The following is a 247,418-nucleotide window of genomic DNA, read 5'->3' on the forward strand; positions in this document are numbered from 1 at the left end:
TGGCTCGGCTGGAGGGGCGGCTCCGCATCCCCGGGGCTCACGGCTCCGCATCCCGGCCGCGTTCGCGCTGTGCCGAGCATCCCATCTCCTGGCCGCAGCTGGAACAGCAGCAGCTAGAGCTCGGCAGGGCAGCAGAGCCTGCGGATGCCAAAGGAAAGCACCGCCACTCTTTTGTTTTATTTGCACAGAATGGTAATCCTTTGGAAAATGACGATTTTTTTTTTTTTGGTTGGTTGGTTGGTTGGTTGGTTGGTTGGTTAGTTTTTTGGCTGGGGATTTTTTTTTTTTTTTGGAAGGGGTTTTTTGTGTGTTTTAGTTTTTTGTTTGTTTGTGGTTGGTTTTTTGGGGGTTTTTTTTGTTTGTTTTTTGGGGTTTTTTTGGTAGGGAAGGAAGAGTGGTTTGATTTCCTCCTCTGAGCCACAGATCCCGGAGAAGAGCTCGGGAGGTGTCAGGAGGCGTCCCTCGGGCCGTGGGAGCTGCAGAGCTCGGGCAGGGCACGCACAGGGCTCCCTGCCCTGGGGAATTGCTCACAGCCGCAGAACTGCCGCTGAGGCCCGGGGTCTGCTCGTCCCGGCACGGCGGGGATGGGACCCAGACCCAGAACCAAGCATTTCCCACAAGGGTCTCCAGGAGCTCCTGAGCAGGACCTGGGCCCTCGGCCTGCTGGGGCTGGGGTGGTGCCAAGTGCCCCCGTGCCAAGTCCCTGCCAGGGTGCCAGGTGCCCCCGTGCCAAGTCCCTGCCAGGGTGCCAAGTGCCCCCGTGCTCTCCTTCCCTGCCAGCTCTGCGCCCTCGCTGCGCTGATGCCGCAGCTGTGGCCCGGTGGGGACACTGTCCGCTGGCCATGTGGGTACCCGATGCGACACCACCCACCCGGCTGCCCCTGCTCCCACCCGCCCTCAGAAGGTGCCTGGTGGCTGCAGTGCCACCCCCGTGAGTGGGGGCACGTCCTGCTCAAGGAAAATGTTATGTTCGGGTGAAATGCTGAAAGAACATCTTAACCTTTGGTGAGTTTCCAAGTAGGAAATACGAGCTGCATCTCATCTTGCCCTGAGAGGAAAGGTTCACAGAGCTCCTGCCCTCGTGGCTGTTGCATTTGCTATCCTTGAGTGTCACAGGGCACACTGGCTGTGTCCATGGATGCCCCCATGAAAACAGTCTGAGACAAATGCTGGAGAGCTTGGGGAAGGCCAGAAGAGCACGCACACAAAAGGAAATGGTGCTGTTGAGCTAAGCACACCTTGCCCTGCTGGCAAAGCCGCTGTGCCTGTGGCTGTGCCTGTGTCAGGCAGTGCCAAGCCCCCCAGCCTGGCAGCCCAGGAGCACCTGCCCTCACTGTGGGCACAGCAGGGCTTGGGCAGCTGCTCCACAGCCTCCAGAACAGATGTGGCTTCGGGGGGCAGATGGAGCTTCACCCACACACCAGCTGCTTCTGCTAGGACACGGGTGTGAAGGATGGGGCTGGTGCCCATGGCACGAGGTGCTGGGACAGAGCTGCTCTCATGGCCGAGCACATCTATCCAGCAGAGAAATGGAGAACACAAGGTATTCTTGGCTTTCAATATTTTAAGGTCTGGTTCCATACCCCTAAAATAGCAGTTTTCCTTGAAATGAAACACCACAGCAGCTTGGGAATGCCCAAAATAATCCATTTCCTACTGCACATCTTAGAACTGAGTAAGCAGATGAGCCCCAGAGGGATAAAGCCTGCCGTGAATGGGATGGTGGGCTTGGGATATTTGGGGTCACCTGAACACTGGGGCACATGTGCCCCCCTCTAATGAGGGAGGCCCTTGTGGCAAACAGCCTCCCCTGAGTGGCTGTTAAGTGCCTCCAGGGCTCTGCTTCCCAGATGACACCACACAAAGCAGTTTTGTGAGCAGAAGTGGAGCTCTGGGTCACCCTCAGCAGGGACTGGGGTGGGATGAACTCACAGCATGTGGGAAGAGAAATGCTCAAGGGAGCAGGCCAAGGATAAGCCCGGGGCTGTGGCAGTGGCCCTGGTGGTGATGGCTCTGGTGGCAATGGCTCCAGGGAGGATGGCTCTGGTGGCAATGGCTCTGCTGGTGATGGCTCTCGTGCTCACCACCTTGTGGGAAGGGGGAGAGCACGGCACAGATGAGTTCAAGGCCAGGACTTGCCCAGAGCTGCTTTGCTCCACACTGCAGACTGGTCAGCAGCATTCAGGGGGTGCTGAGACTGAAGTGGTGCATCTGCCAAGGCAGCACTTGGTCCCTGCAGTCCCTCTTCTGTGCCTCTGCAGGCTGCAGCTCATCTGGAGCACCCACCCTGGGCTGGGGTAAAACTGGATTGTACGTGTGTGTCTGCGTAGCCACAGCTTTGCTCTGCCCTATGGAGTAGGAGCAGAAATAACTCCCTCAGGAGCCCCCTTTTCTATTTTTCAGGCACGAGTCTCCAGCCACAGAGCAGAACGGGCAGTTAAAAATGAGCTTTGCAGACAAATGAGGTACTGAAACCCACTAATTATGTGTCTCCACCCAGCCCCTCCTCGAGGTCCCGCAGCCAGGCTGCACTGGGTGCCTCAGGACAGCCTGTGTGGCACCGAGCCCTCCCAGGCACACACCCACAGACAGGGTTACAGCTGCCCTGTCCTTCTGGGAAACCCAAAGAAACAAAATCACACTTGGAAGCATTTGCAAGCGGAAATGGGGACGTTTGAATCCACAGCAGCCTGGAGAGAGACTGGCAATGGCACAGGCACTGCCCACACACAGCACTGCACATATTCCCTTGCTTTCTGATCCCAGGGCCTTTGCTGGTAAAAACGAGTGTTGTTCTATGTTCCTCTGACACACAGCACTGAAGAGCTTTAGTGAAATTCCATATGGCATTTCAAATCAGAACAAGGAGTGCTGCCTTCTTACACACAAGGTTTGGCAGTCAGCAGAGGACTCGTGGAGCTCTGATAGCAGCTCTGGGTTCACAGAGAGCTTGCTGACCACAGCAGAAGCACAGGCAGAGGCACCAGCAGCTCCCAGGGGCTGGAGAGACCCACCCATGCAGCTGGCTGTGCCTCACCAGCCCATGCAAGCAGGATTCCTGTGATGCCATTAACGTGGCAAAGGAGGGACCTGGGCAATCCTGGCAGCAGGCTGCACCGTGCCCATCAGGGCACAGCCTCCCAGGAAAGTCTCCTTGCACAAAAACGTACTTTATTAGAATGACTGCCCACAGAGACCAATGCAGCCAGGGAAAATGCAGAGGCTGGCTGGCTCTGGTGCACGTGCTGCCTGCCCACAGGTGGGAACAGCCAACCTGTCCCTCAGTGCCTCTGCCCAACAAACCCTTGGCCAGGCCAAGGAATGAAGCCCCTGCAGACAATATGAGGAGCTTGTTCCAAGGGCTGCACACACTGTAAGAGAAGCAACAGGAATAAGGGCTCACTTGCATGCCACGGTGCTATTTGCCCAGGGTTCAGGAGCCAGAGTGACTCTGATGATGACAACTTCCTTCCCTGGAGCAGTGCAGAGCTCTGCTCCCATTCCGTGCTCACGTCTTCCCTGGTGGTGCTCTTAGCAGCCACAGCACCGTGCCTGGAGCTAACAGGGCACTGAGGAGCTCTCCCTGATCCTCTTAATTGTGAATATGGGAAGAGGCTTCTCCTGTGGTGAGACCCATCCTCACAGACATATCCCATCACCTGGGACAAAACTCTGGTTAAACCTCAGGCCAGGCACTCAAACACCTGGGTTTTGCCAAAACCCTTCTCTGTCATTTGCCATGACACTCTTCTGTAATTCCTTCGTTTCTCACATGAGTGGGAAGCAGACAATTTTACCGAAGGGTCTGTGGAGTTCCAGTCAGGAGCTTGGTGGGGCCAGGCCATATTGGCTACACCCTTGTGCAGCAGCCCCTGCCCTCTGGCAGCCCCTGCCCAGCTGGGAGAGCCCCGGCCCACAGTGCCTGGGCACACAGCTCTGGATAGCCCCGCAGTGCCCGGGCACACAGCTCTGGACAGCCCTGGGCACACAGCTCTGGATAGCCCCGGGCACACAGCTCTGGACAGCCCTGGGCACACAGCTCTGGATAGCCCCGGGCACACAGCTCTGGACAGCCCTGGGCACACAGCTCTGGATAGCCCCGGGCACACAGCTCTGGACAGCCCTGGGCACACAGCTCTGGATAGCCCCGGGCACACAGCTCTGGACAGCCCTGGGCACACAGCTCTGGATAGCCCTGGGCACACAGCTCTGGATAGCCCTGGGCACACAGCTCCGGACAGCCCTGGGCACACAGCTCTGGACAGCCCCGGGCACACAGCTCTGGATAGCCCCGGGCACACAGCTCTGGACAGCCCTGGGCACACAGCTCTGGATAGCCCTGGGCACACAGCTCTGGACAGCCCCACAGTGCCTGGGCACACAGCTCTGGACAGCCCTGGGCACACAGCTCTGGATAGCCCTGGGCTCACAGCTCCGGACAGCCCTGGGCTCACAGCTCCGGACAGCCCTGGGCACACAGCTCTGGACTGCCCAACAGTGCTTGGGCACACAGCTCTGGATAGCCCTGGGCACACAGCTCCAGACTGTCCCGGGCACACAGCTCCGGACAGCCCCGGGCACACAGCTCCAGACTGCCCAACAGTGCCTGGGCACACAGCTCTGGACAATCCCGGGCTCACAGCTCCGGACAGCCCTGACCCTGCCCAGCACAGCGGCCCCTTCCTTGTGTGGCTGGCATGGCAACTGCTTGCACATCAGAAAACAATTTTGGGATAGAGCTCTGTGCTTTTAAGCTATGTTTGATATAATCGGTGTGCACTTCCCTCTATTTTAGAACATAATTTGTCACGCTGTTGGGTTGACTTTTCCTTTAATGCCTTCCACACCCAATCCAGTGGAGGGATGGATCTGATTTGAGAAACTGAACTGTCTGAGAAAAACCACCTCCAGCTCCTGTTAGATGTGATCTCTCCATCCGTTATCATGTTATTTCTCACTTACATTATCACATGCAGACGTTTATCAGTAGCACATGGTAAAGCAGATGTGAATCTAAATCTCTCTGTGAAATGTGATCCCACCCAGCCCCAGTTCCTGGGGGCAGAATGATGGCAGAATTGGGGAATGCTCACAAGCCTGTGGAGCACACACACCTCAGGGCCACTGCACTGCCCTGCAACTCCGGTGCACCTGAAAGAGCAGCTGAAAGAGCTGGGAATACAGCTGGGAAAATGGGCTCACCAAGCCAGGGAATAACCAGCTGGGTCAGGAGCGATGGAGCTGCTTCCCCAGCTGGGATGCGGCGTATGTACACTATTTATGTGCACAGTCATACACACAGCACTCAGAGCCCACCACGATTTATCAGCATAGACTAATTAACCCCATTCCTTCAGCCCTGGAGCACGCAGAGTGGTTGGGGCAGCTGTAAAAGGGGCTCCTGTGAAATGAGACCCCGTAAAGAACATTCCCTGAGCCAGCACGGGGCCGCTTCCTGATGGGGCAGAGACAGAGAGCCCATGTGGTCACTCAGGCTGCTGGCCACGCGTGGTCACTCAGGCTGCTGGCCACACTTGGTCACTCAGGCTGCTGGACACACGTGGTCACTCAGGCTGCTGGCCACACGTGGTCACTCAGGCTGCTGGCCACGTGTGGTCACTCAGGCTGCTGGACACGTGTGGTCACTCAGGCTGCTGGACACGTGGTCACTCAGGCTGCTGGACACACGTGGTCACTCAGGCTGCTGGCCACGTGTGGTCACTCAGGCTGCTGGACACACGTGGTCACTCAGGCTGCTGGCCATGTGTGGTCACTCAGGCTGCTGGACACGCGTGGTCACTCAGGCTGCTGGACACACGTGGTCACTCAGGCTGCTGGCCACACGTGGTCACTCAGGCTGCTGGACACGCGTGGTCACTCAGGCTGCTGGACATGTGGTCACTCAGGCTGCTGGACACACGTGGTCACTCAGGCTGCTGGACACGCGTGGTCACTCAGGCTGCTGGACACGCGTGGTCACTCAGGCTGCTGGACACACGTGGTCACTCAGGCTGCTGGACACACGTGGTCACTCAGGCTGCTGGACACACATGGTCACTCAGGCTGCTGGCCACGCGTGGTCACTCAGGCTGCTGGACACACATGGTCACTCAGGCTGCTGGACACGCGTGGTCACTCAGGCTGCTGGACACACATGGTCACTCAGGCTGCTGGCCACTCCGGAGGGTGCAGGAGATGGGGTGGAGGAGCAGCCACAGGAGCATGCTCTGGGAAGGGGCAATGGGAGGAGCAGTAGTTCCCTTCTTAAGCACAGAAATAGCACCTTGGATAAGGCCTCTGTTTTGAGATGCAGCTCCAAATGGTGAACATTTAGAATTTTCTTTCCAAGTTTTCTCCTTAATAATGGTTTTCTAAAATCCATGGGAACATGGGGCTGGTATTCCAGCAGAAACAGGCTCAAATGAATAAGCATTTTAATAAGAATTTTATCCTGTGTCATAAAAAGAATTACATGAAAACCCCACTGCTTTATGTGCAAGAACTGTATTTACTACAGGCAATTGAAGAAGAAATAAAATTCAACTTCCACCTCATTTCGATTTGCAAGTTATGAGAAATGTTTCTAGAAGGAGCTAATAAATGTGATGAATGCACCCAGCAGTAATTGATCATTTATATAAAAAATTCTGGCAAACATTTAATTCCACTATTCATTAAAATGTTGCCCTTGCATGACATAATCCATAAAAATGATCTATCTAATAACCAAGATGTCAGGGAGCTGAGATTGAGGGTGAAGGTAACCTGGGATTCCAGGAGGCAAATTCCAGATGCTGATTCTCGGGTGGGTGAATGTGAGTGGTGCTGTGTCTGCCCAGCCCAGTGTAACAGAGAGGAGCAGCCTCTCTCCCGGGCTCGAGTTCGTGATTTCTGAGCTCTTCTGTTCAATATAAGGTTTGTGGTGTTGGGAAGTGCAAACACAAGTGCTGTACACGTTTTCCCTGGTCAGCTGCTGGGCTGCATTGTGAGCAGTGGCACATGCTGCTGCAGCCCTCGGCGTGTCCCCAAGCCCCCACTTCAACCCGGTGTCACCTGAGGTCCCCGAAATCGCTTGGGTGCTGTCTTGTCACATCCCCCAAAGGCACATTTGGCTTCCCAAGGTGTGCTTCAGGAGCCTGCCCGAGCTGTGGCTGAGGAGATCCTCCACCAAACCACTTCTGGGGCTTCGGGGCAGTCACAGGGGCACTAATGTGACAAATGGAGGTGTCCTGCAGGTGGGGAAGGAGGGAGGATAAGGTGTGGATGTGTGGATGCTGTGGGTGGGATGGGCAGTAGGGACGGGCTGGGCAGGAGGAGCAGGGTGGCTCTGGGGCATTGCTGGGCTCAGTGCAGAGTGCTGGGGCAGCACCAGCTGATACTGGGGCAGAGCTTCTCATCTTGGGCCCTTCCCAGGGGCTCCAGGTGCCCCCAGTGCACCCAGGCCTGGGGGAGCCCCAGGTGTGTCAGACGCGCCCGCTGCCCTTCCCTAAACCAAAATCCTCTGAAAGGTGAGCCAGCACTGCCTGGCAATTCTAATTGGAATGGCAGGAAAAAAATAAAACCAATTAAGGACTAATTGCAGAGTTGCCCTAATTTAGGGAGTGATGATCTGTTTCTGAGCAGATAAACAAAGGCAAAGGGTTTGTCTTCGCTGGGAGCTGCAGTGCCTTGGGGAGGAACAGATCCCGTGGCCGAATCGGAGAGGAAATTCACCATTTCAATGTGAGGTTTTTGGCCTCCTGTTTGTCCTTTTTTCCCAGTTTCTCTTCCTAGTAATCATAAAAGCCATGTGGATGTGGCCTCTGGAGACATGGGTTGCTGGGTCCTTGGCAGTGCTGGGAGCATGGTTGGTCTGGATGGTCTGAGAGGCTTTTTTGACATAAGCAATTCCATTATTTCCTACAGCCAAATGGCATGCCAGGGCCAAAAGGTGGGCTTCCCCCTCATGAGACCTGCCCAGGAATGTGTCTGCTCCCTGGGCACAGGGCCTGTCTCGCCGGGCTCCAGCCCTGGCACTGCTGCTCTCTGCTCCAAGGCCCTGTCCCTGCAGGGCTGCCTGGCAGAGCAGGAAGGGTCAGGCAGCCCAGGGACCCGGCCTGGGTGCCAGCATGGTGCTGGTGCTTTAAACTCCTGTTTAATTGCCACTTAGAAACCACACTGAGAGGGGAGGGGAGCAGGAGCCCAGACACAGGGAGAGAGAGGGTGGTGATGGTAGCAGAATCCCAGGCTGCACAGGAGAGGTCATACTGGCATGCAGAAATGTCCTCCAGAGAATGGATTTCAGCAGGCACCACCCACCCAAAGTCAGAGATGCATCTGGGGCAATGAGCTGAGGAGGCTTGGGACAGATGGGTGGCAGGAGGGAGAGGAGCTCAGAGGCTCTCAGAGGAGCTCAGAGGCTCTCAGAGAAGCTCAGAGGTGCTCAGAGGTGCTCAGAGGTGCTCAGAGGTTCTCAGAGGTGCTCAAAGGTTCTCAGAGGTTCTCAGAGGTGCTCAGAGGTTCTCAGAGGTGCTCAGAGGTGCTCAGAGGTTCTCAGAGGTGCTCAGAGGTTCTCAAAGGTTCTCAGAGGTGCTCAGAGGTTCTCAGAGGTGCTCAGAGGTGCTCAGAGGTGCTCAGAGGTTCTCAGAGGTGCTCAGAGGTTCTCAGAAGTGCTCAGAGGTTCTCAGAGGTTCTCAGAGGTTCTCAGAGGTGCTCAGAGGTTCTCAGAGGTGCTCAGAGGTTCTCAGAGGTTCTCAGAGGTTCTCAGAGGTGCTCAGAGGTTCTCAGAAGTGCTCAGAGGTGCTCAGAGGTGCTCAGAGGTGCTCAAAGGTTCTCAGAGGTTCTCAGAGGTGCTCAAAGGTGCTCAGAGGTGCTCAGAGGTTCTCAGAGGTTCTCAGAGGTGCTCAGAGGTTCTCAGAGGCTCTCAGAGGTGCTCAGAGGTGCTCAGAGGTGCTCAGAGGTGCTCAGAGGTTCTCAGAGGTGCTCAGAGGTTCTCAGAGGTGCTCAGAGGTTCTCAAAGGTTCTCAGAGGTGCTCAGAGGTTCTCAGAGGTTCTCAGAGGTTCTCAGAGGTGCTCAGAGGTGCTCAGAGGTGCTCAGAGGTTCTCAGAGGTGCTCAAAGGTTCTCAGAGGTGCTCAGAGGTTCTCAGAAGTGCTCAGAGGTTCTCAGAGGTTCTCAGAGGTTCTCAGAGGTGCTCAGAGGTGCTCAGAGGTGGTCAAAGGTTCTCAGAGGTGCTCAGAGGTGCTCAGAGGTTCTCAGAGGTTCTCAGAAGAGCTCAAAGGCTCTCAGCAACAGTAGGCAGAGGAGAGGACACTGCAGGTGTGATGGGACAGAGTCAGCAGGAGCTGCTGCAGGGGGTCAGTGGGCAGTGGGAATCAGAGAACATTCTGAGCAGGAAGGGGCCCCAGGGATCACTGAGTCCTGGCCCTGCACAGGACACTCTGTGCCTGAGAGCCTTGTCCCAGAACTCCGTGAGCTCTGGCCACATGGGCCTCTGACCACGTCAGTCCTCATTTCTTATTAACAAGAGGGTAGGTTTATTTTAACAAAATTGCTTTTTTCTTAGTTAATTCTGTCATTTCAGAGCTTTATGAAAAGCAAACATGACTGCCCTTTTGAAGCCACCATTTATATCATTATGCAGCCGTACTGCAGAGCTCTCTTACAGAGATTTTATGGTTTTCAGGACAAATCCTTCCATACATAGAGACATGCATTCCCGAGAAATGTATTTGTTTGAAGTTAGTGTTTTCTGGAAAACATCAAGTCAGTTTGAGGATTAAGTGGATCATTATCATTTTGAAGTACTGTGTGGGATCAAGGGGTGTAAAAGACATTCTCTGACGAGAGCTTATTGCTGGGGCATTTCAGGCCGAGGTTGCAATGAAAGTTGACCTAATTAGACAATTTATAGATATTCAGTTACCTAATTTAAATTGGCTGCAGTGTAAATGCCAAAAAAATATTCCCTTTTTACCTCCCCTCTGCTAAGTCTTCTCTTTAGAAGTTTATAATGTTTTAAAACACCACTGGAGCAGCATTCCAGGGGTTTTTTTTTTGAGGCTCCTTCATTTTAAAGCCATCACAGTGCACTTCAAACAAGGTGGAATTGCAGTCTCTCAGAGGCATTTCCAGGTAGCAGAGCAGGTCAGGAGATCAGCTGCCACAGCTCACCCTGTGCAGAGTGAAGCACAGCCAGGGGTCCCAGGGGATTCATTGTCTTCAACCCATTTCATTCAAGGATTCTGTGGAATTCCAGAATGGTTTGGGTTGGAAAGGACCTCAAAGACCACCTCGTTCCAAACCCCTGTTCCCTCACCTGCTCCTCATCAGACTCGTGCTCCAGACCCTTGTGAGCTCTGTTGCCCTCCTTTGGACACAGGTTTGGGATCTGTCAGCCCTGGGCTCCTCCTCCAGCTCTGCAGCTGGTCCATTCAGTCCTTCAGTTCCCCTTTCCAGTGCCTCTTTGTTCATTTGGGTTTAGGGAAGTAGGCTTGTACGTCAGGCTGAAATGGGCATTAGATGTGGAGTAGTGCAATTTGGAGGCCTGACAGATACACTGGATCCTGTGAGCTCGCTGTGGTTTTACCAGCACTGGCACTGTGACTGCTGTAACCTCCTCAGGTAACGTGTGTGCAAAGGGAGCCACGTGAGGAGGTGAAGCAGGTTGTGCCACTGGGGAGCAGCCTGCTGCAGATGTAAGTGATGTGCCTCCTTAGTCTGTTCAGTGACCCTGCTTAAAATCAGCCTTTTCTCAGCAGAAGGAGCTGGTGGGGCCATGCAGTCTCTGGCTGCAGGTGCTGTGGGAGCAGCTTCAGCCGCAAACACTGCCAGAGACCTTTCTGATAAGCAGCTATTCTGTAACATGATCTCTAACATGTAAATGCTGCAAAAGCAGCAGCTGACAGCGTGGATTAACTCAGCACTGAGGAATGAGCATTATTTCCTCTGCACTGCACTCTGGGGAGAGCCAAGGCCAAGCCCTCCTGTGGGTGTAAGCCTGGGTGCTTGGATCCATGACCAGTTTGACTGGCCGAGGGGGAAGCCAAAAGAAACCCTGGCTGATGTTTTACTCCAGCTCTCCAGGAGTTAGGTGGCTGACGGGATCACAGTGAAAGAGCAAAGGGCAGCTGGGCTGAAATGGGATGGAAGAGCTGCAGCCTTGGAGCAGCAGGAGCCCCTGGCAGAGGCTCCTCTGTAGGAGAACAGGAAGAACAGGAGGAACAGCAGGAGCAGGAGACGCCTGCAGTGCCTGGCTGGAGGCTCCAGGGGCTCCCAGCCCCTGCTCCGTGTGCCCAAGGCCTCAAGGCTGGGGCTCAGCAGCACCTTGTGAAGATGGGACTGGTGCTCTGCCTGCTCCCACACCCAGACATCTCAGTGCAGCGTTGGGACAGGGATGCACTGGAGGCAGGAGGATGCTGGCAGCAAGCAGCCAGGCCAGGAGCATTGATTTCCTGGAGCTGCCCAGCTTCCCATGGAATCTGCCTTTCTTGGAGGCATTCTGTAAACAGACAGCTGTAATTTTTCTGATTCTAGTAAGACACTTTAATATTAGATTTTGTATTTTACAGCTGTATGGGTAGTGCAATTTACAGTGGAAATATCCCTTTTGTTCTGAAAAGTGTCTTCCTAGCTTTCATTTGAGGGCTTGGTACACGGCAGCCACTGTGGAAGACCTAGATTTAGAAAAGACCTGGAAATTTTGCTGTGTCCCTCAGCCCCGAAGGAGGCGCCTGTCTGAGGGAGCTGAGGCCAGTGGGACTGGTACCTGCCCGGCCAGAACCCCAGGACACAGAGAGAGGAAACCAAAAGCAGGCTTAATGCTGAAATATCCCACTGGTGTTTCTAATCTGCAGGGTATTACACTGATCCCCTGAGCAGCGTGTGTGGGGCTGTAATCCCTTTATGTAACCCTCGAGGAGGCAGCTCTTACCCCTGCATGGGGCTCTGCCCCCAGCCAGAGGAAAGGGCCTTATCAGACCCTGCCTGGGTGATGTGGTGGGAAAGAGGCAGAGGTGGCTGTGGAAGGAAACAATTCCCTGTGAGTTTATTGAGGTCCTGAAAGGGTCAGTGGGAGAGAGGGGGTGCTGTGTTCGAGAGCATGCACCTGCATTTCAAACAGCTTTCAGGGGTTCTGCATCCAAAGCCTACAGCTGATGTCAGCTGCAGTTCCCAGTGGGAAGAGACAGTAGGTGTTAAAGGAAAAAAAGGCAAAACAAACAAATGAAACTAATAAAACCAAAACAAACTAAAAACCACCAACCCCCCAAAACAAAACAAAACAAAAAAAAACCCACAAAAACTGTAGAAGAGTGGGAGTGAGGTGCCACTGCCTGCTGACCGTAACACACTCAATATGGGTACCCAAGCAAAAAAAAATACTGAGAAACTGCTCAAAATGGGCAAAAAGAGGCAGAGTACAAGAAGATGAGAGAAGTTAGAGGCAGCAATGGGTTGTGGGGTGGCTGTGACCAGCTGTGGAAGAGGTGAAAGCTGGTCAGACACCAGCGCGATCCTGAGCCATCACTGCAAGGGCAAATGCCAGGGAAACGCTGACTGGGAGGGAGCTGGACTGCTCCTCTTCTGTGCTCCAGGACATCATAGGGTCACAAAGTCATGGTGTTCTAGCCTGGCCTTCAAAATGCTGTATTTTATCCCAAGTACCAGGCCTGAGGGCACAGCTTTCTGTGCCCCAGCCAGGGGCTCTGTGCTGTGCACTGATGTTGTCACACGGTGCTGGCACTGATACTGTCACATGTCCTTTTGTCTGCTGGCCTGGGCCATCTCTACTCTACCCCTGTGACCGTGCTGAGCATTTCTGGTAGAATCACTCACATATCCTGCTTGAACATTCATTTTTGGGCCATTGTTAACAAGTTTGCTCCTCGTGTAATATGCCCCAAGTCTTTCTCTTCCCCAAAGCCTGGAGGACACTGACAATAATGTTGGTGTGATCCCATCCAAGGCTCGGGCAGCCCGTGGTGCTTTGATTTCGGGAGGTCGCTCCTGGAACACTCTCCAGGGACATCAGTGCGGGTTCTGCAGGGATCCAGTCCCGCAGCAGCGGCAGAGCAGAGGGAAAGGCTGTGGGGCCAGGATGAGCCTTGCACAGGGCCGGAATGAGCCTCGCACGGGATCGGGATGAACCTCGCACAGGATCGGGATGAGCCTCGCACAGGATCGGGATGAACCTTGCACAGGATCGGGATGAACCTTGCACAGGGCCGGGATGAGCCTTGCACAGGGCCGGGATGAGCCTTGCACAGGATCGGGATGAGCCTCGCACAGGATCGGGATGAACCTTGCACGGGATCGGGATGAGCCTTGCACGGGATCGGGATGAGCCTTGCACGGGATCGGGATGAGCCTTGCACAGGATCGGGATGAACCTTGCACGGGATCGGGATGAGCCTTGCACAGGGCCGGGATGAGCCTTGCACAGGATCGGGATGAACCTTGCACAGGATCGGGATGAGCCTTGCACAGGATCGGGATGAACCTTGCACAGGATCGGGATGAGCCTTGCACAGGATCGGGATGAACCTTGCACAGGATCGGGATGAACCTTGCACAGGATCGGGATGAACCTTGCACGGGATCGGGATGAGCCTTGCACAGGATCGGGATGAACCTTGCACAGGATCGGGATGAACCTTGCACAGGATCGGGATGAACCTTGCACAGGATCGGGATGAGCCTTGCACAGGGCCGGGATGAGCCTCGCACAGGATCGGGATGAACCTTGCACAGGATCGGGATGAGCCTTGCACCAGGATCCGCTCTGTTTCCGCAGGCAGAGGGAGCCTGAGCCCCGACGGTCGCAGCCTGCTCTGCGCTCGCTCGCTCGCTTCGTTATTCCGCCCCGATTTCCGAAGACCTCTGTAGGAGGAACAGGAGGTTTAGGAACACAAACACAGCCGGGGAAAGCCGTGCTGTGCCCGCTGCCGGCGGAGCCCGTGCTGCTCCCGGCTCTGTACCCTGTGCCAGCCAGGGCTGCCCACCTCCCCTGCCCACCTCTCTGCCCACCTCCCCTGCCCACCTCCCCTGCCCACCTCTCTGCCCACCTCTCTGCCCACCTCTCTGCCCACCTCTCTGCCCATCTCCCCTGCCCACCTCCCCTGCCCACCTCTCTGCCCACCTCCCCTGCCCACCTCCCCTGCCCACCTCTCTGCCCACCTCCCCTGCCCACCTCTCTGCCCACCTCCCCTGCCCACCTCTCTGCCCACCTCTCTGCCCACCTCTCTGCCCACCTCTCTGCCCACCTCCCCTGCCCACCTCTCTGCCCACCTCCCCTGCCCACCTCTCTGCCCACCTCTCTGCCCACCTCTCTGCCCACCTCCCCTGCCCACCTCTCTGCCCACCTCCCCTGCCCACCGGGGCTGCCCAACTCCCCTGCCCACCGGGGCTGCCCAACTCCCCTGCCCATCTCCCCTGCCCACCGCGGCTGCCCAACTCCCCTGCCCACCTCCCCTGCCCATCTCCCCTGCCCACCTCCCCTGCCCACCTCCCCTCTGACCACTGCCCTGTCCCTACTTTCCCCTGTCCCCAAAACCCCAGCGGTCGCTGTATCTTTTAGCCTCTTTTTGTGCTGCTTCCTCCCGATGGGAAGGGGACTTGGTAAATCCCCCTGAACCGATGGAAGGTCTGGCTCCACAGCAAATCTCCCTGAACCGATGGCAGGTCTGACTCCACCCTTCAGCAGAGAAGGAGCTGGGAGTCCTGTCATGTTAGTGGCCAGGGCTGCGGAGAGGATGCTGAGCGATGTCTTTGCAAACAGAGCACAACCCTTTGCCCTCCCCAGCTCACACTCCCATGGCCAGAGGGAAAACTGCATGCAGGTTTTGTCTCCAAGGCCACCCTCAGATGAAGAGGAGACATTGCTGAGCTGCCAGGAGCAGGGTGGGCAGTAAGTGTTGCAGCCTGCCAGGGTGACCTGCACTGGGATGCTGTTCCCAGCCCTGCTCCAGGCACACACAGCCACGACAGCTGAGACAAACCATGAGGGGTTCATGTGCTACAAACAAGGAATGGGCAAGAAATTGCCAGTCTCAGCAGGCCAGCTGTCACAGCAAAACCTTCTATGACTAGGCTTTTCTTTTTTTTTTTTTTTGAAAGTAACAGCAAATTTTATCTCCAAGGATTTACTTTCCATGCATTAGGGATGTGCAAATCATAAAGGGGAGAAGAGAGGGGGATCACTCAGTCCCACGCTGAGCTCAGTCCTGACCTCTCACACTGCCTGTGAGCCAGGAGCAAGTGCAGAGGGCGAAGAACAACTCCCAGATTTCTTCCCAAATCTGTGGCTGGGCCCAGGCCTTGTGCTCATATCCTGCAATGTCCCAGCCACTCCAAGAAAGGTGTGACTGTTTTCCTTTCAAACACTTGATTTTTTTTTTGTAACTGTAAAATGTAGCAAAAAGCATAAATAACACCATAAACTCTAAGGGTGGGCCATTAGTCATCTGAAAAGTGTTCTCTTCCTTGAAACACAGTGGAGATTGTCTTAGCAGAACATTTTTAAGCAATACAAATAGTAATGCCAATTCTTAGGATACTAACATCAATAAAATATCATTTTTCTCTACATCAATATTGATAAACATGTCTTGAAAAGCTATAGCACTAAAGGTTAAAAAGTAAAATTAACTTGTGCCTATGAAATTCACTTGTTTTAATTTATGTTTATTCTTTAAAAACAGCCCTAAAAAGCTTCTTGCCATAATTTATTCTTGAAATGAGTATTCCTCTGAAGTTTCCATAGTTACAGATGTTTCTGGGTTTGTAATGTTTGCACAATTGACATTTACTGCACAGTGAAAACCCCTGATTGATTTTTCTACCTGGAGAGGAGAACACAAGTGCCCGAGATACACGAGGTGTCCAGCTGCCACGTTCTGGGGGACCCGGTGCTGGAACAGCAAAGGGCACCACACATAAACAACGCACCAGTCACAAGGTCAGAGTGTCAGCAGAGAGCAGCAGTGGAGGGGGCAGCCCCACCCCTCCTGGGAGCCCGGGTGTGCCGGAGTGTCCCATGGCTGCGGCACTCAGCACTGGCACTGCCAGGGGCATGGCCCTGCTCTGGCACCCAGCACTGGCACTCTACACCCAGCACTGGCACTGCACACCCAGCACTGGCACTCTACACCCTGCACTGGCACCCCGCACTGGCACTCTACACCCTGCACTGGCACTGCACACCCAGCACTGGCACTCTACACCCTGCACCGGCACCCCGCACTGGCACTGCACACCCAGCACTGGCACTGCACACCCTGCACTCTACACCCTGCACTCTACACCCTGCTCTGGCACCCAGCACTGGCACTCTACACCCTGCACTGGCACTGCACACCCAGCACTGGCACTCTACACCCTGCACTGGCACCCCGCACTGGCACCCAGCACTGGCACCCCGCACTGGCACTCTACACCCTGCACTCTACACCCTGCACTGGCACCCCGCACTGGCACTGCACACCCTGCACTCTACACCCTGCACTGGCACCCCGCACTGGCACTGCACACCCTGCACTGGCACTCTGCACCCTGCACTCTACACCCTGCACTGGCACTGCACACCCAGCACTGGCACTCTACACCCTGCACTGGCACCCCGCACTGGCAACCCGCACTGGCACTCAGCACTGGCACTCTACACCCTGCACTGGCACCCAGCACTGGCACTATACACCCTGCACTCTACACCCAGCACTGGCACTCTACACCCTGCACTGGCACCCCGCACTGGCACTGCACACCCTGCACTGGCACTCTGCACCCTGCACTCTACACCCTGCACTGGCACTGCACACCCAGCACTGGCACTCTACACCCTGCACTGGCACCCAGCACTGGCACTCTACACCCTGCACTCTACACCCTGCACTGGCACCCAGCACTGGCACTCTACACCCTGCACTCTACACCCTGCACTGGCACTCTACACCCTGCACTGGCACCCAGCACTGGCACTCTACACCCTGCACTGGCACTCTACACCCTGCACTGGCACTGCACACCCAGCACTGGCACTCTACACCCTGCACTCTACACCCTGCACTCTACACCCTGCACTGGCACCCCGCACTGGCACTCTGCACCCTGCACCGGCACCCAGCACTGGCACTGCACACCCTGCACTCTACACCCTGCACTGGCACCCCGCACTGGCACCCCACACTGGCACCCAGCACTGGCACTCTACACCCTGCACTGGCACCCAGCACTGGCACTCAGCTCTGGCACTCTACACCCTGCACTGGCACCCCACACTGGCACTCTACACCCTGCACTGGCACCCTGCACTGGCACTCTACACCCTGCACTCTACACCCTGCACCAGCACTGCACACCCAGCACTGGCACCCTGCATTGGCACCACACACCCAGCACTGGCACCACACACCCAGCACTGGCACCCTGCACCCTCTACCAGCTGCCGTGCTCCAGACACCAGGGTGCCAAGTTTGACTCACATCAAGCATTCCCAAACTAAGAATCCTCCACCTGAAATAAAGGAAATCGTGCAGGGAGAGAGGAAAGCACAGAGGAGGCACAAAGAAACCCTGGCAGGTGATGCCTTCAGTGATGGCACAATGCATTTAACTCAGCCACAGCTTGAGGGTCCTGGCTCCCCTCCTGCTCGTGCTGCAGACTGGCTGGGAGGGTGGAGAATCCTTTCCAGAGTTTATTCAGCATGGCTGGGTGTTTGTGAGGCTGGTGGGTGAATGGAAGCTCTAAACTAGGGATCCAAAAGCAGCTGGTGCAGCCCTCCCTACAGCCAGCACTGTCCCCCAGCTGGCTCTGCCCCATCCCGGGCTCTGTGCTCTGTGCTCTCTGTGCCCCACAGCCAAACAGCCATTGCTGCTCACCCTCAGGTGTGCCTTGGAGGGAGTTCAACTGACCAACAACACTAGCAAAGGAAAAAGTATTTTCACTATTAATTTTTTAATGCCTTTTTTAAGTGCTGGCCCTAAGTTAGCTATATTGACAGCAATCTCTAAGTCCTAAAAGTGAAGATATGGATATATAGTGCATTAATTTTCTCAGTTGCCTTGTTCTATCTTCAAAATAACAGGAAATGATGACGCATGTTGGGGAGAAACAGCATCAATTTATACTGAGAAAAGTAAACCCATTCTCAGCTGCTGTAACTCATGGGACTGTTACTTCCGTAAAACATGTGAAATCTTTTTTCAAACGTAATTCCATCTTCTTAAAACGCCTCCACTAGGATGTCCTTTTTCCTTCTTCCCTGGGTGTTTGATTATTTTCAATTACTTCTAATCAGGCAACAATGAGATCAGGAGAGAAGTATCTGAAAGGGAAAACAAGGTGGATTAAAGCATTAGGACTGTAGCAAACCAGAAAATATTAGGAATTCCACTTTATAGTCCCAGAGGCTAATGCTGCTGAGAACTGCAAGAACAGTTTAATGGCTGATGTGAACACCATCAGGTTAAACTTCTTGTCTCCCTAAACCCATTTTCCTCATCTCCTGTTGTTACCCAAATACGGCTTGTTTTTTGCTGTTTTGAGGAGATTCAGACCACGAGATAAAAGCATATTATGTAAGGAGACATATGGTGTGGTTTGGGGATAACTGCTGGTGAGAGGCTGCTCAGGGCTGTCCTGGGCTCCAGTGACCAGAGGCTGTCAGGGTTTCCTGTCTGCCAGGGGTGCAGCCCTAAAGATATCTCAGCCAGCCTTTTCACAGACCTTATTCCTTGTAAAGCTTTCATGATAACAGAAATTCCTTAAGAAAACTGAAATTACTTCTAAAAACTATTAAATATGGCTGAAAAAGTGCCCAAACCTGAGCTGGATTCGAGGGTACTTTAATAATTAAAAAACATTTTTCACAGAATGGTGACAGGATCTTTTTTCCTGCATGGAGAGTTTCCTGGCAGCCCACAGGGCTCATAAACTCACTGGGGTTGGATATTAACCATGACCACACAGCCTAACAGAAGGAATGGGGAACAGGAGCCACAGTAAAGGTGTTCCCATAGACAGCCCTGGTGAAAAATGAAAAAAAACCAACACAAAACACAAAAGGTGATGGGAACTGACTTTGTGTGTCAGGCAGTGTGAGAGTTCTGGACAGTGTCAGCAGAGTGAGCAGCACTCGAGTTTGATGTGGGAAAAGAGGGAGAGACACAAAGGGAGGGGCAGGAAACTGCTGTGGTGTGGGTGTCCTGGGAGGCTGCAGCAGGGCTTCGGCCAGGGCCTGGTGCTGGCATCACGCCATGGTTTAGACCCCTCCTCAATCTCCTCATTGTGCATCTCAGAATTCAAGCTCCAGAGTAATCAGCAGCAATATTTCCAATAACAGTGAAGGTTAATTAGGATTTTCGTTTTCCAATAATTTCTATTTTTCAGCTTCTACACTTTAATTATAGCTGGCAATTCCACAGACCGGGGGTCATTGTGTGGGCTGGGAACAAGCCCAGGTGAGCTGAGAGAAGCCACCTGGATGGAAATGGCAGCAGTGGCTGCTGGCCCCGTGGCACTCCCTGCTCCAGCTGCTGTCCTCATCCCTCCTCACACAGGGCACGTGGCAAGGGCTGTGCTCCAGGCAGGGCTCAGGGCCCCACCGCCCAGCTAACAACTCTGGAGCATCTCCAGGCCCACTTTCCCCACTGTTTCAAGCCTCAGATTTCAACCAGTGTTTATTTAAATTGGTTGGTCATGGCAGAGTTAAATTGTTTGAAGGCTGAGCCAGAAACTCTTGGCAGCTGGACAGGAAAATCTCAAACAAACAAACAAAATCTTAAACTGTAGGCATTGCTTAATTCTTCAGTCTTAAGTACAAAACACCTTAGAGAAAGCATCAGTTCTGTAAGAGTAACGAGGCCAGTGCTGTTTCTTTCCAAGGTACAGCCTTTGGGGTTTGGGTGTTTGTTGCTGTGGGCACAGCACCGGGCTGGACCCACTGGCCCCGAGTGCCATAGAGCCTCGGGCACCTTCCCCTGGCACAGGCCACCAGCTGGGCAGCCAAGCAGAAGCACAGAACATCTTTTCCTCTGCATTAATAAGAAGAAAAGAAAATAAAAAGCATGACCAGCACTTTGCTGTCCGTTCTCCAGGGGCACAGCCTCATTTTGGCGATGGATGTTAGTGCATGCACACACAAAATCCAAATGGGAAACAAGCAAGTGAAATTGGCTAGAAGAAAATATTCAGTATTTCCTTTTGGAATGTTTTCTACTCAAATACCCAGCTTGTGGATTTCATGATGGTTTGCTTGCTGGTGCAGACTGAGATTGGTACCCTCTGATCTTACACTGAGGTACTGAGGAAATGCTACCATAGCCAGTGAGGCAGGGGAGCTTTTCCAGGAATCCCTGCCCATCTCTGCCAGTGCTGGGATAACTCTGCGTGGCACTGGGCACTCTGGGGGGCTCCAGCTGCTGCTGCAGGGTTGGGCACTGCCTTGGTCTCCCAGACTGTGCTTCTGTCCCAGGCCAGGACCAGCTCTGAGGGTTTTACCTGGCATGTGCTAGTTGAATATGCACCTGGGGATACCCAACAATACGGACACAGCAGAGTCCCTAGAAAGCTGGTTCTGCCATCAGCTGAACTTACCACTGAGTTCCTCGTGCCGAAACCCAACCTTTCCTGTGCCAGGTGAAGCACACAGGGTTTGTTCCCTTTGCTGCAGGGGGCAGCCTGTCCCCTGTCCCTTTCTGACATCTGTGGGAGTGCTCCAGGCTGGCTTTGTCTCCTGGGGTTGGCTCTTCAGCCTCAGCAACCAATTTCACCCTCTTGGTTTGAGGTTATCACCCACCCCTGGGCTGGGCCTTGGAGCCCGGCTGCCCTGACCTTACCTGCCAGGCCAGTGGCCACCCTGGGCAAGGCCGGCCCTGCTGGACGCTGGGCAGATCCCCTCCTGCCCCAGGGCTGGGGGAGCATGATCTGCTACAGGGGACTGGGGGTTTGCTCTGGGGTGCTACGGCAGAGGGGACGTGGGCTGGGAGGGAGGGTCTGGGAAGCACTGCGCAGTCACAGCCTGGTGACACTCCAGCAACACCCTGGTGACACTCCAGTGAAACCTGGGTGACACCCCAGGGACACCCCAGTGACACCCTGGTGACACCCTGGTGACACTCCAGTGAAACGTGGGTGACACTCCAGGGACACCCCAGTGACACCCCGGTGACACCCTGGTGACACTCCAGTGAAACCTGGGTGACACCCCAGGGACACCCCAGTGACACCCCGGTGACACCCTGGTGACACTCCAGTGAAACCTGGGTGACACCCCAGGGACACCCCAGTGACACACCGGTGACACCCTGGTGACACTCCAGTGAAACCTGGGTGACACCCCAGGGACACCCCAGTGACACCCCAGTGACACCCCGGTGACACCCTGGTGACACTCCAGCCCTGGACTGCCCGGCCAAGGCCCAAGGCTGGGCAATGCCATCTGCAGGGTGGCAGCAGCCATGGCCACCACACGCTCCCCACGCAGCCCATGGCAGTGCTGCTCCGCAGACGCCTCAGGGGAAATCTGCTGGTGTTGAACAAACCCGGCAGAACTTGGTGATGCAGACAAACTTCTGTCGGGATCCAGACTGAGAATCCCAGTCTGGTTTTACCTCTGCCCCGAGACACTTGAACAAGGTTTTCAGAAGGAGAAGAGCAATAAATCAAGTCCGTAGTGCTGCAGGCCCTTCCCCAGGGAGCGGGTTAAAATTAGCACGGAATGCGGCCCGCGGGAGCCGGCCCTCAGCCGCCGAGGCCGCGGCGCCGCGCCCGGCCCGGCCCGGCCCGGCTCTTCCAAAAAAGGCCAGAACCGCTCTGGGCCCTGGGTCCCCGTGCCCTCCTGGGCCAGGGTCTGCCCTTCCACTGAGAAATGAGCTCCTGCCAGCGTGGGGAGAGCCTGACTCCAACCTAAATACTGGGAAAGGAGAGGGATGAGGCATCCCCGGGTCCTTGTGAGCTTCAGGGCTTTTTCTACACATCACGGAATATTAATGGATCATTCAGCCCAAACAGTTGAAGGGAGACTGCTGAGATTCCCAGGAGCTCCCTCTATCCCAGAGAGGAGGGTGATGGAAGGAGCACCTTGGCCGTGACAGCAGCCACAGCACGCAGCAAGGTCAAGGAAGTGTCCTCTGGGTGTTCCGGCGCAAGGCCCTACAGTCCCAAGCATGCAGTAAAAATCAGGGCAAAACACGTTATTGCAATCCTGATGGACCCAACAGTAGGTTTTGGGAAGGTGGGGACAGGCCAGGTGGCATGGTGCTCAGACAGCCCCAAACACCAGCTCCCAGCACAGGGAGGGCAGGAGGGGCCCCAAAGGCCTCCCAGAATTTACTGCTTCTGCCTGTAGGGAATGGAGCATTAGAAAGGATGTCTGGCCGCTGCCTAACTTGCTCTGCAGGCAGCAACAATGCCCTGGCTGGCACATCCTCCTCAGCACACAACAAAGCCACCCCGTGTGCCCGTACCTTATGACACAGAAGATCATCTCTGCTGAGCAGATGCCCATTTCAAAATGGGCATGCCAGACTTTCCTGCTTGTTTCCAAGGAACAAATAATCTGTACTTTTAAAAAGAAGCATTCATTTTTCTTAAGAAAAGACACTGATGGTGGCACATTCACCAGGAGCAGCCTCCAAAGGCAGGTTGGATGGGGCTTGAAGCAGCCTGGTCTTGTGGAAACTGTCTGTGCCCATGACAGCAGGTTGGAATGAGATGAGGTTCAAAGTCCCTTCCAACCCAAACCCATCTGTGATTCTCTGATTAATTCCATGCCAGCCGTCAGTGGCCAGGTGGCAGTGCCAGCTGCTCCCTGTCTGCTCACCACGTCACACAGCTCATGGGACAGGGAAGGAAATCTGGGGCTGACTGAGATCAGGGTCCGCTGCAGCCCTCCGCTGTCCTCTCTGCTGCTAATGCTGTCGGGTTGGTGTGAGCTGTGCAGGAGGTGGCACTGTCCTGCCCTGTCACAGCAGTGCAGGAGGTGACACTGTCCTTTCCCTGTCACACCATGCAGGAGGTGGCACTGCCCTCCCCTGTGTGAGCTGTGCAGGAGGTGGCACTGTCCTTTCCCTGTCACACCATGCAGGAGGTGGCACTGCCCTGCCCTGTCACAGCAGTGCAGGAGGTGGCACTGCCCTCCCCTGTGTGAGCTGTGCAGGAGGTGGCACTGTCCTTTCCCTGTCACAGCAGTACAGGAGGTGGCACTGTCCTTTCCCTGTCACAGCAGTGCAGGAGGTGACACTGCCCTCCCCTGTCACACCATGCAGGAGGTGGCACTGTCCTTTCCCTGTCACAGCAGTGCAGGAGGTGACACTGCCCTGCCCTGTCACAGCAGTGCAGGAGGTGACACTGTCCTTCCCTGTCACAGCAGTGCAGGAGGTGGCACTGCCCTGCCCTGTCACACCATGCAGGAGGTGGCACTGTCCTTTCCCTGTCACAGCAGTGCAGGAGGTGGCACTGTCCTTTCCCTGTCACAGCAGTGCAGGAGGTGACACTGCCCTGCCCTGTCACAGCAGTGCAGGAGGTGGCACTGCCCTCCCCTGTCACAGCAGTACAGGAGGTGGCACTGTCCTTCCCTGTCACAGCAGTACAGGAGGTGGCACTGTCCTTTCCCTGTCACAGCAGTGCAGGAGGTGGCACTGTCCTTCCCTGTCACACCATACAGGAGGTGGCACTGCCCTGCCCTGTCACACCATGCAGGAGGTGGCACTGTCCTTTCCCTGTCACAGCAGTGCAGGAGGTGGCACTGTCCTTTCCCTGTCACAGCAGTGCAGGAGGTGGCACTGTCCTTCCCTGTCACAGCAGTGCAGGAGGTGGCACTGCCCTTCCCTGTCACAGCAGTGCAGGAGGTGGCACTGTCCTTTCCCTGTCACACCATGCAGGAGGTGGCACTGCCCTGTCCTGTCACAGCAGTGCAGGAGGTGACACTGCCCTCCCCTGTCACACCATGCAGGAGGTGGCACTGCCCTGTCCTGTCACAGCAGTGCAGGAGGTGACACTGCCCTCCCCTGTCACACCATGCAGGAGGTGGCACTGTCCTTTCCCTGTCACAGCAGTACAGGAGGTGGCACTGTCCTTTACCTGTCACAGCAGTGCAGGAGGTGGCACTGCCCTGCCCTGTCACACCATGCAGGAGGTGGCACTGTCCTTTCCCTGTCACAGCAGTGCAGGAGGTGGCACTGTCCTTTCCCTGTCACAGCAATGCAGGAGGTGGCACTGCCCTCCCCTGTGTGAACTGTGCAGGAGGTGGCACTGTCCTGCCCTGTCACAGCAGTGCAGGAGGTGGCACTGCCCTCCCCTGTCACAGCAGTGCAGGAGGTGGCACTGCCCTCCCCTGTCACTGCAGCACAGCAGGGTGACGTGGCTGTCAGGACACCTCAGGAGCCCACAGGATCCTCTGCAGCCCTTGGGGTTTGCCACAGCCCACATTTGGGCAGGCACTGCCCAGCTGTGAGCAGAACCCAAGGGCTCCCTTCACTATTGCTGGTCTATTTTAAGAACAGCAGATTATTGTTAATGCATTTCTTGTGTTTGGTTTCTATCAGAGTCAGTTTGTTTAACTAGTAGGCAGATTTATTTACTGAAAGGAGGAGGGAAGCAGCAGTTAAAAGGATACAGCAAATCCAGCAAATATTAATCTTGTCCCCAGAAAAACCACTGGCAGCACCTTGGAATTTTTTCAATTTTTCCACAAGGTCTTTAGATTGTAGTCAAAATAATGCCTTAATCTGCACATTCCCAACTCCAAGGTCTGGAGCAGGAAGGGCTTGTGCTGAAGAACAGTCTTTGCTGTAAAATGCAATGGAATTCATTGAGCAACTGTGGAACAGATGCCAAAAACGTAATTCCCATTTATCTCAACAGGAGATTCCTTACTGCTGCTCAGGGCCTACAGTATAGGCACTTTTCCAATTTAAAAGAAAAAATCTCCTGTTTGGAAAAAGTCTCCTGGAATTACTGTCCTCCTGCAAGAGACGACAATAATTCCAAATTAATTTTGTCTCCTCTTTTACCAAACAGAGTTCCATTCTGTTTCTTGGACACCATTAATGTAAATGTTACTCTGAAGCTAAAATTGACACTGACAAACGTTTTGACAGTCCCACAAAAGTCAGACTGTTAATGCAATAATACACAATTACTGTAGTTTATTTGGGATTAATGATTTATATAAATCATACATTCTCAGAATTTGGGTTTGAAGGGCCTTTGACGCATTCCACCCCCTGCCATGGGCAGGGACACCTTCCACAGCCCAGGTTGCTCAGAAGTAGCTGTACGGAGAACCACAGGATGTTTTTCTGCCTTCTGTGGAGCTGTGCGAAGGCACAAGGTTTGAGCACGACTAAAACATCCCTTCCCTCTGGGCTCACACACGGGGTGGGACGCTTTATTAACCATTTCCCTTCTGAGTGCCCCAGGACACAGCTTTGCGTCTGGGTCAGCATCCAAGCAAAGGGAAATTCATTTGTTCAGAACATAAAACAACCATTTCTTTGCTCACAGAATCTGTCAGAGAGCTGCCTTTTTCCTTCATTTGCTTTACAAAATGTTAATTTTGCTTAACCACCAACACACAGCATTTTATGAAAGAGAACCATTTTATTCCCATTACGATGTTTATGTTAAAAGGAAGAATGAGCAGCTTTGTGACAAGAAAACATCTGAGTTTTCCAAAGAAGTGTAGCAAGCTGGCTGTCACGTATTGTTTTGCCATTCTCATATTTGCATGTCAGCGTGATCTTTGTTAAAAGTTTGCAAATGAAACACTTGAGATCCATTTTTAGGCCCCAGCTGAGGGCAAGAAGCCCTGGCCAGGGACACCACAGAGGCAGGGGGGCACGGTGCCACCCCTGCTCTGGTGCCACGGGCAATTCCAGGGCTTGCCCTGCAGCTGCCAGTGTGCTGCTGGGCTCTGAAGGAGCACGGATTTGCCCTCAGCCCTGTTTTAGATGTAGAGCTCAGCAGCTGTCTGGTGTCACCTGTCACAACCTGTCCCCAGAACCCCTGCTCTGTCTCACCTGAGTTTTTCTGGCTGCTGTGCTGTGCGAGCTGTTCTGCTCCCTCCACAGAGGGACAATGCTTTCACAAGGTGAAGAGCTCTTCACACTGCTGGCCCCAGGTGTGGGACCATGGCTCAGGATGCAGAGAGCAGCCCCCCTCCTGTGCTGGCCCAAGGCTTCACCATTGGGAAAGCAGATGGGAAACATTCCTGCCATCTGCCACCACCGTGGAGCTCAGGGGCTGACCCTGCCCTGCCAGTGGCACCCACCCAACAGGGCTCCAGCAGGCACACCAGTGGGGATACTCCCCCTCCTCAGGCCTCAGTGGATTTTGAATATCCACCTCCCCCAGGAAGTCCAAGAACCAGCTTTGAGCTGAGTTGAGTTGAGTTTCAGGCTTTTACTTTTTCAGGGCAATAGTTCATATTTCTCTGATGCTGCTCTGTGCTCATCTTTTGTATATTCATTTTACCCTCTTCCTGTTTTATATGTTCCCTAAAGCCACCAAATCAGAGACATGATGGATTTGGCTTGCTGAACCCTAGTCTTTCTGTCAATAAAACTCTTGCTATCTTCAGAACCCAACTGTTTCTCACCAAAAAGCTGAAAAGATGCTTACACTCAGCCCTTACAGGTCACCCTGTGCTCCCCATCCTCCCAGGATCTCTGCTCCCAAAGGACAAGATTGATGCTTCCTCCTGTCACTTACATCAGGCCTCTCTTCCTATAGCTTCAGGCACACCAGGAAATGTAAAACCCTGTCTGATGAGCCAGGATTAGGCCTTGCTCTTTCTTGAACCAGCTGATCATTAAAGGAGACTTCGTAATCGAGACACGTTAGTGATTTAGAGAGGTGAATAATTTCCTCTTGTAAGTACAGAGCAGCACCTGGGATGACATCCATCTGAAAGACGCACTGGTCTTCAGAAACCCAGTAAACACTCCTGGTAATCCTGATTATGTGCTAATATGAGCTGCATTTTTTCTGCTCTCTTTCACCCTCATTATCTCCTTGCACCCTTTCACTATGTTCCTCTCTCAGGAAGGCTGTGTTGGGAGACAGATTAAACCTTTACACAGGTACTTGAGAAGAAACATCTTTGAGAATTTGCTACCTTCCAGCAGTTTTAGCACATCTCTTGGAAAGTGCTGTCTTTGTGTGAAATTCAGCAGGCACCATCCCAGCTGATCCAGCAAACTCCATCTATGGAGAAGTCACCTTCTTTCTGTAAGCATATTCAGTCCTCTTGATATTGGTTTTTGTTTGTTTCTTTTGTTATTTCCTGTTTGCACAGGCTGGTTACTCTGAAAATGAGTCCCTGAACTGTGTGGTTACTCTGAAATGAGTCCCTTCCATGGTGGGAAGGCTGGTTGTCTCAGATGGAGCCACAGCACCCAGACACCAACCATGGCTCCACCAGTCACCAGCACTTCTCTGGGGAAAGGCATCTGTCACTCCACTCTGTTTAGTGTCTCTTCCAGCAGAACTAATGCAGGCATGTCTGCAAAGTTTTTTTAGGCCTCTTTCCCAGCAGCTCTTTGAAGGAAAATACTCCAGCAGCTGAGCAGTGGCTGGATGCAGAGGCATGTAAACTAGCCCTGAGAGTGCCAAAACAAACGAGCTCGTACAGTGGGAAAGCTCAGGCTGCATCCCAGGGGTGAGTCCTTCCCTCACAAATCCCTGCCAACAGGCACATGTTCCTGCAGCACAGTTTGGTTTGCATTCACTTCACTGGAAGCCCTGAAAAGCCAGATTCCCTGACACTCAGGTGCAGGTCACTCCCCTCTTGCTTGTCCCCACCTCCTGAGAGAACACAAAGCTGAACTGAAAGGAATGTGGTAAGGGTAGATATATGTTCATGCATTTAAAAAACACACAGGAAAATGAAACAACATGAGTCAATGGTAAATAGTTGCAGAAAAGAGCACAAAAATTATCTCCATGACAGCGCCAACATCAAAGGCTGTGTGTGACGGAGATGCACAGAGGGCACACTCAGACACAGGTGAAAGCATGCCTGGGAAGGGCACACCAGGGAAAGCAGCAGAGCTTGCTCACAACAGGTGTGGAGGGGTCTCCTCAGGCACTGAAAAGCCTCATTGCTTGGAGAACAGTCACAAGAGGAGAACGAGCAAGGCTGAACTGCTGCCTCCCTCTGGGAAAGGGTCTGACCACTTGGCTGAGGAGCAAGGCACTCGCTGTAAGGTTTTCTTCCCTGCCCCAGCCATGGATGAGCTTTTGGCTCTGGTGGTACATTTTGTGACCTGTCTCCTGTGGAAAACCCAAAGAAACAAAGGCAGGAGCGCAGTCTGTGTCTCATCAAGCCCATGCTCTGAGGACACCTCGCTGGGGCTTCCTTTGTCTGAAGCCAGGATTTCAAACCCCATACCTCGTGTACTACACAAGGTAGTGTTGGTGCTCACAGCAACACAGGTTTGGACAGAAGAGAATTGTTCAAAGAATATCTGGTTTATATAATTCAGAGTTTAAAAAAAGAATTAAAAGTGCAGAAGTCTGGTTATATTTTTTAACATCAGCAGAGAGGTAATGGTGTATTGGAGGACCCAGGGGAAGGTGGGAGGGCACAACCTAGGAATACGTGGATCTTTTTGCCAGAACCGTGGGTTGTATGTTTCTATTTAAATATGTTGTTAACGTCTTTATATAATTAATTTCTAAGTTGGTCACCATGGCAGCAATGGCAGACTCACATGAATGAAAATAGACTTCAGCGCAGATGAGACCGCAGAATAGCTGGATGTTGTTTTTGCCATCTCTATTGGTCTTGGATCCACTAGTTCCCAAGGGAGTGAGTTTCCCCAGCAAGGGCTGATTCCTTTGCCAAGCTGCTGGGAGCTGGGCACCCTCTGCCTGCCTGGGATCACCTCCCAGGCATGGCACAGAGCTCTTTTTCATCACATTGAGCTTAGGACCCAGACTCAGCTTTATTGCCATCTTCCCAGGTTTCTTTCTGCTGCTAATCAGCAAAGACAAATTTGCTCCCATAGCACCACAAAATACCTGCCTTGTTTGGTTGGCACCTGTGTGAGGAGCAAGTGAGCCCTCATCCTGCATCCTCCTAAATCCAGTAAATAGAATCCTGCCAGGCTCTGGAAGCAGAGGGCTGATGGTCCCCAGGGACATCACCCAGCACTCAAAACATCATTCCCAAACCTTCCTGCTAGAGGAGAACAAGGCAGGAAGAAGCTGATGGCAGCACGGGGCTGTGGTGTCAGCTTTGGCACTGGCCTCTGACCCCCTCACCATCCCTCCTCATCAGCTGTGTAAGTCCTGTTTTCAAGAATGGAATATTCACAGCTGGAGAGGGGAGAGCACAGACACCCTTTGGAACAGCTGAGTAACTGGACATTAATTAAAACAAATCTAGGGATATTAAATTGTCTGTGACTGGTTAATTACCCTGCAGAAAGCTTGCCAGTGAGAGAACTTTAATGTTGCCATGGACTTGTGGCACTGTCAGGACATCAAGGACAGACATGGATACCAGGATGTTTCTCACACAGAAGGAAAACCCCGAGCTGCTCCTGGAGTCCTGTAGGACAGTGTCTGCCTGTGATGCTGGGCCACCTCACAGGGCCAGGGAGGGGACAGCAGCAGCCTCTCTGCTGACAGTATCCGAGTGCCTGGGGGGAACGCGGCTTCCTCTCACTCTCTGCCTTGGCTTTCTCCTTGAAGGAAATCTGGTGGAAGATTTACATATGTCCATGTTAACGTAAACAGAGAGTGGAAAAGGAAGTTTACACCAAATGCAAAGAGAAGTTTCCCAAACAGGCTTTTTGCTAAGCCTCATCTAAAGGAACCAGCCATGCTTGGCTATTGGAAGGTCCAGGAGGGAGCTCTTAGCTGGGGGCACAGGATGCTGAGGATTTCAGTGCTGCATTCAGAAAAAGCAGATTGAGATCAGACTCATCGGGGATTAGGTAAATAAACAGCTTTCATTTTCTGCAGAGAGAGAGGCTGGACATTTCAGTCATTAGGCAGAAGATAAAAAAACAGCTAAAAAGGAAGGTGGTGTCAGCGCTTCATCCATTCCTAAGCCACAGGTATCAAGTAGCAGCAGCAGCAGCAGTAGCAGCATTTCTGGACTGTCAAGGATGGGTTTTGGGAGAGAGATTGTCTCAGGACAGCTTCCTGCCAGTGTCAGGGCCTTGCTCCTCGGCTGGGTGGGCACCTAGGGGTGGAGGAGCAGCTGGCCAATGGAGCACACTGCTGGTCTCAGCTCACGCTGCTGCTCACCGCAGGACCCGGGTGCTGCTGGGGAGGGCACTCAGCCAGGGGACACCAGGCTGTGTCCCCATCCCACCAGCCCACAGAGCCCCTCCAGTGCAGGCTCTGCTCCAGCTCTGGCCTTGTGGCTGGTGCTTTCCTCCCTGCTCGGTGCCGTGGCAGTGGCGCACACACCAAGCCCCCAGACAGCCAGTTATGCAGCCAGGCAGGGGGGAAAACCAATATTTGTTTATTTCACATTTTATAACTTGTTCCTAGGAAATTGAAACAGCTTTTATCAGAGGTATATTTGCTTCCATGACCATGAAGGTTTCTGCCAGAGGCAAGTGCTGTCTCTCTAGGAAGGGAAGTTCAGCCAAAGGCTCTTCCTGCCTTGGTTTGTTTTCCAGACCCACTACACTAGTTTTTAGTCTTTTGACCAATTTCCGTGTAATTTGATAGGGACTGAAGCATATTAACCAGCCAGCCACAGGTTTCACTGAGGAGAGGAGGCAGGAGGTCTTGCAGAGATGAGCGCAGCCAGGAGGGACCCCAGGCACCCCCAGGTGGACACCGCTCTGAATGGACAGATGGACACTGCTCCAGACAGATGGACAGACAGTGCTCTCCAGCCCAGGCTCAGTCCCTGGGCAAAGTGGCTGCTGGGTTTAGAGCTGCTCTCATTTGGCTGAAGGGCTTGGGATTAACGAGGTGATAACTTGGGCTCCCCAGTACAGGGCTGGGCTGCAGCCCAACCCACTGAAAGTGAAGCACCAAACTATTTATGTTCCAGTTCCTACAGCTATTTTTAATAGAGCTTCAGAGACTTGCTGTATTATCCTGCCTTTTTAGCGTCTGCTTCTTTTCTTAATCTCATTTCCCCTGCCCTTTCTTTATCTTTGGATCAATTTATACCATCCTTTTTATCATGCTCTAATCAGAACACACTTTATGATTTCAGATAAATGTAGTCATGGTAATTTTCCACTCCATTTAGGTCAAGTGAGGATGAAACAATTTTTTAAAATCTTATCTAGTAACCACCAGAAATGGCTCCTTGTTAAACTGTCTGTCCCCTTGCTTTTCTAACTTCATTAGATTTTAATGTCAACTGTCAGTCTCTTTTTTTGGGTTCCTCAGGAGATTGGTCCTGCACTGAAAGCCAACTTGTCAACCCTGGAAGAAAGGCAGGGTGGCCCCTTTCCCAGCAGGGGTGCCTGGTGAAGCTCTTCCATCCCTTGGTGACGGGACTGCTGGCATGTCCCGTGACCTTGGCCGGGGCTCCACTTGCTCTCTGCAGTCAGCTGAAATCTGCCTCGCTCTCCTGAAGTATTTGGAGCAGGACTTCGTTGGCTTTGGGTGACACATGCTGTCTGAGCTTTAATAACATCACTGAGAATAATAATATCAGCTTTGCGCAAGCTCACAGAATGTTAACAATAATTTCATTTCATATTGCATGATTTCAGAAATATTTATGTGCCAAAGTGTCACACAGCTCCTCTGTTCTGTCTGCTGAGGATGGCATTGGCTCCAGCTTTGAAGTGCAAATACCAGCCCCAGAGCTCCCACTTCCTTGCAAAGGTTAAGAACACATTTCTCTGCTGCTCCTGGCTGGCTGGAGAAGGGCAGGAGCTGGGGACTGGGATGGGGGCTCTGGCACAGCTCAGGCTCAGTTTGGCTACAGGGGCCTTTGAGCTCTGCTGATTATATTGTCCCCTCACATTCTGTTCATATTCTGTTTAGAATTGAGAGGCTGTTTAATTAAATATTGCAGCTATTGGCAAAGATAAATTTGAGACTTCTGAGGATGTGTGAAGTGAGGACAGAAGTATTTGGGATAAACATTATTTTAAAACCTCAGTGTAATTAGGCTAATTAAACAATTTGACTTTAAAATCACAATTGGATTGTTGGCCAGGGTGCTCTGAGGATGCACAGTGGAGCACAGGATCCTCTGCCGAGGAGGGCTGGGACAGAGTTTGGGGCACCAAGGGAGCTTTGGACAAGGGACAGCTCCTGTTCCGGGGCACGGGGCAAACCTGGCCTGGCCCGCCCGGCGGGCACAGGGGCAGGGGAAGGAGGCTCCGCTGTGCGGGCGGCGCCGAGCGTCCAGGGCGAGCCGGGAGGGTGCGCCGTCCCGGGCGGGATGCAGTGTCCCGGGCGGGATGCGCTGTCCTGGGCAGGATGCGCTATCCCGGGAGTGATGCAGTGCCTGGGGGGGGTGCAGTGTCCCGGGTGGGATGCAGTTCCCCGGGAGGGATGCAGTGCCCCGGGCGGGATGCGCTGTCCCGGGCAGGATGCGCTGTCCCGGGTGGGATGCAGTGTCCCGGGTGGGATGCACTGTCCTGGGTGGGATGCGCTGTCCCGGGTGGGATGCGCTGTCCCGGGTGGGATGCGCTGTCCTGGGTGGGATGCGCTGTCCCGGGTGGGATGGGCTGTCCCGGGTGGGATGCAGTGTCCTGGGTGGGATGCGCTGTCCCGGGCGGGATGCAGTGTCCTGGGTGGGATGCGCTGTCCCGGGTGGGATGGGCTGTCCCGGGCGGGATGCAGTGTCCTGGGTGGGATGCGCTGTCCCGGGTGGGATGCGCTGCCGGGAGCCAGGGGCTGCTCTGCCCATGCCAGCCTCTCGCCTGGCCTGGGCAGAGCAGCATTCCTTCGCCAGCATTCCTTCGCCAGCACTCCTTCGCCAGCTACCCCTCCTGCTCTCGCGGCACGCTCAGCTCCTTCCCATCCTGGCTTACGTGCCCTGCCCGCAGCCCCGTGTCACCCTGGCAGCCCTGACTGTCACTGGGGACGGCGGGCACGGCGGGCACGGCGGGCACGGCGGTCCGGACAGCTCCGGGGGGACAGCGGGACACAGCCCGGGGACAGTGGGACACAGTCTGGGGACAGCGGTGTGCAGTGCGGGCCGCACGGGCCGAGCAGGGACAGGAGGGGCAGAGCAGGGACAGAAGGAGCAGAGCAGGGGCAGCAGGGGCAGAGCAGGGACAGCAGGGGCAGAGCAGGGACAGGAGGGGCAGAGCAGGGACAGAAGGGGCAGAGCAGGGGCAGGAGGGGCAGAGCAGGGACAGCAGGGGCAGAGCAGGGGCAGGAGGAGCAGAGCAGGGACAGGAGAAGCAGAGCAGGGACAGGAGGAGCAGAGCAGGGACAGGAGGAGCAGAGCAGGGGCAGGAAGAGCAAAGCAGGGACAGGAGGAGCAGAGCAGAGCCGCAGCGAACCCGCCAGCCCGCGGTGCCAGAGCCCGGCACTGCCGCTCTCTCCCTGCCCCCGGAGGGACGGCAGCTGTCCCAGAGCTGCCCCGAATGTATCAGACACCAAAATGCTGAGATGGTGTCCAAAGGGCTCATCATATGCAGTGCCATCATCTCTGCTGCTCACATACATGAGCTCCTCTAGAATAAAATAAAATCCGTGCTCCCCAGTAGTTTGCAGAATTTAAATCCTGTGGGTTACACCACAGATATTGCTGCCTCATAATATAAAGTAGCAGCACTAGGCCCAAGAGTGCTAAAATCAAAGGGAAGCAAAAGGAAAATTACTTGGTAATGCTTTTATTGGGCTCTAACAGCTGTCAAACCACAGCATAAAAAGGTCTAAACTGTGTAATTTCTACTTTCAAAATGAAACTGGACTGGAAGAGGACAGTCTGCCTCAGCATTAATCTCTTGTCTCTCACTGAGCTACCTGAGGCATCCGGACTCAGTGCCACAAACCTCTCTTTCAAGGAGCCACCAGCCCGTACATGACAAGGTCATGTGCCCCAGGAGGGTCCATGAGGTACACTGAGGTCATTCAATCTGAAAAAACTCTCTAAGATCATTGAGTCCAACTGTTCCAACCAGCACTGCCAGTGCCACCACCAAACCATGTCCCTAGGTGCCACATCCACAGGGCTTTTAAATCCCCCCAGGAATGGTGACTCCACTGCTTCCCTGGGCAGCCTGTGCTTGGCCTTTCCAGACAGGAATTTTCCCTAATATCCAACTTAAAGCTGCCTGGTGCAACTTCAGGGCTCCCTCTTGTTCTGCTGCTTGTTCCTTGGGTGAAGAGACCAAGCTACACCCAGGTCTTTGCCAACCTGGGGACGGGGGGTAGGTTTGTAATTTACAAAACATCTGTGACTTACCCAGGGAAGGCAGCTGACATAGAAGGGGACTTCATGCATCCAGCCCTTACCAAATTTCACATGTCCTGCTTTTACAGAACGAAAAGATAACGTCACACGTCCTTATGGCTCTCAGCTCCTCTTGCCTCGAGGGTGCCACTGACACTTTAGGGTGGAAAAGCCCTGTGCTGAGCCCTCCTGCCCAGCTGTGGTTACAGCAGCAGCAGCTCCATGGAAACAGATCATGAAAACTGGTGTAATAAGTTCAGAGCAATTGGCTGTTTGTTTTGGTCTGTGCTGTGACAGGGGAGAGGTCAACTCTTCGTTTTGGGGTTTTAAGATTTCTTCTAGGTACAAGTTAGGAAGTAAACAGCCTAAAAGACTTGAAGTGAATGTTATCAGGAGTCTGGTGCTCTAATTATAATTGCATAACTCATATTTCAATTTTATGGGAATATTAAAAGGATTCCTGGGAGAATTTTGAACAGTCTAAAAGTGCAACAGCACAAAACCCAATAAACCTTGCCTTCTTTTGGAGGACATTTCCTTAAAGAGCCCAGCTCAGCTGCCAGAGCTGCAGTCTCTGCACAACTGAAATTTCCTCAAACTCACTAAAAGACAAACTGCTTTCACTCTAGAATTTTCTCCCCTCCACCCTATAGAGTAATGATAGCTTTTGCTGTTGTCAGGGCTGGAATCCAGAGGACTGTGTGAGTGGATGCAATGTATAAATATTTTCAGTGCATGCCTGATTTGTATAGAATGCAAGATGTATTTATAGCCCTCATGAACACAAGATGGATGTGAGCTGAGAGGGAGCCCTGTCTGTGTGGGCAGGAACACTTGCTGACCTACACAGCTAGTTCAGGGGGGGTTGAAGGGCAGCAACATCATTAAACTTCTCCCCTCTTGCAGTCCCAGAGCTGCTGGCAGGTCCAGCTACCACGGGCAAAGCCAGGCAGAGCCAGGACCATGAGAAATCATCCTGTGACACCGCCTCTCATTTGGGGTGAACGTGGCCCCACTGGCTCACACCCAGCACACACCCCAAGCACTCTGCTGCCTCCTGCCCCAAGCACGTGGCTGCTGAGGGCAGGAGGAGAGGGCTCTGAGCTCCTCTGAGGGCACACAGCGGGCTCGGGGCACAGCCCAGAGTGTGTCCTTGTCCGGGGCAGAGGAGCAGGGAAGCTCCTCCTGCACCTCCCTGCCCCATGGCAGCTGCCACAGGAGCTGGGGAGCAGAGCCCGGGCACAGGTGGTCACAGGGGCATGGCCATGGTGGTGTGGGGGCAAGGGGAATGTCCAGCAGCTCTGCCCACACCTGAACCAGGCAAGGGGGGCAGCTCTGGAGGAGGTGAGGGAGGGAAGGGAGTTCTAGACGAGGGTGAGGGTGGCCATGGTGGCCTGCAGGGTGGGAATGGGTCCCTGGAGCTCCATAGCTGCTGCAGCCCCTACAGCACCAAACTCCCAGCACAAACAGGGGTGGGAACAGCCTGGAACGCCTGGCAGCACACCAGGTCTGAGTGCCTGGGCTGGGGTCAGCAGTGCCAGGGGCCAGGGCAGCCTGGGGAGCGCTGGGCTGAGGGGTGCCCATGGCCGGGGGGTGCCCATGGCCGGGGGGTGCTGGGAGCTCTGCTGCTGCCCACGGGGACCAGAGGGTACAATGAGATTCAGAAGCCTTAAGCAGAGTTTCCCAGCCCTTGTCTGCTCTGATACCCAAACACAGCCTGTAGGAAATACTGCCTGTGCTCCCCGGAGGGCAGAGAGGAATGGAGGGAAGGACGGAGGGGGGATGAGTCCCAGCCCCTACACCCATGGCGTGGCAGCAAAGGAGCTGCAGCCCCTTGATCCTATCAGGACCCCAGGTCTCCTCAGCCCTAAGATTCCACAGGTGCCCCACCCACACCCCTGACTTCTTCAGGCTTAGCAAAGCGAGAAAGACAAAATGTTGAAACTCTCATTCCCTCTAGGAAATAAAAAAATATCCTTAATATGTGGGCTGTCATCATCTTTTAGGTCTTCAGACACTACCATTTCATGACTTGGGTATTTGTGCTTTAGCAGCTTCACACCCTGAAGCACTTTCTGGAAGGAATTCATTTGGGAATCCTCCTTCTCATGAGTAGGGTCTGCTGGCATGAGTGTGGGAGGAGACCAAGAAACCTGAGCAAATGCCCTGGCTTTCTTCACAGCTTCCCTACTTTCAGTTTTCAGGGTTAAATGAATTTTCTGAATCTACAGTTATTGGTCTAATGAAACTGCAACATACTTGCTGTGTTATTCATCTCGTTCTCCACGTACCCTCAATCCTGACTCACAGTGACAGTTCCTGCATGGGAATATGAACTCAATCAAAAGTCATGCTCTGAGATTGTAAACCTTTCCAGGAAAGTATTAAGCCTTGCCTACAAGCAAAATTACATGTAATATTATCAGGTGTTCCTTTCATGATAAATTTTAGACAAAATAAAGCTCAATGAATCAATTTCTGTAATACAGTGCAATGCTCAGTTTTATATAGTGAGAGCCAGGGGATTGACTGGGACCTGGGAACCAATCTGCAATGTGCACTTGTGTGTAAATGCATGCACTGAACATAGGCACAGATTTGGGCACATGAAAAAGTTCCAGTGACCTTTCCTGTTCGGCCAGACACATCCTCCCTGTGTGTGCAGGTCAAAGCACAGCTCAGGGCTGGGGATCCTGCAGGCAGGGGATGAATTTTGGGTGAAGTGGCACCAAGAGAGCTCTCCCTACCAAAATGCTGCTCTCTGGAAAACACACTGGCCTCATAACAAAGGCCTGCTGGCTACAGAGCAAACGCTCCCACAACTTTCTGCAGCTGTGCCAAGACATCTATGCAAACCCTTTTGTGCAACTTTCCTCTGTTTCTTTCCAGAAATTTTCTAGGCTTGTTCAGCCTATGCTAAGCTCAAAAATGAGGATAAAAACTAACCCTAGAAGATGTTGTTACCCTCGTGAGGAACACAACTGCACTCACACTGGGCCAGAGGAGCTGCCCAGCCCGTGGCAGAGGGAGCACAGCCCTGTGCTGATGCTCATGGGGTGAGGGTGGTTCCTTCTCCCTGCAGGAACGGCCGGGGTGGCCTGTGTGACTCAGGACGTGCAGCAGTCTCAGGCTGAGCCTGTTCCTGCCCTGGCTGCAGCCGCTGCAGTCTGTGCCACGGGGGTCCCTGGGGGTCATACCCCACCCTGTGCCAGGGCCGTGTCCTTCCCCTGGTGTCACAGCTTCGAGAACCGACTGCCACCTCCCCCAGGTGACACACTGGGACAAAATGGGGCTTCTCCAGGGCCTGGGTGCCTTCCCCCTACTCCTGCAGGACAGAGGGGCAAATCCTGAGAGCTGAAGAGCCCTTCTGCCCGAGAGAATGTGATTTAGATTAACTATTTTTAGCAGGTTCTAGTGGGAGTTGAAGAAGGAGAGTGTCTTCCAGGAGATGCAGAATACCACGCTATATCGGGCGCCAAAATCGGAGCAGATGCTTCCAATTACACTTAATTCACCTCAATTATAGAAAAAGTAAAAAAAAAAAAAAAAAAAAAATTACAGTTACACTAAGAATATCCTTCCTCTGAAGTTACAAGCGTTTGGCACTGCAGACTGTCCGCATTGGAGAGCAGGGACACTGTGACACAGCCAGCCTGGAAGCAGCTTGGGACCCTCTGCAGACCCCTGCTGCTCCTGCTGCTGCTGCTGCTGCTGCTGCAGACCCCTGCTGCTGCTACTCCTGCCCCTGCTGCTGCTGCTGCTGCCGCCGCCCCAGGGACACGGCACTGGCTGCAGCGGGGTTCACTTCACATTCCTCTTTGGGACAGTTTATCCCAAACAGTGGCTGTTTCCTGGCATCAACCAGCTTTGTGGTGTATTAGATGTATTAGTGCATATGGAAAAGGTATTTTGTTAGAGCTCACACAGTAACATGGTCTGGTCTCATCCAGAGCAGATTATGTGACTGGTGACCACACCGTGTCAGCCTGTTCAGGTGACAGAGGCTGGGACTAATGGATCTGGAATCATAGCCCAGCTGGACTCTCCACTGCCACAGCAAACAGGAACAGTCTGCAATGTGCTCGAGACTGTGAGATGCTCCAGAGTGCCCATGTTTCACACATTCATATCCTGCTTGGAGGAGAAGAGCTCTCCCAGCTTCCTGGTGGTGCACCCGAGGTGGGCCGAGGAGCTCATGCTGGCACACTGTGCCTGGTCTTGGATGGCACCTCCTCAGGGCCAAGCCATGAGTCACTTTTTCCTCTGGCTTTTCTCTCTGACCAGCTGTTTGCTCCAGTCATGCTGCCCTATTTATCAGCTGGAGGCAGACACCAAAGCCTGGGGTTTGCACCCGCTCCTCGCTCCTCAGGGAGGGCAGGCAGCTCCAGCCCAGGCGCCAGGGTGCCCCCAGTCAGCTCTGGGCTCTGCTGCAGCCAGGGGCTGCCAGCCACAAAGGGTCCCTGGCCCAACCCCGTGTCCCAGCAGACCCCTGTCCCCCGGGCTCTTCCAGCTCTCCCCTGGGCCCAGACGGCCCTGGGCCCCCATCCCTGTGCTGCAGCTGGACAGATTCTTGACATTTTGTCAGACTTAAGGGGGAGAAAAAGTCATTCAGTCCGTGCTGATTTCCTAATTCAGTGTAACCTTTTCATATCCAGGCTAAGGACAGCTTGACATTTCCTCTGCATCCCAGGGAGAGGCTACAAAGCCTCTCAGCTCTGCTCCTGATGCTGCTGCCCATCTCTGCAACACATTGTGCATTGTCAAACATTTGGGAAATATTAAACTAATTTTTACAGCCTTTGTTCACCCACCTGAGTCACTGTCATGGGAAACCTGCAGGGCATTCCACTCTGCTCTGCCCACTCCTCCCCAAAATCCTCCAATTTACAGCTTCCCTGGCAGGGTGGGCAGCCCTGGCACAGGTGCCCAGAGCAGCTGGGGCTGCCCCTGCATCCCTGGCAGTGCCCAAGGCCAGGCTGGACACTGGGGCTGGGAGCACCTGAGACAGTGGGAGGTGTCCCTGCCATGGCAGGGCTGGCACTGGGGGGATTTGGGATCCCTTCCAACCTAAACAGTTCTGGGTTTCTGTGATTTTCTCTAAAACACCAACATAACCATTTCAAGAGAGTGTGTTACCCTTAGAGGAAGCACCAAAATGAGCTCAGGTCCACTTAGATATCATTGTGCAAGCTCTTCAGAAGGGGAAGGGAAAGCTGTCTTTCAATCATGGAAAAACACCAACCTTGGCTCCCTTTTCCCAGCTTCTCCTGCTGCCTGAGCACCCTCCAGCAGCTTTAACACATGGCCAGTGACTGCTTTGTCCTCACTCTGCTCAAAGGCAACTGTTATTTAACATGGCAGAGAAGCCTTTGAAAATAATATCTTGGATGAATTAACATTTCATTTCTATGCTTGATTTGTTGTCCCTAGATAATGTAACAGGAACAAGCTTCTGCCAGGCTCCCCCATGTACCCTTTATGGGATTGTGGGAACTTTTAAAGCCTCCCTTCATCTGAATGTTCTGCAGGTGGTGTTGCTCCAAAAAGCAAAGGTATGTGTCGTCTTGAACTAAATCACCATGTGGGAGATTAAAGAACTACTTTCTTTCCATGTTTCTCACATCCCTTTTTGTTCCAGAATCAGCCTGTGTCCTGTTCCCAATTGAATAAGTAGATCTTTTTGCAAACCTTATAATTTGCAGAAACTTTGCAGGCTGATTGTCCCTCAAACTGGCTGGAGTTGTTTCTTTTTTAATAACCATTTTTCAAGCTGCCAGCAGCTCTTAAAAGTAGTTTTGGATTAAAAAGGAAGGAAGACATCCCAGGACTTCATGTTTCTAATTATGCTCCCAGAGAGCCTTGAAATGACTTTCATGAATCTATACCCAAAGCAGCCAAGTCTCTTGCTGCTCACCATGTTTCTGTCCTGATACAAATCTATTCCCTTTAATGGGACTATTACTGTTTTTAAAGGGCTTACATAAGTGTAAGCCAGTGGGTGGTCTCCAGCTCACACCTCTTCCCTGGTTTCAAACAGCTCCTGAAGAACAAAACCAAGTTAGTTAAAATAAGGCCAAAAACGTTTCTCCACAAGTAGAAAGAAGGGCAGCACATTGTCCACCCTTGGTCCCCAAGATGAGATGAGCTCCAAAAGTGTTGAGAGCCCTGAGCTTTCCAAAGCCAAACACTCCTGGTGGGCCCAAGATTCCCATTCTCTGCAGGTCCTGAGTCCATCCACTGCCTGGAAAGGGAAGTGAAATCACAGTGGCCATGCCAGGCTGGAGCCCAGTGCTCCTGGGCAAACCCACAGGAGCCAGCTGGGTCAGTTTGGAGAAAAAGTTGTTCCTAAATAATTGTCTCTTTACAATTAAGGGAATTGTGTCCTTACAACAACTTTTCTATTAAAGGCTGGATTTTAAAAAAGGCATTTTGCACTTAACCACATCCAGGTCTTGTCCATTCTTGCACTTCTCCATGGCCCTCACCAGTAATAGGGGAAGTACAGTTAGTCCATGTTGAAGACTGATGCCAACTCACCAGGCAGCCTACAAATATGATGTCTTGCAGAATTTTCACATGAAGGGAAGCACTGGATATTATTCTCAGATTCACTTTCCTCTACTAGGCTTCTTGTCAAAAGTAGAAACAGGACCATGAGAATATTTTTTATCTGGTTATCTGTCTCTTGACAGCTACTGAAAAAGAAAAATAAAGCTGTTTCTTTAAAATTGCAAACAATTTTGGCCATGAAAGGGGCATTAAACAATACAGGTTCATAAAGAAATTGAAATACAGCTCTGCAAATGAACTCATGGTGAGGTGTCTCTGTGGATGGCTTCTGGAGAGCGAGGAGGAGAAAGGAAGTGTTCACTGAAAATAACTTGAGTCTTGCCTTGGAGTTACTGCAGTTCCTGTTCCTGGCTTCCTGCTCTCATGTTCTAGGGCAGAAGAAATGCACGGGTGGTGCCTGCATCCCTGCCCCTGCCCGTTCCTCTTCGGGCAGTCCCTGCACCCGAGCCCTGGGGGCTGCCAGAGCTGGAGGAGCCGTGGGCATCTTGTGAGCAGGTGATGTGCTCTGTTCCTGCTTCAGGAGGTGAACCATCTTCTACAAGCCGTTTACAAGGGTTTGTGTGAGGTGGAGGGCCCTGCTGGCACGGAGCTGCTGCCGCAGCCCCTCAGCACCGAGCCGTGCTCAGCACCCACTGCAGGCTGAGTGGGGCTGGCTCTGGAGCTGGGCTTTGCCTCAGGACTTGTCTGGCAGCGGATCCCCAGTGACCATGCCTGCTTCTGGGGAAAAGCTCTCCTTAAACCTGCTCAGAGCAGGAGACACAGAGGAGAAAAGGTGACTCTTTAGAGGAGTTGGCACTCAGTGTGAGATGCTTTTGTTTTGGCACGTTCCCTTGTTCCCTATCAACACAACCATATGGAAGGTCCCAGCTGGAAGTGCTGTACCTGACTGGACTGTGCACCTGGCCAGGAGCTGCCACAGCATGACAATTCTCAGCTCTCATGCTTGCTTGCTGAAACGCAAACGTGTCGCTGTGATGGTGGGGTTGGGTTCAGCTCGGCTTTGAAGAAGCCCAAAATCACATTGCAAAGGGAGATGCTGTAGCTGGCACCAGTGCTCCGGGTGCTGCCATCCCACCAGGGCCAGAGGTTCCCACATGGCAGGGACATGGCAGGGACACAGGCACAGAGGAGTCGGTGCAGGTGGTGCCAAAGGAGCAGCCCTGGGGCACCAGTGCAGAGGGAGAGAGCAGAGACTGCCTGAGCAGGGCTGGGAGCCAGGGGCAGCTCTGGCCAGGGCTGTGAGGGAGCTGAGCAGTCACTGCACTGCAGCAAATCCCACCTCTGGGTCAGCTCCAGAGCTCTCCCCAGTGAAGAGTGGCAGCCACTGAGATCCACTAGTGAGGTTTCTGCCCTCTGACGAGTTTCCCTTTGGCTGCAAAAATCTAAGCTATTAAATAGAAAATTTAATTGACACAGGGCTCCAGGCTGTGCACAAACAATAACCTTGTGTATGTGTGCAGGTGTAGGGTGAATAAAACCCTCACCTGGTGCTCATGTTTGCACATAGGGAACTGTAAGGAAAACCCCACACTGATTAATGACACAGGGATTCAGGACTAGAGCAAATAGCTGTGCATGCTGACTGAAGCAATCCACTGTCTCCGCCATAGGCTGAATAGAAGTTCATCTTTGGCTCACTGTGAACTTTGTACTTTAAATAAAGTGGCACAGTTGAACCCAAACAATTCATTGGCATTTGTTGTCAGGATCCCTGTAATTCTCTTCTTTTTAATTTTTTGGGGGATCCTTGCTGTCCAGCTGTGGCTCCCAGCACAAGCAAGGTCTGCAATCTGAGGGTTTGGGTCTAAGACAGCAGCTGCCATCTGGGGGTCTCCTCCAGGGCACGTTGCTCACTCAGTGCCCTGGCTATGGGGGATCCTCCCATGGCCATTCACAGTTCCTTCCTGGTTCAACAGGTGTGTGTGGCCTCAGCATCATCCTCAGCTTCATCCTCGCCTTCATCCTTGGCTGTGCCTTCCACTCAGTCATCTCTGGAAGACCTGCTTCCTTGTGGCTGCCCAGCTCCCCTCTGTTAACAGGATTTAGCTAATTAGCTGTGAGCAGTGCTGTTCTCCCTCACCAATGTAAAGGGTTTACTATTTTTATCTGACTCTGGATGTTTTTGGTTTCTAGGGGATTAAGGTCACAGGGCACATATTTATTCAGATGCTGGAATTCTTACATCGTTTTTCCATTACTCAGTTGGGAAGGAGGAGCCTCAGCCTTCAACTCCCTCTTCCTCCCCTCTGGCTGCTCGCCCTCCCTGCCTCCCTCCCTGCTCCGCATGGGAAGCCATTTCCTCTGAAGCAGGAACGTTCTCTACTTTCACTAGTGGTGCAGAAACCAAACAGCTTATTTTTAAACACAAGTGGTGTCCAAGGGAGCGGCAGAGCCATGCAGCCACTCCATAAAGTGCCCTGTTGTTTATCTGCAGCAGGAGAGTTTATTCTAAGGCATTTTTGAAGCTATTGCTTCCATATGTTGCTGAAACCAGGATCCTGCCTTGCAGGACAATGCTGTTTTCCTTCAGGAAAGCTCTCCCTGGGTACAGCCCCAAAAACCCTCCACACCCTGAACTCGCTCTGCTCACGGTATTTCAGCCATTCCAATGCTTCAAAGTGCAGCCTGAAAACCTTCCTGATCCACACACACCTGGTTCGCTGGGTTCAGCTGCACTGCTGGAAAGGAACTTTCCATCAGCAGTTCCAACACCAGCGCAATCAGAGCATCATTTCAGGAGCTGCCCCTGTGTGGCTTCAGCCATTCCAGGCTGGCTCCCTGCTGGTGCTTCGTGCAGCTCAGGAGGGGCTGAGTGCTCTGGAGCAGAAATCACACGTGCTCCGAGGCATTTTCCTCCCGTGTGCAGTATTTAACATCTGGGGGATAGGACAGTACCCAGGTGAGGAAGGCTCAGCTTTAGAACTGCATCTACTGCAGAAACACTGGGATTCCTGGTGAGCCTCAGATCCTATAGGAATTTCTGCAGGAATCTCAAGCTGGTCCTCACAGTTTTGCTCTCTGCTCTTAAGTTAAAGCTTTACAGGTTGCCACCTATTTTCCAGATGAGCAAAGCTACTGATCATGACCTTCCCTGCCCATCACTGATCTGCTGCTGTGCAGTGGAGGACCCTGCAAGGAACATGGGGATCCTGGCTTGATAGAGGCTCCCCAAAGACTCTGGTGGAGTGAGGGGGCCATGCTCCTGCACCCTGGTCAGACATGCCCTGGAACTCATCCTTAGGTAGAATTCCCCACAGGCTGATGGCTGTGGGCTCAGGAAAGTTGTGTTGCTGTAGCTCAGGTGAGATGCATGTCCTTTGTGACACAGCTCTGGCTGAGGATCCAAACCTCACCAGGTTATGGTTTAGTCCTAATTTTCTGTTCATGCTGAGCTCATATTTTATGATAAAATATTTTACAAATTATGGCCCATTTCCTCCCATCTTCCCACATGGTAAAGGCCAGGCTGGACAGGGCTTGGAGCAACCTGGCCTAGTGGAAGGCATCCCTGCCCATGGCAGGAGGACAGAATGAGATGAGCTTCAAGGTCCCTTCCAACTCAAGCCATTCTGTGATTCTATGAAATAGAAATGGTTTTTTGAATGCACACAGGTTGTTGGTCTTTAAAGCCAGCATCAGATCTGAGTCTTCTTTCTATCTCCTTCACACTGTAAAATATGCTACAAGATGAAAATGACTGGAAAAAGAAGGCAGAGAAATATGGTACACATTTAACAATAATATATCTATATAGAATTCCACAGTGTATTGAATCTATTTAATGAGTTTTCTAGATTAAGTAGAAGTCTGGGGAATTTTTATTACAATGCCATATCCCACAAAAATATCTATGGTCCTGGGAGAACAGACACCATGTTAATCTATTTCTTTAATGTTGGGTGATTAGGTAATAGCCTTTCTGCAGCAATGATATTGACACTGTTACTCCTTGTGTAATTTAGTTTGAAAGTTCTGTTCCTCTAGGCCCTCTCCATCCCAGCCTCAGGGCAGGGTAAAAAGGGTGAAAGTGCAGTGGCTCTGCAACCTACAGGCTATAGACCAAATTCAGGCATTCCCCATCCCAAACTACACCTGGATATTTATGTTTTTATGTGTTTTGCGTGTGGGCAGCTCACAGAGGGAAGAAGAACCTTCATGGGGAGCGGCTCCTGCTCTGCCAGCGCGGTGCTGTGAGAGGCTGGGGGTCCCTGGCCTCCCTCCAGGGGCTCCCAGAGCCCAGCAGGACCCATCCTGCTGCCCTGCCTCTTCTCAGTGCCCCACCCCTGTGCTTCACCCATACAGCCTGAGGCTTCTTAACGGGTTTCAGGAAAATCAAATTTCTAGAAAAAGTTGGGTGCAGAAAAAGAACTGGAGTCATTATGCTGGGTTGTCTCCCTTTGGAGACAGCAGGTTTGGTCTAATCACACAAACAGACACCCAAATTATATCATAGCTCTTGTTCAAAAGAAACCATATTCTGAGAAACTGTAAGTGGCTTAAATTATAAATGAGTTGCATCTATGTGCGAAGGATTTGCTTATGAGATTGGGAATTTCCTTGTCATGACCTTGTGAAAGCCTTGGGAAGGAGCTGGGGCAGCTGCACAGATCCCTCAGAACCACTGCTGCCACCAGCAGCCCCAAACCATGTCCTGGTGTCCCTGTGCAGCACCTGCAGGGGTGCAATCCCCTGTCCCTGCTCATTGCAATCCCCTGTCCCTGCTCAGTGCAATCCCCTGTCCCTGCAGGGTGCAATCCCCTGTCCCTGCTCATTGCAATCCCCTGTCCCTGCTCAGTGCAATCCCCTGTCCCTGCTCATTGCAATCCCCTGTCCCTGCTCAGTGCAATCCCCTGTCCCTGCTCAGTGCAATCCCCCTGTCCCTGCTCATGGCCCTGGCTGGACCCTCGGTGGCACCGGGACCCCTCGGTGGCACTGGGAGCCCTCGGTGGCACTGGGCTGGGACCCCTCGGTGGCACCGGGACCCCTCAGTGGCACCGGGACCCCTCAGTGGCACCAGGACCCCTTGGTGGCACCGGGACCCCTCAGTGGCACTGGGCTGGGACCCCTCAGTGGCACCGGGACCCCTCAGTGGCACCAGGACCCCTCAGTGGCACCAGGACCCCTCAGTGGCACTGGGCTGGGACCCCTCAGTGGCACCAGGACCCCTCGGTGGCACCGGGACCCCTCGGTGGCACCGGGACCCCTCAGTGGCACTGGGCTGGGACCCCTCAGTGGCACCGGGACCCCTCAGTGGCACCGGGACCCCTCAGTGGCACTGGGCTGGGACCCCTCAGTGGCACCGGGACCCCTCGGTGGCACCGTCCCCAGCAGCTCCTGCCCTGGTGCCTCCCTTTGGCACACAGCAGGGTCACTGAGTGCCCAGCCCTGCTCACAGCTGGGCACCAAGATGCCTGGGAGTCCTCCACAGACACCCAAAAACAACTCAGTAATTTAGGATGGCCAAAGGAGGGTTAATTCTTCTTATCATGAAAATCAACGACCTTCTGGGAAGAGGGTTTTAAATTTTTTCATGAGGAAATTGCTCGGCATAAATCCTTAATTCCCTTAGTGTGCCACCATGCATCTCACAGGCCCCCATGGTTTTCTGGGTTTTTTCTTTATTTTTAGGGACTTGTTTGTTCTATCAGGTATAAATGGACAATATAACAAATCCAGACTTCAAAAAAAATAGTTTATAAATATTGTGATACCTGCTGTGTGAATATATTCATGCTTAATAAGCTCTGCTTTCTCCTGTGACTTTTTTCCACACTAATCCCATGACACTGTGGTCTTGGTGGTTTTTTCTTACTGCTTTATATGAAAGTGAGGAATTGAGCATTTCTTAACATTCCCTGAAGTCCCTCTTTGTTCACTTTCTGGTAGTATCAGCTGAAAGTCCTCAACTTTTCTTGTTACACTGTTTTCAGTCTTTACAAGAGATGGAGGCAATGGTGCAGCTCACACTGTGTCTCACAGGTGTCTCACAGGGCTCTGGGAGATGGTTATGCAGGAGAATGACCAATGGTTTGCTATTTAGATTCCCGCTTGCTCTAATATTTTCTATATATTTATAAAATTTTCCATTTCACACATTTCTATACATACAGCTTTTTTGCAGCAGAGACTAAACTTTAGCCAAGAGCAGAGACAGCTCATCCCCAGCTGGCAGAGGCCCAAATCCAACTGTAATAAGTTTTGAATGCTCTCAGCAGAAAATCGGGGTCAGCACCTAGTGGCACTCCCCAGCTCAGTGCTGTCCCTGCTGTCACTAGGAAAGCTGAGCTTGAAGCACTCAGGGGAGCCGAAACCCACCATGGCAGCAGCACATTTATTGTTTTGGAATAAATAAAATAAATAAACTCAATCCATATTTCTGTTGAACAAATAAATGGTGTTGCAGCTTTCCAGCAGCCCAGGCCCAACCCTTCCCAGTTGCTGCTGCTTGGAACGTGGCTTCCTGCTCCCGAGGGTGAGCAGGGCTGGGAATGGCACCTGTGATTTCCCAGGCACTGTCCTCCTACCTGACTCTGCTTCTGAAGGGTGGTGGCCTGGTGATGAGCTCCCCCAGGAGCAGCTGCACCTCATTCATCAAGGAAACACCCCAAAACAAAATCTATACAATGCCTTAGGATTTCTCAAGAGGTGTTTGCAAGGTGTGACTCTTTATGAGCTGTAAAAAGTAAATATTTGGATAGCATTTAGCAGACCAGACGGATCTATCTGAAGCTAAATCCTCGTAAGGGAAAGAACTGTAAGAAGAGAATAAATACGAGAAACACAAAGAGTTGGAAGAATGTACAAAAAATCTTTTATTCAGCAAAATGTTCAAAAACAGGAGCAGCAAACAGTTTGGGGGCAGGGCTGTTGCTTGGCTTCTGCAATAATACTTCTTCTGGCTGAAGTTTAAAAGCTCAAAACTCTCTGTTAATCTTTATTTGGCAAATGACAAACACAGAAAGAACCATGTTAAACGTGTAGGTTTTGTTTTGCTGTTAGAGGAATTCCAGTAAGTTTCATTTGGATGTGTGTGCTACAACACTAAGCCATCTCAAACGTGTGTAGGTTTTGTTTTGCTGTCAGAGGAATCCTGGAAAGTTTCATTTGTAAATGTGTGTGAGAACACTACAAAGGCAGCCGGAGATTAGGGACCCACCAGAGACTGATGAGAGCCCTGGGATGCTGTGGGAGCAGCTGTGGATGCCGAGAGGAAACACAGCAGCACAAAGGCAGAGTTAAGCTCTGAGCAGACCTAAGCTCTCCTGGATGCCACACTTAGTCCAGGCTCAGAGGCCTTAGGGGGGGCTCCAGGAAATGCAGGAACAGCCACACCACTGCCTGTGCCCCAGTCTGGCTCCACTGTGGCCAACCCACTGCACCAGTAACCTCCCAGTGCTCATTGAGTGACTGCTTGGCTGGAAATACGCTTTAAAGGATGAAAACCACTCACTTACTCACCTCATTGCCCTCCCTGCCCTTGGCTGCTTGCAGAGTCTGCAGAGCCCCCACGTGCCTCGGGGTGCCCGTGCCCAGGGACAGCAGCCAGAGCTGGGCAGGGAGCAATGCCTCGCCATGACAGGGACCTGCTCCACTGCTGGGAGAGCAACTGGGGCACACAGTCAAATCATCCCTGACTGGCAACGGGCTTGTGGCAACTTCCCTGCAACTGCCCGGACTGAGAGTGAGGAATGTGTGTCATGGCTGCTGGGCAAACCCCACACACCCCCAGGTACGAGGGGACGCGACCGCGCTGGCTGCACCGGCGTTATCCCGAAACGCTTGCAAGGCAAGAATGGGGAAGGGTTATTGTCCCTATTGTGCCCAAATCTTTACTGAAAGTGTGGTTGGGCATCAGCAGGGGCTGCCCAGGGAGGGTTGCAGTGCCCATCCCTGCAGGTGTCCCCTGGAGCTCTGGGCTGGGGACAAGGTGGGGATTGGGCACAGCTGGGACTCGATCCTGGGGGGCTTTTCCAGCCTCAGTGATTCTGTTATTCTATGAATACAGCTGACATAGTTGAAGATGATTATCAGTGTGAACTTCTCTTATTGCTCAAGAGACTTTGGGCACAGGTCCTTCAGCAAGCTCTGTGCTGCTCAGAGAAGCCACCCCACTGAGCTGGTGCCAGCAACACCTCCCTGAGAGCCCCTGGCTTATTGCTGGGTGTCTGGCTCGTCTCTTACATTATATAGAGATGCCCACAAGCTGTCCAGGCACCACCTTCCTGGGGATTACATTCTGGTTCTCACAGAGTGCTCAGTGGACTGCTGAGACACTGTGGAGGTGCTGCAGAGGCAGTGCAGATTCCTGCTGTTACAGGAGGGGATTTGTGAGTCCTCAGTTTTATTCCTGTGTGTACCACTCCTTTTCCTTAGGATCCCTTTTCCTGTGTACTTTGTCACTGAGGGTGACAAACACTGCCACAGCTGCCCAGGGCAGTGAAGGTGCAAACTTCACCATTTGCCCTTTCCCCACCTGCCCCGATGTTGTTTGCAGTGGGATGAGAGCTGCGGCCCTGGCCTCACCTCACTGCAGGAGCTGCACGAGGCACCCACTGGGCTGCCCCTGCCAAAGAACAGCAGCAGCAGCAGCATCTCACTTCTTGAGTAGCTGGAAGAAATAGAGCCTCACTGAAGACACCAGCCTGTGATGTCCTTTCTGCCCTCATTTACTCCTGTATGCTCAGCATAAAGTAAATCACATCCTACCCACTGCAAAAGTCACAGAATGGTCAGAAGGGACCAGCCCTTGCCATGGGCACCTTCACCAGACCAGGCTGTTTAGTGCTCCACCCAGCCTGGCCTTGAACATTTCCAGGGATGGGGCAGCCACAACCTCTTGGGACAACCTATTCCAGTGCCTGACTGCCCTCAAAGCGTGCATCATCCCTCCTGTAAATCACCGTGGCTGTAAACGCAGAACAAAACATCCAAATAGTTTCAAGCACACTGGGAAACATTGTGGTGCACCTGGAAATTGTTTTTGAATAACAAATTCAGTATTTTATTTATGTGTTTTAAAGCAGTGTTTTCAGTGCATAGCATGGACTGGTGCTCGTTGGGGTAAGGGACATTCACTCCAGGAAATACAAAGAATCTTCTCATTTGTGTCACAGACCTGATCAAATGCAGCATTTTAAAAAAGAGCTTTAAATAAAAGAAATTGCATTTGTAATGCTTATAGAGAACAGTCCATGTCTGTCAGAAGTTACATTTCCTTGTTGCCTCCCTCATGGCTTGGAGTGTGAGCAGGTCTCTGCCATCCTCCAGAGACAAAACAGGCACACGTGTGTGCTGGGCTGTGAACAGCTCCACTGTGCATCACCTGAATTTCCATGTTAAACTCATCAGTTGCAGCTGCCCAGAATCACAGCAAGAGGCTCTTAATACAAATGGCACTGCAGCTGTGGGACACTGAGATGGGAGTTTCACCCTGAGGGAAAATCGCGACAATTCATAGGACCAATCATTAGTGATGGTTAAAGATATTTAGGCTCCATATCTAAGCCAAACCTGCAGAACATTTCCCCCTCATTCTTGCAAAGCTCCTTAGTAAAAACCAACCTGATTCTTGAGCTCTCTTGTTGCATCTTAGCATTCAAGGCAGGCACCAAGACTGGAAACACTCAGACTACACTGTCTGGGTTTTAAGTACTGGGAAACGAGGGACAGGGAACTTGAGGCAGCCTTAGCTAGCAGTGGTGCTTTCCCTACAGCTCCCACTGGCCTTCCAGCTCTGGGTGGGGAGGAAGGGAAATATCTGACCTGCATCTGACCCTTGAGCCCGTGGGACTCAGTTCAGGGTCAGAGCTGGGAATGCTGGAGCTGGTGCAGCCACAGCCCCTGCTCACTGAACAGATGCAAAGTGGCATTTTCATCCTACTCCCATTTCCCCACCATTATACTGTGCCATCCCCTCTGAGAGTTATCCTGTGCAGCAGATGAAAGAAAGCATCAACTCTGCAGCACCCACTGAGGTTTAACATTCACGTCAGGACACAGAACTCAGCCCCCACCTTTCATGAGTGCTTTACTCACTGCTCATTTCCCCATTGCCACGGGCAAACTTTCATGTTCAAGCAGATTTTCCCAGTTATTTTGTTCCCACATAGCGCAGGTATGGATCTTGTTCATCCAAATTTAACAAGCACCAAAGTATCAGCCCTGCACAATTTGCCTTGCAAACCAGCTCACGTTCCTCTAGCCCTCCCCTGCATCTTCCATCATGTTTGTACTGGCGCCTGTAGCAGCCCAGGCTGCACCTCTGGGACAGAACATGTGGGATGTTCTGTCTGCCCTGTGCTTCCCCACAGCTGCTGCTCTCAGGTACCACTGCACCTCACTCACTTTAGCGCTCCTTGACTTTGGAAACAGCTTCCATGATAATCCCTGACTGGCCAAAGCAGGCTCTTGCAAACTCATCTGAACATGCTTTGTGTGTGCTGTGATTCTTCATGTTCCTGTTTCTAAGCTTTTACGCACTCCTCTCTGTGCAGAAGGTGTGGGGCTCACAGCCTTCAGCCCGGGCAGGTCGGACACTGCTCTGCTGTGTGCAGCTGTGATGCTCTCACACTGCACAGCTTCCTCTGCCACAGCAATTGGCAAAGTCCCTGCACATCGCAGCGGCGATTCCTCCCTGGGCTCTTCTCATTCTAGTTTCCTGTTCTTGAGCACTGCCAAACTTTTCACCTGGATGCCATAGGGCTTGGGATGCCTCTCCAGCTGGTGTAACCTGACACGGCTCCCTTCAGCATACCCTGGCTTTGATGTAATCGCTGTTGGCCGAACGCTGTAAGACTGTGCCAAAAACACAACAGCAGCAAAAGTTCCTTCCCCGATTTATTTTCTTTTTCCCTGTCTGTGGATATATCAAAGTACACCACGGTGGTGTATTGGATCAGCTCACTTTCGATAGCTGATAGCTGCATCCGTGTAAGATCACTGCATCTACAGTGCAACTTTATGCAGCTGTCTCAGGAGCTGCGCGAAACCCTAGAGAAGACTTTCCAGAGAAGTCCAGCACTGTTCTCTGTTTCTGCATTGCATCTATCTGCGTGCCATAGATCACTGGAGGTCAGCAAGTATCCCATGGATAAAGCAGAATTTCAATATGCTTTTCATTTAATTATATATTTAATTTGCATCTTCTGACAAGGAAGGCCGGTGCTCCGGATCTGGCAGGGCGTTTGCCATTCCAGCCGCATCCCTGCCGGGTAGTTTGCCACAGAGGAGACTGGGGAGGATTGTCCCCTCAGCCCAGCGTCACTCGCGCCCTGCCCAGGCTCCCCAGCTCGGGCGCGGGGCTTCCGCGCCTCGTGTCCCTGTCCCCGAGCAGCGAGACACGGACCGCCACCGGGGATGTTTCACGCACAGCAGCAGTGACTGATCTGTCATTTCTCGGGTTTCTTTGGCGAAGTTACCGGGCAGGTTTGTTCCGCAGCGGGAGTTGCCGTGAGCTGCGGAAGACTTTGGGGCAGCCGCGGGCTCTGCACGGACCGCAGCCCTCGGCGGGGTGCTCGCTCCCGGGCCGAGCGCGGGATGCTCCTCCAGCATCACCAACCAGGTCGCCGTCCCCTCGCGACAGAGCCCTGTCGCGACATGCGCCGGGCCCCTCCGGTACCGGTACCGCTTCCCGCGAGCCGCGCTCGGGCGGTGGCACCGCCGGGGCCAACGGCGGCTCATCTCATTCCGTCCCCGGGGACAGACCCCGGTCGCCGAAGGGGCCGCCGGGCCCGGGGAGCCGCTCCCCGCTGGAGGCAGCGCCCGCCCCGCCTCGTTCCGAGCCCCGGTACCGGGCGGGCAGCGCCGCTGCGCGCAGGTGGGGCAGCCCCGGTCCCGCCCGGTCCCCGGGGAGCGGTCCCCGGGGAGCGGCCCCCGCCGAGCGGTCCCCGCCGCGTCCCCCGGGCCGCGCTCCGCGCCGCGGGGACCGCCGGGCCGCGGGACGGCGCCGCCGGGCGTGCGCGCGCCCGCCGCGGGTGGCGTTGCCCTTTTAAGAGCGGCGCGAGGCGGCGGTGACGTCGCGCGCGCAGAGCGCTAGCCCGGCGCGCCCGCCCGCCCGCACAGCCGGGAGCGGCGGCGGCACCGCGGAGCGCCCGGACCCGCCCCGGCACCGGCCCCGCCGAGCCCTGCACGGCCCGCACCGCACCGCACCGCCCCGCCGGCACCGCCGCCCTGCCATGCGCCGCGGCCCGGCGCCAGCCTCCGCCGGCGGGAGCCGTCCCGGCAGCAGCAACAGCAGCAGCAGCGCGGCGGCGGGCGAGCGCTGAGCCGCGGCCCCGCAGGGCGCGGATGTTCGCGGGCTGCCCGCGCCGGGAGCTCTCGCTGCGCTGACGGGGCGGGCCCGGCGCCCCGCTCGCCGCAGCGCCCCGCGCCCGCCCCCGGGCTCCCCGCAGCGCCGCCGCTCCCGGCCGCGCTTCCGCCCGCGCCATGGCGGGGAAGGCGGCCGCGGCCGGCGCCGGGGTGCTCCTGGTCACCGCCAACGTCGGGTCCCTCTTCGACGACGTAAGTACCGCGGGCACCGGGGCGAGCGGGGGTCCGCGGGCCGCCGGTCGCAGCGCCGCCCGCTCCCCGCGCTGCCGCTGCCGCCCCGACCGCGGGTGCCGGTGGCGCTGGGGGCCCGGCGGCCGTCCGGCCGAGCCCCGGCGCCTCCCGGGGGTGGGACGGCTCTGCCGGAGCGCGGGGCGGCGGCACGGCCGCGGGAGCGCCGGGGGAAGGAGGCGCCGCTGCCGCGTCCCGGTCCCCGGGGTGGTCGCCGGGCGGCACCGTCCGCAGCGCCCGGGGCCCCTCCGCGGCGCCTTGCCCGCCTCCAGGCGCTCTTCTCCTGCCGCCGGGCACAGCGGGGCACCAAAATGCAGCGTAATTTCTGCTCGGCGTAGTGACAGGGCAGAGCTCCGGAACGCTTCTCGTCCCTGCAGATGAGGCGAGAGCCGCAGCTGGCACGGGCCAGCAGGGCGAGGAACGCTCGGTTCCGCTCGGCTCGGTGCGTGAGTGAAGGCAGATGCTGATCACCATCGCTAGGCTCCCCACCCCGGACGCTGCCCCGAGAGCCGCTGGAGCCGCTGGCAAAGCCCCCCGGTGCCCGAGCAGTGCGGACGCGTCCCACTGTGCGAGAGGAGCATTTCCAGGACTTTGCTCGTTATAAAGTAGTGCACCTCTGGCAGAGAATTGGGTCCAGGCTTGTGCTGTGTGTTGTTCTTGCTGTGTGTTAGGAGGGGCTTTACTCTAAGCCTGATGCACAGAGCCCCGAGGTGCACTAACCCAGGGAGTTTTTTTGTCTGGTCTTCAAAGTCCACTTAGCTTTTTCGTCACTTTAAAGCCTTTTCTGGCGTTCAGACTTTGATTGTAACTGCTGTAGTCAAAGGATGCAGTTCACCTTCTCTTCAACTTAAATGGACTTTTACTGTTATCACCACAGTTAATTTTACACTTGGGCGTGCCGCTTGGTATTAAAATAACGTTGTGAAATGTTCGTGTCACGGGGATTGCCGTGGCTGTGGCCTTGGGCATACCCAGCCTCTGTGTGTGAGTGATGCTGGAGTGTTCAGCAGGTGGTTCCTGCCTTTTTCCTCCTCCGTGGCTGGAGCCGAGGGGTGACACCTCTGTGCACTATCCATGAGCCCTGTGACTCGCTGTGCTCCTCCTGTGCCTTGGCAGGGGCAGTGTCCCCGCAGGCTCCCCGGCCCTTCCTGCCTGTTCCTGGTGGGTGTTGGGGCTCCTGGAGCGCGCTGGCTGAGCGGCGTTCGCTGCTCCAGAGGGAACGCGCTTCAGCTCTAGCCAGCTGCTGCCTTGCCATCAGAAACTGAGCTTTCTGCAGCAGCGAAACCGGGCTTGTTTGGATCAGTTCCACTGCAGGGTGGGACATGGAAAGATGCTCTGAACGTCTGTGGTTGTGGTCCTGGTGTGTGGCTGTTGGAGTTAGGACTGGGGGCTGCCTGGCCGGGCTTCTGCAGTTACATTAGTGCAGGTTGGGTGCGGAGAAGGTGACATGAGCTGGGTTTGGGGACTTGGCTCTCGAGCTGTGTGTGGGAGCTGTCAGTGGCTGCTTCTGCTTGCTGGGCCCTTCCCGTGCAGTCGAGGAATATGTTTCTCTGCTGTGACCTGGAATGGTTTCAGTCCTGAACAAGGACTTGCTTTGATGAACTGGGCCAGAGCTGGGCTGGAAAACCACTTCCCATTCCTTTAACTCATGTTTTCTATTTCTGATTTCAGTGGGTGATATGTATTTTAGTTTAACGCTGCACTCTTAGTGAGATGTAGCCTGAGCTCCAGGCTGTGTAACAGCGTGTGCTGTCACAGGGCAGTGCAGGGGTGCTGGCAGATGGGGTGGCCAGGCCAGGCACCCTCACTCACACACTGCTGCTGGCCCTGTGCTGGGCTCCTGTCTGCAGTGGCCATTCCCCCCTCTGGGGGAGCCATTCCCCCCTCTGGGGGAGCCATTCCCCCCTCTGGGGGAGCGTTCCCTGTGGGGAGCGTTCCCTGTGGGGAGCCATTCCCCCCTCTGGGGGAGCCATTCCCCCCTGTGGGGAGCCATTCCCCCCCTCTGGGGGAGCCATTCCCCCCTGTGGGGAGCCATTCCCCCCCTCTGGGGAGCCATTCCCCCCCTCTGGGGGAGCCATTCCCCCCCTCTGGGGGAGCCATTCCCCCCCTCTGGGGGAGCCATTCCCCCCCTCTGGGGGAGCCATTCCCCCCCTCTGGGGAGCCATTCCCCCCCTCTGGGGGAGCCATTCCCCCCCTCTGGGGAGCCATTCCCCCCCTCTGGGGGAGCCATTCCCCCCCTCTGGGGAGCCATTCCCCGCTGTGGGGAGCCATTCCCCGCTGTGGGGAGCCATTCCCCCCCTCTGGGGGAGCCATTCCCCGCTGTGGGGAGCCATTCCCCGCTGTGGGGAGCCATTCCCCCCTCTGGGGGAGCCATTCCCCCCTGTGGGGAGCGTTCCCTGTGGGGAGCCATTCCCCCCTGTGGGGAGCTTTCCCTGTGGGGAGCGTTCCCTCTGCAGCTCCGGGGCAGGTGCCCGTGTGCGAGGCTGCGGGGGCAGGCTGGGTCTGGGCAGGGGGCTCTGGTGCTGGGGGGCTCCAGCCCCGTCCCACCCAGCAAACCCCTGATGGCTCTGGGCTGCCCTGTGTCCCTCTGTTCCTGAGCAGGGCTGTGTGGCAGCAGCACAGTTTGCGCTTCAGGTGTGTTTTGTGTGAGCGCTGTTTGCTTGTGTGTGCAAATGCTCTTGAGACCAGCATTTCATAGCTCAAAATACCTTTGGTAGGCAGGTTGGCCTGGGTGGACAGTCTTTCCTAGATCAGGAAAAGCCGACCTGCCTGTACTTTTGCAAAGAGGGGAAAGTTGCTTTTTTTGCTCTCCAGTTGCCAGAAGCGAGTCAGGATAACATATGAGTTTGCTCCTGCCAGCCATCCCCATCCACTAATTACCTGTTGCAGTGGTGACCTGGGAGCTCATGAATAAATATGTGAAAGTGAAGAGGGACTGAGCTGGGTTCATTTCATTCCTCTAGTAGCTTTGCTGCTTCATTAAAAATATTAGTGGAATATTAGATTTTCAAATATTCTTCCAAGTTACATGAACATGTGCATTTCATGAATATGAATGTGTATGATTTTTGGTACCTTTGTGTTTAGTTAAGCATTTAATGCTTTTCTTGCTGTAGAATAATTTCCTGGTTTTATGACAGTATACACAGTAACAAAAGATGGAGTTCACCCTACCCAGGAGTCACTCTTTCTCTTTTCCCCCTCCTCAGATGCCCCTGCCTATGGCAGGGGAATGCAATTAGATGATCTTTAAAAGTCCCTTCCAACTCAAACCTGTTATCTATCCTCTCCCTCCCTGATTTCTTGCTTCCTTTGCTTCCTCTGTCTGCATTGACAAAATTTCACATGTGAGCCTTGCAGTGAGCCGAGTGCTGTGGCGGGCACAGAATCCATTTGCCTGGCACTGCACTGCTTTTGCTGTACAGGGGTTTGTGTCCTGTGGTTTTTTCCAATCTGGTATATCCCCTTCGCTCTGTTCAGGTGCTTCTAAACAGCTCAGTGCCGCTTTTGCTGCGGCAGACCCTGGAGAGGGCTGTGGGCAGCAGGTGAGTGGAGGAATTGCCCTCAGCACAGGAGCTGTGGCTGCTTCTGCTGCAGGGGCAGCTGGCACCTCTGCAGCTGTGCTGTTGTGGCTGCCCCAGGAGTTTGGTTGCTGTGTGCTCTGTGTTTATCTGGTGCAGGCACAAACACTGGGAAACCACCTTGGTGCTCACACCTGAGAATCATCTCTTGCTCCGGGTCAGTCTCAGGTGACTTTGACCATCTGGGTTGGTTTTCCAACACAGATTGTGTCTCCGCACAATTAGACAGACATTAAGTGTCTCCATGCAGGTCTTTAGGGAAAGGATTTCCAAGATGCCCGGCAGACTTAGCTGTACAGGTTCTGACATTTCTCCCCAGGATGGAAAATAGTTCATTTGTTCCAGTTGTCTTTGAAATTGCTGTGCATGAGCCTAAATCAGGTTGGAGCTTGCAAAACCCTTCCATCTTCATGCACTGGATGTATGTAATCCTTAAATCCTCAGGACAGGTTTAGTCAGAATAGATGTGCAATGATGACAAGGTAGGTAAAAATTAACCAGGACATGTTATTTTATTAGCTTAAAAGAGAAGGAGGGGAGAAGTGTGCCAGGGAATTGCTGTATGGTGCTGATACCCAGAATTCTGAATGACTGACAGCATCACTGCCCTACCTGAGCCCCTGTTTTCTTTGTCTCTGTGGAACACTGGCCTTCATGTGACAGTGCCATGGTAGGGCAGTGAGCTCTGACATTCCAAGGTGGCCTTCACCTATCCACATTTGGGTGAATGTGTCCCTTTTTCTTAAAGTACACAAAGAGGGCAGGGATGGAACTTCCTGCTTCAAGCCCTGTTAGTAGTATTATTATAAATAAACTTATTCTTTAATTCTGAGTATGAACTTGAAGTATTCTTTACTTCTGTTAGAAGATGAAGTCAATCAATTGAATTTGAAGTAGAAATAGTTCCCATGATAATTTTTTAAAACAGCCTGGCCCTTCTGATGGGTGGTGATCACAGTGTAGTCTCTCTTTATCATGTCTGATTCTAATTTTCTGATTCTGAAGCAGTGGGTGTAGGTTTGTTTTGGTATTGGACATCTGTGTATTTAGCTGGTATTAGCTGAAAACTATAAAAGGTTTTTTGGCTTTCATTTTGGTTTTCTTTTTCGATTTCTTTCTCCCATGAATAATTATTTCAATTTTGTGGAATGTTTCAAATGTGGTAGGATGGGAAATGTATTCGTTTGGTTTTGATTTCTAAATAAGCATTAAGAGCAGCATGTTGCAATTCAAGGCACCCTCTCTTCAAACCACCGCTGTGAAGTTGAGTGAAAGGTGGAGTTTGATTCATTGTGACTTTTTAGAAGAAGCTTGTTATTCCCCCGCTGACCCTGAGGGTGAGGTCGGGCAGCGTTGGTGTGGGCTGCGGTGGAAGATCCGCCGAAGCCAGCAGGTGAGGGTGATGTTTCTCTGGGATGCCCAGTGTGGGAGCGTTCCCGCAGGTGAGCCGGGCTGGCAGGGAGGGACTGGGGAGCCCGGGCTGCTGCCCTGGCCAGGCGAGGGCAAGAGGAGCGGGAGAGGCTGCCGGGGAGGGGGCCTGGCCCTGCATGGGTCCATGCTCCTCGCTGTGCTGCCCCATCGGGGGAGCTGGGGCTGTGCCCGGGTGGCTCTGGGGGGCTGCAGCCTGGCTCTGAGCGCTCTGGCTGGCTCACAAGGGCCCCAGACCGGGGGGTTCTTGTCTTGCTCTCTTTGATGCTGCAAGATTGGGTGCTCACAGCTCAGACTTGCGTTTGAGGGCCATGTACTTTTTGAGCAATAACACATAAGGCCAACAGAAAAGTATTGTTCAGTGTTCTCTGCGATGGGAACTGTAGAAATAAGTAATCTCCAGCTTCCCTTTCTCTGACTCTACACTCTGCTTTCTAGTTTCTGATTGTTTTGGTGTCTGCTTTCTGGGTTTTTTTTGTTGTGGGAGTGGCCCTGTTAATTTCTTAAATATTGTTGCTGCTTTCTGTTTGTTTGGTTTTCTGTGGCAGACTCTCAAGTGTTTTTCTTTCAGTTTCTGCCATACTCATGTTTATGTTGTATTTTAGGAGGCTATCTTGTTTCACTCTATTCTGAACTCCCCGTGCAGGAGGTGGAACTTTGAGGTAGACCTGGCTGCGGAACAGCCCTGGCTTTGGGTGCCCTTTAGGTGCTGTAGAACGGGATTTTGGTTTGGAAATCCTTCTCTGCTGCTCGTGTTGTGCGCTGGGGCTGAGCTGAGGTGTGTGTGGGCTGTAGGGTGCAGCAGCAGCAGTGCCCAGCTGCTGGGCTGTGCTGCACGGGTGCTGTTTCCAGTGTCGGGGCACACGGAGCAGTGCTGGCCCCTGGAGCAGCGGTGGGCTGCCCGGGGGTGGTGGTGTTAGGAACCCCTCCTTTGTGGGTCTTTGGAGGGTGGTGCCCTTGCAGCTGTGCGGGGTCACTGTCAGTGCCCCCCTGCCTGCTCAGAGAGGAGCTGAATGCTTGTCCTGATTTCAGCTCCCAGGGAAGCCAGCCCTTGGCATGCCGAGGACTGCTGTCCGTGTGCTGGGGTCACTGGTCGCCTCTCAGAGCATCCCCAGCTCATGCCCTGCTCCAGGGCGCGTGTCCTGCTCTCCAGCAGCCCCTGGGTGTACTCAGAGTGACAGCTGAGCATGAGCTGCACAGAAAAGTCCTCTGTTTAGTAGAAATGAGGAGCAAGACCCAAAGCAGACGTGCAAGAAAGCAGTGACACGTTATCGTGCATCCACAAACTTGTAAAATTTAAAGCTCTAACTTGCTGAAGATAACTGGAGCAGTAACAGTACAGGCAGCACAGAGGGTGGAGATTTCTTCCAAGGTGGAGTTTTTCTTTAGCAAAAATCCAGCACTTTTTTCTTTTTAGCAGATAGTTTTACAATTTTCTGAGCAAAAGAGTTTCCATTCACAGCTGGTACAGTGTCTAGCCTTCCTTAAGAAAGATGCTCAGAGGTTTATCTTCTAGACTATCTTTTTTTTTCCCTTTTGATTAAGTGTTATCACTGACAACAAGAGCACATGGAACACCAGGAGGTAATAGTAGGAAAGCACATTATAATTACAGCTTTCTTTCAATGTGGTTTTATAGCAGTAGAGTTGGCGTTTTGCAGCTTGTCAGCCTTCCACAAATCATCAGTGTATCAGTGTGAGGTTTTAAAAGGACTTGGTTCCTATTTTATTTCATATTTGAAAATGAAATTATGCAATGTGGGTAGGATACCATAGGAAGAAAGCTTTTTCACACAGGTCTCATAGTTTTTTAGCTTGGACAAGCACTAGGGCATATTTTAAGGGTTTTGTTCCTCTTTCAAAGTTTTCATCATCAATTTTTCTACCACAAAATTTGACTTCAAAGACACAGAATATGAGTCAAGCCCTCAGATTTTATGATTTACATAAGAAGCTGATCTGGTTTTTACTTACTATTTCTCTCTTTCCCCTTTTCTATTATTTATTTAGTCATACTGTTTATATATTCTACCCCCATGAATGTGTTTCCTCTTTTTACCTCAGATGCTTTCTTTCCCTTTCTGGTACCACGTGAACTCACCTCCTTCTGAAAGCTCTTCCCTTACTCCTCGTTTATGATTTCAAGGGAGTCACTTGAAGGAATGTTTCTGATTTGTAGTTTTGTGGGAAGGTGAGCGTGGCTGCCCTGAGCACACTCTCTCCTCTCTCCTCTCTCCTCTCTCCTCTCTCCTCTCTCCTCTCTCCTCTCTCCTCTCTCCTCTCTCCTCTCTCCTCTCTCCTCTCTCCTCTCTCCTCTCTCCTCTCTCCTCTCTCCTCTCTCCTCTCTCCTCTCTCCTCTCTCCTCTCTCCTCTCTCCTCTCTCCTCTCTCCTCTCTCCTCTCTCCTCTCTCCTCTCTCCTCTCTCCTCTCTCTTCTCTTCTCCACAGGGGATCCCACCAGGCTAAACCCAGTTTGCTCTCCACCATGGTCATGCCGTGCCCTGGCATCCCAGTGGGAAGAGGAAATCCAGTGGCCTTGGAAATCCTTCCTGCCTTGGAAGGCAAGGGAAATCCAGGAAATCCTTCCTGCCTTGGAAGGCAAACTGGATTTAAGTGTGGCTCTGGGAGGTGTCTCTTCCACCACCCTGCAGAAGATCAGCCACTTTGGCTGCCACTTTGCCTTGTCCTCTGCTCCTAAACTCTTACCTTAAAATGGGGAAAAAAAAAAAAAAAGGAAAAAGGCAGCCAGGTGTGACTGCAAGCCAGTTGTGTGCTTTTAGAATGTGGAAGCTCCCAAAATACATCTGTGTTAGTGCAGGTTAATACTTCATTTGATATTCTCTAACCATTTTCACTTTCTTTATGGAGAACAGGAGGTGGTCATGGGAAAACAGGGCCTTCTGACTTCAGTGGCTGCTTGAATGGCCTGTCAGAGTCCTTTAGCATCCTTTTGGCATCTTTATTACTGAAGTGGCATCTTCCCTTGCTGAAATTTCCATGGAAATATGCTATTTTTCATAACGTGGAGTAGGTCACATTAAGCACAATAATCATCATTCTGGAGAAGACTGAGTATTAGAAGTAAAATGTTACTTTGGCTTCTTTTCTTCCAATGGTGTGTAGTAGTTACTCAACATTCTTAGCACTACTATCAGTATTAGTACATACATTTAAAATGTAAATATTTTATTTAATCACTTTAATTTCTAATGCTTTTCCTGTTATTGGCAAAACTTGAAGTTAAAGCATGTATTGAAGCAAACAAAAGTGTTCATTGTTCTTATGATATTTGAAGTCAGATATAATTGATGGTTTTCATTAATGTCTTCAAGTTGTTAAGCACTCATCTTCATGAGTCAGTCAGCTGTTACAAACGATGTCCTTGAAAGCAGAAGATCGAAGCTAAGGAAAGCAATTAACCTGTGGCGTTGTCACAGGTGTTGTTCCCTGGTGGTGGCTTGGGGCGCGTTGCAGCAGCTCTTGGGGGTGTGAGTGTCACAGACACCTGGGTGTTCATTACCTGCAGCGCGGCTGAGCCCTCTGGGCTGTGCTTCACGCACCACGGCTCAGGGGTGTGGTTACAAGTGCCAGGGTGCGGCATGGAGAGCTTTCCTTTCGCTTGTGGTTGTGACTGGAAGGATTTTCCCTTCAGGTTTTGGGTTGTCTGCAGTAAAACAGCTTCTGATCTTTTCTTGTACTGTTTCCCAAGCTGGTGAAAAGCTCTCCCGCCTATATTTCTTGCCTGCTGTCCCTGCCTCTTTTATCTCTTCTTCTCTTCCCTGGTTTCACCTTGGTTTCCTTTCTAATACAGTTCACGTCCAGAAGTTTTAGCTGGGAGAGGCTTTAATGTCACACAGAATTGCAGCAGAGCCAGAAAGAAGGCGATGGGTGATTTGGGGTGCCTGCCCTGGGCAGAGCCGGCCAGGGGCTCTGCTCAGCCAGAGCTTTTGGATAATGTGTGGGTAAAGCAGAAGAAATCCTGATCTCTCACACACAAGCTTTTTTCTAAGGCAAACACGTGTTTTTGCCTCTGCCCGCTTCCTGCATCCATGCTGGAGGCTGCAGTCAGCTGGCCAGCTCTGGGCCACGTGTGCCCTGGGCTTGCCTGCTCCTTGCATGTCACTGACAGCTCCAGAACCACTGGACATGTGGCATTTGCTCATATCCTGCTTGTGCTCAGTCTTTGAAAGCCAGAAGGAAAAAGTGTTGATTTGGGCTGATTTGCATCTGGAAGCCATGCACTGTTCCTCTTAGACATGCCCAGGGACAGTCTGGAGTGGTGCTGGAATGAGGTGGTTTGGAGGTTTTCCCTTGCAACACAAAATGTCTCATTAAATTAGGCTCAAATTTGGAACCCATGGTGTTGGACTGCAGCACCCAAGGCTGCAGATCACAGCATGGGAGACCAGTAGCCACCACAGTTCAGACAGTGACTGTGTGCCTGTGTTGTGCAGCAGCTGCCCTGGACTGTCCGACCCTCAAAACAGCCTGGAGAAAGACATAGCTGCCTTCAGGGCAAAAGGGGTGTTTCAGGAGGAGTGTGGTTAATGGTGGGAATGCTGGGCTGGGCTCTGGAAATCTGGGCTCAGTTTGCATTCAGCCACGAGCATCCTCTGGGACCCAGAGCAGGTGGCAGCAGGTCCCCCGATGGAGGCGTTCCCAGTCCTGGGACAGGCTGCAGACACGGCGTCTTGGTTCTCCTGCCCAGGAGGGGAGGATTTTGGAAGGATGCTTTGGAGGTTCTGATGTTGAGCTAGAGCAGTGGAGGGCTGTGATGGCACTGAGCATGGCTCTGCAGCTGGAGCAGGTGTGCAAACAGGGAGCTGTCAGGGGAGCTGGAGTGTGTGGGCCATGGAGGAGAGCCACAGCAATGGCTTGTTCCTCCAGCTTCAGCTCAGGAAAGGCAGAGGCACACCTCATGTGGACTACAGCGCAGCCTGTGTGGGCATGCATCACCCTGGGTTGCTGGAGAAGCTCCTGGCCAAACAAAGGCTCAGATAATCTGAGCTGTGTGAGCCTTCTGCTTAACCAGAGGTTCTTGGATTGCACAAGCTGAAAGCAAAACCAGCTCTCTTTAGTTATGGGAGTAAGTACAAGCAGGGAGAGCTGCTCCGTGTGAGTCTGTGCTTTGGTGAGGCTGACAGACACTGTTTACAGGATGTGGAGAACGTCACCTTCTCTAGAACATTCACCCTTGGTGCGAGGCCTCGCTCCGGCACAGGAGCGGCCGATCGCAGGCTCTGGGTACCATGGGAACACGCAGGATCCCAAACCTGTTTGTTGTACTTTGCCTGAGGTGGAGCTGCCTCTACATGTTCACTCCTCACTTCCCATTTTCCACTGCATTCTTGAAAAGAATGTTTTTTTAGTTGCCTTGGAATGCTTGAGTGTGTTGGCAAGGCTCTGCATATTAATGGCTGGGCTCTTTGGAGCACCTCTGTGCGGGGCTGGTGGCACTGTGGGCACTGCAGCGGGTGAACAGTAGAGCCACACAGGCATTGGGAGCATGACCTAATTCTGAATTCTTTCATTAAAGCTTTCAAAGTGATGTGCTGGGAGCTTGTTTTGAAGCTTTTTGTTTTCCTGCTGTGGCAAACTCTCTAAATTTAGAGGCTTTACTAATCCTTTTGGAAAAGCAAAACTAGTTTTCCTGTAGGAACAGCTCAAAACTGTGTGCTGAACTCTGTGTGTCAAGTGAATATGAAATGGTACAAAAATCACTTGAAAATCTGTACTCATCAAGTACCATCAGCCAGCATTGGCTCTGTTTTAATTACTTCAGAATTTTTATTTAAGGACAGAATTTGTGCTTTTCTCAGACTCTCTGGGCAGAGAAGACCTTTCCGTGCACTCTTGGGCTGACAGCTGTCATTGGGTCTAGCACTGCAGCAGATTTGCACGAAGAAGGTTCCCTTTGACAAAAGCATTGGCTCTCTGTGAGAGACCTGGCCATTCAAAATGTTTTTAAAAACTGTCTGTTCAAAGTGAAAGTTTTGATCTACAATTCCTATTGTGCTTTTTATTGGAGGAAGAAATTGGAAAACTGTTTGGGTATTTATTATATTTATTTTTAACTTCAAATGCTGCCAGGCACATGAAGAAGTCAAGAACTGGGTGGGACTGTACAATAGGACCAACCCACACACTTCAGCGAACTGGATGTGACCCAAAAGTCTTCTGCTGAAACAAGTTTATTTTCATGAACTGGCAGTGTTGTTTTTCTGGGCTGGGAGGACAGGCTTGATCCTGGCTCCACTGCTCACCAGACTCTGAAGCCAGTTCTCATTTGTCTTGTGGGACAGCCTTTTAGCAAAAAGGAAAAAAAACCCTTTTCAGCTGTCCTTCCTAAATATTAAAGTATTTATTTATCACCATTGTGCACCTTTTACTTATCTTAGAAAAGAAAGATCTGTAGTTCCTTTCCCACTTTTTTGTAAATTATATGAATGTTGTGTGTATCTGCTTGTCCTTGTGGGCTGTTACTATCATTGTAGTGTCACTGAGGTATGTGAACAGAAAGTTGTTTCCCAGGGTGGAGGAAGACACAACTGTATCAGCCAGGTGAAGGGAGACATCCTTGATAAGTGGGTGAATTTCCGTGCAAGACTTGCTTGTGGCTCTTAAAAGTAATGAACTTCTGTGAACATTCAGTGTTGTATAATGAAAGTGCATATTAAACAGATAAGGGTAGGAACTGCTGCATTGGGAACAGTGCAGGAAAGGTCCATAAGGAAATGGCAGAGAGCTGTGGCACCTCCATCGCTGGAGGTACTTGGGAGCCATCTGGACAGGGCCCTGGGCCCCTGACTCTTGGGACACTGCTGGAGCAGGGAGCGCACCTCCAAAACTCCAGCACATTCTGCGGCTCTGTAGCCAGACATTTTACATTTTTTCCTTGGTTTTGTCTTTGTTGCTGATGCCATTGCCCATTGCCTTCCAGCATTTGCTAGGGGTGACAGCGTACTTCTCTGTCCAACATCTTGTGGCAAATCCTCATTCCCTTTTTATCTGCATTTCTGTTATGGATGTAGACCATTTCCAGATGCTTTGTGGAGTGACTGGTCCAGGAACTGGAACGTGTGCATGCTTTCCTAAAAATTGGAGGAAAACCATGCATGTCTGTCAGCTTATAAAGCCTCTACATATTGGGAAAGCTTCCTCATGCTCTCTTGGTGTGTGGGAACGGGAATCTCCAAGTCAGGCTTGGAGCTCTTGTTTTGTTTGTTTGCTTTTCTGTTGACATTTCAGTAGCAAAATAAATACGCTGTTCCCAGTTACTTCAGAAGTGGGAAAGAGCCGGCAGAAGGTTCCAAGTGCCTGGGACCATCAGGGCAGTGGATCCACAGGGTTTACTGGCAGCTAATGTGGTATTTACCCCAAAATGAAGCTGCAGCCAGCATGTGCTGAGAAGTGATTCAAAAGCAGAGAAACTGCTATGGTTGTATGTTTCTTTTTTACCTACTCCTGCGCTTGCAGCATTGCTGGTTTTTACTTGAAGTATGATTGGTCCAAACACACACAGAAACACACACAGAAATTCTAGGTTGGAAGAGACCTTTAAGATCATCGAGTCCAACCCATGTTCTAATACCTCAACTAGATCATGGCACCAAGTGCAAACAACTGTGCTGAGAGCCGGGAAAAGCCGTAATAGGACAGAAAGTAAAAAGAAAGCATTCCTTTCCATGGATTTACGTTTCTGTTCAATGCCCTTGTCACGTACAGCACAGAGACCTGCCGTTCACGTTGGAGTGACTCACCTGGCGCGGCCCGAGCTTCTGCCAGCCCTGGGACGCCGTCCGTGGCCTGGCGGCGCGGGGGCTCGGCAGGGCCGGGCTCGGCAGGGCCGGGCTCGCCCGCTGCGCTGCGGGGCCGGGCCGGAGCCGGCCCCGTGCCCGGAGCGCCAGGCCTGGCCCACGGCGTGCTGCCATTGCTGGCTCGGCGCTCCTGCCCGAGCCGGGACCGTCCCCTCTGCCCGGGGCCCGGGCTGTGCTCTCCCTGCCGGGCTGGCTCCCCCCGGCGCCGGCGAGCTCCGCTGGGCAGCGGGCGGCGCGGCCGGGGCTCCGCGGGCAGCGAGCGGGGCACAGCCCGAGGGGACGGCCCCGGCCGAACAGGGACGGCACACGGAGGTGGGGCAGGGTCACGGAAGCAGGCGGGGCTGGAGGCGGCTCTTGAGGCCGTGGTCATGGGTTATCGGCAGTGCTGTCTCTCCATCTCCGCGTCCCCTCTCCGCCAACGCAAAGCAGCTTTGCAGCTGTGTGAGCTCTTTATGGGAGGAGTCTCTGTCTCACCTGCTGCTCCAGGTGCTGGGCATGGGTTTATCCTGAAAGCCTGTGCAGGGTCGTGTCCTGGAAGCGGAGAGCCCCATCTGTGCCGCGCACCATAAACACACCGCTGGGTTTTGCATGGTTTGTGACTTAGGTTCGCCTCTGCAGTGGGATCCAGAAACGGGAACAAGGACTGGAGCAGGAGAGCATGGACAGGGCTCTTATCCAGAATCACAGCCATCTCCCTGGGATGTCGCACAAATACTGAAATATCAGTGTATATCCTGCATAAGAGACAGGTGTTTTAAAAAAGTTTTAAAAAACAGCAAACAAATAAAACCCAGCCAAGAAAAAACCCCAAGCACATCCCCAAACCCTCAGACAGTTAAAAGTGAATGTTATGTAGCCTCATACTCGGCAGGAAGGTTGTTACTGTTTTTTCTTTCAAGTACAAGAATAAGCCCATGAATCTTAGCTTCAGTGAAAATCTGGCTTTGCTGAGGAATCTGGAAATGCTTGGGTCATGTTACCGTGTCCCTTAGAGCTCCTCAGAGCTTTCCCGGGGGATTGGAGAGTGTGTTAGACAGCACTTTACTATCTTTGCATGAAATGTGCATCGCACTGTCCTAGAGGGACACACTTGCAGCTGCTCAGCTTTTCCAGACGGTTCAGTAGTATTTTAATTAATTGAAAAATATGAGGTGTTTTCCTGAGATCTTGGCAGAACTGAAATTCTTACTTTGACTTCACAGTGCTTCTTCCAAAACCTCTTAATTAAATCCATGAACCTAAAAGCTTTAAGAAAATTGAAGTTCTGATTAAATGGCCATATAAAAAAAGTTGGGAAACTTACAAAGTTGTTTGTTAAAGTAGAAATTTCCAGTGTTTCTGAAATGTGACATTGACAAAGACCACTTATTAGACTATGTCATGTGTTCTGTTTTTCATACTTTTTCTTGCTTAAAATGGGTATTTTTCCTTTAAGTACATGTTTTAAGGTAAAGAATAGGAGGTGTATGGTGTCAGTGCTTGTAGAGGAAAGGTGCCCACAGCCTTCCAAGGCTGTTTGCCTGATGTTTCAGGGCAGTGCATCCCTTTCTGTTGTGTGCCCAACCTGAGGTACATCACTGTAAGTATAATCCTATGTCCTATAAAATATCTGTGGGATTGTGCAAGTGTTTCTTCTGGAGAGCATAAGCAAATCATAATGTGAAAATACAGTCGGTGAATCTGCCAAAACCCCGTCTGGAATTGGGGGATTTACTTAATTTGACTGTTCTGTGTGTCTCTAAGCACTAGCTGTGACTTGCCATGGGAGACAAATGGGTGCTTTTTCAAAATAATTTAAGTAACCTTGAATTCAAATGGTATTCTTCAATGCATTTTGGAAATAGATGTTAGATCTTTGAGAAGAGAGAGTACAAGCTGCATTCTTCCCAAAGCACTAGTTCAGTGTCTCAGGGAGATGCAGGTTTGAGTGTTGTGTGTGCAGTTCTGTGTCTCAGGGAGATGCAGGTTTGAGTGTTGTGTGTGCAGTTCTCTGTGTGTCAGGGAGATGCTGTTTGAGTTCTGTGTGTGCAGTTCTGTGTGTCAGGGCAGATGCAGGTTTGAGTGTTGTGTGTGCAGTTCTCTGTGTGTCAGGGAGATGCAGGTTTGAGTGTTGTGTGTGCAGTTCTCTGTGTGTCAGGGAGATGCTGTTTGAGTGTTGTGTGTGCAGTTCTCTGTGTGTCAGGGCAGATGCAGGTTTGAGTGTTGTGTGTGCAGTTCTGTGTGTCAGGGCAGATGCAGGTTTGAGTGTTGTGTGTGCAGTTCTGTGTGTCAGGGAGATGCTGTTTGAGTGTTGTGTGTGCAGTTCTGTGTGTCAGGGAGATGCTGTTTGAGTGTTGTGTTGGCAGTTCTGTGTGTCAGGGCAGATGCAGGTTTGAGTGTTGTGTGTGCAGTTCTGTGTGTCAGGGAGATGCTGTTTGAGTGTTGTGTGTGCAGTTCTGTGTGTCAGGGAGATGCTGTTTGAGTGTTGTGTGTGCAGTTCTCTGTGTCTCAGGGAGATGCTGTTTGAGTGTTGTGTTGGCAGTTCTGTGTGTCAGGGCAGATGCAGGTTTGAGTGTTGTGTGTGCAGTTCTGTGTGTCTCAGGGAGATGCAGGTTTGAGTGTTGTGTGTGCAGTTCTGTGTGTCTCAGGGAGATGCAGGTTTGAGTGTTGTGTGTGCAGTTCTGTGTGTCTCAGGGAGATGCAGGTTTGAGTGTTGTGTTGGCAGTTCTGTGTGTCAGGGAGATGCAGGTTTGAGTGTTGTGTGTGCAGTTCTGTGTGTCAGGGCAGATGCAGGTTTGAGTTCTGTGTGTGCAGTTCTGTGTGTCAGGGCAGATGCAGGTTTGAGTGTTGTGTGTGCAGTTCTCTGTGTGTCAGGGAGATGCAGGTTTGAGTGTTGTGTGTGCAGTTCTGTGTGTCAGGGAGATGCAGGTTTGAGTTCTGTGTGTGCAGTTCTGTGTGTCAGGGAGATGCAGGTTTGAGTGTTGTGTGTGCAGTTCTCTGTGTCTCAGGGAGATGCAGGTTTGAGTTCTGTCTGTGCAGTTCTGTGTGTCAGGGCAGATGCAGGTTTGAGTGTTGTGTGTGCAGTTCTGTGTGTCAGGGAGATGCAGGTTTGAGTGTTGTGTGTGCAGTTCTGTGTGTCTCAGGGAGATGCAGGTTTGAGTGTTGTGTGTGCAGTTCTCTGTGTGTCAGGGAGATGCAGTTTTGAGTTCTGTGTGTGCAGTTCTCTGTGTGTCAGGGCAGATGCAGGTTTGAGTGTTGTGTGTGCAGTTCTGTGTGTCAGGGAGATGCAGGTTTGAGTTCTGTGTGTGCAGTTCTCTGTGTCTCAGGGAGATGCAGGTTTGAGTTCTGTGTGTGCAGTTCTGTGTGTCAGGGCAGATGCAGGTTTGAGTGTTGTGTGTGCAGTTCTCTGTGTCTCAGGGAGATGCAGGTTTGAGTTCTGTGTGTGCAGTTCTCTGTGTGTCAGGGAGATGCTGTTTGAGTGTTGTGTGTGCAGTTCTGTGTCTCAGGGAGATGCAGGTTTGAGTGTTGTGTGTGCAGTTCTGTGTGTCAGGGCAGATGCAGGTTTGAGTTCTGTGTGTGCAGTTCTGTGTGTCAGGGCAGATGCAGGTTTGAGTGTTGTGTGTGCAGTTCTCTGTGTGTCAGGGCAGATGCAGGTTTGAGTGTTGTGTTGGCAGTTCTGTGTGTCAGGGAGATGCTGTTTGAGTGTTGTGTGTGCAGTTCTGTGTGTCAGGGCAGATGCAGGTTTGAGTTCTGTGTGTGCAGTTCTGTGTGTCAGGGAGATGCTGTTTGAGTGTTGTGTGTGCAGTTCTGTGTGTCAGGGAGATGCAGGTTTGAGTGTTGTGTTTGCAGTTCTGTGTGTCAGGGAGATGCAGGTTTGAGTGTTGTGTGTGCAGTTCTGTGTGTCAGGGCAGATGCAGGTTTGAGTGTTGTGTGTGCAGTTCTCTGTGTGTCAGGGAGATGCTGTTTGAGTGTTGTGTGTGCAGTTCTGTGTCTCAGGGAGATGCAGGTTTGAGTGTTGTGTGTGCAGTTCTCTGTGTCTCAGGGAGATGCTGTTTGAGTGTTGTGTTGGCAGTTCTGTGTGTCAGGGAGATGCAGGTTTGAGTGTTGTGTGTGCAGTTCTGTGTCTCAGGGAGATGCTGTTTGAGTGTTGTGTTGGCAGTTCTGTGTGTCAGGGCAGATGCAGGTTTGAGTGTTGTGTGTGCAGTTCTGTGTGTCAGGGAGATGCTGTTTGAGTGTTGTGTGTGCAGTTCTGTGTGTCAGGGAGATGCTGTTTGAGTGTTGTGTTGGCAGTTCTGTGTGTCAGGGCAGATGCAGGTTTGAGTGTTGTGTGTGCAGTTCTGTGTGTCAGGGAGATGCTGTTTGAGTGTTGTGTGTGCAGTTCTGTGTGTCAGGGAGATGCAGGTTTGAGTGTTGTGTGTGCAGTTCTGTGTGTCAGGGAGATGCAGGTTTGAGTGTTGTGTGTGCAGTTCTCTGTGTCTCAGGGAGATGCTGTTTGAGTGTTGTGTTGGCAGTTCTGAGCCCTTTGGTTCAAAGCTCAGCCTGCTCTTGGGTTCCTGGCCTTTTTGTGGAGCAGTGGCCCTTGATGTTCCTGGGGGGTGCTGCCCTGCTGGGCTCACCCCAAAGGCCCAGGGGGAGCTGGCTGGATCTTTGCCCCACTTCTTGTCACATTTTCCCTCTGATCCCTGAACCAAGGACAGGCAAATTGGCCTTTATAGTAAAGTAAGGTTATTGTGAGTAATAAAAAATAGCTGGAAAGGCTGCTCACCTTGTAGCTTGAGGTGATTGACAGAGCTATGGAAACAGTCTGGCTGTTTACTCCAGCGGTCTCTGTTCAGCAAACCCTGAGTTGCAGGGTGTTTGGGGCTGGCACTGCTGTGGGGTGTGCTGCAGTGGCCTGAGATGTGCAGGAGGAGCCCTGACCCAGCGCTGCTCTCTCCCTCCTCACACCTGTGTCTGTCCATCGGTGCTGTTTGCTAGCCCTGCTGTGCTCCAGCTGCACTGCTCTCCAGGCTTTAGAAATGCAGTTAGTTGGTTGTGTGATGGGCTTTTTTGTTTCTTTGTTTGCTCACTGGGTTTTTTTGGGGTTTTTTTGTTTTGTTTTGTTTTTTTTTTTTTGTTTGTTTTTTTGGTTTATTTTTTGTTTGTTTGTTTTTTGTGGTGGTGTTTTAATTGTTTTGTTTTGGGGGTTTTGGTTGTGTGACTTTTTTTTTAATGTGTTTTGAAAGTAACTGATTTCTGACAATGAACTTGAAGATAAAGTGATGTGAACAGGTTGCAGTAAATACTGCCCCAGTGAACTGTGCTTGAAATGAGTTATTAGAGAGGTAGTAAATCTCCTTGGTCCTTTTAATCCTCTCCTAGGTTTGGAAGCCCAGGCTCCATGGTAGTGAGTTTTCTTGGAGCTGTGTTCTCCCTTCTGTCTGTCTTGTACCTTTCTTCTCCTTTTGTCATTACCTGTGCCTCAAAGATGGAAAAAAATTGAAGTTTTTTGTCTAAAGCCATGTTGCATAAATACTTCTGTATGTATATACAGAAGTCTCATATATAGCAAGATGTATTGGCTGTTTAGGGATCTCAAACAGGAGCAACAGGTGAACTGAGCTCTGGCCGTATTCATGATTAATTAATGTTATGGTGCCTGGAGAGCCCTAAGTACAATTGGCAGTATAAATGCATTGTAAATGATAGTGTGTACTGAGAAGACAAGGTCTCAATATGGGAAAACAAATTGGTTTTAAAACCTCCCTAAAATTCAGTGCCTGATACAGAACCTGGAGTATAGCAAGTATCTTACCTTGTGGAACAAGAGAAAGCAAATGCCAAAGGACATGGCATTAACAGAGATTATTTAAATGCCTGAGGTGCCTGACAAGCAGGGGCTGCTGTGTGAGCAGAGCTGGAGGTGCCTGTTGCTGGCAGTGTGGGCTGGGTTTAGACAGCCTGCTCTACAGCTTTGCTGCTCCCTCTCATCAGAGGCTGCATTGGCTTAAATATTGTAAGTAGGAACAGAGGTGAGATTACTTCAGGGAATGCTGCACCATCAGCGAAGTGGCCATGCTCCGCACGTTGTTTGTTTGGCACATTAATTGATTCGTTATTTAATTGGTTCCCCCTTTAGTTCCTGTGCTGTTAGGTAGCTCAGTACCCGAGAGGCTGCTCGGTGCTGGGCACACTCTGCAGAGGAGATCAGCACACAGCTGGGTTTGCTGTGGAAGTGAGGGATGGCAAGAACCATTCTGGAAAAGCCTGTGTTCCTCATGGCACTCTGGAAATGGCTGTGATGGGGGGGTTGGCCCAGCAGTGTGCTGGAAATTGAGGGGCACAGTTTTCTGAAGTGTCCACTCTCCAGACTGCCTGACATTTGCTCCTCTGATAAATTGCAGAGCACAAACCAAGGCAGGGAGCAAAACTGACCTGCTTTCATTGAGCAGTGCTTCAGATCTTCGCTGGAATTTATCGCTGCATCTTGTTTACTTCTTTGAGTGTTCTTTGCAAACACAGCAGCGTCAGATTTGGCCTTAAAAAAAGGAGGCAATGTGCAATTTCTGTTGTACCTCATTTTGTTTAATTGAATATTTTTTGAAATGTGTCTGCCATCCTTGCTTGCCAAGGCCCCCTGAAATCTCTAGCCACAAGAAGCTCTGCTTGCCATCCATGAACTGGATTTTCTTTTAGTTTTCTTTCTCCAGTTGCTGTTCTTTTTTTAAACTCGGCACAGGCATTCTCAGCATTGGGTTTGTGAAAGCAGCCTCTGTGAGTGGCTGTGCCTGTGAGCAGAGTGTAAGCCCAGAGCTCTGCTGCTCCTTTGGAGCACTGCAGATAACAGGGAAATGAAAACATGCCAGTTCCTGGATTTTTACCAAGTAACTGTGAATTTTGGTAGTTCAACAATGTTTAGGACTAGCATGTCTAGAATAGACCTTTTTTAATTTGTTAAACAGAATATGTTATTTTCATGATAAACCAAGTTTAATACTCTGCTAGTTTTTAAACCTGATGAATAGCTAAAAGTAAAAACCCCAAGCACAATTGCTGTATTCTTCCTTTAGAATGATTTTTATTAGTTGGTATGTTGCAGCAATGTGTTTCTCTTGTACTGATGTCAGTCCTTCCTACCTGTCAGGGAGAGGAACCTTCACATCTTTATGTATTAATGAGCAGAAAGGTCGAAGTACACTTCTCAATTGATGGATTGTCCTCATGTGTTGAACCTGGTCTTTGTTGTTTTAGAGGTGCCGAATGTCCCAGCTGAGCCAAGGCTGTGTGCCAGGGCTGGGCCAGAGGCAGGTGATGCAGGTGTTCCGTGTTTCTGGTGGCGTTCCCAGCCGTGGCTGGGAGGAAGGAGTGGTGTGCTGCACCCCTGGCACAGCCCTGCGAGTGCCCGTGTGGCGCTGGCACTTGTGTGCAGGGCTGCGTTTGGGGGCTCTGGCCTCAGCTGAGCGTGTCTCCAGACACGGGCCCAGGTGCTCACCTGCCGATTCCCGAGAGCGTTGGAACTTGGTACTGGGAGTGCTAGACGTCAACTTGTGATGACAGTCCTAATGAAAATGACGTGAAATTATTTATCCGAGTTTTGACCTTGATGTGGCTGCTTCTATTTCTTGCATAAATTAGTGGGTTTTCATTAAATATCGCACAAAAACTGTGATTGTGTACAAGGGAAGACAGGAATGGAAAAATGATGGAACTAGTATCTGTAGTATCTGTTCTTACTGGTTTATCAGCTCTGTTAGTTTTTTGGGGTTTTTTTCCATGGGAGATTTCATAGGGTTTGTCTATGTAAGTAACTTCATCGACCCCACAAGCCTCTTGGTGCAAAGAAAACAAATAAGATTTTCCACAAATACAAGCAGTGAAGCCAAAATAGCTGTATTCAAAGTGAAACAACTGAGGACTGGGTTGGAGGATAAGGTGTGTATTATTCAGGAAGGAAGTAGGAAGCATTGGAGTGAAGCCGTGTGTGAATTCTCTCACTCTTCTGTATAAGGATAACCCACAAAGGTGATGTTTTCCTATATCTGCAAATATTTATTACATTAGATGGATTGATGTTTTAAACAAAGTAAAGCTCTTGATGAAATTTAGTTTAAGTTTCCATATGGAAACTATGTCAAATATAATCAAAGCAGATAGGCAAACTATTAATAACTGTGCTTAGGAAATCTTTTAAGGTTTTGATGAGACCTTTATGTGTTAGGGATTAATATGCTTTTTTTTTCCAGATACTCACTGAAATTACTTTTTCTTCTTAAATTGTAGTAACTGCTGGAAGAGTGATTGTGTGAAAATGATGTTGCTGCGTCACTGGCTGTAAAGGACTGGCCATGTGTGTTTCAAACTCTGCCATTCCATTCCCACGCTCCTTGGGAGCCTCTCTCATGATGTTCTGTGTTACAGTGCAAATAATGTGGATTTCCAGCTGATCCTCAAGCACGAATGCTGTGACTGCAGTTAACAGCTGCCTGAAAGTGTTACTGGATTTTAATTTTTTTTTTCCTGAGCCATCTCCTTGGATAGCTTTTTGAAAATTGATAAACCAAGTTTTACACTCCAGTGCAATATTTTTATTGTATTATGTTTGCCTTCATCAAGTATTGTGCATGGATATATATAAACTGAGGGCACTGTATCTTCAGGTTAAGGCTGTAATGATAGAAACACATATGTTCCTCTTAGGTAAAACAGAGATGGAAAGAGTAACCAGAAGGCTGGGTTTTGAGTGACAGGGTGCAGTGTTTACTAACTCTTACAGTGGAGCTTTTTTTCCTTCTGTAATGTAATTCAAGAGTTTTCAGTGCAGGGAGATACCTAGCAGGATAAAAACAGCCATTTTGGGGTTTTTTTCATCTTTCATAAAGGTTCTTTTGTGCCAAAGGGCTGAAATTCTGATAAATCCTTCTTTGGAAAATGGTTTCAGCATCAACATGTGGGACATGCTGCATCTTAAGAGGTGAATTCTGCAGTGAAATTATTCAGAGCTAAAGGTAAAGGCTTTGTGGCCAGGGGTGTATGTTTGGGGTGCACTTGGTGCAGTAGAGTTTTGTTGGGCAGGAGACAGCCTCCTTCGTTCAAAGCTTGTCTTCATCCACTCAATTGGGACACGACCTGATTGCTGCTTTTCTCCTCTTCCAGTCTTCCTCTGGCTTCTCCCTTCTCCATGTAGCTTTGCAAACACAGATCAGGGCTGTGCTCTGCAAGTGGATCCTTTTATTTTCCCTTGGCATCACATTCGGTCAAAGCACAACAACCAAGGTGGCACAAACAAAATGGGTGCAGCTGTCTGGAGCTCTTGCCAAGCTCTGTCCTTAAGATGCAGATTTCCATGGCAGTGAGGGAGCGGATGGGACCAGAGCTTTTACTGAGGCTCTGGGGAGTGTGTTGGACAGGTGACTGTGCTGTTCCTTTCAAGCACATAGCCCTGGGGAAGCTCCCACTGAGAAGCTTTCTCCGTGCTGGTGAAGGGAAGAGCAGATTCCACTTGTCCTACAGGCTGTTCCCAGTGTTCCCGACCTGCCTGTCTCTCAGATGTCTGGCCAGCATGTTTTATTCATGTGTTTGGGGGCTGAGCTGGATTTCAGGTGTGCCAGCAGACAGGCTTTGCTCTTCAGTGTTCCCTTGATTTGCAGCACAGCCTGTGGGTTGCTTCATGCATCATCTTCATTCTTATCTCACCTAATTAGCTCCCAGGCATTGCAGGAGCCCTTGGGGTTAATGATGCTTCCAGCTCTCCTGGCATCTGCTTTCTCTCACCAATCTAATCTGCTGAGAATAGAAATATTTAATTTAAAAGTTCTACAGACAGTGTATGGGAATGTAGGTGAAATTTATCAGAGGCCAGCTGTGATGTTGTGGTTCCTTTTGAACTCTGAAAGCTATTGCAGAATGTTTGTATGTACTGACAGGAATGCGGAATGGGCGGGGGGAGGAGAGAAAGAGACACAGAGGGGGAGAGAGACTGCCTGTTTTAAATTATTCAAGAATGAGAACCTTGCAGAAACAGAGCTGCTGGATTTTTAGAATCTACAGAAAACTCCTGTTAGTTGGTATCATCTGTGAGATTATTTTGAAGATTAATTTGAAGATGCCCATTAAGTATGGATTTCATGACTGGTTCTGGCTGTTGAGTTTATGACAACCTTGGCTCTCTATCTGTTGGTATTGTGGGCAGTGTGGGAACCATTGGGAAACGAAGGGAACAAATGATACTGGCAGGTGTGCCCTGTGTGAGGGTGTCACCTGTTCTCCTGTGCACAGGGGACAGATCCTGGGGAGCAGCAAGCAGCTGTGACCCTGCTTTACTGTGTCAGACTGACTTGCACTCTTGTTATTCAGTCAGAGAGTCGCAGGATGGCTTGGGATGGAAGTGACCTCGAAGCTCATGTCCTTCCAGCCCTGCCATGGCAGGGACACCTTCCCCTGTCCCAGGTGCTCCAGCCCCAGTGTCCAGCCTGGCCTTGGGCACTGCCAGGGATGCAGGGGCAGCCCCAGCTGCTCTGGGCACCTGTGCCAGGGCCTTTCCACTAATTTCTCCTAAATGTCCAACCTGAATCTACCCTCTGACAGTGGGAAGCCATTCCCACTGTCCTGTCATTCCAGGGCCCTGTCCCTCTCCAGCTCTCTTGGAGCCCCTTTGGTGCCTTTAAGCCCCGACTCTCCCAGTCTGGCTGCAGAGCAGAGGGGCTCCAGCCCTGTGCTCAGCAGAGGAGCCTCCTCTGTTGCTCCAGTGTTTGGCAATGCTGACTTACTAAAGGCAAGGGGAAAACTACTTTTTTTCCTGTCATGGAGTATCTCATGTATCTGGACTTCTCAGAAATTCATAATGCGATTGATTGATTGATTGATTGATTATTTTCCCCCTTTTTCCTTTGGATGAGGAAATGTACAGTAAGCTTTTTAAGCTGGAGAACCTAATTGCAATTATTGCCACTCTTGCTACTGATGTACATCCTTAAAACTGAACTGATTAAGAGTCTTTTGAAATCAATGAGTTTATTAGAACCAGGTCCAGTAAATGGAGGTAATATTCTTTCTTCTCTAGAATTCAGGGCTTGGACGGAGGGTGTCTCTGTCACCAGCTGTGTGAGGACATGTAGAGGGATCTGACCTGGGATATCTAGCACTCAGCTGCTGAGGGCCGTGGGTTTGAGGAGGGTGCTTTCACTTTGTATTCATTTGCTTTTTATACTAAGGATGTTCTTGGGAAATTTGATGGTTTCTTATTTCAAAACCACCCTGTTGCCTGGTCTTTTAATATCTCTTACTGATTGTTGGAATATCAAGCTTCCTGCAAGGTTGTGCAGAGAATGTATTAATCTGGGATGATTTTTTATTAAATCCTCTATGCGGGGATATTTTTTTTTCCTCTTTTTGTCTAGGTATCTTCTTTCGTACATGTCCTCATTTTTACACTGTACCATCCTTTCTCTTAGCAGTCTTCCTGCTGATCACATATCAGTAGAGCAACAGAACTGTAATTTTTCAATCCCTTGTACTAAAATAGGGTGAATCTTTCTGAAACATACCAATGACATTTTCTTCTTGGACTCTGAAAGATTCAAAGCAAACTCAGCTTTGCATCATGAGGAACAGCATGGCTTGTTGGATTTGTTGGCAGTGTCAGGGGGGCTGTGTGCCTGCAGTGTTCCTGGCTTTGAAGAATTGCTGTTTGATGGTAAGACAGAAGATGGAATGAGTTCTTAATAGTTGTCCCGTCCATCAGGATTAATTGTACATAAGCAAGGTCACGTGTGAATGATTTGGTGCTCAAATGATGCTTTGTGGAATACTGTGCAATATAAGGCAGTGGTTTCTGTGGGTGTTTGCTCTAAAGAGAGGGAGTCTCCTCCCCTCTGGCTGGTAGTCCTGGGTGAGGGTCACCAGCCCCTCTTGGGGCAGCTCTGCGGACTGTGGGGGTGAGCCTGGCTGCAGCGTGATCTCATCCTCATCAGGAGCTTATCTGGGAGCTCCGTGCAGCCACGGTGATGTGGAGTGATCTGTGGGGATTGCGTGGTGCCATCTCTGTGGTAACCACAGCTCCGCCTCACATGGGAAAGGGATTTTTAGAAAGTAAAGTATTTTTAGCTTCCCTGACTGAGCTGCAGCAGCTGGGAAGGTGGAGGGGCCAAACCAGCATAGGCAAAATCTTTTCAGGGTTTACCCACTCTCAATTTGAGCACACTGGATGCGAGCCCTGCCTGTGCCTTCCATCCCTCCCCAGCTCTGGGTGTGCTGGCTCCCAGCAGCACTGCAATGGCTCTGCCTCTGGCCAGTTGTGCAGGACATCAGCTCTGTGCTGGCTCTGGCTGTGGTGGAGCTCAGGTTTGTGTTTAGCAGGATCAGAAGCTGTTGGGACACGAGCTGCCTGCCCGGTGTTGACATCGGAAGGCTGGTTCTCTGCTGTTAATAAGGCTGAGGAGAAGATTTTAACCTTGAGCTCAGACTCTCAATGTAATAATAAACTCCAGATCTGCTCCTGTTACATTATGTCTTCCTCTTGCTCTTGTACAGAAGATGAGTGAGGGAGATGCTGCTGCACGTACCAGGGAACAAATAAATCATCCTGCCTAGGGTGTAGAGCAGTGCCAGTACCAGAGGCTGGGACAGAGCTGAGGGCGGTGTGGGAGGGAATGGCCTCCTCCAGGAGGTGCCTGGGCTCACCTGGCAGCAGCTGGCATTTGGCTGTGCTTTGTGAGGGCTGTGCAGTGCCTGCCTGCAGTGCCAGGGCAGCTCTGTGTCCCTGGAGCCCAGGCCGGGCAGGCAGGCAGCTCTCGTGGGAGCAGCCCCGAGGGACAGCGGGGTGGCTCCGCTCAGCGTGCAGGTGGCCATCTGGTGAGCACCTGGACACACCTGTTCAAAAGTTTCCTGTTTTCACAGCAGGAAGCCCAGACAGATGCTCTTCTGTTTTCCCTGTAGAATTCCTTTAGATACAGTGCGCAGGGCACAGGTGGGGATGAGCTGCCTAGTGCTAGCACAGAGAGTGGGATTTGGGACTTAGAGAAAATTTAAGCATTTCATGAGATATGAAGTAAGTGGGGAAGTGTTTGGGGGTTAATCCTCTCTAAGGGGAAACAGAAGCTCTATCTGGGGATGTTTCATGGCTTGCATTTCCCGGTTTTCCTGGATGGAGCAAGCTGGAATTCACTGCACTGTCTCCTGCTGGTCTGCAGCCTGACAGAGCTGTTTGCTTGGGAACAGCAAGCCTGACATTCAGCATCTGTTCCAGCTTTGCCTTGGGCACTGTTGAGGTCTGTGCTAAGTGCATTCTGTCTCTGTGGGAGATAATGTATCTTGGATAATACAGGCTGAAGTGCAGTTTAAAATGCTTCAGAAGGTCCAAAGTGGATTTGGAGACCAAGTCCTGAGTATTTTTATTGATATATAAAAATTCTTTTAATTGGTATATTTATTTTCTGTGGTGGAAATGTCTGTTTAATGCCTTAAGTCACACAAGATATGACACTTCAGTTAAAAACGCTATGTCTTTGCACTTTTATACCATTTGGTAGCAGTGAGAGAATCTGTTGATTTTGAACAGCAGTGTTCAGACTACCTCGAGTTTGATCTTGTGGGCTAAATACCTGTCTTAAAAGCTGGAGTGCATCACTCCTGGTGGTTTCCTTCAGAGAAGATTCAGCAGGCTCACTCCGATCAACAGTTAGGGGAAGAAATCAGGATTTTTTTCTTGTTTTGTCAACAAGAAATTGATAGGAAGGAATGTTTTGGGATGTGAGAGCCTTCTGAAAGGGAGGTAAAACCATAATGAGATGTTTGCATAGGTACAGAAGACACAAAGGCGTCCTGCTGTTAAGTGTTCTAATGTATTTACAGTAGATGCAAGATTTGGTCAGTGTGAGAACAATGATGCCTTTCTTTCTCGCTGTTCCTTTCTGTTAATAGTTGGTGTGTTCAACAGCCCCACTGAAGAGCTCTGAATAGCAGGCACTTGCCTTCAACAATACACTTCTGTTTTGGAAGCCTAGGTCTGCTTCCAGGATCACCTCTGATGGAATTAGAAGGTATTTCCTGAGTAACCTTGACTCTGAATTTTCAGGCTACTGAGTGAAGTGGTTTTGTCTCTAGTCTTGTGGTTGTGTTGGAACTGCAAATGAAGAACTAAAAAAAAAGTAATCCAAAATTATCCAAGTTTTCTAGGGAACTCCTTAAAAATACTAATGAAGCTGGGGGTTTTGTAATTAAAAAATGAAAATATTTCCTTTTGTAAATATGGAACGATGCTCTTAGACCCTTCTTGCTCATACTTTAGCTGTATAATAATCCAACCTGAAAAGGCAGATAATTGGAAGTAAAATGGGTTTAATTAACTTTTGACCCTATCACCTTGTTTGGCTTTTAAAAGTCAGTGAAATCTTCCCCTCGATATTGGCAGTGCTAGTTTTAGTGCACCTGTTTCTGCTGCTGTTGGCTGTAAACTGCACGGTTGTGCTGTCTCCCCACTGTGTAATTAACTCCCAGCAGCACCGTGGGTTGTCTGGCTGTTGTAGCAAGAAGTGTCACTCAGAGTTTGCACCTCAAGGACTTTAATTCCTCCTAGCAGAGAGACAGATATACAGGTGTATATAGGCACAGTGTTGCTTTGGGGTCAGTGAATTTGCAGCCTGTAGCTGGAATCCAGCCTGCTTAGGGCCAGTGGCTGCCCTGAGCACCATTTCTACCAGCCTGCAGCAAAGTACTGGTGGTTAATGTTAAGGGTGTGCTATGGCTCTGTCTGGGGTTTGGGAATCTGCCCATGTACACTCCTGTCATTGGGTTGTAAATGTAATTACAGCTTAAAAGTCACAGCTGACGTGGAGAGCCAAGCTGAGCATGTGCAATCTGGGTCACTTCATTAGCAGCCCATCTGTGTGGGATGGTGCCGGGGAGAAGCCCAGTCTGAGGGATGCTCAGGGAACCCCAGCTGGGGTTTGGCTGTGAATCTGTTGTTTTCATCTGAGTGTTTTCTGGCTGCTAAGCTGCACAGAAGGGTGTGTGGCAAGATGCTGATGGGAGCTGTGCTGTCCCCCTGCAAACGGGGCCCCTCAAAGGCCTGCCCTGGCTGCAGCCCCCTCGGCCGTGGGCCAGGCCCAGCCCTGCTCTGGGATGAGGATGGCACCAACACACTGCTGTGAGGAAGAGGCTGCAAATGCCCAGGTTACTGCTCCCTGGGGAGCTCCTTGCTCCACAAGGACCTCCTGGTCCCTTGTCACATGCCCTAACTCCAGCTGGGGGCTGTGGCTGGTGGCTCTGCAGCAGCCCCTGGCAGCTTCAGGCACCAGCCAGATGAGGAGACTCAAGGCCAAGGGAGGCTGCACCCTCAGAGCCCCTCTGAGCCTCAGGAGGGGTCACAGCTTCATCATTTACTGTGGTTTGCACTCTAATCTCCATGAGAACTGTGACATGATCACCCTGGCTAATATCCTCTTGTTAATTAAAGATGGAAATTGGAGAATGGGAGGAAAATTCTGGAGTTCTAACATGGTTCAGACATTTGGTGTGCCTTTAAGGATCTCTGACAGGCCAGTTATGGTTGCAAACAAAAGTAGGTCTATTTTGCATGTATTAAGCTGTGCCCTGTCACTTTGAACTATCTGTTCTCAAAATAGAATAAGTGGCAAAGCAGGTGAGCTGACACTGAGTGTACTTGTCACATGAGGACACCTGTGCTGGCAGCTCGGCTGGAAAACTGAGCTCCTGAGCCCCAGAAAAAGAAGTATAAAAAACTTGATGTTTTACTGTGGAATTTGGGAGGAGGTTTCTGTTCTGATGTGACTCTGGCAACTTCTGAAGTTGGACAATGTACAGGGATGGATGGAGCCAATTCCAGTGTATCAAACCTTTTTAGTTTTGAGTAGAACTATAAACCAGGTATATGACAGCCTGTACATATCAGATACTAACTAAGAGTGCATTAATAAGTAATTCCAGTTAGTTTTATTAACCTGTAACTACAGTTGAGTAAATTTTGTGTTACTATGGAAAATATCTGTGTGAAAACTTAAGAGGGAAACAAAATCCAGTTGGGCATGTAAGAATGCTATCAGCACAGGGCAGGAAGAGAATTTTCACTTGTGCAGTTGTTTTTTTAAAATACTGAGTGAAGTGCCCTCACTTCACTTTATGAATAAACAAAATATTCCAGCAGTAGAGTACAGGTCTTAACTTCTCTGAGGGAGGAAATTCCATTTGTGATGTGGATCTGAAGTCACCATTCAGGTCACCTATTAAAACTCCTCCTTTTGCCTCTGTGTGTCAGAGGGGCCTTTTGGACGCCACTGGGTGCAGCCAGGCTGTGACCCGCGTGGTGGGACACTGGTGACCCAGGTGGGGTGACACTGGTGACCTGCAGTGGGGCCTCTGGGGTGGGTGGCTGTGGGCGTGTTGGCAAATAGCAACTGTTGTGCTCCTCCAGGAGGGCTGGAATTGGTGAGAGACCAAGTTTTTAGTGCTGAGCTGCTCTGAAAAATGAAATCCGTTTCAAGGATGGAAATAGTTGCTATTGTTTAAACTAAATTAATGTGATGAATTATTTGCTGTAGGTTTTGACAGTTTCCATAACTCTTTTCCTGTGGAATGGGCTGTAGATTGTGTTGGTGCCACGAGGTGGAGAACAGTTTGTCAATGTAGAAAAGTGTGGCACACAGAAAAAATCCCAATATAGGGAGTCTGATGCACAGGGTTGCTGGAGGGTGGTGGTTCCTGAGCTGCAGCCTCCCTCCTCCCTGTCGTGCTGCCTGTAGGCTCTCTCTGCTGGGAGGCAGCAGCTCCAGCCTGAGGACTGTGGGGCAGCTTCCAACCCAGGGGAATGGCAATTGTGTTGATAATCCCAGTTCTCAATCCTGAATTTAAGGACAGTTTTACCCTTGCTTTTTAAATAAAATTCACATATTTCAGCATAAATATATGTTTCCAGAGCTCTCCTAGAAAGCATGCAAAAACATGTACAGCTGTCCTTGTGAGTGTGTCCCCAAATCTGCAGCATTGTCCTGAAACACATCCTTGTGCCCTGGTAGCCAGTGATGAGTCTGCAGTTCCATCTCTTTTAGGTGATCAGAGGAAAACTCAAGGTGGCTGTCCCCACCATAACCCACAACTCATTTGGGATGTTTAAAATATGAGAAAAATTTCATGGAGAAAAAGTCAATAAAGTTATCCTCACTTTTTCTCAGAGTTTAATTGGAGCCTGAAGCCCATTTTCCTAAACAGGAAAAGAGCCATTCCAGCACCATGAGGAATGTTGATACTAGGTGAAGTGCACTTCCTTGTGACAGAGAAAAATAGAGGTGTTACCTCACTGCAAACAGGATATCTCTGAATAGTTAGGTTTAAATATACAATATTTTCCATAGTGCCTTTGGATTTCTGGAGCCACGGACACAGAATGAGTTTTGGCTGCGGTGGTGTTGCTGCTGGCTGGGTGTTGGGGGGGTTCCACTGGTACTTCACGATGCCACACATTTGGTTTCAGTGTTTGATCAAGCCTGGTTGAATAAATGTGTCCACAACGTGTTTGTGGAAATGCGTTTTTGTGCTTGGCTTTTTAATTTCTCATACATAGAATAGGGTTGTGTGACCATGCCAGCTGCAGGATGTGCCAGGGGAGTGCAGGCTGCCCACCAGCGTGGAGTCACCTCCCCTCCTGGGGCCCATCCTTGTGGCAGACTCACCCTTACTTCTAATTACTGAGGGGGGTTGGAGATGGAAAGTAAGATTTTCAATTGATGATGTCTTCCCTCTGTTCCCTCCAAAGTCTGTCTTGTCAGCAGCAGTGGATGGTGAATGTTGTGTAGCAAAAGAGAGTGATTTTCTCTAAGACACTTTTCCTTCTGATAAGCAGGTCCCAGAGTGCATGCTCTTGTTGTGCTTGACTTGCATTTTAATTTTCAAGCAGGTGCTTATTCAAGTCCAGTGTGCCAGACTGTGTATATGTACAGTAGGTTGGGATGAGTTCAACAGTTCTGGGGAAATGTATGCATCAAATCTCTTGCTGCAGTCTTGTCTCTTATCTGAACAAGATATGGTTACAAATGAGGAAAAACATTCTGGAGATGTAACTTCTAAATTAGAAGTCTCTATTCCTGGCTGTGTCTTGTGATTAATTTTGTAGATGGGTGTAGAAGAGCAAAGTGCTATTTAATGAGTTGGGGGAAAACACTTCTAGGTGTTTTCCATGTGTATTTTTTTGTTACTTTACCTGTAGGTTTGTATATTGCTACTAAGCCTTGTCATTTTGTTCTGCTCTTTTTGTCTGTGATGCTTTCTGCCAGCAGCAACTTCCCCATGAGCTTATTAAGAATCTCTTCAGGAGTCCCACAGGAGTGTTTATCCCAACCCCAGTGTAGACAGTGTTTTTCTGGCTCCTCAGGTTCAGGCTCAGTTGTGACCTTGCTAATGCTCTGCCCAGGCCGACGGTCAGCCCTGCTGCCTGCCTTGCTCAGGTTCTTGCTTTGCCCCTGGTTACTGTAAAAGGCTTTCCCCACTTTGTGTGTCGCATCTGTCTGGGCTGTGCTCACACACAGATCCTGTCTGGCCTGCCAGATTCAGTCTGTCACACATCCTTTGCTCCTTGTCATGTCTCTTGGTTTAGTTCACATTCCATTATTTTGAGGATAAGCTCCCTAACTTCATGTAAAGCCCTGTGGCTTGCTCAGCCTTGCCAAGACATTTTGTGTCAATAGTGGGAAACTAACTTCTGGTTGCTTGGTTTGTTTGTGTTTGGCCAAAGCGTCCTGTCTTGATTGCTCTCACACTGGATTTGCCGGGAGATGTTTTTGTCCTATTGCAGGACAAAACCATGGGGAAATCTACAAAACCTTGAGGGGGACACTAAAAATTTGAGAGGTGTTGAACAGCCCGTGTGCTTGAACAACAGCCTTCGATGCTGGCTTCTAGCCTGCTGAGCTCCCTGTACTCTTACAGCCTTCACAGCTAATATCATTTTAACATATATTTGCATGTATAAAAAACACCTATATGTGTTTATAGTTAAAGAATAAATTGGGGCCTGGGCTGCAGTGCCTGGCACACTGGGTACCACTGTGGGGCTGGCACCCCTCCTTGCTGTAATTTGGGGTGTCACAGGGACGGGGGACTGAGGTAGCTTGTGCTGCAGTGAAAGCTCCGATGGAAGATGCAAACAGGACCGAGCTGCCAGGTGTTTCCCTGTGAAATGCACCATGAGAACCTGAGTCACGCTGAGGGGGGATGGAGGGCTCCATCGGATGGGGAGCAGATCACAGGAGCCTTGGAGGAAAGGTGCCCTGGGCTCTAAGCTGGGTGGCAAAACTCGCTGCTCACCCTCTGCCTGAGCAGTGAAGCTTTGCTGAACCAGCCATGGTGGTGCTTCACATTTCTGCCATTATGTATGGAACTTCTGCAATTTATTCTTGTTTGTTCAGCTCACTGCCCTGCTTTACCCTTTGCTTGTGTAAAACTAGTGCTGCTGAATATCAAGCACAGATACAAAAGATGTTTTATAAGGCATGGCAAATAAATTTGCTTTTGTTTTTTACAAAAAGGACACTTTGAAAAGCAATTTTTCAGCACCTGAGTCCTTTGGAGCTGGTTGCAGCTGTGCAGCCTGTCAGATCACTGCTCATGCAGTGAACAGAATTTTCTTCTCACACCTGGGGCTGGAGTTTGAGGTGTTTCTGCCCTTGTCATGGGATGATCAGGGGCAGCATTGGGGGAGCTGCCAGTCCCCAGCCTGGTACTAAAACTGTGGCAACAAACCTGAAATCAAGATATTTGAGGTCTTACTCATATGCTTCTGATTGTTATACTTTAAAGAATGCTTGATGTTTTCATGTTCATATAGCCACAGAGAGAAATTGTGAGAAGTCACATTTTTCATAGGAATGATATCTGAGGTACTCACCTGGCCATTGGAGTTTTCTTTAAAAATAATCTAAAAAGGTCTAAGTCACAAACACAAAGCACAAGTTTTGAGTGCTGAGGCAGTCGATGCAGTAGTAGGAGCTGACTACACACTATTCTCCAGTAAATGCCTGGGAAGGGCTGCATGCAGGAGCATGCAGGGATGATCTCCTGCTTGGCAGGTACTTGGTTACCTTCAGCAGGTGTCCTCTGAAAATGTGCTCTCATTTCTGCTCTTCACTTGCTGCCTGATGTGATCCTTCCCTTTCACCAGTGTTGGGTGAAAATCTGCAGAAAGGTGGTTTGGGCCCTAATTCTGCCACACCTAAGCTTGAGGTTTGCTGTAGGGCAGGAATGCCATTGTTGTTTTGCAGAGTTATACTGAAAATTGTGAAAATAACACAAATTGTCCTTTGTTAATATCTGTCCCTGTTTTCTGTTAGTTTCAAACAAAAAGCCTCTTGCCTGAGCCTGGAAAATTGTGCAGGAAATGCAGATAGGAAGTGATGGAAGCCCAGCTGCTCTTCCAAAGCTTGCCGTGACAGCTTTTCTCTTTGCAGAAGACTTGTAGTAACAACTACCACTTTGGTTTTCAGCAGCCCCTTTGCAGCCAGGAGGGTTTAGATATTAAATACCTTTTGCATCACTACCTACTGATCACACTGGTTTGACAGTAACTTAATGAATCAATTAGTCTGTTCACAACTGTAAATGCAAATTACAAGTAATAAACCTTTATTCAGGTGGAGCTGGGACTGTGTGTGCCCTGAGAGCCATGAGAGCTTTGGTGCTCCCCTCTGGGGGTGGTCACAGCCCCTCTGGCTGTCACATCCACAGTGATGCTGGGGGAAATGATCCTTGTGGAATGTGCTGTCCTGCTGAGTGTAACAGGCTTGGAGGAGCTTGACTGGGAACGAATGGAAATCTGAGAAATATGCATTGACACTTTATGTGACATTTAGCTATTCTAAATGTAGAATAGCTGTCTGTAGGGGCAGGAACAGGTAGCACAGCGTTTGAGCTGTGCTGGGAGTGCTGCTTCTCACCTCAAACTGTCCATGTGTTCCAGAGCACAGGGGCTCCTTTGGCCATACACAACAGGACCAGGGAACAAAGTAAGCTTTGTCTTTTGACCTCTGGCTGTCCTTGGATAACCCTTATTGCACTTCTTTTGGGCAAAAGCAAAGACTTTTGGACTGAGTCTTCGATTTGAGTTCGTTGCCGTTTGTTTTACACAAGAAATGTACTCTGTTAGTTTTGTTTTCCTTGTTCAGGGCTCTTGGCACGTACAGCTGAGGTGTGGGAGCTCAGAAGTTGTCTGTGCAGGAGGGGAGGTCGCTGCAGCCGGAGACAGGGTGGTCTGGAGGCAGCACTGGGGATGGTGCCTGCAGTGGGAGCTGGAGGAGACCCCAGGCTTGGTACCTGTGGGAAGTCGCAGTGTGGGAGCTGGTGCATTGGCAAGCTCCAGCATCCTCCTTTCCCAGCCAGATGTTTGAGCGGAAATGATCAAAGGGGTGCAGCAGCTCCCAGTCTGGGTTACACTGCTGCTCGCTGGTGCCTTGTGTCGTGGGAACAGCACGATGGTTTGAAGACAGAACTGGAATTAGATGTTCGTGTTGCAGGTTCTCACATGGGGCTGGGCTCACAACCTCCTGAGGCTGTGTTTGGGGTGTTAGGAATAAGGTTTCACTTTCCCAGGGAAAGCTGTGAGTGGCTGGGCTGAGGAGCTGTGGGGCTGGCGATCAGCAGAGAAGGGGCACCAGGCAGGGTACGCTGGGTTCTGTGTAGTGTAGGACACCTCCCAAAGTAACACAACGTGTAGGCTTTCAGAGCTGAGCAAATTCCACCTGCTTAAAAGCATAATGGTTGCATTCACTTGAGCATTTTAACACGATGAGGAGCAGTCAGGATCCTCTGAGGCTGGAGTGCTGGCACGGTGTTCTTCTGATCTGTGCATGCTTTTGTTGCTTTAGATATTTTTAAAACTGATTTTCAGCAATGGTGGATGCTTTTTTTCCTCAAACTCAAGAGAAGCTGTGATCTCACTGTTGGTTATTCTGCAGGTTTTGTGTTGGCAGAGTGTGTTTATCCAACACGGCACGCTGACACTCCTCGCTGCTGTTGTCTGCCTGATGTTTCCTTCCTTCAAAGTCTATATTTAGCGTTGAACAGCATTCACTGTGGCACAGGGCTACAGGCAGTTTGCTTTCAAGCCAAAGGAAATGGTTCTCTTTAAGGATAAGAGTGAACAAGGGGCAGGATTTCCTGTGGAAACGCACCCACAGGAGAGTTGACTTTTACTTTGAAGTTAATGGCAAAAAAGGCAAAGTGAAACCCTGAAGAGCTTATATGCACAGAAACGATATTTTTTCTTGCCTGGTGAAGGAAGCCTGAGTACAGGGAGGGGTCTGAGCAGGGGGCTGCAGGTCTGCATCCTCGGGGATGCTCCAGCCCCTGACACATCCCTGAGAGCCTGCAGTGGGGACCTGCAGGGTGGGCAGAGACCCCAGCTGCTGCCAGCCTGTTCAGCCCCTTTCAGGTCACACGGAGCACCTGTGGCAGGTGTCACCGAGCCTGTTGGCCGCTGCGTTTGTGGCTCTCATCCTCATCCGGGGCTGGCTGGTGCTGCAGAGGGGCCACGGGGCCCTGGAGGGAGCAGAGCAGACCTGGAACAGGTCCTGGCAAGGAGCTGCCCCTGCCCTGCGTGGGCACGGAGGGGCCAGGGCCTGCCTGCCTGGCTGAGGGGCAGAGCTGGGGCCATCACGCACCTGCCTGGACACACAGCTGGGGCCTTGCTCCTGCTTTAGCTTCCGGGGGCAGCTGGAATTCACAAAAGAAGTGGGGGAAGGAGGATTGCTCGGGGACAGCAGCGAGTTTGGCTTCTGCCTCTCCCCACAGTGAGGAAAGCTCGGAGCACGCAGCTCATTAGCTGGAGGGGCTGGGGATTGACAGCTGCTTGCTGGGGATGTCTCTTTGCAAGGTGAGGTAGGGGTGCTGCCCACCCTGCTCCTGGGCAGCTCTGGACAGGCGTCCTTCACAGGAGTGCTGAGCTGCTGCCCATCAGTGCTCAGTGCAGTGAAGGGTTTCTGGAATTCCAGAACTGCCACCAGTGCCGCCTTTTTGGCACTGTACTAACCTCATATGAATTAATATAATGTTGCACAAATCAGTTGGGAATGCATATTTTGTTTCATCTCATGTGTTTACTCTTTATTTTCTTCTTTCATGAAAGCTGCTAAAATTCCACTTTATACTATAGAATGCGTTTTTGTCTGAGGGGTGGGGGAATAGGAAAACATTCTCTTTCAAAACATACCGTGTTTGGGATTTTTGCTTGTTTTCCCACTGTAACAAAAGGATTGAGCCTTAGTGTATTATTGTAAGATGTATTCTGACTGAAATCAGAAATACTGACTGTACATCCAATTTTTATGTGTAGAAGCCCAAGGACCTTACAACTGTGAATGGATCAATATAACAACAGGCTCTTTTCTGTAACTAGGGCCCAAACACAACCCCTAAGATTTATATACTTGAATAAATATGTGGTGATATCAGCATTCCAGACATCTAAAAATCACCATTTCAGTATTGCTTGTTAGTTAGGTTTCCAAATGAATATAAATGTCAGATTTAAAGTACATCTGTTTTAAAGCAGTAGTAAAGTATCTGTGTATTTCATTTAAGATATTGCTTCTGCTGAAGCTGGATGAAACACTTCACGAAGGGCTGCACACATCTCTGCCAATTTATTTCTTTCTAAGTTGGCCTCTCTGCCAGATCTCTGATGGCCTTTTGTGGAAACCTAAGGGAATACTGAGGATGGTTATTCCCAGTTGCATATATCAGTTCTGGTGCTGTGGCTTCCTTGAAACTGCATCAGCAATGTTTTGTTAAGTGAGCAAAGCTGTTTTCCTTTCAGGACTTTCTCTAAATTGTTTGTTCTGAGTTGTCCATGGTTTTGAAGATTCCTATTTCTCCTTGTTTGCTGTATTTTTACCATAAAGAATAATCTAGATAGTTTCTTCATAAATTTTTGCTCTTATAGCAGTTGCATGTTAAGTGCAAATGTAGCACCTAAACCTTGTTCTGGGCTCTCCCAAGGGTGTAGGAGGGAAAAGGATTTGGCTCCTGAATAACCAAGATGTCAGTAATAATATATATGGGACCACGGAGGCTTCCTGTGTTCAGTTGGTTTGTTGGTGGGTGCTTTCCCCCATCCTTCCTGTGCAAAGCAAATCAGAAACCTTTCCTTTAGCTCGAGCACACCTGGTTGTGACACACAGCAGTGGAGGAGGCTGCTTCAGTGTCACTGGCAGGAGAAGAGTCTTCAGGTCCCTTCACCTGAGCTGAGCAAGCTGGACCACAGCGCTCCTCTGCATGCTGCTGCCCTGGCATCGCGTGTGCAGCCTGCCCTCAGCTCCCCAGAGCTGTGTGCCACCAGCCCCTGCCGGGCAGCACTGGCAGAGACTCCCTGCCCGCTGCCAGGAGCAGTGCAGGGCGCACAGCACGTAGTGCCCAGCACTGGGCTGCCTCCAGCATGGCCAGGTGTGCTCAGCAGGTGTGTCCCTCAGGGCTGGGCACCCAGAGCCCTGTGCCACGGCATGGCCAGGTGTGTCCCTCAGGGCTGGGCACCCAGAGCCCTGTGCCACGGCATGGCCAGGTGTGCTCAGCAGGTGTGTCCCTCAGGGCTGGGCACCCAGAGCCCTGTGCCACGGCATGGCCAGGTGTGCTCAGCAGGTGTGTCCCTCAGGGCTGGGCACCCAGAGCCCTGTGCCACGGCATGGCCAGGTGTGTCCCTCAGGGCTGGGCACCCAGAGCCCTGTGCCATGGCATGGCCAGGTGTGCTCAGCAGGTGTGTCCCTCAGGGCTGGGCACCCAGAGCCCTGTGCCATGGCATGGCCAGATGTGCTCAGCAGCTGTGTCCCTCAGGGCTGGGCACCCAGAGCCCTGTGCCACGGCATGGCCAGGTGTGTCCCTCAGGGCTGGGCACCCAGAGCCCTGTGCCATGGCATGGCCAGATGTGCTCAGCAGCTGTGTCCCTCAGGGCTGGGCACCCAGAGCCCTGTGCCACGGCATGGCCAGGTGTGTCCCTCAGGGCTGGGCACCCAGAGCCCTGTGCCACGGCATGGCCAGGTGTGTCCCTCAGGGCTGGGCACCCAGAGCCCTGTGCCATGGCATGGCCAGATGTGCTCAGCAGCTGTGTCCCTCAGGGCTGGGCACCCAGAGCCCTGTGCCACGGCATGGCCAGGTGTGTCCCTCAGGGCTGGGCACCCAGAGCCCTGTGCCACGGCATGGCCAGGTGTGTCCCTCAGGGCTGGGCACCCAGAGCCCTGTGCCACGGCATGGCCAGGTGTGCTCAGCAGCTGTGTCCCTCAGGGCTGGGCACCCAGAGCCCTGTGCCATGGAGCCCCTGGCAGCCCCAGCTGTGCTCACCAGGTGTGTTCCTTGGGGCCTCAGCACCAGGAGCTCTGTGCCATGGAGCCCTTGGCCCTCCATCCTTGCTGGATGCGCTGGGGCTGCGTGTGGCTCACAGACCCCTGACGGGTGGGTTTGGGGCTTTGAGCTCTGGCTGGAGGCTGTGGGACTCCAGATCACTCCTGATGATTCCAGAGCTCCTTCCCAGCATGAGATGCTTTGTCTCAGGGGAGCATTTTGCCATGTGTTTGTGGGAGCCTTATTGGCAGAGGATGTTATCCCATAGGAGAATGCCATCAGTTCCAAACCCCTCTGCTGGGCTCACCCTCAGCATCACCAAAACAAGGTTGGTGTTTTCATGTTGCAGCTCTGAATAAAGCTGAAAATAAGCTTTTGTGGACTATTGGGCCATTGGTCAAAGATGCATTTATTACAGAAATTTGCATAGCAGCAAGGAGGAGGAAAAAAACCCTAATCCTGAAAACCTACTCTCTAGATCAATTTGAAATAAATTTCCAAGTATCTCCCTTAGCCCTTTACTTTTTAAATAGCATGTAAACAACTGCATTGTCTGCTCTGCTATCAAATACATGTATTAGATAGATCACTGTGTGTCCCAGGAGTGTGTTGAACTCCCCCGGGATTCACTTGCTAGTAAATTCACAGCTGTCTTGGGAGTGTGGTATTTTGGTGTGAGGGCTCTTTTTTTCTAGTAGAATGTAGGGTGTGTTGGAGCTGCCTCACTACAGCTCGCACTCTCCTGGCGTGTTCCTCCTGGCACTGATTCTGCAGCCATTCTGAAGAAGGCTAGGACTTTCATCCCTAGCAGAACAGTGCTCCATCACATGGCATTTGGCTCATAAATAAGGATATATATCTTCTTGAGGAAAGAGCATTTATTACTCAGAGGAATTGATAGACACTGCTTCACAGCAGGGCATGCAACTCATGACCTTTAGGTCTTGAGCTTTAGGTCACAGGAGTTGCTGTCTACAAACATGAGCACTTAGATAAAATTACATTTTTATTTTTTTACAGAGCACATTGTACCTTATTGATTTAAGGCAATTTTTTCTACAGGTCTCTGCAGTTACTGCCTGAGCTGCTGGGCTCAGATGCCCAGAGCTGTCGGTGTGTCAGGCTAGGAGCACGTGTGTGTATGGAATGAGTGACTGTGGTGCTTTCACCAGTCTGTTTACTTGTTGTGGAGAAGGCTCTGCGAGTCTGGGGATGTTCTGCTTCATGGTGCCAGCACAGCAGGGCTGTGGAAAGGCCTGCAGCTGACACAGACCACTGGATTAATAAAATATGTGGAATGTTTTCAAGCCTTCATAAAACTCAGCCCACAGGAAGAACCATTTGGATCACTGGCCTTCGGTTCCCAGGAGAGGCGAGTCCGGATGGTGCTGCTCCCCTGGGTGTGTTTCTGTACCATGCAGATTTAAAAGAACAGTTGTAGATACCCCCCTGTTCAGCCTGGGGGAGTTTTATTAAAGATTTCACTTCAAACAAATATAGAAAGAAACCCCACAAATACACAGGACAGGCCATGGTGGTGGCTGTAGGTGTGAATTTTGCCAGAGATCTATTTTATCTATCCACATGTGAAAGCAGATTAATTTGATTACACTCTTTCAGTTTTCCCTGTGTCATTCCAAAATCAGGATACAAACCAGTGGAAAACTTGAGTGTATTAATGTCTTTGATCTTGCTATTTGCTAACAATTAGAGTTTGTGTGGTGTTGGATTAACTCTTGTTAATGCTCTTAACACGTTGGTTATTCAAATATCCAGGAGCTTTTAAGCTTTCAGTAAGATGTCAGTAATAGAAGTTATTAAATTTGAAGTACATGGGCAGTTCACTGGGGTCAGGAGACCCAAGATTCTGGACTTCTCTTATTTCTGGCTTGTGCGTGTCGGGGTTTATCCTGAGTGTGGGCTGTGGAGAGCAGTCAGCCCAGAGAGGCTGTGTCCTGGCCCTGCTCTGGTTTTATTGTGTGCCCAGGGACAAAGCAGGCTGAGCTCGCGGGTGCCCAAGGATAAACAGTGTCTGTGTGCTGCATACCTGCAGAAAACATGCTTAAACAGAGCTCAACTTCATGTTTTAAGGTCTGTATGTGTTAGACCTGTGTAAGCCTGGTCACGTTGCTGTCAGATCTACTGAATTATTTTCTACACCAGCAATTCTGAAGATCTGGAGCTTCTGTATTGCTCCATCTCAGTATAATCTAATGTAATGCTTAAGAAAATTACCTGCTATGTAAACTCTACTAAAAATGTGTATCTTCAATGAACTGTTCTGTGGGAATGTTACAAGGGAAAGTTGAGATCCATTTGTGCTGAGAGAAGTATTTTTCTTTTGTTCTGTGATGCTGGATTAGCCAAGAAAGGAACAGACATGGGACAGACATTAATACTTTGCTTGGAATATTGTAGAATCACAGATGGATTGGGTTGGAAGGGACCTTAAAGATAATTTCATTCCACCCATCTGCCATGGGCAGGGACACCTTCCACCAGACCAAGGTGCTCCAAGCCCTGTCCGACCTGGCCTTGAACTCCTGGTGCTGGCTCTAAAGCTCCATAGCCACAGGAGTGCAGTTTCCATCTTTCTACTTGGGAGTTATAAATATTGTGTTACAAACTTGGGTATTGTATGTGATTGATGAACTTCCTGAGATTCAGTTGTTCTTATGAATGGCAAATTGCTTTTAGTCACTGCCCTGAATCATCATGTATTAGATGCAACCATTATTTGTGCTGAATTAGGTGACAGTTTCAGGTTTGCCATGTAAATTTCGCTTTTTCCATTGGTGATGAGTAGTTTTCTGTTTTTATTTTTTCCTTTCCTATTTTCTTTGAGGGATATTTTTGAGTTGACCTTGTTCCTTTGTCTGCAGAGTTTAGGTGGGGCTCCCAAATGTCTGCATTGAGAACCTGAGACAGAGGAGCTCTTTGGGGCAGCAAAGAAATTGCACGCTCCTGTTGAACAAGCAGTGTGTCTGTGGTGTTCCCTCCTCGCTGGCCTGTCCTGCCTGCAGGGAGCTGCTGCTCACCCTCCTGGCACCCTCAGGTCACCCTCTCCTGGCACCTGCGCCCACCGGGCTCTCCACATCCCAGAGACTCTCTACATCCCAGCCACGAAATTAAACTAAATTGGCAATGCTTTTACTGACACAGATGTTCTTTATTAAAAAGCATTTGTTGTTCTAACTCATTTTTTACTTACGTGGCCAGAGGAGTTTGTTTTACATGGGTTCAGTAAATGGCCCTGGGCTCATGGGCTCCGTCCCATCCAGGAGCTGCTTTAAGTGCTGTTACTGCATCGGCCTCATCAGCTAAAGAACTAGAGCTTGTTCCAGCTGCTGCTCATGAGCTGCTTGCTCCCAGCCTTGCTTTTGGGGCCATCTGTGTGATTCTTTGGTTGTTTCAGAGTCTTATAACCTGTAGGATTGGTCAGTGATGTTCTCGAGGGTTTGAAAGATCTTATCCAGATGGGAGTACTGACAGGACATGTTACCATTATTATGTAGATGGTAAAGACAGGTGGCTCTTTCCCCCTCCCCTATCCTGTGTTGTTTGAGGAGCAACTAATTGCATGGTTGTGGTATGAACTATAATATACATATGTTACACACACACCTGCATCTGTATATGCCTTTACATCCAGATCTTTTGAAGAGGTAGGGACTTGCTTCCTCACCCTTGCTTCTGTTACATTATTCCTTACATTTCCCTCAGATGTGGCCGGAGTAGTTAATTAACAGGTCACTGTTTGCTGTTCCTGTTTTAGGCTGCATTTCCTGTGCTTCTGTGCTCAGAATTCAGCATCCCTGGCTGGGCAGGGCTGTCTCTCTTGGTCCTTTACAGACTGGGACAGGTGGTTTCGGTTGTTTCAAGGGCTGCTGGTTTCTCCTGCGTACGCAGACACCAGTTCATACACAGCTTTGGCTGTTCGGAAACACACAGAGCCTTCGAAACAGCCAGCAGGTGCCGAGTCTGTTTCTCTCAGCGTGTGCTGTGTTGTGCCAGGGAGCTCAGGCCCTGCGGTTCCCGCCCCTCTTTCCCCGTCCCTCTGTCCCCGCGGTTCCCGTCCCTCTGTCCCCGCGGTTCCCGTCCCTCTGTCCCCGCGGTTCCCGTCCCTCTGTCCCCGCGGTTCCCGTCCCTCTGTCCCCGCTGCCGGCTGAGCCGCTCGGGCCGTGTTCGCTGCCGAACTGACTGCGCCCGAGCCGGCCCCGCTTCGGCTGCTCTTTGTATTCCCAGCGAGCACTGTCTCGGCTGAGAGGCGCTCACGGGAAGGGAGATCAGCCGGCAAGGTCAGCAGCGAGGGTTTGGTGTTTGCGGCAGCTGCGGCCGTGCAGCGCGGCTCGGGGCAGGGGCAGGGAGCTCCTTCCCGGAGCCGCTCCGGACCGCGCCTCGCACGCCAGCAGCGGGCCCGGGCCCGCCCGGCTCTGCCCGAGCCTGTCCTGGTGCTGCCCTGGGCGCTGTCACCTTCGCCGGCAGGGGCTGTCCCTGCGGACACGGCCGGCCCTCGGGCACTGTCCGTGCTCCTCCTGCTGTTCCTGGTGATGCCCTGGTGCTGTCACCCTCCCCGGTGGGGCTGTCCCTGCGGACACGGGCACTGTCTGGCCCTCGGGCACTGTCCGTGCTCCTCCTGCTGTTCCTGGTGATGCCCTGGGCGCTGTCACCTTCGCCGGCAGGGGCTGTCCCTGCGGACACGGGCACTGTCTGGCCCTCGGGCACTGTCCGTGCTCCTGCTGCTGTTCCTGGTGATGCCCTGGTGCTGTCACCCTCCCCGGTGGGGCTGTCCCTGCGGACACGGCCGGCCCTCGGGCACTGTCCGTGCTCCTGCTGTTCCTGGCGATGTCCCCCTGCCCTGGGCACTGTCACCCTCCCCGGTGGGGCTGTCCCTGCGGACACGGGCACTGTCTGGCCCTCGGGCACTGTCCGTGCTCCTGCTGCTGTTCCTGGTGATGCCCTGGGCACTGTCACCCTCCCCGGTGGGGCTGTCCCTGCGGACACGGGCACTGTCCGTGCTCCTGCCCGCCCTCGCGGCCGTGCCGGGCAGCCCCTGTCCCCGTCCCCTGTCCCAGGAGTGGCGGCAGCGCCTTCCCCATCCTCTCCGCTCAGGCTCTGCTTTACCCCGGGTTACCTGCTGGCTTTTTTTCTCCGTTTCTCCTGGTTCGGTGTCCCGCGATCCACGGCGTTGCTCAGCCTGGGAGTAAATTGGCCTTAGACTCCTGGATGACAGAGGCGCGTGTCCAACCCCTGCTTTTCAGCCTGTGTTAATTAGGCTGTGCTGTGTTTTTTTCCCCGCACCTGTTCCTTGATCCTGGTGACTGTCACTGGGCTGTAACAGCACCAGGATGGGACTGTGCTTTTTCTGCTGCTCCTTGGGAAAGTTGCAGGCTTTCAGAAATGCAGAACTAAGGGACACCACTGTTGTGTTTGTAAGTTGTTTGTGCAAATGCATGGAATAAAAACACAGTGTTTAAGTTTGGATTTTGAAAAATCTGCATTTTTCTTTCAATGTTTTTTCTTAAACTCATAATTCTGGTTTTGCTGGTTGGTTTGCCGACACGGGCTTTGAAATGTTGTGAACTCATGATGTGAACAGAACATGCAGATTATCATCTTTTTGTATGTCATTTAAGAATGTAAAGTGGGTACAAAACACCACATTAATAGCACCCAGCTGATGGGGGGTTTTGCCAATATCATCTGTGTAATCCAAGAGAGCATAGCAACAGCAGTGCTTACAAGTCTATTTGAAAATAAAAAATATTAAAATTCAGTGGATCTTTGAATATAAATGTCTAAAGGGTGCCAGTAAATTTACAAAGGCAATATAAGCGATCAAAAATACTGATCAGAAATTCACGATATAAATAATTGTGTTGGAACAACTGTGATTGTCACCCATGTTGGCGGGCTCCAAAGAAGTTTTTGAGTAAGCCTATTGCTGGTCAACCAGAACTTGATCAGAGGTTTTGCTTTTCATTAAATAAGTAGAAAACCAATTATAGTCAAGGCAGGGAAAAATAGCCTGCATTTTATATTTTTCTTTATGTGTCTTGAAGTATAAGATGAAAAGGCTCTGGTCCTACCTGGGACTGCACCCTTGGAGTCTTTGACTGCAGCAGGGCCCCTGTGCTGCTGTAGGATGCCAGGAGACTTCTGGAACTCAGGGTTCCAGTGATCCCTCAGCCCATGTGGGGCTCTTGGGGCTGTTTCAGTCAGGCATGTAGAAAAGGCGGCTGCTTGTGCCTTGTGTGTTCAGGCAGTGTGCAGAGTCCAGGTGGCCAGTTGTCCTCTGATTCATTTTGGAACCCAGTTTTCACAAAACGAGTCAAGATTTTTTTTCCTTTTAGCTTAAAATATGAGCCTATTCTTTTCTAAAAATAAACTTCACAAAATAGAACCTGCTTTCTATAATTCATTGGCTTTCTTCCATTTCCCTCTGTACAAAGCTGAAAAGAAATTTTCCAAGCTGTTAATTTAGTTTCATTTATTTCTTTTCCCTTTTTCCTTTTGAATGAAAGGCTCCTTATCCTGTCTAAATATATATTCTCTTTCTCATTTTTTTGAAAAGACTCCTTCCCCATATGAGTATATTTTTGCAATAGGCTTAAAGCTTTCCTGTTGTCTGTTGAGTGTAAATTTGTAGGAAATAGAAGTACTGGGGAGAAGAGAGACTACTTGTACATTGGATTTGAAAAGCCGCTTGTTTTTGGGCTGTTACCAGCTCCTGTGGTGTTCATGTGTTCACAAGCTCACTGGTTTTTCTTATAAACCTCACCATTACAGTGACCAGTGTGACATAAATAGACTCCAAGTGGAAAGTCATCGTGAAAAGAGATAGTTTGAGTGGGATTTGGAATTCCAGGAAAAGGTCAAAACTGCTTTTAATTGAGGGGAGCAGTGCATGCGGGACGCATGTCCTGGTTTTTTAATATGGATCCCATGTGGTGTTGCTGTCTGGAAGCTGTGCTTGTTTGAGGGGAAGGGTTTCTATTTGTGGCTCAGTGGAGTCGAAATGTGTGCCTGAAGGGTGCGATGAGAGCAGAGCCGTGCTCCTCCAGGCACAGGGGCGTTTGCTGGGCTCTGCCTGCGGAGTCCGGGTGTTTGAGGAGCAGCCTGCGGGGAAATGAGCAATGTGAGCAATCCGTGCTGGCCAGCCTGGTGCTCCTGGGCAGGCGGGTGGGCACAGGGCTGGGCTCCCTGGAGCCTGAGCTGCAGGGGCCAGGGAGGATGGAGGGACACCTGGAGCACAGACTGCGGCTCCTTTGGGTGGCAGGAGAGCTGGAGAGGGGCTTTGGGCAGGGCATGGAGGGACAGGGCACAGGGAATGCTTCCCACTGCCAGAGGGCCGAGGCTGATAAAATGGCCTTTGGATTAGTGACCCGGGAGAAACTGGTTCATCGGTGAATGGGGATGAAGGGATTTAGCATCAAAGAGGACAGGGAAAAGATTAATTTCCATTATGTTACAGAAAGAATGAGATAATTTAATGAAGGACGGAGTGCAGAGAGAAGGGATAGGAAGAAGTCCAAAGTCTGTGGAAGACATGAAATATAATGTGCCTATTTTTAGACAGAAAAATAAGAGGAAGATAAATTGTCTTTCTACTTGATTGTTATCTCCAGTCCTTCAAAAGTTCAAATTGTTTCATTTATGTGAGGTGGCTGGACTGGAGTCCGAGGTGAGGGCTGGCTTACAGAATTGTACCACAGAGTGGTGAAAGTGGAAAGAAAAGATGTGTTGGTGCCAGAGGAGGGACTGCTGGAGGAGGGCACAGCAGTGGGAGCCAGCAGGGCCCTTCCTGTGCTGCCCAAGCCATGGGCACACAGCCAGGGTGAGCCATGAGCCAGAGACAGGGCTGGCACAGGCTGGGCACACAGCCAGGGTGAGCCATGAGCCAGAGACAGGGCTGGCACAGGCTGGGCACAGGAGTCCAGGGTGAGCCAGCATCCAGAGACAGGGCTGGCACAGGCTGGGCACACAGCCAGGGTGAGCCATGAGCCAGAGACAGGGCTGGCACAAGCTGGGCACACAGCCAGGGTGAGCCAGCATCCAGAGACAGGGCTGGCACAGGCTGGGCACAGGAGTCCAGGGTGAGCCATGAGCCAGAGACAGGGCTGGCACAGGCTGGACACACAGCCAGGGTGAGCCATGAGCCAGAGATAGGGCTGGCACAGGCTGGGCACTGGAGTCCAGGGTGAGCCATGAGCCAGAGACAGGGCTGGCACAGGCTGGGCACAGGAGTCCAGGGTGAGCCAGCATCCAGAGACAGGGCTGGCACAGGCTGGGCACAGGAGTCCAGGGTGAGCCATGAGCCAGAGACAGGGCTGGCACAGGCTGGGCACAGGAGTCCAGGGTGAGCCATGAGCCAGAGACAGGGCTGGCACAGGCTGGGCACAGGAGTCCAGGGTGAGCCATGAGCCAGAGAGGGCTGGCCCAGGCTGGGCACAGGCGTCTGTGCTGGCAGCCCCAGAGACCTCCTCAGCACCCTCTTTCTTGGAGCTGGTTACAAGTACTTAACTTTTGTTTTGAAGTTGTGTCCAGCTCTTTGAAAATAGCACGCTTGATGGCAGAGCAGAGCAGAAGGCTGGTGCCTGTGTTTGCCTCTGGGCAGTTGGTGTCAGAGCTCTTTGTCAGGGATGGATGAGCTGTCTCTCTGTTTCCAGTTTGATATGTTTCTGCTGCCTCCCACCAATTCTGGACGTTCCTGCCACTGCTGTGACAAGGAAGTCTGATTTGTATTGTTATTCCCCATTAGGATGTAAAAATTATCCAGAAGTCTTGTTGTTGAAGATAAAGCTCAACAAATCAATTCTCTCCCTCTGAGATCCCTTCTCAGCCCTCTGAGGCTGGAATCTGTTCCTGAAAAGACAGAACTTGGCACTTAACTGCAGTTTTGCTGTATCAGTTTTTGTAATTTCTGGAGCAATCTGAAAATGCTTCTCCCAGTTTGTCCTTGGCAGGATGTCTGATGGGATGGAGCATCCCCAAAAGCGCGGTCATTCCTCTGAACCAGCTTGTGTGAAGTAGCTCTGGCTCATGGAAGCTCAGGTGGCAGCAGTGGTCTGGGTGTGGGCAGGCTGGTGGGGTTTCTGATCCCCAGGTGATCAATGTGCCCTTCCAACAGCACACAGTTCAGTGTGCCACTGCCTGATAAACACGTGGGTACGAGTGCTGTGCGCTCACACACAAAATGCACCAAGGCACCTTTCTGGAGAGAATCAGAGGGGGCTTGGGAATGAAGGGGTGAGGCCTGTCCAGTGGCATCGGGGAGGAACATCCTCGTGTTTGTACTTTTTGCTTTAATTGTGAAAAAAGCTCCCTTCTTGAACGCACTGAGGAAAGCAATAATATCACGATATTGCTGTAAAAATAGATTTGTCTTACTTGTAATTAATTTTTGCCTTTTGTTTTTCAGCCAGAAAATTTACAGAAGAATTGGCTTCGGGAATTTTATCAGGTAAGGTAAAGTTTTTTTTCTCATGGAGTCTTATGCATCTTTGTTTATGACCTAATTAGTAATGTCAGGATCTTTTGCTCTGTGAAGTGAAATTGCTATTTTATAGTGATTTTGTTTTATAGTAAAAGACGGCCCTGAAAATATGTGTCTTCCTGGATTTCTAAGTAATCATTATAAAAATTCAGCATATAAGCACAATTTGTTCTCGCCAACAATTCTCTGCCTAAAAAATAGATTCAGGTTTTATAAAATTGACTTCAGTTTGGCATGAAATGGTCTTTTTAAGTCTACTAAATAAGATATATATTTGAGTACTTAAAAAAAATCTGTTGGGAAGTTTAGTTTACCTTAAAATTGAAATACAACAATTTTGTCCTGTCTGCTCTTTCTTAACAATTTTCTTGTTTGGTAATGTGGAAGTATTGACACTAAACCCATATTATAAAATGTGCTGTAACCTTCTAGTGTGAGGGGGTTTTTAAAAAGCCCCTCTCACACACTGTGTTATTGTAGTAGAGACTTGACTTGCAGTCTTTGTGCGGAAATGTGGTGATAAGCAACGGGGAATGAGCACTGCTGGGGCATGGAGGTGCCATCCCTGGGCAGCAGCAGCAGCAGCAGCTGAGAGCTCTGTCACTGCTGACAGAGCTGAGGCAGTCTGGAGTCCCACCGTGGGCTGCACTGGAAGGGCCTCAAGGGACCTGAAAGTCCATCTGGATGTCCTGTGCCAGAGGCAGGGACGCTTCACTAAAACAATCTGTTCCAAGCCCTGCCTGGCCTGGCCATGGAAAAGCGCCACAGCATTCCTTTATTCAGTCCTAGTCTCTTACAGAAAAATAGCTCAACAACAGAATGGTGCTGTTCAAATTGTAAAGTGAAACTGTGTGCAGAAAATATGATTAGCAGAATTTCATATTTTCCTTTTGTAATTGAAAGCATCCCACAAGTCTCTACATTCTCAGGTTGCCAGTGCAGCCTGTGACCTTTATTACGTTGATGTAAAATACTGCAATTCACTTTTACTGGCAAATTACTTACTTTACTGGTAAGAGATTTGCAAAAATCCAAGGTGAAGTAACCACTCTTACATTCTTTAGTATCTGCCAACTTCAGATTCATCTTTTTATTTTTCTTCTTCCGCCTTGGTTGATCACTGCTGTATGTACATGGTGCTTGCACGATGCAAGTGTCTCTGCTAGTTCTGATTCCAACCCTCCACAGCTTCAGGAAAAACTCTTCCTGTGCAGGAAATACAAATAAACATGGAGAACTCTTTATTTTTGGTTGGTTTTTTTTTTTGATGGCTACATACTTTTCATCACCACATGACTGATTTACGTATCTGTATCAAGGAAAGTCCTTCTGTGTTCATTTGTTTTCTGAAGTGGGATGAGCGCTGCAGAAACACTTCTGAACAGTTTGTGGAAAACAGGAAGAGGCGGGGAAGAGAACGAGCTGCTGGTATCTCAGGGCAGGGACCACTGACACGTGACTGAGCGCGGTCTGTCTTTGGCCCAGTAAATGTTGTGTGTACAGAGCTCCAAAGAGGAATACAGTTACCCGTTAATGCTCCATGGTGCTAGTCTACTGCAGGGTCCAGAGCAGGGACAGTGTTGCTGAGGCAGACCCAAGCCCATCCCTCAGCTGGGGGGGTTCTGTTCTGTTCCCTCTCCATACCTCTGCCCTCTGTCCCTGCAATGTGAGAACTGTATTTTTAAAAAGAAAAAGAAAGGAAGAATAGACAGAGTTAGCAGTGCTGCCCATGGCTGCTGCTGGCCTCGTCCTGCTTCCCCTCTGGGTCTCAGCAGCGGGCTGGCTGCTCACGCCACGCTCTCCAGTACAGTAGGAAGTGGAACAAAACCTGACAAAAAGCTCCTTAGGGAAGAGACAAACATGTACCTACCAAAAGTCACTTAGCACCATTCTGGCTCTGGCTTCAGAGCCACCCAGCAAATGTGCAGCCTCAGAGGGATTATTGTGTTTAATTCCACACGCTCTGTGCGAAACCTCTGTGAACTGAGGTTCAGCAGCAGCACTGGAAAATGACTCTTCGTGCCTCTTTGTAAACTTGAAACCAGATAAACCGCAGACGGCAGTTTTTCCATTCTTCTGAGGAATTCAATTTGCATATGCAGTTGTGTCAGGGCGGTTTGCATAACTTCTGAGGATGAGGGCCTTGTGTAAGCAGTCAAAATGTTCTCCACAGGAAAGGAAGAACCATTACCTCTCTAAGTTTAAAATGTTTCTAGAAATTAAACCTGTAATGTCTTTGAACTGATGTCAAAGAGCATATTGGTTAAAGAGCATTTTGTGGACTTGTTTATAAATTCCAGTAAATTAAAGTAAGGGATTATATTCACTGTCATGGGTGAATACAAGTCACTTATGTGTTACCATTGGCTTATATGCCATATGCATTTCCAAGGACATGGTAGCATACAGAGGCCTAAAATAAGATTCAAATGTCACGTGTTCAATTTTTGAAACTTCTGCCATTGATCTACAACTATCTTATCTTACATCATTAACATGAAAAATTTGGCAGATCTAACGCTGATAAGTGAAACAGTTTCTCCAAGAAATGCAAATGGGAAAGAAGATATCTTCAAAGACCCTTTCCAGGCTGGTTTTAGCAGCAGCTGCTGGCATAGCTCAGAGAGCAGCACGTTGGCACTGTGCTGTGTGACAGTGGGCTCGGGGTGACAGCACCAGGGTGTCCGTGTGCTCTGGCACAGCGCAGCACACGCTGTGCTCTGCTTGGCTTGTTGAGCTGGAGAGAGGGGTCCGGGTTCAGTCAAGGCCAGTGGGATTGGTCAGTGGGACAGTCAGTGGGACGGGTCAGCAGGATCAGTCAGCGGGACGGTCAGCGGGACGGGTCAGTGGGATGGTCAGTCACTGGGATGGTCAGTCACTGGGATGGTCAGTGGGATCAGTCCCTGGGATGGTCAGTCCCTGGGATGGTCAGTCCCTGGGATGGTCAGTCCCTGGGATGGTCAGTGGGATCAGTCCCTGGGATGGTCAGTCCCTGGGATGGTCAGTCCCTGGGATGGTCAGTCCCTGGGATGGTCAGTGGGATCAGTCCCTGGGATGGTCAGTCCCTGGGATGGTCAGTCCCTGGGATGGTCAGCGGTGTCGCGCAGTGGCTCTGGGAGGGCGCCCCGGGCCTTGCTGAGGGGTGCTCCGGGCCCAGAGCGTGCAGCAGCACCAGCCTGCGGGCAGGAGACACATCCACCCCCGGTGCAGCCGTCTGCCTCGGCCCCGCGCTCAGGACTGCGCCGTCGCGGGCTCTGGGTCACCCTCCATGCCACATGGTGCCGCTTCAGAACCAAACCTATGTTCCTATCAGGAGTAGAAGCAAGCACTGTGGGGGAAAGATGCTGTAAATCTTAGGGTTTTCAGAGTTGGCTCTGGTTTCTAATGTTCAAAGCAGAAAATTGTGTTTGCAGTTGAAGACAATCTGCTGGAATCAAAACAAAAGAAAAAAGGCTTGTGAGCAAGTATGTCACACTGTGGCCCTGATCATCGGGAATTGCATCAAAGGGTGGAAAAGCCCCCTTGGGGGGAGGCAGGATCCAGTGAAGTCCTGGTGCTGGGGATTGTGCCCCATCTCCTAACTGCAGATAGGTACTGGTAACTTGGATCTGAAAGAGCTGAATTTGGACTAGTCCTCTTCCCAGTAAAAATTCTCTTACCCCAAAAACCTACACTGGAAATGAGGGGGGAAAGGGGTTGTTGGGAGAGAGTGGAAACAGCCTGAGAGCAGCGTTTTGGAGTGTTTAATGTGTGATAGGGAAGACTTCAGTTCTTACCAAGAAATGGGATGACTGGTGATCGAGATGGTAGTGCTTAACAAGCAGTGGGGTGATTTGGTGAGCTCGCTGCTGTGCAAATGAGAATATGCACATGGGAGTTCTGTCCCACTTGTGCAAAGTGCCCATGCCCTGGCTGGCAGCCTCCATGTCAGTCAGTGCACAGGACAAAGACAGGGGAACAAGCTCCTGGAGCATGAGTGAAGCTGCTGGCAAGCAAAGGTGTAGGAGCGCAGAGGGAGAACTTTTATTGACTTATTTATTTACTTAGGACTCTTTTTCCTTTTCACTCCCTCCTTTCCGCATCCCTTGCCCTTTCTCCATCTGCACTGGGCCTCATGTTTGGGGCAGGAGGAGTTCAGGAGCTGGAGCTAGTGGAAATCTGCACTGATTTTAGTAACTGCCTTTTTGTGTCACATTCGTGGCACATGGTCATTTTAGATGGAAGCTTGGAGCCAGAGGGTTTTTTCCCCTAATGCCATTTTCCATGTTGCCTGATGTGTTTGAGAGTATTTTGAGCTTTTATTTTTATTAATGCAGAAGTTAAAAGTTTACCTAATAGCTAAAGGTCATCTTGGTATAGCTGCATGGGAACTTCGTGTGTTACCCTTCAGAGAGAAGGAAGAAAAACAAACAAAAAAGGCCCAAACCAACCAAACAAAAATATCACAAACCCCAAATCAACAAAACCCCACCCAGCCACTCAAAGGTTGTTTAATTATTCTAGTGGACCTAATGCTGCTTTTTTAACTACAGGGGGTGATTAAGAGTTTTTTTTTAAACTAGAGGGGGTGAAAAAACTGTGTTGCAGCTCCTCCAAGCTGAGGTCCTGGCCCTTTCCCAGAGGGTGTTTTCCTCAGGTGGAGGCTGTTTGGGCTGTTTGTGTTGGTTTGAATCCACGGGCTGTACAAGGGTAGGGGGATGTGGGCCTGGGCTGCTGCTGCTGCGTGCAGCCTCAGGGCTCTGGGTGCCTGTCCCCAGCAGGAGCCTCTTCTTCAGGCTTACAGAAATTGAAACTACTTGAAGTGCTTTAGGACCACACATGCTAAATTGTATTTCACAGCTCGTATTTTGCTGTCTTTTTTTAAGCAATCCTATTTGCACGCCATCGAGGCTGGAGCTCCCGTTCAGCTTTGCTTGGGTTGAGTCTGACCCTGGTGCCCTTGTCCCTGTGCCCCTCTAGGAGGGGCCTGGCCAGCAGCGTGGGGCTGTGTCTGTCCTGGCTGCTGCCCCTGTTCCAGCCTGGCTCCCCATCCCCTGCCCAAACAGGCAAACACCTGCAGCACTGGGAAGATGTTGGGCTTGTACATTCACCAGTTCTGTGTTCATACTCAGCTGTGCTGGAGCATCTTGCTTACTTACCCACATCCCCCTAAATAACTCCTGGTTGTGGCTTCCTTTACACTGTTTTTGCATATCCCGAATTGAAAATAATGCCCAACTTTGTAAATACACTGTGCTGCCGTGGATGCAAATTCATTATTTATATGGTCTCATGTATGATCTTTAACCTCTGGCAACTGGGAGTTTTCAGCTCTGAAGTATTCATTACTCATTATTATGTACTGTTTGTTCTTCCATAAGAGTAGAAAACTAGTAAAAGGTAATGAAGCAGAGCCAATTTGCTTTTAGTTGGAGGGTACTTATTATATGAGAGGACATAACTAATATTCAGGTATGTTCTAGTGGTTTAACCTGCAAGAAATGCCACAAGAACCTCACTGTTATTAAGCCAATGCTGTTTCCCCATCAAAAATGACATAATTCTTTTTTTTTTTTTAATACCCACTATGATTTCAAGTTCTCAAGGATTTGTATACAAACAAAAAAAAACTGTGTCTTGCATCTTCAGAGTCTGGAAGTGTTTTCTGTTGCTGCTTCAGCACAATGGAGTTGTTCTCCAGTGTTGTCTCACTGCAGGACTCCCCATTCAGGGCTCCCTGTGACTGATGGTTCCTAAATCTTACTGGAAATAGTTTATTTTGTTTTTGTCTCACCAGTTTATATTTTCATGGGCTGTGTAAGAAGAGCTCTTCCGGAAGCAAACTCTCAACAGTTAAAATGAGTGACACGATGCTCAGCAGGTTCCTGAAACAGTGACAGTGGGTGTGTTGGCTTTACAGGATTAAATAGTTACACTGCTTTCTGATCATGGTGTCTTCATAGGGCTCTCCAAGTAGATAAGGTGAGGGCTTGGAATCCAGAACTGACTGGGAGCAATAAAGCACATGGAGAATTGGGATGGCCTGATGTTAGGGTCCGCAGATGAGCTCTGTTCAGAGCTCTGCTTCACGGGCTGTGTTTGGTGACTATTGCTCTCCAGACAGCCAACAAGATGAACCAGCCAGGTAACCTTAGTGTTGATTGTCATTTGCTGCTGCTGGCTCTGATGGCAGCCTGCTGCCAGTGGTCCCTTGGGCAGCGCCTTAGGGAGAGAGGAACATCTGTACAGGGACATCTTCTCAGCAACGGTGTCTTAGCTGTTCGTAAATCTATGATAGGAAATAGATATCAGAGGAAAAGCATGTCCCAGTTCAGTATAATTTCTTGCATTTCAGATGTGGTTTTAGACATTTGGTCTGTCACCTGCTTTTTTTTTTTTCCCCAATTAAACTTAATATTGGATCCTGCTCTGGCTCATTCTCCATCCCTATCGATGGTGGCATGCTTTAAAGCAAGTTGCTGATATCCCTGTTGGCAGCAACCAGCGTTAATAATCTAATGGAAGTGCTCAGTGATCATCAAACACCTGAGTGGGAGTGTTTACTTTTGCCCTTTATGCAGTAATGCTGCAGCAGCAGCTCACCTCAGAATGCTTCCCCAAGCAGGTCAGTGCCAATGACCAGGAAGCTGAGGCACAGAGGAAGTGGCTGTTGGAAGTGACTCGGAAGCCCACGGCAGGCAGGACGTTCCCTTCCCTTCCCTTCCCTCTGCAGGGGTGACCTGGTGAGGGCTGGCAGTGCTGTCTGGAGCTCCCTGTGTGCCCTGGATGTGGCAGCACACCGGGTTCTCCTTGGCTCTGGCTGCCCTCGCTGGCTCTGGCGGGGGTGCCCTCTGCTGCTGGGACCCGCTGGCGCGGAGGGGCTGTGCTGGGCACTGACGGAGGGGAGCGCTGTGCCAGGAGCGTCCCTGAGGAGGGAGGGCCGTGCTGCCCGTGCTGCTGAGCCCTGCTGGGCTGGCCCTGCTGTGCCCCGAGGAGCCGGGGCAGGGCCTGGCACTGCCACCTGCGGGCCCTCCCTGCTGCTGCCCCCGAGCTGGGCAGCTCTGCCGCGTCAAAGCAGGGACCCGGGACTGCCTCTGGCTCAATGGAACCTGCTGCACTTCAGATTCTTTAATTCATTGTCTTTGAGCTGAATTGTCTAATGAGGTTATTTGTGCAATCAGGAATGAAGGATTTTGCACTCTGTCATCACATCAAATGGCAGTTTCTCTCCACTGTTGTTTCAAAGACACATCCGCAACTGTTGTGGTGTCCCCTCCCTGGAAGTGTTCACGGCCAGGCTGGGCAGGGCGGGGAGCAGCCTGCCCCAGTGGAAGGTTTCCCTGCCAGTGGGGTGAAATGAGATAAGATTTAAGGTCCCTTTCAACTCAAACCGTTCTGTGATTCCATGATTCCTAAAGACCTTTTAACAGTGATATTAGTCACTGTTGATTTAAATAACTAAAAGCAGGAGTGCAAAAGTGTACCATGTCTGTGCCTTTTGAGAGTTGCAGGGCAGAAAGGGGGAGCAGTCCCTTTTGTCTTCCCTCGCTGTGTGTGTTGAGGTTCGAGCCCTGCAGTGCCAGCGGGGCAGACGCTGTGACCCCGAGGGCAGAGCCCCCCGAGCCCTGCCCAGGAGCTGCTGCTGCAGGGGCTGCCAGAGCCCCCCACCCCTCCCGCCAGGGCTGCACGGGCAGCGTGGCCTCTGTGCCACCCATGAGCAACGAGGGGATCCCGTTTGGAGTTTAACTGTTCGCTCCGTGTATGCTTGCACGGGCACGTTGTTGGTTGTTTTGGACTGTTCCCTTTTAAAATTGAAGTTGTTCTGGAGCTTGTGTCCATTAATTCACACTAAGACATGGAATACAAGGTATAGAGACTCAATATTAAAAGAGATATTTTGGATGTACTGTTTGCAGTTCTGAATAGAGGCAAAGCAGAGAAAATTCCATAGGACAGAGTAACACTGAATGCTATAAACTATATTTAATTTGAGGTATGAGGAAAGGCAGACATTCTAGGGTTTTGGTATGGTAATTGCATCCTAGTGCTGACTGTGTAGTATCTAAGATATTTGCAGTGTTCAAGACTAACACCTGGAATAGTATGATGGATTTCCATGTCTCCAGTGTTAACAGGTGTGTATGTGCATCTGTTATTTAAATACTTTTGTAAATAAGATACTCCATAAATAAAAATATCAAACACAACTGCATAAGTGCTGCTAAACAGCGCTGAGAAGTTTTGTAAAAGTTGAAAAAAATCCACTCTAGCAAATGAATTGTTTGAACTCTTCTACCTCCCAGACAAGGAAAGGTTTGGCTCATCTTAATCATGTCAAGTCATCTTTGAGGGGAGATGGAAAAATATATTTACATTTTAAATAAAAATACTAAAATATATTTAAAATATATACACAGCCCAGGAACTAAATCATAGTTTAAAAAAGGAAATATTAGTTAAGAATACTGGAGATCATAATTGTGTATTATGCATCTTTTATGTGGATAGCAGATGATGCTGCCCTTGCTGGTTGCTGTGCCCGTGACCTCTCAGGTAGTAGCTGCCAGTCCTCCCTGAGCACCCAGGTCCGTGTGGTTCTTGCTGTGTGCTGAGCTGTGACACAGCCGTGCTGAGCGTTAAAACTCGCTTTTCTCTCTGTTCCAGGTTGTCCATGCACACAAGCCCCATTTCATGGCTTTACACTGTCAAGAATTCGGAGGGAAAAACTATGAAGCTTCAATGTCTCATGTGGACAAGTTCGTGAAGTAAGTGGCGGGGGCTATAGCCTGGCCCCCCGAGCCGGGGACAAGGGCAGGAGCGGTCAGTCAGCGGTGGAACGTGCCGGGATTATTTATCCCGGTTTAATTTAATTTCTCCCGGTTTAATTTATGCCGGTTTAATTGATCGGGCTGGGAGGGAACGCGGGCAGCGCCGCGAGCCGCGGCCGCGCGCGCCCTCTGCTGGCGGCGGCGGGAGCCGCGCGCTCGGGGTCGCGCTCGGGGTCGCGCTCGGGGTCGCGCTCGGGGTCGCGCTCGGGCTGCGGCAGCGGCGGCACAAATTCCCCAAATTCCCCCAGTGTTGTCGGCCCCACAGACCCGCGCCCTTCCCAGCCGTGTCCAAATGGCACTGGGAAGCTGACGATCCGCACCGAGGTGCAGCTGATGAGGGCAGATCTGGAGTGTGCGGGCAGGTGTCGGGGACAGCTGTGTCCCTGAAATTCCCCCCAGAGGACAAGGGAGGCCCTGGGTTCCTTTGGGTGATGCTGGGGATGTCACAGCACAGAGCAGTGCTGAGGCAAGGCAGTACATTTGTATCTCCCTTTACATGCTCAGTCTTTTCTTTCTCTTTCAGAGAACTGTTATCAAGTGATGCAATGAAAGACTACAACAGAGCTCGAGTTTACCTGGATGAGAACTATAAATCACAGGAACATTTCACGGTAAATTTCTTTATTTCATGAGTGTAGTTTAACCAAAGGTGAATTTCTTCTGTTTGGGATTTTTGACCCATGTGGGACTGCGAGCTGTTTCCATCCTGATGATGATAATGTTTTTACTACTACTGCGTTTTACTACTAAGAGTGTTTATTCCGTGGCATGTGTACCTGCTGATTTCACAGAGGTCCATCCATGTGAAATGAGCAGAATATCAGTGTGCAGTGTCTTTTGTTCAGAAGGGTTGTCTGAGGTCTTTTTTCCTCCAACACTAACTTTGGCAGCTCAGAATCACCTTCCATTCCAGAGCCTGTCAGCGTCTGGCAGTATGAGGTGGCGCCAGCACTGAGTGTGATGAGCTGGTGACGAGCTTGGCAAGGGTTCAGGGCTTGTGTACGGATCTCCAGAGCTGGCTCACAGCCTCCCTGGCCTGAGGCATGGTGGCAGCAGCCAGAGCACAAGTTTGCATTAGCACACGAGCGGTGTTCAGGTACACGTGAAGTGATGTGTGCGGGGCTGCCTTTGCTGCAGAGCAGAAAGGCTTCTGTGCTTGTTGCCAGTGCTGTGCATTGTGCCAGCACGTCTGCTGTGTGTCCAAGTGATCACTGCGAGGTTGTACAGGAGAAAACAACCCTTTGGACATCTCCCTTCTTCCCAGGGCAGAAGCTTCCTTCTCCCCCAGTATGCTGCTCAGAGGCAGTGGTGGCTCAGAGGAGCCCAGCTGGAGACCTGGTGCTGCCCAGCAGCCAAGGACAGCACCTGGGACAGTTCAGTCAACAAAAAACACAGGTGCCCAGCACACACACAAACCCCAGCCTGGAGGCATATAAGCTCAGGGAATAAGAACCTGGAAAGGTTTTTATTTCTTCATTTTTTTAATAACTCTGGCTAGAAGCCCTGCTAAGATGAAACTGGAGGAGAGGAATCAGCAGGATTTTTTCTCTTGCTCATTGGAGAAGATAAAAACAAGACTATCAGCTTTACTGAGACTTAGAGGGACAAACCATTAGTGGGTCACTAATGTTGAAACCGTGCTCTGCAGATACTCAGAAAGTGCTGGCAGGTAAGAGCAGTAGGACAGAGCTGCATGTTTTGGAGTCACTCACAGGTGTGAGCTGCATCCAGATGACCCCACACACTGGTGGAGACCCTGTGGGGCTCCTGCAGCACAGATCTCCTGATGTGGGCAGGGGAGCTGCAAGGGGCTCTGCATTTACCTGATCTGCCTTCAGCCAGGTGAGCTCCAGAGCTCCCTTCCAGCCGAGACTTTTCTGTGATACAGGAACAAGGGATAATTATCTGTGATCTTAATTTGGAAAACAGCATAGAAGACTAATGCAATCCATAACAAAATACAACTTCTTTGTGTTTAGGAATAGTCACATACCTCATAATATTGAAATTATTTTATTTAGCATGAGGTACATGGATTGGATTTGATGGCATTCCTATGGTGGATAAAGAGGCTCTTAGAGAGGTTGAAAGGAATCCCAGTCAGAGCATGTGCTGTTTGTGTCTCTGTGAAGAATCCTGTATTTTGCAATGTCCCCAGTTCAAGAGCTAATGTGGTTTCTTGTTTCACATACCAGCATTATTTTCTAGGCACTGTGTTTCTTGCAATATTCCCCAACCACCTTTGTACTTTTCCTTTTCTTTTCATAAATATTACTTTGCATTTTTTTTCCTAATCCTTCATTTACTAAAGCTGGGCCTTCCGGGGGAAAAAAAAAGTTCTGTCAACATATTGATTCAATAAAGGGGAAAAGAAAAAAAAGACAGCTAGTGCCAATGTTGTTTTCCATGGAAATTGTGTAACCAAAAACATGTTCTTACTGTTTGGTTAAATTACCCTCTGTTGAAGTGGTGACTGTAAAGATAAAAAATGGGTTTACAGAAGTGTTTGATGTGTACTCCACGTGATAGGCTGTTTGTGACTTTAAGAACCTTTTAGAGCTGAATCTGCTTAGTGTGGAAAAGTCAGAACCCAAAGGAAGAGCAATTATTCATTGATGTTTTGTGTTACTATCACTGGGAGGAAATGCTGTGTGCTAGAGGAGTGTTTTATACCTTCATTGTTAGACTGTGGTAGTAGTGGCTTGCAACCAAAGCCCAAAAACCTAGAAAGGAGGGAGGGTGCACTTTCACGTTGAGCTCCTTAATCTTCTGACTTGTTAGAGTCTGTTTCTTGGCACTGAATGCTCCCAGTCTGCATTCACAGATCCTGGCACTGGTGTCAGGAATCAAAGCTTCATAGAAATGGTTTTTCACACTTGATTTGAACTGGCAGAGCTCCAGCTCCTCTGCTCCGTGTGTGTGTACGTGTGACTGTGCAAGCAGGGGTTTCACATGTGGTGTGTCCATTTAGGGTAAAGTTTTGCTCTTATCTCCTGTGTGGTTTGCCTTGTACGATGTCACGTGTCTACATGTTTCTTGTTAGTTCTATTTGATTGCAAAGTTCTGTAACTTCTGTGGGCTTTTTTCCATCCCTTCTAAGGCACAGACTTGGCACAGATGGTAGCTTTGGCGTTATATTATTACCTCTCTGAAATAGAAATGTTTATCATATATTGCTGTATAATGCTATTTGCTTTAGAAAGGGAGAAGCCCAAGTAGTTACAGTTTGGCTAACCTTTATCCCTGCTGCTCTCACATCCCCTTTTTTACCAGTTTTGGCATCACTTCCTCTGTAAGGCTTTCCTTGGCTTGGCTCCTGCAGAACTAAACCAGATTTTGCTGCCCACAGTTACTCAGCTTGGCTGTGATAGGACTGGCAGCAAGATCTGAGACAGCACTATCAGTGGCCTCTGTCTCCAGCTCACAGCAGCACAGGTGCAAATTGCACATGAGAAATAAGAAACCAGTGTAATAATGAGGTGTCTCTAGTGGAGCCACTTGGTTTTAAAAACTAATAATCCACATTGTATGAAGGATCAAAATGGATCATTTTGCATCATCCCAGACATAAATCTTAATACCAGGATTTGTCATTTATGGTCACTTATACCCAATCTGGTGTACGAGCAGCTGGTTTTAGGTCTGGGGAGGGGGGTAGGTGCTGTGATGAGGGAGAGAGCTGTGGTTCAGTGGATCGTGTTTGTTCTGCTAGGAATGATGGTAGGGTGAGACTGTGTGGGATTTTCTCGCACTCAAAACTTATTAAACACATGCACAGAATGAGCCCCAGAGCAGCTGGGGAAGGCTGGGGAAGGTGCTGGGGCAGCAGGTCCCTGTCCCGGGGAAGGGGTCAGCCCGCAGGGTCAGGCTGGGCGTGCAGCTTGGGGCAGCGACTGCTGGCCCAAGGCGTTCATTAGGGCCAGGCCTTGGGGGCAGCAGGGGTGTCACAGGTGCACGGGGATGAAGTGTTCGTGTCACACTTGGGAGAGGCACAGCTCTCTCAGATTTAAAAATGATAAAATGACCTGAAGATGAATCTCTTGGCAGAGAGCTGCTGCATTAGAGCTGATGCCTGTCAGCGCTGGGAAGGGGGCAGTGCTGGAGCTCAGAGCTTCCAGCAGTTATGGATGAGGATGGTGGGTGACAGCCTCCGCAGGGCTGACAATGGCTTCCCAGAAATTTCAGATTAACTAAACTGGCAGCTGTGCTGCTGTCTCAGTTCTGACTGGAAATACCAATAGCACTCAAGGGTGGATAAACTGGCTCATGTGCTAAATTTCAGAACTCAAATAACATGGCAAATCCTTGTGAAACACAGCCTCCTGTAAATCCCTGTTTGAAAGCATGGTGCTTTCTTTTGTTGTATAAAATGTTATACAGGGGGTAGATCTTGATTGCTGTTGAAGAATGTACAATTAATGAAAAGACAGATATAAGAAGACTGAAATAGGTAAAAATCTGAGAACTGAAAAATTCAGTACATTGCGGGGTTTTTTTGTGACTATACTGAATGGACTTCACTTGTAGCAAAACAGGTCTTTGCAGTTCCATTGATTTTACCAAACATCCCATTATTTACATTCTCTGTTAATTTTATTGTACTTGGTATATTTCATGTAAGGGGTAAATTATAAATCTTGTCATTTTTCTATGTGAAGAATTACTCAAAAATAGTTGGGTGCGTTGAACTTTTGCATGTCAATACTTCTTGAATAACCCAAGTTAATGGTAAATAAGGTGTTTTTTTCTGGAATAAGAAAATGTACTAAAGGTAAATATCAGTCAGAAATACATTGATGTTTTCATCAAATCCATAACTATTTTTATATGAGAACACATCAGTATAATCAGTGACATTTTTATTGTAATGAGATCAAGTCCAGTTTTGTTTTGTGCCATGTATTTATTGATTTCTGGAGTACTCAGTTAAGGTCTTGCATTGCTTAGCAAATCCTTGGCTTCCTTTTCATTGTTCAGAGAAGGCAGAGGAAACTCCTGTGTATCTTAAAGCCTTCTTGCTGCCTTGAACATGTGGTTTCTGTAGGTTGGGAGAGAATCTTTGCTGGAGTACATCAGGCAAACCAGACCTCCAAGGGTGAGCTGACCACTAGCTCTCCTGCCTGGAGTGTTCAGGGAGCATTTTGAGAGCTGTGTGGCTGGCACAGCCCTTAGCTGATGGGCAGAAGCATCTGCACAGTGGGGTAATTGCTCTACTCCTCAGTATAGGCTTATTTTTAAAAAATAAACAGAGTCTTCCATTGTCTGTGTGCCTGCCCAGGCCCACAGGTGACCTTGCAATGAACAAACAGAACAAATAGCCACTGGGCTCTACGTGATGTGCTGAAGTTCCAGCCTCCTCCACCTGGTAACAGCGCAGTGCACTGCAATTAGTTCATTGTATAGCAAGGTTTCATTCAAATTAAAAAAACAGAACAAAACCCATCCTTTCAAAACCAGTGTTTCTGACATTGGAGTGATGTGTTTAAACAACACTGGAGCCTCAAGCTGCAAGCAGAATTTTATTAATACCGATGGATTGGAGGGAGAGAGGATGCTGTGCTTGCACAGCTCCCCGTGTTTGTGAGATAATGGTTGAAATGAAACATCCCTGCAATAACCTCCTGGGGGGTGGACAAAGTGAGTTATAAGTGAAGAATCCAGTGGCAACAGGCATTTTCCTGACCAGCTCTCTTCCCGCAGCCCTGCGGTTCCGTTACTGAGGCAGAGCGGTGTGGGGTGCCGGAAGTGGCAGAGGCAGCGGTCAGCCAGCACCCATGTGGTCTCCGGCCATCGCACGCCTCTCCATGGGCGTGGATCCTGGGGGATGTGGGGAGCTGACTGTCCCTCTGGCTGCCCCTGCCATCTGCACTGGTGCTTGGTGGTGCCCCTGCACCCGTGGGGCAGGACGGGCTCAGTGGTGGCCCCAGGCCATGCAGCACCCGGTGCTCCTCGCCGGGGGTGGCTGGCACCAGACTGTGGGAACACTGAGGATAAAACAAGTCCAGGCATTGCTAGGGCGTGCAGGAAAAGGTTGTGCTTTCTTTTTTTCCCCCGGATTGTTTTTAGTTCACACACTCTGTACCAGTATTTTTTTTAATGTAAAATGGCTCCTACTGCAGGGTGGATAATGCACTGGTAGCCTGCAGCAGCATCCAGGGCAGACCTTTGCTCCAGTCACTATCCTTAAGAGCAATAACCTGAGCCAGCATGACGGGGGCTCCAGTGGGGGAGCAGTGGTTCTGAGAATACAGATGGGCAACATGTTATTCAAGTGTGTTATTGTACCTTAAAATTATATCTGCTCGTTACTGAGAGAATAGTAAAGTTAATTTTTGTTAGATTAATGATACTTGAGTAATATTTTTGGTTGAGCTGAGTTCAAATAATTGGCCATTAATTGAAAAAGGAAATTGAAATTAATTTATTTTACACATAAATCCTGTCGTAGTTATTAATGCATCTTAGAAAATATCGTCCTGTTCCCAGAAATGGATGGTGTACACTGATTCTCCTGAGCTTATTAGCTCTGTCAATTTAGAGTTTGGTTAAGTAAAAAAGATGATTTAGGAAGAGAGCTGTAATTGAATTGAATATTGAGGGAATTCACATGGTGATGAGTTCTCAGCCCACTTCTTCATTAGCAGTATTACAGGAATGTTGAGGCTCGGCAGAAAGGCAGGATTTCCCCAGGAGATGGAGCTGGAGCTCCAGGCTGCAGTGCCCAGCTGCGGGCGCTGGACACCCTGCAGGAGCCCCGCACTGCGGCTGGGGACACGCTGGGGACACACTGGGGACACGCTGGGGACACACGGCCACTGGGCTGGGAGGGCACACTGGGGACACACTGGGGACATGCTGGGGACACGCTGGGGACACACGGCCACTGGGCTGGGAGGGCACACTGGGGACACACTGGGGACATGCTGGGGACACACTGGGGACACATGGCCACCGGGCTGGGAGGGCACGCTGGGGACACGCTGGGGACACGCTGGGGACACACTGGGGACACATGGCCACCGGGCTGGGAGGGCACACTGGGGACACGCTGGGGACACGCTGGGGACACACTGGGGACACATGGCCACCGGGCTGGGAGGACACACTGGGGACACGCTGGGGACACACTGGGGACACATGGCCACCGGGCTGGGAGGGCACGCTGGGGACACGCTGGGGACACACACAGAGGGCGTCTTTCAGGGCCAGTGCTCTGGCCCTGGGGAGGCTGGAGAAGGGGCTCTGCTGCTGCTGCTGCTGCTGGGATGTCAGTCACTGTCCCAGATTTGTCACTGTAGCCCGCTGCTGAACAGGAGACTTTAGAGTGTGTTTTCTTGCTTCTCGATTACTGGAGTCTTGAAGTGAATTTTCTTTTACTACTCACATGAGCCTGTTTCCATTTATCCTTTCTTCCTCCCTCTCCTTTCTGTAGAAAGATAATTTGTATACCAGTGTTTACTTTTATACTGGTATCTGTAAAAATTATGCCAACCCAGAGAAGTAGGAATTTGTCTGCGTGGGTGGCAGCAGCACTGCTTGGCAAAATGTGATGATCTCTGGAGGGAGGGTTGGAGACTGGGCTATTCTGTAAGTGCAGGTGATGCCACAGGAGCCACAAGTGTCATTCAGACTCTCTTCTCAAATTAACTCCTATGAGGTTCATCCACAGAACAATCTTCTGGGATGAAGAAAAGTCCAGACTTCCTTCTAAGAGGCACATATGAGAAACCTGCAAGTGTTCTGTCATCATCAGTCTCCCACGTCACTCCTGAGCAAATGCTCCCCTCTGTCTCACTGTTGTTTTGTTTTCCTTAAGTGATAGGTTAGTATAAATATTTTTAAACAAATCTTACTCTGCCAGTCCTTTGGGATTTTTTTGTTGGTATTTAAGCCCAAGGAAGCAGTGTAAGGCTAGTGGCAGTGAGAGACTGCCCAGGTGCAGGCTGTCTTGGGCAAGAGCTGGCAGCAGAGCACTGGTTGTGTGCGAATGCTGGCTACTTGGATACTTGTGTGATCTTTACTTTTTCCTAGCTCCACTTACTAGGCAGAATAAAAGGAATAAAACCATTTGAAAAACATGTTAGTATTCCTTATAAAGGGCCTAAAATGCCAGAAGCAAATCTCCAGCCACGTGCTTGCATGCACAGAAGTGCTTCTAGCGAGGTGTGTGTGGTAGAAAAATGGAAATGGAAAAATGAGAATTTAAACCGTCTGTAGGGAAAATGCAAAGCAGGATGGAGCCTCGTGGTGGCAGTGCCTGCCAGGGATCAGGGCTGGTACTGCACTTGGTGGAGACTGGTTCTACACATGTTCCAGCAGTTCTTACCTCACTGTATCCATCCTTATCCTGTTCATCGTTTTCATTGTAACTCAGAATCCTTTCCTTTTACAGCCTCCTGCTTTTTCAGGAGTTTTAGTGAAATACACGGTTGGGAGCTTCTTGAAATGTGCGTCACAAAGTTTGACCTCTTCATTAGCGTCTATCTTCTTGTAATTTAACAAAAATGGGTTTGTGAAGAAAGCTGGTGAATGTCAAAGTTAATCCTATAGCTTCTGACAAAATCCTAGAAGAATGGTTGTAGAAGTATTGTCATTCAGTGACGTGGACATTTACTTATTACAACCACCTGAAATGAAACTTCCCACTTAATTTCTTAGGGAACTAAGTTGTCTGTCAGGTAGTATCTTCCAATCTCTTCTGGGTGGGAAATGGAATTTGAAAGGTGTTGCCACAAGCAAGAACCTTCCTTTGGTTTTGAGTTGTCTTTTTTCCCGTGCATTTTTGAAATATATCTCTTAATCCATCCACAGAGTTCTTGTTGGGAGGGCATGGCTCATCTTCCACCTGTTTTCTGACACTTTTATATAATTGTGAGAGGAGGAATAATTATAAAACAGTGAGGGATTTCACAGATCAGTAGCCCAGTAATACAGCCATGTGTGCATCTCTGTTGCTTACAGATGTGCTGGTGCTGAGGAAATCGGTGATAAAGTGGCTTCTTTATCCACAAAATTGTTTTACTGTTTTGTATCAGCTATGGAATTCCTATATATAATTGAATTTTCTATGGCTGTGAATTTTATATTCATCCTGCAGTTGTGTAACAGACGACATGGTTAGGGGAAAAAATTATTTGTAAAGAATAATTGCAACCTGTTTTTGTAGGAGTTCATCTATCTAAATAACAGCTGCAATACTTGAAATTAAATGGTAGACTATAGTCTCTGTACACGAGAAGAAATCAACTATTTTAAGCTTTTAAAGGTTAAAAAAAGAGACTTTTCTAATTGCTGCTGCAGAGGTGAGGCTAAAGCAAAGCCTAGCTCTCCTTTCCGGCAGAGCCTGCTATGGCTGGCGGTCCTTGGCCGGTGCTCGCCGCACACGGGCAGCCCCGAGCCTGGTGTCCCTGCAGCCGTGTCCCTGCAGCCGTGTCCCCGCCGCGGGTCTGGGGGAGCCGTGCGGGGCTGGGCTGGGAGCGCCCGGCCGACGAGCAGCAGCTGCCGGGGAGCGGCTGAGGGCAGCGAGGCGGCCGCGGCCGCTCCCCGCTCCGGAGGGCCGCTGTCCCCGCTCCGGAGGGCCCTGTCCCGCTCCGGCTGAGCCTGTCCCCGCTCCGGCGGGCCCTGTCCCCGCTCCGGCTGGCCGCTGGGCCTGTCCCCGCTCCGGCGGGCCCTGTCCCCGCTCCGGAGGGCCCTGTCCCCGCTCCGGCTGAGCCTGTCCCCGCTCCGGCGGGCCCTGTCCCCGCTCCGGCTGAGCCTGTCCCCGCTCCGGCGGGCCCTGTCCCCGCTCCGGCTGAGCCTGTCCCCGCTCCGGCGGGCCCTGTCCCCGCTCCGGCGGGCCCTGTCCCCGCTCCGGCGGCCCTGTCCCCGCTCCGGAGGGGCCTGTCCCCGCTCCGGAGGGCCCTGTCCCCGCTCCGGCGGCCCTGTCCCCGCTCCGGAGGGGCCTGTCCCCGCTCCGGCTGGCCCTGTCCCCGCTCCGGCGGGCCCTGTCCCCGCTCCGGCGGGCCCTGTCCCCGCTCCGGCTGAGCCTGTCCCCGCTCCGGCGGGCCCTGTCCCCGCTCCGGCGGGCCCTGTCCCCGCTCCGGCGGCCCTGTCCCCGCTCCGGAGGGGCCTGTCCCCGCTCCGGCTGGCCCTGTCCCCGCTCCGGCTGGGCCTGTCCCCGCTCCGGAGGGGCCTGTCCCCGCTCCGGCTGGCCCTGTCCCCGCTCCGGCGGGCCCTGTCCCCGCTCCGGCTGGCCGCTGGGCCTGTCCCCGCTCCGGCTGGGCCTGTCCCCGCTCCGGCTGGCCTCTGTCCCCGCTCCGGAGGGCCCTGTCCCCGCTCCGGCGGGCCCTGTCCCCGCTCCGGTGGGCCCTGTCCCCGCTCCGGAGGGCCCTGTCCCCGCTCCGGTGGGCCCTGTCCCCGCTCCGGCTGGGCCCTGTCCCCTCTCCGGCTGGGCCCTGTCCCCTCTCCGGCTGAGCCTGTCCCCGCTCCGGCTGGGCCCTGTCCCCGCTCCGGCTGGGCCCTGTCCCCTCTCCGGCTGGGCCTGTCCCCGCTCCGGCGGGCCCTGTCTCCGGCTGGCCCTGCCCGCGGCTGCTGGAGGGAGCCCACGGGCCGGCAGGGTGCCGCGGGCAGGACGGCACCGGGGATGTTTCGGGACGGACAGTGTTTGGGGTTTTGTTTGCTGTGTGTTGCGGTAGGAGCAGCAGAAAGCGCTGAGTGCCGGGGCCGTTCCTCGCTCGCCCCGGGCCGCCAGCAGTGGGTCACCCGTGGCACTGCCGTGGGGCCACCTGCTCTTGTTTCAGTGCACGAGCAGCTGGCATTTTTGTTTGCTTCTGCCTTGCTGCATATTTAATTACTGCATGTTCTTAAAGTATTTTGACCAAAGATTTATGGAAAGAGTTATTGGTTGGCTCAACACATACCTCAAACAGTAAATCTTCTCAATCATCTTCCATTTGTTTGACAACTCTGCTTTTGACAGTCCAGTGATATTGCTTACATATTTCCAAGGCTTTGGCTTGGAGTTCATGGCAGCTTAAGACTTGTTGCCTGCTTTTTGCATGAAAGTTCTCCATTTTTACTTAGCTTTTTCCCTTTTGTTATAGTACATAGTACTTGAAGAACATAGAACTTAAGGAAGTACATGTCTCTTGAAGAATAATTCAGTTTGATAAATTTGTTCTATTCAAACAGTAAAGAATATTGAGCCATAGCATGACTAGTAGAGATTCTCACTTACTGTGAATGGAATAAAAGTTTTGTTTTCTCGCCTGTTATTTTAATACAGTTTCTTTGCAAAAATACAGCAAATCTTCTGGAAGTGAAAGGAAGGAAATTTCCGTGGCAGGGGAGCTGGGAGCAGGCTTTGCAGGGTTAAAGGCTGTCTTGGTACAGGCACAAGGCTCACGGCTTTGTGGCATCCATCCCCTCCCCAGTGCAGGGGCTGACACTGCTGTGCCCTGTGTGTCTCTGCCTGTGCGCAGGACCCTGCTGTGTGGCGCTGGGTGCAGCAGAGCAGCACCAGCCCGGAGACGCTGGAGCTGCCCCGCTCAGTGCAGGCCCGGTCCTCAGTGCGGGCCCGGTGCTCAGTGCGGGCGGGCTCAGTGCGGGCCCGGGGCTCAGTGCGGGGGGAGCTCAGTGCGAGCCCCGGGCTCAGTGCGGGCGGGCTCAGTGCGGGCCCGGTGCTCAGTGCGGGCTCAGTGCGGGCCCGGTGCTCAGTGCGGGCGGGCTCAGTGCGGGCCCGGCTCAGTGCGGGCCCGGTGCTCAGTGCGAGCCCGGGGCTCAGTGCGGGCCCGGCTCAGTGCGGGCCCGGTGCTCAGTGCGGGCCCGGGGCTCAGTGCGGGCCCGGTGCTCAGTGCGGGCGGGCTCAGTGCGGGCGGGCTCAGTGCGGGCCCGGGGCTCAGTGCGAGCCCGGGGCTCAGTGCGGGCGGGCTCAGTGCGGGCCCGGGGCTCAGTGCGGGCCCGGTGCTCAGTGCGGGCCCGGTGCTCAGTGCGGGCCCGGCACTTACGGCCCGGCTCATTGCGGACCCGGTGCTCAGCGCCGGCCCGGGGCTCAGTGCGGGTCCGGTGCTCAGTGCGAGCCTGGCTCCCCAGCGGGCGCTGTGGGCGCAGGAGCTGTGATTCCCCACCCGCGTGTTCACTGCGAACATCTCCGGGCCGGACTAGGCTGGGCCAGGGGCAAGGGAGCTTCCCCGGAGCGGAGAGGAGAGCAGAGGGTTGCTCGGTGTCCGTGGTCAGCAGCTCATCCCTGAGCAGTCTCTTCCCCCAGCGCTGCCCTGTCGGCAGCGAGTGTTTCGGTTCCTGCTGGGTTCGGCACACTGGGGAGCACGTGTTGGACGCTGAAGTGTTGTGCAGTGTGTCCACTCGGACCTGACTCTTCCCTTCTGCCGCACAGGGATCCCTCCCCGCCTTCCACTCGGGCTGTGGGGCAGTGCTCAGCAGCCCTGCCCTTGTCCCCGGCCCCTCGCTGCCCACTGCTCCCCTGCTGACCAGGCTCCTGACAAGGGCTGCGGCTTCGGGGGCATTTTCACTAAAGGCTTGGTAAGTGCTCAGGAGAATGTGGTGTTTTTAATAGAACAGAAGGAATGATAATGGAAAACAGTGTTATCTGCTCAAGTAATTGAGGATCTAACACAAATAATACAGGAAATACTTTAAATTTTTGAAGCCCCACGTTGGGGGTCCTCTTTAGAAATTTGGGCAACTAGTTCCCAAGTTTTGTCTTTTTACAGAAAAAAAAGGCTAAGGTATGGAGCAGTCAGAAATCGTGTTTGCATTTGTGTGTGGTAAGGTGAAGGGCAGGGCCAGTTATACAGAGCCTTCATGTTATTAGCAGCTCTTTTCAGGTAATGCATCTGTGGAATTTGGTTTGTGTGACAAAATGTTTGATGTGGAACAGCTCTGGCTTTTAAGAAAAGATGTGAGATTGGAAAATATTAAAATAATTGCTTGAGATATTATGAAATGCTGCTTAAGGCACTTGCTAATGTGTTTGTCTGAGGCACTAAATTAATACTTAAATAAGATCAGTGTGACTGTGGAAAAATCAGATGTGTGGTGTTTACTGACAGAAATTAATGGGTTTATTAGTGTTTGAAATAATGTTATAATGCAGCATTTGTAGCCAAAGAGAAAGCAATCCATGAGACTGCTCACACCCTGACTGTGGACGTCCTACGGCAGTTGGGTTTCACTGCACTGCTCACCCACCATACCGTGCAGAAAGGCTGGGAATGCAGCTGTTGTTTCACAATGAAATAAAAACTAACGGGAGCAAAAAGATGGAGTTGTGTTATGTCACCTGATGATATCTCAGGGCATGGCTGGTGCTGTGGAGGACACTGAACATCCAAGGGAAAGGCGGTACGGTTCTGCGCAGCTCTGGGGTGGTGCTGAGCTGAGCTGAAGCCTGCAGGCTGTGCTGGTAGAGGTCGGTGGGTTTCAGCAGTGGGGCCATTCCCAGGGACAGAAGCCAGTGACAAAGGCCCAGCTGACAGCGTGTCGTGCCTTCAGGAGCCTGAGTGCTCAGAGGTTTGGACGGGAGTGTCGAAATACCTCAGACACACTCTCACTGCTCCGTTACATTTAGCAATGTTTGCAGCATACAGACCCAAACCAGAACCCTCTGACACTGAGGAAGTGTTTCCACTTCGTTTTAGAGGGCTTTCCAAGTATCTATTGATCAGTGTTCCCTAACAGCACAGAAATAATGTGTCTAATTTAACTGGCCACATGGAAGAGTATAGAAAAAACATTAGTTATCCCTTGAAAGGCTTGGAACGTCGATAGGAGGACATAACATTAATGACTTTCCTATACACAAGCTTCAAAAATGGCTAAATGAGGAAGAAATTACAAATTTATTTTCCTATAATTTCAGCAGTTGTCTTGTTTTACTGCACCAGTAAAGCATTAAGCAATGAAATGTCAAACAAGGAGTATTTTCCTGATAATTTGTCTGACATGCAAAGTGTGTGAAACAAAAGAGGAAAAGGTAGAAATGTGGGGTTTAGTCATTTTGACAAATTTAGTGATTTTTGCTCATGAATTCTGGCTGAGACACTGCTGCCTCTGTCCAAACAGTTCCAAATATTGCTTTTTACTGAGTGGCTCGCTGTACAAGAGTAGCTTTGTGTCTCAGTTCTGGCCTTTACACTGAACACAGATTGCCATATTGGCAGTAATTTATTAGCATAAATAAATGTAGCAAAACAAAAGCAACTGATCATACTTTTTTTTTTTTTTTTAATAAAAAGGATAAATACCAGGTCTCCAGAGGTGGAGTTGTAGTTGGGAAGGGTTGTTATCTGTTCCCTTCTTTTAGTTGTGCATACCAAAAGTGTAAAGGAGTTGGGGATTGGTTCCATTCTATTCCATCTTTTCCAGGCAAAAAAAGATGTTGTTGGAGAAAAACAACAATAATAATAAATAAAAATAAAATCTGATTTCTGAACGAAGTAAAGTCACTGTGAACATTGGTTCTGGGAGTGATGGGCAGTACTCCTGGGCTACCCACAAAGCCTCCCCAGCTGGTGTGTCCTGTGCAGGGTCCCTCCCTGGCAGGGGTGACGGGGCCCGGTGCCCGTGGCTGGTGGGGAGGGCAGGTTTGCCCGTGGGGTTTGGGTGCGCTTGTGCCGCCCGTGGGCTCGGCGTCCTTCCACTCGGACTGTTCAGGGTGTGCATCTTTCGTCTCTTCTTAGGCTTAGTGGAGAAGCACTCATCCTAACATTTGGAAAAGGCTCCCATCTCTCACAAGGAGACATGTGTTTCTTTGCTGAACAAGTTGTTGCTGTACCAGGGTTCTGAGACATCCATGTTATTTTTCCTCCAACTAGAAGGTTTCTCTTACACCTTCTTTGTAATAAACATAGGAAAAATTGTGCTATAGACAGGAATTGGCAGCTGAAAAGTGGATTCCGTTTCTTCTAAATAACAAGGTCAGTAAAGGAGCAGAGTTTTATTTGGAGCGGGAAGGGGAATCAGCCTGTCCAAGTGGGAACACCAAATAATATAAATTCCATGGAAGGTGGAAATCTATCTCGTGCAGTGTTAGAGCTGATCTTTAATGTCTGTGGAAGTCAGCAGATGTGCCAGGGATGAGCCAGTCCATGTCCCTGGAAGCCGGCTGGGACAGCACGTGCCTGTAGGTACAGCTCATGGTCATGGAAATTGTGGGAAATAGGGCTGCCCAGAAACTGGGCCAGAATTCGTGTGGCCCTCATATTAAAATTCATAGTTGATGGTTTGACCACTTAGAGTAGAGCAGTTTGGGGGGTTTGGACCATGGAGTAAGGAATCATATAAGGAAGGGAAGTCTGCATGGGTGGGTAATGTGTGAGAATGTTGGGAACAAAGTCCTAATGATCATTAAATGCACGTACACTGGGGGGGTAGAAGAAGACAAAGTAAATAATAACTTTATTCTAAAAATCCCAATGAAACCAAAACACACACACACACAAATACCAAAAACTCACAACAAAACACAAATCCTCTAACTCGTTTTGCAAGAATTTTTGTCTCTCTCAGCTAATTACAGTAATGGCTTACTAAACCTAGGCTCGGAAGGCTGCAGTCTTATATGCCTTGCATTCCTGAAAAGGTCTCCAAAAAAGATGGAGTATTTCTGTACTGACTCATTTTTTTGTGAAACAAAGAGAGTGCAAATCTCTGCATTGGGACGCTTAGGCTGAACCAGAGCTTATCTGCTGCACACACTCTGGACCTTCACTCGTTGGGTGTGTCCTCTCTCCAGACTTACCCTCTAGGCAGGAGCAAGGACTCCTTTCTGGTGGTACCTCCATTTAGCTTTTGGGCAGCAGTGGGAGAACACTTGCCTGTGGGCCAGAGACACCAGAAGTAAATGGGGAAGGGAGGGATGAAAATATAATTTGGAAGTTGCTGTTTTCTGTGGATGTGCAAAACAGCTTCTTTGCTATAAATTTGTATTGACTGGTTCTCCATGTAGACAAGGGTTATTCTTCTGTATATGGAAATGATTTTTTTGATGGACAAAAAAAAAGTATCTCCAGTGGTCCTGAAAGAGTGAGAAAAATCTGAGCTAAAAAAATTAGAACACTTGGAAAATACAAACTTAAAAAACTTAGATGAACCAATCCTAAACTAGGCTGTGAAACAAGACAGTAATTTCTTAGGATTTCCAGTGCACCACAGCTCTGCTTCATTTTTGTGCCTTTAACTATAAGCCAACAAAATACCACTTGCACAGAGTTTTTGAGTTTTCTCCAGACATGCAGCGGATATTAACAGGCCAGTTAAATGCTGTGTGTCTATACTGGCTGAGCGGGAAGGATGTGTTCCTTAGCAAGGATGGTAGAGTGGACAGGTCTGGGGAGCATTATCCAAGGTATGTATCTGCATCAAAGCACATCCAGTGATGGGTGTTTTTCCAGGGGCCTTGGACATGTCCTCCATTCTCAGCCTTTCTCCCAGGTGAGAGATACAAACTTGTTCCCTGCGAGGCTTCCAAATAGCCCCTGGAAACACCAGGATCCTAGGGCTAGTGTCAGTCAGGTTTTAGTATTTGTTTTCTGATCTCCTACTATTAACATAAAAGTAAAAAATGTCATTTGTCAGCCTGGATTGCCTTCGTTTCTGACTGACAGAGATCAGCAAACCAAGAATTCTTACTGAGTTGCAAGATTTAATTGGGAAATTGGATGCTTTGCAGTAAAATCCAAGGACTGTTCCTTCTAAACAGTGTCACAAAAGCACAGGTGACCCTCCACATGTTTGGGTTATTTGTCAGTCACTGCAGTTCTCCACTTCTTGAATCTAGAAGGACTTACTGACTGGAATTTAGAAGTGGGTATCAGTCCCTCTCCATAGAGAAGAGGCGTATCAGGGACAGTGTGCTTGGGTGCTGTGCATGTCCCTGTGAGCCCGAGGAAGTCTCCTTACCCTGACTTTGCAGTGCTGCTGTCAGTAAGCCAGAAGCTGCTGGCTTTCAGTTAATGTCATTACATAAAGCTGCTCCTTTAATATGACCTTTACCTCGGATACATAATTTGGAGAAATAGTCCTGCATTTACTTTTCAGTTAGTATTCTGGAACACACCCCAGGAGGATGACTGTCATTTATCACTCTTCCAAGCACAGGACTTCATGAAGGCAATTTTTTAAAGAGTGTGAGTTATTAATTATGCCGAGAAAAGAATGTGTTCCTTGGAGCAGCCCATCTTGCAGAGACACATTTCTTCCTTGTCTCTGCTGCTTGTTTTCTAAGACACACTACGAAGAAAGTGTGAGATTTCCTCATAAATGCCTCTTACTGGTAGATGCTTTTCCCATTTTGGTATCCACCTGCTTTCAAGTGAGCTGTGCTTATAAGGAACTGATTACTGCACTAAATAACAAGTAACAGCTATGTTATTGTATCACCAATGACTTCTCAGGGCTGAACATCACCATTTTGTTACAAAATCACTTGGGGTGTCCAATTAGTGCTTGAGTTTGAGTTGTGGTTCTGTGATCATGGAGACTACTTTGTCCACACAGTATAGTCAGCCTACAGCAGTTACCTGTGCAGTGCATGCATGCCCAGGTAAGCTTGAGTCTTGCAAGCTCTGCCAGCCACAGGTCCCACAGGCCTGTTCTCGTGCCACACACATCCCATCCCTGACCTCCATGTCACTGACCTGTGTACAGAAAAACCTGCAGTTAGTGCTCTTCTCAATATTTACAAACACTCGTCCTTTTTCTGACGCGCTGTGTTGGTGTTTGTGCAGCATCTTCGTCTCCTAGCCTGGAAGGGTGATGCTGTTGTGGCAGGGAGGTTTGGAGCCTCGAGACCGTGTGGAAAAGGTGCCTCTGCAGCCGCTGTGTCCCAGTGGAGGGCAGGCAGAGCCAGGCCCAGGCCAGAGCGCTCAGGGCTGGCTGTGGCTCCTGGAGCAGGGCAGGAGATGTGGGCAGCGCCTGCTGGCTCTGTGGCTCTCCCCAGCCCTGCAGCACGGATCGATGGAGCCACCAGAGCCCACGAGCAGCCCCTCGTGCCACAGGGATCCTCCCTCCTGCTTCCCCTGTGCGCTCCACTTCTTCCAGCCACCAGAACAATATTTTGAAATTTATGGAAAATTAATTATCGATTACAGATGTGCCCTGGTTCAAGGAAGGTAAAAACGAATGGATGCATTTACGATGAGGGACGTAATCCGCTTTGTGAAACTGATTGTCTTCAGCTCTGCTCCTGCCCTCCCTCTCTTTCCCTTCTCTCTCATCCTGCCCCCTCCCCCTTCCCGTACACCGGGTAAGAGACAGGCCTGATAAAGTAGGAGAAGCAAGATTGGTTTTCTAAGGGCACCAGGCCCTTCATGACCAGGTAAATCATGGGCTGTCTGGAGCTGGGGCTGGGTGATGACCTGCTCCCCGTGCCGCGGCACTGCACCCCCCTGCGGGACGTGATGATGTGCACCCATGCGGCTGCGGGGGGCTGCAGTGAAGGTGAAACTGTCATATCGATCTTTTTAGCACTAAAATATGAGCCACTTTACTCCACTCCCCGATGCTGTGATGTGAAAAATAATAACTCGGATCCAAATTAAAAATATTGATTTCTGGAAGGTGTTGAAAGTAAATAAACACCTTCCGAAGTTTTCGGGTCAGCCAAGAAATGGTATTCAGCAATAAATGTGTCGGCATGTCAGAATCCAGGGTTCTTGATCTGTTTTTCCTTTCAAATTGATTTTTCATTACTTACTTCCTAAAAGTGTTGGAATTTGGTCCTCTACCGTTAAATCTCAGTGTTTGGGCAAATTATTTCTTTGGGGCTTATGAGGTGCTCCTAATCCACTCGGTCATTGATTGATTGATTTTTGACTCAATAAACTTGCATTACCCTTGCTTTATTTAAGGCTTCCATCATAATTTTTTGTACATTTAGGCTTGACTTTTTTATTTCCTTCTAACAGATGAGCTGACATTGGTCTATCAAACATGTGGGAAAACAATTGCCACAAGGTTAATTTTATTGCTAGCTCCATGCATTTTAAGTAGGTGCCAGGTATTTTCCACTCCAGGCTGATAAATTGCAGTTGAACCACTAAAGCATAAGAATGAACAGAAGCACTGTAGCAACAACAATAGAAACCCCATAGAAATGCATCACAGAGCATAAGCATTAAATGGATTATTTTTGCTTCATTGGTTTAACTTCATTTTACATCCAAGCAGCAATAGGTATGCGGCAGTGTAATGAGCTCTTTAAGTGGAACTTGCTCAGGCCCTGGCGCTGCAGCATTGTGTACTCTGGGGGTGGAGGTATTTAGGTCTTCCTGGTTAGTGGAAAGGATAAAATGCAGTCACCTGTATTTTCAAAAAGTCATTTTCTCTTAAAAAGCAGCCACTAGAGTTTTAGATATCAGAATGTTCTTCTGAACAGGTTTATTGATGTTGCTGTTCTCCGGCAGCTGTTGCAGAAATGGCAGAGCACCGGCTCAGTGCTGAAACGTAGCAGGAAAGGAGAGCTGCAGTGGGCATGGGAGGGCCTCTTGCATGAACAGAGAGGAGTTTGGTCAGTGTTTAAAAACACCCTTAAACTGTTGGGTCTGTCCCGCAGAGCCTTCCCTGCACCCCAGCTGTCCCCGAGTCACTGTTCACACCTTCATGTGTTTCCATAGGCGCGAGTTCCCATTTTGCAGCGTTCCTTTCCTGGACCCACATCCTGGGTCATGTGTTTATTCTGTTTAATTGAAGGCGACATCATCAATTAAGAGGAATAAAACTGGGTCTCTGTAAATTACTTGTTGGAGCTAATGGCAGTTTTGGTCATTGTCCACTTCCCTCCATAACTGTATTTCTTCAGCCAGGTTATTCATCAGACATTGTTAGTGTGCAGGAGTTTGATTAAAATTCCTGGGGTTCATCCTGTTTGGGTTTTTTTAAACCTGTATCTGTTTTTCTGGTATTCCTGTGACATGGCACATAAGTGTGCTCCCAGGGCTGTAAGGCTTACACATGGGAATCTGTAGGTACCACCAGCTCACAGGTGGGGTTCCCCATGTCCTGGGAAATCTGGCAGTGTGTTTTATGTCCTTTCAGATCACTTGTGGTGAGGGCAAAGGGAAATAAAAGAAATTTGATTTTTTACTAATGTGAGTGTTGTAAATGCAGTTTGTAGACCTGATACTCTTTTCTTTGTCCTAAATAGCAAAGATCCTGTGTTTATTTTCAGGGACATTTTTTGACTTCAGGTTAATGGATATTCTTAGAGTTTGTTCATAAAAGATCCAGTTCAGTAATCAAAAAAATGGGAAGGGAATAAGTCTTTAAGAGTGTAGGCCAGGTTACCAGTAAAAGAGCAGTAAAACCACAGGTTTACATGCAGCAACATAAAGATGGAAAGAAAGAAAGAATTCCTAAGAGTATTTAAATGTTGTCTCCCTCCTTCATAGCTTTGCAGTCATTTCCTGTGGGCATCTTTGACAGCTGGCTCTAACACAGCAGCACTAAAACTTTTCTCCTTTCCTGTTTAGGAATCTTTCCACGTGGAAAAGCAATATTAGATTCTGTTTTACTTTGGAAATTAAAGAGAATACAGACCCACTATCTATTTGGGTATTTTTCTCTATTTTCAAAAATGTTTCTATTTCACTGGCAAAAAGGAGAACTTTGAACGTCGTCATTGTTCTGACACCTGGAAATACCAGTGCCAGGGTTAAGAGATCACATGGCAGGAGCATCCTCAGCTACTGCAGCACTGTGGCATTACCCTGGTCATGCCACGTTGTCCTTAGCAACCTTCCCTTGGCTGTGATATAAAAAAAAAAGAAGTTAGTAGCTATTTAGGTCTTGCTGGTTGTGTTTAGTTTGTTGGTTTATGATAAAATCAGTGTTATGCCCAGATTGTCTTTTAATTCAATCACTTGTCATTTGACTTTCCTAAAGAGTACGAAAAATTTGTAACTGACAGACTGGCAAAGGTTTGACCAAGTATACTGTGGTTGGACCATATATCAGGGCAAAAGACAAATGTGATTGAGTGCTGTGTCATGGCACCACGTGTGGGAAACAAATATTCCACATGAAATCTATAGGAGCAAACTGAGAATTTGTTAAGCTCTTGAAGAGCTTAAAGGCTTGTTAGCATTTCCTGACAGAAGCCCGCTGAAGCAGTGAACAGAAAGAGCCAGAGTCACGATGGCTGATTCAGAATTGAGATCTTCAGTTCTGTTCAAGATCCTGCTCCGTACAGGCACTCATGTCTTGTGCCGGGACTGGGACCAGGATGGCACCTGGGAGCCTCTTCCCTCCATGGTTTGAGACCCCCTACGACTGAACAACTGTCACCTGTGTTCAGGGAATTCATCAAGTTCCTTTTTGTCAAACTGCAGAAAAGTCTTAGTAATTTCTTATAAAATGCTGCTGTCCTTTGTGTGTTTGGATGGTTCTGCTGAAGTGGCTGAACTCACAGTGTTTGGATCTAACATGGCCATCTGCTGCCTCACCAAAAAGGCTTTATTTGGGTTTACTTTGCCCAAGATGGGTACCTGATGTGAATAGCTTCTTGTGGAGCTGCCAGCATACGACAAAGACCCTCCATCAGCCAGGTGGAGCCCCTCATTACTGCAGGTGCTAAATGAACCAAATATGCATAGGAGGAATGAAGATCAAGTTAGATTCGTAATCTGTTAAAGCACTTGGTTTTCCTTATCTTCTCACAGGTTAATAAAGGCCTAGTAGAAAAAAAATCAGCTCATACTAGATATAGTATTAAAAGAAAAGAGTTGTTTTCAAATAGAGCAGTGATGAGGATAAATAAATCTGATGGACTCCCAGTAATGTTTGGTTTGTTTCTATTGACCTGTGTTATTTCTTTAAAAGCCTGCCAGGGCAATTTGAAAAGCAAAGTGAGGTTGAACACTTGTTCTATCTTCAACACCAAAGATTTGTTCAATAATTCTGAATGAATCTGTCACTTGGGGAAAATTTTACCAATGCTTCCTTCATTCTTCAGGCACTGAGATCAGTGATGATTATTAAGCTTTGCAAAGCCAACATGGGTCAACATGTGCATGATAAATGGAGCTATTATTGTACATGGGGAAACAATTAATGTGTTGCTCCATACGGTGGGATGTCCATTAACACGCCCTACCAGTAATGCAAGCCAGAAAAGCTGCAGTAGCGTGTGCCCAGGTTTTAGGTGAGGTACAAAGGGAAATATTCTAATAGTCTATTCAGGCACTAATTTGAAAGTTGTATTTTTCTTTTTTTCTTTCTTTCCTTCCAGCCAGCAGGCAATGAAGTCTGCTCTGAACAGTGGGGTTAGGCAACTGTCCTCATCTGTACCCTTGGTGAACCATGCTCCCTGCTTTGCCTTGTGGGAGCGAGCTGGATGCTTGAGGAGAAGTGCCTTGTTCAGTACTCTTAGCACATTACTCCTTTTTAATATATATTCTATGAATTCAACTAGCTAGTTGTGGAATCCTTATGTGGACTCATGTCTGGATTAATTTTTCCTATGGCATAACGGGAAATATTTCAAGCTGTCAGTGCAGATACTGCATAATATTGTTAGGGGTGATAATTTCACTGTGGTATGAAAACAGTGTTACTTCATATTTCCTAATTTAATTAAAAAACCCTCCAAAAGATGTATGTTTAATTTCCTCTTTTAAGTTTCCTGAAGAAGAGTAACCCCTGCCCAACACATGCATGCTTCCATATGCTATGGCAGCAGCCAGGTCTTTAGGGCTGTCACTGATGTGAGAAGAGAGAGGGTAAAGCAGAGTTTGAAGGAACTGGGGAATCCTAGAACAATAATGGCCTCACTCATTTGGTGTGCTTTCTGGTCATTTTTTTAAAGATAGCAGTTTGTTCTGTTTTGCTGCAGAAGCTTTAGCATTTAAAGGTTTCATTAGCAGAGCAAAATGTAATTAACTCACATTAGTAGCATTCCAGTAGCCTCCCAGATTTGAATCTGCAGCTCTTCCTGCAGGAGACAGATCTTTCTCATTACACCAAACAGCCCTCGGGGCTTGGGTTTGAGCTGTGCCAGGGCAGCAGCTGCTCTGTGTAAGGAGCGAGCAAGGGAACACCCAGCCTACTGCAGCTCGACTTCATTTTCATTTCAGAACTCTGTGCTAGAGTTAATGAATTTAATTTAAAAACTTAAGCTTGTTTTTAAAGCCCAGTTCTTTCTTTCCATTTTCTTCATCACTATGAAAAATTTTTAATAGCCTTTGGTTACTCTTTCAGGGTTCTTTGTTAGACAGTTCATCTAAGAAAATCTGTGGGTTGATAGATTTTCTGATTAAATACTTGAGACACAGTAGATGTTTTAATTGTCCTGAGATCCATTTTTCTTGAGAGTCTGTGGCAATGTGCAGTCTGCTTTTTAGAAACACTGATTGATGAATTCTGCTGTAATTTAAAGTAAAAGTTAATAAGACAGGCCTACATGGATCTGATGCAAGTTATTAGACCTGTAAGGCACTTTAATATATGCCATTTATTATTCAAAGAAGTGAAAGCCAAAAATGTTTCATGTGCACTAATAAAAATTCAATATAATTATTTCAGAGAACTTCGGGAAATGCAAACGGTCAGATAAACGGAATTTATTAAACAATATCCAGTGACAGGAATGCTGATAGACCTCTCAGGCTGGTGGTACCTTTGCAGTAGGAGTGTGATGCTGTTGAAACTTCCTTTGCATGAGAGGTTTTTGACTTTTCCTTACCAATGAGTTAAAACCATGACATTCAGTGTTTCACTTTTGCTCTCTGCTCCAAAATATAAAATGTTGATGGCCCTGTCCATTGTTTTGCCTAAATTGCTGTGGGTTTCTGTATCCCAAGGTTAAAGAAGAGCTCAGGTAACAATAGCTTGACTGCACTTTCCACTGGTCAGGCCTGAAATCCAAACCCACTCCTATGGCTGTCTCTTAAAGTTTAGGGTTTTCTACTATTAAAATCTTCCTTTGAAATAATAAATGACTACATGCTGTCAAGGTAGGGTCTGGAAAGGCCAGCACGTAGAATGGGCTGAGATTTCATCTGAGTGTAGTTGAGTTTTATAGATCTATTTATGAGATCCAATACTGTAATGATGTAATTTTACTTGTCTAATAAATGTAGCTGTACAACGAAGGATAGCAAACATTTCCATTGTGACCAAAATCCTTTAAACTGCAGCCACTTTGATCTTAGAGCTCATGCTATTTAATAAATGCTGGCCATTCTTCTAACAATCACAATTATTTAAAGGGTTTTCAAAAGGGATAGAGCAAATCAAATAAAACAATTACTGTTGTATCTCATTCTGAAGTTAAGTGTATTTTTTATGTGAGTCTTGTTTAGTGTCTCCTCCCAGTTTTCATCCATTATCACAATAATTGAGTTTGTAGCTGGAATTAAATTTATCAAATTGTGTTATCCTCTTTTAAAATTGGATAGGTATCCTGGCGGTGGGAGCTAGAAGTTAATCTGCTTTGCTAAAGCCTCCAGTGGCACAGCGGCAACAGGATTGAGAAGGCTCAAACATTTTCCTGTCACCCTGGACACGATGTAATTTCTCCTCAATCCCTTGTGCAAATAATGACATTTGAATCGAGCATTAACAGGCTTAATTACTTTAAAATTGTCATTTTAATTTACACTGATATAGTATTGATCATACAAGCAGAGATTAAGCTGTTCAGTGGAGCAGATGATGGGGAATTAAACATTAAAGGGTCCTCGTGGGGCTGAGAGGCCGCCCAGAGAGTGCCAGGAGAGGAATGATATTTCTCCATAATGAACTGGCGGCATGCAGGGACATGAATCTTTGGCCTACTGGAAAAAGGGAAATAATGGGGTTTGGGAAGCATTTGCAGGTTATTCATTCGCTGCCATGCACCAATTCTCCAGTGATTCATCCACCTCACCAACATTTATTTATCTAGCAAATTCAGGAGCTCTGACCTTTCTGCTAAGTACATTTAACATAAGACAGAGTGGAATATTTCAGGTGTAACTTTTTACAAATATTAGTTATTGTTTCTTATTTCTGACTAATATTAAACAGAGTTATTTAATCTGCCATCCATACTTGCACCCATTTGTGTGACTCGTGATGAGCAGACGGACTTCATAAAGAGATCCAGGTATTGTGGGACTCGATGAGGTCCTCAAAGTCCTTGACCTCATTTAGTTACAGTCTGATTTTCTTCTTTGGCAAACCTGAATTAAAGTTAATTTAAGGCAAGCTGACATGAGTTTACGTGGGTGATTATACAGCATGTAATAGCAAAAGTGATGACTAATCCTTGTAAAATCTCCAAACAAAAAATGTCACCACTCTGGTAGGGAGCATGTTTTAAAAGACCAGGCAGGTATATACGCAGTATTTTAAGGCTAAAAACTTAATTTCAGTGATTTGGATTTGTCTAATAATTTATTGAAATGTTGCTAGGAAACAAGTATTTCTGTTTTGATAATTTACAGTTTAAAAATTCAAAACTAAATGTGGGTACTAAATTGCACAAAGTCGATTTTGTGTTTTTATACATGGCAGCAACGTTATTTTTTTCCCTGACCTTAGCTAGTAGGCTACTTTTCCTCATGCCTTACGTTTTATTTTTATCAGGGAAAACCAGAACCAGTAGTGTAACTGCACAGGATACCGTGTGAGTCACTTGCAGTCATTGCAATTCAAAATCAAGAGTCTTCTTTGTGAAAATGGACATTTTTCTTACTTAAGAGAACAGCAGGGCCAGATCACCCCCATTGAGTCCAGGTGGTTTTTTGGTGGTTTTTTTTTAAATTTGGGAAATATGTAAATTCCCAAGGAAGCCCATTGAAGTCAATAGCATCCATGCAGTTGTTAGTGTAGCTTCCTTAGGAGGTCACTTCTCTTCCCTGTAACCAAGGGACTGGTCCTTAAAAGTGAGGAAGGTGATGTAATGTAGGAAGCTGAATTTTCTTATGGCTTATATTTTTTGCTTTCACTGGAAAATGCTTTGAATAAAACTGTAATCTGTTGCTATTCAGAAAAAGGGTTCTGAAACACAGCAATGATTTGTGCTTGTTTTTTTAAAAAACAACTTCCTTTTGAAAACTAAGGAAATTTGTATTTCCCTATTTTATTATCGGAAAGGATGTTTTGATTGGGATTTGGGGGAAGATCTTTGTTTGGGTTTTTTTTTTTAATTACAGACTTAGGAACATGCTTGGTTGCTGTCAGTTCTCTGTGGGTTTGGCTGATTTTGTAGGTTTAGTAGTTTTTGCTTTACAATGTTCCTGTTTTCCTTGAATCCCGCACTGCAAGTCAGGGGGGATGTGCAGGCACAGAGCTGCCCCAGCACGAGCGGCCAGGGGCTCGCTCCCTCCAGGGTGCCTGGCACGAGCTCCCTGCCTGGCGTGTGTCCGTCTGTCTGCATGCCCAAGTGTCCCTGTGTCCGTCTGTCTGCATGCCCAAGTGTCCCTGTGTCGTCTGTCTGCATGCCCAAGTGTCCATGTGTCCGTCTGTCTGCATGCCCAAGTGTCCCTGTGTCGTCTGTCTGCATGCCCAAGTGTCCCTGTGTCCGTCTGTCTGCATGCCCAAGTGTCCCTGTGTCCATGTGTCTGCATGCCCAAGTGTCCATGTGTCCGTGTGTCTGCATGCCCAAGTGTCCCTGTGTCCGTCTGTCTGCATGCCCAAGTGTCCCTGTGTCTGTGTGTGCCTGTGTCTGAGTGTCCGTGTGTCCTTGTGTCCTCGTGTCCGTGTGTCCTGTGTCCTCGTGTCCATGTGTCCGTGTGTCCTGTGTCCTTGTGGCCTCATGTCCGTGTGTCCTGTGTCTGTGTGTCCCGTGTCCGTGTGTCCTGTGTCCATATGTCTGTGTGTCCTCATGTCTGTGTATCCTGTGTCTGTGTGTCCTCATGTCCCGGTGTCTCGTGTCCCATGTCCGTGTGTCCTGTGTCCAAGTGTCCTGTGTCCGTGTGTCCTGTGTCCAAGTGTCCATGTGTCCTGTGTCCGCATGTCCCGTGTCCGTGTGTCCCGTGTCCTGTGTCCCATGTCCACGTGTCCCGTGTCCATGTATACGCATGTCTGTGTGTCCCATGTCCACTTGTCCCATGTCCGTGTGTCCCGTCTCCGTGTGTCCCATGTCTGCGTGTCCCGCGTCCGTGTGTCCCGTGTCCCGTGTCCGTGTGTCCCATGTCCACATGTCCCGTGTCCTGTGTCTGTGTGTCCGTGTGTCCCGTGTCTGCATGTCCCATGTCCATGTGTCCGTGTGTCCCGTGTCCGTGTGTCCCATGTCCGCATGTCCCGTGTCCCGTGTCCGTGTGTCCCATATCCGTGTGTCCCATGTCTGTGTGTCCACGTGCCCCGTGTCCGTGTGTCCCATGTCTGTGTGTCCCGTGTCCTGTGTCCGTGTGTCTCGTGTCCGTGTGTCCGTGTCCCGTGTCCGTGTGTCCCATGTCCGTGTGTCCCATGTCTGTGTGTCCGTGTGTCCCGTGTCCGTGTGTCCCATGTCTGTGTGTCCCGTGTCCGTGTGTCCGTGTGTCCCGTGTCCGTGTGTCCCATGTCCACGTGTCCCGTGTCCGTGTGTCCCGTGTCCGTGTGTCCGTGTGTCCCGTGTCCATGTGTCCCATGTCCGTGTGTCCCGTGTCCGTGTGTCCGTGTGTCCCGTGTCCATGTGTCCATGTGTCCCGTGTCCGTGTGTCTGTGTGTCCATGTGTCCCGTGTCCGTGTGTCCCGTGTCCGTGTGTCCGTGTGTCCCGTGTCCGTGTGTCCCGTGTCTGTGTGTCTTTGTGTCCCGTGTCCGTGTGTCCGTGTGTCCCGTGTCCATGTGTCCCGTGTCCGTGTGTCCATGTGTCCGTGTGTCCCGTGTCCATGTGTCCCGTGTCCGTGTGTCCCGTGTCCGTGTGTCCCGTGTCCGTGTGTCCATGTGTCCGTGTGTCCATGTGTCCGTGTGTCCCGTGTCCATGTGTCCCGTGTCCGTGTGTCCATGTGTCCGTGTGTCCCGTGTCCGTGTGTCCCGTGTCCGTGTGTCTGTGTGTCCATGTGTCCCGTGTCCGTGTGTCCCGTGTCCGTGTGTCCCGTGTCCGTGTGTCCGGCGGCGCTGCCCGGGCGCGTGCCGGGGGCTCGGCGGAGCTGTGCTGCCGCTGTGCAGGGACCAGTCCATGTGCAGCTGCGTGCAGGCTAACGTATCGCTGCAGACACTGGTATAGACATCTGAAATACAATTAAATGGCAGGAACGCTCTATTTGTCTAAACAAGACAAAGCATGGAATGGGTTCATTTGACTTGAAACATGTAATTAGCATAACCCTTCTGGATGCTTGTTTTATCATTTGCAATATAGTAAATGATGGATTATTGTACTGTACCTTTTGAATGTCATTAACAGAATTGTTTTGTCCACTTGATTAATATGTTGCCTCAACCTCAGAATAATCAGATTAAACTAGGTTGCCTTGTTCCTTCTGACTTGGAACATTCCTATTTCCACGCACCATCTTCTCACAAAGGTCCCATGTCTATTGGTGCATTTTGTTAATTCCAATGTTTCAGAATATATCCAGCTGGGAATTTCTCCTGGTGTATGGAATGGGTGTTGCTATAAAAATGTACTTTATAAGTTAACTAACTACTATCTTCTAAGTTCAAACAGTGGAGGGGGGCTGGAATTGGGTGTTTTCACTATAGTTCCTGTAACAAATCAAACATCTGGTGTCTATACATGTTTTTCACATCAAGGATCTCCAGTTTTGAATGTGTGAGCCATAAGCCATTAATGGTTTGGTTTATTTTTTGTCAAATTTTGTAAACCAAACCAATTACACAAAAGCCTGAGCCTTGTTCTTTGCAAGAGTTAGTATTACAGGTTTTCAGTTGTGTGATAAATCACATTTGTGATCTGTAAACTGTTGGCTGCATTAAAGTGCTGACATCCCAGCAGCTGAACAGCTTTTGCTGCAGTGATATTATCTGAGCTCAGATTAAGGAATGTTTCTTTTCATTGAACACATGTATACTAACATATAGGCGTGAAGGTTGTTTATCAGATCTTAGTCCTAAATCCAGAAGACATGGCAATGTGTGAGGACAGGGCCAGAGGGTGCCCAGCAGAGGCCAGGCTGTGGCTGAGCCACGTGCCCTGGTGCTTGTGCTGGGAGAGCTGCTGGGATCTCCTGAGCTGGGCAGAGCCAGGGGGACCCTGACCCCAGGAGTGGCAGCCTCTCTGTGGGTGAAGTGCTGTGCGCTGCATGCGCAGTTTGTGCACACACATGTGTGCATGAGCAGATGTAAAAACACAGGAAGATTCAAAATGCCTTGACAACAAAATGTGAATGAAGCATAAACTTATGCTCTGGGATTAAGATTTAAGTTTCTGTCTATCTGTGTCAATGTTTGAGGTTACTAAGTGTTTGAGTCATTGAACTTTAAGACTGCATTCATCACAGCTTCCTAGACTAATATAAATTTCTTCCCATTAAGTCAATAAGCGTGGTTACATCAGACAGCAGTTCTGTCTAGAAACTAAGATTAATGTCCATCATAAAAGTGACATGAAGAGACAACTTGCTTGATTTATACAGACTATTTTTATCTTCTCAGTTTTAAAATAAAATTCAAGTTATTACTTCTATTTATATAGAGGTTTTCTTTCTCACTCCCACTATTACTGAAACATTCCTTTCAGATGGTGGCTGATTCGTTATCCAGGTGTGAGCCTGTAGGACAAGAAGCCCTTCTTGTGGGTGTGCTAACAGCAAAACTGGCTGATACCTTGCACTCCTTCAAAAGAACCCTTTTTTTTTTTAGGCCTTTTAATTAATCTGTTTTCTGTAAGAAAGCATATTCCAGTTTAAAAGTAGAAATTTGTTTCCATTCAGTTGTGCTCAAATTGATGTGTAAAAGCACAGTAATCCTGGCAGTGCAGCAGCACAGGGTGGCTCCTGAGCCCAGCTGTAATTCCAGGCTGGCTGAGCAGGTGCCTCCCTCTTCAGGGTTGTCAGAGCTGTTGGCATCATCCTGAGCAGGAACAGATCTGCAGTTAATGCCCTTGCAAACTGTAATAAAGTCAGGCCTCAGCTGCAGGTGTGGAGGCTCCCAGCCCGCATCACCAGAGCTCCCTTTTCTCAACTTCCATGTGATCAAGAAGCACGTTACAGAGCTGTGAGCCTTATTTGTACAGTGAACTTCCTGTTATTGATGGATCAGCTTCACAAAGTATATTACAAAGCTCTGCTGCCCTTGAAATGCTTAAAATATATTTTCTTTACTGTTTTCTAGCTAAAAGCAAGCAAAAACCTTGAGCAGGGCAGTGGTGACAGGACTAGTAAATGAAGTAATCTTAACTCACTTTTCATATGGTCTGTAGAGCACTTTGGTTTTCATTTTCTTTTTGAATTTATTTTTTTGAAGTCAGGAATGCACATTGAAATGCTGCCTTTGTAAGCTGGGCCCCCATCTGAAGCTGGTAAAGCCTTTGGGCACAGTTGTATTGTTTCTAGTTCAACACCTTGAATTCACTTGTTGCAGTTCAACAGCTGAAGTTCATCTGAGACTTCCAAAGGTAAAGCATTAATGGAAATGATGAATTACAAGCAAAACATGGCAAACATTTCTAGCAGGTTCTTCCTAAACTGTTAATGATGTTTGGTTTGTGAAATGAGCTTCTGCAGCAGGGAGAGTGGCATCCTTCCAAGTTCTCCACCTTGAAGCTGGATTTCTGCTTCAGGATAAATCTTAGCTGGCGTGCCTGGGCAGCTGGCAGATATGGGCACTTCCATCCTAGTGCCCTGTTCGTCTCCAGGCTCTCAGCAGGACGAGCAAATCAGGAAGAGTGAGCCAGCATTTGCTTTCTGCTCACTGTTCATTGATGTCTGTTGTACAGGGGCAGCCTCACAAAATGAGTGCCGTGCACATTACAAGTGTCCTACGTGCAGCCACAGAATCACTGGAGCTTCTTTTCCTAGCATGATGTAGGTTTTTTGGGGATTTCCAAAGTGAGAAGATGCCTTTGCTTGTTCCTGCTTCTCACAGCTGGTGCTCTGGGACTTGTCAGACCTTCCCACGGAGGAACAAGGAGGAGGCAGTGGAAACAGGTCATAGCAAGCCTTTCATTCAGACTCTGTAGGATGCTGAGGCAAAAGAGCATTAAGGAGTCCTGTTTGATGTATTAGACGTGAGTCAGAGAGTGACACTTTGTTTGTTTTTGAGCAATTTGGTTGGATTGCCAGAATTTTCAGAGAATAATGTTCTTGTCTGCCATCAGAGCAGTGGAACCTACCTGTCTGTAACAAACTTCAAGGGAGTATGCTAAATGCCTTCTAATTGTAATTATTCAAGAATGAGTTCCTTTAAAATATTACTATCTTAAAGCATTACACCACATAAACTGGGTGTTTGTTCAAGTTGAGATGCAGGCACAGCTGGTTTGGGGTGCACAAGGCATGTCAGCTTTGCTTTGAGCTTTAAATCCGGGCTCTGCTCTGCCCAGGAGTTTGCAGTGGTGGTCCCAGCAGTTCCTCTAATGCTAAAAATCACAGCTCAGGCAAAGTACTTAGGAATGTACAAAATGCACGGTATTATTGAAATTTTAAAAATCAATTAAAGCTTTTTTGTAATTGCCCACAGATACTGCATGCTCTGGTTGAATGGCAGTGGGTAATTTGTAAACTGGTTAGGTTCATTGTTGGCCATCTCTTAGAATTGATTGTCCTTTAATTAACTTATCTCTATCATGCATGTAATGTGATTCCCAATAAAAATTACAGAATTTTAATTGAAATTGAAAAGTTCTGAAAGGTAGAAATATAAATAATATATATTATATATATACATACTCCAACTTGCATGGACATTCTGAAGAGACTTTAATAACAAGGCAGGTTTTCCATGTGATTTAATTACCAATAGACTTAACTGAGTATTTAGATTAGAAGAGTATAATCTGGTTTATTTAATAAAGAAAGGCTTTACATCTTTATGTCCTTATTGATTTGCCAATACCATTTAATGAGTGTCAGTTCACAAAAGTTACATTAGTTGAAATACATCTTTGGGTTTGTTCCATGTAGCTTTATTTTGGAAATGCAACCACTTGAAGAAAATGCTGAGCATAATTTAAAGTTAATTAGAATAAAATATTGCTCTGAAGTGTACATGAAGAAATGCAAAATGGCAGCATGCATTCAATTATTCTGCATAATCCAGTTATTCTGTATAATTCCAGGAAAATTAATTTCTTTTCAATAATCCTGGTATTTTCTTATGTTTGCTAAACAAACGTGCTGCACACGTTTATTTATGCTTTTATTTTTAGTTTACATACATTGAAATTTTTTTTCAGATTGTTCTTAACTCAGTTTTCAGTATTTTTATTGAACTGTGACAGAGTAAGCTTGAATTGTTCTGCTGTTGGTTCTTTGGTTTATATTTCTATTCCTTTATGGAATCAGTGCAGTTACTGGTACAAAGGGCACAAGGGCTTAAAATATCTAATCACATAAATCACATTGCTCTTCATTTCAGTGAAGTGAAGCCTGTTAGGAAATACCAGGTTTGGCTCTTTGTTAGTAATAATAATAATAATAATAATAATAATAATAATAATAATAGTATTTTTTTGAAGCATATAATCTGCATCTTTGTCTCTAGCTGAACTGGCAGCATACAGAGCAGGACAGTGCAGTCATTGGGTCAATTTTGTTTGCTCAGTCAGTCCAGTGACATGTACAAGGTTTAACACAAAGTCTCTGTATTAGCAGCATCAAGTAAAAGACAAAGAAAAGCTGGGAGAGAGACTTTCTGATTTTTACTGTCAAATATTTTGTATTAAATTGGAAAAAGTTAGTAGAGATTGCTTTTCAAATATGGGCAATTCTCGTTGTATTTGTCACTCAGTATGTAATGATGGTGACACGAGTAAGCACTGAAAGTCTGAGGTTTTGATAGTGTTGTGCGGTGTTTTGGTGGTGTTTGGTAGTATTATGTGGTGTTTGGTAGTGTTTTGTAGTGTTTAGTGGTGTTTGGTGGTGTTTAGTAGTGTTTGGTGGTGTTTTGGTAGGGTTTTGATGGTGTTTGGTAGTGTTTAGTACTGTTTTTGTAGTGTTTTGATGGTGTTTGGTGGTGTTTGGTGGTGTTTGGTAGTGTTTTGTAGTGTTTGGTGGTGTTTGGTAGTGGTTTGGTGGTGTTTGGTAGTGTTTAATAGTGTTTGGTGGTGTTTTGATGGTGTTTGGTGGTGTTTGGTGGTGTTTGGTAGTGTTTTGTAGTGTTTGGTGGTGTTTGGTAGTGTTTTGGTGGTGTTTGGTAGTGTTTAATAGTGTTTGGTGGTGTTTTGGTAGGGTTTTGATGGTGTTTTGTAGTGTTTAGTAGTGTTTGGTGGTGTTTTGATGGTGTTTGGTGGTGTTTGGTGGTGTTTGGTAGTGTTTTGTAGTGTTTGGTGGTGTTTGGTAGTGTTTTGGTGGTGTTTGGTGGTGTTTTGATGGTGTTTGGTGGTGTTTTGGTAGTGTTTTGGTGGTGTTTGGTGGCGTTTTGGTGGTGTTTTCAGAGGTTTCACACTTCTGCACGCTGCACAGAAGGCTGAGGAGGCAGGTGTGGGAAGGGTGTTCTCAAGGGCTTACAAGCACACCCTCTGGCATGCCCTGTGCTGGGGCACTGCAGGTTTCCCCTGTGCCTGTCAGGTCCCTGGTGCTGCTGTCGCCAGCTCGGGTCCCCAGGAGCTGGGGGTGCTGTTCACACCTGAGCCAGCACATCCTGAGCCTGGCTGGAGCTGGAGCTGGAGCTGGCCCTGAGGGGCTGTGCAGGGACAGCCTCTGGTGTGGTTGTGCCACCATGGACAGCCTCTGGCGTGGCTGTGCCACCAGGGACAGCCTCTGGGGTGGCTGTGCCACCAGGGACAGCCTCTGGCGTGGCTGTGCCACCATGGACAGCCTCTGGCGTGGCTGTGCCACCAGGGACAGCCTCTGGCGTGGCTGTGCCACCAGGGACAGCCTCTGGCATGGCTGTGCCACCAGGGACAGCTGCTGGCATGGCTGTGCCACCAGGGACAGCTGCTGGTGTGGCTGTGCCACCAGGGACAGCCTCTGGCGTGGCTGTGCCACCAGGGACAGCCTCTGGCGTGGCTGTGCCACCAGGGACAGCCTCTGGCGTGGCTGTGCCACCAGGGACAGCCTCTGGGGTGGCTGTGCCACCAGGGACAGCCTCTGGCATGGCTGTGCCACCAGGGACAGCTGCTGGTGTGGCTGTGCCACCATGGACAGCCTCTGGCGTGGCTGTGCCACCAGGGACAGCCTCTGGGGTGGCTGTGCCACCAGGGACAGCTTCTGGCGTGGCTGTGCCACCAGGGACAGCTTCTGGCGTGGCTGTGCCACCAGGGACAGCCTCTGGCGTGGCTTTGTCACCATGGACAGCCTCTGGCGTGGCTGTGCCACCAGGGACAGCCTCTGGCATGGCTGTGCCACCATGGACAGCTGCTGGCATGGCTGTGCCACCAGGGACAGCCTCTGGCGTGGCTGTGCCACCAGGGACAGCCTCTGGCGTGGCTGTGCCACCAGGGACAGCCTCTGGCATGGCTGTGTCACCAGGGACAGCTGCTGGCATGGCTGTGCCACCAGGGACAGCCTCTGGCGTGGCTGTGCCACCAGGGCCACACAGCCAGACCCAGCTCGGGCTCAGCCCTGGAGCAGAGCCAGCCCTGTGCTGCTGGCGGGCGCTCCCAGCTCCAGCTCTGGCACCTGGGCAGTGCCAGGTGGGATCACAGCATCCCACAACAGCATCCCACAACAGTCTGTGTTGGAAAGCACCGTCCTGTTCCTGCCCCCTACCACAGGCAGGCTAGTGCAGGCTGCCCAGAGCATGGACTGAGGTGAGAAAGACTGGGTCTCCAAGGACATCAGCCTTGGAAGGCACCTTCATTCTGGATACAGAAAACAGTGTACTGAAACAGGACTTTGTGCAGGGCAGTGTGCTGAGGGGTTCTACTTGACCTCATGGTTGAGTAGAATAATAACCATTGTGGAATCCTAAACCACACACTGCTACAAACCATGTACAAAAATAGTAGAGAGAGTAGAAAAAATGGTAACCTTGTGATTATTTTTTCTCACGTGGCATGTAGGCTTTGTGCTGGTTTCTGGCTTTGGCTCATGATGGTCAGTGCTGTCCCCAGCAGCATTCCTGGACAGCAGCCTTGCTGCTGTAGGCACTGGATTTGCAGCTGTGTTACACTCCTGGCTCTGTGGCTGCCCAGGACTGTTGCAGAAGTACCAGGTCAGGGTAACTAAGCCAAAGGCACCAGAGGGGTACAGCTGAAATTATTAATAATCCCAGCTTCTCCAGCAGATTGCCCTAGCATTGTGTTTTCCTTCTTCATCTGTGCAAGAACGAGAAACGATGATTTCAGTGTCCTCAAGGTTGATGCCCTTGCAAGAAGCTCTTCTGTTACTCAAATCTGTGACCCTCTTTTGAGGCTGCCTTGTTCTTCTGCAGTTCATCTTTGTTATGGTAATTTAAAAATTTAACAGGTTTATTAATCCTGCAGAATTTATTATAGTCAAACATGAGATATTATTAAGTTGCTATTGTACAGAGCATTTACCTTTGCTGTTGGAATGACTTGTCCTCTGCATTGGCAGACACAGAAACATTCATTTTGTTTCCTAATTAGGAGAGCTGCAATCAGGAACCATGACAGGGTTCAGCTCCTCGGTGTACAGCATGCCAGGTTCCATAGTGCAGGCTTTATAAAATTCTCTTTAATTCAAGAACAGAATATCATTAACTTTGTAAGTGGATGAATACAATGGACAAGCAATTTAATTAACTTCTAACATTGGATGTTGGACAGGAGACAAAATGAAATTATGCACATATTTCTTATGCAGGCAGTCAACCTTGAAAGGGGCTTGATTGTGATGGGTCAGACAAGGGGACAGCTTTGTCCAATTATTTGATGTTTAGTCCTAGAATATGAAATTTGAAATTTGGTACTTTGTAAATCAATCATCTCTTATTTTGAAGCAGCTACAAAGGTTCTCTGAGATACAAAACAACCACCAGTGACTGTGACACGCTAAATACAACCTTTTACCACATGGTACTTTCCTATTTGTAGATGACCTGTATAATGCTAAATGAAATAGGCATTTATGCCTCCTCATCAAATTGAATTTGTCATCTTGAGTGTATTATGTAAGAACATATCAATGAAATACTGTATTGATTTAAAGTTCTCAAAATTAAAATTATTTAGCATCAACTCAATGTAGTAGGAGCCACACAGCTTACCAGTTTCCCCCAAAATAATGTGCCTTTTTTTTACTAGAAGAAGCCTGTGGTGAAGTGTTGAGCATCCATCCGTGAGTCTTTCCCTGTGCTCAGAATCCGCGCAGGCTGGCTCCCAGTTGCCGCAGCACTGCCGAGGGCACACCCCGTCAGTGTGGCAGTGCCAGCACTGTGCCCTGCACAGCAGCGTGGGCTTCTACTGATGCTGCTCTTCCTGCCAGCTGGCCCTGGCTGCAAAAATAAATGGGAAACAGCAGGTACAATACACATGAAAAATAATATTCTGCACTTGCATATTACCTTCTGCAACCGGAGATTCAGGCTCTGTTTCTTGAAATTCAAGAACTGTTGCCGCTATCCACGTGATAAATCTGGATCTTTGGATAATTTTTTGAGCTTGTCAAGAATTTTTAACTTCCTGGGGGATAGTTTTGGTTCTCCATAAGATTCAACACTGAAATAACTGTGAGCATTTACCTGGGTATCTTTTGAGGAGAACTTATGCTTATCCTCTGCTGTGCTCACAGTTAGAAATTAGCCTTTCTTTCTGTCCCCTCCCATCCTGAGGAGCTGGTGAATATTCTGAGCATGGCAGGGCGTTTGGCACTGGCTCCGCAGCCCTCAGGGCATCCTCAGCAGAGGTTTTGTCTCTCTGAGCCCTCTCAGCCCTGCGGCGTGGCTGGGGCCGCATGCAGAGCACGGCCCTGGCTGCAGCTCTGATCCCGTATTCCGCAGCCTCCCTCCTGCACTGGGGCACCGCCAAGCTGGGAGCCTCTTATCCTGATTGGGGCCTCCAGAGTGCTTGAGTAATAGAAATATTAAATAACAACGTGATTAATGACTTTGTGAAGGCTCTACTTTGCCTTCAGGAATATTGATAAGTGGCGCTTTTTATAAGTGCTCAGCACACATACACTTCCTTTAGCTTGCGTTGGTTCCTTGGGCTGGCACTAATCTCGGTTTTCAGAAAAGAACCTCTGTCTGATATTTTTTTAATTTAATTGATTTGTAATTAAAATATTAAATCTTTTTGTGAAATATGTCAGTATCAAAAGTGACATTAAATAATCTTTGTCCATGCATTAGGTTGCATATAGGTTATTCATTTACTCACTGGACATGTTTATATAAAGCTCAGAGGTTTTGTATGTTAATTTTTCCTCTTCTTAAATTAACTGGTCCCAAATAATGTTTTTAAATTGAGTATGGCTTTTAATTTGCTGTAACAAAATTATTAAGAGAAGGTAATAGAGGTGGATTACGTTAGCTGAAGATCCCTCATTTTTCTGTTAGTCTTCAGAATAGGAAAATTAAAACTCCTTTGGCTAAGTTTTTGTTCCAGAAAATGTGCCATGCTGGTTGCTGTTAGCAGAGACCTCTCTGATATCTGTAATGATCAGGACTGCAAGCAAGTTCTTTTTTATGTTGATCTCTTTATTAAGCATTTAAATGACTTGGGATTTAAATATCTTAGAATTATTAGAATAGTTACTCCAGTCTGTGGTGTAGACAAGTCTCAACCTTGAATTAAATCTAAATAGATAAACCCATCTGAATATACCAAAATCTTGTGAAAGAGACTATAAATAAACAGTACAAGATATAAGGCATACCAAAATCTTGTGAAAGAGACTATAAATAAACAGTACAAGATATAAGGCTATGTATGAACACTTACAGATCAGTTCTTTCCTCAATTACATTTAATTTGACTATTATAAAGCCAAAACAAAAAAAATAGATTTTTTTTTTCATTATTTGTAATTTTTTAGTGGTAAATTTGTAGTGATTATCCCTCTTGTTGGTTCCACTGTTATTGGCCTCACACTTGCAAGGGCTGCGGTGAAGAAAAGAAGGAAGAGTGAGGAAGCAGTGCTAGATGTTGCAGGTATGTCTGCTGGTGCTCAACGACTGCACAGCAAAGATCGTGGCATTCAAATGAGTCAAGGACATCTGGAAACCACAGTGAGTGTTCTGGCAGCTCACTGGAGCTGGGAGCACGGGCAGTGAGAGCTGATTCACCTGGCACAGAGCAGTCCGAGGTGGAACTTCCCAGCCTCGTGCCGATGTGCAGCTGGACGAGTCGGTCTCAAAAATGGGCAGATCCATGAAATAAATGGGTTACAAATAAATTGGAATTTATGGACATTGTATGTTTAGATTATGATGCATAATGGGGCTTTATGGGGTAAGAGAATCTGCAGTGCCAGTCCTGCCACTGGTTTTATTCCTTCTGAGTGGACAGCTCCATTTGGTTTAATGAAATTATCACATGTAACTGAACACATGAATACAGACCAAGGTCTGTTTGAAGAGAGTTTTTAAAGTTTGTCAGTGAGTATTTGGAGCCCACTCACTCTGACACTTTATTAAAGGTGTAATTATTCAAAGGCTGTTGAAATGCAGCTGATAGCTGTGTTTGCAGTGCAGAGCTGCAGGAGTGGGGTGTAATTGTTTGGAATGGTCGGATCGGGCTCCGTCTGTCTGCGCTTCAGGTGGAGCAGGGCTGTTCAGGCAGCCTCAATGGCACTTTAATTGTATGTGCTTTAGCTGATAACTCTAATTCAGGAAATGATAAATTGCTGGACACCTAATTTGTTTGCAAATAAGAAGTGATAGAGTATTTTATAATGACTTGATCAGTGTACCCAGCCTGGTTTTTTAACCTTGAATGGGTATTAGACGGTTGGTGTTAATTTGGCTGTAGTGGGTTGAGTGTGCACAGAACCACAGGCAAAACCTGCACCATCCCTTGTGTGTACTTTGTCATTCACTGTTCAGGTGTGCTGGATCCAGCCTGTACCACAGCCTGTCCTTCCTTTGTTTTTGGGAAAGTGGCAGTTGTATCAAAACGACATTTTATGGCAAACTAGGGGCAGGTGATTTTACAAAGTGTTTCCAAACTGCCACAAAAATCCAAGGCAGCCGTGGCTCGTTTCCGAGCAGAATTTTGGAGCTGTTTTGCTGTGGCTGTGCCCTGTCAGGGTACCTGCAGACCAGGTGCCCCCTCAGCTGAGGCCATGCTCAGGTACCCCCCAGTCCCTGGGAAGCAGGGTCTGTCTGGGGCAGGAGAGCACCCACAGCCCAGCCAGGGCAAGCAGCCCTGGGCTGGCCCAGGGCCCCGCTCTCCTTTCTCCCATTCCAGCGTTGTCTGTTTGAAGTCTCTGAAACGTCCCTGTGCCATGAATGAGCCCGGACTGGGAGTCTCCGTGGCAGCTCCAGGGTGACATTGCTGTCAGCCTGTCTGGGGTGGCAGCCCCACCAGTGCCAGGCTGCCCTGAGTGAGAGGTGGCCACTCACAGACTCCATCTCGCTAATGGGAAACCAATGCCTGCGCTTGATGTTCGGGTTTATAAACATGTGAAATACTTTTTTAATTGTTGGTAACAAAGCAGGCACACAATCAATAGAGTCAGGCGTGCCAAACTCGCTGTTGACATTCAGCAGAGCCAAAAAGGCTGGTAGGAGATAAGGGCTTCCTGTCAGCAGTGCTCGCGCTAATTCATATTCAGACATTGTCATGTTCCATGATAAATGAATTCCTTGAACTATATTGATATAGGAGGTTAAACATTGAAAAAGTTGGGCTGAACTTTGACTTTAAATATTCATTAAAGCTAATTATGGATTTTATGACTACATGAATTACAGTTTCTATGTCATCATTGGCAATTTATTTTAAATATATTTAAAGCAATCTTTATATATTAACTGTCACATTTAGTGAGGTAATGCAGTAAATGTTTACTCTGTACAGTAATTAAACTTTTATTCATCTATTTCCTTTTTGCATTAAATATCCACAGTTGAAATGGTCGACTTTAAAAAGAAATTATGCCAGTTAACTGTTTAAAAAAACCCTATAGCTATTAAAATCTTCAAATTTTTGTGGCAAAATTACTGTATAATTAAAGGAATAGTGCTTTTAATAGTGCTGGATGTGTAATCCATCAGAACCAATTGTTTCCCTTGCCATCAGCACTAGTTTTCCCAGATGAGTCTTTCTGTATGGATTAATGAAAGAAATCTCTAATACCATAATGAATATCATTCTAGAACCTAATTAAATGCAGTGAATGTTCAACTTCAGTGTGCTAACAGGGAGAAGATGCCTGTTTTTTTCTCCACAATACTTTTCTGGGGAGATGTGAAGCTCTTCTAATGAATGTGCTCACCTTAGATTCAGTGTGCTCTCTGTGTCCCCAGCTGCAGCACAGGTGTGCACGCAGGTGTGGTAGGAATGCTCAGGCACTTCTGTCAGTCCGGAAAAAGCATTCTGTTAACAGCAGCATTGCCTGAGATAAAACGTCTGGCCTTTCCCTGCGTCCTGAGCGTTTCCATAAGGGCCATTCTCACAAAAGCCAGGATGTGTTTGCCTGTGTACTCTGCAGTTAGTGACCGTGATATCGAAAGCGGTCCCGCGAGTTTACAAAGGAAATTTTCCCTGCCATGCCTACAGGATCTTGGGTGCTGGTCTGACTGATTTGAGGGGTGTTAAAGCCAAGCTGTTGGTTGTAGTGAACAGGGGACAGCAGAAGAATCAGTTTTACTGTCTTGTGTGTTTCTTAAGAACTCGGCCAAGCTACAAATGAGTATTCATGACTGTGCCACCTGACTTTCTGTTTTGGCATGAGTTACTGGTGGTGAATGTGTGGTACTTCCTCATGGCCACGGGTATTGCTCTGCAGTGCCCATGTACTTCTGGGCGTAACTGGGCACCTCAGACTGTGATGAAGTCCTTTCTGTCTTGTCAGCTCCTGACTTTAGTAGTAAGGTATAAATCAAGGATTCATACAATCATGGTTTGGGTTGGAAGGGACCCCAAATCCCCCCCAGTGCCACCCAGCCATGGCAGGGACACCTCCCACTGTCCCAGGTGCTCCCAGCCCCAGTGTCCAGCCTGGCCTTGGGCACTGCCAGGGATGCAGGGGCAGCCCCAGCTGCTCTGGGCACCTGTGCCAGGGCTGCCCACCCTGCCAGGGAACAATTCCTGCCCAGTTCAGCTGGCTGATCAGTCCTGGCAATAACAGGTGCTGTCCCTGCATCCCTGAGGCCAGCAGGCTGGGCAGGTCTAGAAGCTTCTGGTGGTACTGAGTACCATGACCTTGATATGGTTACAGACCCATGGGCTGCCAGGTTGGCCTGATGAATTGGGGACTTTCTGACCTGAGCCTAACTGTGAGCCATCCATTCATTGCTCTGCCCTAAGGCTGCTGAAGTAGAACTCACAACTGGTCTGTGTTTGCAGACTGCTTGGAAAATCAAGCAGAGAACCTGTGGCTGCTGCCTGCACTTGATTCCAGTGAGACGTGGTGAGCAGAGCGTGTGCCATCCCCTGGGCAGGCCTTGGAGCTGCAGTGTCACCTGTCCGTTCAGGTGAGAGGTGCTGGGCTGTGTCTGAGCCCTGACCTCAGGAACTGGGCTGCTCTGGGTGCTGGGCATGGGAGCCTGCAGGCTGAGCTGCTCAGGGCATGCAGCGCTGGGGGCACGGCTGCAGGAGGTGCTTCGTCCCTGACGCGTGGGGAAATCAGCCCCAGTGGCCCCTGCTGTTATGGTCCAGGTTTCTGCTCCAGAGAGGCTGTCCTGGAGAGGGCTGCAATACCCTGGGTCTGCTGTGTGCTGTGGTGCAGCCACTGATGTCCCTGAAAGTGAGGAAGGGAGGGACAGTGCGCAGCATGGCCGCTGAGCTTCCATTTCAGTACAAGCACCTAGTGGCAGGTGCTGTGGAATTTCTGCTAACCGCAGAAGTCATCCATCTCAGCAACCTTTCAAATGGAACAAATAATAGCTTTCTTTCCTTATGTTTGAGATATTTAAAAGTTAGGATGTTTGGGTGGTTTATAATCTGTAATGTGTTCCTGTGTTGTATCACTTAGATATTTTATGTGCTGCTGCACATAAAGTATTTTATGCACCAGGTCTGCTTTTTCCAAAGGATACTGAAATTGTAAATAAGAAAATAAAGCAAAGCTCTTCAACTTTAAATTAATCTCATTTACCTTTATTGTTAAACTGACATTTATGAGAAACAAATTGAATTAACATAATTGCCTCAACAAAAGGGCCTAAGCAGTAGGCCCTGGAAAGTTTTTTTTAATATATTTCATTGTGTTAGGGCACAGAATTATAAGTGCACTCCATCATTTTTGCAAGTTTACATTTATGTACCTAAGCCTGATTAAGTCTATAATAATGCAGAAAATGGTGATAGCTGTAATTTCCATTCCATTATAGGTTTGATTCTTTTTAGTGGGGTGTTTGGAATTGCACAGTCCAGGCCAGTCTGAATGTTAGCGGTATCAGCTCCTGAAACTTGACAGAGTTACTTCATCACTGTCACAGATTGATTGTGCACGAGTAGTTGATACTCAGTGCCACAAGTGTACACTATCAAACTAAACTTCTGCTGCATAAGTCTTAAAAATTAGTTTTTAAAAATGAGATGAAAACTGTACAAAGTCAAGCAATGAACAAATTGTGACACTCAGAAATGAAGTTGTGGCTTAAGCATGGCAGTACTGTTTTTAATAGAGTTATGACACTCTGAGTGAAAGGGGGTTTAGAGCATCTGGTTTTTTCTTGGTTTACTTTTTGTTATGCGATGTAGAGAAGCTTTGGAGTTCACAATCCTGTCACCTAGATTTAAATGGTCACCTGTTTTTAGTATTACTCATACCTGAATTCGATCGGTCACTATTTCCAATTACTTTTTTTCACTCAGTCATAAATTTCCGTCTCAGCTGAGGCATGGGGAATTCCAATGAAAATGAAGGGAAAAGGTTTCCAAGAGGGTGGTCAGAGACAGGAGCAGTAGCTCAGAAGGGAAGGCAGGAACTCTCCACCTCAGGAGAGTTCTGAGTCTCCTGTCAGTGCCCTGAGCAACCACACTGACAGGGCTTGCACTGGACACCGCAGAGGTCCCTTCTCACAGGGTTCTGCTGTCCTGCATTGTGGGGAAAAAGGAAAAGCTCACTTAAAAACATCCCTTAGATGTCACAGGTAGGCTGGATTGCCATGTGTTACTCACATAGCCTAGGATTTCCCATTCCAGGATCCCTTTTTCATTTGCTTTTAAATTTTTCAGACAGGATGCATTTGGGATTATACTTTCCAGATGCTTGCCAAGGCTCTTTTCTTTTTCTTTTGAAGGCAATGTAAGAAAAAAAGCTTTATCCGTATACTGAGTTCTTAAAGAGTATTATTATATAGTAAATGTTACCTTTATATATGTCAGATTTTGCCCTACGCATTGAAGAAAGAGATGGGCCAGAAGGGAATATCAGGTGGCAATGTTTTTATCTTGTATGAGGATTTATTTTCTCCTGGCAAGGTGTCCTTGTTGCAGCACACTTAACCTTGAGTCCTTCCCAGGCATGTCTCCTGCAGTTCCTTGTTCACCTCCTCTGTGTTATAAAAAAGCCACCCAAAGGCCTGAAGGAATCTGCCTGGGTCGCAGGGACATGTACTCATCAATTAAACGTGTGACACTGCTTTCTGTTGTATGGACTAATATGTCAAGGAGATGGGCAGGACCTCCTGTTTGTGCTTTTGACAAATCAGCAAATGTCTAATCTCTGGATGTGCAGCATCTCATAAATAATGCAGCAGTCACCAGACCAAGCACTGCTGTGCTGGGAGGGGCTTTGTTGTTGGAGGGGAAAAGATGCAATGAAACCAAATCATCCTTTTTGGTTAATGTGTTGCTTCTTTTATTCTTCTTAGTAAGAGTTTATCCAGTAACAGGCTGGGGTTTTTTCAGTTTCTTTTGGGTGCATCAGATGTATCTAAATGCTCATCAAATTGTCCTTTTATTTTTTTGTTGTTGTTTTGGTTTTTTTAAAATATTCCAGCATAAAATCTATTTGCTCTGGTTTGGTTTTTTTCTTACTTGATTTTCATTTGCTCTCTTCTAATATGTAATTTTCCTCTCATTAACTGGGCAAAAGCAGTAAATGGCCTGTCTGTGGAGAAGACACAGCAAGCAGCCAGCTCACGGTCTCTGTGTGTGTCCCATGGCAAAGCTCCCATGAGAGCAGGGGAGGAACTGTGAGCCCACGGGTGGAGAAGGGGCACGTGGGCAGGAAGGCAAAGGGGGGCTGTCCCTGTTGAGGAACTATTTAACTTTCAGGGTAGGGAAAAACCACATCAGGCTGTGTTGGGAGGTCGTGGAGCCTCTTCTGCACAGGCTTTAGGTACAAGTTAGAAAACTTCAAAATTGCCCTTGTTTCCTGTACCACGTGCTCTAAAAGCTTTGGTTTTGCTTTGAAAGTGAAGAAGAAATGGTGAGGTTTTTATAACAGAATTGAGGGTCTGTTCTGGGGGCTCAGAAAGGCATCTGTCTGTGTCACCTACCACATCCATCTGTTTGGTGCTTCAGTGTACACCTGGCAGTGCCCTTACCACAGTCAGTCAGCTGCTAGAGGTCATCTTTATAATGACTGATGAAATCTCAGAGAAGCAACAAAAGAAATTAAAATTTTTATAGATCTTAGAAAATGTAAACATTGGTTTATTTATTAGTATTTAATTTCTTGAGTTTGGGGTTTTTTGTGGTTGTAAAGCCTGATGCTCTTTTGGGTTTTGTTAGCCAAAGTACATATTATTATAATTCCATGTTTTATTGGGTTTTTTTTTACAGGCTCTAGGAAGTTTTTACTTTCTTCATGAATCTTTGAAAAACATCTACCAGTTTGATTTTAAAGGTAAGCAAAGGCATTAAATGTTTTAATGGTTAGTTGGCTTTTTACATCAAGGCAGCTTTTCCATCCTCTTTTCTGATGGTGGTACCTGGCAATGTTTTCGTGTTATGCAGGCTCCTGCAAAATGCAGGCAGGTCCCTTGGTGACAGGTGTTGCTTTTCTTACCTTTTATAAACCTTTTAGAAGAAGTCAATGGACCAGCCACAGGCTGCAAGCCAGAGCATTAATCATTCCCATGCACCTTTAAGTCCATAGTGATTCCTGAGGATTTCAGAAGAACTCTGAATGGCCACAAGGTTCTTCCATGTAGATCAGATACAGGACCAAGACCTTAACTGTCCAGCAGTGATGGCCATTTTGCAAAGCAGCTGAGGTAGATTTATGGCTTAAATTACTTGGGAGCAGAGCAGGTCAGTAGGAGGGTGGCACTGTTTAACCCACACTGATCCCTCAGGTTGGAGGTCTTGCTGTGTCTCACAAGTTTGAAAGTATAGCTGGGCTATATACATTAAATATTAGAAATATCATAGAAAATTATTGAATGCTTCCTGAGGTGAATATAGAAAAGATTATATAGAATTTATGTTCTTTCAGTTGAGAACTGTATCTCTTTAATACAAAAATATCCTGAGCTTCATTTAGCTTACTGAGCTGACTCACATTAATACTGTGTCTAGCATCCCATTAATGTGAGACACTGTTGAAATGGTAGTGACTATGGACTGAACTAATTGTCATCATTATATGGATTAATTATTTTTGTTCTCAGCAGATTCTCTCTGCTCACATAATTGAGGGTATAGGATCTTCCTGCCCTGAAATATTTGAACAGTAGTTCTGTGTATGTACAATTCAAGACTTAGCCTCCATAAGTCCTCCTGTTACCACTGGTTTCAGTGCTGAAGGAACATTTTTGCTGTAATATCACCGACAGAGTGATTTTATTTCTGACAAACCATGTGGGAGCTGTGCACAGCGGAGCTGGCGCTCCTGAGAGCTCGCCCCTGGGCTCTGTCCCTGAGGAGAGCACTTGTACAGTGCTCAGGAATGAAGAGTGCACATGGTGGGGAGGCTGGGGGCAGCCCCCAGGCCCTGGGTGGGACCCTTGCTGTCCTCTGTGAGGCTGTTTGTTCATTCTGCCGTGCAAATGGCTTTGTGTGCCAGTGATTTGGGAGCTGCCTCAGCACACCTGAGCCCTCAGCTCCATCCCATCAGCCCCAGAGGAGCAGCAGCAGTTTCGCCCCAAGCTCCACCTGTAGGTCCCTCCCAGTGGTCACAGACGGGAGGTGTCCTGCTCCTGTGACAGAGAAATGACAGCTGCTTTAGGAAAAGAGGAGCTTTCTGCATTTATTAGTCCTTTGTTGGCAGCTTATTTGCTTATTTGCTACTGTACAGCTTTTAAAGAAAGTGTAAGAATTTTTAAAAAGTGAGAAAACAGAAGAAAAAACTATAGAGGAAAACAATTAATAGCAAAACAATAAACAGATGCTTGTTTCAGAAAAGAAATGCTTTAAATGGTTGCTGCTTTGTTTTGCATGGCAAAACCGTAGCAGAGCCAACTTGCCAGTGTGAACCATGCTCATAAAGATGGGTTTGGCCCAAACATCATTTAGAAGGAAAAAACTCTTAATAAAAATCAAGGAAATGGGTGAATGAGTGTTGTTAGTCACACACTGTTCTTGTCAGAGCAGAATCCATCTCCCAGCATAGGGTTTGTAAAGTATGACCCCAAAGGCTCCCATCTTTCAGGGGAAATGTAAAACTTGCCTCTTCTCTCATGACTATTGACGTTTTCACAGTGTATTAAGCTCTTAAATCAGAAGAAAAATCCAGATGGATACAAACATTCTCTGCACAAAAATCATTTTGAAATTCTGGTTCTACTCGAAAGTGTGCAAAAAATAGATGTTTATACACAATTCAGTATTCCTGGAACATCACTGTTGCTTTTCAAAATTCACTGCACAGTTGGATGTGACTGAATACAGACTGGAAAAAAAAGATTGTTGCTGTTTTTCAGATCTTAGGAAGACATATCTCCATTTTGAAAAAGGAATAGTTTTCTCTTGCAACCTCACATATTATATACTATAGTGTAGGTCTGTTGAGCTGTTTTCACAGTGGTCAGAAGCCCAAAAATTTGCTTACAATACAAACTAGTGCCAAGCTGACTGTTCTGAAGGGATGTCCTCTAAGAGAGGGGGTTTAGGCCAGTTCCAGTTGACCACTTGTATTTACAGAAGGTGTGAAGTCAGCAATGGAGCGGGGCTGGTGTTGGTTGCAGCCAGGCTGCGCTGGCCCTGCACGCTCTGCTCTGCAGTGCTGTCACAACGAGCCTCTGGCTCACGGGGGATGGAGAGCTGCCTCCCTGTGCCAGCTGCTGCCTGTCAGTGAAGTCCTCCCAGCAGGTGCCTTCAGTCCTTGCACTTCTGCCAGGTCTTTCCTGTAACTCAAAAGGCATCAGGATCTCTTTGCTGACACCGTTAAACTTGCTGAAAGAGTCACATCCATCCACAGTTTACTTAGAATGATGCCAGTTTATCAGGATATTTGTTCAGTTGTCCCATGGGAGCCAGGCCTCAGAGGGGTTGGCACATAAAGAATGAAACTTTTTTTTCCCCAAAGACATTGGGCTGCATTACAGTAAATGCTTCCTCAGATATCCAGTAGGACTGAACAGTTTAGGAATCTTGATAATGCTTGGCGTTTTTCTCTTACACATTCCCAGCTGGAACTGACTCCAGCTGAGCAGGTCCAGGATAATGGCAGGGGAACATTAGCTGCCCGAGCTCCCGTGTCAGAGGAGTTAAACTAAGTCAGGTTCTCACCCTAGATATGCCAGTACATTGTTCTCATCAGGTGAGAAACCAAGTATAAAGTGGATCAAGGAGAACCTCTCATTCATGAGCTGAGTAGATCCATAGGAGTCTGTGTTGTTTCTGTCTGTGATGAAATTGTTCATTAGAGACTTGGAAAGTGATGTGCATCACCACTGAATCTCTTGTGCTAGTCCAACACCCATTCCAGCTGTAAAAATCCATGCCTCATGTGCTGATGGCCAGAAAGGGTTGTGATCAGATGGAGCCTGGGGGCTGCAGGGTCTCAGAGCAGCTGAGATGGGATTTGAGTGCAAGGGTTTACAGAGATCAGGCTCATGATTAGAGCTCCAACACTTCATGGGGCTCTGGGTCGTAGAAATGACAATGTCATAACTGTGCAACTTCAAGGTGTCTGATATAAACAGGGTATTTATTTTCCCCCAGAACAGTTCAGTGCTTGCACATTTTTTGTACGATCCTGTTGATTTACCAGCTGTTTTTCCAATGCTGCTGCTTTGCCAATAAGTGTGAGAAGATGCTCGTAATGTTGAAGTTATGTGTGTTAATTTTGGTTTATCTCTCTTCCTAGCTAAGAAGTATAAAAAGGTTACTGGGAAAGAAATCTACTCTGACACTTTGGAAAGCACACCCATGCTGGAAAAAGAGAAGTTTCCACAGGATTATTTCCCTGAGGTATGTACAGAACTGTGAAGCATTCCCAAATACCAGGTTTGATTCTGATTTCCTCTGACTACTCTTGAGCAGCTCCTCTCAGTGATAAGGGCGGAATGGAATCTTGGAGTTTTGTCTGTTTCTTGACACCTGTAATCCATGTTTTAAGCCATGGCATGATGTACCAAAATCCAGTAAGAATTCCTCGTGAAGGGTGAGGACAATGATGCAAAGACTGCTGTGTGCAGTGAAGCCCAGGCGGTGTGGCAGTGTGCCAGGGCAGGGCGCTGGATTCTGCCAGCCCAGCCAGCACAGGGAGCCGGCCCTGCTGCCAGGGACACCCGACCCAAGCACACACTGACACTGTCCTCCAAGGCTGCCCTCACACTCCCTTTGCACTTGCTCTCAGAAGAACTGGGGGTGCTGCACGTTTGAGATTGCTGGTCTTGTCAAAACCAGCAACACAAGCAGAGCTGAGAGGTTTCTTACACTGCACCTGAAAGTGCAGACTCTCTCTTCTTTGGTGTTTTCTTTAGTTTTCTCAATTTTAATTTCTTAAGAATATCTAGAACATGGGTGTTTAATGGTTAATGTTCTCCTCAAACCGAGTGAATAAATTGGTTGAACTGCTGTAACATTTGGGGATCAAACAGGCGTGTCACTACTTCAATAAAAGGAAGAACTAAATAAACTCCTAAAATTAATTTAGAATTTGTAAATATACACACTTAGAGATATTTACACAGTGCTTGTGTGCTTGGCAGAGCATTGCATAAATAGTTATGGGATTGATAGGATGAAGGTTGTTCTTTTTCTTGACTTGGATACTAAATTATTTATTTTTATATCTCAGTACTGGAAGGAAAAGTGCCTTTGACATAATTTTGCAAAGCATTCACTTCCTGTGAATAAACATGTCAGACAGTTTGAAGCTAAGTGTTAGATCACTCTGAGGGAGCTGGAGCCATTCCTCAGGTGTTTGTTGTCCCCTCTGTGGCAGTGAGCTGCGGCAGTGCCTGGCAGTGCTGTGCCAGGGCTGAGAGCACTGCACAGCAGCTGAGTTCCTCACAGCCCCAGGACAAGCTGTGCCTTGCTCACTGACACCCGGGAGAGCTATTTCCTCCTTTATCTACTTCACTGCTGTTGCTTCATTGTGATGCTGGCAAAGCTGTAACTTGTTCAGCATTGTTTATTACCCCTCGTGCATCAATAATTCTTCACAGTCTCTTGGAGCAGTGGTTGAGTCTTAGGGCTCTCCCACACGGTTTTGTGGAGCAGGAATGGTGCTCAGGGATCAGGTGTTCTCCCTTCATTAGCAGCTGCAGCTCCTCCTCAATAACCCTCCTGTGCTGCTTTTGGGACAGGACCACGGGGGCTGCGGGGAACCCGAGGAGCAGCCTTTGGAGGCTGTGACACCCTCAAACTGCTCCCATGGGTCCCAGTGACTTAAACAACTGTTCTGAGCAGAAACCTCTGTGGTTTGGTTGTCAAGGATAGTGTTTACCTGGAGGAGGAAAAGACAGGAAAAGAGAAAATCTGCAAATATATGCAATTAAGTAATGAACTAATCTCTGAAGCTCCTTGAAAGTTCAGTTCTGTTCCTGCCCCCAGCACAATTCCTGGGAATGCTGTTGCTGCCAGGCCCATGGAGCAGGCTGGGGCCGTGCTGCTGCAGAGCTTTGCACAGAAGGAGAGGAAAGGGACACGGGCTCTGCAGGTCTGCAGGGACGTGAGGAACAGCAGCATCCTGAATTACTGCAGCTCTGGAGCCTGTGTGCTCGCCTGGCCTGCACCCTGGCATGTGCCAGCCCAGTATATTTTCATCTGACTTGAAAAGTTAGAAAGTAATTGCAATGGTTCTTAGACCATGCTGTTTTTCTTTGGAACTGGAGACCAAGAAGTGTCTGAAACACACAGATACAGCAAGAGCAAAAATCAACAGGGAGATAGTTTTGGTTTTCAGATGCATGTTTCTATATGTAAAGGTAAAATTAATTTGCTATCACGTTTTCTCTCTGGACAAATGTTAGTAATAGCAATTAAAAGGCCACAAAATAATAGGTATTTTGGAAATTTGGGTTTACCCAGCAGAAAGCATGAGCAGCATATTTACCCAAACATTGCATTAACATGCTCTTGTGTGTTTTAGCCAGACCTTTCATATCACATCTGCAATTTTTTGTGTGGGAAATGGTTTAAGACTGATTTCTTTTATTGCAGCTGTTTAAGGATGATCTAAAAGTAATTACAGTGATTGAGGCATAATGCAATTCAAAATAATTACGGCCCACTGCATATAAAACTAACAAAACTTTCTGCTTTGATTTATGGTCCTCTTGGCAAGGCATAAACCTCAAATGATGCCTCTGGGAGCAACACTCTAGATAATGTTAGGCCATTTTAAAAAAAGCAGATTTGTGTAGTCTATCAGGCCTGAGTAATTTTTTTTTCTCATAGTGAGAAATTGGTTGTTATCATAGATCACAGATACTGCTCAAAGCTCTTATGAAAGATGAATTAATTTCACTAATGCTTTAATGCAAACCTTTCATGGAGGAGGCTGTATGGTGATAACCTTACTGCGGTCTCTCCTTTCTCAATTATGATTTATGTTGTCTTTTAGTAGATGAAACTGCCCGTATTCACAATCCATCTGCTGGCTAAAGGAATCCTATTAACAGAGGATCTGAGAAGAGACTTAATAATATAAGGTGAAAGATGTGGTATCCCCTTTCTGGGACATGAAGTAGGATTTTTTTTTCCTATTTTAAAATGTAGATCACTCTCTGAGAGCATAAGATGACCTATGTCATCTCCACCTGGTTTTATGTGGGCTTACAGATGGTATAGCAGCTAGTGACTATTTGTTAAAGTAAAAATAAAGATTGTTGCTTTGGAATCTGCAATAAAAAGCAAATTTCTCTTTCCTCCTTCCCAAGCTATAACTCTTTTTTACATTCTGTTTCCAAAACTTTCTGCATTCCAAATACTTCATTTAGAAATACTAAAGCATATGCATGATCCAAAAGTACATGAGGCATGTTGTTCAGCTGCAGTGTGCACCCAAGGCTGAGGATGACTCTTCATGTCAGAGCTGTTGAGCTCCAGCTCCTGGGCTGCACTAGGAGGCCTGAAGCCTGCTAAGTTCTGCGTTCCTAATGTTAAATAGACAAGCTATTGATAAGTGAATTATTTACTGAAGTTAAAGGAATGAAATGTGTTCGAGTTATGAGTAGCTAAAGGTAGTTTGCAGGTTGGGATACATGCCAGTTGCACAATGAAACCAGTGTTATTTTACAGTTCAGAGCACAGATGTTCCTGCTTTATTCAGCCTCAGCTGTATGACCTTTTCCACTGTGGGCTTAAGCTCCTCCCTGGTCTCCTGGCTTCTCTCTGGGCCAGGTAAAAGGCCCAAACCCTCATGGCTCTGTCCACCAGTTGTTGCTTTTTGGCAGTGACCCAGTCTGGAGTGTTATGGAGCTGCTGACTTCAAGTAGTTGCTGAAGCAACTGATCTAAGGGAAGAAAGGCAGTATTTTGAAGTAGGAACTACGTTCTACATTGTTTTCATGGCAAGCTGCCATAATCCAGCTCTGTTTCCTGTGTAGAGAAACCCTGAGTGTGTCATGAGCAGGGGATGTGGTCTCCTCTGTAAGGCTCTGAGGAGGAGGAGTTCTCACCAGGGCGAGGAAGCCTTGTCAGTGCTGGGCATTGCTGCCAGTATTTGGCTGATTCCTGTTTCAGGTTTCCCTCTGAGCTGTGGTGTTCCTTTAAGGAGCTGCAATTACACTGCAGTCATCACCACTTTAATATGTCTTTCCTTCATGCCCTGCTTTGTATGGTTGAATAAACCCTTTCTGGGTCACTATTTAATTTGATATGGTCCCCCTCAGTAAAATGATGGAGAAAAGATGAATTAAGGCTCTGTGCTGGTCATTATCAATCATGGTTTGTGTGCATTACTTATTGCTCACAGTGCTTTTTGACATTAGCCCTCTCTAACCTCTCTCTTCATGTTAATGCTGCCTGGAGGTCCTTTCCCCGATGTAGCAGGGGTTATTTATGTAGGTGGTGGTTCTGGGGGGTTTTAAAAGGTCAGCACAATCTCTTCAGGGACTCTATTCACAAAGGAAAAGCTGGCAGAATGTAACTACCAGTTTTCAAATTGTGATTTTAAAAACGGTATTTTTTTGGTGAGGACTTCTGCTGGCGAGGTGTCAGAGCTCCGGGTGTGGGGCTGGCCCAGAGCTGTGGCAGGACACAGCAGAGAGCCAGTCCGTGCCCCAGGAGAGGGCAGGGACAGGCTCGGAGGACAGCTGCCCTGGGGCTCTGCAGGAGCAGGGACAGCAGAGGCAGCAAGGGAAAATCGGATTTAATCTGGAAAAAGCTTTCACCATCAGGTTAAACAGCAGGAGATGGGCCCAGACAGGTTGTGGAATGGCTGTTCCTGGAGATGCTCAAAACCCAGCTGAGTATGACTCTAAGCAAGATGATCTGGTTGGGCCTGTTTTGGTGTTGCATCTTTTGAAGTACTTTTGCTATTTTGCCAGAGAGGAAAATAGCAAATGAGAAATGGCAGCCTGATTGAAAACATTATCTTGGACCACATCATAGGCTTGGACTACTTGATTTTAAGTTCTGTGTAGTTGTTTTTAAGAAGGAAATGACAAAGCTCCCTTTTTTAATCAAGATGAAATTCAAGCCAATTTTGAATGCTTTTAGCATTCAATTTTTTTCATTGATTTCCTTCTGAATAAGTGTTGACATCTCTACTTGTAACTGTGTCCCCATGAGCATCACAGAAGAGACCTAACTGTGTAGGGGGATACATTATAAGAAAATAAAGGTAGTATAGAAAGTAATCTTGCCCCTTAAGGAGTTGCAGCTGAGCCAATTAGTAGAGATTGGGAGCAGGCCTGACTTGAACAGGCCGCAGCTGTAGCCAGTGAGAAGAGTGTTATAAAAGAGTGGATTGGGTGGCTGAGGGGAACTGGGGGCCCTTGGCTGCTGCAAGAAGAAGGAAGAGGCAGTGCTTAGAGGAGCTGCCTATGAGAAACATCAAGGAGGTATGACACTCTAGCAATATGGAACCTTTGCAATATACTGACAGTAGAACCCTTGCAATATAATAACAACATTACTGGATTGTGGGGTTTGTGCTCCAGCTGTGGATCCTGTTAGGAAGGGGTAGAGTGTTTGCTTTCCAGCCAGCCATCCCCTGAGTGCTTGCTGGACCTGCAGAAGAGGCTAATTTTTCACTGTTGAAAAAAATGGCAATAAAGTCAATTGTTATTTGAAATATAATTATTATGGTGTTGTTTCTGGTTGGTCTTGGCTGCTGTCACTGTGCTTGTGCCTGGGGAGAAGGGGAGGGAGATGGGTCCCTTTTCCCTGAGGGATGCTCAGAAGATGCAGACTAGGTTGGACAGGGTTGGAGCAACATTGTCTACTGGAAAGTGTCCCTGGCCAAGCAGGGAAGCTGGAACAAGGTGAACGTGCCTTGCAACCCAAACCAGTCTGTAATTCATTTGAAGTCAGCCTGGTTTGGTTTGTGGAGGCCCTTCACTATCTCAGCAGAGTTTAGGATTGAGAACTGTCTGTTTTTAGAGAGAATGAATACACCTGACCAGTGCCTCAAGAGAGGTTTGGGGGAGTGGTACCTCTGACTGGGGATGCTCTGCTGGGACTGGCAATTTATTCACAATAAGGACTCACATTCTTTAGCTACAAAATCATTGGCATCGTTACTTAGGCCTGTATGGTGCAATATTCATTCCCAGAGCAGATTAGCCCAGACACACATGCATTGTTAACAAGGAACAAATAGGATGCAGAATCATGTATTTTTATGGGAGGTTGTGGATTGTGGTAGTGGCTTGGAAGTGGTGCTGAACAGCCCCTTCTTGTATGTGAATGACATGTATGGGCCCGAGCTGAATTGTGGCTTTCTAACCAATGGTGTGGCTGTGATGAATGGAATCTCTTACCACTATTTAAATTCTTACCTTTTGTAGAAATATTGGGTGGCTTGGCTCAGCAAGAGAAATAGCTTTCTAGCAGATCTCATTCATTTTAATTTGATGTAAATCTCTGATGACATTTTACAGTTCAGGTAAAATTACAAAGAAAACATTAGAAAAAACATCGCATAGGCAATAAGAATTTGCTGGTTTGAGCTAAGCATAAATATAGCTGGAAAGCTTTCCTATCTGGTTATCTTTCATTTGTAAACAACTGCCAGGGCTTTTATTAATTTTACATGTAATTTTGTAACTGCTGCAGGATCAAAAATATAATTAATTCCAGGATTTATAAAAGACACAATATCTGTTTTAAAGGTACCTCAGTTTGTGTTCAGTGCTTCTTGGTTATAATGTATGGATGAGCTCTGCTTCATTTTGTTCTTTGCGTCTGTACATTTCACTTTCACAGTATTCTTTACCTAAGATGATTGGTTCTTATTCATTTATTTTTCAGTGCAAGTGGTCCAGAAAAGGTTTCATTCGAACAAGGTGGTGTATTACTGATTGGTAAGTTGCATCTTAAAGTTGTTTCTGATTACGTTTGTTTTACGTTCGTTTGTTAACAGCAATTTCAGGCAGGTGTTTTCATGCGTAGACTGGTCTGTTCATAGAGCGGGGGGTTCCACGCCTGCTCCTGTCTGTTGGACATGGGGTGCTCAGGGGATTGTGGTGGTGCTGGTGTGGCCCTGTGCAGTCAGAGGGGCTCTGGGCCAGGCACAGCGTGGAGCTGGCACTGTCCCCCTGCTGCTGCACCGCTCCTGGGGCTTGCCAGCATCTCGCCTGGCTCTGTGCAGCCCTCACCTCTGGGGCCTCTGCAGGGAGAGCATGTTCTATGGAAATCTGAAGAAATCTTCTTTAGATTTCTCTAAGCCTACCTGGAAATCTGGCCTTGCTTTTTTACCGTGTACTCACAGCTTTGGTCTTTACCGCTTACTTATATTGTAGTCATGTACATGAACATTCAGCACTTTTCCCTTCCTCATGTGGTTGTTTCACATTTACAATTGAAAGCTTGATTTTGAAATCTCATGAGTGTTCACATAGGTTGACTTCTGAGTACTGAACAGTGTTCTGGCTTTGTTGGCATAAGCATGTTTATTTAATTAGACAGCTTGTGAAAACAGAAAAGGTACCAGGTTTATTCCTTTTATGGGCTTCTGACCCAGAAATTGGGCAGGCAGTTGTGTGATACTGTAGGTTCATGTTAGTTTTTCCAGATCCACATGCTTGGGGTGTGATTCCAGCACTAGATAATTGCAGAAGTGGGTGTTAACATCAGATGCTAATCTGGACTTTGCTCTTGCCTCATGACTACCCTAGGTTCTGTCTCTTCTGTCCTCTGGGATTTCCTCTCTGCTGAAAAAACAACATGAATTTATTTTTAGGCCTTTCCAAGAAAGAAAGGTTCTTCAGAGATAGATTTAAATGTAATGTTTTCTTGTGGGGGCATTAAAAAAAGACAGTCTTTGGCTGTAGGTGATGTTTGGGTGTGTTGGGCAGTGAGGATGAGGAAGCTCACAGCTTCTCCTAGTCTGTAATGGGCCATGGTGGTAGTTCTGTCTGGTGTAATTTGCAATTATGATCCACATGATCTAGCAAGGTCTCATATTTTCTAATGGGAGATTGAAGGGGTGAGTTACTATGTACAATTTCTGAAGAATGAAAGTGAAATACTATGGGAAATGCAGGTTGTTATAAAATCCACCTGAGGAGGTCTGAGTGCATGATGTGACTTTTCAGGGTGTGATGAGTGCTCGCACCCAGTCTCTGTGCATATGAACAAAGTTCTGCCCATAGTCATGAAAACCAGTTCCATAAATCATGACTTTTGGTCAATGCATTTCTACAGTCAAATAGGTCAATAAAAATAGAGCCCAGGCACTTGTTAGTACTTCTGTGTGAGACCTTGAAGGGAACTATTCATTTTCCCTACCTAGGAACACTGTTACAGAATGTATCTCATGCCAAAAACAAGGGACTCCCAAAAAACCAGAAAAGTGACCTTAACAGACTTCAGAGAACTGTCCTTTTTCTTCCTCTGTGATCAGTGGTCTGCCCCAGTTGAGTTTCTCTGTGAATCCAGATTTTTCAAATCCATTATTCTTCATTAACTTACCTTTAGTGTGGACAAAGAACTAAAGAATCCTGGAGCACTCATGAATTTTCACATTATGCAAAAATGAAAGAGAACTTTATAATTCATGCACTTTAACTTTGTGGGGTTTTTAGTATCTTGACTATAAGGTGAAGGTGTTTGTTTCTATTCAAATAGTTCTCAGTGCACTGAATGCATTACAGTCTTAAATACAGTTTACATATGTAGCTCATATTTGCTAGTGAGAATAGAGTAGAGGATGTGCTTACAGCATTTAGGCAGGGCACCAAGCTTGGGGATGTTTGCAAGTGTATCAGTGGTCAGAATCAGCAACCAGAATAATTTTGGTATTCTCAAGAAAGTAATATTAGAAGATGACAATCAGGGAAATGCAGAGCGTTGCACTTTGAGAGGAGAATTTAAAAGCACCAATACTATTTTTGGGAATAACTGACTCATTACCCCTGCTGTAGAAAAGGATCAAGGGAGAAGGAATTGAATATGGATCATTATTATCTTACTGAGATGTGTTAATAGGTAGGTGCTGTGAAGGACACGAGGGGAGAAGGCACGGTAATTATTTGAGTGCTGCCAAGGCCTGTGATAGAGTGTTCTGTTTGGCTTTCAGTGCTGTGCTCTAGGTATGCTGGAAAGAGTCAGGAATGGTGGAAGGGTTTGGCCAGGGGGTGAGAAACTTGGGCTGACCACAGCAGGGAAACTAGTTGCTGTCAGCCCTGCAGAAGGGGCAGAGATCAGTTTAATTTGCAGGAAAATAGGTAATACGATGAAAAGCTGAGTTTAAGGACAAGAAAGTTGCAGGTGGAAGGCCCATCATCAGTAAATTTTAAGAGCAAGCATGTTTTAGACACTTGAGGGTGGGTTATAGGTAACTTTACACATCAGGTGAGCTGGTGACTTGGGACCCTCCCTGTCCCACAGGGATTCTTTCTGTCTGTCCTTCAGACAGACAGGACTGGATGTCTCAAGCTGTCGTGTTTTGTAGTGCTGTGGTTGTTATCTCTTTATAAGAAGGTTAGTGGGACTGCTCTCCGTCAGTGTGGGTTCACTGGACAGGATGTGCTGCTCCCTGGAGCCAGAGATTTTCACCAGGATCTCTGGCAGAGCCCTTTGTGCTGTGTGACCTGTGTGTCTGACCGTGCTCTCACTGCCATTATTGCTGTGTCCTGGTCCATTCCCATCTCTGCCATGGTCTGGGAAACCTCCCTGAGCAGAGCTTGGGTTTCTGCTTGGTGTCTGTCTCAGCCAGAGCCTGTCCATGCACTCACTGGCAGGCTCAGGGGGCCTTTCTGGCCTAAACAAGTCTGTGCTTCTGTGGCCTCACAGGCATGGACTGACAGAAGCAGCAGGTGTCCTCTTCCCAGCTGGACGTGGTGTGTGTATTGACTGCTGCTGTCTCAGCATTCTCTGCACAGGGACAGATAAGGAGTCACAGTGATATGATTTAGGCCTTAATGACAGTAACATTTTCCTCTCAGTAGCTTTTCATGTTGTTTATTGCAGAGCCACAGTTCTACTTGACACTTAGCTGCAGCTTTGAAACTGGAAGTTGTTTGTTTACGCATTTAATTTTGTTTTAAAAATATTTTAGTGAAAGGGTACTGCCTGATTTCTGGAATTGTAACTGGCAAATAGCTTTTCATGTTATACATCCTTTATGCAAAAGACTTGATGGAGTCTTACCTGTGGATGAGCTGTAAGTTTGATGGCAGTCTGACAATTTTCTGATTATGATAGCTTATTCTGCACAGTTCTTGTGAGTAAATATTAAGGTAACATAAGAGTGAATACAGTAAGTGCTGTGTTGAATACTTTGCTGATGCAACAAATGTTTTTTTTCTTTTATCCTGAATCATTTTATTTTTTTCCTTTTTTTGTCATAGTGCCTTTGACTTGGTAAACATTCATCTTTTCCATGATGCTTCCAATTTAATTGCTTGGGAAACAAGCCCATCGGTTTACTCAGGAATACGGCATAAGGCTCTTGGCTATGTACTTGATAGGTATGTATTAGCCTTTCCTGGCCTCTTTCAATCTCTGTCTTCATAAGCAGCGAATGAAGGATGTTTCAAATGGCACACTCAGAAATGTAGAGGGTTTTATTCTGTCGCCTGAAAGTGGTTACTGCTTGCCAGAGTTTTCGAGACAGTGCAGGTTACAGATCACTTTATGACACTTATTCTTTAAAGCCAAATAACTGATCTCAGGGAACCGCTCTGAAGTCACCAGAATTGCAGAGTAGGAACCACACTTATTTTCTAAATGTGTTAGGTAGATTAGCTTATTTTTAGACTATGTGAGCTCTAGTGAAGTGCATTCAAGTGCATCGTCAGTTACAGAATAACAGAATAATTCCAGTTGGAAGTGCCCTCTGGAAGTCCCTTACTCATCCCTCTGTTCAGAGCAGGGCTGATTTCAACAGCTTGTCCAGCTGAGCTTTGAGCAGCTCCAGCATGGTGGTTTGTAGCTCTTCTGGGCCGCACATTACTGTGTTCTACTACCCTCACTGTGAAGTTTTCTGTCCCTATTATCCAGCCAGAATTTTCCTTAAAGTGGTTTGTGTCCATCACCTGGATCTTTTGGCATGCCCTGCTGAGCAAAGTCTGGCTTTTTCCTCTCTAACTACCAAACAGGTAAAGCCAGCAACAGAGTCCTCATGTAGACAGCTCTTCTGCAACCTGAGCAAGCCCAAGTCTTTCAGCCTCTCCTTGTGAGTCCCTGCACACAGAACTGGTGTGCTTTAATCTCCACACCAGCTGGGTCCAGCAGGCAGCTCATCTCTGCAGCAGCACAGCGCTTGTGTATCGTCGTTGCTGGTGTTAGTGGCCACATGGGTTCTGGTGGTGTTACAGAGCTGGTTCATCTGATGAGTGGTACAATACAGAGGAGTCCCAAAAATACCCAGAAATTTACAGCTGCCCTAATTATAAAGCCAGGAAGAAGACAGCTTTCTCTTGAGTAAGAAAACAATGTTTCTGTGTGGGCATCAGTGTGTTGGCAGAGCAAACGTATTTCTACTAGCAGGTGCCAGCCAGCTTCATGTTTGCCTGAGAAACAGAGCTTTAACGTGTCCCTTCAGAGCAGCGTGGCACACACTGCAGTCCATGGCCTAATGGGGGGCTTCAAACAAACTGCTGAGCCTGGAAGGAATACAGAGCCAGAGCACTTTGTGTGCTGTTCCTGCCCCCAGCCCTGCTGCCCAGCAGCCCGTGGCCATGAGCCTCTTCACCAGGCCCCCCAATGAGCACGGGACCGCTGCTGCTGTCACCTGGCCAGTGTCACCTGGCCAGTGTCACCTCTGTCCTTCCCCAGGGCGAGGAATGGGGGGCCCGGCCCGGCAGGGGTGCTGAGCCCCATCCTGCTGCCCCACTCAGGCTTTTGGCTGAGCCACACCACTGGCCAGGGACAGCCCTTGCTGGCTGAGAGCAGCACCTGCCTGGCCCCATGGGCAGCCCCTGCCCAAAGCAGCCTCTGCTCCTCTGCTGCCTGGCACAGCCATAAGGCATCCCTGTCCACAAGCAGCTGTCTGCTCTTCTGCCTCTCTCTGGCAGCAGCCTGGAAGTTACAGACACTCCTGAACAAAGCAATTTATGTGTTGGAAAATATCTTGTTCCCGTTTTTCCCTATGTAGCTTTTCATTGAAAATGTTTTGAAATGTTGCAGTTGTGTGTAAATGCCTTTCCAGTCGTGTTCTTTCTCAAATTTCCTTCTTTGTGGGTTTTCTGTCCTGTAGGGCCGGTAGGTGGGATAGTAGAGACTGCCTTTCCCCCAGCAGGGGGCTGATCAGGAATTTCTCCAAAGAGGAATTTACCATCACCTTTGGGATGACCCAGGGGTGAACAGGAAAAAGCCAATATTGCCTTTCTCTTGTATCACTTGCAAAACCTGCTCAAACCACTTGAAAATGCTGGAGGCAATTGGAAGGTTTGCATAGATAGCATATATATAAAAGATCCCTAATTTACAGAACAGGGGCTCAGGAAGATTAGGATCTCGGTGCAGTCTGGGTGCATATTCTTGAGTTCTGCTGCATAGAGCAGTATGGTTTGTTTGGGTTTTTTTTTTTCCATTTTGCTTGGCTCCATTGGTATCTTTTCCTTTTCTAATGCTTTGCATGAGGGAAACCTGTGCAAACCTTTTGCATTATTTACTGCACGCTTGTTTGCAGCATACAGTGTGCTTCATTAGCTAATTTTGGCTTTGGACCTCCCACGATGCCCTGGCAAGGGTAAGGTAATAAGACTGTAGTATTAGTGTCAGCCGTGGGTCAGGGATGTCACGATGGTATATCATTAAAATGTGACACTGCCAAAAACTGCCCCAACTCCGCTGTCCTTAGAAAAGGAGCCCTTGGATTTCGGGTTGCGCAGTGGCACAGCAAGCTCGCCGTGGATGAATTGTTCATTTTGAGGGAGCAGCCAGCCGCAGATCCGGACCTCCACAGTGCGGTGAGGGGCTGGCGGGCACAAAGGGGGAGTTCTGTAGCCAGTGAATAATGGGAAGCCCCTTTCATCGGCAGGACTAACCTTTTGGCAGCCACCAGCACACTCTATTCTGATCTGCTGATTGGGGAGGACAATACACTGAAGCTTACTTTGAATGAATGCTGCCACCAACAGTGTCCCCATTCAGGGGCTTTGGGAACCATCTTTGGCCATTGTCCCCCAGCACTCCCTCAGACAGCAGGAAAAGGGAAAGTGAGAGCAGCTATAGGGGGAAAAGTACTTCTTTTCTTGGCTTTAATCTCTCTTTAAAGCTTCATAGATCTACATTTCCAGCTGAGCTACTGGAACTATGCAGTGTCAGATAAATACAGAAAGAGAGAGGTTTCAAGCTGAGCTTTCAAATCCCCTTATCTGCATGAACTAATAATGCAGATTTAGTGCTGTTAAAAACAGAGACTGATAAGTCTTTTCCTTTAAAGCCTTTAAACTGCTAAAGAGCATTTAACAGCGATGCAGTTCAAACCCGATGAACAATGCTGAGAAGGAAAACAGTTTATTGAGCTAAACCTTCACTGAATGAAACTGAAACACCTTCTCACAGTTGATTTAGGTCACTGTGGGAGTCAGTGAAAGCTCAGTTGTGTTCACGCTGCATCTTCATAAACATGAGTTATGTACAGCCTTTTATTTGGGCAACAGCTACCACAGGAGTTGGGGATGCAAACCAGAAGAGGGTTTGCAAATTAAAGCTAAAATGGATCAGTTTAACTGTTCAGATTGCCAGGGAAGTTGCTGTCTCTAAAGTTATTTTAGCCACAAAGTTTTAACGCATAAGAAAAAAGCTGTGCAACATCACAGCATTGGTGAGCAGGGGGAGGCTGGGGGAAAACCAAGGAAAAAGCATTGGGGGAATGATACAAAGTTATGCTAAAAGTTTTCTCCTGGGGAAGTCTGTTAGTAATGCTAGTAGCATGTTTGAGGAGTAGAAGGGTTTGTTCTTCTAGCTTTAATAAAGCTTCTGCTTTAATAAAGTTAATCCTGAAGTGATTTAGCTTTAATAGCATTAGAATTAGTTAAATAGAAAGAACACTTTTAAAGGCAGCTCACTGGTATGTGCTGAGCCAGGTTGCATTTAATATTTGCCATTTTGCAAGGGAGATGTGGTGTCAGATTGTTGCTTTTAAGACCAAGAGGATTGGAATCACGCTGTTGTTGAACAAATATTTGCTTGTAACTTTACAAATACACATACAGTGTGTATGTAGAAAATTGAGGTGTGTAGTGAGTCTCTGTCAGCACCAGTGTAAACCCAAACTGAGCCCCCAGAAGTCAGTTATGTTGTTCCAGGTAGGCGCAGGTCTACAGTCAAAACTGAATTTGCTTTAAAATGAGGTAAGAACATCTGCTTTATATTTTGTGGAGGGAAAAAAATTCTTCAAAGCCCGTTTTGGATAATTGCCATGTACAGTTAGCCCTATTTGCATGATACTTGGTTTTTTGTATTTTCTGAAGTTGGAGGGTGTAAACTACACATGCAAGTAAGAGAGGAAAATAGTTTACATTTTGGTTTAATTTTTCATGCAGCTGTTATAACTAATGCTTGTGCATATTTCATGTTAATTAACTATATTGACATATTAGTCATGTCCTGTAGCCACTTGATGGGCAAAAGTGTAAGAATGCAATACCCAGGCTGGGGAATGAGGAAAAAGCTGCAGGATGGGGCCCTTCAAGAGTGGGAAGGAGAGTTTGGGAAGGACAGGACGTGAGGTGTTAGCCTGATCCCTGGCTCTTGGGATGTGCCAGCCATCTAAACTTCCTGAAGTTATCTCAAGCATTGAGATCCATAAAATGAGTGTGGTTTTTTTTTAATGAAAGTGACAGTGCTCTTCTGTTTTCCTATTGAAATGTTCCCTGGCCTAGTTCAACAGAAACATTTTTACATTACAACTGTGAAATCTTAGCATAAAGCTTCCCTTTGTGCCCTTCATTATTTTCTCACAAATATAGTCCATTGTCACATAGCTGAAGTTAATTTGATCAACATTGGGACATTTAACTTTTATGTCCGGTCAAAGGAGCTGTTTCATGCTGATTTTGAGTATTGAAAAGAAATGATTGCCAGAAAAATAATGTTACTATTAACAATTCAGAGCAATTAGTTTCCCAGGGAGAGGCGATGTGATGCACCGGCTCCACACAACTATTCTTTGTCATTTTATGGATGCTCATCAGTCAACTGTCACCTCTTCTCAAAGACCCCTCCAATCTAAATGTTTCTCTTTGGGCTTTTCCCAGAACTAGCAGCTGAATGAGCAAAAGAAAAGCCACTTAGTTTCTAGGCAAAGGAAAACTTTGCTCTAAAGATCTGGGTCATTTGGGAAGATCCTCAAAGCTGCTTGCTTTAGGAGGGCTTGGGATTTTTTTGTCTTGGTTTGGTTTTGTTTTTACTTTATTTGGTTTTTGCAGCAGTGATTTTAACATGAGCCTTCAAATGCATAGTGAAATTTCTGTGTATTCAGATAAAAAGCACCCTCAAGGCAAATAAACCTTCCAGCCAAATGTTTTCTAACAAAGGTTTAAATCCCTGGATCACATTCAAATCGACAGCTTTTCATTAAACACCCGAAGCTCAGCTCGTTAATATTCAGTCATTCTCCCCCTTAGAGGAAGGTTAAGTGCTCTCAAAATTAGCGTGTTTGGATAATATGCTCTTTAAAGAGTAAATCCAGCAAAATTGTCTTGTTACTTTCAGCCTGTCAAATACAGCCAAAGTCACTTTTCCTTGCTCCTTGTTTTTCTGCTGGCTTGAGCTTTGGCGTCTTTGATGCAGTTGTCAAAAATTCAACTCGTGTGTCCTTCCTCTCTGCACAGACACATTGTGAATTTTACTTGGATTGTATTTTTAGCAGGAAAATATTTTTGTACTGGTATGTATTGTAATGGAAAGCATACACTAGTATAATTTGAAGGGCACACAATAATTGCAGTTCCATATTAAGTGAATGATAATTTTCGGTCATCCTAATCACTAATTTTGTCCTTATTCTGTTTTCAGCATTTGGAGCTTTTTTTTTTTCTTCTTTTCTTTTTGGCATTACAAACTGAACAGGTTATAATAAATTTTCAGTATTCATTATTCAAATGGTAAATATCTAATGTCTCTCTTGTGATAAATCTGTGTGAACAGTACCAGGTTTGGAAGCGAAGATCTGAAATCCTAAATCCAGAACTTTAGATACTTGCAGGTATCACAGAGAAAGGTGTCATTTAAAGAAAAAATGGAGTAGATGCACTAAGCCAGTTTTTGCTGTACCTGGCCAGTGTGAATAGTATTGTGGCTCTTTCAGAAGAAATGCTGCAGTTCAAGCTCTGAGGATTCCTGGAGACGTTTCAGTCAGTTGTTTGCCCACACAGTCCCTGTCCAGCAGTGGGGATGTGGATCATGGCAGTCTTGTGGCACTCGGGGCCTCCACCTCATCTTCCCTAAAGGCTTTACTCCTTTTTGCCTGTTTTCCATTACCAGGATCTCCTGGAGCTGCCCTGTTGGCTGCTGAGTCTTTCTGGTAGAATGTAAGCGCTGTAAGCACAGGCAAGGTTGGGTTTACTGCAACAGTCCCTCTCCCAGGAGAGCATGTGTAATTAAACATGTGATGCAAGAAAACAGAACGCCTCTTAAAAAAGAAATTACTGCAAGTAACTTGTTGCCTGCTCGATTTTGCTCAGAAAGTGGCTTTCTATGAGAACGTGCAGAGTGTCACATTCTCATTGAGTTATATTTCTCTCTTTACTGTAATTTGTTCCTTAGAGAGCCTGGAGCGGGAAGAAGATAAGTCATTAGTGTCCAGCTAAAGGTGACACTGACATCAGCATCCATTGTGGTCTGCCTCTTTTCAAATCTCCTATCCTATGGCCATATCTTCTAGAATAGCTGTGATTCAATTAAGGAGAATCTATATGGGCTGTTGATCCAATTTTTACTCATTTGCAGAGAAATGAAAATAAATTGCTATTGTGATTTTATTTACAATGCTGTGAGCTGATAAAATGGAGAATGGTTGAAAGAGCCCCATTCTGCTCCCATTGGAGCCTGTGGGCACCAGGCCAAATGGCCACCTTGGAGATTTTGACTCCCATAAGGTGGGAGCACTGTGGGAGGAGGTTGTGGGCTCTGCCTCCTGTGTTCCATGTCCTGGAAAGATTCGGATCATCCCCAACAGGAGGATGCTCAGGTGGGAGGGACAGCGTTTCCAGCCACTGGTCTGCCTGTGCAGGAGCTGGAGAGGATGTAGCTGGCTGGGCAGAGCCTGCTCAGGGCTGGATAGGTCAGTTGATGCAGCTGCCTCGACTGTTGTGGAGCTTCTTTATCTTCATTTCATCTGTGCTGGGTTTAAGATGCAACCAAGATGAGTCAGTTTCTCAGCTCCAGCAAGGAAATGGGTCCTGCTGTTGTAATATCCACTAGAATTTTCATTGTTCAAACCTAATGTTGACAGTTCTTAACTTTCTTGATCACCGTGCTCTTTGGAAAATGGGTTGTTCCCTTCTCTTTAGCACTTCAAACGTTTCTGTCCTCACCCCTTTTTTGTTCCCTCTCTTAGCTCCTGGTGCTCCACTGTAGTGTGATTTTCAAAGGGATAATGTAAAATTGGTTGCTCATGAGCTGTTCTCAGCATCGAGCATTGTTTCATCCTTTGTTAGTGAATTCTCTCTGGGTCTGAGCCATTTGCATTGCCCTCTTCTAGAAACATTTGGGTTTATTTTAAATTCACAGTTGCCCTGAGCCCAGCTGTCGCCCAGTCCCGATGGTGATGGTGGAGCCTGCAGGTCCCCATCGCCGGCAGCTCGCTGTGGATGAGGTGGCTCTGCTGCCCACACAGCCATCACAGGAGATGGAGCTGGAAGAGATGCTTCTTGTAGGTCTGGCAAGACCCAAATCTGACAAAAGTCCTTAACCCTTGAACTGTCGTTCCTATCAATGAGCTGTTTAGGACAGACAGTGTCTTTAGTCTGAGTTGCTCTAAATATGTCACAAAAAATACTTTTATATGCTTAACAATAAGCAGTATCCTGTTGCCACGTATCCTGGTTATTTCTGTCTCACTGTTTGTGCTTTTGACACTAAGTGGCTGCAGGACTTTGGCTTTGCTCCCCGCATTTACGCCCTGCAGAAGAAAAAGCAAGAATTGGGATGTCTTGGGCTTCATGCAGAAAGATTGGGCAGTTACCTGCTGTCTGCTGAGCACCAAGTGTCACCAGCACTAAAGAGCTCAGAAACTGTGTGGGGGGATGTTAATATTCCATGATAAAGCAAAGATCCAAAAAGACATCCCATCTCTCTGGTTTCTTCTTATAGTTTTCTCTTGTATCAGCTGAAGAGCATGAAAATTTCTTTGCATGGTAATGCCAGTGTTGTAGTGCTGTGCTGTCCTGGAGCAGAATTGACAAGTCCTTACATCATTATCCAGGGCTGCTATTTCATTAGGCGAATGTCAGTGTCAGGTAAGATCATGGGTTTGTCAATATAATGAAAATACCAGTCAAGTGAGGAAAAAGTCACAATTTTCCAGCTCTAAAAATTGATTTTTATTGCTCTTCTTGTATTCCTTTCTTTGGATTAAGTATTTATTATTGATGTGGTCTTTCTTTTAATCTTAATAGCTGCTGACATTGTAATTAATTAAAAAATACAACATTTTTGCCCAAATGGCACTATATTGAAATTAAAAGTGAACATCACATATTAGTTAAACAGCCCTGGCAAATGTCTTGAGTGCTAAGATGATTGCCTAAGCTTCTTGACAATTCCCTTCATCTTGCTGTATGGTGCTTGACCTTTTGAGATATTTTGGTGTTATTAATAGGTTTTAGCCATTATATCAGAAAGAACAAGGCACAAAAATATTATAAACTTTATCTTTTTAATGACAGCACTACACCACCTTGGGCATGCCAATGAAGGCACTTCCGTTATGGCTTTTGAGGCATACTTAAACTATCAGTCAGCAGGTAACTTGCCCTTGGAATGGATGGGTTTTTTTTTTTTTACTTGCCCCTAAATGTGTATTTGAAATTGCAAAAGTGTGCAAGCTGAGCACTATCAGAGCTGAAGGGAGGTGGTATACAGGAGAAGACAGGGTTCTCTTTCAAAGCTGTCTCTGAAACCTCTGCTGGGGAGGGCACCAGTTCTCAAGGTGCAGGTGTTTGGGCTGATCTCTGCTTTTTCTTTTTAAAAGTTTTCATCAATGCAGATAGGAGCAACAGAAATCTGAATGGTCTGGGTTGTTGTAAGCCAAAACCTAGTGTTTCCATCCTCTTGATCTTCAGTGCCTTGACGTGGCTGTGGCAGGAGACAGCATTGTCGTTCCCCAACTTTCCACCAGAAGTCAGTGCAGGAGCTGTCACTACCTCTGGCACTACAGATCCGTGGAGATGAAGGTGTTGTATAACCTTGTTATCCATAGGTCACCTGCCACTTCCCAACCAGCTCTTGGCTTCTGCCAACACGATGGCCAAGCCACTTTTCTAAACATTCCCTGTTGGGGTGAGACCCTGCCTGGCCGGGGAAGGTGAGTTGATGATGCCTTTGGCACAGTCACTCTGCCAGGGGCAGGGTCGAGGGCCTGGGCGCCTGTGCTGTGCACAGCGAGCGCCCCACGGGTGCCCTGAAGGCTTCACGCAGTGGGAGAGAGGATTTTCAGAGCCCCTCTGGGGACACAGCCCAGCACTGCTTCTGCTGCATCAACTCCACACAGAACCTGTGGCTCCAAGCTGCAGGTCAGCAGTAGACAGAGTGAGCAGTTGGTCCTGAGAAATGATGGTCGCACCAGGAGTGAGCTGATCCTCTTGTCTCAGTGTGTTAGTTGTGATCTTCATATTCCTTCACTTAGGAGAGGACATTTTATATAGGCAGTCATATGTTAAGGTCCCTTCCAACCCAAACCGTTCTGTGGTTCTCTGTCCTTTGTAAAAAGCTTTTGTGTCTGTAGCTCCCATGTGCAGATAACGCACAGAAATAAATAGATTGTGGAGAGATAGTATCTTACCCCAGAGGTTGTGCGAGAAAGATGGAACGGCTCATATTAGCTGGTATTTATCTTAAATACATTTAGTTATTAGAAAAATTTGCTCACCGAATAAAATATGGCTTGACCTTTGGATTGTTTCTTCCCAAGAAATGTGACAGTGTCCCTCCTTCTCCCCCATTCAGCCTGCTTGGCAGAGCTGCACGGTTTTTGTTTTGTTTTGTTATGTTATTGTTGTGTTTAAAAAAAACCAAAACCCTCAAGCCCCTCTTTTCAGCAGTGTCAAGTTAGGATGAATTGGCCAGGGAGGCATGTTTATAGACTGTGTGAAGAACTTTGTCTTTGTGTGGGAATGCTGGTGACACTGGTATGGCTTGCCTGAATGAACTGCGATGACGCGGCTAATAAGGTGTCCTGCTGAGCCTCGCTGCAGCCTTTCTCAGACCTCCCACCTAATGCCATTCAGCTCCAGCTCAGTGTAGCTAATTTTTCCCATTCCCTCAATTCTTTAGGCCTCCTTACAAACAGAAAAGTCAACTTTCACACCGAGGAGAAGATAAGTGCTTTAGGAAATAATCATGTAAACAGAATGTTACCTTCTGACCTGATGCTGATACCTTGGTCTGGGACAAAACCCAGCTGGCTATTGCATTCGACATGGCTATTAAAGGAATAATGCTGCTGATCCTCCTTACAAAGTGCCCTGAGAAATGGTTTAGCCAAATCACAGTGCCTCTTGTCACACTGAATCATGTTCAGCTGCTCTCTTCCATGACCAGATTGCTGATATTTAACTGCTTCCTTGTCTTCTCCATTCTGTGAAGGGGGGACAGTATAGGAGAGGGAAAATATGAAAGCAAGGGGAAGCTGATTCTTTAATTTTCTGGCTGAATTTCAGTGCTTTGAAGTATGTATACAGTGGCTCATACAGCATTTATAAAAAGAGGTGCATTTAATCAAGTAACTTTATTTTTAGCTGCTTCAAGGAGTACTTTAAAATATATTGCAAAAGGATTTCAGGGATTCTAATAACACAGAATTGTTCACTTTAGGACTGCACTGAACCCTGCTGTGTGTAGCAACTGAAATCAATAAATAGGTCCAGATTTCAAGTAGTATTGAGAAGATGAACTGCTCTCTCTTCCTTGTTTTAGTCTTGGTAGGGATCTGACATTTCCTAAGTGGCTTTGAGAAAACTTTGCCTTCACAGTCAGCAAAGCTGGCACTGCCACCCGAGCTGAGAGGTGTGTCCTTATGGCAGAGGAGCTGGGGGCACCCAGAGCAGCCCCGAGCGCAGGCTCCTGCCATGGCATTTGAGTGACCTCTCCCTCGAGCCCCGCTCCCATCCCAGCCGGGCTGGTCAGCCCAGGCTGAAGCTGTTCAGCAGCACAGCTTGGGGAGGTCAGAGGTTCCTCATAATTCACCTGATGCCCCCAGAATAACAGATGGTTTTGTCACAGGACAGTGTGTCAGGGTCTGCCAGGCCAAAGGCTCTGCTGAGGGAACGAGGTTTGCTCAAAGCCTGACTGGCACGGCAGAGCATGGATGTCTCCAGTGCAACACAGGAGCTTCTTTCTGGGCCTGTAAAGCTCTTGCTGATACCCAAAGTGAGCCAAATTGCAGTTATTAGACCAAAATAAGAATTACATGTATTTATTTTGCAGCAAATAAGTTGTAATTTAGTGTTAATTTGCAGTGACAGTCAAGTTTACTCCTTAAAAAAAAAAGTACAAATCATGTATTTAACTCATCAAAACATTTCAGCATGGGGATAATTTGGACTGCAAACTCCACTTGAAAGTAACAATTGCTTGAATGTTTCTTCTCTTACTCCCCTGTTGTGGCTAAAACAGTCTTCTGCTCATTCATCCAACTTGTCTGCTACTTCTCAAAATAAAACAAGGTGTGAAGACAAACAGACACTAACCCATTCAGTGCAGAAAACTTTCTGTGTAGTGCCATCAATTAAAAATGTATCATGTGTTTGAAACTGGCAAAATAATTCAAGAAATGTGTTCCAGGTATGAAGAGTCTGTTATCAAGGACTCTGTGCAATTACAAATTCTGTGGTTTTGGAAGAGGTGAAATCATCTTTGGTGTTTATTGTTGTGTGCTCTAAAGTTTACCAGGGACAGCAGAAAGCCCAGATGGGAGCATGCTTTTTTCCCAGTGCAGCTGATTTTTCCAGTTTGTTATATTGATTGATTTGCCAATTTGTTATATTGATTTCCAAAACGTGCAGAAGCAAACATCTTTCTTCGGTATGTTTTAAAATGTTAAAAAATTCTTTTCCTATAAGTGATTCCTTTTGGAGCAAGAGCAGAGGATGAGGAGGGTGAATGTGTTCTTCCACCCTTTTCAAAATGAAGACTTCTCTTTCTGGAACGGAAGGGCTGTCTGTCATCTGTTGGAAAAGTTTCCTGTTTCGTTTGCATTTGAGTTTTGGATCCACTCTGAACCCCTGTCCCCTCCTGGTGGCCTTGCCCAGGTCACAAGAAGCAGCATGGCCAGTGAAGGCATTGATGACTTGTGTGGCTGGCATGTAGAATTGTGCAAGGGAAATACCTGTGCCTTCTGTACAGTCATGAATAACTGAGTCACCTGTTTTGTCATAAGCTATCTGAAGTTGTACAGGAATAGAGCCTTCAGATGTGCTGAAACCCTTTGGGATGAGCTGGTAAAAGTTGTTAAAGGAAATGTCACTGGGTCCTCCCACTAAAACCATTGGATTTATACTGGTGACTTGGGCTGGCTGCTTTCTTTTTACATGGTTCAGATTTATCACTTCATTGAGTGGTGGCGGTTTTAAAGGACTGTTTGATTTGTAGTTAAAGGAAGGATGTTTTTTAGAAACAAAAAGCAAAGGAGAATGACATCGATTTGGAAGCCTTCCTAGTTTTTCTGCAAGCACTCATTCTTTTTTAAAAAATTTGTCTTCTGAATTCTCAGTTGCCTGCACACATGTTGATCTGTACATTTTTATGGCTTAGAACATGGAAACACAAGGAACAGAGGACTTCTGTTGAGCTCTCACTCCAGTCCTAACACCTTCCCTGTGTCCCGGGCCAGACTGGCTGTGTTTGCAGCGCCCCATTTCTGTCCCAGTGCCCTCAGTGACAGGCAGCTTTTCTGCTCGTTCCCAGGGGAGGGGACATTGCTGTACTCTTCTTTATTGCCATCTCCTTTGCACACTTGAGGTCTGCCTCTGAAAGCACAGTCAGGAAAACTGGTTCTTGTGCCATTGATTTGGGGCAGTTTTAGGTACCAGGAGGCATTTCAGCACAAAGCTATCAGAGTTCCAAACTGCTGAAAGAGGTCTAAGATTTGGGAACTCTTGAACTAACAGTAAGTTCCACTTATTAATAGTAAGTAATGGCAAGGACATTAGGTTACGTACACGTATTAAGTTGAGTCGCTTAAAGGAATTTTCATTGTTAGGTACCCCACATCACTTAGTAAGTACATAAATGTGTGCATCCTTTGCTGTGCCACCATTGTGAATTTTCTTGTACACCTGAATTAATTTCACCACTTGTGAAAAGAGATGTGTCAGAAGCCACTTGGAGAATCATTCTGAAGTAACGTTTGGACTCTAACCTATCGTGAGACACTCTTTCTAAAATGTCCAACAAGATAAGCTACTAGGGGAGAAAATGGACAAAAGTTATTAGTAGTAGAGCTGACAATGATTTGTATGCAAATCACATTTTAATCAGGTAATGTGCAGGACTACGAAATGGCTGAGTTTTCATTAATTGATCAGAAGAAGATTAATTAGCTGTTTCAGTCATCAGTTTGGAAACATTTTCACAGACTATTTTTTTAATAGTCTGTTTATTTGGAAAATCTGTCTTTGCATAATTCAATCACAGGCATGGTACTCATAATCCAAATTTGTTTCAAGAGGCCTTCAGTGGACCTTGATGTCATTCCTGCAATATCTGTCATTCCTCTGTCAGCAGTAAATGGCAGGGAGCAGAGCCAAAGCTGGTCCTTGAATCAGGACAGTTGGAAAGCAAAGTCTGGTTCTGATGTGTAAGTTGATGTGATTTTGCAATGATAGTGTTAGCAAACTGTAGCAATGTAAATGGTTTCACTTTTAGCAAACTGGCAATGTAAATGGTTTAGCTTTTAAGTTCTCATTTTCCTTCAATTTTCCGTGAGGGCACTAATCAAACTAATGTTTTGTGCAGGTCAGGAGTGACAGGTTTTTCTCAGGGCTCGCTGGGAGCTGACAGTGGGCAGTATTTATTAACAGTGCCTGCAATAATCTGTCAGCTAAATGGAGGATTGGAGATTTTCATAGCGGAAACAGATAAGTCTTTGCAAGAGATTTTCCTCAAATGATCAGTGTCTTAGGCCCAATGCACATAGTTTTTTTCCATAGAATAATATTCCTCATGTAATAGATTACTGTTGACGAAAACCGTGAGATGTTTTCAGAGGAGAAGCAGTATCTCATTGCAGATCCAGTGTTACATCCTTCCTTATAGCTTTGAGAATGAATGGGTGTAATGCATTAGAACTGGTAAAGCCATCTGAAACAATTGCCTCCTGATGGGGCAGCAGTGCCTCCCGAGCAGTGCTGCAGGATGGTGCTTCACCTGCCCGTGTGGGCCCTGCCAGGCTCACCTGGAGTTTCTGACAGTAATGCTTCCACGTTGATGTATTCCCAGAATGTTCACAGGGCATTGCCTGCGTTCGTTCCTTAGTTCTCTCATCTTGCACACCCAGGGGGGTTCTGTGTGCTGTGCATTTTGTCTGTATAAATTCTTGGTGGCTGTGGCAGTTGAGTTTTGGGTGTTTCATGCCTTCCTCAGCCACTGATAGGAGATGAATTACATTGGTTCCTGGTTTGAAAATAAGTGTGACTTGGTGGATTTCTAAATGCCAAGATCTCTAGAAGCTGTAAAATTGTGTATTGTTGAGAGTACCTTACAACTGTTGCTAATAATAGATCAGCTAATAATATGACAGCTTTTAATAATATGAGATTTGAAAGATGGATAGTAATGCCATATCTCCCTGGGTAAGACTGAGCAAAGGCTTGAGGAAAAGTCAGTCTTCACAGCTGGAGCAATTACTTGTTAGGTGTTAGCTACAGCCTCAGCAGAAATCCGCTGTGAACAACACAGAGAGCTGCCTTGAGAGGGCTGTAGCCGTTCTGGGAACCTCAGGGATGCTCAGTCTGTCAGATGGGATGATTGATGTCTAGCCCAACCCTGTCACTTCTGTTGTGGTTCACAAAGTACCCCAAAACACAGGTCACGTTGCTTATATATCAGTAAACTCAAATGTACTCTGAACTCACTGCTAATTCAGCATTCCTAATTCTTACCTGCCCAGACCAAAGCTATATCCTTAAACTTTCCAAGGTGTGAAGGACCTCCATGGTACCCTCAAGATTTCCATGGTTCCCAAATGCCACTTCTGCAAGATTTGTATGAACTGTTGCTTTCCCCAGCTTGCTCTGTCAGCCAGGCATGGGAAATTAGATGCCCTGTTGTACAGGGACTGGAGATAAAATTGCCTAAGCAAAGAAAATCAACTGAAAAATATGGTTAATATATTGGTCCAGTACAAACTGGTAGTTTTGATGGTTCCAATAATTATTTCTGAGACTGTGCTAAAGGATAACATGTGTGTCCTTGTATATTCTTGCATGTTTGTAAAGCCAAATGACAGGTTTGTTCTGTTTTCATTTTTTTCCAGAATTATCGATCAGCGATTTGAGAAAGTTTCGTATTTTGTCTTTGGAGATTTCAACTTCAGACTGGATGCCAAAGCAGTAGTAGAGGTAAGACTTCTCTTTTTCTTCTGTTGTAGACCCTACCAGGTTGGAATTATTATTTTTTTTTTTCTGAAGAAAACCTAAAGGTGACTTGACAAAGTAATGTTAATATTGACATCAGACTTGCCCAAGACTGCTTCTAACAGGAACATCCAACAAGTAACTAACATTGTGTGGTTGTGACTCTTGCCATCTCCTTATAGCTCACAATGAATCAGAATAATTGCCTGCAAACACGGGAAGTGTTGCATTACCTTCCTACTCTGAGGAAAAACAAGAGGCATTTCCTCAATGTCTGTGGTAGAACTCCACACTTTAAAAGTACAGGCAGTCATCAGTACAGACCTTTGTGCCTGTAGCATCTTGATGTGGAGGGGTGACTAGGAGATTTGCATGAAGCCAAAATAATGTACTAAATTTTTTCATTATAAGTTGAGATAACCTTGACCTGAATGCTGAAGCTTCAGGTAAGGTGGTGTCAGAAATAATACCCAGATTGAAATGGGTATTTAATCTTATGGCTTTCACACTTTATTTCTCTGAGGTGCTGCAATGTCTTTTTGGTGTCCTTGAGGGTAGGCATGCATCTTTTGAGCCAAAAGTTTTTATTTTGTAAATCTGTGGGAAATATCCTGTGCGCCAAAGGCTGGCAGCCCCCCATTCAGGTGCAGTGCCGTTCTCCTTCCTTACATGATCAGTAGTCCATCCATTGAAAAACTGGAGTTTGATGTTACAACATTTCATATGGAACTAATAACTTCTTCTTGGAATCCTTTCTGTAGTGCAGTCAGTCAGCCAAGAAGCTTAAAGCATAGTTGAAATGGAAGTCAAGTCACTAATTCAGAATATGCAGCTTCAGACTGCATATGCTAAGGGTCAAAACCTGCTCTGCTCCCCTGTGGCTGCCATAGTTCTCATCAATGTTCAGAGATCACTTGATGGGGATCACTTCAAAGAACTGTTATGCTTTTTCTCTTCACTAGTGGTGTGGTGGTGTTACTGAGGATGTTGCTGTCTGAGAGCCCCTGTCAGTCACACTGCAGCAGTTACCCCCTGCACTCAGTACTGATGAGGGTGCTCCAAGCTCTTCCTGACTCACATACTGCCAGCAGTCTGCAGCACTGACTCTGCAGAGGGTGTTTGCTTTAGTACCAATTCATCAAGGTTTCTATGTTTATATCTGTTGGTTTCAAAATCATCCCCATCAAACAAAATAGTTTCACTAGCCCCAAATGATGGAAACAGAGTGAGCTGCAGAGCAAGTAGGGTGAGCCCAGAGGTTTCTGAGCCTCTGCATCTTGAGAGTGTTTTACCCCTACTGGTTTACGTTGCTGCATGTGAGCAGAAAAAGTGTAATTGGAAGATGAATCAAATTCATTTTCACATTCTTCCTACCTAAGATGCAAGCCTGTGTGAGTCTACAAAGCACTAGAATTATATTTTCTATTGGTTTTTTTTTTGAGAAGTAGCATACCCCAGTAATCAGAACTTCACCCAGCTACTCTGCAATGTTAATTAAGCATAATTGAAACTGATTCAGAAACTTCCAGTTTATACATGGACAGCTAAAGTCACGGTAAGTTTGTTTTGTAGTGTTTTGTACTTGGTGTAGTTTATAAATCTGTATGTCAGCAGATCCCAGAGCTGTAAGAAACAGTTGTCTGATGAGTCTGGGACTGCCTCTGGACAGTCCTGAGGGAGTTAATAGTCAGCATGCAGCACTGGCAGTAAGGGCTGGCTCCTAGGTGACAGATCCATTCCTGAAGTATCATTTGGAAGGACAGAGCTATAGGCCACCTCTAGAGGGAATAGCACTAGATAGGACTCGGTGTCTGATTGTGTTTTAAGATCCAGGCCCAAATCACCTCACAAAGTAGCTTGTGAAGGGTGTGGCTCAAAGGTGCAGCTCAAACACGGCCGGCCGTGTACAGCTGGCAGTGGCACAACAGGAGAGGCAGGGGTGCTTCTGTCCCACATGCTCAGTGCCAGCCCCAGGGAGAGCCTGTGCTCAGCTGGGAGCCTCCCACTCCAAAGGCTGTCCCAGTCCCTTCTGGTTCTTAAACGTGTGCCCATGCAAATGGATATTAACCGCTCTTTGGACTATTCAGCAGCGGAGTTAATACTGGGAATTGTAAGGGTTAATCCATTGACCTGTCATCTTTGTGTATGTTACTAAATTTATCTCTGCTTTTCTTGCTGACCTTTTGAATTCCCTCTTGAGACCACAGCTGCTGAACGTTTGAACACTGAGATGCTACAAGCAATACTTGTGTAAATGCAGACTGTGCTTACATCAAACATAAAGAATAAAGCGTGTTTGTAAATAACTTCCCAATTAAGCCATTTAAAGGGAGAATCTGAGAGCTGTTCAGAATGTAGAGTCCAGACCCTGATGTGCAGTGTCCTAAATCAGATGCAAAAAATATTGTGTATATTAATTCATAATTAATAGACTATAAATCATTAATATGTAATTTATTGAACACTTATGGGAGCTTTAATTTAAAGTCCCATTGATTTCCTTGCTAGGAAAATCTGCTTTCCTGTTGTTGTAGCCGTGCAGGGGGAGGCTGTTACTGGCACATGGGCAATGCCAGGTGCTGTTGCTGAGGCAGCACCAGTGAATTTTCCAGGTGTGTTTGCTGGTCGGGTCCTGGCCTGCCTGGGCAGCCTCACTGGGGCCAGGTCCCAGCACATCCTGCTCGGGCTGTGCAGCCGAGGCTCTCGCTTTGAGGAGGGTGAGTGCCAGGGCTTTAGCACTGCGCAACATCCAGAAAATCTTCTGTTAGAGTCCAGCCTTTTGAAGGACACCACCCTGCTCCAGCCAGCAAAAATAACCCTTGTAGTTACAAAGTGTGTTTAGTAAGGCAGTAACTGCAGAAGAAAGATCTACATTTCCTTGGGTTTTGGTCACTCTAAGATGTGCTGTAAGACCCGAATCTTCTGTCTGACAGCCAGGTAAATTCACTTAATCTTATATTGGCAAAGCTGGCTGAGGATTTGCTGCTGTTTAAATTCAAAGTTTTGCCTACTGATTTTTTTTTTAAATCCTAGACTTTTTTGGCTGTTACAGCATTCTGATTATTTGCCCACTGCTTTCAGATACCTTCCAGCACCTCTATTCCCAGCACATATGGAAGTGTTTGCAACATAATATAAAAAAAATACTAAAAATATTAACATATTAAAAATTCACAAATTCAAGCCTGCCCAGGCACTGTGCTGGAACTTGGAGCTGCTTCTCTCCTGTACCCTGCCCCAGCCCAAAGCATCTCAGCTCCCAGCTGTGGCTGTGCTTATCCAGAGGAGTATTTCTCCTTCTGTCTGTGGGCCAGTTCACCACTCTTGCTCTGTTTTAGTTACCATTCAAGTGTTTTAGGTGGGTCTAGACCAAGGAAGAGTATTTTTTCAGTCAGCTGGCCATAGTAACAATCTGTATTAATCTCTGAGAATTACTTTATTTTAATATTTAAAGAAGTTATTAGTTGAATCTCCATACTAGAAGTCTTCCTCATGCAATATGTCCATTTTAGGAAGGTATAAACAGGCTTAAGAAACTGAGCTTATTTTGACTGCTTTGGGAGTAAAACCCTCTTTCTGAGACTGCTGATTCAGGACTCTCTTAGAAAAGTACCTTGTAGTTCCAAGAATTTAAAATTGTGTGCTCCTGAGTCCCAAGAATGGCAGCTCAGTAACGAGTTCAGTTTGTCAGGCTTTAGGAGAAAGTCACATTAATCACAAAATCCATTTGCTCAAGGTAAACCATAGCCTTGCCTTGTATCCAGGAAAAAATGGAAAAAAACCTTTTTTTTCATTACTAAAGTCTTGTTAGGGTTGGTGGCAGCTTGCTTGGTAAGCTGGAGGGGGATTAAGTGTATCATATATGAAAATTTATAAAGATAACAACAGAAGTGGTGTTTCAGAATTCCAGACATTTTGGCCTACAAAAAGCTTTCAAGCTCTACCTGCAGAAAAAAAAAGTTACGTCCTCATCTTAGAATTAACCGTGTCCACTCACTCTGTGTGCTCTGTGGGTTACAGTCAACCAGAATATTTCCTTTCTAGACTTCTGCCAAGCAGCCCTTTGATAAGCCAGGACTGGAATTGCTGATTAAATGTTTTTAAAAAGCTAATAACTGCTCATAAGAATTTACATGTCTGACTCCATCATTCACTTGCAGCGTGCCTCTCTGCCACCTCTGACCATGTGATTTTATATTATCTGATAAAACAGGAACGACTTCCTTCTGGCATGACTTTTTAGCTGCCACTGTATTGCTGATGCTGCAGTGAATCACACAATTTCCATTTGATCACGCTGTCTTGGCACAATGTGGTCTTTAACTCTGAGCAAGCCGGGGGGGGCATGGTATCCCTTTATCCAGCGTGCTCGTGCCAGCAGAACTTGGAGGAGCACTCCTGGCACTGCCACAGGGTGTGCCTGCAAAACGGGGACCTCTTCCTCTGAGACATCACTCGCTCTCTTTTGAACAAACATCTCTTGTTCAGAATAAAAGCTGATTAACATCTTTTCACCTCTGAATAATTGATTTAGATCTTACTCAAATCTGGGGAAATATTTTAAGTTGAAATTGTTTCATCCCATGCATTGGACACTAACAAAGATCCTTGCAAACTCCAGCCAACAAATGACCCATTAGTAATTGTCATGAAAAAGATTAATAGTTAATTAGACAATTATCACTGATTTGAAAAGCTGATTCAAGTGAGATAGTCAGGTGATGGATGGATGTGGAGACTTAATTATCTCCTCCTTGGTAGAGATGTGCTTCCCTGGACAGAAACAGGTCACCTGTCAGGATGAGGCTCTTGCTCTCCTCGTGCATTCAGGAGACACCAGCAACAACCTGGCTGTCTTGTCAGGTGCAAATATTTGTGTGTGTGTGTGTGTATTTTTTAATCTAAGTAATATCTGCAGAAGATGTTTTGAATGCATCAGGAAAAGGGCATGAAAGAATTGCACGGTCTTGTTGTTACAAAGACAGCAATATTTTATTTTTTTTTAATTCTGATTAATTTTGCTTTGAGAAACCAGTAAAGTTCCTTTGCATTAAAAATACTGACATGGCATATAAAGCAAGTGTATGTAGTTGTGGGCATAGTCAATTGTGCCTCCCTATTCCAAACCAGAGTGTTACCTTTCCCGGGCAGTGATAATGTGCAGGTGCCCACGTGTCCATTTGGGATATCAGGTGCAACCATTGAATTCATGACCAGGTGCTGAGTTCTGGGAGGTCCTGCTCCATAGTGGCTGGTAGTTAAAAACTGTGACAGGGTCCCTTTCCTCCTGCAGTAAAGTGATACTAAACCATTCTTGTAAGAGAAAAAACACATTGCTTTATTTCTGAGATAAACCAGCGCATCATGGAATAAATCAATAGCTTACAATTTTCACATCATGTTTTCATTCCAGTTAGGAAAGCATGTAAAATCTTGGATTGGTTTTATAATCTCAAACAGTTTGCTGTAAATACTTTCTTCTCATACAGATTTTAACTTTTTTACAAGCTCAAATGTTTCTAGGAAATGCTGGAAACAGCATCCTTTGTAAAAGGAAAGTGTAATAAAGATTTGTTAAATTAAAATGCATACAACTTCAGTTCTAATAAGGAGAGCTTTATTAATGTAGGTAAATTGCAGCAACACATCTGAGGCACCTGCTAAATGTTCATTATAAATTACTCTCATAGACATTGTGATGAGTTTTATATTGTAGCCAGACTTAGAAAGGCATGCAGATTACTTCCCTGAGGGACTGGATATATTTACTTAACAGTGTAGTTAATTGCAATTATTTATTTTCCAGTGATTGCAAATGGCCTCTGCGTTAAAGGTACATGTGGCTACTAGGAATTATTCAATTACCTCTCTTCTTAGTAGTCTAAGGCAAACCCGAGCATGGATTCCCAGAGGCCAGGCAGCAGTGTATTAACTCAATCTGCTCCACAGCTTTCTGCTGGGGCCAACCTCTATAGCCACCAGTCCTCTCAGCAGAGCAAGCTTGAGAGATGCTCATTACCCTGCAGCTGATTTTTTGACATCTTTCATCCCACACTGATGCTGCCACACGTATTGGCAAGATTCATAGGAGGTTAATTAAATCCATCTTCAAAACAACGAGGGGCCAATGAGCCATATCCCCGTTGCAACAGTAAATTAAATGATGCAATTGTTTCTACTTCCATCATAGATAAGGGGAGAGATGAGTGAATGGATTGTTCTCTGGCTGCCTCCTCCAGGGCCCCAGAGGGTCTCGGAGCATGTGGTCATAAACCTGCTTTTAATTTGTGGCTGCAGGAAGGGATGGCCCTGCTATCAGCAGGCAGAGGTCCCGCACGGCGTCATCCTGTGAAGGATGACACGGTAAAAACGGGGCCTCTTGGCAGCAGCGCCGTCAGCTCCTCCAGCCTCAGATGCAAATTAACACAAACGCGGTGACAGAGCAGAACGGAGAAGATGATACGTTCATCAAACTTGGCACCGCCTGCTCCGTAATTAAAACGTACACAAATTAAATACAATTATCTCGTGCTTTCTGATAGAGCTGGGCGTCATTAAGCTAATGAATCCCGCGGCCTGTGCCGCGGCCCCGCTCGCTGCGGCGGCAGCTGTGCCCTCAGCTGGCGGGGACAGCAGCGCCCGCCCCGCACCTGCCGTCCGTCACCGTCACCTGCCGGCAGCGCGGGGCCGCCGCACGGGCATCCTCGGATCGGGCCGGCAGGGGACGGAGCCGGCAGGCTGCTGCGGGGGAGCCGCTGGCACCGGGCCTGGGGTGCCCGTGAGCCCCCGCACCGGGCTCTGCGGGCACCGGGCCTGGGGTGCCCGTGAGCTCCTGCCCCGGGATGTGCGGGGCCCGGGCCTGGGGTGCTCGTGAGCTCCTGCCCCGGGATGTGCGGGGCACCGGGCCTGGGGTGCCCGTGAGCTCCTGCCCTGGGATCTGCAGGGCACCGGGCCTGGGGTGCCCGTGAGCTCCAGCCCCGGGATGTGCGGGGCCCGGGCCTGGGGTGCCCGTGAGCCCCCGCACCGGGCTCTGCGGGCACCGGGCCTGGGGTGCCCGTGAGCTCCTGCCCCGGGATGTGCGGGGCCCGGGCCTGGGGTGCCCGTGAGCTCTGGTACCGGGATGTGCGGGCACCGGGCCTGGGGTGCCCGTGAGCTCTGGCACCGGGATCTGCGGGCACCGGGCCTGGGGTGCCCGTGAGCTCCTGCCCCGGGATGTGCGGGGCCCGGGCCTGGGGTGCCCGTGAGCTCTGGCACCGGGATGTGCGGGCACCGGGCCTGGGGTGCCCGTGAGCTCCTGCCCCGGGATGTGCGGGGCCCGGGCCTGGGGTGCCCGTGAGCTCTGGCACCGGGATCTGCGGGGCCCGGGCCTGGGGTGCCCGTGAGCTCTGGCACCGGGCTCTGCGGGCACCGGGCCTGGGGTGCCCGTGAGCTCTGGCACCGGGCTCTGCGGGCACCGGGCCTGGGGTGCCCGTGAGCTCTGGCACCGGGCTCTGCGGGCACCGGGCCTGGGGTGCCCTTTAGCCCCCGCACCGGGCTCTGCGGGGCACCGGGCAGCTTTCCCCGCGGTTCCCGCTGGCACCGGGATCTGCGGGCACCGGGCGGCTTTCCCCGCGCTGGCGGTTCGTGCACGGGGGAAAGCGGGCTCAGCAGTGGCTCGCAGGCGGTGCGGTCCTAGTGCCAGGCGCAGGCAGCGCTGCAGCCTGCCCGGCTGTGACAGTGCCTGTGTGTCTGCAGGAGGCGGGCCGGTGTCTGCTGGACACGCACTGAGGTGTGTCTGTCACTTCTTGACACGGCCGAGGTTTTGCCACTGGGGTTGGAGTCACAATGTGGGAAGCCGTTCATGCCGTGCTTACCTTCGAGCACCGGCAGCCAGCCCTTCTCAGGCAGGGCAAGGGGGTGCAGCAGGGACTGGGGCTGGAAAAACACACATATAACCAACCAGTAGTAATATCTGGACTTTAAAGTTGTAGTCTGAATAATTTAGTGGAGTATTGCAATGCATAATGGAAATCTGTAATAAGTACTTTAATAAAGCCACCTGTTATTTGTTTTTTTTGTTTATGTCTAGACTAGAAACTTAGCTCAACCGGGGCAGAATATCACCTGGAAGATGCTATAAAATCCCTCTTTTTAAGAATTATTTCATTTTATAAGGAATAGATGTACCTACAAAAAGTGCATTCTTTCTACATTTCAGTTTATTCCTGGGTCTTACTGCAATACAAATTTTTCACATCTGTGTGTGAATTGTGCACTAGTATTTAGATCACCCAATGATGATCTAAAGCAAAAGGCAGGGGGGAGGAAAGGTTTACACTCTGCATATTTGCGGTGTATTAAAAGCCTATCAATACCTATTTTCATTGCCATAAATGGAAGCCTGGAGGGAGTTTTTTTTCCAAAAAATTACACTGTGTATTAAAGAACAATATTTTGCTTGCTTATCAGAAACAAAATTGGGTAGAAAGAATTTGGTAGCTATCTGAAAATCAAGGAACAGGATTGTATTTACCTTTATCATCGGCAACTCCTGTTGTGATGGCAAATTTTATTCTTGAGTAGGAGAATAATCAATTGAGTAGGAGAATTCTCAATAAGTGAGAATTGGTGAACTGAATGCACAAAATCTCTGGATGTGTGTGCAGCTATGTTAAAACATGAAAAAATTTCTTTATTTTACCTGAAAATAGTAAGTCTCAAAAGTTGTAGAAAAGAGCACTAAGAAATCAAGATGGATATTTTGTTAAAAAAAAAAACCTTTACTTTATTTAGGTTTGACCAGTGGTAAATGTGGTCAGCCTCAGGGAGAATGGGCAAAGGTGATGCCTAAAGTATGTAAAGATTATTTGTGGTAGGATACTGCATGGGCCAGGCAGCAAATGATGGTGGTGAGAGACACCAGTTGCTGCTGCATTAGATCATCTGGCTTGTAATTGAAATCGTGATCACATCTGTTCCATTGCAGTGCAAGCCACCTCATCCAGAGTGCGATTATCTGAACTGTCCTGGCAGGTAGAGCCCCTCAGCTCCAGCTGGGGCTTGTGCCTGTCACAGTGGCACAGACCCCCTCAAGGACAGCTCTGCTGTCCTTGCCCGAGGCACAGGCAGTGGGGTGAAGCTGGCAGGACAAAGGTGTTCAGAATGTTGTTGGGTTGTACCTTACAATGCAGGCATACACATACATACATCTGTTACTCTTTGGCAGACAGATTTTCTATTTGTTTCTCTTTCTCTTCCAGCTTCTCCAGCCCTCTCTGCCCTTTCACTGTAAATTAGCATAGACAGCAGTATGAATTTTAAGAAAGTTCAGGAAACACACCCCGAACTGCTTAGCACCATGGAATAAGCACTTGCAGCCTGTTACTTTTCTCTCTTTCATGGTTCTTCCTCTCACAGTTCTGTAGCAGAGAGGTAAAAGAAACAGGACAGCAGCTTCTGTTCCTCAGCCCCTCTGAGGAGAGCTCACACAGTGGTAATTTTGAAAAAAAATATATTGGCTGCTGGTCTCCACTGCATTTTGTCATGTGCATTATTCAAGGAAGCTTTGACTTTCTGATCTACATGATGTGTCCACAAATCTGACTTTATTAGTATTGATAATTTAGACAGCAATTTTACCTTTGTCAGAATAGGATTTCCCATAATGTATCATTTTTTCCCGGTCCAAATTTGAGATGAGAATTTGACATTTCAAAGCAAAATATGCAAAGTGGCAATCTAGGAATCTCAAATCAGCTGTAGTAATTGCTGTAACATTTAGGTTGCTCCTCCTCCAAGGAAAGAAAGATAAAGCTTCCTGGCCCTTTATGTAGTCATGCAGAAATGGGTCACCTTTGCCTGGTACACATGGCAAGAGAGGTTCTCTATGTCCTGCACTGCGCGAAATACCTCTTCAATCTGCACCCTTAGCAGGGAGATCAAACTCCTTTCTTCTCACACAGGGGTCAAAAGAGTGGGAAGGGGGCAGGATGCAAGTTCTAGCAGTGACTGAGACATTACCTCCTGTGAAAATTTTATCTCCTATCTCCACCTTATTAAAATCTAATCCTGAATTCTCTCATTACTGCTTACACAAGAAGTGTGTTAGGATGTAATTTACAGCTCTTTCAAGCTTTCACAAGGGTCATCAATGCGTAATATTTTAATATGTAAAGCTGCTAAAGGGTTAAAACCAATTGTATGAAAAGAGATTATAGGATCTTTATCACATGTTGTTTATCTGATCAACAGTTAACAATTTAAGACAGTATTATCCTAGTAAAAAGAAGATTTGTTTCAGATACTGACATAAACATCCCCTCATAATAGTGGCTTTTCATTTACTGCGTTGCAATGTACCATAAGCTTAAAGGCACAACAGCTTCTTTGTGTGTCTCAATAATGCCTGTCCAGAGTGATGTCAGTCAATTTTTGACCTATACAGCCTGATGTTATTCTCAACGATCATGGAATAGATTTTTTTTTTTTTTAATGAGTGAAGAGTATGCCAATAAAGTCCTTGAAAATTATCATATTTTCTTCATGGCATCTTCCTCTGGAAGAACAAGGTATGTTACCACATAGGCCTTTCTGTGAAGTCATGTTTCCTCTGGCTTCTGCTGGTTTTTGTTGTTTTCTTTGCTGCTGACTTTCCACACTTTCATGCAAATAAACGCTAACAATTAATAGCACTTTCTGGTAGAGGTATGAAAAGAAAAGTATATGTGAAACAGCCCCCTGGTAGGAGCAGATTCTGAGTTCAGCCTGTGTGGTGGCACTCGTGGGGTCCCATATCAAAAGCGTTTGACAAGTCAGCTTCCTCGTGCTCCTTGGAAACTGCTCCTGCAAGGTGGGGAAAAGGCTGTGGAGTGGGCCAGGGTTCATTTAGGGTGCACAGAATGCCTCAGGGGATTCCTCTCCTGGCACAGCTCGGGGGGCACTCCCCATCCCCAGCCCAGGCAGTGGGAAGAGGCCCAGTACTGACCCAGTATCACAGAGAGACATGCTCATCCTCTGCTGCTTTCCTGTCATAAAAGGGAGGAAATCAGCTTCCTGGGGGAAGCATCTTCCTGAGCTCTTAGTGAAGCTCATCTGCCCAGCCCTTGCCAGGCAGGAACACTGACTGAGGGCCCCACACTGAGTTCTGCCTCATGGTTCAGTGCAGGGGGCTGTTCAGCAGCTGTAGATGATTCCCATCATCTCCTGTCCAGCTCTGAGCACAGCAGACAGCTCTGACAGGCAGAGGCTGCTCATTTGCTCTCCAGCCTCAAGAAGTCTGGGCTGGATTAGGGTGCACTGCTGCTCATTGCATCCAGCTCTGGTCCTCATGGAGTTCTGGCAAGCCTGCTGCGTGGCACTCAGATCCCCTTGCTCCCCTAGAGACAGGAAAGAAATGCATATACTGTGGAACTCCTTATGGAGATCATGTTGTGCTTCTGAAATTCTGCTTCTAGATTATTTTTATTCATATAACCCTAATGGTTCCCTGAAGATTAAACCAGATGTAATTTTTTGTTTGTTCTCAGCTGAATGCAGTGTAACTATAGTACTACCATTAAGCTTGCAGAACACAAACATAAGCTGAATTGAGTTGGATTTTAGTGTGGGTCCTGTGTTTCCCCGTCAGTGTCATTTGGGGCTTTTGGAGTCATGGAGGCTGCAGTGCAGCCCCTGAGCTGCTCTTGGAGAAGCATCTCCAGACTCCAGCTGCACTGCTGTCTGACTCTTCCCTTCAGGGGGAGCCGAGGGAGTGTCACAGGAGGTGGCACTGTGCCACCCCGTCATCACCTGCTCTGACTAGAGTGTGCTAAATGCTTGAGTGACAACAGCTGAACTTAAGCAAGCCCAAAGTCCAGAGTATACAAGAGATTTAAATTAAGATTGCCAAAGTGGGATGGAAATTTGTTTTTCTTCTGTCTGCTGGGTATTTTACATTATGTAAAATGAATACTAGATGATAATTGCCAGTGCAGTATCTTGTATTGATTTAATTCAATAAGCAACTTCACCTCCACCTTTTGCATGCACTTGCCTTAAAATATATGCATTATGAAGGCAGTGATTCAAACTCTTTAGGAAATCAATACCCAGACAGGATTCTGTTCTTCAAATATTGACAGCAGAATAACTCTAAGAAACAATGACAAACAATAAAAGCAGGGTTAGACAAAATGAAGGCTGCAATTCTTTTGTTGTTAGGCTGTGCAGAGGGCCCAAGCTGCTGCCTGATGCTGCATGTTATACGTGCTTCAGCAAACAGCTGACACTGGCCTTTTGCTGTCAGAATTTCTGGTGAAACCATGACCACTGAAATAAAAGCTAGTTTCTGCCTATGATTCCTATACAGCTGGCTGTTTCACCTGATGTTTTTCCAATAACTCACACAGATTTCCTTCAGCCATATGTGTGCACTGAGGAGATACAGAAGGGTATATATAGACTGTTAGCATTAACATTGTTCCCACCTTTGATAATTTCTCTAGAACCAAATGGAATTTGCACTGAAGCTGGTGAATTACAGATTTTTAACTGATCAGATCTGTGTACTAGTTCACAGTGGGTTTTTGTAATGGTAATTTTAAAATCCTGTAATATGAGCAGCTCAATTTCCTGCACACTGAGTATAGCTTTCAGAAGTTAAAGTCCTTGATGGAGTAAAACGTGCCGAGTTAGTGCAAACTGCACTGGTTACTCAGTTGATAGCAGTTCTGAAATCACATTGCTGTAGATCGTTCAGCACTGCAACTATAAGTAATACTACATTATTAGCACTCATGCAGAAATCTCTGATGACAGTCCAAAAATTCAGATTAATATAAATTCTCTCTCCCTTAGAGGCAGAAGGCTTATGAAGGGTAGCTCTTTACAGTATTACTCGACTTGTTGATGTCATAGAAAGAGTTAGCAAAACTTATTTTCATTTCTATCCTTTATTTTTGCAGTTTTGACAAGTGCTGAATTTCACAAGGATGTCAGTATTGTAGCCATAAAAGGTTCAAAAGCTCTGTTCACATCTGGAAGTAAAAAAATCCTTAGGCTTTTCCCTGAATGTACTGGAAATTTCCTAAACTTGACATATTTATGTATAATTTAAAAATGAAGGAAAGCTTTGAGCCATCAGTGCCTGAGTGATGTTTTCTGACAGATCAGTCAGGAGGAACTGGAATTCCTGGGAGTCAGGAATTTAAAGAGTAGGAATGGCCGTTTGTAATTGCCCATCTGTAACCAACATGTTTGAAAGTTGGTTTGGAACAAATGGGTGTACCTGGGACCTTACAGAATTTTAGAAGAATAAATTTGTTCCTGTAGTTAAGGGGAAGAAAGGAGAGAGACACCAGGCAAGGTTGTCAATAGCTGAAGGCTCATTAGCTTGACACTCATTTCAGGCAACCTAATGCAAGAGTTGGTAATGAGAAGAAAATTGAGAGAGAAAATGCAGTCACAAAACATGCTTGAACAAGGCAGTTTATCCTGAGATTAACAACTTGGATGAAAGTGGTGAAGTGAAATCAAGTGATCCTATGGCAAGAGGAGTTTGTTGGAAACATCAGTGTTTAACTTTGCATTTGTCTGTGTTGCATATGCAGGAGCACCAAGGGGTCAGTGGCAGAGCGATGGGAGACACCAAAGGCAAACCCCTGCCAGCAGCTGAACCCCAGCTCCCACAGCAATACCATTGCATAATCATTCAGGCATCTTTAGATAAATTTATTGTAATTGCGTATTTGACTTTACATGTGGCTGCTGAGCCTGTGTGTTGAAATCCATCGCACACCTCCACTCCAGGTATTGCAAAGTCACAGTCTGGTGTGAGAGGAGGGCCGGCCCTCCATCTCTTACCCAGACACTGGGCCAGATCTGAGTGCCAAGGAGGAGTTTGTAGGCCAGCTTTGCTGAGCCGAGCTTCCTTAGAGGTGCACTCCAGTTAACTCAGACACCCCTTGCCAGTAGGTCAGAGGGTTTCCCAGGAGTTTGCAGTCAGAAGGCTGCAGTTTCATACTTTGCTGTGTTCACAGCAGTGTCCCCCTTCCTTTTGGATCTAAGTGATGTTTAGAAGCTGCTAACAGACAATTTAAAATGAAAAATCATATGCGGGAAATCAGCCATAAGAGTGATCAATAAGCAGTTCTGTTCCTGGAGTGTCTGCCAGAGGAATTAGTGAGTGTCCTGTGTGTTATCAAGAGGTCATGCCTTTCTGAAGGTTTGTTTTAGTCAAAGAGGTGCCATTTGCTTCAGTTGAGATTAAATCAGTGCCACGTAGGACCCGGTATGCATGATTAGAGTAGACAAATGCACAGTCACTTCTGGATGGAGTTTCAAGCTGTAATTTCTTAAGCTTCCTAAGCAGGCTCAGATACCTTCAGTCTCGGCTTTGTTTGTCATTAAAATAATTCCTACTGATTGTGATGCTGGTGGAAAAAGATTCCACTTCTTTATTTCTTTGCTGTGTGAGTCTCATTGATGCTAATAACTATCACATTAAATCTGCACCTGACCACAAGCAGCTGATGGAACATTCCTTTTAGCCATCCACTGTATCCCTGATAGAGACAATCAATAGGTAAAATCTATGCAAATGAGAGGAGTTCAAGTGAGGGCTACCCTAAACAGGACTTAAGCTATGCACCCGCCTTTGTGCCAAATTTTTCAGGGTTTTTTCTCCTGTAATGAATACATGTATTTTGTGCATTGGAGCATGGCACAGGGCCTTTTGGACAGCAGGCTCTTCAAGAGAGAGGAAGAGAGTTTTAATCACAAAAGCAGAAACTTCAGTCAGAGGAATGATTCCACACTTTGTTTCATTTGTAAATGCTGCGTTTTGGCTTTTGTGAAACACAGCCCAAGTCCAATTCAGGACAGCGCTTCAAGGATTCTTTCCATGGGGCTTTTTGAGTCTGAAATAGTGCACATGAAAAGAACAGGAGATTGAACATAATTTGTTCCAACAGCTAGTCTAAGATTTTTTCCAATCAAGATTCTTTCAGCATATTCCTCTTTGTTGAGCTGTAAGCAGCTTTTAAAATAATGGCATTAGCCTATATTTCAGGGCTTCGCTGGGTGTTTCCAGCTCTGGTGATTAGTTACAAGAAATAGAAATGCCTGTATTGTAACCTTTTAATGGCTGTGGGAGACTTGTAAACTAAGTTGAGATTTAAGCAATTTGTAGATTTCAAAATGAGCTGTAGAGTTCATTGAGAAAGAAAAATGCATCATTGAAATTCATGGTGCCACTTTGGTTTTCTTAGCTGAGATTTATCAGTGAAAGCCATATTGCTTTCCCTTTGCCTTTATTTTAAAGCTCTTCAATACATTGTTTTTAAGGTCCATTTCTTTTACAAGCTTTTCCTTTCAGCTTGCTCAGGGTATTGGGCCCTATGAACATCTGTTTGTGCCTAAAATCAGCCAGGACCTGGACTGTACCCTGCCTCCCTCCTCCCCTTTGTTTCCAGAGGCTATTGTTTCCGATTTCATGCTATCAGAGGGGCTGCATGTTTTCCTGTGTGAAGTTGTCAGAGAGATAAAAGCACAGGAGCAGGGTCACATTTCGAGGGATGGGCATGAAAAATTGGTAAAATGTATCTTGAAGGCCACCCACAAGATTGCCCGGAGAAATTCAGAAGTACAGAGTAGAATTGTAATTTTGTGCAAATTCCAGGGTGGAATAAGCAGTAATGAAGTAAGTGTTTAACTGGCAGAAATCTCTTAGTCAGATTTACACTTGGTTGACTTATTCCTGTTAGGTAGCTTGAGAGCCTCTAGTTGGACTTAGTTACAAAGAAAATACCATCATCTTCACTGCAGTGCTGCCCACATCCCCTCAGTATGACAGGGAGAGGCCAGAAGATTTAAAGCCAGTGATTTACACCTTTCAGCCATCAGAGTACACGGGGGAAATGAGAGGCAGTACTGGAGGTTTTGCCTGTCCAAAATTTTCAGTACAGAATCATTAGCTTGTATGATACAAAACCTGCAAGAAGTACAGTAAGGATGATGATGATGAAAGAAAGATAAATTGTGCATCTTAATTAACCTAATGAAACACATCTTCCGGTAAGGAAGCAGGCTACTATCCTTGTACCTGTGGCTGTGGTTTGTAATGTAGCAAACCATGGTCAACCAAAACACACTCTGACATGAGTTGCAGAAGTGGCACCCTGCTTTGGAAAAATGCAGAGTGGTTCATGTGGTGGCAGGAGGGCAGAGGAGCTGCAGTCACACACAGCTGAGCCCCTTCACACCAGCAGTAACCCAGCAGGAAGAGCTTGCAGGAGTCTTACAGGTGCTCCTCTGAAAGCACTAAACAGCCAGGAAAGAGTTGTGCCTGTCCCTAGCTTAGTGCCAGCAGAACTAAAGCAGTGCCTTGCTAGTTTGTTTGGTTTATGATTTCAACTCTTCACTTAGGTCTCTACCAGGTATGAATTGAAGAAAATGGTTTAACAGTACTGGTTTAGGTCAGGGATTCACTAAGATAGTTACTTTTGTTTTAGAAGCTTGTAATGAGGATTTTGTTAAAGCACATGATGAGAAAACAAATTAAATATGTAAGTTGTATTTTTTCCACAACAACTGATAGGTAAGGGTTGCCAAGCAAGGTGTTATCTTGTTGCCATATGGCTTCTGAATTACTAAATGATAAATGTGATACAAATCAGCCCAATACTGGAATTTCAAGGAGATTTATTTTTTCTATAATTTTTTTCCAAAGAGAAGTTAATTATTTTTTCTTAAATGCACAAATTATTTGCAACTTAATATGACAAAGTAAATATACATTCTGAGTTCTGCTGAATTTAGTAGCATTTTTGGCTGTGGAAATTCAGCAGGGAAACACTAATACGCCAACTCTTTTCCGCTTTGCTAATATAGTAGAAAAAATTACTAAATATGCTTTGATTATTGTTGAATTTATATCCTTTATGGTAGTACTTTTGGATATTAATTTGTTCATAAATAGACATAGAGGAAAGCAGCAACATTCCAAAGTGTGTACCAGTTGTGTAGGTGAGTTTAAAGACCACTCAGTGAGTATTTTTCACTTATTAGCCCTTGTATTGTAGCTTGCAGTGACTGTGGTCAGGGTTCTGGGTCCCACAGCAGGAAGGGCTGTGGAGGTGACATCCCCTGCTGGCACGGAGGGATCTGCCCCCATGAGTCCAGGTCAGGGTCCTGAAGGTTCCTGCGTGGCCGGGGCTCCCCAGGGGTGCTGCCAGCCCCAGCCCCGCGGTGCCCTGCCTGTGTGCTCCTGTTCAGGCAGGCAGCAGAGCACACACATCCTCGGACCAGGTGTGCACCACCAGCTGTGAGAGACATCTTGGCAGGAAGTCTCACCAGCACAATTCCAGTTTTGAGGGGAAAAGGATAATCTGTTCCTTTCTCAGCATGCTGACCACCACTTCAAGTACTTAGACTTGAAGAATTTAAACAGTGCTGTTAGCATTCATTGCTGGTATTAATGGGTATAAATTCTTTTTAAAATCACAACTTTCTTATACCAGCAGTTTTCTTTGGCATACTTGTCTAATTTTGGATGGGTTAAAGAATTTACTTTGTTTAGCTTTGTCTCAAAAGGGAAAAGAAGAAAGGCTAGAGTAAAAATTAATAGCACATCTTAAAATCTGTTACAACATCTCCCTTTTTTCTGACTAAAAGTGAGTGAAAAAGGCCTCTCTAGAGGAAATAAAGAAGTTATTACAACTTCTACTATTTTGTAGAGTATGAAAAAGCTTTCTGTATGTTAAACAGTCTTGTGGACATCTGGCATGATTGGTTTTAATCTGCTGACTAAAAAGTCAGGATTAAATCTTGCTTTACACCTCTTTGTATTGCGGTCAGTAAAGTGACAGAGCTGCCCTGAAACAATGGCACTACTTATTCCACCCAATATGCCATGTGGTAGATCACCCCCTTTTTCAGCACCACTTCTCTGCAAAGACAATGAAGCATCTGGTGGGGTTTTCCTGTGTCCAGGATATTTTTTGTCAGTAATTTCACTCAGCCGCTCTGCTTAGCTCTCCCTCGGTGCTACTTTTTGAGATGGGGTTTGCCAAATCCAGTGGCAAGAGGTCAGTAGGCCAAAGTGATGAATTTTTATGTGCCTGTTCCTTGTGTTTCTGCTCAGTCATGATTCTTTGCGCGCTGCGCTGCCTCTGAAAGAGAGCCACAGTGAGCAATTTGTCCTCCCGGGCTGGGGAGAATGGGGAGGCAGATGAGTTAAAGTAGCGTGTATGACTGCGGACAGAGCTGCGCACAAATGTTTTCTGATGGCAGAACAGAATCCTCCTGTCACTATTCAGCGCGAGAGGGGCTTGGGAGATTTGTAGCCTGTTGGCTTTCGATCAAGTGACAAATGAATTTAACAGCACTTAAAGATACAGCGGAAAGAATAGCACTTCACAAGCCAGCCCCAGCTGCAAGCTCTAAAATGATGCTGCATTAACTCTTCTGTACTCACGTGTCTCACATATTTGAATCTTGGTTTGCGTAACAAGCATAATTTCATTTCTGTTTCAGGAACTCTGAAGAATACACTTTTGGTTGTTTGACGCAGTCAGGTCCCATCCCCTCTGGGGGGGTCTTTGGTTGTTACAAGCAGGAGGACCCTGCTTGTCTCATTTCTTGCAGAGCTTTCTGTCCTCACTCAGTGGTGCCCTCAGTGAAGGGGTCAAATGAGCCAGGGATCAGCATTCACTGCGGGGTTAAATCCCATTGAATCCCCAGCCAGTGCTGTGAAGTTGCCGTTCCTCCAAGTTGTTCTCTCTCAGATCAGCTTGCCCCTAGTTGGCCAAGGGCTTTTGGTCCCGAGCCTTGAACCTGCCAGTGGAGACCATGTCCCGGGGGTCCTGAACATTGCTGTACTGCACAACACTTGACTCTCCCACCATCACAGACTAAGCCAGAAGGAACTCAGAGCTGCATTACCAGGGTGGTGAATAGAGGCAGTACATAGAATGTGCCACCCTGTTTCCTCTCTCCACACTGACTGTTCTACCCCTCAGCTGTTTTTATGTGATGCCAGTCTTCTTTGGGTGTGTACACGTGCTGATCTGTCAGTCCATCTTAGCTTTCATCAAGGAGAATAGTGCTCTGAAGGTTTCCAACAAGGAATTTCTCAAGCTAGCATTACTGCACAGCCAAAGCAGAAAAAAAATGGAAGATAAGTAACAGAACATCTGACTAGGTCTGAAGAGGATCACGCCTTATGGAACAAGACATATATATTACATTTATGTAGAGAATTTCCTTAGGAACAGTTGGACTGTCCCAGTTTCTGTAATTAAGAAAAAGCAAATATTTCTCTTAGAATACTCCCTCAGGACTACTTGACATCAAGTGGTAATACAAAATTATTTAGAAGGGTGGACAGGAGGAGGGAAGGGATTTTTCTGGCAGATTGCTTCCAAGTTCCGATCTTGTAGTGCTGTGGACTTACCTGGACCTGATCAAAGTCCTGAATCCATATTATTGATGTCTGATGTCAGCAAGTGAATTTAAACTGAGGCCTAAGAAAGTGAATAGGGTAGCCCTTTACCTTTGTCCACAGAGACCCTGCGCAGTTCCGTGTCCTGATTCACACGGGTGCCAGACAGCTCCAGGTAAATTGTTTGTGAATCACCATGTAGATGCTTTTCTGAACTCAGGCTTGAGCTCATAGTCAGGAAAATGAAACAGGAGAGTACAAAAAGATGTGTAACCTGACCAGAGAGACAGAGGAGAGAAAATAAGAAGGTAAACAGCGTGCAGGGAAATATGGAAAAGGAGCCTGATCTATAAACTTGGAGAATCTGAGAGGCAGAGGCCTTTTGCAATTAATTCAGATTCGTTTCTGAAGAAGAGAATTTAAAAGAGCCATAATTGCCACCAGCTGTTGGCACAGAGCAAAGCTGCTGAGGCAGAGGCCACAGTCAGGGACCTCAGGGCTCTCTCCAGACCTGGAGAAGGGCAGGCTGTGCCCCTGACACATGGCATTGAGCCGGCCACTTTGGCACGGGGCCAGCTGTTCCAGATGTGAGCCGGCCGTTCCAGTGGCCATCCCTGCCCGGGCCAGGGTCTGCAGCAGCATGCTGTGCTAAGCCTGGCCTACTGCCTGCTGAGCAAACACGCACAGGAACCACAGTGCTGCCAGGGATGACTCTGTAGGAGCTGGGTGGTGCTTTGGGCAGCGCCAGGGCAGGGGAGCCACCCTGCCCGCAGGCGGGTGCGCTGTGCCGCCGGACAGCGGCCGGGCTGTCCCTGGACTCTCAGGTCACTCAGCACAGTGCCTGAAAAGTAAACAGGAAGGGTTTAGCATTGCCTGGTGACATGCTGTGGTAACCTTGTCATGAATTATCTCGGTTTCTGGACAACAAAATACATTTTATAATTAACCTTGTGTTGCTGTGAAATAGAGACCAAAGTAAGGCAGGTTGTTTCCAGCAGGGATCATCTGTTTTAGGGAGGCAGGAGATCTATGGGACAATGGGAGCATGAGGATAATGTTTTGGTGCTGACTTTTTGGTCACAGACACCAGCCAAAGAAGCATTTTAAAATATCCCAGAATATCCCTGTGCCACAGTTCAGTAGGGGAGTTGCATGGAAGGGACCAGAGCTCCCATAGGTCCCGGACAGCTCCTGAGCCAGGCGCTCACGGGGTGAGATTGGTGCTTCTTTAGCCTGCCCGTGGGGTTAAGTCAGTCCCGACAGGCACAGGCAGCAGGGCCGTGTCAGTGGTAGCGGTGTGCCCTCGGGAGAGGGGCCGTACACAGGGCACGTGAGCAGTGCCACCAGCCAGGGCAGGGCAGGGCAGGGCCTCGCTCTGCGGGCACCCGGCTCAGCTGCCACTGCCTCCCCTGGACGTGAGCTGTCCCCGCTGGGAACATCCAAAGAGAAAGTCATTTTATTGGTACTTCACGTGGATTCTCATTAATACTTGTTTGTGTTTGTTCTTTATTCAGCTAACACTTACGTCACTGCTGAGTTCAGTTCCTGCTGCTGGAAAGTGTAGTAGCTGTTCTGGGATATTATTGCTATTTGCACACAGTTAAAGTTAACACAAGGTAATACATAGTCTAAAGGATATTTTTTTCAATAGAAGTGTATGTCCTCTCAGACAGGGTTTGGTTGCTGTACCCTGGAGATTGAGCCCTGGGATGCCCTTGATTTTTGCAGCAGCTGTGAAGCCAAAAACCTCTGTGGCTGTGAAAAATTGGCTATAATAAGCCTCCATTTCAATGGGAAGGTGCAATTTAAAAAGCACAGTGTTATCTGTCCCATAGCTAAATGCACATCTCTCATTGATTCAGAAAGTTATGTGTAACTTTGTTTTTCTCACTTATAAATTTTAATTCTCTGACATCACTTGACTTGAGGAATTTGCTGCTATTATATTCTCAATATCCAGGAAATCATGTCATCTCCTCAAAGGTAAGGAGGAGCCCAAACAAGACAGATGCTTCTGTTATTCCCAAAGTAGCAAATTTTTTACCTTGCTGATTATTTCAAATGCAATTTGCATCCAGATTATAATAATTTTTTAAAAATTATCCTAGTTTAATAAGTGTCAGATTGATTTTGGGTCTTGAGCAGCATTTCAGTAGTATTTCACTTTCATAATTAGATGATCCATGTATGTCTGTCTTTTCTGTCATTCCAGAATCCACAGAGTATTTAACTGAAAAAAGTTAAATATCTTAAATCTAGTTGATTTGGTTGCTCATGTGCTCAAGACTTTATTTCAATTTGCTCCTGTCAGGAATCTTCACTCTGAACTTCTCTGCTAGCATTCACAGCCATGAGCACATCTGTGTCAATCTATGCAGTTTGCTGCAAATTCCAGTGGCAGCTACTGCTGAACTTTTTTATTGTAAAGGAACAGTGTATATATTCTGTTTTCTCTTCTGTTTTTTAGAAGAATTCAAAGTGATAATAAGTCCTGGGTATTCAAATAATAGAGAACAATAGTGCGCATTTAGCATCAGTGGACAGATGCAGTAGGACAGGTTGAGTCTGTAGGTCTTTAAATGCCCCCTTTTGGGGGGTTTCCCTCCCACCCCCCAAAAATTATTGAGGGACTTACAAGCATGTAATAGCTCACACATCAGGAGGTGGACTCCGAGTCTGAAGTGTGGAATCAGTGAAAAATCAGTTGCAGTTTCCAGCCAAGCAGGAGGCAGCAGTGCAGCCCACAGCTGCTCACAGTGTTCCTATGTACACACGATATAAAGTGTATGTTATAGGCTGTTGTGTGTTTTATGTATATAACAGTTGTTTTAATGCCTGGATCCCATTTACTCTATGAAGAAATGCAGTCTTACACACTATGATTTGTGGTGTATATGGGGGAGCAGAAGGTGTGTTATGCTGTAAATCAGCAGTGTAACCAGTGTAACTCTGAGAATTGCTGAGTTTAGAAGAAGTTTCAGATTTGTCTCTTGTAAATATAAAAACCATTTCCTCCTAGCTTTGTGTAACAGGATGTTGTTATTACATTCCAAGGCCGTTGTCAGGAAAGTTGTTACTATGTTTTGCAATTCGGTATACATAAGTTATCGCAAAGGGCTATTTCAGAAGTGCTACAAAGCATCTACCTGTGTATAGTATGGGAAAACAGGAATAAGATATGGCTGTGTTTGCTAGGGAAAGGCTGGCTACTGAGCTCTCTCTCAGCTCTGAATACAGCCCTCCTGCAAGCTTTTTAACCAAATCTTGTTTCCAAAGAAAAAAAGATGCTTTTTTTAAAAAGAAGTTATGTCAAGTTATGATATCTGATTTCAACTTTTCTGCCCTTGTAAAAATATACCTTTGAGGGAATACCCAGCAAGGAACAGTGAGTTTTCATAGCATTTTGATTTCCTTTGCTAGCAACAAAAAATCCCTTCATAAGCAGGCTTGCCTAAAAAGGCACATGATCCTGAAAGTTTTCTGCTTGGGTGACTACGACTGTGCAGAAATTGAAAGGAGGAGGAAAAAAGGAGTGCCTCCAGCTTGTATAAGAAATGAACCTTTGCCCAATCACTTTTGTCTGTGAATAAGGTAACTTTTTGTGTGTGTGAAATTTGAAAGCAATAAGGTATGTGGGTCCTTTCTCTGTATTGGTTCTCAAGAGTCGATCGCAGGGTTTTTCTTTTGGAGCCAGCCTGACGTTGTGAGATAAAGCAGCTCAGGGAAAAAAATGTTCTCAAGCAGATGCCTTTAAGAGACAGAAATCATGAATTTGTTGAATTGCAACCACTCTGGGGGTGGCTACAATGACTTTTTGACAGTGACAGTAACTCTGCCGTGTCTTTTCGAGCCCTTCTTTGGCCCATTCACTCTGGAAAGCTGCTTAAGCGCACTTAAGCGCATTAGCATTTGGATGCTCGGGGACCGTATTGACCCTCATTTGGAAAGTTTAAATGAGTGAAAGATGGAGCGATTTGTTAGAGCTTTTGAAACCAGCTTTAGAGAGCTGCGGGTTTTCCGCTCTGGTTTGTTCGGGTGCTTGTTCTAATCTGGTGTGCTGTTTGAAGGGACCAGACTGATTTGTGACACATGAGCCCAAAGCCTCTTTTTTTGGGCTTGACCCGATTATCTGATCTGTGCTCTGAATTTCAATCACCCGCGTGGAGGGAGCGAGGTTGGGAATGGCTCGCTGCTGGATTACCTCACTAGCTCCTATGGACGCAGATGGCAAAACGGCCGCTGCGTGTCTGAGCAGACAAAGGGATCATCCCCCTGCTCGGCTGCGAGGGAACAGGTAGGAGGTCTGTGCTAAAAAGTAAAAGGTCCCGGAGGTGCAGCTCCCACAAGGAGTCCAGCATGCCACTCCTCCTGCAGGCAGGGTGGCGTTTAACCAGCGTGTTACCACTCTTCTCCCAAGGCTTCAGAAAACCACCCTAAAGTCCTGCAGATCAGATGAAGCACTCGCAGAGCAGCCCGTGCCTGTGCCTGTGGGACCAGTGCTCCTTGTGCCAGTGAAACCTGTGATTGCACACACCTTGCAGCTGTTCTGGTACTTCGAGCGTGCTGTGTTCTAGAGTAAACCCAGAGTCAGATGGACGTGGCACTGCTTTTGGGGATGGAGGAAACAGTCAGGAAAAGTTTGTCAGAAATGGACATCATTTTTTCAGTGAGATGGGGAATCAACACCTGTTTAATTCACAAACTTGTAAGAAAAATAACAAGATTTGTGGGTTTTTACCAAACCCCATTCAAATTACTTGTTAAAAATGAAAGCACCCAGTTTGCTGCTTTTTATTTGTACTGTGCCAATAGGCAAGGGCCTTCATCAAGGATCAAATTTTTATCAAATGGGAGCAAAATGTCCATTGGCAGATTGTTCCCATTCTGGCACAATTAAGATCCTCAGCTGAGATCTTAATTATTTGGAAGCAGATGGATTTTTGTTTAAATACATGTTTGGCATTAATTCCTGCCTTCAGGAGAAGGCGAGAATGGGGAAAGGAGAAGTGAGCTGTAGTCCATGGTGTTGTGTCTGGTATACACTGCACCTCTGATAATGAATCCAAATATAAGTATTTCTGTCTGTGAGAGATAGAAGCATGTAGTAGGATGTGAAAGTATGTACCACAGAACATAAAGTCTATACCACAGAACGTATTTATTTTACAAATAACCATTATGCAAAATGAAAACCTTTTGTCTGGTTATTATGAAAAGGAATGGGGTGAGCACCTCATTCCTTGTTACCTCTTTACCTCGTTACTTCTCCTTGACTCAGTTACTTTCTTTAACAGAAAACGCTTTTCTTAACAACCTCTAGCAAAATAATTCATGAAGGTCTTTGCCAGTATCCATATCCACGTCTGTGCACAGATCCTGTCAGCAGCATGTGCCTCAGCAGCAGCCATGGATGCTGAGTTGCCTCCCAGGTGTGGGGACACATTTGTCTTTGAACAGTGCCCAGTTTGAACAATTTCCTCAATTCTGCTTTCTGACTTTCCTTGTGGTTCCCAGCAGCCGGGCAGAGGGGCACGGGTGGCTCTGCACAACAGCCAGCAGTTTTGCCCAGGCAGGGAGGCTGCAGAGCACTTCACAAAATGTGCCCAGTTAAGATGGAGATGCCTCCGTTTCAAAGCACTTAACATACTTAAAGCTTCGCTAGCTGCTTTGCTAAAAGCTCTAGATTTTTACCTGTTGCCATGCAGTGGAGCCAACGCTTTGAGCAGCCCATTTCATGTTATTCCCCACTACCTGTGGAACTGGGTCCCAGGCAGGCCAGTGGCCAATGGATCAAGGCCCAGCACTTTTGTGGAAATTCATACTATGCCTGATATAAAGTTGTTCATCTGTGTTCATCTATGTTCATCTGTGCCTGATAAAATGTTGGTTCATAACATGTTTTAGGCACCCAGTCCTCAAAATATCTAGGGACATGATGTCTCTTATTTAAAAGAGGGAAATTGCAATGCAAAGTAAATTGTGAAAATTGCTGTCAGATTTGTGTAAGCATTTCTCGGACTTGCAAAGTGTACTTGTAACATGAATTTATAGGCAGATGTTTTTGCAAACGAGGGTTAACTCACAGAAGTGTAGTGTCAATGTCATTATCAGCTCTTAAGAATCAGCACAAAATCTGGTCATTATCTGTAAGCAGTGGTTTGGAGGATGTTTGCAAGTAAAGTGTGATACAGCATATAGTGATACCTGTGAAAGAACCTGTCTACATGGTACAAGCTGAATGACTATTTGCCTTTCCTGATTGATATTTTCTTCATATTGCCTGTTTCTCTTCAAGTGGTAATTCAGTTTATTGTTTCAAGTCCATCATAAGTGGAAGTGACTTAAATTAGCAATGCTTTGTATTTTGACCTACAGCAAATTATATTTGATGGGGGGCTTTGAAGATACATCTATTGATAATGTTTGGTTAAATCTGGTCTTCTGTTGCATATAAGCTCGTTTCCCTTTCTCCCCTTATGTTTTTCTTAGACACTGTGTGCAAAGGCCACAATGCAGACCATCCGGGCAGCTGACACAAATGAAGTAGTCAAGCTAATATTTCGTGAATCTGATAATGACCGAAAGGTAAACAACTTAATGCCCTTGGCACCCCTGTGTAAATAGAAACGGTGTTGAATGTTCATTTTCTTTTCTACAAAGCATGAATATAGCTGTTCCAAACTGATAATGTAAAGGGAGGGGAGGATATAGATTGTCACACCTAATGCTCAGTTAATTGGATCTGTTTAAGTGATTGCAAGCCAAGCAAATGGGCAAGCTGACAAGGGGCTTTGGACATGTGGAAATGTGTGGTTTTAAAGGGCTGCGTGTCTCTGAAGGGGTCACTGCCAGCAGCTGGGTGTTGAGTTGCTGAGTCCAAGAGCTTTGCTGACCTTTCTCCCTATTTTTTTATTTAGGTTATGCTGCAATTAGAAAAGAAGCTCTTTGACTATTTCAATCAAGACGTATTTAGAGACAACAATGGCACTGCGGTAAGTTCATTGCTAAACTCATTCAAAGGAGTAAGTTGGGAGCTCACATACAAATTGCATTTCTCTAACCAGCCCTTTATCCTTATCACCCCTCCTGTCTGCAGAATGAGAAGAGATAATTCAGCCACACAATAACTGCTCCAGATTTCCTCACCACTTAACCAGTTATTTTGTGTACAGATTCCTAACTTTGGCATGTTTACCTTCTTTTTTATACAAATATATTGTAAATTAAATGTACACAACAATTCACTTTTCTTGTCTGTCCTCTAGTCTGCATTTCTTCAAGCATCCTGTTTTTCTTCCTAGCTCCTCATTGTGCATCACACAGTAACTTAGGAAAAGCCCTTAAATGCAAAGCCTATCTGAAAATACCTGGGTCTTCTAAGTCTCCAAAAATATACTAGAAACACAAGAGTAAGTAGAATAGCAATCTCAAGCTCTGCAGCAGACTGTCACTATTTGGACAAGCATGCAGGGCTTCCCAAGAGGATTAGAGGACACTAACCCTCTGATTTGTAATAAGGAATCTGATTTTTATGTGGAGAGGGGCATCATAGTTTCTTTAATGTGATTTGTTTCAAATGGTAGCCACTTCATTTTGGAAAAGCTGTGTATCACTGCTTGCAGCTTTCTCCATTTCATCCAGGGTTCCTAGGGGTTATGTATCCAAGGGAAGACAGAGAGGGCCCTCGTCCCCGCCTCCCAGTTTAGCTGCACTCTGAACCAGTCACGCACTGTGCCCACTCACAGGGCACATTGCTGCTTGGTGCCCAGGGGTAGGTTGAGCAGAGGATCCCTGCTTCTCCACCTCTCTCCTCTTTTCCCCTGCCTACAGCTCATTCTCTCACTGCTCACAGAGAGCCAGGCTGTTGGAGGGCTGTCTGCAGGGCTCTAGGATATGGGGGGCAGCTGAAGCCCTGATGCCCTCTCTGATTTTAAGTTGGCTTCACCTGAGAGATTGATTCCATGTGAGAATCTGAGATTTCACTCATTTGTTGAGGTCAGAAGAGTTTGATGAGTAAGACCCATGGGGGTGAAGATCTGATTCCCCTTCTGGTCTTTGCTGCTGTCCCACAGCGTGGCTCGTGTGGCCTGTGTGCTCACTCCGAGGTACCTCTGTGGTACCTTCAAATGCAGTTTGGGGTTCTTTGGTTTCAGTTTACAAGGTGAATGCATCCTCGGGAAATGCCTAATGTTTCTTTCACTGATGTTTTGCAGTTTTGGGGACATTTAATTCAAAGCAGTAAGTCTCCTCCCACTTCCTTTTCCCGTATTAATCACATTCCTGTCTCAAATTTTTCCTCTGTGTATATAATTATTATAACTTTTCCAGATTTTTTTAAACAACTCAAGTATTTGTCATTTGTGTTTTCCCCCAGTGCATTCCTGAAGCTGTGTAAAGCTGTTCTTGGTGCTTGTTTGGGTTGTCCTAGTGGTATTTTGGATGGCTGCTGCTTGATTTGCATACAGGGCTGTGGGGTGTGAAGGTACAGGCAGAATCCCACTTAAACATATTCCATTTCAAAATCAGTAGTCATTTCTTTCATGCATCAAGAAGTGGGAAATCTTCCAGATCAAACATGGAAGAAAGAGATAAACGATATAATGAGCCATTGGAGATAATCTAATCTTCATGGTCTAGTTAAACACGCAGCACCATGATCACTAAAAACAAACTACCTATCTAAAACGATAAATGTCTCTGTGCCGAATTCAACCCAAAAAATCCATCGCATCCTTCATCAACCGCCGGTCTTGTACCGGCCTGACAGAAATTTAATTCAAGCTGGCTCCTGAAAATAATTATTGTATTTTAAGAGTAGTAATCATTGGTCGGGACATGATTGAATGTGTCCATGCCTATTGACTTTTTCTATGATTTATAGCTTTGTGCAGTCGATATTCCCATCGAAATTGTATAATTAATTATAAGTGGGGCTGTCAGGTCTGCAGGATGGAGTGCCCTGATGAGTATTTGGGAAGATTAAATTTTCCTTAGCTGTACCAATGCAAGGCTTGGGAATTTTCACAGCACTGGGGCTGTTGGATAAAGATGTTTTCTGTGTGTTTAGCAACTGCTTTAGCTCAAAATCCATTGATTTTTCAGAGGGTATTTTTTTATCAGTGCTGTGTCTCTTCAGTAACATTGGAATGTATATGGATGTGACAAGGCCTGACAAATATTTATTATCAACAGGCTACTTTTTCATTGTCCATACACAGTTATTCTTTCCTTTTTACGTTGTAATCAACAAAAAGAATCATAATATATATTTATAAAAATGATTATTTTTTATGAAAAATCTGATACAGATACAAATCACCTATTTAACAGAAATTCAGTTTGAAATGCATACTGTAATCTGTGGCGTCTAATTTTCCCAAACTAATCTGTAGCTTATTCAGACTTAGCTGTACCTTATTCCAAAGCTGGCTTAGCAATTACCTATATTGATTACCCCAGAGTACAATGATTGTTCTGTATCATTGTGTTTCAGAAAGAAACACCCAGATTTAACCAGTTGTGTGGTGATAGGAAAAAAGATAAAGCCTATTTGCAAACAGGTGTTGCAATAATGCAGAACTGTTTTATTATTTAATTCTTACGTTCTGAATTGTCCGTTGGAGTTGTGGTCCATCCAACAGACCAGGGTGTGAGTCCATAACCACACGGAGCTGTCCTTGGGTGTGTGGGGAGGGTGTTGCAGGGAGCACTGAGAGACGTGGGCAGGAGGAGCTGCAGCGTGCAGAGTTCCACTTTGGCATCACACAGGTCACAGTTAGGTTGTTGTTTTTCAGTTAGCAAAAGCTCAGCATTTCTGACCTGGATGGTAGGACACAGCCAGGCTGTGCTGATTGGTTCCATGGTGTCATCCTGCTCTGGGAGCTTGTCCATGAGTGATGGAAAAGCACAAATGAGGCTTCTCATTTTGGAGTGGTGGACAATGAGGGTTCTCACACCTTCCCAGAGGCAGCAGCCCCTGACCAGGAGCCACCACCATGCCCCCATCACTCCTCTGTGGCCCTGCTCCTCTTCTGCCCAGCAGGTGCAGAGAGTGCCCTGGAGCCCTGCACGGATTTCCTGTGGGCTCTGAGATCACTCTGGCTCACCAGCATGTCACTCACACAAAACACACCTTTGGATTTTCAGCCCTTAAGTGATAAAAATCAGCCGTGCTGGTGCTTCCAGAAGAGGAGCAGGGGGTTCTTGAATAAGCCTACACTTTTACCAGATATTTGGAGATGCTTTAATTGTTTGTGATAGATCAGGCTATAAGTGAGTCTTTTTTCAAAAGTAGTTCTCTGTTAATTTCAAAACAATCAAAAGAAAAGAAAGCCAAGAGTAATTATGTAATGAAAAAATATAATCAGGTTATTGGCTTATACCAAAGAACCACAAACTAAATTGTATTTCTTCAGTAGTCAATTAAATAAATCTGTAGTAAGAATGTAAAAACCTGTAATGACTACAGAGGAACGATTTAATCATCAGGAATCATTTTATAATCTTTAACTGCAATTAGAAGTGAGGAATGGTACCTACATTCCTGTCTTTCCTATGATCTGTATTAAAGAATCAATCCAGGTAGAAGCTAATGCACTGTCCTTAGGATTTGGACCACAACTGTGTAGTAAAAGTGATCAGTGAATTAATTGTCTTTAGAGTGGAACCTGATGATATTCCTGCTAAAATCATGATCTCTTTTTTCTGTTGATCTTTGTGGAAGCTGGTGGCTAGTAGTGAAGCTGTGCTTGCTCCTGCATCCTGCACCCCGCTGCCCCTGGGTCCTGCTGCCCCAGGCCCACAGAAACAGAGCCCCTGTCCCTCTGTCATACCTGATGGTATGATGTCATAATCATCATACCTGATGATATTCCTGCTGAAATCATGATCTCTTTTTTCTCTGATCTCCTGATCTCTGCCCCAGGCCCACAGAAACAGAGCCCGTGTCCCTCTGTGGTTTGGGCTGCTTGGGGGGGCAGAAGGATTAGCCCAAGGGTGCATGCAGCTCCAGGATCACCAGAGGGTTCAGAGGGCCCTGGTGGGGCACCAGCGTTCATTCCAAACCAGAGCCAAGAGTGTTATGCTGAAAAGCCCAGTGATTCCAAGCCTGGATTTTTATGGAATGGAAGTGTTCTATTTCTTATTTTAATTGTGCAGCAGCTCTCCTGGTGCAGAGGACAAACAGTGAACCTTATGGAGATTATGTTCTGACTCAGTTTCCCTTCACAGAATAAATTTCCTTTATTCTGTGTCTGTTCAGCCTTAAGAGAAAATTATAACGTGCTCTAAGTGCAGATTGAGTTAAAGGTCTTGTTTTCCCTCTGAGAAGTAGTGATTTCAGGTGATGTGTTATCATGCTAGTTAACTTAGAGATGTTATTGCAAACAGTACAGGCAAACATACTTTTAAATTTTAAGCAATATATTTCGGGGGGGTATTGCGTGTATTCCCAGGAAATCCTGAAATGATACACAAATTGAGCAGAAATATATAGTCCACAAGGGACCTCTATTAAGATTTTTGTGAGAATATGTATGCTTATGAAGATTAAGGATCTGGCGTCACTGAAAATGTATTAATCAACAGACAAGATATAGCACAATGCACTCTTCCCAATGGCCTTGGCTCTGACCCTTTTAAAGATAATGGGAATACTGTCCACTAGGAACTAGATTAGGACGATCAAGTGCATTTCATCAGGGTATGACTTGAACCATGATCCCAGGGGTGAAAAGGCAGAGGTTTATCCACTGAGCCAACCAGCCCCTGTCCAGATAAAATCTTGAATATGATGTATAAGGGCAAATTAGGATAGAGAAAGGAAATTGATTGCTTAGGACCATTGCTTCCTCAGACTAGTCATAAGGAAATCCTGCCTATCCTGAAACTGCTTCTTTTATTTAACATCGTCTTCTGAGATGCCTGATTTTCATAAAGTATAAATAGGAAAATGGCTTGATGCTCTGTATCTTTATTCAGAAGCAGCATTCTTGTGTTTAGAATTGCATTTGCTTAAAATGAGTGATTAGTTGATATGCCACTGGATAAACTGCAAAATGAGAAATGACAGAGATAGGAAATATTACAAATAAATTTTTCTCACAAGCAAAACATAAATGCAAATCCAGATTTCACAAACAAGTCAATCCAGATGTGTTGGGTTAGCTTTTACTGCAAGCTTCAAATAGATTAATTATTCTGGTGTAAAATTTGTCCATAGCACAAAGTTATAAATATTATTTCATGACCTTTTCCCCCACCCTGTTCTATACAGCTGCTGGATAATTCAAGTGTACTGTGATATATTTATTTTTTTAGGCATTGGCTCTTGTTTAAGTCTGGCCCTAAGAGTAGGTTCAGCATCTGTATTTGCACTCTGTCATCAAGCCTGTAGTATGATCTGCTAATGTGTTTTGGCCCTTTTTAACCTGTGTGACATGGAAGAGAATATCCAGGGAGGCAACATTTGCACCTGCATTCCAGTCCCCAAGTTTATGGATCTCACCATCATCCCTTACAGTTAATATTTGTGCACACAAGCGTCATACCAATACTGCCACATCTTGCCTGAGGCCTGTGGCAAGCCAAATAAGAATAGAAAGGTGCTTAATTGTTTTTTCACCATCTCTGTACAGTAGCTCAGTCCTCTTGTGCTGTCCAGGTACCCCTGATAACCTCCCAGATGAATGTCTGCATGCACAAAAGATTGCACAGAGAAAAGCAATTACTAAGTTTAACATGAAAAGTTATGCTTGAGGACACTCATCCAAAAGGCACAGCTAGAGATGGGAGTGGGGTACCCAGCTGCAAGGATGGAGATGGGAGGGGGTACCCAGCTAATGTTTCACAGTAACAGATATATTAAGTTTAATGAAATAATCCATGGAGTGTGCCATATTTGCAAGTAGGTTATTGTCACAAACATCTTTTGTGAAAAAACTTTTCTTGGGATTTTTCTCCCTTCTGAGAAGCTGGGGCCTCAGAAACAATATGTAAACAATGGTTATCTGCTGCTGTGGAATGCAACAGGTGGATTTTTGATTGGGCCATCTTGAATGTTTATAATTAATGGCCAATCAAGACAGAGCTATCTCGGACAGAGGCCAAGAGAGCTGCCTTTTGCTTTCATTCTTCTTATTCTATTCTTAGCTTAGCAAGCTTCTGAGGAAACCTGTCCTTCTATTTCTTTTTAGTATAGTTATAATGTAATATATATATATCATAAAATAATAAATCAAGCCTTCTGAACATGGAGTCAACATTCTCATCTCTTCCCTCATCCAAGAACCCTTGTTACCACTGTCACAGGATATTCCTAATTAAAGTCTTTCAGTTTTAAAGACAGCATCCACTCAGTCATTCCTGACGTTTTGAAGGAGCTTTGTCACAAGCTGTTATGCACAGTGTATGAATTACTGTAATAATATTTAGTGTCTGTCCCAGAAAAGTTGTGAAAAGTCAATTTGCATGAATACATTTTTCCAGAGTCAACTTTCTTTTAATTTGACGTAAGCACTGGAATCCCGGGAGAGTAAGCAGCAAAATCCAGTTTTCCCATCAGAAAAGGGAAAGCGTGTGTTCAGCTGTGACCAGCTGGCAGTCAGTGGCACAGCCCCTGGCCTGTGGCCACACCAGGCTGTGTACGGGCGAGCAGAGCCCGTCTGCTGGGGGAGTTGGCTGCACACAGGGTGAGGGGGCTGTGGGCTCTGTGCTGCCTCTCGCGTGCTCCAGGCTCTGCTGGGCTCAGGGCAGCTGAGGGATGGATGGGATGCAGTTCACTGCTGCAGGGCAGCGTTTGGGCAAGGAGCCCTTGGGGTGGGGAAGGAGCTTCTGTGGTCAGCAGAAAGTTCACTGCTGCTGCACGGGTGGAAGCCCAGGCTTAATCTCTGTCAGTGCTTTTGGCTTCTTCACTAGTTTATCCTTTACATATACTCCAGTCTTCTCACTGAGAGCTAATTCCTAAGTAGCACAACAGGTTCTGATTTCTGATGTGGTTTTTTTCAAGTAACAAAAGTCTCACAGGATGAGATCTGGATTCTCTGCTGCGTGTTGCAGAACAGAGGGGTGGCTGAGCCCTTGGAACTGTTAGCAGGGTGTTTGACAGCTTATCCATACCAGTCATGTCAGCCCTCAGTGCCACTAGCACTGTGCTGTGCCTCACCCCCCTAAAGCTGAGAACAATCTCTTTGGTGCCATTTCTGTGGCCATAGGACCACATTTCTCTGTGTGCCATAGATCCACATTTATGTGGGTGTTTGTGATTTGACAACGCTGCCATTCAGGATACATAGGTATCTGCAGAAATATAATATTATACAAAAACAGCAAAATGGTAAATTTATATTCAGTGATTTGGGTTTATTTCTGTGAAACATGATTTTAAAGACTGTCAATGAGAGAAAGAAGATTCAGATTCAAAATATGTAGTAATATAGATAATTTTACATAGTCTTTGTTAGAGAAAGAAGTAGCTTTATATCAGGCAGAGTTATGTACAGCATTTTCATGGGTAAGGGGGAAGGATCAGCATTTCCACAGGCTTTTACCTGAAGTCAGTAGTCTGCTGAATCAGTTTCTAAATAATTTGCTTGGACTGGAAAGATGGATAAAATTACTGTCTTTTCAAAGTCTCTTGGAAAAAAATGTGTGCTCCACAAGACTGGCAAAGGAGGTTACAGTGACCAGGGTCCACATGTTTTAATTCTCTGAGGTCACTTCTGTATACTCATCTCCTCTTTTTGGTCTGAAACTTCATTTCCCTTTCACAGCTGTGAATTCTCTTGTGGGCCCTGCGGATGGATTTGATAAATGCTGCTAATATCACCTCCTGATCTACCAGTGCTCTGACTTTGGTCTGTAGGTCTTGATGAGTAATTGCCGTTGTTCTACTCCAATGACTGAATTAAGTTGCCCTGTTTGAAGGGGTTCATACGTGTATGATTTTAGCCAAGGTGGCCCACTGCAGTGTACCCAATAGATGCTGACCTTTTACCAGTGCTTTAAATTGAAGCAAGCAGAACCTCGGTTTCTGCAACTGCCTAGACTCTCTTATAACCCTTTGATTACTATGAAGCTGCATAATGTAGGAATTTAGAATTTTGTGCATTGCTTTCTCTTCCACCCCAGCACATAAATGCATGTTACAGCATTGCCAAGAAAAAGGGAACAAAAAGTGAGACTCCCTTCAGCAGGTTTTGCAGAATATACAGCACCCTGGAAAACCTGCAGTTCTGATGATCCCCCTAAGAGGTGATGGGCACTGCAGCTGACACAGCCATCAGTCCTGAAAGCTTTTAATTCTCCTCAAAATAAATAGGAAATATTCTTTACTGCAAATGCAGTCATTCCTACACATACTGCATGGCTGCATTCCCAGCAGCGAGGGTCACAGTGGCTCACAGGTAGTTGCTAACTATTGATACACTACCTGGATGGATGGATGGATGGATGGATGGATGGATGGATGGATGGATGGATGGATGGATGGATGGATGGATGGATGGATGGATGGTGTTTTCATTCAGGTGCTCATCAAACATTCCTGTTGGGCTGGTCACTGGACATTGTAGAGCAAACATCTTGATGTAATATCATCAACTTGGTGTTGAAAAAGATAAAACGTAGACCCTGCATCATCTTCACTGTTATTTAGGTATAAATACATTGGTGAAACTGAGTTTGGAGAACAAAAACAGTCTTCTGAAAACTGCCTATGACATATAATTCTGGAATGGTCTGCCAGTCACAGCATTTTAAAATGTCTGTGTAATTGCTCAAATTACCACAGCATGTCATGTAACACCTTAAAGATTTGGTTCCTAAAGAGGATCTTATTATGAGTAAATTAAATAAAACAATATATTGATTTCTGGCATTTGAACTTACTTTTTTTGTCATTTTTAAGGCATTTAGAGTGACAGACATACTCATGTTTCCTGTTCCAGCAATGACATTATTCACAGTGCTGATTGGTGTGCAGTATGGAAATGAGTGAGCAGCTTGTGGTGAAATGGCCATGAAAGGAGTATGTTCCAGGTGGGGTTTTTTAGAGACAATATTAGATGCTTTAACAGTAAAGGCATTACCCTGTGAAATTCTGACTGCTCCTCAGTATCGTCTTGCCCATGTTAATTTTCATTCATTTTCTGTCATGCCAGGTTGCTCCAGGCACCCATGTACCTGTAAAGCAGATGGAATTGACTGATGCCCATGTCAGGCCCAACTTTTAACTAAAGTTGCTTTTAGGGCAAATGGCATTTGTAATTCATTGTGACAAGGCTTAGTGAACAAATTGCATTTGCATCAAAAAATCTTGCATTTTGAGATTACAGGCTTAAATGAGAATGCAGGTGCTTTTCACACAAAAAATAAAATAGTTAAAACATGGTCTTCTGCTGAAAAGAATAACTACAATTTTCTCAAAATGCACCATTCAGGTTTTCATCATCTCTTCTGTTCCTCTCCTCGCTGCCTGCAGTGCTGCCAGGTAAACACAGAGAGGTTGTAGGGGGGTTCCCACTGCTCAGCCCTGAGCACACAGATAACCTGTCCTTGCCTTGCAAGAGCGAGCAGGTGTCTGTCTGCACACTCGGTGGACGTGTCTGGACAGAAGGTTACAGGTGCTGTAACACAGTCACTTAATAACTAGGAAAAAATAATTTATAAAAGTGCATTATTATTTAATATATTGCAGGAAGTAACAGCTTTTGCAAATAATCCAGTAAAAATATTTGGTTGTTTTATATGGCAGCATGAATTCTTCACCATGAGCATTCCCTAAATCCTTCTAGGCACCTAGCTGGGCTTTGGCTTCAGGTTGAAGCTGTCCCTTTACCTGGGGAAACTTGGGAAACTGGCAGCACAGTACACAATGCTGTCTTGTTCCTGTTAACTGCCACCAGTGTCAGCAGCTCATCTGCATAGCACAGACACTGCATACACAACTGCAGCAAACAAACACAGCAGAAACTTCTGTGGATGATAATGCACATCCAAATGCTTAGTCCTTTAAACCCCAGGCCTCATTGAGTTTGCAAATATCATCATAGCTAGAACAATCTGAATGTATAAAATTTTGAAAATGTGAATTGGTGTGAGAGGACAATGCATCTATTGAACTTTGCCAACCCTTGGGATGCCCATGAGTAATTTATACCATTGTGTTCTGTGGAGCATTGTTCTTTCATTCAGTCCTCACAGTTTAACACTTCAGAAACAGCCTTTGTCCTGACACCTCCCCTTCCCTACTCTGAGCAGTTTAATTGGAACAGTAGGAAAAATGTATAGACATACATTTCAATTAATAGTTTTAACTGGGGACGGCAACTTGTTTTCCTATCCCAGATTCACATAGGATGGCTGATAGCTCTAAAATGAAGACACACGGAGCAGGAAAAGGATAATAACATTTTTTTTTCATAGCCAGTGTCTATGTATTGTGGCTACCAATCTGTTCTGCTTACTGAAATACAGGATCAGAGCCTGGAAACATTCATGGTGATGGAAACATCCATTTATTCTTCAAGTGCATTGAGATTGCTTCAGTTAGACCAGTGAGTGCTGGACCAGCCCAACAGTTTTAGTATTGAGTATATTATTAGATACATACTGTAAGTTCCCACATAGAGATTTCAAAATATTTATCTAGGCATATTGAATTCTCAGGCTTTCAATCAGATGTTAAAACAAGCACAATTTGTCACAGTTATTGGTACTGCAGAATCTTTCCAGCATACTGTCTCACAGAGTTTGGTGTCGAATGAAATAAAGCAGGGAAAGCTGCCCGTCACCTGGCATCCTCATGTAAAGATACCTACATATGGCAGGAGAGCCTGGAGAGAGCTGGGTGAGCCATGGAGAGGGAGCTAATCAACAGTGCAGGTGGTTCAGGTAGCTGCTTTTCACACAGATAATTAATGTGTACAAGTAGCTGCTAATTGCACATTTCAGGAATGATTTATGAGGTGACAGAGGGGAAAGGGGGACACGATCTAATTTCTTTGGGAACCTCTGCCATTCATACAATGGTATCAGCACAGCTGTGAGATGGGACATGATTAATGAACGGTGGGCAAACAGCGCCGTGGCGCAGGACAGTGCCGGGACGCTCGTCACAACAGCAACGGCCCTCAGAGCCAGGGCCGGCAGCGTGGGCATGATGAGCTTTTGTCTTTAGCTTGCAGTGCCCTGGGACGTCGTGGGCATGATGAGCTTTTGTCTTCAGCTTGCAGTGCCCTGGGACATCGGCTGCACCCCAGCCGGGTTCTGGAGTAAGATCCTTGTGTCCATCAGAACAGTTACGGGTTTAATGGGGACAATTATCACTGAGTTGTGAGTGGGTTTATGAACAAAGACTCTGGATATTTATTCTTTCTGTAGAGGTCATGGAGAAAACAAATGTGGCTGGGACTAATATTTATACAGGACATTAAATCTGTTAAACACCTGCTTCTGGTGCTCTGCCTGGGAGCACCCTTTACCTACTGTCACATTTCCCTCTGTCTGCTGTCTGCCATGCACCATCCAGAGCAGGTGTACAGGAACTCGGCTTTGCTTGGGAAGAGTGATGTGCACATTGGGATTGTTGTACCTGCTTATCTGCACTAAAGATAATACGGACTAATATGATGCATTTCACTGACATTCTCATGGGCTGGTTAGCATATCAGTTTGGTGGTTTTTTTAATGCTAGTCTAGTTTTTCTCTGAAGAGACTACTAACGAAATTTCAAGAAATGCAGCCTTCCTGTGGTGTAAGTGCACTTATAGGGCAGTGCTGTGAAGAGCCAGTGTTCAACTTTCACTGCAGAAAATGAATGTTTTCAACACTTTTCTCAAGGCACTGTTTATGTATCAAAATAGTCCAGACAGTTTTGCACTTCTACAAAGGCTATACCTCAAGCTCTGTGTGATCATAGTTTTCTTTTATTTCCTTTTGTATAATGTAGTATTTTTAAATTGCTGCAGTTCGACATTTAAGAGTGAAAGCATTTATTTCTATCTTTTATAGCTTTTAGAATTTGACAGAGAGCTGTCAGTCTTTAAAGACAGATTGTATGAACTGGACATCTCATTTCCTCCCAGGTAAGATTCATATATAATCCATTTATTTAACTAGCTACAACATAATTATTACTTGCACTGTTGGTAAAATGTGAATGTTCCCATATTTATTGCAGAAATTATAATGATGTCTGTTCCTTTTATGATTGTTTATTCTCCCCACATCCCCTCCATCACTAATAAACCACATGCCAGTAGTGCTCCATAGCTCATCATGTGGGTTCCGCTGATCCTGTCTTTTATAGCTGCTCTTAAAACAGACCTGTCAGGAATGTGTGCTCAGAGATGTGGAAGGACTTCTAAGCACTGGGCCCAGACCACCTGTTAAATCACATTATTGCAACCATAAAGACAGTCTTTGCCTCAAGCTGTTTGATGCCTGCCAGCAGTGGCGCTCAGCAGGAGTGCAGTCAGCTGGGCTGTGGAGCTACTGCCATCACTCAGGGAAATCCAAGAGGGCTATCAGGAGGGAGGGCAGGAACTTAGATTCTGCTTTTTCAGTTTCACTAAACATCATATAACTACTTAAGACTGTTAGAATAAATTGGCTGGTTTAATACACATGCATGGTTTTAGTCAGCAGTATCCCTGAGGTGTTTTAGCCATGAATGGACAACTATTGCTATCGTACAAAACCAAGCATTTTGCAAATGGCAGTTCTGTTTGGGAGAAATGTGTGGAAGATTTGGTGCCATTCTGTACAGGTATGGTCCCTTTCCAAGAGTGAGGAAGTCAAATCTCACAGTTGCTTTCAAGGGAAAGAAATACTGCATTCACAAAGAAAAAGTTCAAAAAGTAGTAGAAAAAAGGCAGATAAAACTATGCTTTTTATATACTTTCTTGTTAATAGATTTAATATGTTTAAATACTACTATTTTATGCTTCATGGACAGATAGGAAAGTATGATGTTTTGGCATGCACTAAAAAAAATTTGGGAAGCTTGCCTTTTGTGATCATAATCTCATTGCTTCTTACCAGCCAGCTGCGATACTGATTTGTATTGATCCCCTGGGACACTGGAAGTATGCACGGAGTTACCACCACTCTAAATTGTCCTTATTGATTGAGTATGATAACAGTAGACCAGCAGGGTGTGTACATCCCTAAGCGTGCCTCACTCGTCTTGTATCTGGTCAGGGCAGATGAAGGTGAGGGGAAGTGATACAATTTTTATGCCATACATACTCTTGTACTTCATTTCTCCAACACTAGTGCTTTCAGCCAGAGCAAGGCTTACCAAAAATACATTGTTCCATGAATAGTTTTCAGCTTCTTCAGACTCTGTGAGAGCTTTTCAGTGTCATGCTCCCCTCAAGCAGAGATCAGCAATTAGGTGTAAGTAGTCTCTGTGTGTTTTAGTTCTACTCACTCTGTTTCCTTCTCAACAACTAGTTAACAGTAATAATAATAATAAATGGTAAAAAAAAAATTATATACTGAGAGATGGCATCTATATATAAAGAGCAAACTGGCTTTTTATTAGGATGTTTTTTTACCCATCCCTCCTTGCTTTCTGTGTCATAAGGCATGGACATTCTATTGCCTATCCTGTGGTCCTTGCATGGCCACAGGCTCAGTAATGTATCTTTAACAGAAATATGTTACTTTTTTCAGTCATACATAATTTTTGGTGTGTATAAATAATTACTTATATAATACTTCTGTGAGATTTATAGTTACAAATTGAATTTGTATCTGTAAATGGAATGGTATTAAGGCAGCACAGCAAATTATTGTTTCTGCACATACAAAGGAGTTTCCTCGGAGTCTTGACAGACTCTGTGTTACTGCACATTAGCTTCAGGCCTTTTTAGTTAACTTTGAATGTGGGAAGGATTGGAGAGCCACTTCTGAGCTCTCCTACAGCCACATCTAAACCTAGCATTTCTGCAGGCATACTCAGGGAACTCAAAACTAATCTATTGTTCTTCCCCAGTGCAGTACTGTAATTTAAGACCAAATGTCTGCTTGATCTGCTGTGAATTCCTCTTCCTGATGTGGGTGACCATCATGATGCAGTGCAGAGGGGGGGGTTCTCAGGTAGTCATCCCTTAGAACCATCTAGAACAAAGCCTTGACTGAGCTCCAACCCAAACCATTCCTTCATTTCGTGATTTTATAGCACTGACAGCATCTGCAGGCCTGTCAGTTATCTCTTCTCTGTTCAGCATCCCTAAAGCATTTTCCAAACTCATCTTCAATTCTGAGTTCCTTTCAATTCTTTTATGTATGTGCATAAACCATGTCAGCTCACCACCCTGTATGCCTATGCCCAGAGGAGCATGCCAGGGATGCAGTGAATGAACTTCCAGGGGAAAGAGGCTCATCCCACCTGTTCTGGACCTGGATCTGCTGATGCTGTGTCCACAGGGCCTCCCACACATTCTGTCCAGGGTCCTTGGAGCCTGCGGGGCAGTGGCAGGAGGACAGCCGGGGCCAGGCATTCCTCTGGCCCTGTCCAGAGCCCACCCTTCCCTCGCAAACCCTTCCTGTGTCCTGCTGAGATGTGCCAAAGGTGAAGGCAGCCTGGGAGGGTAGCCACAGTTTAACAAGAGACCACGCGGCAGGTCTGCTATGTTAGACAACCTGTAAAAAATCATTCCAACAGAATATTCCTCAGACATTATTCACCCACTCCTAAATTTTGCAGTCTTTTATTTTATATAGTGAATGTTCATGTTTTCATCTTGTTATCCTCTGTGATCTAGTGTAGCACATAGCAACCCAAGCCACTGGAGACTAAATACAAGTTAGAATTTTAAACTCTGTAAGCTCTGTCACTCACAGGCTGAAGAGTCTGGCCATGAGCAAACAGCCCAGTGCGAGGCTGCAAAGGGCTTCGTGGTAGTCAACAATCACTGCAAAAGGCAGGAGGTGTGAAAAAAAGAAGTAAAAACATTGTAGTGTGTCAATATACAGGTGGGCAATTGTTACCTTTATCACTGCTCTCCATTAATTATTATAATTATTCTTGTAGCTGTTGTATAACAAAGATAGGAGCTGACTTTAGCAAGAGTTCACACCCACATACAAGGTTTGCTCTCAGATAAGGCTGCATGCACAGCAATCTCATGTATTAATCATTCTCTTAAAGTGACCTATTTTTGTTTGTTGTTGAATTAGGCTGTCATGTAATTTACTGGTTGGACATATGTTTGTGTCTTAGATACCCTCTGTGTGATATTTGTCTCAAGCAGACCCTCTGCGCTGGCAGTGTCTTGGCTTTTGACGCCTCTGAGCAGGAGAGACAGGTTGAATCTCATTTACTCTCGGCACAGTGTTCCTCCTTTGGAATTCTCTCTAACTCTGGCTCATTGTTCTGCAAAAATCTTATTTAGTCTATAAAATATTTTTTCTCTACCTTGTATTTTGTCCCATGACCCTTCTCCGTTCTGGGAGGTTGCCCAACGACACATGTATTTTGTGGTCTGATTTGCACTGAGCCAGCCAGCTCTGCATGAAGCAATGCCCAGAGTGCTCCCTTGTTCCGTCTCTTCTGCAGAGACTATGCGGAGTAGAACCTCTGGGTGCCAATGCACAGAGCCCCAGTGTCACCCTTGGGTATAATATGGAAGGACAAGATGATGGTTTAGGTGTCAGCAGGCTGCTCTTCCTTTCCAGTGTTCTCACTGCCTCTCTGCATGTTCTCAGATGATACAGACTGCCTGCAGATGGGGCAGGACAGCACTCCTGAAGCAAATGGGATTCTCATTTCCTAGAACTTCTCCTCGGTAATGCTGCTGGTCCTGTTGTCTCACAAAAGGGGAGTTAGACACTCAGATGAAAAAGCCCTAAGTTATTTTTATGCTTGCATTATCAGTTACTTTTATAACACTTTTTTTTTTTTTTTTTTTTTGCCAACTAAGAAGTATTTTCTACTGAACAGAAATACTTCAGACTCACTCATGCACTGTAAAACTCCTTCCAGGTATTAGTGAGGTGTCTGAAATCATCCATGGATCTCTCAGCCCTCCAAAAAACAAATTCCCACCTGACATGATGCAGTTGTCTGGGTGCTTCCAGCATCTAAGGCTGAAGCACAGCAACAATTTCCCAGCTGGAAACAGAGAGACAGCTGTCATTTCCTCCAAAACAATTTGAATTTAATTATTTCAATGATTTTTCAGACAGATCTTGCCTCCATGTTTCCACTCACATTAAACCAGTGCCACTATCACCAATTCTCAATTTTCAAATCGAAACAGGGTGTTTCTTTAATTTGTGAGGAACTAGACAGCATTACCCAAAGTCTGGTTTAAGGAATTGTGGCAAAGGGGAAAAGAAAGGACCACAAATGAATTTAAAAAGTTTCAAAGAATTACTCTACACCATGTGTAAGGTAAGGACTACAGACCACACTGCCAGCAGAAAATAAAGTGTATTCAAAGAGCTTATGGTCCTTGCTGCCAGCCAGGCTGTCCCATCTGAATGTACTGCTGAAAAGCCCAGTAGTTTGGAGCTTGAATCCTGATCCATTTCTTCCCTCAGGTTCCCAGTTGTTTTTTTTTCAATATGAGGCTTTGTAAAATTTAGCCCCAGAGTAAGGTACTTTAGAGAAGTACAGGTAGGCATATTCCCAGAAAAGACATCAAGCTCAATCACAGTCATAGATAGTAACATCAGGCTCTTCTGGTACAACAAGTCAGCACTGGGTCCTTCCCAACAAGCCAACATTATTCATAATTCCATATATCCACTTGTAATAGTAGCAGTATTGCATACATTGCATGAGCTACAGCATTACTGTTATTAATGCAATAGAGTTCATCACTCAGTGTTCACTTGCTGAGGCACTGGTATTGCCAAATAATCAATTTTTGCCAGCTGGGCCTCCCCATGGCTCTGGGGCCAGAGCAGAGCACAGTGTGCCCCTTGCCATCAGCCGTGTGCCAGCCTCTGGTCCTGGGCAGGTCCTGGCACCGGAGCAAGTGCCAGCACGTGTCCTCCTGTCACCAGGGTGGTTTTCAGCAGCACTATGGACACCATAGTGCTGGGTCACTGTTCTTCACAGAAAGTGAAGGGTTGCACTGTGCTTTCTGGAAAAAAAAAAGGGCTCTGGGTTTATTTATATTTTAAACTGAAAAAGGTCCTGCAATGCTGGTGATACAGGAGTGCTCACTCTGAGGCATATTACAGACTAGTATTTTCTAAAGAAGACTGTTAAGCCAAAAAGCAATATGCCCAGCATAAATCTATTAAAAAGGTTCTGATAAAAATACCATGTCATTAACCCTCCTGTTTTGTGTTGTGCCCAGACTCAGGGCTCAAGTCTTGTTTACCCATCCTGCCCTTTGCTGCTGGTTTGCCCGGGTGACCCCCTGTCCCACTGTCACCTTTGACTCCAATTGTTGGTACTATCACCATGGTGTTAGCGTAGCCTGTGCAAGTAGCAGCTGTTTAACACATTGCTCCATAACTACGGTGTTTGCAGGGCTCTGTTTGCCCTCCTGATTTGGCTGAAGTGAGACACGTATCATGGCCAGTTGGCTCGCAGAGCATCACCGAGGCTTATTAGTGTTTTGGTACCTATGAAGCAGATAATCTAATTCAAACACCAGTGTGTCTTACAGCTTAGCTTAGATCTGCTGCCTAAGATGTGCATATGAAGATAAATTACATGGGGTCATTTGTTAGGAAGAGATCTGGGGAATCCAACTCTCCCTCTCAGGTTCAGGGAAATAAAAAGTGTTAATTCAATTTTGAGGAAGAAACACTCTGGTAGCTGACAAAAATTAGATGTCACCCTTTGATTCGTTGAATGGCATTTTGTTGAAATCACACTTATGTACCAGCTTACACTAGTGCTGACTGTAAATTAAAAATATCAAAATATTTTTGTTTACATATTTGGCCTTAAAACTTTCAGAACACCCAAAGGTTGTATTGGCAGTCCACGTTCACCGTCCTTTCTTCAGATAAAAGTATCTTAGACAATCTGAGAGCACATCAGAGCTGAAGGTAAATTGATCCAACATTTCTCAGAAAATATGAAAATAGTAAATAATTTCCTGATGAAGAGTGGTTGGGATTTTTCCCCTTTTGGAGTTAAAAGTGAGAAAAGGTTTAGTAAATGTGAGGATTCATACCTAAGTTCAAAAATATCTGAACCAAATAAAAATTGTCTCAGTTCTTCCCATAAAGAGCTCAGTTTTCATTGATGCTTTATAGTTCCATCCCATCTCAAATACTTTGTATTATAAAAAAATTGGTGATATAAAATGTGGGGATAGTTGACAGATGAGCGAGCACAAGGGGTTTTTGAACAGGAGGCATTTCCACTCCCTGAAACGTGATAAAGTTTGCTAAATGATCTGCATTTGAACCTAGATGTAGGCTGCAGTTGTTCAGAATGACCTTTACTGGAATAAAAAAGATTAAATAGCTGAATTTTCCCCACTGTTGCCTGGTGAGTCCTGCCACACTTCCCAGGGCAGCACCGGCAGCGTGGTCTGTAGAAGGCAGGGTCCCAGAGCAGCACCAGGTGTTCACAACACTGGATGTCCCAGCACTGGATGTCCCCAGCACTGGATGTCCCAGCACGGGGTGTCCCAGCACGGGGTGTCCCTGCACGGGGTGTCCCAGCACTGGATGTCCCAGCACTGGATGTCCCAGCACGGGATGTCCCAGCACGGGGTGTCCCAGCACTGGATGTCCCAGCACGGGGTGTCCCAGCACTGGATGTCCCAGCACGGGGTGTCCCAGCACGGGGTGTCCCAGCACTGGATGTCCCAGCACGGGGTGTCCCAGCACTGGATGTCCCCAGCACTGGATGTCCCTGCACGGGGTGTCCCAGCACTGGATGTCCCAGCACTGGATGTCCCAGCACTGGATGTCCCAGCACGGTGTGTCCCAGTACGGGGTGTCCCCAGCACTGGATGTCCCAGCACGGGGTGTCCCAGCACTGGATGTCCCAGTACGGGGTGTCCCAGCACTGGATGTCCCCAGCACTGGATGTCCCAGCACGGGGTGTCCCAGCACGGGGTGTCCCTGCACGGGGTGTCCCAGCACTGGATGTCCCAGCACTGGATGTCCCAGCACGGGATGTCCCAGCACGGGGTGTCCCAGCACTGGATGTCCCAGCACGGGATGTCCCAGCACGGGGTGTCCCAGCACGGGGTGTCCCTGCACGGGGTGTCCCAGCACGGGGTGTCCCCAGCACTGGATGTCCCAGCACGGGGTGTCCCAGCACTGGATGTCCCAGCACGGGGTGTCCCCAGCACGGGGTGTCCCAGCACGGGGTGTCCCAGCACTGGATGTCCCAGCACGGGGTGTCCCAGCACATCCCACGGTGGGCTCGGCGTGAGCCAGAGGACACTGCTTGTGGCAGCTACAGGTAGCAGCCCTCCAGAGGGAATGAATTGGTTCCTGTTCGAAAGTACATTTCACCCATCTCACTAACAGATTTTATCCATGCTTGCACATGAGAAGAGTTCATTAGGAGCATTTTTCCTAACTGGAAATGGCAGTTAAGGAGACATTTATATACACAGCATTGTTGGCTTGTGTTTTGAGTTAAGGCACTGCTGACAGGATGGTTTATGATGTCGGACAACTTTTCACCCTGCAGTAAGCATTTTTGTAAAGGTGTCTAATCATCTCTGACAATACCTGTCAACAGTAGTAGTGCTCTGATATTACTGACCCTCTTAATGGTTTATTTTCCCCAAACAATTGCCAAGTAGTTCTCATCCTTATTGACTGTGACAACAGTAGTTCATTGGACGGCCTGCTCCTTATTAACAGAGTAAGTTAGCAATTCATCAAAGTGTTTGGTTAAATTTCAACAGTATTGAACATTATATTAATGATGCTGCTGGAAGTTTTATTCAGAAAACCCACCTGACAGTAATCCTGATTAAATGAGTGCAACTGAAACAGAAGTTTGTGAAACAGGATGGAAAAGCAGCTAGAAGCTGCATCTTCAGAAGGAGTAAGTCCTAAACAAGTGGAGATAAATTGTGCAAGCTTTTCATGAGGATGCTCCAGAACTACCTGTCTGCATGTCCAGGGGCATGCAGAGTCAAAGTGTATTTTTTGTAATTCTGCTGGCTGGAATACACAGAGAACAACAGTCTCTTTTTGCTATTTATTACCCTGCTAACATGAGTGGCTAAGGTCCTAAATTCCTAGAACTTTGCCACTGTTTTAAATAGGGCATCAAATTTGTTCCACAGGGAATTCCCCATTCCCCCATTGTATTTTTAAATAGACGTGATATAGTGTGTGTAGAAAAGTGTGTAACTGTGCAGAATACTATGGAAATGTGTACATCCTTACCTTACCTCTAGCACCTGTATGTGTTAGCATTATATCTATCTCTCATTTATGTTTCAGTGGTACCTAGAGGCCTTTATCTGTTACGTCATCATTTTACATGAGCACTCCCTATTCATTCTCAAGATCACTGTTTTCTGTGTATTACACAAGGTAGATTGTGATTGAGGCAGAATTCTAATGAAAGGAAAAAATAATACATTCTTTCCTGTCTAATTATTGGGATAGGGAGAGCTGGTTTTCCCTTTTTCTCTGCCACAGTCATTGTCTTGGTAGTCAAGACTAATGATGGAAGCACAGAAGGATGGCACAATACTCCCCCAACGGCAGATTGATATTGGAATTTCAAACTTTTGATTATTTGGTATAGAGTCCTTGACTTTCTTTTTATCAGACCTGCAGTTGTTTTAATCAAATATGTAATTATTTCTACCATTCACAGATCAGAAGATCTGTTGACTAGAATTACTAAGCAAGTTTTCAGTTAAGAACTGATAGTTCCTTACGTGCCTGGAGTAAATGTGTTAAAAGAGGCTGGACATGTCAGCAAAACAAATCTAACTTATTGCCCTTGATCACAGACAGTCTTATTCCTAGTGTCTTTTGGAAGATGGGTATTACAAGAATAGTTCTGCTTTTTTGCATGTACACAACCTTAAATTAACAGTAATTTTTAAGAGATTATTTATGCCTAAAGGCAAAGAAGCAGTCAAGAAGTGGGATTGAGAGGAAGGAAAAGAGAAGGGAAACCATGAAGCCAGCTTAGAAAGAACAAAAAGTGAACAGTCAAGTAGAAGCGTGTATTGGCATACTCTTGTCTCTTGTTCCCCACTGCAGCAAGTGGAAGTATTTTCCAGTTTCCTGAGTGCCACCTGGGATGGGTTGGTGCTCTCAGCAGTGCCTGTGGGATGGGATGGGATGGGATGGTGCTCTCAGCAGTGCCTGTGGGATGGGATGGGATGGGATGGTGCTCTCAGCAGTGCCTGTGGGATGGGATGGGATGGGATGGGATGGGATGGGATGGGATGGGATGGGATGGTGCTCTCGGGCAGTGCCTGTGGGATGGGATGGGATGGGATGGTGCTCTCAGCAGTGCCTGTGGGATGGGATGGGATGGTGCTCTCGGGCAGTGCCTGTGGGATGGGATGGGATGGGATGGTGCTCTCGGGCAGTGCCTGTGGGATGGGATGGGATGGGTTGGTGCTCTCAGCAGTGCCTGTGGGATGGGATGGGATGGTGCTCTCAGCAGTGCCTGTGGGATGGGATGGGATGGGTTGGTGCTCTCAGCAGTGCCTGTGGGATGGGATGGGATGGGATGGGATGGGATGGTGCTCTCAGCAGTGCCTGTGGGATGGGATGGGATGGGATGGGATGGGATGGGATGGGATGGTGCTCTCGGGCAGTGCCTGTGGGATGGGATGGCATGGGATGGTGCTCTCAGCAGTGCCTGTGGGATGGGATGGGATGGGTTGGTGCTCTCAGCAGTGCCTGTGGGATGGGATGGCATGGGATGGTGCTCTCAGCAGTGCCTGTGGGATGGGATGGGATGGGTTGGGATGGGATGGGATGGGTTGGTGCTCTCAGCAGTGCCTGTGGGATGGGATGGGATGGGATGGGATGGGATGGGATGGGATGGGATGGGATGGGATGGGATGGGATGGGATGGGATGGGTTGGTGCTCTCAGCAGTGCCTGTGGGATGGGATGGGATGGGATGGGTTGGGATGGGATGGGTTGGTGCTCTCAGCAGTGCCTGTGGGATGGGATGGGATGGTGCTCTCAGCAGTGCCTGTGGGATGGGATGGGATGGTGCTCTCAGCAGTGCCTGTGGGATGGGATGGGATGGTTGGTGCTCTCAGCAGTGCCTGTGGGATGGGATGGGATGGTGCTCTCAGCAGTGCCTGTGGGATGGGATGGGATGGTTGGTGCTCTCAGCAGTGCCTGTGGGATGGGATGGGATGGTGCTCTCGGGCAGTGCCTGTGGGATGGGATGGGATGGGATGGTGCTCTCAGCAGTGCCTGTGGGATGGGATGGGATGGGATGGTGCTCTCAGCAGTGCCTGTGGGATGGGATGGGATGGGATGGGATGGGATGGGATGGGATGGGATGGGATGGTGCTCTCGGGCAGTGCCTGTGGGATGGGATGGGATGGGATGGTGCTCTCAGCAGTGCCTGTGGGATGGGATGGGATGGTGCTCTCGGGCAGTGCCTGTGGGATGGGATGGGATGGGATGGTGCTCTCGGGCAGTGCCTGTGGGATGGGATGGGATGGGTTGGTGCTCTCAGCAGTGCCTGTGGGATGGGATGGGATGGTGCTCTCAGCAGTGCCTGTGGGATGGGATGGGATGGGTTGGTGCTCTCAGCAGTGCCTGTGGGATGGGATGGGATGGGATGGGATGGGATGGTGCTCTCAGCAGTGCCTGTGGGATGGGATGGGATGGGATGGGATGGGATGGGATGGGATGGTGCTCTCGGGCAGTGCCTGTGGGATGGGATGGCATGGGATGGTGCTCTCAGCAGTGCCTGTGGGATGGGATGGGATGGGTTGGTGCTCTCAGCAGTGCCTGTGGGATGGGATGGCATGGGATGGTGCTCTCAGCAGTGCCTGTGGGATGGGATGGGATGGGTTGGGATGGGATGGGATGGGTTGGTGCTCTCAGCAGTGCCTGTGGGATGGGATGGGATGGGATGGGATGGGATGGGATGGGATGGGATGGGATGGTGCTCTCGGGCAGTGCCTGTGGGATGGGATGGGATGGGATGGTGCTCTCAGCAGTGCCTGTGGGATGGGATGGGATGGTGCTCTCGGGCAGTGCCTGTGGGATGGGATGGGATGGGATGGTGCTCTCGGGCAGTGCCTGTGGGATGGGATGGGATGGGTTGGTGCTCTCAGCAGTGCCTGTGGGATGGGATGGGATGGTGCTCTCAGCAGTGCCTGTGGGATGGGATGGGATGGGTTGGTGCTCTCAGCAGTGCCTGTGGGATGGGATGGGATGGGATGGGATGGGATGGTGCTCTCAGCAGTGCCTGTGGGATGGGATGGGATGGGATGGGATGGGATGGGATGGGATGGTGCTCTCGGGCAGTGCCTGTGGGATGGGATGGCATGGGATGGTGCTCTCAGCAGTGCCTGTGGGATGGGATGGGATGGGTTGGTGCTCTCAGCAGTGCCTGTGGGATGGGATGGCATGGGATGGTGCTCTCAGCAGTGCCTGTGGGATGGGATGGGATGGGTTGGGATGGGATGGGATGGGTTGGTGCTCTCAGCAGTGCCTGTGGGATGGGATGGGATGGGATGGGATGGGATGGGATGGGATGGGATGGGATGGGATGGGATGGGATGGGATGGGATGGGTTGGTGCTCTCAGCAGTGCCTGTGGGATGGGATGGGATGGGATGGGTTGGGATGGGATGGGTTGGTGCTCTCAGCAGTGCCTGTGGGATGGGATGGGATGGTGCTCTCAGCAGTGCCTGTGGGATGGGATGGGATGGTGCTCTCAGCAGTGCCTGTGGGATGGGATGGGATGGTTGGTGCTCTCAGCAGTGCCTGTGGGATGGGATGGGATGGTGCTCTCAGCAGTGCCTGTGGGATGGGATGGGATGGTTGGTGCTCTCAGCAGTGCCTGTGGGATGGGATGGGATGGTGCTCTCGGGCAGTGCCTGTGGGATGGGATGGGATGGGATGGTGCTCTCAGCAGTGCCTGTGGGATGGGATGGGATGGGTTGGTGCTCTCAGCAGTGCCTGTGGGATGGGATGGGATGGGTTGGTGCTCTCAGCAGTGCCTGTGGGATGGGATGGGATGGTGCTCTCAGCAGTGCCTGTGGGATGGGATGGGATGGGTTGGTGCTCTCAGCAGTGCCTGTGGGATGGGATGGGATGGGATGGGATGGGATGGGATGGGATGGGATGGGATGGGATGGGATGGGATGGTGCTCTCGGGCAGTGCCTGTGGGATGGGATGGGATGGTTGGTGCTCTCAGCAGTGCCTGTGGGATGGGATGGGATGGTGCTCTCAGCAGTGCCTGTGGGATGGGAGTCCTTGGGGACAGGACTCTTAAAAACACACCAAACAAGCAAAAGCTTCAGAGTTCACATGCAGATGATTCTGGAAGCAGTCACACTATTTTCATGCCACTCTTCACTTAGCTATGGAACAGGATGATGGCAACAACTTCTGAGGCGTATGGTATTTGAAAAGTTTTGTTCTGGAATAGTATACATTCAGCAGCATGTTTAACAAAATCTTCTTCAGTGACAGTTCTATTCCAGAAACCTCTAATAGAACTTCTATTTGCTAAAATCTATTTTAGATCAATGGCATATAATAAACTAAAATAGCCCTACAACCCCACAAGAAAAAGAATCCCTCATGGGAATTTTGATTCATATTTAGCTATGGCCACTATTTGAGCCCATCTACAAAAGAATTTTGCTTATTCCAAAGTGTTTGTGACCCCTCTAGAGCATGAAGGAGTGCTAATAGTTCTCCCAATTTTGGGGGCATCTTAGGATATTTTATTATGTTAGTGTCAGTATTTCACTGAGATTAGGACTTCCACATGGCAGAGTGGATGCAGGGAGGGAGCTTTATTCATTGGAGTGCAGTGAGACACAACACTCCATGCTTCTTGCTTCCTTTGAAGGATTCTTTCTCATAAAAGTAAGAGTTTGCCTCTCTTTATTATATTAAACTATTACCTACAGGCCATTTTGTCTGGACAATTTTGCAGCATTTATTTTCATCTCTGTCCCAGCCATTAGAAATCTGATTTGTCAAAGATACTTGTAAACTACAGTAACTTTTTGACTGGGTGATCAGTGTTAAGGACCTTGAAAAATTGGCAGAACTTTTCATCCTGTGAAAACATTAAGATACATAAAGCAAATTGATAAATACCATTTAATAGAATATAGGCTCTAGGATTTAATGCTTTAACACATAGCAGTAACAGATCATTCCAGGTATGGAACATCGTATTTCAAAAGCCATACAGTTAATGCTGTAAAAGGAAGGATTATAAGAAATGTGATTGATTCTTATACCTTTATGTCATAAAAAGTAGCTTCAGTTATGTGGGGTTCTGGAATAAGTAAAGTAAGAGATTATGAGAAGAAGTCAACCCTTAAGTTGCAGACAAAGAGCTTCTACTACCAATATAGTATTACATCATCAAAATATTTCACAGACACTCAGAAATAAGCTGTACTTCTGTATGTCAGTGAAGCAGCAAATTGAATTCTCATAATATGTTTTGAAAATGAGTCTTGTTAGGTTTGATGAGGTGGAAAACGTACTGAGATCACTGGTTTGTTCCAATACATTCAGTACACTTTTCTTGGATGTTTGCCATGGCTAATCTTTTTAATGGCAGTGTAGCTTGTAAACCCATTTGGTAGAGAGCTGTATGTCTCCGTTTCAGAGTATCACACCAAAACAGGATGGTAAATAAGTTTCTCTTCAAGCATGCAAACCCTATTTTTACAATACTAGAAATTTTATTTTAAGACACATATCAGAAAAACCTCAGTGTTTCCTTTATCAATTCAGTGAGGAGCAGAATAAAATGCAAATGTCATTTCAAATACTCTCACACATACATATGTAAATGTTTGGGGGTTTTAAGAGTTTTATCGAGGGCAGACTTCAGTTAATTCAGGCCCAGTATTCAAGAAGTTGAGCCTGTCACAAACCCTCTGGATTTCTCCAAAACCCCTTCTTAGCTACTCCCACATGCCATTTTGGAAATGTCTAAGAAAACAGTGGGCCTTACAGTGTCGTGAGCCATCATTGAATGCAAAGTTCTGTCTTAGTAAAATGATGAGAAGATTTGGATGAGACATGAAAAATTCTGGCCTCAGCTTATTGAGGTTGAGCCAGAGGTTGCCGTTCAGGTGCTTCAGATGATCTCAGCCCATGGGCTCACACTGGTATTTGCCTTTAGTTATACTCTGTAGATTAAAATAAACACTTTCTGTTGCCCTTTAAAGCTAAGTTAGGATGCACTGGCAATGTCATAGCATGTTTATGACGGCCCCAGAGTGTAACTACCATTTAATCTGCTTCTATTTGAGATGTCTTTACAAAATAATATACTTTTCCTTAACAGAGTTTCATAGGTATGGGATCTTATGTAGTCAGCATCGCTTTCTTTAAACCACATTCCTGATTCCTTGGTTCTGAAGAAATCTCCCGCAAATCCTGCTGTCTTGTCCTGTCTTCCTTTCTGTCACCCTTAAAGAATCCATACAGGAGAGGTTTGTGTACTGCTGCAGCGGTCCCAGCACTCTGAACTCTTGTTTTCTGTTAAAATATTCATGGAAACTCCCCTTGAGAGAATCCTGGGAAGAAATCACATAAGATGAACTTTTTTTCCCCTAGGTTTCATTTTTCAACTTCTGCATGTACATTTTCCATAGTCTCTTCTCTAATTTCAGGTTGTTGTTGAACTGATTTTTTGTACTTCACACAGATAAACAGTTTGCTGCCTTTAAACACTCTCACAAAAGCACAAGGTAGGAGGTGAGAGTTTTTAAACTGTGTATGTCTTAAGTTCTTAACCATACAGTAGAGTTGTAGATCTGAGAAGAGATGTAGAAAAAGAGCACATGAAAAGGAAAGAGGGAGGAGAAAAAAAAAAGTGTCTGGAAGAGCTGCTTTTTAACAGTGACATTTTGTAAGTAATATGGCCCTTTGAGCCAGAGGTTTCAGACTGCTTTGCCAAGAGTCACTGATGGTTGTGGATGGGATTTGTTTGCAGTTATCCCTACAGCGAGGACTCTAGCCAGGGAAGGCAGTACATGAACACGAGATGTCCAGCCTGGTGCGACAGAATCCTGATGTCCCACTCAGCCAAGGAGCTCATTCTGAAAGTAAGTACAGACCTGCAGCCCCCTGATGCCTCCACACTGCATTATCTGCACCAAAGGCAGGTATGGCTGGAAGACTCTGCCCTTGAGTTTGCCAAACTGGAGACAGCACACCATGGTAGTAAATGGAGGGGTGTGCCTCCAGTGCTTTGCACCCAACAAGGGGGATTTGTCCCCATAAACCTGCTGACAGTGACTAAAAGATGAGCTTTCACAAGCACTTCTTTAGGTATCTGAGCTGCCAATGATGACTGACTGTCTTCTGTCCTGTGCCTCTTCTGTGCAAGGATGCACAGCGCTGGGAAACTGACTGCTTGCTTTAAAGAGAGTAACAGAAAATAAAAAAGCCCCTATAAAAACCCTATGAAAAGTCTCCATTAGTCCCCCAGCCCAGTCCACCCTACAGTGACATAAGCAGCAATATTGCCCCTACCAAGGATTCAGCAGGGATGCAAACAGGAGCAGGTACAAGTGGCTACTGGCTGAGGAGTCACACAATTGAGAGAAAGCCTGTACTGCAACAGCTGCAGGCACCTGACTTACCAGAGTGGTAGATTTCCTAAGGTACTCCCAGGAATATGTCAAATCCTACGTAGGCCACATCTATCGCTGTCCCCTGAATGAGGATGGTCTCCAGCAGGTAGGCTCCCAACTTTGGTACACCAGCTAGGTGCCTAAATTTAGACATTCCATTGAGGCTTTAGAGATAAGCTTGTGCAATTATTTTAGAACATACAATTCCTCTTGGGATTTAGTGTTTGTAGATAGGGTTAGGGTTGGTTGGTGATGTTCTGTCCAAGGTTAAATGATCTAAATATGGTTCAGGAGCCTTGCAGTTTTCTTTCCTGTCATTTGCTCTCTCCTTCTTGTTCCACTCTGCCCTCCTTGTTTTCTTGGGAGCGCTGGACTAGGTCAGCTGGTTACCTGTGCCAGCTTCCACTGCCCCTGTCCCTGTGTGTGTGCTCCTGGCTGACGCTGGTTGCCAGCTGCTCTAGAGGGCCAGGACCAGGAAATGGGGATGTGGTAGGAGATCTCTGCCACTTCTCTCTGTTCTGAGCTGGCCAGCTGGCAGCGGCCATGGGTGGCTGCATAAATGGGTGTGCTGCAGTGAGGGCGTCTTGGCTGACCAGACCGGATGACTCTAACAGACTTACTGAACCTAAAATTGCCAAAAGTCATGTGTCTGTCTGTGTGCACCTATATAATTAATGCAGTTTAGTGGGAGTGAATTACAGAAAATAATCTTCTAAGTAAATCAATGTTCTATAGCTTCTTAGCTTTTTTTTCCCAGTTTAAATTAATTACACCCTTGAAACTTGCTCTCCTGAAGTTTATAACCTTCTTTTTCTCTCTCATTGGGGTTATTTATCTCGTGATTAGACTGTTTGCTTTGCAGTATATAACTCACTGAAAGGCTGGGAACGTGTTTTCCACAGCTGCTCGAATTCCAAGTCAATGCACTTCCTCACATGTTTTCATGTGTAAAAAGTGTCTGCGTGACATCATGAAATTTCACCCAAAATTTTAGACAATGCATGTACTGCAGTATTCAGTAAAAAAATGTGAAGCCTAAGGGCAATACAGGCTTTATAGTCAAATAGTAATGTCAAAATCAGTGTTATTTATTTTCATTACACAAAAATGTCATGTGAAAAAGTGAGACTTTACCCAAAATGTTACCGATAGTGCTTGGCGACCATGAAATTCCTAAAGAACAAAGGATTAAAACCATGAAAAGAGTGGCCAATGAGGAAGGATTTTTTTTTTAAGCTATGAATAAGGAGATAAATGTGTACACAAAAGCTTGAAGAGTGTAAACAGTACAGAGGGAAAGGAATTCTTTCTGATTATCTAGAGGGCTATAACTTGGATATAATGGGAGAAAATTCAACAAGGGAAAGCAAAGTTACAGAGCTGACGAAGTTTGTAACTGTGAGGTCAGTTACAATTTCCAGTCTCCGTGTAACAGAAACTTCATCAGTTGGATCCTTCAAAGCTCACCTTTAAAAGTGCACACAGCTCTGTCTCTGGAGCTTTGCATTTGCAAATTGTGGTCGGGCAGTTTGGGACTTCTCCTGAAGCTCATATGCAAAGTGATGGGTGCTGCTGAGGCCACACTGGGCTTTGACTCAGTGAATCTGTAACCAACATAGGAGTTTGCTTATCCAGCCCAAAGCCAAACCAGCATTCTGGCCCATAAAACCTAGTGAAATAGCTACTAGAAAATAATGCCAAACTGATAGAGGAAAGGGCAAAACCACAGGTTTCTGTGGTTCTACACAAGAAGCAGTGTTGGCCTTGACTGAGAATTTACTCCACTGCAGAGACCTATTCCTTAAAGCTTTAAAAGGAACTCTGTAGAAAGTAAAAGCAAATTTTAATTAACTGATTAACAAATCCTTAAAATAAAAATGTATATGAACTTTTAAAGAATTTTTTCAATCATGACTATCTATTGAATATTCTTATTCGGCTAATTATTTTGCTGTATTACCTTTTCTTATAGGCAATTAAAGAGTTTATTTTTCTGCCTAGGCAATTCTGTATTTTATTTTAAACAAAAATTGTAGCTAATCTGCATTTAAATCCTGGGTAAAGAAAGGATAGGGTGCACAAATTGCCACTGTACAGTGTGTTCAGCTACACAGTAGGCATTACAGATTGTACTGACATGGGGCTGTAAACAGCTTTCATGCAACATCATCTATCATGCCATGGTCGGTTACCTCACCATCATGTTATTTTATGCTTCCTGAGCCCTAAACCACCAAAGGTTGCCCACTGCTCAGGAGCTGCGCTGATGCCTGATCGCATGAAGTAATGAATGCTCAGCCAAGTGTATATTGTTTCTGCTTGTGCACTGCTGTAATTTGTTTATCTGTCTAAAGATTATGCAGTTGAAAATCCACAATTTTATGCTGCCTTTGTAAATTATCAAGTCGCTTTTGATGAATGTATCTCCACTTCCGATGCTGGTGGCATTATGATCTTGAAATATTGGAAAGTGCTCATGCATACAATGCAGAAGGTTATGTTTTTATATTTTTGGCAGACAGCCGTGCTGTAAAGTAAATCTGACCTTAAGCTTCCTTACTGCATTAAAGATAATTCAGTTTTAACTTTATAGTCCTAAATGCTACTGTTTATATAAAGTTATTGCCCAGTCAAACTTGACTGATTACAGATGAAAAAGTCTTGGCTCTTTCCTACAAAATAAATTAGTATCGCGAACTAGTTTAAAGCACATCTACAGTTGCATTAGAGACTGGAGAGTGTGCAGATTACAGATTTAATTAGCTTATAGAAATTGTTTAGCACAATAAGAAATCATTTTGTATGGCAATGTATTTGTATTTATTCCTGAAGTACGGTGCTAAAGAATCAAAATAGCTCCTCCAAATCACGTTTATTGCAAACAGCAGAAAGATGAGTACATTTTATTATTCATTAAGATAAAAATGCTAAAGAAGTCAGTGTATAAGGGTAAAGTTCAACATGGAACAAAATGAAAGCAATTCATAATGGAGACCGGAGGAATGTCATCCGTCATTTGCTGCTTTTCTTAAAATCCCTGAGTGCTTTTTTTCAGATGAAGAAATTTTTCTCAGAGAAATGGCTAAAGATTATGCTCATAACCTGAAAATAATCATTCATCTCTCTGAACATTTAAAATCCCCTATATGATGAAATCAAATGCTGTTATAAGGCAACATGGATTGCTTTTAATTCAAAGAACATTTGTCTCACCTAATTCAATAAAAATTGTGTTGTTCTTAAAAAAGGACTGGCCAAATGTGCTTGCTGCATTTTGCAGCAGAAGCCTGGAATGCAACTACAACGAGTCACTCATTTCACTTAGTGCAGCGTTAGCCACGAATATTTCCCTAGGTCCCATCAGCAGGGAAGAGGCATAGAGATCTCAGGGGGTTTTTATGCAGGCAAAATGCACAAATTACTGCAAGCAGTACTGGGCATAAAAGTTCATTTTACACATTCTTTCTCTGGAGAAGCCAAGCCAAGATGTGTTAATATCACCTCATTCCGAAATTGGTTTCACCTATTTGCACAATATTTCCAGTGTTCCTTTCTGTGTGTGTAATCTGGAGAATTCTTGGACTGACTAGTGTTTTGTTGTTTTTTTGTTTTTTCTTTAAACTAGTCAGAAAATGATGAGAAGATAGTAATATATGACCACATTGGGCCAAATGTCTGCATGGGGGATCACAAGGTAATTAAATTAAACATTTTAGTCTTTTATCTTCTATTTTTTTCATTAGGAATGAGAATGTATGCACTAGGTTCTACTAATTGTAAGTCAGCTACGTCTCTGTCCTATTTTTAAGTAATACCTTGAAAATGTTTCAAAGTTGAATTCAGCTGCAGTCAGTCTGTCTATCAGTCTGTCTATCAGAATGGCTGCTTGTATGAAATCAACAGGATGGGTGCTAGAATGAAAGCAGGATACGATGCAAGCGAAGAGGAGCAGCCATCTGTACACTTAAAGCTCTTCTAGCAGAACACAAGTGATTTCATGGGGTTATCAACGATGCTTTCAAAGCATAGCTTCAACTAGGTTGATGCATAGGTGCTTAATAGTAAAAGAATATATTGGCAGTTCCATATTCAAACAACAAGTGATAAAAAGAATATAGAAAAAAGATAAAGAATTATAAATAAATAAATACCAGTTGTTTAAATTAGTAAAATACCTGAATTCTGTGGTCTTCTTTGCTGAAGATACCAGATGGAAACCTAAGTTTGAAATACAATAAAACAGAGTATTTACTTTCTCTGAAAAAAGCCAATTGAGGAGTAGGAGGTAACCTCTGAAAGCCTATCTAAAACCAGCACTGAGGCTCTTGAATGATAATTCAGAGGGATAGGGGGTAATTGTATGTGTGGATGGATGTGTACTTGCAAATCTGAACTCACAAATGCATACCCCTATTTAATTCCATGGTCAGAGTTCTTGTGAGACAGAGAATTGTTTTCTAAGGAAAAATGCACTTAGGGCATTTGGTCCAGAATCATCCAAGGTTTTAAAACAGAGCAGCTTACTAATTTATCCAGTAAACAAAAAGCTCTGGGTCAGCCAGTTCAGAAACAGCAGTTTTTGCTTCCTTCATCACGAAAGTGGTGCAGCACTGTTACAAAAGGGAGTTGTGTATGGGACCTGAACCTCTTCTCACAGAAATCTGTGGAAAGTTTTCCTTTAGGTTTCAGTGGGAGCAGAAATCTGTGAGGAGATTATGTTGTTCCTTTATGCATTTTGTAATTAGATTAATTCAAAAACTTGTTGCAATATTTTGTTTCCAGTCATAGAGATTTTTTTGTTGTATTTACTACTGACTGTAAAGAAAAAAAAAAAAAAAAAACAAAACACATATGTTTCAAACATGTAACTTCTATTTTTCCCTAACTTGCTGCAGCCTGTGTTCCTGTCCTTTCGAATAGCTGCTGGGGCAGGTAAACCTATTGCAAATGTGCACAAGTGTTGTGTCGTGCAGTGATGTGGTGGTAAATATCATCTTTTTTCTTTACGTTTCTATTACATTTTCTACATCATTTCCCCTGTGTTTATCTTTCTTTTTAAAAAAATGCCAATTCTGCAACAGGAAAAAGATGCCTACGAAGTGAGAAGATTTTCCGTGAAACCACACTGTAGCCAGGAGGGAAGGCAGCACACTGAAATCTGTAATCCTAACAGCTGTATTGATAAATCCAGTCCTGAGTGCCACATTTTTAGACTGCTGATCGTACACTATGCTTCAGCATCTGGACTCTGTTCAAGAGACGCCTCACATACCTCACTGTCTTGTATGTTCATGTGACATCAAGTAGAAATGTGGAATTATTTTTTATATATATGTCACAGTTCTGTTGCCAAAACTCTAAATAGACAGCAGAGATGTTATGTATTCTAGATTTCACAACTTTCAACTTTTAATAAGTGTTTGTCAATGTGGAAAAGCTATTTCAGCATATTATAAAGTTTTAAAGGTATCATACCCATTATATATCTTTACCACTTTGGGATTTTGTACATTGGATTGTATAGATAGGGATATTGATGGTTTTAAATGGTATTTTCTTTTTTGACCAAGGCTTATGGTTTGTGTTTTAGTTTTAGTATTTTGGTTTTCATTTTTTAATTTTTTTTCTCATTTTATTTACTATACTGCCATGTTACATGGTTTTTGAATCACACAGCAGCTGCTTTCTATACATACATATATGTGTGTATATATATGTATGTATGTGTATATATACACAGATATATAAATAATTTATAAACCTGACCAAAACTTATGCTAAATATACTTTCCAATATGAATGCTTGAGAGTGCCATATCAGCAGTAAGTATTGGAGTCTTAGCAGGTTTAGTTAAGTGTACATCAACAACCAACATTTATATAATAAATAATATATAGCAGTGCCATCCTTGATACAGATATATAGCATACTATATAGCACATATATTAGCAGTTTCACTTTGTTACTCCTATAATCTCTTCTTTCTATGTAATATTAAGGATTGAATGTGAAGTTCTTAGCTAGGTTTGGGTGTAACTTTCCAGAATTTTGTAAACTGTTTTTGTCCGTCTTTTGTTACTGTTTTATGGTGCCATATTCTATATTGAAACAATAACAACACGGAAGAAGAAAATAATAGTCTGCTTCAAGTAGCAACGGTATTGGACACAGACTGTATTTATACAGTATTAAAGAAAAAAAAACTAAACACAACCATCAACCCAACTGTAAATTTTCCTTGTTAGTAGCTCAGTGCAGCCTACAATATAGTCTTGTTACAGACATTTTCCTCCCACCACTAAATACAACATTAAAAGGTGATTAGGGAGTCTGTTGATGAAACACAAATGTATGTTTTATTGATTTAATTTAGAACACTACAGAGTTCATGGACTGCACGATGGCATTAGATTGATGCTTGATTTTGGTATAAATCACTACCATTGGAAATGATTTGATGTCTGCTTGCAGAGTTTTCTCAACAGTACAGCCCAGTTCATAGCAAGTATTGTTGCCCAGAGGGTGTCTGCAGCTCTGTATTGTTACTGTGCCATGTTGCATTATAACCACACAGTAATTCTATTTAAGCGAACTCAACTCATAACTCTGAAGGCCTTTAGAAATGAGTACTCTGGTTCTCAAGCAATAAAACTAATCATGGTGAACATGGCTCTGTGTCTGCCCCTTTAATTTGGTAATTACAGGGAAATTACTAAATTGTTACATTTCTTATTGAGATGCGTTTGACTCCACCAAGCAACAAGGGTATTTTTCACATTAAAACTTCTACGATAGGATGCAGTTCTGGTGTTAATCAAAACACAATACAAACCGAGTAAAAGCCACTGAGAAGCTGGTACGGGAGCCCTGATGAGAGGAGGGTGATGCAGCTTTACGAGCCGTTCACAGGATGCTAGTCCTCAGCAGGTCAGTAAATGTGCCACCATAAACTCCTTCGTGATTATCCCAAGTTTCAGAAGAAACCTCTCCAGCCTTTTCCAGAGGGGCCGGGGCCCCGAGTGCAGATGAACTCGCTGCAGCCTCCAGCCGCGGGCCGTGCGGGGCCCGAGCCTCCTCGGGGTGCAGGGCGCACCGGTCACCTGCCGGGGTTGGCTACTGAGAATGCCCCGGAACTGAACCCTCCGAAATTCATGAAACGCAGCTTTGGCACTTTAACAGCCCCGGAGGCGAATCCGGAGGCGCGGGGTGAGCCGAGCCGGTCCGATGCTAGCGGACGCCCCGCCGCAGCCCCGGGACAGCCGAGGCGCGACGGGCTCTGGCCCAGGATGGGGACGGGTCCTGTCAGCTCGCCCTCTGCCCGGGGCCGTGTCCCCGGGCTGTCAGTCCTGCGGTGTCGGAGCCCCCTTCTCCCGTAACGTCCCCTCGTTTCGTTTAAGAACTTGGGTGGGAATGACTAACCCCGAGCGCAGGTGCTTTTATCCAGACACTTCCCCTCAGGAGCCCGAACACCGGCCGGTCTCAGCGTGCTCACAGCCGGGCGAAGACTAGACCCTAAATTCGATTTATTCCCTCTGTAATCGCGGTTTAACTGGGCGCGGCCCCGTTCGGTGAGTAGGGACCTGCGGGACTCCACACCCTCCCCCGGGACGGGGAGCTGCCCCGGCAGGAGCGAAGGGAATCAGTCACGGTGCGCGGGGACGCCGGGACCGAGGGGGGCTCCAGGGGGAAAGGTCCGGGCCCCTTTCCGCAGCAGACCCGTGCCGTGCCGTGCCGCGCCGCGGTGGGTGATGCGCCGTGCGGGGCTCGGCACCGGGAGAGGCCCGGGCGCTGCGGAAGGTGGCTGTAGAACCGTGCGCTGCTGGGTCCCGCACCGGCCGCTGGCTGCTAGTCAGGGGCAGCAGGAGCGACTGCGGTGCAGCCGCTCCCGGCCTTTGCTCGGGCTGCGAAGCCATAGCTGAGACACTGGGAAAAGAGACGCTCTCGTTCCTTTTAAAAAAAAAATAAACAAAAGCAGAAAAAAAAAAAAAGGCATCTTAAGAATGCGGGCGGCTCACACCCACCCGAACTCGCGTGTGCCGAGGGGGAAATGTGGAGTCTCGGGCGGCTGGGAGCGCATTGGCGGCCGCGGAACCACACGGAACCCGGTTCGGGCACGGCCGCAGGTGTGGGGCCGAAGCACGGCCTGGAAGCCCGGCGGGAAGGCACGGGAGGGTGGTGGAGCTCGCAGGCCGCCGCGACGGATCTCAACAACTTCGCCCCCGGGTTTTTACAGAGGCCAGTACTCAGGCAGCGCAATGGGCTGTGTCCGGCCCCTATGTCCCCTCTCCGGAGCGGACCCTATCACCCGCCCGAAGCCGACGAGACGCTGCATGGGCAGCTGGGGCTGCACGCTCAGCGCCGGCCCTCTCTGCTCTCCGGGGCTGACGGGCAGTCCCACAGCGCGGGCCCGCACGCCGCAGTGACCGCGGCCCCGGCCCTGCCAGGGGGGCCGGGGCTCTCCCGGCTCAGCCCGCCGGACGCAGCGGCTCCTTTTCCCCTGAGCAGCAGCATCGGGCACCCTGCAGGAGCTCTGGTGTCCCCGGCCCCTGGCACAGAAATGCGGGAAGAAACTCACTAAAGGAGGTTGTTAAATAATTTATTGATTTATACAAAGTCTTTCCAACACGTGTGGAGACATTCTAATGTAAAATCGTGTCCATTTTCCTCTCGTGCCTTTTTGGGCATTGGTTTGGTTTTTTGGTATTATTAAGCATAAAATCCAGAGGCAGGAGAAATGCAGCTGCCAAAACACTGAGGGACGGACTGAAAGAAAACTGCCGTTTTTACACTAGAAATATACATCACAAAATCTGAAATTTACTATATACAAAGTGGCTGAGCTCGGACTTGGGACCCTTAGAAAACATAACAAAACCTGATTGTTAGGAGCAGGAAATTAACAGGAAGACTAAAGGAAAGAGCGGGAAACCTTACAGGGACACAAAACCCAAAAAGTTGAAAAATTTTCTCTGAAATTTACATCAATGGGAAAGAAAATAAATTCATAACTTATTCTGTAAAAAATATATACATTTCACATACATTTTAGGCTGTACAACACACCACTTCAAACACCCAGTTACACTCACCCCTGCCGCGCTGCCCGGTGCGGCCGTCGGCCCCGCGCCCTCACAGCGTATCCGAGCTGGTGCTGCAGGGGCTGACGAGGGACAGGTTTGAGGATTTGTGCTTTTTCAATAGCCTCGTGATTTTTTCATCGTCTGAGTTGGGGTCCAGGGGCTTGTTGTATTCGTCATCGTCCTCATTGTCCGAGCTCTCCTTCAGCTTCTCCGTCTCCGAGTCGTGCTTCTTCTTTGCCGAGGCCATTTCTGCCGCGTGTCTCTTCCGCCACTTGGTCCGTCTGTTCTGGAACCAAACCTGGGCACCGGCACCGGGCACAGCTCAGCCACGGCCTCGGCCCCGCCGCCGCGTCCGCCCCCGCCGCCCCCGTCCCATCCGCAACGCGGGGCTGCGGGCACTCGGAGCAGAGCCCGCCTCAGGCAGAGCCTCGGACGGCTCCTGAAAAGGGGGCGCCCCGTTGGGGACACCTGCCCGGCTCTACGGGGCTGCACGACGCTTAAATCAGCAGCTTCCCGGAACAGTCGTTTGTTGAAAACAGAATACAACAGCCAGGAAAAATATGTATTTTT

General features: G+C 47.4%; 2 protein-coding genes across 3 annotated transcripts in view; one reads left to right on the top strand and one right to left on the bottom strand.

The window, feature by feature from the left end:
- Positions 1–53,278: 53,278 nt before the first annotated feature.
- On the top strand, positions 53,279–243,017 carry INPP5A (inositol polyphosphate-5-phosphatase A). Of its 2 annotated transcripts, none has more exons than XM_066554797.1 (16): positions 53,279–53,388; positions 100,955–100,996; positions 109,673–109,773; positions 110,360–110,447; positions 154,665–154,728; positions 158,134–158,237; positions 164,693–164,745; positions 168,235–168,354; positions 183,534–183,618; positions 209,519–209,614; positions 209,947–210,021; positions 222,038–222,111; positions 237,125–237,236; positions 241,393–241,461; positions 242,663–242,699; positions 242,849–243,017. In XM_066554797.1, exons 1-16 carry the CDS (start codon positions 53,314–53,316, stop codon positions 242,896–242,898), a joined length of 1,245 nt encoding a protein of 414 aa, XP_066410894.1. In that variant the 5' UTR covers positions 53,279–53,313; the 3' UTR covers positions 242,899–243,017. The 2 variants fall into 2 exon arrangements, with proteins under 2 accessions (XP_066410894.1, XP_066410895.1); XM_066554798.1 differs by having other exon boundaries at positions 242,663–242,750; positions 242,849–242,962.
- Positions 243,018–246,348: 3,331 nt separating this feature from the next.
- The window catches only part of NKX6-2 (NK6 homeobox 2), a 2,725-nt gene continuing 1,655 nt past the window's right edge, over positions 246,349–247,418 (bottom strand). Inside the window, exon 3 of the mRNA XM_066554678.1 lies at positions 246,349–247,146. Coding sequence (XP_066410775.1) covers positions 246,898–247,146 — 249 coding nt within the window. The 3' untranslated portion in view covers positions 246,349–246,897. The remainder of the gene's footprint in view (positions 247,147–247,418) is intronic.

Source organism: Molothrus aeneus, chromosome 8 (assembly GCF_037042795.1).
Source record: "Molothrus aeneus isolate 106 chromosome 8, BPBGC_Maene_1.0, whole genome shotgun sequence".
Lineage (NCBI taxonomy): Eukaryota > Metazoa > Chordata > Aves > Passeriformes > Icteridae > Molothrus > Molothrus aeneus.

Coding starts and splice junctions, on each gene's coding strand:
- INPP5A (XM_066554797.1), top strand. CDS start 53,314: ATGGCGGGGAAGGCGGCCGCGGCCGGCGCCGGGGTGCTCCTGGTCACC. Junction 109,774..110,359: donor CATGTGGACAAGTTCGTGAA/GTAAGTGGCGGG, acceptor TTTCTCTTTCAG/AGAACTGTTATCAAGTGATG. Junction 154,729..158,133: donor CTACCAGTTTGATTTTAAAG/GTAAGCAAAGGC, acceptor CTCTCTTCCTAG/CTAAGAAGTATAAAAAGGTT.